A 288,358-nucleotide genomic window follows, 5' to 3' on the forward strand; every position below is an offset into this window, starting at 1 on the left:
GTAGCATCCAGTACAGAGGATTACTGGTACTACAAAGGAGCATTAAAGTACCCAAGGCACAGTGAGTACAAGTCTTAAAGGCTAAGTTCCCCTTTGTTCACCTTTTTTTTTCTTCTTAATTCCGGCTCCCCTATGTACCCATATAGCATTAATGTACTTCTTTTGCAAACATATCAAAGCTTTCCATTAAAGGGGTTGTAAAGGTTTGTCTTTTATTTTCTAAATAGGTTTCTTTAAGCTCGTGCATTGTTGGTTCACTTACCTTTTCCTTCAATTTCCCTTCTAAATGTTTATTTTCTTTGTTTGAATTTCTCACTTCCTGTTTCTCCTCAGTAAGCTTTCCACCATCATCCGAGCGGTGGAAAGTCATTTAGAACAGCTTACTGAACACCTTACTGAGGAGGAACAGGAAGTGATAAATTCAGACAAAGAAAACAAAGAAAAAAAAATATTTAGAAGGGAAATCAAAGGAAAAGGTAAGTGAACCAACAATGCACTAGCTTAAAGGAACCTATTTAGAAAATAAAAAATGAACCTTTACAACGCCTTTAAGCTACAGATACAACTTATGTAGGAGGATTTGTTTAATCTCTTCATATCATCTAATGCTAGTCACTTCACTGTGTACATGTAAGGCCTCATTCACACGGAGGACGTTCGGGTCCGCCTGTCAGTTTTGACAGCGGACCTGAACGACCGCTCCATGCATCCCTATGGAGCGTCGGATGTCAGCAGAGACATGTCCGCTGACATCCGACCCTATCCGATAAAAACAGACGTATGGGGGCCACATCCCCATCCATCCATGCGGATCGGATCGGGTAAGATCTGATGAAAACGGACATGCTGTCCTTTTTCATCAGATCGCTCCATAGAAGACAGTGGTGCCCGACAAGCCCCTCCCCGCTCAGTGAGCAGAGAGGAGCTTGTCTTCCATTGGCTCAGCGGAGATCTGCGGACTGATCTCCCGCTGAGCTGGCGGGAGGAGGCGGGCTCCGTAGCGACAGAGTGTGACGGAGTCCGCCTTGTGTGAATGAGCCCTAAGGGTTTATAACCACTTTAAAAATACCACACAAAGAGGAGAGGGTCACCTTTTAATGTGACTTTGAGGACCATATGGGAAAAAGGCCAAACACCAATCCTTTAACCGTGTGTTGCCCAGCCACTACATATAAATGGCTGGGTGGAACAAGCCTTGATCTGAGGGGACGTACCCGTATATATCCTCCCACACCTGCACTCTGTGGGCTGCCCCTGGGGCAAACATTGGCACAATCATGTGACCACTGCACCATGACTAATCACAGCGATCACACATCCAGTAGTAAAGATGGCTGATATTCATACAGCCATTGGTCACAGTGATCACATGGTACAGGGCCAAGCACTACCTCCCTGTACCGTGTGATATCTGTAGCCAACCACAACTTATCACAGTCATTCACAATGGCTGCAGGAATGCAGCTGAGAACTGCCAGAAAGGATTGCTTATACAGCCATCATGTATAAACAATCATAGTGCAAAAAAAAAATACCAATCACTATGGTAACACTGCACTGCTCTGCTGACAGGATGTAATATATATATATATATATATATATATATATATATATATATATATATATATATATATATATATATACACTATACCACTGTGGCAGTGATAATGTACAATGGCTGGCTGCTCTGATATCACTAGTTACATAATTAGTCAGGTTGAAAAAAGTCCATCCAGTTCAACCATAAAAAAAAAATATCGTACAATCCCATATATCCAATTCTATACCCACAGTTGATCCAGAGGAAGGCAAAAACCCCAGCAGAGTGATCCAATTTGCTACAGCAATATATATATATATATATATATATATATATATATATATATATATATATATATATATATATATATATATATATATTACATCCTGTCACCAGAGCAGTGCAGTGTTACCATAGTGATTGGTATTGTTTTTTTGCACTATGATTGTTATATATATTTACACTATGCCACTGTGGCAGTGATAATGTACAATGGCTGGCTGCTTTGATATCACTAGTTACATAATGTTGCCTGGATTCTCAGAGGACTTACGACGGCGTAGCACCATGTACGCCGTCGTAAGTCCGAATCCGAGCCGTCGTATCTATGCGCCTGATTCTTAGAATCAGTTACGCATAGATGTCTATTACATCCGACTGGCGTAACTCTCTTAGGCCGTCGGAGTCTAACTGTATTTTTACGCTGGCCGCTAGGGGCGTGTAAGCTGATTTACGCGTCAAAATATGTAAATTAGCTAGATACGTGAATAGATACGCCGTTTACGTTAGGCTTTTCCCGTCGTAATGTTGCCCCTGCTATATGAGGCATAACTGCGGCGTACCAATGTTAAGTATGGCCGTCGTTCCCGCGTCAAAATTTGAAAATTATCCGTGAATGGGGCTGGATGTCATTTACGTTCACGTCGAAACCAATGACGTCCTTGCGGCATACTTTGGAGCAATGCACACTGGGAAATTCCACGGACAGCGCATATGCCGTTTCGGGAAAAACATCAATCACGTCGGGTCACAGTACATTTACATAAAACACGCCCCCCTGATCCAGATTTGAATTAGGCGGGCTTACGCTGCCGATTTACGATACACCGCCGCAACTTACGGAGCAAGTGCTTTGAGAATACAGCACTTGCCCGTCTAAGTTGCGGCGGCGTAACGTAAATCGGATACGTTACGCCGCCGCAGAGATACGCCGCTGGACGAGAATCCGGCCCTTAGTCAGGTTGAAAAAAGACACAAGTCCATCCAGTTCAACCATAAAAAAAAATATCGTACAATCCCATACAGTGCCTTGCGAAAGTATTCGGCCCCCCTTGAACTTTGCGACCTTTTGCCACATTTCAGGCTTCAAACATAAAGATATAAAACTGTAATTTTTTTTGAAGAATCAACAAGTGGGACACAATCATGAAGTGGAACGAAATTTATTGGATATTTCAAACTTTTTTAACAAATAAAAAACTGAAAAATTGGGCGTGCAAAATTATTCAGCCCCTTTACTTTCAGTGCAGCAAACTCTCTCCAGAAGTTCAGTGAGGATCTCTGAATGATCTAATGTTGACCTAAATGACTAATGAGGATAAATAGAATCCACTTGTGTGTAATCAAGTCTCCGTATAAATGCACCTGCACTGTGATAGTCTCAGAGGTCCATTTAAAGCGCAGAGGGCATCATGAAGAACAAGGAACACACCAGGCAGGTCTGAGATACTGTTGTGGAGAAGTTTAAAGCCAGATTTGGATACAAAAATATTTCCCAAGCTTTAAACATCCCAAGGAGCACTGTGCAAGCGATAATATTGAAATGGAAGGAGTATCAGACCACTGCAAATCTACGAAGACCTGGCCGTCCCTCTAAACTTTCAGCTCATACAAGGAGAAGACTGATCAGAGATGCAGCCAAGAGGCCCATGATCACTCTGGATGAACTGCAGAGATCTACAGCTGAGGTGGGAGACTCTGTCCATAGGACAACAATCAGTCATATACTGCACAAATCTGGCCTTTATGGAAGAGTGGCAAGAAGAAAGCCATTTCTTAAAGATATCCATAAAATGTGTCATTTAAAGTTTGCCACAAGCCACCTGGGAGACACACCAAACATGTGGAAGAAGGTGCTCTGGTCAGATGAAACCAAAATCGAACTTTTTGGCAACAATGCAAAACGTTATGTTTGGCGTAAAAGCAACACAGCTCATCACCCTGAACACACCATCCCCACTGTCAAACATGGTGGTGGCAGCATCATGGTTTGGGCCTGCTTTTCTTCAGCAGGGACAGGGAAGATGGTTAAAATTGATGGGAAGATGGATGGAGCCAAATACAGGACCATTCTGGAAGAAAACCTGACGGAGTCTGCAAAAGACCTGATACTTTGACGGAGATTTGTCTTCCAACAAGACAATGATCCAAAACATAAAGCAAAATCTACAATGGAATGGTTCACAAATAAACATATCTAGGTGTTAGAAAGGCCAAGTCAAAGTCCAGACCTGAATCCAATCGAGAATCTGTGGAAAGAACTGAAAACCGCTGTTCACAATTTCACATGCTCTCCATCCAAGCTCACTGAGCTTGAGCGGTTTTGCAAGGAGGAATGGGCAAAAATGTCTCGATGTGCAAAACTGATAGAGACATACCCCAAGCGACTTACAGCTGTAATCGCAGCAAAAGGTGACGCTACAAAGTATTAACTTAAGGGGGCTGAATAATTTTGCACGCCCAATTTTTCTGTTTTTTATTTGTTAAAAAAGTTTGAAATATCCAATAAATTTCAATCCACTTCATGATTGTGTCCCACTTGTTGTTGATTCTTCAAAAAAAATTACAGTTTTATATCTTTATGTTTGAAGCCTGAAATGCGGCAAAAGGTCGCAAAGTTCAAGGGGGCCGAATACTTTCGCAAGGCACTGTATATCCAATTCTATACCCACAGTTGATCCAGAGGAAGGCAAAAACCCCAGCAGAGCATGATCCAATTTGCTACAGCAGGGGAAAAAATCTTTCCTGATCCCCCGAGAGGCAATCGGATTTACCCTGGATCAACTTTACCTATAAATGTTAGTACCCAGTTATATTATGTACATTTAGGAAAGTATCCAGGCCTTTCTTAAAGCAATCTACTGAGCTGGCCAGAACCACCTCTGGAGGGAGTATGTTCCACATTTCCACAGCTCTTACTGTGAAGAAACCTTTACGTATTTGGAGATGAAATCTTTTTTCCTCTAGACGTAAAGATTGCCCCCTTGTCTTTTGTGTTGACCGTAAAGTGAATAACTCAACACCAAGTTTACTACATGGACCCCTTATATATTTGAACATGTTGATCATATCCCCCCTTATTCTCCTCTTCTCAAAAGTGAATAAACTCAGTTCCTCTAATCTTTCCTCATAGCTGAGCTCCTTCATGCCCTCTTATCAGTTTGGTTACCCTTCTCTGCACTTTCTCCAGTTCCCCAATATCCTTTTTGAGAACTGGTGCCCAAAACTGAACTGCATATTCCAGATAAGAGGTCTTACTAATGACAGGGGCAAAATTATATCTCTCTCTCTGGAGTCCATACCTCTCTTAACACAAGAAAGGACTTTGCTGGCTTTGGAAACCGCAGCTTGGCATTGCATGCTATTATTGAGCTTATGATCTACCAAAACCCCCAGATCCTTCTCCACTATGGATCTCCCCAGTTGTACTCCCCCTAGTATGTATGATGCATGCATATTCTTAGCCCCCAAGTGCATAACTTTACATTTATCAACATTAAACCTCATCCGCCACATAGTTGCCCTATTAGACAGAGCATTGAGGTTGGCTTGTAAATTGGCGACATCCTGTAAGGACGTTGTTCCACTGCATAGCTTGGTGTCATCTGCAAAGACAGAAATTTTACTTTTGATCCCAGACCCAATATCATTTATAAAGATATAAAAAAGTAAGGGTCCCAGCACTGAACCTTGGGGTACACCACTGATAACCTTGGACCATTCAGAGTAAGAGTCATTAACCACTACTCTATGAATTCTGTCTTTTAGTCAGTTTTCTATCCATTTACAAACTGATGTTTTCAATCCTGTAGACTTTACCTTACACATTAGCCGTGTGTGGGGAACTGTATCAAATGCTTTTGCAAAATCCAAGTATAGCATCTTCCGCCAATACTCTGTCCAAGGTTTTACTTACCTCTTCATAAAAAGAAATCAGGTTTGTCTGACAACTTCTGTCTTTCATGAATCCATGCAGTCTGTTGCATAAATATTTTTTTTCCAGCAAGAACTCATCTATGTGGTCTTTTATTAAACGTTCCAGTATCTTCCCAACTATAGAAGTTAAATTAACAGGTCTATGGTTACTTGGTAAAGACTTTGTTCCCTTTTTAAATATAAGCACCACATTGGCCCTGCGCCAATCCGGTGGTACTATTCTTGTCATTAATGAGTCCCTAAAAATTTGATACAATGGCTTAGAAATTACAGAGCTCAATTCATTTAGGATCCGTGGGTGTATGCCATCTGGTCCAGGTGCTTTATCCACCTTTATTCTGTCTAAATATTTCTGGATCATATCACTTTTGAGCCATTGTGGATTTGGGGCTGTGTCACTACCACCCCCATTATGGACATGAGCTCCCCCATGCTCCATTGTATACACAGAGCTGAAGAAAGTATTTAATAAATTAGCCTTCTCTTTGTCCCCAGTCACCCACTCTAGATTATTTTGTAAAGGGCTTACATGCTCAGACCTGACCTTTTTACTATTAATATATTTGAAGAATTTTTGGGGGTTTGTCTTACTATCTTTTGCAATCTGTCGTTCATTGTGAATTTTTGCATCCTTGATTTCCTTTTTACGTATTCTGTTATATTCTTTGTAACATTTAAACGACACTAGTGTTCCTTCATTTTTATATTTTTTAAAAGCTCTTTTCTTATTGTTTATAGCTTTTTTAACTTTGACCGTGAGCCACATAGGTTTTATTTTTAGCCTTTTAAACTTATTGCCCATGGGAATATACTTTGCAGTGAGTTCAGAAACAGTCTTTTTGAAGAATTCCCATTTCTGTTCTGAGTTTATCTACGCCAATATTCTCTCCCAGTCTAATGCCGCATACACACGACCGATTTTCATGACGCGAAAATGTTCATTTTTTTAATTGGTCATTAAAAACCATCGGGGCAGATCCACAAAGTGAGTACGCCGGCGTATCTACTGATACGCCGGCGTACTTTCAAATTTCCCGCGTCGTATCTTTGTTTTGAATCCTCAAAACAAGATACAACGGCATCTGGGTTAGATCCGACAGGCGTACGCCTTCGGATCTAAGATGCAATTCTTCGGTGTCCGCTGGGTGGCGTTCCCGTCGTTTTCCGTGTCGAGTATGCAAATTAGCTATTTCCGACGATCCACGAACGTACGAGCGGCCGTCGCATTCTTTTACGTCGTCTCTAGTCAGCTTTTTTCGGCGTATAGTTAAAGCTGCTGTTTGGTGGCGTACTCAATGTTAAGTATGGCCGTCGTTCCCGCGTATCATTTAAAAAAAAAATGTGTTTGCGTAAGTCGTCCGTGAATCGGGCTGGAGGTAATTTACGTCCACGTCAAAACACGTCATTTAGCGCAATGCACGGCGGGAAATTTAGGGACCGCGCATGCGCAGTTCGTTCGGCGCGGGGACACGCTTCATTTAAATGAAACACGCCCTCCTACTCGCCGATTTGAATTAGGCGCCGTTACGCCGCGAGAGATACACTACGCCACCGTAACTTACGGCGCAAATTCTTCCAGGATTCAAACCAAAAAAAGTAAGTTACGCTTTGCTCGAGCATTTTTTATCACGTGTATGCAAGGCAGGCTTGAGAGGGATCACGTCAAGAAAAACTTCGTTTTTTTCCATGACATGAAAAACGATCGTGTGTACGCGGCATAATTCCTGGGGAGCAGCCCTCATCCTTGTAAAATTTGCTCTCTTGAAATTAGGTGTTTTTATCTTTCCTGTATGTATTTCTTGCTTACAGCTAACATCAAATGAAATCATGTTATGATCACTGCTACCTGTTCCTTTATCTGAACATTAGTAATAAGCTCTGCATGGTTTGAGATTACCGTGTCCAACAGAGCATTATTCCTAGTTGGGGCCTCAAAAAACTGGACCATAAAGTTGTCCTGTAATAGGTTTGCAAATTTTTGCCCTTTAACTGTCCCAGCAGTGCCATTACTCCAGTCAATTTCTGGGTTGTAAAAAATCCCCCATTATTATCACCGTCTCACCCCTTGCAGCCATTTTCATCTGTGCAAGGAGCTGACTCTCCACCTCCTCATTAACATTGGGTGGTCTATAGTAAACTCCAATGATTAACTTATGAGGTTCCACCCATAATGCTTGAGCCTAATCACACTCTCCATCAACCAGGTCCTCTTTCATGCTTGCTTTGATATTACTTCTCACATAGAGACAGACCCCGCCACCTTTCCTTTTTACCCTGTCTCTCCGAAAGAGTGCATAGCCAGGAATATTAATATCCCAGTCATGTGAGGACTGAAGCCAAGTTTCAGCAATACCGATTACATCATAGCTCTCCTCATGCACCAGAGCTTCCAACTCACCTATTTTGCTTGGCAGACTTCTGGCATTTATATGTAAAAAGTATAATCAGCGCAATAAAACACACATAAAGCAAGCAGCTGAACACTAGGATTCAATTGATAAAATTCCTGAAAGTAAATACAAGTAGATAGTGCAGCGCTAAAAGTCCAATATTAGAAAGTCCATAAAAGAATCTTCTCTAAAGTGACTGGTGATAAGTAAAATCATGCAGGTGCTGTAGCGTGGAATAAAGCAGAAACACCTCCACCGATGGTAGCAATGGCCGCTCACCTCACAGATATGACCCTCTGTTAGATTAGGTCATATACAGCAATCCCATAAGGGTATCTCCAATAGCAAGGAAAATCCAGCAGTGATAAAGAGGTCTCCAAAAGGATGGTCAGCAGTAAAGCATCCAATCCAAATATAAAAGAAAAAAGCACATAGTGTTTCTCCGTGGAGACAAGGCAATAAAATTTAATGGGTAAAAGAATGCACTTACAGAGCAGGGCACTTAATCCAGTGCCAAGAATAACAGGCGTGTGTGTGACTGTGATGGCGGGTGACGTCACGCTCTCCCTACCGAACGTTGCGTCCCAGGGGCGGTCCCGCCCCTGGGACGCAACGTTCGGTAGGGAGAGCGTGACGTCACCCGCCATCACAGTCACACACACGCCTGTTATTCTTGGCACTGGATTAAGTGCCCTGCTCTGTAAGTGCATTCTTTTACCCATTAAATTTTATTGCCTTGTCTCCACGGAGAAACACTATGTGCTTTTTTCTTTTATATTTGGATTGGATGCTTTACTGCTGACCATCCTTTTGGAGACCTCTTTATCACTGCTGGATTTTCCTTGCTATTGGAGATACCCTTATGGGATTGCTGTATATGACCTAATCTAACAGAGGGTCATATCTGTGAGGTGAGCGGCCATTGCTACCATCGGTGGAGGTGTTTCTGCTTTATTCCACGCTACAGCACCTGCATGATTTTACTTATCACCAGACTTCTGGCATTAGTGAACAAACACTTTAACATATTATTACATTTTTCTTTGGTGTTTTTCATATACATTTTAGTAGTACAAAGGACACTATTGTTTCCAATGGCTGTTTGCAACATGGGAACTTTCTTGTCACCTGCCATATTCCTCCCCCCATCTTTACCCATTCCACTCTCCATTAATGTCTGACCCCTAACTGACCTGTGTACCCTATGTAATTCTAGTTCACCCTCCCCCTTAATCCTAGTTTAAATACTCCTCCAGCCTTCCCATAAACCTCTCTCCCAGCACAGCAGACCCCCTTCCATTCAAGTGCAAGCCGTTTTTGGCTTATAGGTGGCACCCCAATGAAAAGTCAGCCCAGTGCTCTAGAAACCCAAATCCCTCATTCCTACTCCATGTCTTTAGCCATGCATTCAGCTCTTTAATCTCCCCTGCCTTTCCTGTGTTGCACATGGCACAGGCAATATTTCAGTGTCATCCGCCATTACCTCTAATCACTGCCACAGCAGTACAATGTCACCAAACCAGTGCTGTCAGTCAGTGACCCTAATCACTGCCACACCAGTCATTGTCCCCAATCACCACCACCCACTTGCAGTGTTCCCAATCACCACCACACCATTCATAGTGTCCCTGATCACCACCACACCAGTCATATTGTACCTGATCACCACCACACCAGTTCCCAGTGTTCCTGATCAACTGCTATACTGGTGATTTTTTTCCTTAATTACCGTTATATTGTCCCTGATCACCAACACACTAGTTGCAATTTCCTTGATCACCTCCATACCAGTCATATTTTCCTTCCTCACCTTTTCCTTCCTCACCTGGTTATGATCATACATGACTGCTTGGGGAACGATTTACTGCCGAAGAAACAACATCCAGTCGCATAGACCCTTAGGCCGGGTTATAGACCATACATCTACAGAAGATCTCTAGTTGGTATCTTCATCTTCGGTAAGAGGCAGTTATATAGAAGGTGGAGGATTTCTTTCCTATTACATCACTTTTCCTTGGTTTGCTCTGGTTTGAAGTCACCAACTCACCTATAGGAGGACTGTACATCTTTAGCCTTTTTTTGATCATCATCTGATGTGTTTTTTTTTTTAAAATAGAACCTTTACTTGTTCACTTTGTATTTGGACACATTAGAATTTATTGCAAATAGGGATACCTGTTTTGTGTTATGATATCAGGAATATCGACCTTATATGCATTCACCTACATGGTTATATTGTTTTTTTTTATATTTTCACGTTCACTTGTTTTCTATATATGTATATTTTCCTAATACTTGCCACATCAGTCTTATTGTACCTAATTAACCGCCACACCAGTTACAAAGTCCCTGATCACTAAGACATCTGTCATATTCTTCCTAATCACTGCCACACCAATCATATTGTCCCTGATCACTGACGCACCAGTCATATTGTCCCTGATTCCTGTCATGCTAAGTATACCTATGCTTCGTGTGAGAAATATCTGTTTGAATTGACAAGTTTGTGTAAAAAATAATGTTTTCATTATCTTTCTGCATTTTCCAAAAACATGTGGCAACAATAAAGTCTTCAAAAGACTCATGGCTCTTAAAAATACTTTGGGGTGTTAATTTTTCAAAAAGGTGGTTTTGTGAGTGTTTCTACTGTCCTGGTGCTACAGGGCTCCCAAAAATGTGATAGATAGTCAGGAAATTAGATGCATAATTTATGCCCCTAGAATGCCTGAAGGTGCTCCTTGGATTTCAGGCCCCTATGTGAGTAGACTGTAAAAAAATATCACACATGTGGTATCGTCATACAGAGAAGGAGTAGCAAAATATTTTTTCAGCAAAGTTCAAACATACATTTGGCCCTACTCTGCCTGGTCCCATGCTGACCATTTTCTCTATTTGTTGTATTGCAAGGTAAGACTCTGAAACATCTTGTCAGACCCCAACTCCTATTGCTTGAGATAGCAGATGTTGCAGAGGATGCAGATAGATGCAGATAGAGATTCTTGTGTTCTGATTGAGCTCTTGTGCTGGGATGAGGTGGAAAGAAGTAGGAGGTTGCAGGAGTTCTGCTGCTGAACAGTATCATTCATTAACTTTTTAGGTGAAGGATCATGTGTCTTCCCATGCAGTCTGTACCCAAATGATTGGTATATTTATCACACTTGATATGCTGTAGACAGAAGCTGCAAATCATGACGGTTGCGGCCAACAGTAGATGTATAAAAAAAGGCTTGGTTATCATCTCCACAACCTTCTCCACATGCTCTGGTCATATAGCACACCTGCTGCCAAAAAGAAAAATAAGACATGAACTGCCTCTCAAAAGGTATTTGCCTGATATTTGCTTTGTCCTAATTATACAGAAAATCCCACCTACCAACTGCACATAAAGAATCTGTGCCTCTCCCTTTGAACCTCCCAGGCATAAGGAATATAGTAGATTGCCTAACTTCCTTTTTAGCAACAATGGCAAAAGGGAGATTGAGAAAATTGTAGTTTTGTACACTTAACAATAAGGTGATTTGCTTTTTTTGGATGAACGAATGGTTGACCCAAACCCAAAGCTCATCCCTATTCCTGGAGTTTGATTTGCTAATCAATTAGAGGTCAAAGTAAAAAGTTGTATCATGTTTTGTAGTCATATCTCAGTCTGATAGTTGGCGCTCTCTCACACATGTCTTAATTCATTTTAATCCTTACCTTATATCATTTTTTTTTAAATTGCTACACAAGTCATAATGTTTAATATGTGTTTTGCAGATAGCAAGTTGAATTTTAAGCTTGGTCAGTATGTTCAAGTGCCCCTGCCAGTAAACGCAATTGGCAATAGTCTTTTTAGCTGCATTAAAAAGAAAAGTGGTGAGATTTTTTTTTTATGGGAAGTGGGGAAACTTGAGATTGAGTGGTGTAGGAGTACTATCCTGGGATCTTTTGGCACAGTAATATGGAGTTTGCATATGACCAAAGATTCTGGAACAAAATGAAAGAAGTTTTGGACTAGATGATCATTTATGGAAAACACCCCCTTTGTGACCACAGCCCTTAAAACGTATGTCATTGTAAGACAGAACTACTTTCATGATCCATGCATGACCTATTAATACCTAAGGATGACCTTATAAGCTGAGCATTTGGCTATCCTGGACCATATTTTAATCCATTACTCAGAGGGTATTAGATGTATCAGGTCTTGCTTCCATTTCTTAAAATATTTGAAGAGGAGGTGGGTGAGTGAAGATAATTACACTGGTTTACTTTAAAAATGCATTTTAAAATATGTTTTAAAACATAACTGCATTAATGTTTTTATGCTTGTAATTTAATTTTAAGCAACCTAACAAAATGATCTCACTTCACATTTACTAATATAAAATTCATACCTATCATCAAAAAACAATAACAGGATGTGTGTACCTAGCATTAAACTATCATTCAGTAAAGCAAAGTTCAGTTAATCTCTAAAGACAAGTGTTAATGGCTTTGAAAGCAAGTCTTATTGCAATTTATGCTAATATGGTCTCACTAAGAATCAGATTAAAATCAGACCTATTATTACTCACTTTTCTGTTGTCTTCAAAAAATAGTAGGTATCTCTATGTTTAATTAGAATTTACTGACAGATTCTGTTGATGGAACTGCTCATTTCTCCTTAGCAGAAATAGGTGTCATGCACATTTTTTTTTATAAATGGTGAGAGTATTAGAATATATTAATTATCACTTTATGTCCAAATATAATTCCATGGATAATTGGTTTGAGTTTGCATTAACTTCCAGTGCATCTGTTTCATGTGATAAAATAATTTAAACTTTTGAGGGACTTTTAGTATAATGTAAACCTTGTCAAAAACCTGAAGTATATTATGAAAAAATTCTGAAAGACAAGTCTTCTTTAAAAAATAACTAATACTAAACGAATCACTGGATCCATTAATAAAGTCAGTAAATTGTATATGCATATTTAAAGCTTTTAGGTAAAAGCTGAGCTGGCCTTCAACCTCTCTTACCCTCATCAGCCTTACAATTGGTCATTGACAATGTCCATTACATTAGTTCAAGTTCACATTTTTTCACACAGATAAATAGATTTGCATATTAGTTTAACCTTTTATACAGTATCTAGATATAGCATTTTATTACATGCAGTTTTCACTAAAGATAACTTCTGGGTTTGCATTGCTTTAAAGGGTCACTAAAGGAAAACATTTTTTTTGCTGAAATGACTGTTTACAGGGTATAGAGACATACAAGTTAACTGATTCCTTTTAAAAATGATTAAAAATAGATTACATTCAATCATATAATGTACCTGCAGTTTCACTTTCGTTTTTAAACTGGTTTCATGTTTCTGTGAAGTAGAGAGACCCACAGAACAAAAACAAACAAATCCAGGGCAGTGTTTTGTTTTTAAAATGAATCTGATAATTTCATAAGGAGCCAGACAAGCAGGAAGTGTGGAGATCACAGCAGAATTACAGCAACTTCAAAGCAAAAACGAACAATGAGGACATGAAACCAATACTGCAGTAAGGTAAAGTAAGCTATTTAGCTAAAAAAAAATCCTTTAGTGATCCTTTAAGTTTGAACAGTTTTAATTGGATGTGTTTGTGACAGACTTAAATTTTAAGGTTCTAAGGGCCAGATCCTCAAAAGGGATACGCCGGCGTATCTACTGATACGCCGTCGTATCCCTGTTTCTATCTTTGGAACTGATCCACAGAATCAGTTTCCAAGAGATAGACAGAAGATCCGACATGTGTAAGGGACTTACACTGCCGGATCTTAGGATGCAGTACCGCATCTGCCGCTGGGGGCATTTTGCGTCGAAATGCTGCCTCGGGTATGCAAATTAGCACTTACGGAGATCCACAAAGCTTTTCAGCTTAGTTTTTTCTCCGTAAGTTTTAGTTTGCAATCGTAAAATTAGGGCTGCTTTTACAAAGTGTAAACTGTTTACACCTTGTAAAAGCAGACCCTTCTGTCCAGCGACGCGTTTTTTTTTTTTGTTTTAAATTTTTTTTTTTTCGCCGTATCTTTTTTTTTTCCCGACGCAACTTTATTGACCCGGCGCGATCCACAAAGCTTGGCCTAACGTAATTTCGCGATATGCACGTCGGGAAAATGACGTCACAAGCATGCGCAGTACGGCCGGCGCGGGAGCGCGCCTAATTTAAATGGGAATCACCCCCATTTGAAGAGGAACGCCTTGCGCCGGTGGAATTTAAGTTACACAGCCGAAAATTTCTAGGTAAGTGCTTTGTGGATCAGGCACTTAGGTAGAAATTTTAAGGCAATGTAACTTAAAGCGGGAGTTCACCCATTTATTAAATTTTTTTTTTTCTCCCCTTAGATTCCTGCTCGTTCGGTCTAGGGGAATCGGCTATTTGTATTAAAATATGAGCAGTACTTACCCGTTTTCGAGCTGCATCTTCTTCCGTCGCTTCCGGGTATGGGTCTTCGGGAGCGAGCGTTCCTTCTTGTTTGACAGTCTTCCGAGAGGCTTCCGACGGTCGCATCCATCGCGTCACTCATAGCCGAAAGAAGCCGAACGTCGGTGCGGCTCTATACTGCGCCTGTGCACCGACGTTCGCCATCTTTCGGAAAATCGTGACGCGATGGATGCGACCGTCGGAAGCCTCTCGGAAGACTGTCAATCAAGAAGGAACGCCCATTCCCGCAGCCCATACCCGGAAGCGACGGAGAGGATGCATCTCGTAAACGGGTAAGTACTGCACATATTTTAAAACAAATTGCCGATTCCCCTAGAGAAAACGAGCAGGAATCTAAGGGGAAAAAGTGCCCTCTAAGGGTGAACCCCCGCTTTAAATGGGAATTTTTACATTACGCCGGCTCTTTGTGGATCTGGCCCTAAATCTTTACCTCATATGTCTAGGGCTTCTTTGACCATTTCAGGAGCTCAGTTCTGTAAAACTACTGAAGCTGGCTATCTGACAGTCAGGTACTGGTAGCAAGCAGCTAGTGTTTGCAGGCTTCATTCATAAATACAATATTATTGCTAATTAAAGTTACTCAATCCAAGCTAACATTCATATTTAAACTTTGTTTTGTGCATTCATGTTAACAATAAACAAATTAATATAAACAATTGCTGCCATTTTAAGGCAATATTTCATTCTTAAATATTCTCATGCTTTGTACCAGAAACTGAAATAAAATGTAATCATACATAGGACAACTCAAAATACTTTAAAGCAGCACTAAATTCTCAAATAAACATTATAAATAAACACCATTCGTGTGCATAAAGTGCTAGAAAAGATAGTAAATATACTATATGAAACCAAAGTGCAAGTGCTATGTGCCAAAAGTTCATAAAACTTTATTAAATGAACAATCTGTGATATCTGACAGTTCATAAATTGACTTGAGGTGTCTCTGCACTTCTGCCTCCAAATGTGAAACCAGTTCTTCCATCACCAATTCAAGGAGCCTCTTTCCAGATGAAATAGACCATTATATTATAAATGGTCAGTAATGCTCAAACTCAATCCACATCTCAAGGCCTCCTGATATGAATTGCATCTTCAACATAGACCCCCTATGCCACCATGAAGCATCACCCTTTGAAGCAAAAATGGTATGGACCCATCGTGAAGCAAGTATGAACTCAGCCCTTAATCTTAAATACGTCAATTGCCCCAAAAGAATAAAACTTCCAAATTTGTATTACCGCTTAGGTGTTCATCCACACAAGGTCCATACAGTTTTTCCTTTTCATGGGGAAATTTTATGAACTTTTGGCACAAAGCAATTGCACTTTGGTTTGTTAAATGTTATGCACTTGCATTTACTGTACATTTCATATGGTATATTTACACATATTTCTAGCACTTTATACATATGAATGGTGTTTATTTATAATGTTTACTTAAGAATTTAGCACTGCTTTAAAGTATTTTGATTTGTCTAACTGGTATTACAGTTGCATGGTAGCAGCTTTATACTGTATTTTATAAATCACCTCAGCACAGATTATTTTCTTTATTATAAATAGAACAAATCACATAAAAAAAATCACACTTTTTTATCTACAGCAAAACAATACTAAGGGGCAGATCCACAAAGATCTGCCCCGGCGCAGCGTATACGCTACGCCGCCGTAACTTACTTTTTTTGGTTTGAATCCTGAAAGAATTTGCGCCGTAAGTTACGGCGGCGTAGTGTATTTCTCGCGGCGCAACAGCGCCTAATTCAAATCGGCGAGTAAGGGGGCGTGTTTCATTTAAATGAAGCGTGTCCCCGCGCCGAACGAACTGTGCATGCGCCGTCCCTAAATTTCCTGCCGTGCATTGCGCTAAATGACGTCGCAAGGACGTCATTGTTTTGACGTGGACGTAAATTACGTCCAGCCCGATTCACGGACGACTTACGCAAACGAAAAAAAATAATTAAATTATACGCGGAAACGACGGCCATACTTAACATTGAGTACGCCACCAAACAACAGCTTTAACTATACGCCGGAAAAAGCCGACTAGAGACGACGTAAAAGAATGCGACGGCCGCTCGTACGTTCGTGGATCGTCGGAAATAGCTAATTTGCATACCCGACGCGGAAAACGACGTGAACGCCACCCAGCGGACGCCGAAGAATTGCATCTTAGATCCGAAGGCGTACAAAGACGTACACCTGTCGGATCTAACCCAGATGCCGTCGTATCTTGTTTTGATGATTCAAAACAAAGATACGACGCGGAAAATTTGAAAGTATGCCGGCCTATCAGTAGATACGCCAGCGTACTCGCTTTGTGGATCTGCCCCTAATTGTTTTAAAATTAACAAATGTTATGCTAGAAAAAAAAAAAAAAACACTTTCTTATGGCCCATTAACAAGATGCGAATATCGGACGAAAACGATCGTCTGAGGAAGTTTTTACGATTTCCAGATCGTGTGTACACTACTTTCGAGAGCCAATCACAACAGTTCATCCGATATTATTCGATTGGACAAGCACGGAACTTTTCCTCATACGATGCCAGATGTACTCAACTTAACATTGAGTACGCCACCAAACAACAGCTTTAACTATACGCCGGAAAAAGCCGACTAGAGACGACGTAAAAGAATGCGACGGCCACTCGTACGTTCGTGGATCGTCGGAAATAGCTAATTTGCATACCCGACGCGGAAAACGACGTGAACGCCACCCAGCGGACGCCGAAGAATTGCATCTTAGATCCGAAGGCGTACGAAGACGTACACCTGTCGGATCTAACCCAGATGCCGTCGTATCTTGTTTTGAGGATTCAAAACAAAGATACGACGCGGAAAATTTGAAAATACGCCGGCCTATCAGTAGATACGCCAGCGTACTCGCTTTGTGGATCTGCCCCTAATTGTTTTAAAATTAACAAATGTTATGCTAGAAAAAAAAAAAAAAACTTTCTCATGGCCCGTTAACAAGATGCGAATATCGGACAAAAACGATCGTCTGAGGAAGGATCTTACGATTTCCAGATCGTGTGTACACTACTTTCGAGAGCCGATCACAACAGTTCATCCGATATTATTCGATTGGACAAGCACGGAACTTTTCCTCATACGATGCCAGATGTATTTGTATATAATACAAATACATTACAACACATGACATCACTTCCGATTTTTTTTTTCTGTCGTACGAGAATATTCGTGACTTTAATAGCCTATTAAATTTCTACATGCGACTATTAAGCGAAAAATGTTGTACGATCTGTCGTACGATAAGTTACATATTTCTATTATTATTATTATTATTAGTAGTAGTATTATTATTATTATTAGTATTAATACAATGAATAATAATAATAATAATCATATTTATGTTTATTCTGAAAAAATAGTATATAGGTTTTCCTTGCCATCCAGTACTAGTTCTCAAGTGCCAGGACTAAGATTTTAGAGCTTACAGTGGACACAATCTGATTTTTTTTTACTAAACCATACTTTATTGCTGGTTATTCATCTAGAAATCCTAGAACTATAGGCTGGCCCCTGAAAGACTGAGCTGAACAGCACTGTGCCATACACATGATTATTATGCCATCCATCTCTTGCCACTAAAAAAATATTAATGACAAATTATGAAATGCATGGGTCAGGGACACAATGAAGCATTGGACAGCATGGAAAAATTTTGTTCTCTGTGTAGCAACTGTACCTGCTGTTAACATGGAGCATACCATAAATGAAAATCAGAAAAGTTGTGAGATAAAAGAAAAGCCCTACTATAATTCATTCAATTATGTGATTTGCTAAGAAAACTGAACTTGTCTGCCACAATGAGCCATAGGAATATCAGCCTGAAAGTTTCCAAGAACAGGAGATAAAAAAAGACACCGACACAGTAATCTCCTGCTAAAAAATTGAATTAATTTTAACATGTATTTAAAACACCTAGCAAAAAAAATCACATCGTTTCCTAAATAAGTCATTCTCCCTCTCAGAATTAAGATAGCTATACTCCAAAAGGTGCTGGTGAGGGTTGGCACTTGTAAATGTTGCTGCCTGACTTCACCATCAGTGATCACAGCTGACGGGGAGCTAATAAAAGAGCAAAGCTAGCTGTCAGACTGCATTAGTGTGTGCAAAGGGCAAGACAAAGGAATAATGCAGTTATTATTTATGGTCACTAACTAGGTTTGGATTTTCTACTATATCACCCTACCTGGCATGTGCATTATGTATTAAAATAAAAAGCCATATCTGATTTTTATTGATTGTGTATTGCTACCCTGATGTAGCTGTGCTTTTTCCTTATAATAAATACATAAACTGTATTCCATACTTTTTTGAAATGGTCAATAGTTGAGTAATTTAGTTGTTGCTTATGACCTACTCTAATGCCGCGTACACGCAACCGTTTTTGGGGTTGTAAAAATCAAGTTTTTTTTTATGTCATTAAAAACGATCGTGTGTGTGTGTGATGTAAAAAATGGCCATTAAAAATTTCGAACATGCTCTAATTTTTCACAACGTTTTTAACGTTGTCATTTTTAACGTCGTAGGGGGATTTAATGACGTGAAAAAACGCGCATGCTCAGAAGCAAGTTATGAGACGGGAGCGCTCGTTCTGGTAAAACTAGCGTTCATAATGGAGTAATGGAGTAAGCACATTCATCACGCTGTAACAGAATGAAAAGCGCAAATCGTCTTTTACTAACATGGAACTTCCCCTTTATAGTGCCATCGTACGTGTTGTACGTCACAGCGCTTTGCTAAAGCATTTTATTTTCACGATCGTGTGTAGGCAAGGCCGTTTTAACGATCGGGTTGAAAAAAACGTAGTTTTTTCTATACCATTAAAAATGACATTTTTTACATCCCGGAAAACGGTCGTGTGTGCGCGGCATAACTTGGTTTTCACACCTAGAAAAGTGCCAGGTCTGCAATTCAGTTTAAACTTTACAACTTTCATGACAATGTTTTTGAATCTGAAGAATTTTATACTGGTTAATACAACAAAATTCAAGGATATTGGACAACTGGCTTCCTATAAAAATGTACAGTGTTATCTGGGTCTTCTAAATAAGAGTACTGAGAATATCAACCAGATAGAATCTGAAGCAGTTGTGCATGGTAACCAATCAGTTTCTATCTAGAGCTTGTTCAGTTAAAATTTAACCACTTCCATACCATGCCTATTCTGGCACTTCTCTCCGTCATGTAAAAATCATAATTTTTTTGCTAGAAAATTACTCAGAACCCCCAAACATTATATACTGTATATATTTTTAGCAGACACCCTAGGGAATAAAGTGGTGGTCATTGCAAATTTTATCTCACACTGTATTTTTGCAATAATATTTAAAACGCCTTTTTTTTTAAATAAAAAACGGTTTCATGAATTAAAAAATAAAAAAAAAGGGAAAAGTTAGCACAATTTTTTTATATAATGTGAAAGATGATGTTACCCTGAGTAAATAGATACCTAACATGTCATGCTTTAAAATTGCGCACACTCATGGAATGGCGCAAAATTTCGGTACTTACAAATTTCCATAGGCAAAGTTTTTTTTTTTTTTACAGGTTACCAGTTTAGAGTTACAGAGGAGGTCTAGTGCTAGAATTATTGCTCTCGCTCTAACGCACGTGGAGATACCTCACATGTGTGGCTTGAATGACATTTACATATGTGGGCGGGACTTGCGTGCAAGTTCGCTTCTGGACGCGAGTTACTGGGGACAGGGGCGTTTTAATTTTTTTATTATTCATTTTTTTTCTTTTACTTAATTTTTTTTTTTTATTTTTTTTTTTACACTTTAAAAAAAAAAATGATCACTTTTATTCCTATTACAAGGAATGTAAACATCCCTTGTAATAGGAATATTGTGTGATAGATCCTCTTTATGGAGAGATGCGGGGTCAATAAGACCGGGCCTCCGACAGTCATAAAGACAGTCATAGAGACTGTCACTGGTCATCTCTATGCTCTTCAGCCCGGAGAAACACCAGATGGCAGCAGGAGGGGACATCCTCCCCCTCCCACCGCCTATAAGAACGATCAAGCGGCGAAACCACCGCTATGATCATTCTTATGATGCGCAGAATCGAAGGAACCTGAAAAGAAGGATATCTGAATGATGCCTGTAGCTGCAGGCATCATTCAGATATCCCCCACTAAAGTCCAGGACATCATATGACGTCCTATGGTATGGAAGTGGTTAAAAATGAATCTGCTGTAAGCCTTGCTCATGTAAAACCATTGTAACCCATGACTAAGTCACGTGTCCAGTGATGTAACGCGTGGGGGAGGAGCTACAAACAGGAATGACGGATCGCACATCCGAATGAGGAGAACATCTAAACCTGAGGGGCTAAAGGAGGATTGTTGTTGCCTGTTGTGTCCGGGGGATTCGTGAGTGCGCCCTTATCTCAAGCATATTATCTGTCTCCTAATGGTTTACATGATTGCGCTATGAGGATCTCTTTTTTCTCTCTTTGTCTTGCATGAGCTACACTATGTGGAAGATCTGACACCTGCATGTGAGGCAGCTAACTGAGAGTAGGGAGGTTGATCGCACCCAACACTATTCAAGTCTTAAACAGCATTGTGCTTGGTTTACTACACAGGGAGTGCAGTGATTGAGCACACACCCAGCACCTATTGGGACTAATATTATTATGGTTTTGTCTATATATAATTGCACCACCATTTGTATCGTTGTTTAAAGGTTTACACCACAGGAGTTAATATTCAGCGCATATTACATTATTATTCATTCACATTTTTTTTGGTTGGTCACCTACTTTATATGCTGCGATTATTATTTAGTAATTTTTTTGGTGTCATATAATTAATTATTTAGCAGCGCTGCAGTACAATTTATTTTTAGTATTTATAAGATAAAACTGCATGCAGGACACTGGACAAACCACTAGGGACAAAGGGGGTGTGTAATTATTTGATACAGTACTGTAATCTGTTAGGCCGCGTACACACGACCGGTCCAAACCGATGAAAACGGACTGAAGTTCAGTTTCATCGGTCCAAACCGACCGTGTGTACGGCCCATTGGTCTGTTGTCCTTCGGACAAAAATTAGAGAACTTGCTTTAAAATCGAACCGATGGACGGCTGACCATCGGTCCAAACCGATGGTTAGTACACAAAAGCATCGGTTCAAAACCTGTGCATGCTCAGAATCAAGTCGACACATGCTTGGAAGCATTGAACTTCGTTTTTTTCAGGCCGCTGTGTGTTTTACGTCACCGCGTTCTGACCCGATCGGTTTTTGAACTGATGGTGTGTACGCACATCAGACCATCAGTCTGCTTCAGTGGTGAACCGATGAAAACGGTCAATTGGACCATTCTCATTGGATGGACCGGTCGTGTGTACGCGGCCTAAGATTTTCACTTTTTGAATTTGGCGCTGATCTCCGTCCCCGTGCGTCGCAACGCTCGCAGGGAACGGAGCTCGGCACTGTGAATCGAGCCAGACACAACAGAGACACGGCGGCTCCAACACACAGTGGGGAGACATTGCAGGATCCAGGGGACAAGGTAAGGAAGCTGTACATGGATCCTACGATGCGATCCAGAGTGTAGCTCGGGGTCACCACTTTTGGTACTGAAATTTCACCCAAGCCACCCTCGGGATTACCGCTAGGGAGGTTAAGAGATACAACAGACGATTGAAGTACCAGATACACAAGCTTACATCCAACCATATGTACAATGATGAGGGGGGTCCTTAGACAGGCAGTTCTGTTGTAAGCACAGATTCCACAGCTGGAGTGCATAATTCAGTATGCACACAACGTTTCTGAAAGAACAGATCCTAACAGGTATCAAGTCTCTGCTTACCATGCCACAGAAACTATGAATGATAATTATATAGCAAAAGCCTATGTAGGAATAAGAAAAACTCTGGCAGGAAAGTTTGAAATTATGTTTGTGTTGGCAGATGAGCTTCAGGTGTTTAGGACTCTGACTGGGTAGTTGACACTTCCCAGTCAGAGTGCAAAGTGATGCTCTATAGCAGTGATGGCGAACCTTTGCACCCCAGATGTTTTGCAACTACATTTCCCATGATGTTAATGCACTCTGCTGTGTAGTTGAGCATAATGGAAAATGTAGTTCCAAAATATATGGGGTGCCAAGGTTCGCCATCACTGCTTTATAGCATCAAACCTACTAAGATAGACATTAATGCTCCACTGGGAAGTTCCCGTTCTCTGCTACTTATTGATGTTTTCTAGGAGGATCAGAAATGGATACAAGCAAGTGGCAAAGTTTTGGCATTGTGCACATTAAAATCCTTGTGTAGTGGCTTTGAAAAGGAAGACCCGAATAACTAGGAATCACTTGTAGCGCCCCCCTACTTTCAGTACAGGCGTTACACTAAAATTAGTGGGGAATGGGAGGCTTAATCACTCCCATTCACGAATTGTGGAAATTCAGGCTGCTACCAATTCCAGAATCTGTTCTGTAGGTCAGTCTGCACGCCAGGGGTGTGTTCTGGGGGATCCACCTCCTTTCAGCAGCCAATCAGGGGGTTTCTTCCCTCGTTGGGCATGCTGGGAGGGGGGGATATATCTGTGGCGGCCGCTTTTGGCGGGTTGTTCTTGCGGGGCCCGAGTTCCAGGTGCGGTACCCACCTTCAGGGTATGCACATCCATGGGCCCCGCCACCGCGTCATGCCATGTGGAGGTCGTGCATCATGCACCTTAACTAGAGAGGGACCCCAGCGGCTTGCTGGGTCCCAAACTGTTGCTGAGAGTATCCCAAGCTGGGAGCTGTGTGGTGGGAATTGGCTCCGGAGAACCTAGAACCAGAGGTTGTCCGGAAAGGCCTAGATGAACCACCGGGGATCCAGTCACCGCACTGTATGACAGGTATGCTTAAGCTGTCAGTGGGTGACATTGATTGAACTAACTGGGAGGATTTACTCAAACTGATTTCCTAAATCCTAAATTGTTCAGCCTGTGGCAGAGGCCCTGAGGCAGGCCTGTGGCAGAGGTCTGTATCCTCCCAGTGATTTTTTGCAAGTCGCGCTCCGGTTGCCAGGCCTGAGATAACTGCCTGTCTGGGGGCACTTTACCCACCCTGATTGGGTGGCGACGAATTGATCTGCATCATTGCTGAGAGCAAGCTTGGTCTCTCCTAAACATCTGAAGGCCTGATACTAAGTTCCTCTACACTCATCAGCCTTTTTCCTGTCGTGTGCCCTGTTGATGTTGGCCAGTTTGGGCCTTGGAATAAAGCTTTGAAACTGAACTTGTGTCTGGACATTTGCTCTCTCTCTATTCACACTCACAGTATTCACCCCTAGACCAAGTCAAGAAGGTAACCTAGAAAGCCGACCCTGAATCAAACAGCGGCTCCTGCGGGGGTAGCGCTATACACTGTTGCAACCACCAGCATGGGTATTGTATTAAGATGGGGCTGTGAATCAGTCTCACTTTTTGATAATATTGTGCTGATGGCTTAAATGCTATATTGCCATTGTGACATTCCTTGAAGAGTCTAAGAACACAATGGTCAGCACTTCTTTATTTAATTCCCCACATATGTTCTCCTGTCAGTCAGCCCGGCTGCAATCTACCAGTCAGCCTTGATACCATTTAAGTCTACCAGTTTGTTGCCCTGTTACAGTCTAGCAGTTTTCCCCTGCTATTGTCTGCTACCTACCAATCCAGCCTGCCATAAGTCCAGTCTGTCATAGGTTTAGTCCACTGCTGTCCAGTCTGCTATAGTCTAGTATGCTACAGTCAAGTCTGCTACAGTCCAATAGGCTGCTGTCCAGTCTGATACAGTCTATTCCACTATAGTGCAGTCTGCTGCAGTTTGATCAGCTACAATACAGCACCGCTGCCAGCACTACCTGGTCCCTGCTCCATGTAGTCAGCCAGGCACCAATCCACCTCTGCATCAGTAAGTACATGTTAGGTGATTGGGGTCACTTGCAGCTAAGCCCAAACATCCATGAGGGATCCCCTGGTGGAATACCAACTACTACCAGCTCCACCTTCCGGGAAAGCATCCAAGATTAGGTAAGGAGTCTACTTACACTCCCTTCATCAGCTTGAGGTAATGGTCTTAACCAACAGCCAAATATTTAATACATGTATGAAATCTCTTAAGTAGGCCTTTAGTATTAAAACAAAAGGTTTTTAAAATGACCTACATAATCTATAAGGCCACTAGTTAAATGTCCTATACCACCCGCAGTATACCAGCCACAATTGGGTAGCCACGAGAATTTGCCTGATACTTGTGAATCTTGGGGACCTTATAAAAGTAAGATGTTGTCAAGTATTGTTAATTTCTCTCAACACAAAAGGACAGACTCTAAGAGCAAGTACGCCGGCGTATCTATTAATACACCGGCGTACTTTCAAATTTGCCGCGTTGTATCTTTAGTTTGAATCCTCAAACCAAGATACGACGGCTTCTGGCTTCGATCCGACAGGCGTACGGCTTCGTACGCCTTCGGATCGTAGGTGCAATACTTTGGCGCCCGCTGGGTGGAGTTTGCATCGTTTTCCGCACCGGGTATGCAAATCAGCTTTTTCCGTTGATCCACGAAGGTACGCGCGGTCGTCACATTCTCTTACGTCTTCGCTAGTCGGCTTTTCCAAGCTGCTATTATGTGGCGTATAGATAGACTTGCCATGTTAAAGTATGGCCGTCGTTCCCGCGTCGAATTACATTTTTTTTTTTTGCGTAAGTCGTCCGTGAATAGGAAAGGACGTAACTCACCTCAAAGTTCAAAAAATGACGTCGGTGCGACGTCATTTCGCGCAAAGCACGGCGGGAAATTTCAAAACGGAGCATGCGCAGTTCAATCGGCGCGGGGACGCGCTTCATTTAAATGAATCACGCCCCCTACCCGCCCAATTTGAAATACGCGCCGAGAGATACACTACGCCGCCGTAACTTACGGCGCAAAATCTTCCTGGATTTGAAAATGCGCCAGGTAAGATACGGTGGCGCAATTCTATGTGAATCTGGCCCAAAGGGTTTATTTTGTTATTGTTAATACTCCATTAAGATAAACTTCATCCACTAATTTCTTTAGGGTTTTTTTTTTATAATCAATAACAGTACCTCCAAGCAGTGTTACAGTAGGTGAACCCGATTTTGTGTCAATCTCGCTCTCTTTCTCGGCGAGATTGAGCACCTACGAGCCCCATCGCGGGAGCCAGCGCCGAGCTGGCTTGCCGCGATGGAGACAGAGCCGTCATAGAAGCGACGGGAGATCCGACTTGGATTCCCGCCAATTCTACACGTGTGCGGCGTTTGTTATGAATCCTGAGGGGGAAGTCCCCGCCGGATTTTAAATAAAAATCCGGCATGGGTCCCCCCCTCAGGAGCATACCGGGCCCTTAGGTCTGTTATGGGTTGTAAGGAGAGCCCCCCTACGCCGAAAAAAACGGCGTAGGGGGTCCCCCTACAATCCATACCAGACCCGTATCCAAAGCACGCTACCCGGCCGGCCAGGAAGGGAGTGGGGACGAGCGAGCGCCCCCCCCCCCCCTCCTGAGCCGTACCAGGCTGCATGCCCTCAACATGGGGGGGTTGGGTGCTCTGGGGCGGGGGGGCGCACTGCGCACCCCCCAGCATGTCCCCATCATGCTCTGTACCTACCCATGTGATACCTACCCACGTGGTAGGTATCACATGGGTAGGTACAGAGCATGATGGGACTGTGAGGCCTATATAGGTCCGATGCAAGGCGCGCATCCGTCATTTCAGCGAGAAGAGCCGGCGTGTCAACATCGGGAGGAGAAGAGAAGTGAAGAACATGACGTCACAGCACGGAAGAAGAACTCACAGCACGGAAGAAGACGTACAGCACGGAAGAAGGGACCGGACTGCGAGACAAAGAACCGGGGTGCGACGAGTCAACAGCGGAGAGCGGCGAACATAGAAGGAGACCCCCCGGATAGCGGAGAAGACCCGTCGGGATAGCGGAAGAAGAAGAGCCCCGCCGAAGACGCCGGAGGAAACCCGCCGGGGGGGTGGGGGCTTTTTTAAAAGCCACCCCCCCCGGCGGTGGAAGAGAACCAGACGGCGGCCCCCACCCACCCGAAGACGTCAAAGAAGAAGCTCCCCCTGGTAAAAGAGCTAATAAAGAAGACAGGGGGCGGCCTCCGGAGCAGACTAATAAAATATTTTAATACCCTGTGTGGTTTATTTGTGTTTTTACCACTTTTCTTGCAGGTGAATGGGTAGGGGTACGATGTACCCCATACTCATTCACTTAGGGTGGGGGGCCGGTATCTGGGGGCCCCCTTATTAAAGGGGGCTACCAGATTCCGATAAGCCTCCCGCCGGCATACCTCGACAACCAACGGCCAGGGTTGTCGGGAAGGGGCCCTGTCCTCATCAACATGGGGACAGGGTGCTCTGGGGTGGGGGGGCCCGCAGTGCGCCCCCTGCCCCAGAGCACCCAACCCCCCCATGTTGAGGGCATGCAGCCTGGTACGGCTCAGGAGGGGGGGGGGGCGTTCGCTCGTCCCCACTCCCTTCCTGGCTGGCCGGGTAGCGTGCTTTGGATACGGGTCTGGTATGGATTGTAGGGGGACCCCCTACGCCGATTTTTTCGGCGTAGGGGGGCTCTCCTTCCAACCCATAACAGACCTAAGGGCCCTGGTTATGCTCCTGAGGGGGGGACCCATGCCGGATTTTTATTTAAAATCCGGCGGGGACTTCCCCCTCAGGATTCATAACAAACGCCGCACACGTGTAGAATTGGCGGGAATCCAAGTCGGATCTCCCGGATCTCCAGTCGCTTCTATGACGCGCTTGCTGGGATGTGCTGTCACTATTCCAGTGAGTGCGAGATGTTGGCGAGATCTCGGCACCATGTCGCCGAGTATCAGCGCGACGCTGTCGTGCTAAAAACACAATATCACAAACACCTACTGTAAATATAATAAAGTGTTCCCTAAAAGCCTCTCTGCTTATGCTTACTGTATGTATTTAAATGTGTCTAGTAGAACTATGCCTCCTCCCTTATCCACTCTTTTAATTATCATTTATTTGTCTTCTATGAGTTTTTTCAAGGCCTTTTTTCTTGAAGTGCCAAAACTGATCCAGTTTTTACAATTAAGTCAGAGTATATTAGTTGATAAAATATCTGCATATGAAGCTCCTTCGATTGAAGAGGGTAGATTTCAGGTGGAAATGAGTGTGTTGTATTTCAGGAGGATTAAAATGTCAGTGCCACAAAATAATAAAATAGAGAAGTGGCCCCATGGCATTGTCACCCCTAACACCCATTTGTTTAATAAATACATTTTACTCTTAATAGAGGGCTATGGTAATTGCTAAGTACATGTCTCTCTTTGGCTGTTTTGCTGGTTTGTTTTGTTTTGTGTTTCAGGTGACAAGCTGCCTGCTGTTGCTAGGAAGATTTACCTCAGCTGCAGAGCACTGCATTGGTGACAAATCTTTTGGCGGGAAACATCTAGCCAATGAGTGTAACCTTTTACTTATATCCTCTCTTGTCACTGGGCGGAGTCCAGCAGCAAGAAGGATTTCAGCAAAAAAAAACAATAAAAAATTGCAAAACACAAGTGAATGATATTACCTAGGCAATAGATGGAGCAATAAAACCACTGTAGCATATATTTCTAGTGTTTCTATATCATTCACTTGAGTCCGCGTATTCCTGGATAGGTAACTAAGCTCAGCATATCTTGGTAATTCTGACAATACACAAAAAAATTATTATTATTTGATACAGTTGCTCTGGTAAAACAAAACAAAAAACAGTTTGCATTAAATAACAATTTCAATTAAAAAAAAAAGATTTTATCAGAATAGATCAATTTTTGATGATGCAAAAAAAAAAAAACTGAATGTAGACAAACTTTCCTTGTTTTTTGAGTCAAACAGTTGTTTTTGAGCATAGGGATGAGCTGTAATAGGAAGAAATAAGAGTGTAATGCTGCGTACACACGATAATTTTTCAGCATGAAAGAAAACATTGTTTTTCAGCATGTCTAAAAAACGAAGTTTTCCCAACTTCATCATTAAAACGACGTTGCCCACACACCATCATTTTTAAAAAATTATCTAGCAAAGCATGGTGACGTACAACACGTACAACGGCACTTTAAAGGGGAAGTTCAATTCGCCTTTGGGCTGCTTTAGCTGATTCCGTGTTAATAAAAGACGATTCACGCTTTTCTGTCTGTTACAGCATGATGAATGTGCTTACTCCATTATGAACGGTAGTTTTACCAGAACGAGCGCTCCCGTCTCATAACTTGCCTCTGAGCATTCGCAAGTTTTTAACGTTGTTTTTGCCCACACACGATCATTTTTTACAACCCGAAAAACGTCATAGTTTAAAACGACGTTAAAAAATGCAGCTTGTTAAAAAAAAAAAAATTGTTTTTCAGAACATGAAAAACGATGTGCAGCCCACACACGATCATTTTAAATGCCGTTTTTTTAAAACAACATTTTTTCATGCTGAAAAATGATCGTGTGTACGCGGCATAACATCTGCTGAATATCCTCTTGCTTCTATGGTCAACTTTTTTTTGTTAAATCCTTGTGCTCATATTGTATAATATATATGATCTGAGATAATTAGACTTCATTACATTTTATCTCTAGCCATATGTTATTTTTATTTTATTTTGCTTTGGATAGAGTAGGGAATATTTTTTTTTCATTATTATTATTATTATTATTATTTTTAAAGTTTATATTAAGTTATAAGAATACCTGTACAAAGATCAGCAAAATAAATATGTTTGCTAAAAGTAAGTAATAACAAAGATCTCAAGAGATTAAATCACATAAAGTATAACAAAACTTATGGATCAGATATACAGCAGAATAATAACAAGGCGATGAGAGCAGTGACCCATATAACGGGTATCAGTCGTTATTGCAGTTATTTGCTCGTTGTGTCCCAATTTGAAAAATGTTCTCTCACTTTCTGTACCAGTGACTACTTTTCCACCAGAAACTGAAGTAAAGGAGAATTCTCTCTAACAGGGATACAATTGCAATAAAAAATCTTTTTATGAACAGGGTTGGGAAAGGCAAGAACCTTTCTTAGCATTATATTGCTGTCTGTGTTTCCATTGAACATTTCCCCACACTTTATGCTACAGTGGGAACATTGTCACAAAGACAGTATGTGAAGGGAAATCCAACCAATGGGACACAGACAGCAAAAAGCAGAAAAACAAATCGGTTACCTTCTTTAGGCAAAAGCTGGATAATTTTACCTCCAGCCTTATCCTCCAGCCTAAACATTTAATTTTGTTTTGGATAGAGCATTGGAGAGATATTGCCTCTTTCAGTTTATATATATATATATATATATATATATATATATATATATATAGTATGCACCCCTATTATGGAGATTTCACCTATGTAGACTGGAAATGAAGGGGTAAATCGTCCAATGAAGGGTAATATTGTATGCACCCCTATTATGGAGATTTCACCTATGTAGACTGGGAATGAAGCGTAAATTGTCCAGACAAAAAGAAAATAGCAGGATGAAAAGGGGTCAAACTTCAATGTTTTTGTTTAGAAAATGTGAGGCATAAACAGCAAATATCTTCCAATTGTAAGTGCTTCATCAAGTACAATAAGATTGGGTGTTCTGTTCTCGCTACATGTTTGCCCCTGGCGTATATGTAGCTCAACATACAGCCTAAACTTTGCATCCTAAATAACCAGACTGTCTGTAACTTTGGATGTTTATTACTATGAAAAGGTGGTGGCCATACAAGATGCATATGAATAATAGTGAAACTAGAGATAAACAAATAAATGAACATATAAGAATTCTATGAACACAAACAAATGTATACTAGGCATATAGATAAACAGTCTTTATCATACCAGCGATGCTGTCCCAGGAGGATCAAGACTTAGGAAACATGTGGTGCAGGCTTAGCTGACTCCATGTGGACTGTCCAGTGGAAATGAGATGAAAGAGTGGTGATAGGAAGTGAAGACAGTTTTCAGTAACGGGACAGGAAATGTACATTACCATAAAACTTGCCCATCAACGGTCCTTTGTTAAGAGTGACATCTAGTGGACAATATTTGAATTACAAGTCCAGAAGATATTAGTGTATTTCCTTGTAGGCCAAAGGCATGACATTGGGTATACATTTACTGGGGACAGATTGAAGTAAATTAATTAGAGCAAGTATAGTGTATGTATAGGCTTTTGAAATCCAAGGGAAGGTGTATTTTGACACCTGTTATGTCAGTCTCATGCTTTGGTGTCCCATTAGAGACCAAACTCCGAATCCCATTTTTTTGGTGGGGACACCACAGCATATAAAGTAAAGGGGAATCACGCCAATGATACAGCTATGCTATGGTGAATATTTTGTCATGGGGTGGGGGTGCCTGATGAAATAGGTAAACCTTGCTTTTTTTTGGCAGGTCCCCTGTGGCATTATTGAGAGCCAAGAAAGTTGCAATGATTCATAAAGGAAGCCTACATTTAGATTAGGTGTGTATATGGATTTTTAGTCTCACTGTTGATTGTTCAAGCTGGAGTGTTAAGCAACTTTACATCAACATAAACGGAAGTGTTTGGATTTCATAACAAGTTAAAATAATCCTATGTTATTGTTTGCTTGGGAAACATGCCAATCGATTACATCATTTATTTAACACTCTTCCTGCAATATCTGCAGCAAATGTTTTAAGATAATTTATCTAGGCAATGCAAACGATCCAAATTACAAAGTAAAGCTTTCTAGAAAAGGCACGTACACGGGCTGTTAACTTGATAGGGGTATATTAAGCTTTAGCTTTTTGCTTTGTTTGGAATACCTATAATTTTTGTTACTAATTCTTTTGAAATGTGGAAACAGAATTAGTTTATGCAAAACATATTTGTACTATCAAAAACAAGTGTAACATAGTTTACTTAATGAACAGAGCAGACCCATAACAACTTCAATATTGGGCACTTTCACAACCTTCCTGCCCAGTCCAATTTTCAGCTTTCAGAGCTGTCACACTTTCAATGACAATTGAGTGGTCATGCAACCCTGTAACTAAATTACATCATTATATTTTTTTTAAGACAGATAGAGCTTTTTTTTGTGGTATTTTATCACCGCTGTGCTTTTTTATATTCTATGCTAAAAATAAGGAAAAATGGCCAAATTTTTTTAAAAAATAAGGTTTTATTAGTTTCTGTTATAAAATGTTGTAAATAAGTAATTTTTCTCCTTCACTGATGTGCACTGATAGGCTCTGATAGGCGGCACTGATATGTGGCACTGATTGGCACTGATAGGTGACACTTATGGGCACTGAAAGGTGGCACAGATAGGCAGCACTGATGGGCATTGAAAGACAGCACTGACTGGCATCACTAATAGGTACTGATTGGCATCACTGATGGACACTGACTGGCATTACTGCTGGGCACTGACTGGCATCACTGCTGGGCACTGTTGGGGCTGCACAGCGACGAACACAGCGAGAGTAGTCATATCTCGTTGTCCCAGAACAAGAGAGCCACCCTGCTGCCATCATTTGTCTATACGGCGGGCAGGAGGTGGTTAAAAAAGCTATTGAAATGTCATAACTTCCTTAACAAATCCCATAAATAAGAGCTTTATTTCTAATTTCAGGTTTTTGGAATAGGCTTGTTGAGGCATACAAATAGTTGCTTAATATCAAAGGAAAGATATTGCTGTAATGTCTACAGTACATTAGTTCCAGCTGATATAGGCAAATTCAAGGTAATATATGATGCAAAATCACATTCTGAATTAATCAATCACTACAAAAGTTAAAGAATAACGCTTTTTCAGTGTTGGACTCGGGCAAGGGCTACTTGGTGATCTAGCGTTGAGGGCCTGCCATACAATAAAAAATATATCAAATGTTTATATAAAATAGAAATTTCATACAGAAAATGCACAATACTTTATATTACATTGTTATTTGATGTGTGCTTCTCAAACAAAGACAATAACAATATTTATAGAAATATACCATCGATTTTCTTGGTAGGCCAGACCTAACAACATATTTGACACAAGTAAAATATAGAATTTTACTTGTGTTAAAAATGTTGTTAGGTCTGGCCTACCAAGAAAATCGATAAGAAGGTTTTATGTATATTCCAACAATATGTATATAGAAGCTTTATATTCAACACCTCAGCCCACATCTTCCCCTCAGTTCCGACATAACATGAAGTGAGAGGAAATCTTCCAAAGTGATAGGAGTTGTCCTCAGAACAGGTGTTTCCATTGGAAGATTGCCCTTTACCTCTTGCTCTGGGGTCAGCTCTAAAAGTTTGGCTTTCCCTCAAAAATCTATCTCATTGAAAACGGTAACCATTAACAATAGAGAGGTGAATATACCCAACGGTGACACAGAACATTAAAAACTTGATAGAGGTCTAACCCTAATACCTACAAAATGCGATTTGCCTAGAGATGCTCTTTTATGGCCAGCAAGGGAGAGAAGCAATTGCACAGAATTATTTTTTTATTCTGAAACAAAGAATCTCAACAGCCATGAAAAGGACATCTAAGGCTACTTAGGTACAAGGACATATATCTATCTTAGAAGGTCATTCATGGGTCAAAGGGGTTTAATTTGAACTCTCTGAAAATCCTCTCTAAAAAAATATTCTTCAATTTATAACTCACAGGGATACATTAGCACAAAAGGAGACAATGTAAATAAAAACAATCTTATACACACAGAAAAGTTACTTTAGCCTTTCTCTTTTCATAGATTCTGCAAAGGTCAATGTAAAAACTGCAAGACAAAAATCTAAATTTTGTTTTATTTTCTATTTTTTGCAGTGAAGAAAAACATAAAATACTGGGGCATTCAGTGAATTCAGTGAAATGTAAATGTAAATGTAAAGATACTGCTAAAAGTTTTAAGTAGCGTTTTGTCAGATCGGCAGCTTTGATAAAAAATGTATAAATCATATTCAGTTTTAACATGTACATTTTTAAAATTAAGATCTAAAGGTCAAATAGGGATATTATAAAGAAGGATACTGTTATAAAATATAGCAGAACTTTTGCTATAGTAGACCATGAGAGACCATCATGCCACATTATTAGTGACATTAAGTACATCTAAAATTGTAAGCCTTCAAAGCATCACTTTCACATTTGTAATGCATTTACTCTGCAATTCATGTACATAGTGCAGCTCTGGATACCTATGGTAAAGAGGCTAAATGGGTTTGATTTACTAAAGGCAAATAGGTTGTTCACAAGGAAAGTTGCATTTTACAAGAGGAACTCCTGTAAGCACTCTGGTTGATGAGTCCATGGTTAGAATATCACTCTACTCCAATAGCCTTTTACATCTAATCAGCATCTCATTCAACAGCTGGTAGTACAGTTTAGTTCTTTCCAAGCTTCCATGTTTAATCTCCACATCTGTTGATGCTGGTAATACTGTAAGAATAATTATGAGATAGTGACCTGAACTTTTGTGTGGTGTTCCTAATTTTGATAAACTTTTTTTTTTTTTTTAGTATGCTATAGTATATATACTTTTGTATACTATATACTGTACTGAAATGTTCAACGCTATGTAGTCTGCTGTAATGAAATGTATACAATTACAGAAAGAAGCTACTTCTATATGTAATCAATGTGATGGCTTTGTTCTTTTTGAAGTCTTTGTGTTTTCTATTATTAAAATGTGAAATTCCTTAAATAAAAGGATATCTTCCTTACAAATAATTAGTAAGACCTCATCTGGAATATGCAGTTCAGGTTTGGGCACCAGTTCTCAAAAAGGATATCGAGGGACTAGAGATAAAGCAGAGAAGAGCAACCAAACTGATAAGAGGCATGGAGGAGCTCAGGGTGAGGAAAGATTAGAGGAACTGAATTTATTCTCTCTTGAGAAGAGAAGATTAAGGAGGATATGATCAACATGTACAAATACATAATGGGTCCATATAGTGAACTTGGCGTTGAGTTCACGTTAACCACTTGCCGACCGCTGTCAGTAAATACACGTCGGCAGAATGGCTGGTGTGCGCAAAGCAATGTACAGGTACGTTGCTTTGAAATTCAGGGCGTGCGGCTGCCACAAGCTCCATGACCGTGCCCGCGGGACCCACAGACTCGATGTCCGCTGTTGTGCCACGATCATGACACAGAGCGGCAGGACGGGGGATGCCATTGTAAACAAGGTGTCGTGTCACAGTAGATAAAAAGAAAAAGTTGCGCTAATAAACATGATATAGACTGCACTGAGGGCAGCACAACAAGTGCAGAAATAAAGGAATGTGATAACAAACCGGAGAGCTACTCGTGATAAATAATAAGTGTCCAAGGCAATCATAGACTTGCTCACACTCCACAGTAAAAGTCCCAATAGAAAAATATTCAATTCCAATGATCTCCCAGGTGCTTAATAATCCACCACATCCAAGAAAGGGTGACGATAAAAGCCTCCACCACAATCACACACTGCCTCTTACCGAAAGGCCGTGATCTCTTAGTTATAGGAGATCATAAACGGCATATAGCAAATGGTGTCTTCATAGGTGTCTTCAGAGAAGGGACCATACGGTATTGCTTCATATGTTATACTAATGCAGGATATGACATGAAGAAAGAAGAACTTGCATAGCGTAAAATCCTCAGGTTTTAATATTAAATAAAAAGATGCACACTTACATCAAATGGACGTAAAAACAGCAAAAACATAAGCCGGCCGGCTCCACAAACACGCAGCCCATCTCTTCCGGGTCTGATCCCTTTGACGCGGTGACGTCAGAACGTCGCCTCCCAATGTTTCGTTTTGATGGGGACGTGGTCACGGGATACAGGCGGCATCCCGACTCACCGCATTTGTACACAAACAGTATAGTGCAGCCTCGTTGTGAGTCCCGAAACGGCCGCACCAGCACCATTTTAACTGATGGAAAAAATACACCTTTTTAAATGCATACTCCATTGGTTACATTGCTGTAGACAAAGGGCAAAGAAAAAATGTATCAATAATATCTAATAGACATCCGTAGTTTACAGGCATCAACATGCCCACCGGCATCAGATACAGAAAAAAAGCTAAGCTAAGCTAAGAATTAATTATAAATAGACTAAAAAAAAAATTAAGTGCATCATATATATTCTTATAAACAGCCCGCCTATACCAACATACTTTGTATGTAATAGTCCACATAGGGAATATCGATTCACCCATGTAAATCTACTTGGTGCATAATAAAATATCACCCACCTGCAGCCCACAACTGGACGCAAAGTAGGGATAAAGCGAGAAGGAAAAAAAAAGGGGGAAAGATAACAGCACATTAAAATTCCCTCTATGCCTCCTATACCCCCTTATATTCTACACGGGAGGCAAGGGGGCTAACGCATAGCCAATTCACCACAAAGGTGAGTAAATGCCATCATAATCACATATATGCCTTACATAAAATGAATGGTGTAACGGCTATAAGGGACTCACATCAAGTTCACATGCCTAGACAATACCTCATATATTTCTCTCTAATACTGGTGGGTAGCATCAGAAGACCCAAAAAAGGGGAGAAGCAACAGATATACCAAGCAATGTGAATGAACTGTGGGTTGAACTAGATGGATGTGTGTCTTTTTTCAACCTGACTAACTATGTAACTATATGTAACAATGTAACTATCTAAAAATAAGAACAAAAAAGTATATGTTGGAGCTTATCCTGCAGAGCACCTCTTTCTTATGTAACAGAAATGGATAAAGGAGGAGGCGTTTGTATTCCAAATCAGGAGAACAGCCTAGGACAGGGGTGCCCAACCAGTAGCCCGCGGAGCCCTCCTGCTCTGAGATGGAATAGAATAATGTTATTAAAGGTCAGTTTATTACTAAAATTGCAGTGTATATATGGGCATATATTTTCTGCAGTGGTTACTGGGCTGCTTTCAAACTGATCTGCAGGTGCAGAGCAGTTTACCTGCGGGTTATCTTCACTGAGCCATAGACTTCTGTTATTACCTGCAAGTTTTGTGAGCTTTCTGAAAGTGCACCAAACCTGCAGAATATAATAGAAGTATATTGCAAAGTGCAGGAAAGCCAAAGGTACACTGATGCGGGTAAACCGTAGCTCATAAGTGTGAAAGCAAACTTTGGCCCCTTTTCACGTGGTCAGTTCGACAGCACGACCAATTGGACCCTCCATTCACCTATAAGTAGTGGCAGACATAAACCGACTTGTGCCCTACCTCCAATACAATCCGCTAAAAAGTATAGTGGGCTGTGTCCGTGTCCGCTTTGCATATGCAGAGCAGACACAGACATGCCCTCCACCCGCTCCGCTCATTGTGGCCACGACCGGTTACCTTATCGCTTAAGTGGCCCTTGCTCTTCAAAAGGTTGGGCACCCCTGGCCTAGGATGACAATACTGCTCCCCATAGAGGCATTACAGTGAGTGAGTGTTGTCAACTTGGGACAGGCAGTGTGTTTGATGGTAGGATCAACCGGTGAAAATAAAGAACAAAAAGATAAAGATAAGTTAAAGTAACCTGCAATAGATTCTATTTTTCACTGTAAAGTTTAGTTACACTGTTTAAAACAAGTTTGGAGACTGAGTTTTTTGTATATGTAACCAATATGGTACATCTAACAAACTCTTGAAAAGGGGAAATATATTGTAATTGCTGTTCTCTGAATATCTGTAAATCGTTCATTATTTATCTAGCAATATAGTCCTGGCTTTTATTTGTGTCCTATCGGCGTCTGTCTTTAACTTCAAGTCACTGAGTCATCACATAACTTATAGTACTAGTAATACTAGTAGTTGCACATCTAATTAGGTCATCTATATCAAAGTCAACTTTTTCTTTACATCCTTTTGCTCCAGATGTATCTAATTGTGATGTACAATTGGGGTTATTTTATTTAAATTTCCTCCCCACTACATTCATTGTTCCTTTATATAAACAATTAACAATTAACTAAGCTCTTCACCCTCCTGCACCATGTCAGGATGTAAGAAGCACATTTTCTGTGAAGCATTTCAAAATCCTGACTTGAAACAAGGCTGTTTTTTATTTTAGTGGAAATAGGGGAATGACGCAGATTGAGTTGATACCAAACTTTGGTTACACAAATTCATTACTATTTGAAAATGTATTTTTTTATTATTTTAGTTGTTTAAGCAATTGGTTAAATATGAATTTATAAATAACAATAATCATTTTTAAGCAGCCTAATCATTAAATACTTACAAATAAAAGAATTTCCAAAAAATATTTGTGGAGTGATTTTAGAAAACTAAGGATTTTCCTTAATAATGATTATTATATATTCTCTGTTTGTTACATTAACACTGAACATTTGTGTTGCTTGCATATCAACATTTTGTATATTGTGTTTTTGGTATTACATTGAAAAAAATAGCTATTAAGTGGAAGATATGTAAATGTCAATGAAAGATTCTGTGTCTTGAAAGTCACTGAGGCGGAAGGCGTTAATTGTCAGTTTTGGCTCACAGGTGTGGTGCTAAGATGAGGGTTATCACTTCAGAAGCGTGATCAATCCTGCAGGAGGAACATAATTAGACATTGGGATGGCTGCCTTTTACCTGTGGGTATCAAATTCTACTACTTTTTGCCACTGCAATTCACTTCAATTTGCATATTTCAAAATTAAGCAGCGATCTCCGTCAAACAGGGAAATAATATTAATAAGTAAACTATAATTAAGTATTAGAAATTTGCTTCTGGCTACTAAAAAGCAACTCAGTGTAATTTGCACATTCCTGCGAATAGTGAGATTTAGTATGTCAATGTGCACCTTTAATATTACTTCCATCAGCAAATTACAGTCAACCTGTACTCACTAGGGCGCATTAAAAAGTCTGTTCAACATAACAGTTGTCAAAAAAATGTCCATTTTCTGAAATGAAATTATCACTTTTCATTTCCCTGCTTCTACTACAGCTACGAAGAAAAATTGTGTGAACCCCATTATCTATTGGAGATCCCCATCTATGTGATCGGATCTTTATTTTAGCTACAATAATACAGTATATGGGATAGACACAACATTTTGCAATGCTGTACCTTTTATAAATAGTTTAAACAGTCACTGCAATTTATTAAAATATATATGATTCCTATATTTAGAAACAAAAGTTTTTTGAATCTTTTTTAATTGGCAGCAATCAAAAAGAAACATGTTTTCTAGTTGCTCATTGAACCTGCTTTGTGGTTTGGAACTATTTTAGCGCTACTGTTCTAGTTAATATATATTTTTGGGACCTTGTCTTCTGAGGAAGTCCCTTAACAGTAGGAAATACATCAGAGAGATACGTGACAGACATAGCTCCAGCATGGTTGATTGAAGGCGCTTATGTGATGGCAGTTTTGAATGATAAATGGAGGAAAAGTGAGAAAAAGTTGAGGGACACAGTATGATGCTTGTAATGAAATAAGCAGCTGGTTCTCTGTATGCAGTTACAGAAACAGTGGTTTATTAGGACATAGACTTATCAACGGAAATGTGTGCATAAACGTTCTATAGATGTAGATAGCTATCTGAGTGCGCATGAATGTACTCCGCAGGGGCAACAGAAAAATGAGGGAATTATGCTGAATCAAGCTATGATATGTATACCATTTAAGTGGGAGAGTCACAGATCATTACTTACCAATTTACCGCCAGAAAATGACAGTCTTATATATTGCCCATGTTATGAATGATTCAAACATACCTACACTCTAGTACAGCCCTCAAAATTTAACTCGCCTGCTCGCATTTTGCGAGTAAATTTTGAGGGCTGGCGAGTGTGGGCTGCCTGGGAGCAGGGGGGGCAAGCAAGCAGAGGAGAGTCGCGACGCCGCCTGTTTGTTAATAGCGAGGGGAACATTACACCATCAATTCAATAGCTGTGTTCCCCGCCGTGCATGTCATATACAGCGCCTCCCCCTTTTTCCGGGCACTTTTTTCATAGAGAGATCACCCATCCCAGGATTGGATGGGTGATCTGTCTATTAAAGTTTCCCGGACAAGGGGGGAGGGGTTGTATATGACGCTCGTGGCGGCAGCAGCTATTGATTTGAAAGCTGTAATGTTCCCTGCGCTATTAACAAACAGGCGGCGGCGGCGGCTCGGCTCCGGCTCCTCTCTTACTCAGCACAGGTAGGCTGTGATGTGGGGGGACTCCTGGCTGTAATGTGGGGTGAACTCCTGGCTGCAATGTGGGGGGAACTCCTGGCTGCAATGTGGGGGGAACTCCTGGCTGCAATGTGGGGAGAACTCCTGGCTGCAATGTGGGGGGACTCCTGGCTGCAATGTAGGACGAACTCCTTTGCTGCAATGTGGGGGGAACTCATGGCTGTAATGTGGGGGGACTCCTGGCTGCAATGTGGGGGGAACTCCTGGCTGTAATGTGGGGGGATTCCTGGCTGCAATGTGGGTGGACTCCTTGCTGCAATGTGGGTGGAACTCCTGGCTGTAATGTGGGCGGACTCCTGGCTGCAATGTTGGTCGGAACTCCTGGCTGTAATGTGGGGGGACTCCTGGCTGTAATGTATGGGGAACTCCTGGCTGTAATGTGGGGGGAACTCCTGGCTGCAATGTGGGGGGAACTCCTGGCTGCAATGCGGGGGGACTTCTGGCTGCAATGTGGGGGGACTCCTGGCTGTAATGTGGGGGGACTCCTGGCTGTAATGTGGGGGAACTCCTGGCTGTAATGTGGGGGAACTCCTGGCTGTGATGTGGGGGAACTCCTGGCTGTGATGTGGGGGGACTCCTGGCTGAAATTGTGGGGGAACTTTTGGCTGCAATGTGGGGGGACATTTGGCTGCAATGTGGGGGGACTTTTGGCTGTAGTGTGGGGGGGACTCCTGGCTGCAATTGTGGGGGAACTTTTGGCTGCAATGTGGGGGGACTTTTGGCTGCAATGTGGAGGGACATTTGGCTGTAATGTGGGGGGGACTCCTGGCTGCAATTGTGGGGGAACTCTGGCTGCAATGTGGTGGGGGAACTCTGGCTGCAAAATGGGGACATTTTGCTGCACTGGGGACACATGCTGCATTGGTAGACATGGGCAGGCTGCATTTTTGGGCATGGATAAAGTTGTTGTTAATACTTAATTATGCATAAAAAATTTAAGTGCCATTTCATGAGATTTATGAGGGTGTGTCTAGGGGCGGGATTGGGGGCGGGACATGGTAGGGGTTGGGTGGGGCAACTGGTGGTGAGTAAGCCTTGAGGCCTGGCTAGTAGCTCAGGACTTGAAATTTTGAGCCCTGCTCTAGTAGATGCTTCAGTCACTTTCTGGCTGCAAGGTCGGAATGCATGCAATGATGATTGCATCTTTATATGCCCTATCTGGCATGAATGAATTAGGCAGATCTATGCTGCAGTGCATATTTTATCTGATGTTCTACTGCAAACTGAATTGTCTTTATAAACACTACATGCTAAATGTGCTGACTATATGCATGGCTGCTTGCTTTAGCGGCATGCCTTCACATTCTAGCTACTATGCGTGTTATCTACTAATGCATGCTTTATTGGCCCTGTTGCTTCTAACTTCAGCCAAGTTTATGCTACAACACTGAATTAATTGCCTGCTGGATAACCTCTCTGGCTTTTACACTTACCATAAGCACTGTCATTATTGTGAATGCTGGGATGACCCATATATCTATTGAATGTGGATGTTAAGGTAAACACTGCTATATAGAGTGTGTTGAAGCATATACTATGTACAAACGGTTTATGCCCTGCACAGAAAGAGGTTTGTGAAATTAGCTACAAAATACCATATAAGTTGTAATCAAGCTGGTATTATTATTCCTTGAATATATCTAATCAAAAGGTCCTACAGATACTGGTGAAACTCTTGTATTGTGACCTCCATTAAAGTGGAATAAGACAATATGGTGGGCACAACAAGTATGTATACATGGTTAAGGTTTAAAAGTAATGTATGCAATATCATCCTTGCTGGGAATGTATAGATGACCTTTAAGTGGTTTTAAATGCATGTGTTGGGGTATTCTTGTCAAATAAAGAGTTTGATAAATTTCTATAAATTGTGTGTCTCAGGTTGGATATCTCTATATAGGAGGGGATTCAAAATGGTAATGATATGTAAGTAGGAATAAATATAAGGCAGGCCATAGATTATGCAATTAGTTTTTCTTTCACCACAGTCAGTGGGGGACTTCCTCATGCAGCACTATTGTATTTTGCCGGTGGGGAGCCTTCCCCTTTTGGCAGAATGCAATGATTAGTGTTGCAGACTATAGCTGGCTGGCAGCATTAATAATTTTGGGAAAAACCCAACAGGCTGTGTAACAGAATGGCCCGGGACACCCAGAGACCTTTGAAGGATGGGGGGTACTCCTCTGCCAGCGTCACTAATGACTCTTGGGTCTAGGGCCATCCTGTGCCCCTTTTGGGCATAGGATGACTGAGAAATAATAATTATAAATTACATGAGATGGGACATTACTGATAATTCATGTTTTGCAGGATATCTTGGAATATTACAAGTTGTTAAAGTCTGACTCCAAATGGAGTGTTTTCATTCAATGTGGGGACACATGCTTTTGAGGTGTTAATTGTGTCTGCTCCTAGACATTCCATTGTGTGATGCTAATACTGTTTTGTGTCCATTGTGCTAATTAGGTCTGCTCCTAAGGCCCCATACAGACAAGCGGACAGTCCAATGAAAACGGTCCGCCGGACCGTTTTCATTGGACATGTCCGCTCAGAGATTTCAGTCTGATGGTTGTACACACCATCAAACCGAAATCCGCGCGGTGACGTGGCCGCGCCGTCGCCACGACGATGACGCGGCGACGTGCGCGACCCTGGAAGGTCAATGCTTCCACGCATGTGTCGAATCACTTCGACGCATGCGAGGGATGGCTGCCCAGCGGACATGTCCGGTAAGTCGTACAGACAACCGAACATGTTCGGTGGACAGGCTTCCAGCGGACATGTTTCTTAGCATGCTAAGAAACATCTGCCTGCTGGAAACCTGTCCGATCCGCCGGACATTTGTCCGGTCGGCCGTACACACGACCGAACATGTCTGCTGAAACTGGTCAGCGGACCAGTTTCAGCAGACATGTTCGGTCGTGTGTACGAGGCCTAAGACCTTTCATTATGTATGCTAATAACACTGTTTTGTGTGAAATGTACTTGTCAAGCTGTATGCGGAGACAGGCTGTCTGGATAATGAGTAGTAATTAACTCACCTGAATGTCATTATCTAAAAGTCTGAGGGATGTGTATTGTAGACTCTTTAGCCTCCCATTGTGTGATGTGTGGGTGGAGAGTTTCTTTGTTCCTTTGATTAACTGTAACATGCCTGTACTGTATATAAGAGAGCTAACCATTAAAGCATTGGTTCATTCATTTGACTGAGAACACAGAGCGTATGTATCGTAATTCTGGGGGAATTCTTATGGAATGGATCGGGTCTCCTGGCTTGTCGGACTGACGGATAAGCTGTCGTTGATGGAATGGAAATCATAAACGGTGGTGACCGTTACAGGCTGATTGTGCACAAGTTGATCGATTTCTGTACAACCAGAGTATCCATACATGGATCAAAATTCAGCAAACCCCTGCAGAACCAGCAAGTTTTGATTCATGTATGGCCAGCTTGAAGCTGAAGTAAACCCATCCATAAAACAGTTTGATTTCCGACACATGCCGGAAATGTAACACTCCCATTGGTTGTGCTCTCACTGTCAAACCATCCAATGGCTGGTGTCATAACTGATCACATGTGCAGCATCATGGCAGTTGTAGATTAAACAGAGGCAAAGATGTCAGCTTCCTTGGCTGAAAACGATAGGAGGGTTTACTTACACTTTAACCATGAGTGATTAGTTATATGATAAGCTAATATTCACATCTATTCCCCTCAGAATGTGTGTTAGGGGAATAGATGGAGAAACTTGGTCCTGGAGCAACCAGTCACTAGACTCGAGTGCTGTCAAATGAAAGCAAGATTCAATGCAGGCAGACAGAGTCATTAACTTTAAGGTTAGAGTGACCAGAAAATTACACAGGGCTCTTTTACTACTACTTTACTAATACTACCCACTACTGTGGGTAAGCAGGCTGTCATGGAAATGATAATTTTAATAGTTTAGGGAACTTTAGAATCCTCAATTGATTTTGTCATTAAAAGCCCTGTGTCAAAAATTATCAATCACAGCCTCCTGTCACTAACATATCAAAATCGTGGAAGCAAGCACCTTGCTATGCAACTACTGTAATTGTCTATATGGTTGCAATATGGTTATGTTTTAACCCCCTGCTTTCCCTATTAGACATTTTTTTTGTAAATATCTGACTTTTGCTTTAGTTTGTTCTTCACGTCCCTATGTGTTTGTAAAATGGCAAAAACTTTACAATAAAAATGTATCTGCTAAAAAAGTACCAAAATAACCTGATATAACTAGGAATGCAAACCATGTAGAGTCTCAAGCAGTGAAGTTGTTAACACCATTATAGTTACTTCATCACGCTTCACAAATTATATAAGATTTTTTTTGCAAAGTCAAAGACGTTTTAAACCTTCTCACTTGCACCTTGTTTTTTTCACTTGCATAAAATGTGCACTGATCATATTGTTTTATGGTGTCATTTATTGCCTTTGAAGCACAGCCTATAGTGAAGTAAATCTTCACGTTTCTGTGTCAGAAGTTTGTGTTCAAACATGAAGCATACAGCATGGCACTGTACAGGTTAATGCATGACTTATGTCTGTAGTTTGAGAACTAACATTTCCCGTTATGAAATTACATATTCCACAGTTTCAAGGTCTCTCAGGCTAGTGCTTTGCAGGTGAGGGATAAACAGTACTTTGATCCGAAATAGACACAAACAGGCAGAGCAATTAAGGAGAGCCCAAAATGTTTTTAGCACAATAGCACTCCCACATTTGTGATGCAACACAGAGGAAATGGCAAGACATAAACTGTATAATGTGTGATTTGGAGAAAGAAGTTGTGTGTCGCCAGGGAAAAGCTAGGTTAAATAATACATGGGCATATGGGAAGCAAGCAGCGGTGGCACTACAAACTGCAGCCACAACATGTGAACTCATCATTACAAGGTAAGGCAAACAAACAACACAGGGGCTATAACTATACTAATAGCTAGTTAAAACAACTAAAAGATTTGAATAGGGTGAACTAACAATCACATTCTAATTTGTTCAGTGTTTAGGCATTGAGTGAATATGATAAAATCCAGGTGCAGTGTAAATAAAAACCAGAAAAATCAGGGACATAGCCTAGAGTCAATAGGACGTGTCCCTTGTGATGATGCCTCTTCTTTTAGGTGAAATCTTCTTCCATCCATGCCTTACCCCCACCTCTGCTGCCATAATATTACGATGTGGCAGGGGTTAATAGAACTGAGGGGCTGTCACAGGCTCTCATCAAAAGAGCCAGACTATGCCCCCCCTTTCTGCCAAACTTCTTCTTTCAAAGAAGCCATGCTACAGCTTTAATAAATGAAACAGGAGCTTTGAATAGAGGACAAGCTGATGGTGAGAGGTCCAACCCCTATCCTGCTTCATTCAGAGATTCACTTGATGTAATAAACTGTTCTCAGCTGCAGATAACAACAGTAGACTATCAGCCCAACCATGTTCTCTTTAGAAATCCACACGCTACTGTTTCATCATGGACCAAACGGAAAGCAAAATCTCTACTTATCATACTATCTACATGATTCATGTCATTATGACATAGATACCATTATTTGAAGTTCTAATAAGTAAAGTTCAAAAAACAAAATGTATCATATGGTGATATGGTGGACACATAGGACCACATACCATGTCATAAATATAAGGGATGATAACATACTGGGCAAAACATTTCAGAGAGGAGGGGTCAAACACCTGCACTCATTCAGAGTGTGAGAAGAAGCTTTTTTGTCTCTACTTTTTCTATGAATTGCAGTAAAAGCAGTTCTTTCTGCACTCCTGTGACCTGTTTTCAGTCGATAAAACAGGCTAGAACAGGCTAGCCTGTTGTTGGCTGACATCACTCATCACTCAGCAGCCTTAACTGGTAGCAAGCCGCTTAGAGCCTGAACCAGCCCCTCCCAGCCAAACGCTCCAGTGAGCACCGGAGGGTGAGAGTAGAGAGCTGGTGACTGACAGTCAATGCTCAGAGCAGAGGGGAGAACTGAGTGATCAGCAGTGTTTGATTGCTCAGTTCTCCGAGTAGAGGGGAAACTCATGCTTTTTTTTTTTTACTACCTCATATAATCAGGGGTCTATTTTATCTGGTAAGCAGATTGTGTATGCTCCTATAAAGTGTTGGTGCGGTGAAGGGGGGACAAACAGTTTGCAGTGGATTTGCACAAGCATGCTTTTCATGTTTTGTAAAGGACTTTTTGTCTATGAAATTACATTTCTGGGCTTAATTTATTGCACAAGCATTTTTGTGTACATGATTGTGGATTTTTAATAAGTTAATGTAAATTAATGACTCAACCAATATATATAATTACTGGTAGCTATTTTTTTTTGAATATGAGAATTCATGTTATTTATTTTGCACTAGCAATTTAATATGCACTTTTAATGACAGTTTTTTGATGCTTTATATTTTATATTTTTTTCTGAGATTGATTTTGTTGATATTGTAATTTTGCACCTTGCTGAAGTTTTCTTAAGGGGATGGCGCAATATTGTATATGTTCCAAAATTGTAGAAGCCGGCGCTTCAAGCATACATCTTGATGAAAGCTCGAGGGTGACCATTAAACTTTATAACATTGCCAAGATAAATACTTGAACTTATAATGACTGTTCTCTTCTCCCTTTCTTCCAGTGATTATCTATTGTGCCTATTGTAAATTATCTCTAGCTGCTTGATATCATTGGGGCTGCTATTTTGACCATATGCATTTATATTCTTGGATATTCTACTGCTGCCGACTGGATGTCTCCTTTTGGCACTCAGTCGTTTTGCAGCAGTTTATATCAGTGATTTGTTTAATCACTGACATTTAGCAAGAATAAATTAGCTTCTCATTTTTTTCATAAAACTCAATATAGATGTTAAAGTGCTCTATGCAGAGTTGGTGCTGTGCTGGGGATTATACAGCCCTGAACTTTTGACTGATACGATATATGCCTTTTTCATTATTTCAGCTTCTCTCTGGCTGGGTGTGACAATCAATGTCTTACTTTTGCCACCCTCAATTACCTCTATGTTAGCAATATATTTTGTGAGTATACCCAAAGCTATATGTCTTGGTCTGCCACTAATATTTCTCGGTGTCCGCCTTTTGGAGATAATTAACCAATTTACAATTAATTATATATTGGAGCTTGGTCTTAGTGTGCCCTTTGTGTCCTCTGCATTGCCTTGGTGGCTCTGGGTTGGCAACACTGGGAGACTTTGTCTGGGTAAGATATTGAATGGCTGGACATGGTGAATATAAACATAAATATTTTTTGACCTTTGTTATTGCCTTTTTTTTTATATATGATTAGGTTTGTATTGCTTTATATTATTATGGCATATTTTGTCTCTTTTGAACAGTGACCATTTAATAAATTCACTTAGTGGCAAAACATGTTGGCATAAAACATCACATCATCACCAACTTTGAAAATATCTTCTGTGACCTGATTAAATGACAATTTGCTAACTCATTTTTTTGCCAAACTCATTTTAATGATGTATTAATAAAATGTGTTATTTTTATAAAAAACCTTTTGCTACTATTTTGTTAAAGGAGTTGTAAATAAAACATTTTTTTTTTTTGCTGAAATTACTGTTTACAGGGTATAGAGACATAATAGTTAACTGATTCCTTTTAAAAACGATTAAAAATAGATAAAAAATCAATCATATAATGTACCTGTAGTTTCTAGTTTCGATTTTGCATGTTTCCTGCTTTTCTGCTGTACAGAGCATACAGAGCCAATACAGGGCAGTGATGGTTTGGAAAACTAAACTGATTGGTGCTGTGGGGTTTTAGACACACAGTAATCACACCTCCTTGATTAGTGACCACAGAGAGAAAGCTCCCAGTACTGTGGTCATCAGGAAACAGACAACCAGGAAGTGTGGAGATCAGAGAAGAATTACAGCAACTTGAGAGCAAAAACGAACAATGAGGACATGAAAACAGCACTGCATTAAGGTAAAGGAAGCTATTAAGATAAAAAAAAATTCCTTTACAAACCCTTTAATGACACTGTTAAAATCCAACTAAAAACTTCCTGTATATATGTTCTATCCATGGATGCTGGTGCCTGTTTGAGTCTGTCACTAGCCCACACCACTAGCTCTATTTGTGGCAAAAAAAAAGATGCAAATGTTGTTTGGGTACAATGTTGAATGGCCGTACAATGATCAGTTAAAGCAAAGCAGTGCCAAATTGTGAAACGTGCTCTGCTCAGGAAGGGAGTAAAATCTTCCGAAACTGGAGTGGTTAAAAAAGCTTTATTTTCAGAAGTAAATTTTCATCTTATTTCAACCTTGAAGCACTTGATTCTTTACCTGAGTGTTGTTGCACCTTGGAATTATTTTAAAATCTTCTCTATAGTCTTTATGAATGTGTCATGGACATGCAATAATGTCTGACAGCTTACCTTTTCCTCATGTGTCCATTAGAGGCCTGACTCTCTTCTGGCTGCCTTTTTATCATCTCTCCTCCCTTTATGGCCCCACCCAAGGCCATCCCAGGAATTCTATATTAACTGTTGCACTGCAGGTCTGCTTTGCTGTTCAACTTTGTTTGTTTGCTTATGTTCCGGTCTGCTGTGTGCTACGTTTACCTTTCTGTGTACCGGATTTGGCTTGTCTCTCACTATTCCTGTTTGCCTGTGACCCTGACCTTTGGCCTGTCCCTTGGTTACCCTCGTCTCCCTGTTGCCCATCACTTTCCTTTGTGTCCTCAGTGGCTGCTTCCCCTCTCTCCCTACGGAGCGTGACCTGGGGGACCGCAGGGGCCGCGACCTGAATTCAGTTGCAGCGAAGGCCATCCTCACCACTAGAGGCTCTGGTGAACACCTGCTGGACCTTAGACTCTGCACCCTAGGGAATCTTTGGCTCATGTTTCCTGTCCATCTGCAGCAGTCGGCTATTTTGTGGTGCACCCCTGTCTCCAACGGGGTGCATTTGTCTCCCGACCACAGGTGACCTGACAAAATGTTTTTCCTAATGGTCAGCTTAAGACAGCATCAAGGTATTCAAATTCAATATGCATATGCATTTGCTGTTGGACCCCTTAGCAATATGCATGGACCCCATGGGATAGCTCAAAGGAACCACATGTCTCTCTCTCTCCCCTTCCCTTGTTTCAAAATGCAGGTTGCTACTGGCTACAGCAAGGGTTGGGCTGCACAGCAACAGGAAGTGGATTGGGCAGAGATGGCGGGCGTTGAAATCCGACACCGCAGTAGCAGATAAAAGGAGCGCACCTGGTGTTAATTGCTGCCCCTCAGGACTGGATTGTGACTCCCACCACTCTCCTTTGTTTCTATAATGTCATGGTGTTATTTAGTGGGGGATTGGTCATCCAGCACTTTCTGGATGGACATTGTGTCTAGAATTTTGTTATGAGTTATTATATAGCCAACATGGCTTCATGTTTCATTAAAATTTATTTTATCAGGTTACCCCTTGAATAACACTGTGGCCAATGTTAAAATTTTGCCAAAACAAATAAATATTTGAAAATTATTGGTTGGTATATTGTCTCTTTATTTGTTTGAGGTAATCCATTTGTTCTAGCCCATGGCCTGTGGGCAATTGTTTCAGTTGTTGATTGTGCTGCTCACACTGCAGTGACTGACTGGCAAAGACCTCCCCCACACCCCCAAGGCATCTTATCCCAATATTGGAGGACATGGCCCCCTTCCCCAAAAAAAAAGGAGGGGTTTGTAGAGGGACCTATAGTAATCCAGAAGCTCAATTTAGAATAAAGGGGCCCCCAGATACTGTGTCTGCCCCCTTCCAGGAGAATAATAAAGGGTCACGCAAATACCCCTGATTATTCATTCCCCCCAAAAATTGAAAATGTGAATAAACACATTGACATTGTGAAAAAATCCTTTAATAAAATTACATTTAAAAGTCCTTCATGAAAATGCAGATCTATCAACATTTACAACAATTAACTGACTGACTTTTATATTATTACCCAGTCCAAGACAGAAAGTAGAGAGAAATCACTATAACCGGACACAGAAAGCAAAACAAAGAAAAAAAATAGTCTTAGCTATTCCTCTGCAAAAAAGAAATTTCCCCTGAGTGGACTTTAAGAGCATAGATCTAGAAAAATTGTATGACACACTGAGGTGTAATGCCGCGTACACACAATCATTTTTTCGGCATGTAAAAAACAAAGTTTTTCAGCATCTGGAAAAAACTTTTTTTTTTCCAACTTCATCATTAAAACGACGTTGCCCAAACACGATAGTTTTTAAAAAATGCTCTAGCAAAGCGCGGTGACGTACAACACGTACAAAGGCACTATAAAGGGGAAGTTCCATGCAGATGACGCCACCCTTGGGGCTGCTTTAGCTGATTTTTTGTTAGTAAAAGACGATTCACCCTTTTCTGTCTGCTACAACGTGATGATTACTCCATTATGAACGGTATTTTTACCAGAACGAGCGCTCCCTTCTCATAACTTGCTTCTGAGCATGTGCAGGTTTTCAACATCGTTTTAGCCCACACACAATAATTTTTTACAACCTGAAAAACGACATTGTTTAAAACGTCATTAAAAAATGCAGCATGCTCCCGACACCCCACGTGGTGGCTTTTGAGGCAACAGATTACTTCTTACATTCGAACTTTCCCATCCATTCCGGACATCCTAGCTGAACCAACAGAGTTTGAGGCGCTGCTTCTGCAGGCGGATCCTCCAACACATGTGGTATCTCAGCTCTACTCCCTGTTGCTCAGTATCTTCTCCCCTGACCCCCCGCCGTTTACAGCGGCCTGGGAGACGGACCTTTGTCACTCTATCTCCCTTATTGACTGGAAGAAGTGTTTTGTCCTGACACACAAGCTATCCTTGGCCACTAAGACCCAAGAGAAGGGGTTCAAGTTGCTAACGAGATGGTACAGATGCCCAACAACTATCCATCATTTCAATTCGGCAGTGCAGGATACCTGCTGGCGGTGTCTTAAATCCCGGGGAACCATGCTCCACATCTGGTGGGAATGCCCTCCTGTGCAGGTATTCTGGCAGCGGATTTTCAAACTATACTGCAAACTGATGGCGACCTCTATTCACCCTTCTCCTGAGATGGCCCTCTTATCTATACTTCCTGGCACGTTCAAATCCATCAGAAATGATGTACTACGACACTTCCTGGCGGCGGCCAGAGTGGTGATCCCCCATCATTGGAGATCGGCAGCCATGCCTTCCCTGGGGGACTGGGCTGTGGAAGTGGACCGCATAAGGGACCTTGAGCGTCTGTTGGCAGAGGAGGGCGGTAAAAGTGAGCAGTTTTCTATCATCTGGACTTCGTGGTCCATGTTTCGATACTCTTCTGAGTTTATATCTTGGGCCGAGCATGGCGTGGATGATGTGACCCTGGCGCCATGATGGAGTGACCCTTGTCCCTTGATCCTTGTCCCCTGTTTATTTGCCCCCCTTTTATCTGCCCCTGGTTCTTGTTCTTTTCTTGATCTCTAAATATTTCCTTAAGACTTCATAGAGCTAACGTATCATGGCCCCGACCCGCCTATGGCTATCTACCCGTTGCGAGACCCCATGGGTCCTATTTTACTTCCAGATTCATGTGTAATCTCGCCCATTATACCACGTGTGATGTAACTCTGCACCCCTCACTAATGTGAGGTTGGTAGATACAAATACTGATTATTTCATATACAGGGGGAATGCTCAATAGTACGGCCATATGGTGGTCCACATACACATGCTCCTATTCCCGCTCTTTTTTTTTTTTTCCCTTTTCTTACGTAATTTAGACATGATTTCATTATGTCAAACACGATGCTTACTGTTGCTGTAACTGTTTTTACTGTATGTAATGTTTGAGACGTTATTTGTCTTTCTGTTTCTCTTCTTTTTTTCTAAATAAAATAAAATAAGATTGAATTAAAAAATGCAGCATGTTCGAAAAAAAAAAAATTGTCGTTTTTCAGAACCCGAAAAATGATATGAAGCCCACACACGATCATTTTAAATTACATTTTTTTAAAAGTTGTTTTTTTCATGCCGAAAAATTATCGTGTGTACGCAGCATAAGTGTTGCAAATTGTATTTATAACAAAATTTAAAAACAGAGATTAGAATGTATACAGATCTGAAAATGCAACTTCAATGTTCACGCAAGTTGCATTTTCAGATCTGTATACATTCCAATTTCGGTTTTTAAATTTTGTTATATATACATTTTGCAATACTTACTTACACCTCAGTGTGTCATACAATTTTTCGAGATCTATGCTCTTAAAGTCCACTCAGGGGAAATTCCTTTTTTGCAAATCATTACTGGATGTGGCATAAGATCTGGTAGAACACACCCACCGACCAGTCCCTTCTTTTCCTTAGCTATTCCCTACTCTATTTAAAACGAAAAAAGTAGCTTCATCTTCATGAACACTAATTTAATTATTGCAAGTTTTATACAAACACTTTAAAAAAAGTCAAAAAAGGATCAGCAAAATTTGTCCTAAAAATAAAACTTAGCTTAAAAGCTAAAAAGTACTAACAAGAAATGTAATATATTAAATGAAGTGAATTTGTTTCCTGATATTTCATAAAAAAAATACACTATATGTAACATACAATGCCGGACAGCTGGCAAATGTGGCTGTTAATTTAAACTAACCTCTTTCTTAATTGCTTTGAACCTTGGTCAGCTTGCTACTGTACTCAGATTGCTAAAGGTAGTTTAGAATGCTTTCATCTGGGGAATGAAATAATTAGTGCAGGCAGGCCGCCAGAGCTGCAAGACAGAGGTTGAGGAAGAGCAGAAAAAAGGTTTAGGACTACCGCTGTGTCTACACTGAGGAATCGACCCTGCTAATGTTTCTTTTTGCCTTCTGTTATACTGTTGTTAGATACAACTGGAAGCTATGGAAGGGGTGTCCCAACAGCCCGTTGGCACGTTGTGCTGATCAGTAGATAAAACTTGCCAGTCAGCCGCTGCAATGGCAAACTTGCTACTAAAGCCCCAGCAGCCTGACCTGGTTTGCTAAATGCTTTTCCACCTGCTGTCACCTCTTCTAAGTCCCAGAAGGTTTTATTGCTGCTGATAGTTCCAGTGGCTGCCTGACCCAAGGCTTTTTTTTCTGGTCTTGTTCCATGACTTTCCCTAATGAAAAGGTGTGCTAGGCTGAACATCGTGTTCACTAGATTATGAGCACAGCAAAAACCTGCTGTTGCAACAGTCTAAACTGTTCCCTTACAGGCAGAAATTATGCATTTCCTCTTCCATTCTCAATTTGTTTTCCATGTGCAGTGGGAGACCCAGATTGTGACCACCTTCAGGGTGAATGGCAGAAAGCAATGGAAATTAGTCATTCGTTTTACAGGCAGTTTTCGCTTGCCTTGCTGCACACTGAAAATAGAAAACAACTGACCTGTGAGTTATTTAAACATGAGTGTAACATAAAAAAGAAAACACAGGCAACATATACATGCTTTATCTGATTGATGTGTTAGAAACTGTACCAAGTCCTCGGGCAATCAAAACTGGTATGTCTCTTTCAGTGATTTTTAATGACGCCAGTTCAAGAGATAATAAAATGCATTTAATATTCAAAGCTCTGGTCTTTTTCTTTTTTTTTTTTAAGAGAAACTCTTTTTTTTTTATTGTGCTGTAGCAAATATATATATATATATATATATATATATATATATATATATATATATATTTTTTCCATAAAAGAAAGTTTATTAAGCAAAGGTGCAATATACAGCGTCTAAAGGATGTACAATATTTTGGTTATTAGAAAGAGTATACTTTGAGCACATATATTATTTGCTCTGGTGTCTAATGTTATTATTGGGTTTAGCTGTATTTTTCTAGATTAAAAAAGATACATGTTATTTTCTAAAATAATGTGCATACACTTTTCTATTTAACTGTTTTATTAGGCTACATTAAATAAGGAATTTATGAGCATCGAGAAATTATTATAATTCAACATCTGTTCAATATATTTTGGGCAGTAATTTAATAAAACAATTAAAGGAACACATCAACATGTTATAAATGGCAGGGATAGGTCATATAGTACATATGATTATATGTGTGTGTGTATATATATATATATACATATATACATATTTGTGTATATAGATACATATATATAGCTTCCCCATAATATCTATTTTATCCACTGTCCCTTTTATAGTATTATTTTTTATATCTATATCCGGAGTGTGCTTAATTAACCTTTTGTTTTTTTTATTTTCATATCTGCCTGGGGATCAATTTTAAGGGAGAAGTCCAGTCTGAGCTTTTTAGGTTGGGCTTCTCCTCTGAGTCACAGGATTGCAATTCGTTTTGCACTCCTGTGACCCGTTTTCAGCAGAGAGTAGTCTGAAGTCCGCTTTCCGCTGACGTCACTGCCATCAGTCGAGGCAGTGTGTTATCCCGACTTCCCAAGTCTGGATCCACCAGTTGCCTTGATTGATGGCAGCAAGCTGCTGAGACACTGGGACGGCCGTTCCCCACCCCTCCACAGCTCAGCTCCCCAATGAACGTGGAGAAGCAGAGAAGAGAGACGCTGACTGACAGTCAGCAGCTCTCCCCCCAGGGATCAATGAGAACCGAGCCATCAGCAATGTTCGGTGGCTCGGTTCTCAGTGCAGAGATGGCGGGGGACAGATGCAGCATCGGTCTAGGTAAGAATAAATAAAAAACCCATACTTCTCTTTTAAACACCCTGTTTACTAATGCAGGAATGTTTGGAACTTTTAAAGAAATAATGTAGCAAGCAAAAAAAAAATAAGCCCTTGCAGTCTGATGCATCTTTATTTCTGCATCAAAAATGCAGGTTATATGGTTTCCAATGGCATAGTCCAAACCAGTGCGGTTAGTTTCAGTATGTTCTAGTTCCAGAAAAAAGTAGAAGATGCTGCAATTTTCCGTCACTGGACTGTACTGGAAAGGGGTAGAGCACATCTAAAATGCACAGGAATGTACTGTAATGCATCAAAAATGCATAAAATAAACCATACCCTAGTAAAACGCACAGGAAAATGTCAGAAATGTGTTAAAAACGTGCATCCAGAAAAGCTTCCAGGATGGATCTGGAGTGCGTTTTTGTGGTTAGGCAAAAATGAACAACTTTTCAAACTGTAATTAAGACCTATCATGTCCTTATATCCTTGTACATGTTTTTGTATATGCTAAATTCACTTTGAAAAGTTCAGATGTTGCTTGTAATCATAGAAGTGTAGACAGCTACCTATAATTATCAATAGTTCTCCATGAATGGTTTCACATACACATCATTCCCTATGTCCACATTTCCCCAGTGGCAGTAAGTAATAAATGAACACAACAAAGAAATGTTTTTCAAATTGTAGAGTTATGTTTGTTTTAATAAACATTAAAACCTTGCAGAGTTATTACTTAGAAGGGCAAATAATGTCATAATAATAGCAACTCGTCGGTAGTGGTTTAGTTGTATAGCCTAAACCATTTTGTGGATGGAATAAACGACCCTCCCCAAACAGTATATTGTGCTAAACCTGTAAGTAAAAAAGGGAACCAGAAAGTGGAATAGTTGGGCCGAACACCCCCCCCCCAGTTTGGTTCAAAGCAGAACTCCCGAACAGGGCAAAAGTTGTAACCCAAACAACAAACCCCATTGAAGTCTATAGTAACCGAACAGGAGAAATCAAAAGTGCCCTTTTGAAGGCTCATATGAAAATAATTTGTCATAAAAGGGGTATATGGGTCTGGGTACTGCCCTGGAGGACATGTTTCAATGGAAATGTATTTTTTAAAAACGATCGTTTTTTAAGGAGCAGTGTTTTTAATGATGCTTAAAGTGCTTAAAGTGCAACAATAACAATGAAAAATTCCTTTAAATATAGTGCCTGGGGGTTCCCCTTTAGTCTGCCTGTAATGTGGCGCATCTTTCTGTCGCATAGTCAAATCACATTTAAAATGACTCGCAGTCTGGTATGGATTTTAGGGGAACTCAATGCCAAAATGTAAAAAAAATGGCACGGGGTCCACCCAAAATCTATACCAGATCCTTATCCAAGCAAGCAGCCTGGCAGACCAGGAAAGCACCCCCCTTCTGAACCATACCAGGCCACATACCCTCAACATGGGGGGTGGGTGCTTTGGGCACCCCCACCCCAAAGCATGTTGATGGGAACAAGGGCCTCAGCCTCATCCACACAACTGTGGCTGGTGATTGTGGGGGTCTGCAGGTAGGGGGTTTATCGGAATTTGGAAGCCCCTTTTAAAAAGGGGCCCCCAGATCCTGCCCCCATGTGAATTAGTAGGGGTACATAGTATCCCTACCCATTCACCAAAAAGGTGTCAAAAAATTATAAAAACACATACACAGTTTTTGAAAATACCTTTAATAAAAAACAAAAAACAGTGTCCCCCATGTAAATCCAATTACGCCACCCAGCGCACCCAAAAAATAAGAACGCTCCCGCCGACATGAAGACTGGCTGCCTACTGCAGGCTCTGCCTTTTGACAGTTCTTATATACAGTGAGGGATATAATTATTTGATCCCCTGCAGACTTTGTAAATGTTTATCCACTTACAAAGAAATTAAGGGTTTATAATTTTTTATCATAGGTGTATTTTAAATGATAGAGACAAAATATCAACCAAAAATCCATAAAAACACATAAAACAAATGTTATAATTTAAGTTGCAGTTCAGTGAGTAAAATAAGTATTTGACCCCCCAAGCAAAATATGACTTAGTACTTGGTGAAGAAACCCTTATTGGTAAGCACAGGAGGGATTTTGGCCTACCAAAGGGTCTGGTAAAGACTGGGGGGTGGGGATTACTGTTTTTAAATGTAGAACCGTGGAGTTTAGGCAGGGATGCTCCTCGCAAATTTACTTGCCAAGAGTAGTTATCCTGGTTGATTTTTAGTGATCTATTGATTCCTCCCTAAGTTTGGTCTTGTTGCACTTTTCTCTTCTACCACTAGGTGGCCAGGCACTTGGTGGTACAAGATATGAGAAGGGCAACTCAAGGACAGGGTATGGGTATATGGGTTATCTCAGCCAATGGGCAGGGGTTTTCTTAAATCCCTTGGCCTGATGGGAGAGCCTATATATTTGGGTGGAGTCAGGTGATCTGTGTTCTGTACCACCTGGACGGCTGTCTGGGTGGACGTGTGTCGTGTTGCCTCGGACTGCTAGGCCGGAGATTCGGCCTATCCCGGGCACATCTGGGGGCCTATCCAGAACCAAGAGAGGAATGCAGGGTTGGAATTGTGACTTGCAGTCCAACCAGAAGTGACAGTTCTGCTGGCAGGAGAACCTTTCAGTGGTCGGAGGTAGAGGGGAAGCGGTCGCCAGTAAGGTACTATATGCCTAAGTACCAGGGACCACAGTGAGTAACTGAAGCAAGTACCGAAGCAGTATTCTCCCCAACCAGGGACGGCGAAGAATCAGGAAACTTCAGTGGGAATTAAGGATGAGCTTTATGTTCGAGTCAAAGATGAGTTTGACTCGAACATTAGTCTGTTTGCCCGTTCGCTGAATAGCGAAGAATTTGGGGTGTTCGCGGCAAATTGGAAAGCCGCAAAACACCCTTTAAAATTCTATGGGAGAAATCAAAAATGCTAATTTTAAAGGTTAATATGCAAGTTATTGTCATAAAAAGTGTTTTGGGGACCTGGGTCCTGCCCCAGGGGACATGTATCAATGCAATTTTTTTTTTAAAATGGCCATTTTTACGGGTGCAGTAATTTTAATAATGCTTAAAGTGAAACAATAAAAGTGAAATATTCCTTTACATTTCATAACTGGGGGATGTCTATAGTATGCCTGTAAAGTAGCGCATGTTTCCCGTGTTTATAACAGTCACTGCACAAAATGACAAGTAATTTAAAACTACTCGCGGCTATAATGAATTGTCGGGTCCCAGCAATACAGATAAAAGTCATTGAAAAAAAATGGCATGGGTTCCACCTTGGTCCATTACCAGGCCCTTTGGGTCTGTTAAGAAGATTAAAGTGGATGTAAACCAACTCTCATCCTTTCTAAACTACTGCCATAGTGCTGTTCTATAAGGATATACATGCCTCCTGCATGTATCCTTACCTGTCAAATGTCTCCCCTCTGTCTGTTATAAGAACTGAAAAACTACAGATTCTGTGGGTGGATCTGTTGTCTGGAGGTCTGTGGGTGGAGTCGTGATGTCAGTAGACTCCCCGCCCTCCTCTACACTCCCCTTGTCAATGATCACTAACATCCAGTCAAAATCCAGAAAAGTAACCACATGACTTCAGAAAAGGAGTGTGTGTGGGAATTAAAAAATAATGCCTGTCCCCAGGCTAGTGCATGAGATATGTAAATAACCTGTCACTCACAGCAAGGGGGTGGAACGGACTAAGGTTTTTCTCTGTAAGTGTTTTTATTACACTGAACAATAAAAGAGCATTGCTCAGAGCAGGATTAACTCTGAGTGGCAAGACTGGGCACAGATGATAGGAAATCTTATACTGTACATTGTGACATCAAAAAAAATGTGGGTTTACATCACCTTTAAGCAGAACCCCGAACCAAATAAAAAAAATGGCATGGGGTTCCCCCCAAAAATCCATACCAGACCCAAATGCCTGGTAATGGACTAAGGGGGAGCTCATGCCATTTTCTATCAATGACTTTGATCTGTATTGCTGGGACCCGACAATTCATTATAGCTGCGAGTAGTTTTAAATGACTTTACAACTTTCTCGAGTATACAAGTGCAGCTATGCCCATCTTGGTACACCATGCACTCAGCCTCAGTAAGCCAGCAGTTAGAAGTCAGCAGCGGACATCTCGCTACACCCAGCCCATATAGTTAGTGAACTATATGGGCTGGATGCAACAAGATGTCCACTGCCGCTTTGTGACTGCTGGATTACTGGATTAAGCATTATTTAAATCACTGCTCTCGAAAAAACTGCAGTTTTTAAACTTTTTTTGCATCGATACATGTCCCCTGGGGCAGGACCCAGGTCCCCAAACACTTTTTATTACAATAACTTGCATATTAACCTTTAAAATTAGCACTTTTGATTTCTCCTATAGACTTTTAAAGGGTGTTCCGCGGCTTTTCGAATTTGCCGTGAACACCCCAAATTGTTCGCTGTTCGGCGAACGGGCGAACAGCCAATGTTCGAGTCAGACTCATGTTCGACTCGAACATAAACCTCATCCCTAATTGGGAGCTGGTTGAATCCAATAATCCTTTCTTGAGGAAATGGTACAATAATAAACTATTATATTTTATGGATATATATTTGTGTCTAAGTTTCTGCAATTATGTTTGATCTCCCAGATTACATATTTATAGTCCCTTTGTTTTTTTGTGTACTGTCTTATCCTCACCAACTATACATTTTTTTTTTATCTTAGTGCCTGTTGAAGAAATTTCCTATCACTTCCTGTCTTGACAAAGATAGTTTAAAAACTGGACAGAGTAGCTAATCCTTCCATGCTATAACAAAATAAACTTTTGCTAGTACAGGCCTTTAAGAAATACTGGTTTTAGAGTGCATATGTAGTGAATAGGAATAAGCGAATGTATCTGAGTTTCGTTTGTGGTGTACTGTCAAACCCATTGTGAATTTGTAAAATTGCAACTCCATTAAAGTCTGTGAGGGAATTTCTGGCTATTTTCAAGACTAATAGGTAAATAATTATCAAACAAAAGGCATGGGAAGCTGGTCACTGCCATGGGGGACATGAGCTAACACCAACCCTTTCAATTACATGCTTGGGAGATGCCTTTAACTTGTATGTGGAGTTACAGAATAGAACGATTGTCACAGACACCATCAGCAACACCGTATTCTCGCGTCAAATTTTTCATGTGTAATCGTTTTTTAGTTTTTTTTTTTTACTTTTACATTATTGTTTGGCATGAATACAAAAACAACACCCCAATCTGATTTTTTACAACTTGACAGAAAGAAGCTTTTTTGTCCAGCAGTAATCAGGCTGAAATGACCGGTGGCAGTATAAGCCACAACAGCAGAGCAATATAAAATTGTACTTTTAGGAAAATAAAACTAAAGATCTCACGTACAAATGTGTTTGGCAGAAATTGGCTAGTGTCAGGAGTAAGGACAGTGTGCAAACATCTGGACAAGAAGAAAACTGAATGAGACAAGGCAGGTTTTGTCTTGAAGTTAGAATTAGAGTGTATTTTCTAAAAAACAATGACAACAATAATTTTCCTGTGGCTGGACAGTATGTAAGCAGAATGACTAGGTTGTAATATAAAATGTAGAGATGAGGCAGGTTTTTTCCTTGATTAAAAATTACAGTGTATTATTTCACAGTTATTAGCTACAAATATTCTACAGTTAATTCACAGCATATAAGCAACCTCTTTAGGATGCAATATAAGTAGGAGAAACAAAGCAGGTTTAACCATGAAAAACGAATTTAAGTGTATTAATTTAGGGACAAGATCCAGAATTATTGCACATCTGCTGGAGAATATGTAAGCAGATTCTTTAAGTCGAAATCCAGGAGACAGAGATGAGGTGGGTTTTCTTGAAATAAACACTGTGTAATATATTAGGTGTATTATTTTAGAGAGGCAACAGCCAAATATTTTTTAATGCAGGAACACTGGAATAGACTACAATCAAGGACACACAGCGCATGATTTACCCTGCAGCAAACATTAGACATTTTAATAATATAATTACTATTCATTTGCACAGGTATTAGGAGCACTTTATTACATTATTGGCATTGGAGTGCTGCATAGTAATTCTATATATATTTAGTAAACTTTAAGTGTTTATAAGCAGAAGCAGCTGTAAGATAAAGTAAGGTGCAGGTAAACTAATTTTGTAAAATATTAGAATTTTTTTAACAGAAGCCCAGCTATGAAAACATTATGTGTGGTACCTATAGAATACCTGAGAACTAGAATAAGCAAGAAAATTGAGGCGCATCTTAGGCTCACCTAGGGAAACACTACAGAGGTGATTTACTAAAGCTGCTGCACACAGAATCTGGTGTAGCTGTGCATAGTAACCAATCAGCCTCTAGGGTTTATTGTCAAAGCTTATTTGAACAAGCTGAACTTAGAAGCTATGCACATCTGTACCAGATTCTGTGTACACCAGTTTTAATAAATCGCCCCCTATGTGTGGCACCTTTCAAAGGAATAGGACAGCAGAGGCTGCAGGAGCTGGTAATTGTAGCAGGCCAGCAGACATTGCAGGTGTTGGTAATGGTGGCAGGCAATCAAAGGTGGCAGCCGGCAGACCAGACGAGGTGACAGGATCTGGTAATGGTGGCAGCAGCAGGCCAGGAGAGACCAGCAGACCAGTAGACTGGCAGACCAGTAGAGATTGCAGAAGTAATGATCACAGGCCAACAAAGGTGCCAGATGTGGGTGATGGTGGTAGTCAAGCAGAGATGACAGGATATGGTAGTGGTAGTAGGCCAGCAAAGGTAGCTGGAGCTGGAAATGGTGCCAGTCCAGTGGAGATGGCAGAAGTTCATAATGGCAGCAGGCAAACAGAGAAGGCTCTCAGATGTGGCAGGAGCTGTTAATGGTGGCAGACCAGGAGAGAATACAGGAGTTGATAATGAGGGCAGGTCAGCAGGATCTAGTATTGGTTATAAGACAGCAGCAGGAGCTGATATTGGTATTACAAGAAACATTTTTGTTGGTAACTTCACTGCTTACTGCACAAACTCTGACCAATGGTCCCTTTCCTTCATGGCCCAAAGACTGGGGTCCTTGCACAGGAATTAACCACTTGCCCACCGGGTTAATACTGGCACTTCTCTCCTTCATGTGAAAATCACAATTTTTTTGCTAGAAAATTAATCAGAACCCCCAAACATTATATATTTTTTTTTAGCAGACATCCTAGGGAATAAAATGGCAGTCATTGCAATACTTTTTGTCATACCGTATTTGCGCAGCGGTCTTACAAGCGCACTTTTTTTGGATAAAAATCACTTTTTTGAATTAAAAAATAAGACAACAATACATTTTGCCCAATTTTTTTATATATTGTGAAAGATAATGTTACGCCGAGTAAAATGATACCCAACATGTCACGCTTAAAAATTGCGCCCGCTCGTGGCATGGCGTCAAACTTTTACCCTTAAAAATCTCGATAGGCGACGTTTAAAAAATTCTACAGGTTGCATTTTTTGAGTTGCAGAGTAGGTCTAGGGCTAGAATTAGTGCTCTCACTCTAACGATCGCGGCGATACCTCACTTGTGTGGTTTGAATACCGTTTTCATATGCGGGCGCTACTCGCGTATGCGTTTGCTTCTGCGCGCGAGCTCGTCGGGATGGGGCGCTTTAAAAAAAAATTTTTTGGTTTTCTTATTTATTTTTATTTAGTTTTATAATTTTTTACACTGAAATAAAAAAAAAAAAATGATCACTTTTATTCCTATTACAAGGAATGTAAACATCCCTTGTAATAGAAAAAAGCATGACAGGTCCTCTTAAATATGAGATCTGGGGTCAAAAAGACCTCAGATCTCATAAATAGACTTAAATGCAAAAAAATAAAAAAAAATAAAAAAATGTCATTTTTTCAAATGACAAAAAAAAAAATGTTTCTTTAAGAGGCTGGGCGGGACTGACGTTTTGACGTCACTTTAGCCCAGCAGAGCTATGAGGACGGGTGAAGGAGATTTCTCCTTCAGTCCCGTCCCCGCTCAGCTGCCGGACACATCCGATCCCCTCCGCCGCTACCGACGGCTCCGGTAAGCGGCGGAGGGCGCGGGAGAGCGGCGGGAGGGGGGGGGGCCCCTCTCCCACCACCGATAACGGCGATCTCGCGGCGAATCCGCCGCGGAGACCGCCGTTATCGTGTACACCACCGCCCCCTGAAAAGATGAATATCTTGGTTGTGGCAGCAGCTGCTGCCGTTATCGAGATATTCAACTTTAAAAACAGGACGTCTTTTTGACATGGGGCGGTGGTCAAGAGGTTAATATGTAGCCCACCACACTGGATTATTTTTTTACTTATTTCCCTCAACCTGAACCCAAAGCTGAACCCAAAGCTCATCCCTATTAGTAACCCAAAAACAAGAATATCCCCTTCGCGCTGAATGTACGCATATATGTCCTCAGCTTTCAGGGGTTATACTGGGATGATGGCCGCATCATCCTGGTACCGTTGTTTAGAGCCAGTGGTCAACTTTCCAGGCATAACAACTGATGAGGCTAAAAGCCGCTCGGTTGTTATCCCAGAGGAGCAGGAGGGGTCCTTCCCCCCTCCCGCGGCCTCCCGCCTCTCTGACCAGGCCATGTCACTTCCGGTTTACTCGGCTGCCAATGGCGCCGGATTTAAAAAAAATAAACAGTATTCAGAATTGCCATTTTCAGCGATCTGAATACTTTGAAGTGTAAAGGAGGGATTTAGGGTCTTTTAAACCCCTTATCCCTCCATGAAGAATACCTGTCACCACTTATTACTGTCACAAGGTTACAGGTGTTTACTAGGGATGAGCTTCGAGTTCGAGTCAAACTCATATTCGACTCGAACATTGCCTGTTCGCCTTTCTCCCATAGACTTTAACCCTGTTAAAGTCTATGGGAGAAATCTAAAGTACTAATTTTAAAGGCTAATATGCAAGTTATTGTCCTAAAAAGTGTTTGGGGACCTGGGTCCTGCCCAAGGGGACATGTATCAATGCAAAAAAAAGTTTTAAAAACAGACGTTTTTTCGGGAGCAGTGAATTTAATAATGCTTAGAGTGAAATAATAAAAGTGAAATATTCCTTTAAATTTCGTACCTGGGAAGGTGTAAAGTTAGCATGTGAAATAGCGCATGTTTCCAGTACTTAGAACTGTCACTGCACAAAGTGTCATTTCTGAAAGAAAAAAAGTCATTAAAAACTGGACTTGCGGCTATAATGAATTGTCGGCTCCCGGCCATTCAGAGAGGATTCATTCATTAAAAAAAAGAAAAAAAGCGTGGGGGTCCCCCCAAATTCAATTACCAGGCCCTTCAGGTCTGGTATGGATATTAAGGGGAACCCTGCCGTCAATTTAAAAAAAAAATTACGAGGGGTTCCCCCCAAATATCCATTCCAGACCCTTCAGGCCTGGTGTGGATTTTAAGGGGAACTCCACCCCAATTTTTTTTAAAAAATGGTGTGGAGTTCCCCAAAAAATCCACCCCAGACCCCTTATCCGAGCATGTTAACCTGTCCGGCCGCAGAAATTAGGGGGGGCAGAGTTCGCCACCCCCCTCTCCTGAACCGTACCAGGCCACATGCCCTCAACATGGGGAGGATGTCCCCATGTTGATGGGGACAAGGGCCTCATCCCCACAACCCTTGCCCGGTGGTTGTGGGGGTCTGCGTGCGGGGGGCTTATCAGAATCTGGAAGATCCCTTTAACAAAGGGGACCCCCAGATCCTGCCCCCCCCTATGTGAATTGGTAATGGGGTACATTGGTACCCCTACCATTTCACAAAGGAAATGTAAATAGTTGTAAAACACACACACACACACCGTAGAAAAAAGTCCTTATTAATAAAAAAATAAAAAATAAATCCAGCGGTGGTAATCCACTCGGTCCGGCTCCCTGCTCCAACATTGTCTGTTTCCGAACTTTTTTTTGCATTGATACATGTCCCCTGGGGCAGGACCCAGGTACCCAAACACTTTTTAGGACAATAACTTGCATATTAGCCTTTAAAATTAGCACTTTAGATTTCCTAGACCCATAGACTTTAACGGGGTTCTAAAGTTCACGTGAACATTTGGTGTGTTCATAAGTTCTGGTGCGAACTGAACAGGGGGGTGTTCGACTCATCCCTAGTGTTTACATTCCTTGTGACAGCAATAAACATATTATAATAATGTAAAAATAAATAAGACATTTTTTTTCAAAGCACCCCTGTCCTTGCGAGCTTGCGCAGCAAAGAAAACACTTAGACCCCTTTCACACTGAGGATTTTTTCAGGCGGTACAGCGCTAAAAATAGCGCTGCTATACCGCCTGAAAAACTCCTGCACAGCATACTCAATGTAAAAGCCCGAGGGCTTTCACACTGAGGCGATGCGCTGGCGGGAGAGAAAAAAATCTCCTGCCAGCAGCATCTTTAGAGCGGTGAGAGGAGTGGCGTGTATTCACCACTCCTTCCCATTTAAAACAATGTAAAACCGGGGCAGAGGCGCGTTGCGGGCGATATTAACCCTTTATCGGCTGCTAGCGGGGGTTAATACCGCACCGCTAGCGGCCGAATCCTGCGGCAAATCCGACGGTATAGCGCTGCTATTTTTAGCGGCGCTATACTGCCACCGCGCCTCCCCCCCTAGTGTAAGGGGCCTTAGGGAAGTTGAACCTGCATATGTAAACAGTGTTCAAATCACACATGTGTGGGTATGTGAGAGCAATAATTATAGCACTAGACCTCCTCTGCAACTCTAACCTAGTAAATTGAACGCATCGCCTATGGAGATTTTTGGGTACCGTAGTTTGTCGCCATTCCACGAGTGCGTGCAATTATAAAGCGTGACATGTTTGGTATTTATTTACTCGACGTAACATCATCTTTCACATTATACAAAAAAATTTAGCTAACTTTACATTTTCGTTTTCTTTAAAATTCATAAAATTGTATTTTTTCACAAAAAGTTCAGTTTAAAACACCGCTGCACAAATACCGTGTGACATAAAATATTGCAACAATCGCCATTTTATTCTGTAAATTCTCTGTTAAAAATCTATATATAATATTTTGGGGTTCTAAGTAATTTTCTAGCAAAAAATATGGATTTTAACTTGCAAACACCAAATGTCAGAAATAGGCTTAGTCATGAAAGGGATATAAATATAATTCAGAAACCACAACTTTATTACCATACAATGGTAAAATACAGAAGCAGCATGCATAGAAAGTTTAGGGAGGATTGCCTAATCATGGAAGTTTCCTTAGGCAAAAAGCTGATTTTTTTTATCGTGTTTATCTAAAATCCCTAAACAGTTGCATTATTCCACATCATTCTTGTTTAGAAGCTAGCTTAGAGTTGTGTACAGCTGCTGTGTGTTTGATGCAGGTGACTAGGTGATTAGGTACTGAAGGCCAATCGAATCTAAACTGAGCATTATGGCTCATCACCAATGGCTTAGCATTTTAGTGAACACAATCACACAGTCCAAAAAAGGAAATATATATATTTTGTAATGCTGAAAATAGTTTTTCACACTTTCTGGCTGATTGGCGTAGTAGTAAAAACTGATTTAAAATTCAGGGCACATTGATAATGATATAATGTTTTAGAAGCAACAGTATAAAGGGTGGCTGCCTGTGTTTTTTTATTCTATTTACGTTTCTCAGTTTTTGATCTCTGTTGCTCTTTGTTTTGGCTGTGCAGGTACCAGGGGGGAATGGATAACACTGGGTTCTGTAGCTTTGCATGCTCTGCAAAGCCCCCTGGCTTAGTCAGCTGGATCACACTGAATTAGTCAAGTACTTCATTATCTCCCCTCTCTGCACATTGCTCCAGGTAATAGAGAGAGGAGCCAGTGCCTTCTGCTGCTCTGTCTGTGAAGTTGTGTTGTTTTGACCAATTCTGCACAGAAGCATTGTGTGCTGGGAGGGCATCGCTTTTCATCCATTGCCTGCAGTGATTCACAATATCCATTTAGTCACAGCAGTTAGCTAACCATGTTACTGCTGATAGCATTGCATGGTTTTGGAATCTTAGAGCCCATTGGAGGTCTGAGATTATTATTTGCAATGTCGCTGCACAAGCAAACAATGATTATTTGATTGAGTCAAACAAATTACAAATGCTTGCTTCACACTGTAAAAAAACATTCAGGTAACACTCAGTCTTCTTTAGATATTTCTCTGACATATAGGATTAACAGGTGTATATTTTTTCTAAGCAGTAAATACATTTTGTAATAATTCATTCAATTTAGTTTGAGAGTTGGTCATGCATTAGCATCGTCATGCCTTCATTTTGTTATAGCGCAATAAAATGACAGTCTCTCTGTAGACTAGTATAAGGTTAGGTGTAAAGATTTTAGTTTTTTTACTACAGACTTTGAAAGGGTCATATTTTTCAATGTCTAGAAAATGAGATTTCTATATAAAGTTCATTGAAATGATCTCAGTAAGAAATTGCATATCTTCACATGATACAATTTCTTTTATATAGCAATATAATAAATGTTTACAGTATTGCTTCACACAACTGTCACTGATAAGTGCCAATATCTTAGCTATATTTCTATAACTTAGATTAAGGGTGCCCAACCTTTTGAATAGTGAGAGCCACTTAAGCAACTTGGTAACCAGTCGTGGGCCACAATAAACGAGGGCGTGCGGATGACAGGTCACGGCTACTCTATGGGCCCTCTGATCTGCCCAGATGGAAGGAGACAAATTCCCTTCTGTTTTTTTGGATTGGAGGTAGGCGAGCGTAAATGGACATCTGTCGCTCTGTAGAGGTAAATTGAGGGTCCCATTTGGTTGGGCTGATCATGTGAAAAGGGCCTAAGACTGCTTTCAACTGATGTGCTGCGGTTTGCCCACACTGCGGGTGCAGCGTAGTGCACCTGTGTATATCCTGCGGGTTAGCTGGACTTTTCCATAGACTCCCTCTGTGGCAAAGCCGACGCTGTAGAGGAAACATCAGCTTATGGGGCTCTGGTCCGCAGCCGCTTTCTTCCTCTACCACCAGCTTCATTCACAACACTGATGCTGTGGTATGGCAAATCGGCAACCTGCGATCTGGGCTTGCCAACCCACCATTCCAGAGCAGGAGGTCGCGGGCCACATCAGAGGGCTCCGTGGGCCACATGTGGTCCCCGGGCCACTGGTTGGCCACCCCTGACTTAGATAGTCATGGGATTTAACAACTTAAGGACCGGAAGCTTTCCCCCCTTAATGACCAGGCCATTTTTTGTGACACGGCACTGCGTCGTTTTAGCTGGTAATTGTGACGCTGTACCCAAACAAAATTGATGTCATTTTTTTTCCCACAAATAAAGCTTTCTTTTCATGGTATTTGATCACCTCTGTGTTTTTGTTTTTTGTTGCGCTATAAACAAAAAAAGAACGTCAATTTTGAAACAAAAAAATATATTTTTAACTTTGTGCTATAATAAATACCCCCAAAAATTAAAAAAAAAATGTCTTCATCAATTTAGGCTGATATGTATTCTTCTACAAATTTTTGGTAAAAAAAATCCCACTAAGCATATATTGATTGGTTTGCGCAAAAGTTCTAGCATCTACAAAATAGGGGATAGATTTATAGCATTTTTTTTTTACTAGTAATGGTGATGATCAGCGATTTTTAGCGGGACAGCAGCAGACAGATCAGACACTTTTGACTCTTTTTTGGGACAATTGACATTTATACAGCGAACAGAGCTAAAAATAGCCACTGATTACTGTATAAATGTCACTGGCAGGGAAGGGATTAATACTAGGGGGCGATCAAGGGGTTAAGTGTTTCCTATGGATGTGTTTCTAACTGTGGGGGCAGTGAAGTGACTGGAAGAGGAGACAGATCGCTGTTCCTAATCACTTGGAACAGCAGATCTCTCTCTCCTCCCTTGACAAAAAAATTCCTTTAACCTCCCTAGCAGTATGATTATTTCAGATTTTAGGTGCTGACACTGTACCATTATTTGCAAGTAAATTTGGCGTTTTATACTGTAGGCCTGTAATTCTTAGGAATAACTCACTTAAAGGAGCAGTAAAGGAAAACATTTTTTTTTGCTGAAATGACTGTTTACAGGGTATAGAGACATAATAGTTAACTGATTCCTTTTAAAAATTATTAAAAATAGATACAAATCAATCATATAATGTGCCTGCAGTTTAGTTTAGTTTTTAAACTAGTTTCATGTTTCTGTGGAGTACAGAGACACACAGAACAAAAACAAACAAACACAGGGCAGTGTTTGTTTTTAAACTGAATCTGATTGGTTCTGAGGAGTTTTAGACACACAGGGGCAGATTCACATACATTTAGATAGGCGCAGCGTATCAGAGATACGCTACGCCGCTGTAACTTACTTTTTCATTCTTTGAATCCACAAAGAATTTGCACCGTAAGTTACGGCGGCGTAGTGTATCTCTCGGCGCGTAATTGAAAAATCGGCGGGTAGGGGGCGTGATTTATTTAAATGAAGCGCGTCCCCACGCCGAATGAACTGCGCATGCTCCGTTTAGAAATTTCCCGCCGTGCATTGCACGAAATGACGTCATTTTTTTAACTTAGACGTGAATTACGTCCATCCCTATTCACGGACGACTTACGCAAAAAAAAAATTCAAATTTCAATGCGGGAACGACGGCCATACTTAACATGGCAAGTCTATCTATACGCCGCAAAATACCAGCTTTAACTATACGCCGGAAAAAGCCGACTAGAGACGACGTAACAGAATGCAACGGCCGCGCGTACGTTCGTGGATCGTCGGAAAAAGCTAATTTGCATACCCAACTTTGTAAACGACGCGAACTACACCCAGCGGACGCGGAAGTATTGCATCTACGATCCGAAGGCGTACGAAGCCGTACGCCTGTCGGATCGAACCCAGATGCTGTCGTATCTTGGTTTGAGGATTCAAACTAAAGATACGACGCAGGTAATTTGAAAGTACGCCGGCGTATCAGTAGATATGCCGGCGTACTCGCTATGAGGATCTGGCCCACAGTAATCACACCTTCTTGATCATGGACCACAGTGAGAAGCTTGCATGAGTTTTTTCATAAGGAGCCAGACAAGCAGGAAGTGTGGAGATCAGAGAAGGATTACAGCTACTTCAAAGCAAAAACGACCAATGAGGACATGAAACCAGGACTGCAGTAAGGTAAAGGAAGCTATTTAGCTAAAAAAAAAAATCCTTTAGTGACCCTTTAAATCTGACCAAACAAGAGTCTAGTAGGCATCCCGGGTATGACATTTTTTTAACCACTTCCAGACCGCTGTACGACTATATACGGCCTAACTTTAAAGATACATATCTCGGTAACGGCAGCAGCTGCTGCCACAACCGAGGTATCGATCTTTACTGTCAGCGGTTCTGGTAACGATAACGGGGGTCTCCGCGGCGGATTCGCCGCAAGATCGCCGTTATCGGTGGCGGGAGAGGGCCCCCCCCCCCTCCCGCCGCTCTCCCGCGCCCTCCGCCGCTTACCGGAGCCGTCGGTAGCGGCGGAGGAGATCACGACCGTTCGGAAGCTGAGCGGGGACGAGACTGAAGGAAAAATCTCCTTCGCCCGTCCCCATAGCTCGGCTGGGCGGAAGTGACGTCAAAACGTCAGTCCCGCCCAGCCTCTTAAAGAAACATTTTTTTTTTTTGTCATTTGAAAAAATGACATTTTCCAATTTTTATTTTTTTTTGCATTTTAGTCTAAATATAAGATCTGAGGTCTTTTTGACCCCAGATCTCATATTTAAGAGGACCTGTCATGCTTTTTTCTATTACAAGGGATGTTTACATTCCTTATAATAGGAATAAAAGTGATCATTTTTTTTTTTTTTTTCGTTGTAAAAAAAAATAAAATAAATTAAAATAAATAAGAAAAAAAAAAAAAATGTTAAAGCGCCCCGCCCCGACGAGCTCGTGCGCAGAAGCGAACGCATACGTGAGTAGCGCCCGCATATGAAAACGGTGTTCAAACGACACAAGTGAGGTATCACCGCGATCGTTAGAGCGAGAGCAATAATTATAGCCCTAGGCCTACTCTGTAACTCAAAAAATGCAACCTATAGAATTTTTTAAACGTCGCCTATCGAGATTTTTAAGGGTAAAAGTTTGACGCCATGCCACGAGCGGGCGCAATTTGTAAGCGTGACATGTTGGGTACCATTTTACTCGGCGTAACATTATCTTTCACAATATATAAAAAAATTGGGCCAAATTTATTGCTGTCTTATTTTTTAATTCAAAAAAGTGATTTTTTTCCAAAAAAAGTGCGCTTGTAGGACCGCTGCGCAAATATGGTGTGACAAAAAGTATTGCAATGATCGCCATTTTATTCTCTAGGGTATTAGAAAAAAATAAATATATAATGTTTGTGGGTTTTAAGTAATTTTCTAGCAAAAAAAACTGTTTTAGTCTTGTAAACACCAAATCTGAAAAACACCCAAAGTAGAGAAGTGGTTAAAAACAAAATTATAATATAATAAATAATTATAACAAATAATAATATAATTATAATAAAAATTATTCAATAATGTAATTAACTCAAAATCACTAAAATTTGCTCAGTTGCAGAATTGTCGCTGTCATTACTTTTATTTTTTTATGACGAATTTCCCCACAAATCGCTATCGCTCAATTCTGCAAGTGATTATAATGTATTATCGCTGTTTTCTAGCTGCTCTAAAACCATTTTTGACATAAAGGGATACTTTTGGTTGCTATGGACAATCTACAGTTTGCAGGCAGAAAGAACCGTTTTTATTATACAAAAGTACATGCAGGACACTGGGCAGACCACTAGGGACAAGGGGGGTGTGTATTTTTTTACATACAGTACTATCATCTATAAGATTACAGTATACTGTATGTAATGTGTTTGTTTACGTTTTTGAATTCGGCACCGTTCTCCGCCCCCGTGCGTCATAATGGAATGGGAATGGAGATCGGCGGCACACAGAGCACTCACACAGCGCGGTGGCGTCGCTGGATCCAGGAACAAGGTAAGTAAACCCTGCCTATGGATGCTGCGAGGCGAGCCCGAGTCTGACTAGGGGTTACCGATCCTAGCACAAAAATGTAACCCTGAGTCAGGCTCGGGAATACCGCCAGGGGGGGTTAACCACTTCAGCCCTTGACCATTTCGCTGGCCAAATACCAGAGCACTTTTTGAAATTCGGCACTGCGTCGCTTTAACCTGCCTAGCGGTATTCCCGAGTGTGACTCGGGGTGAGATTTTCAGGCTGCGAACGGTAACCCCGAGTCACACTCGGGCTTGCCTCGCTGGATGCAGAAAGAAGGTTTTCTTACCTTTTCTCCGCGGTCCAGCGTTGAATCCTCGCAGTGTACGGCGGGCGGATGTCCGCCCGATGCTGTGTGTTCCCCTGATTCCCTTCCCTGCGAGCGTCGCGACGCAGGGGGGCGGAAGGAGGGGGGGGCGGCGCAAAATTGAAATCCTATAAGTAGCAACAATGTAAAACACAGTAAAACACACTGATATTATTGGATAAAATAAAATAAAAAATACAGTGACCTTTGATTGCCCCCCCCCCCCCCAGTGCTTTACAGTGCCCTGTCTGCAGAATTACTGTACCATTACTGTACCAGTGTCTGTATACTGCACAGCAATAATGGCAAAGCGCGCCTCTACATCAAACTCATTATGCGACCTGCTGCCAAACAGCGACAGCGATGCCGAATCCATTGCGGAGGAGCTGAGCGACAGCGATGTGTGGGAAAGTTCGTCGTCGGATGCAGAAAGCGATGTGGTTCACGATCCTGCACCTGTGCCCAGCGACGTGCGGACCTGGTGCGCAATTGATTGCGCTACGGAGCACGTAGCGCCCCCTAGGTTTCCGTTCACAGGATCACCTGGAATAAAAGTGGACATGGAGGATGACAATCCCTTAGAATACCTCTGACTTTTTTTGACCGATGAGGTGATCGACAAAATTGTTTTGGAGACAAATCGGTATGAAGAAGAACAGCAATCTGCTACCCAGCAGTTATTTTCAAGGCGCAGAAAATGGGAGCCTGTGACCAGCGAGGATATATGGAAATTCCTTGGCCTCCTAATTTTACAGGGAGTGGTGGGAAAACCACTCCAAAAGTGGTACTGGACCACAAATAAATTATTGGCCACACCTTTTTTTGGAACAGTAATGTCCGAATATCGGTTTTCACTTATAATGAAATATTTGCACTTTGCAAATAACAAGGAATTTGACGAACGTTCTCATCCAGCTCCAAAGCTTAAAAAAATTTGGGATATTTACCAAATGATCCTGCAGAACTTCCAGCGGACCTTCATACCTGAGAGGGACATTACAATAGACGAAAGTCTCATGGCCAACAAAGGTCGCCTAAGCTGGATTCAATTCATTGCGTCTAAGCGCGCTCGCTTTGGGATAAAATCCTTTATGCTTTGTGAGTCCAGCTCTGGATATATTTGGAACTCAGTACTTTATACTGGCAAAGGGACCAAATTCTCACGGAGATTCAGTGACTATGGAATGGCAACCGCTTCAGCCCTTGCTTATGGGACTGTGAGGCCTAACCGGCGTTACATGCCGTCAGGATTTCCAAATAAAAAGCTCGGGAAAGGACAAGTAGCTGCATGGCAAAAGGGGAAAATGTTGGCTCTATAGTGGCGGGACAAAAAGGACGTTTCCCTTTTGAGCACGGTCCATAATACCTCCACCGCCATGGTCCATACCAAAGGTGGAAAAGACGTTCGAAAGCCACAGGTGGTGTTGGACTACAACCACACGATGGGAGGTGTGGACAGGGCTGACCAGGCCATGACTTTTTACCCTGCAATGAGAAAGCAGCAAAAAAAATATTATAAAAAGATTTTCCGACATCTTTTGGAGCAATGTCTTTGGAACTCTTTCATCCTGCTCAAAAAAAAAAAGTCAGGTCTATGGTCCATGCAGACTTTATGTGGAAGGTGGCTGAACAAATTTTCCTCAAACACCAAACGCCAACGGCGGTAAACCGTTCTGGACGACGGGCTTCTGGGGTTGTAAATCCAGAGCGACTAACTGGTCGTCATTTTTTGGACCACGTACCACCCACTCCAAAAAAACCAGCACCCACACGGATGTGTGTGGTTTGCTGCTCCAAGCGCGACGCCAGCGGAAGGAAAATTCGCAAAGAAACGCGCTACTGTTGTCTCGATTGCGATGTTGGACTTTGCGCCATACCGTGCTTTAAAGAATTTCACACCCGAGACATTTATTGAATTATGATTTTGCACCCCTGTTTGACCCCCCAAAAAATCAGAGTATCTGAATATATTATTTGTTAAAATTTATTGAATAAAAACTATTGTTATTATTAAATTATTATTTGTTATTATTTATTATATTATAACTTATGATTTTGTGTTTCAAACTTTGTCATAGTCTATTAGAGACTCTGGTTTGGACAGATTTAGGTGAGTTATTCCTAAGAATTGCAGGCCTGCAATCTAAAACGCCAAATTTCCATGCAAAATAATGGTACCGCTTTCAGCACCTTTTTTCAGGAAGAATCATACCGCCAGGGAGGTTAACTGACAATTGTGCGTTTTTTATTTTGCTTGCGACTTTATGGCGGACACCTCTGACACTTTTGACACATTTTTGGAACCATTGTCATTTTTACAGGGATCAGTGCTATAAAATTGCACTGATTACTGTGAAAATGATAGTAGGTGGTGCTGAAGGGGTTAAGTGTGTCCTAGGGAGTTCTTCTAACTGTAGGGGGTGGGCTGTGTGTGACATGACACTGATCACCGCTTCGAATTACAAGAAGCTGTGATCAGTGTCCTGTCCCTAGGAAGACTGGGGAAATGCTTGTTTACATCAGCATTTACCCTTTCTTCCTCTCCGTGAGATGATCGCGGGTATCCCAGCGAACATTGAGTCCGCGGGACCCGCGGTCGGGCTCACGGGAGCGTGCATATGTCCACAATGCCGCTTCTTAAAGGGAACATATATATATATACACGTCCATCTGCCTGCCTGTGTCATTCTGCCGATGTAAATTGTTGTGCGATGGTTGGCAAGAAGTTAAATATAGTGCTTAGGTGGTCCTTTTAATGTGCCTGTAAAGTGGCACATCTGTAGCATGCACAAAACATGCTGCAGCAAGAATTACATTTCTGAAAAAAAAGTAAAACAAGTCAAATCCCATTTAAAATGACCCACAGTTGCAATTGCCGTCACCCAGCTATTAAAAAAATAAGAAAAAAACAGCGTGGGGTACCCCCCAGTCCATTCCAGACCCTTTAGGACTGGTATGGATATGAAGGAGAACCCCACACCAAAATAAAAGAAAAAAGGGTGGGGTGAGGTACCCCCCAAAATCATTACCAGACCCTTATTCGAGCATGCAGCCTGGCAGGTCAGAAAAGGGGGGGTAGCAAGTGCCCCCCTCCTGAACCATACCAGGCCACCTGCCCTCAGCATTGTGGGGTGGGTGCTTTGGAATGGGGGGGTCTGCCCCCCACCCCAAAGCACCTTATCCTCTTGTTGATGGGGACAAGGGCCTCTTCCCGACATCCCTGTGCTGTGGTTGTTGGGGTCTGTGAGCCAGGGACTTATAGGGAATCTGGAAGCCTGCTTTGACAAGGTAGCCCCTAGATTGTATCGTGTACATAGTACCCCTAGCCATTCACCAAAAAAGCTTTAAAAAGTAATAATCACAAGAGACAGTTTTTGACAAATCCTTTATTAAAATATAAAAAAAAAATAATGTCCCTCAATGTAAATCCATCATCAATCATGCCATCCACCGGCATTTAAAAAAAATGTTAAACCTCCTGGGAGGCCTCCCACTAAATGACTGCTCTGTGCTTTGACATTTCTTATATAGGTAAGGGATGGGGCCACCTAACTACATCACCCGGTGGCACTGCCCCCTTCTGATGTCATGGGCTGCATGCTGGGCATGCAGATTCCGATAAGCCATCCACCCGCAGACCCCGACCAGCACAGCCCAGGGTTGTTGGCAAGACATCCTTGTCTCCATGGCCCCAAAGCACCCACCCCCCCATGTTGAGGGCATGTGGCTTTGTATGGTTCAGGGGGGGCTTGTTCCTCCCCCCTTTCCTAACCTGTCAGGCAGTATGGATTTCTGTGCAGCGCTCAGTGCATTGCAGGGTGTTAGCAGGGGTGAACACTTTGCAAATTCGAAACTGATGCTCAGGCGAACCGTTCGCCCATCCCTAATCATTAATAGGAGTTGGCACCATGTGTTTTTTAATAGAAATTTAGCCTAGGCATTTTAGGGGATAAGGATAACCCATGTTTTTTTATAAAAGACATGGGATGTATTCAGGTAAAACACTTTCTGGCCTTTGTACCAGTGACCAGGCCAGCTTTTTATGCAAACCGTCAAGCCTCAGCCTCTTCTGTTAACTTGCTAACTTGTGCTTCTGATCTTCTTATTAAAGCCTTGTTGGTTGAAGAAGTTGTTAGAAAGGTCTACTACATTTACTAAGAAAACTGAAGACTACCTTATGAATTAAATTTACACAACTGACAATAACACTTATTGGTGCTTGCTGGTAAAACTCAATTTCAAGTAAGAGGCTGTGATATTCAGGTTAATATTGTTACATACTGTAAGTCATTGGCTAGATAAAATATTACTTTTGTTCATTATTTCAAAACCATAATTAATATTCTTATTAGGAATGGGAAAGAGAATACTGTCACAATATCCCTCACTATTATAAATAGTGACAACATAACTGCAAAAAATTACAATACATAATTGGTGTCCAAAGGTCACTCACCTGTGCGATTTCAATTTGCATTCTGTTCCCTAGAGATGGGAAAACCTTTTTGGGAGGCATCAAATGTGTTTTTTGTTACAATCATGTTGTAATGTTAACTAAATTAAGGTAGCTAATTAAAAGTTATATTTGAGTTGGTCTATACATATTAATGAGCATGCCAGGAATTCATTTTGGTGCATTATGGTGGTGCGCATAGCAGTTAACTAGTTCATTTTATTTAACTAACACTGACATGCATTGTAGTGCATTTTTGTGCATTGTACTGCCTAAAAATACAGCATGCATGTATTCTTACTCAGCGCACACCAACTAATTTGTTTGGTGTGAAAGAGGTATATAGACAGCAATTAATTATGCTAGTCCTTGCGTCGAGCCTGCATTGATCAACTCAGATCAACCAAGTTCAATCCACCTGAAGTGAATAAGCCCTCTGCAGCTTCTCTGTTGATGTATCTTCTTGTATCTAAGTTTATCTTTGGGAGTCACTGGGTCCTATACTTTGTTCTTATTAGGACAATGTGGGGTTGATTTACTAAAACTGGAGAGTGCAAAGTCTGGTGCCACTCTGAATAGAAACCAATCAGCTTCCAGTTTTTGAAAATCAACCCCTTTCTATGGAATTTGCATGAACACATACTGTATTCTCTAAGTGATTTGTTTTCTTCATGTGGTTCAAATACCTACTAGTAGGGATAAGCCAAAGGTTCGGCTGGAGCTTTGGCTCTTCAGATGTCCAGACAAACACCTGAACTTTTTCCCATTCAGCGCCCTATTCAACAGGAGGTGAGCATCATTTAAACAAACATAATTTCTACTGCTTCTATATATAACAGTTTTACATTATCGCTGGTTTCTAAGGAAGCCATGGGTACTTGCACATGCTGCGTCCCTAGCAACCACTGATGTCACTGGGAATCCCCATCATGATTGTAAAGGGGTGAGGGTAGCAGTAACATAACTACCCAAATATGGCCATTGGTCATATATAGGCAATGACACCACCATCCCCACCCCTTCCCTTATATAATGGATGACATATCAGGGAGCTGTCATGTGACTATGAGTACTATCAGGGTCAGTCGTTTGTGCTGGGATGTCAGCTTTTTTTTTTCTGGCATGTTAGCAGGCATTGTGATTGACATTGGATCTACAATGAGGGACTTTTTTCAAGCTTATATTTAGGAATAAATAACCAATAACCAAGGCCCAGAGATTTCTCCCTTCCTATTGTGGGAAGCCCACAAACCCATCAGTAGAGAGAAATGTTTGCAGCTGGCCTCTCACTTTAAATCGGAGCAGATAGCAGGCCCATCAGCTTTAATCAAAAACAGAGGGTTCATTTTTAAAGCAAACAGAGAGGTGGGACAGATCCTTAATCTCCAATAGGGATGAGCTTCGAGTTCGAGTCGAACTCATGTTTGACTCGAACATTGCCTCGAAAAGCCGCGGAATACCCTGTTAAAGTCTATGGGAGAAATCTAAAGTGTTAATTTTAAAGGCTAATATGCAAGTTATTGTCCTAAAAAGTGTTTGGGGACCTGGGTCCTGTCCCAGGAAACATGTATCAATGCAAAAAAAAGTTTTAAAAACTGCTGTTTTTTCAGGAGCAGTGAATTTAATAATGCTAAAAGTGAAACAATAAAAGTGTAATATTACTTTAAATTTCGTACCTAGGGGGGGGTGTAAAGTCAGCATGTGAAAAAGCTTCTGATAAGCCCCCTGCCCGCAGACCCCCACAACCACCGGGCAAGGGTTGTGGGAATAAGGCCCTTGTCCCCATCAACATGGGGACATCCTCCCCATGTTAAGAGCATGTGGCCTGGTGCGGTTCAGGAGAGGGGGGGGCCGCACTCTGTCCCCCCCTCTTTTCTGCGGCCGGCCAGGTTAACGTGCTCGGATAAGGGTCTGGTATGGATATTTGGGGGGAACCCTACGTCATTTTTTTTAATTGACGGCGGGGTTCCCCTTAATATCCATATCAGACCTGAAGGGACTGTTAATGGAATTTGGGGGGGACCCCCAGATTTTTATTTTTTATTTTTTATGAATGAATCATCTCTGAATTGCCAAAGCCGACAATTCATTAGAGCCGCTGTGAAGCATATGCTTCAGTGTAATTCTCCCTGCTTGTTTAATGTGTGTGTGTGTTAGAGGGAAGGTGATTTCAGGTGGGACTCACTCCTCTGCTAACAGGCTGATTGAAATGTTAATGAGCCTTCCTCAGCCAGTCCTATTTCAAAGGGTAATTGATCTATTGTGTGTGTGAAGGAGACCTGTGTTTACTGTTTACTGTGATTAGAAGTGGCTCATGTTAATTATTATGATTGCTTCGTTGTGGTAATTATCTCTTCTATATGCGGGGCCAGGCTGTCTAGATAATGTATTCTGTACAACTAGTAATTAACTCCACTGATGTCATTATCTAAAGAAAATGTGTTTTCAGGGTCGGCTCCGAAGTGTCTGCCTAATAATCTGTATGGAAGCCCCAGTGTGAGGGGGCGGAGATTGTCATTGCAACAGCTTTGTAAATTACATATAAGCTGTGTGTTGTACCATTAAAGTCTGTCTTGTTCCAGCAGTAAGCGTGACCCATGTGTGGCTTATTGGGCGATTCCAGGAATATCCCTCCTCGTGGAATATTGGGGTGATTTGCTTTTATGGGAAGAAGGGAATGCTTGACGGGGATATCATTCTAATACCGTCACAGCCGCAAAGCCGGTTTTAAATGCCTTTTTTTCTTTCAGAAATGACACTTTGTGCAGGGACAGTTCTATGTACGGGAAACATGCTGACTTTACACCCCCCTAGGTACGAAATTTAAAGTAATATTACACTTTTATTGTTTCACTTTTAGCATTATTAAATTCACTGCTCCTGAAAAAACTGCAGTTTTTAAAACTTGTTTTTGCATTGATACATGTTTCCTGGGACAGGACCCAGGTCCCCAAACACTTTTTAGGACAATAACTTGCATATTAGCCTTTAAAATTAACACTTTAGATTTCAAATGTTCGAGTCCCATAGACTTTAATGGGGTTCTAAAGTTCACACGAACATTTGGTGTGTTCGCAAGTTCTGATGCGAACCGAACAGGGGGGTGTTCGGCTCATCCTTAATCTCCAATTAACAGAACATGGTTAAAAACAACTGTCTAGGATAGACCATGAATTTTATTAGAAAGGTAACAAGCAAGAGTCTCTTTTGGCTCCAAAGCTCGGAAATTTGGATCCTGCCTACAAGCCTTTCAAACTTTATACAAATACTGGTACTTAAAATTGCAATCCCATTAACAGTCTAGACATATTTCATCAATAAAACTCGTACATGCTTACCCCAAGCATGTACAGCTAACATGGCTGATTTTCTTTTTACCAATTTGATTTTTTTTAACGCATGCACATATTCTGCTAGCTTTGCTTGCTGTAGCTTGGCATTGCATGCCATTGCTGACTCTGTCATCTACTAGGACCCCCAGATTTTTTTCCATCCTGGATTCCCCCAAAGGTTCTCCTCCTAGTGAGTACCTGGCATTCATATTTTAGCCCCCTTTACATTTTTTAACATTAAGCCTCATTTTCCAAGTAGTTTCCCACCTCATTGTTTAATTTTATGTCTTCTTCTAAAGTTTCCATATCCTGCAGGAAAGCTATTGCCCTGCTTAGCTTTGTATCATCAGCAAGCCCTTAGATTGAACTATAGATACCAACCTCTATATCATTTATAAATAAATTAAACAGCATTGGTCCCAGAACAAAGCCTTGTGATAACCCGCTTACAACTACAGACCAGTCTGAGTACACGCTATTTATCACCACCCTTTGGCTGTGCCCCTGTAATCAGTTTTCTATCCAGGTACATACCTTATGTTTCAATAGACCTCCATTTATAAATGAAGGGAACTGTGGAACTGTATCCGAGAATATGTGGAACTGTATCCGATGCTTTTGCAAAATCCAGATATTCCACATCCACGAGCCTTCTCTTATCTTGATGACAGCTCACTTTCTCGTAGAATGTTGACAGATTTGTTTGGCAAGAATGACCTTTCATAAATTCATGCTGTGTACTACTAAAGATACTGTTTTCATCAGCAAATTCTTGGATATAGTCCCTTATCATCCCCTCCAATAGTTTACATACTATCTATGTTAGACTGCCTGCCCTGAAGTTTCCAGGTATATATCTCTGCTTTTTTTTAAGTATTATTACCACGTTGGTCTTTCACCAATCATCTGGTACCATTCCCATCAATACGCTGTCCATAAAAATTAAGAATAGTGGCCTGGCTATAACCTGACTGAGTTCTTTGAGGGCTCTCGGGTATAAGCCATCTGGTAATGGTGAATTACTTGCATTAATCCTTTCAAATCTTTTTTGAATGGGGGCTTCAATTAGCCACCAAGGTACATTCTAAGATGCATTACTAATGATACAGTCTTGATTACTATACCCCTCCTTCTCCTGCTTACAAACTGTGGAGAAGAAAGCATTGGTGATAGAGCCTCATCAAAATGATACATACTAACATAAATATATCCAGCCTAGACCTAGTAAATGCAGTGCATGAATTAAACTTTTTTGCGGTTAATGCCTTCCTCTTTATCAGCAACCCTATCATCACCATACGCATGCAGATGGGCCGACTAGAACAGTGCACACAGAGCAGGGCCAACTAGCCCGGTGCTTGCGAGGCCTTTTTATTGGACTCTGCTCTGACTTCTGCTAATCTGCCTGCTCCAAGTGTTGCTGAATCTTACCTGTACCCTGACCACTTTCTGCCTGCCATCTATGCCTGTATCTGACTGACTATGCATCAAGTTATCTGTCTGTCCCACTCTGCATGCTACCTGGTTTCTGCTGGTTCTTCTGTTTGTTGCTAGCCTCTTACACCTTCAACTTGCCATCTGTCCACCTAGCAATTTCCACCTGTGGCCCTCCCAGTTCGGGAGCCGCTGCTTCTGTTGCCATTTGCTGTGCTGGCTATCTGACCCATCATGATTCTGCACTAGTGCACGAAGCAAGGTCCATAAAGACAATGAGCGAGTTTATGGTGGAGGAACTTGACTGGCCTGCACAGAGTCCTGACCTCAACCTGATAGAACATCTTTGAGATAAATTAGAGCAGAGACTGTGAGCCAGGCCTTTTCGTCCACATCCTTGCCTGACCCTGCAAATGTGCTTCTGGAAGAAAGATCAAACATTCCCATAGACACATTCCTAAACCTTATGGACAGCCTTCCCAGAAGAGTTGCAAAGGGTGGGCCAACTCAATAATGAACCCTACGGACTAAGACTGAGATGCCATCAAAGTTCATGTGTATGTAAAGGCAGGCGTCCTAATACTTTTGGTAATATATGCCCGGATTCACGTAGAGCGGTGCATCTTTGTGCCGGCGTAGCGCATCTCATATGCGCTACGCCGACATAACTCTGAGAGGCAAGAGCAGTATTCACAAAGCACTCGCTCCCTACGTTGCGCCAGCGTAACGTAGATTGGTCGGCGTAAGCCCGCCTAATTCAAAGTAGGAAGGAAGTGGGCATGATCCATTTAAATGAAGCTTAACCCCGTGCAAATGATGGGCCGAACGAACAGCGCATGCGCGCGCATGCTCAGAATCACGTCAAATTTACGCCCTAAGACGGCTCAAAGCCTACGACGTGAAGGTAACCTATGCCCAGCCCCATTCACGTATGACTTACGTAAACGACCTAAAATATGACCGCTGTTCCGTCGTCCATACCTTTGCATGGGTTGTGCCTCCCTATAGGTGTTTTAACTTTACGCCGGACGTACGCCTTACGTAAACGGCGTATACTCATGCGACGGGCGCAAGTACGTTTGTGAATCGGCGTATCTCGCTCATTTACATATTCGACGCGTAAAACAATGGAAGCGCCCCTTGCGGCCAGCGTAAATATGCGCACAAGATACAACGCCATGGGCCATGGAGAGTAATAAAAATGTTTTCAAGTAGATGAAGGCTAGAATTCCATCAGCATTTTATTGTTATTTTTATTCAGATAAGAATCTGTGAAATCTAGCTCATCTTAATTTCTAGAGATGTGATTTAAAGTAGTATTAAACCCAAAAGCAAACATTATTTACATTGCAGCTTACTAATTCTTAGATGTGGTGGCTACATTCGTTTTCTCTTTTACGCTTTCTTTTATTTTCACCTGGTAAACCAGACAGTAAAACTCTATGGGCTAGATTCTCTGAGTGTGCGGGGTCGTATCTATGCGCCTGATTAATAGAATCAGTTACGCATAGATTTCCCTAAGATCCGACCGGCGTAAGTGACTTACAGCGTCGTATCTTAGGCTTCATATTTACGCTGGCCGCTAGGTGGCGCTTCCGTATATTTACGCGAGGAAAATGAGCTAGATACGCCGATTCAGAAACGTACGTCCGGCCGGCGCATTTTTTTACGTTGTTCACGTTAGGCTTTTTTCAGCGTATAGTTACCCCTGCTATATGAGGCGTATCTTATGTTAAGTATGGCCGTCATTCCCGCGTCGAGTTTTGAAAATTTTACGTCGTTTGCGTAAGTCGTTCGCAAATAGGGCTGAACTTAATTTAGGTTCACGTCGAAAGCAATGACGTTTTGCGGCGGAATTTCGAGGATGCACACTGGGATTTTTTCACGAACGGCGCATGCGCCGTTCGTAAAAAACGTCAAATACGCGGGGTCACAGTTAATATACATAAAACACGCCCACATCATCCACATTTGAATTAGGCGGGCTTACGCCGACACAGATACGTTACGCCACCGTAACCAAGGGCGCAAGTTGTTTCTGAATACAGAACTTGCGCCCTAAATTACGGCGGCGTAACGTATCTGAGATACGTTACGCCGGGCGCATAGATAGACCATTCTATCTGAATCTAGCCCTATTTATTTATTTATTTTAATAACAAGCTGTCCTGCAGATGTAGCAGTTAGAGGGCTGAGACAAACTATTCATCACTAATGAGTGCTTGTAATGATCAGCTGTTATTCATTTATGCAAAAGACAATAAAACTGTTTGCTACAACTGGTTAAAATGGGTTAACTGGAGTTTGGCTTCAGTTTGTTAGCGTATCTAAATCCACTAGCACATCTAACACTCTTCGAAACCCCAGACTGAGAATGTTGCTGTTCAAAGGTGCGCCATGTCCTCCTTCATCCAGAGTGGGGGCACTCTAATACAGGACATGTGTCATGCCTTGGCCTACAAGGAAATACAGTAATATCTTCTGGACTTGTAATTCAAATATTGTCCACTAGATGTCACTCTTAACAAAGGACTGTTGATAGGGAGTGTTCTATGGTAATGTACATTTCCTGTTGTGTTATTGAAAACTATCTTCACTTCCTATCACCACTCTTTCATCTCTTTTCCACTGGACAGTCCACATGGAGTCAGCTAAGCCTGCACCACATGTTTTCTAAGTCTTGATCCTCTTAAGGCAGCATAGCTGGTATGATAAAGACTTTTTATCTACCGTATTTTCCGGCGTATAAGACGACTTTCTGGATGCAAAAAAATGCATCCAAAGTCGGGGGTCGTCTTATACGCCGGGTACAGTCTCAGTACTCACTTTTTTCCCCCAGCGCTGACAGTCTAACATGCTGCGATCGCGAGCGTGTATTGATTTCAAAGCCGCGCCTTCACTGCAGAGTGTTCTGTGATAGGAGGAACAAAAATCTTCCCAGCAGCGCCTCTGTTCTTTGTTCCTCCTATCACAGATGCCTTCTCATCCTCGGACGAGATGAGAAGACGTCCGTGATAGGCGGAAAACATAACAGAGGCGCTGCTGGGAAGATTTTTGTTCCTCCTATCACAGAACACTCTGCAGTGAAGGCGCGGCTTTGAAATCAATACACGCTCGCGATCGCAGCATGGGGGACTGTCAGCGCTGGGGAAAAAAAGTGAGTGTTATTGCACGGGGGGGGGGGGGGGGCAACAAGTTCAGGCACAGTGGGGGCAAGTGATGGCAATGTGGGGGCATGTAATGGCACAGTGGCAATGTGGGGGCATGTAATGGCACAGTGGCAATGTGGGGGCATGTAATGGCACAATGGCAATGTGGGGGCATGTAATGGCACAATGGCAATGTGGGGGCATGTAAAGGCACAGTGGCAATGTGGGGGTATGTAATGGCACAATGGCAATGTGGGGGCATGTAATGGCACAATGGCAATGTGGGGGCATGTAATGGCACAGTGGCACAGTCTGGGCATGTAATGTAATGGCACAGTGAGGAATGTAATGGCACAGTGAGATTTGAAAAATCCTGTTTCTGTCAGCGGTTCTGGCTCCCCCTCAGCTTCCAGAAAGACTAGTAAGAAGGGGGTAGTCTTATACAGTGAGTATATCCCACAATCAAAAATTTTCCTGGAAAATTAGGGGGTCGTCTTATACGCCGGGTCGTCTTATACGCCGGAAAATACGGTATATGCCTAGTATACATTTATTTGTGTTCATATAATTCTTATATGTTAATTTATTTGTTTATCTCTAGTTTCACCATTATTCATACGCATCTTATATGGCCACCATCTGTTCATCGTAATAAAGATCCAAAGTTACAGACAGTCTGGTTATTTAGGATGCAAGGTTTAAGCTGTATGTTGAGCTACATACACACCAGGGGCAAACGTGAACAGAACAACATATGTTACTGGCCAGATCACCAGGGGGAAAAAACACAAAAAAAATAAACAAATGAAAACTAATGTAGCCACTACATCTAATGACTAGTAATGCCGTGTACACACGATTGGAATTTAAATTCCGACCGTGTGTGCGCCCCATCTGCATTTTTTTCCGTCTGTGTTTAGAAATAGAACATGTTTTATTTTTTTACGATGGGAAAAAAACAATAGGAAATTACCATCGTCTGTGTGCAACTCCGACGGGGGGAAAAAACCCACGCATGCTCAGAATCAAGTCGACGCATGCTCGGAAGCATTGAAATTAATTTTTCTCGCCTCGTCATAGTGTTTTACGTCACAGTGTTTTGGACGGTCAGAATTTAGTCTGACAGTGTGTATGCAAGACTGATGGAAGTCAGCTTCATCGGAATTCCGACGGAAAATTCCATCGGATTTTATTCCATCGGAAATTCCGATCGTGTGTACGCGGCTTGAGCTGCCATAAATACAATTTTTGGTTTTGGAGTTAATACTGTTTTAATTATGTTTATTTGACTTGTAAAAAGAGAATCACGTACTTGTGAGTGAAGTCTGTACTTATATCATGTGTGACAGTGATCCCCAAAAAAATATTGCTTTTGTAAACAAATACTTATATTAATTATTTTACAATTTTACATATCTACAAAGTACACTGGATTTGTTTAATTTGCCTATCCAGTTGAAAGTTGTTTAGTTATACAAAAAAGGAATTTTAATGGAGTGATACCCTGAATACATTACATTCTAAGGAGACCTAAAATTACTGAATCCACAAAGAAAAAAAGTTCTCCTGGCCAGACTGCAATTTCTGTAATATTTAGATAAAAAATATCAGCTGTAAAATAAAGCTAAATTAATCCAACTTCTTTTGATTATGGATGTCCCACTGTTTTATGCCTGGAACAACATTCCGGATGCATCAGTCATCTATAAATTATTCATTCATGGTTATTTTGGCAGTTGAGTTTTTCTGCACTTCAGAGGCGGACGGAAAGAGAGATAAGAGAAGTCATGGCAAAGCCTCCTGACATTTACTTTTGACAAAATGCAAAATGAAACACTAATTAAATAATTTTGACATCTTAGTCAGGGCTATATACAGTAAAACCTTTCTACTTTTTATATCATTAATGGTTGAAATCTGAGCCTTAAAGTGGTTTTAAAGTCAGAAGGATTTTATCTTAATGCATTCTATGCATTAAAATAAAAATACCTTCTGTGTGCAGCAGCCCCCCTCAGCCCCCCTAACACTCACCTGAGCCCCATCTCTGTTCAGCAATGTTGCACGAGAAATGTTGTCTGAGGCTCTCCCTCCTGAGTGGCTGAGACACACAGTGGGCGCCATTGGCTCCCGCTGCTGTCAATCGAAGTCAGTGAGCCAATAAAGAGAGAGGGGGGGGGTGGGCCGATGTTTTTAAAAATTTTAAACGAAAATAAAAAGACATTAGTATCACTTTATGATACCATGTTTTTTCTATTATTTTCTACATCTACTTGCTTATATTTTGTACTTTTCATTATGACCAAAGCTGGGCACCACCATTTAAATAGCTTTTAAAGTGTTTGTTAACCCCAGATCCTAGTCCTTTAAAGCAGATTAAACAGCACAGTGCCTGAATCTGCCACTTCCTGTATGCTCTCCCTAAGCTGACCACGAAAACCAGGGCTACTCAGCCCTGATCACTGTGATCAAAGTGCGTTCCTCCGTCATACACTATCCTGCTCTTCTCTCCTCTCTCCCCCCTCTCCCCCCTTTTATTATTGAAAAAAAAAAAAAAAATTGTCACTGCCAGCCTCTCAATTAGAGGCTGGCTTACATCACTGTGTAAATCCACTCCATCACGTGGTCTGACCACGCTCCTATCTCGATTTGTGTGGAGTGGAAAAGTACCACGGGGCGTATTAAAAATGTGCTGCAATTATGTATATCTAATCCTGCTTATTCAAAACACATAAGTAAAATTCAAGAATACTTTGAACACAATGCGCCCTCTGCCACAAATCCCTTCCTCTCATGGAACACTCCCAAGGCTGCCGTGAGGGGGACAAATGTTGAAACTGAGTGCTCAGGCTAAGTGCCGAGGGAGACAGCAGCTAGACTCACTCCTAGCCACTATAGAGAAGCTAGAGATGACAAACAAAAACAATCCTAACCCGGCAACAAGCATTTCCTTCTGCCCAACATGCTAAAGGCCTACATTAAATCCGGTCTAACGTATATGCCAATGGCAGTAAGGTGGGAAAACTATTAGCATCCCAAATAAAACAGCAGACAACAAAGCAAAAAATCCCTTTCCTCAACCACCCCACCCATGAGGGCAAGATACAAAACCCCAAAGATATTTTCAACGCGTTCAGCACATTTTACAGTACCCTATACAACCTGAGGAATGACCCAAACACACCACAACTATCTGAAACTCTGATTTCGGACTTCCTTGAAAAATGTAATCTACCAAAACTGTCAGACACCCAATTGCAAGAACTAGAGAAAATTATTTCTTCCCTCTCTAACAATAAAGCCCCAGGCCCTGATTGATTTTCAGCCGAACATTATAAGCTTTTCTCATCTTCACTATGCCCACTTATGCAAATGACATTCAATGATGCTGCGTCCTTAGGTGTGTTCCCATCTGAAATGCTATCCTCAACCATTTTGTTACTGTGGGTCCGCTACTCCCTAAACTATTGTATCTATATTGAGCTTTGCCTATCCAAGTACCACCTTCCTTCTTTATAGTTGTGAAACACGCCCTCAGCACCCTAACTTGGCATTGTAAAAGACCTAGGGGCCCATACCACATACTCATTAGGCACAAAAGGGTGGGCGGAATGGGACTCCTGGATTTGAAAGACTACTAGGTAGCTGTCGTACTGGACAACTAAGACACTGGTTTGCTCCATCCGATACAAAACAATGGAAGGCCATAAAACAGTACTTTAACCCCTTGGGACAATTGAGTTCCCTTATCCTGGCACAATCCTTGTTCAAAGCTTTCCCCTCAACTACATACCCCACCATACCTGCAATAGCGGCATGGCGTTACTTCATCAAAACTTCCTCTAATGCCACGTGCACACGATCAGTTTGTCTGATGAAAACGGTCAGTTTTCATCAGACTAACCGATCGTGTGTCTGCCCCATCAGTTTTTTATCCATCGGTTAAAAAAATAGGAACTTGTTTTAAAATTATCTGATGGTTAACTAACCGATAGAAAAAAACAGTCTGTGGGCACGTCCATCGGTTAAAAATCCACGCATGCTCAGAATCAAGTCGACGCATGCTTGGAAGCATTGAACTTTATTTTTTTCAGCACGTCGTTGTGTTTTACGTCACCGCGTTGGACACGATCGTTTTTTTAACTGATGGGGCCGGATTCAGAAAGGTATTTACGTCAGCGTATCAAGAGATACGCTGCGTAAATACTAAGAATAGCTGGCGTATCTTTTTTTGCTATTCAGAAAACAAGATACGCCTGCTATCTTCTAAGATACGAGCGGCGTAAGTCACTTACACCGTCGTATCTTAGTTGCATATTTACGCTGGTCGCTAGGTGGCGCTTACGGCGGTTATCGCGTAATATATGCAAATGAGCGATTTACGCCGATTCCGGAACGTACTTGCGGCGGCGCGGCGTAGTTTACGTCGTTTGCGTAATCGCTAGAGCGGCGTAAGGTTACCCCTGCTATATGAGGCGTAGCCAATGTTAAGTATGGACGTCGGGACAGCGTCGAATTGTACGTCGGTTACGTCGTTTGCGTAAATTGTGGGGCTCGACGTTAGTTACGTTCACATCGTTTACATTGAGAAAAAGCGACGTGATGCGCATGCGCCGTCCAAAAAAAACGTCAATTACGTGGGGTCATGATTCATTTACATGAATCACGCCCCCACTTCATTCATTTGAATTGCGCGGCCTTAAGCCGCAACACATACGTTACACCGCCGTGAATAATAGCGCAAGTTCTTTCTGAATAAAGAACTTGCGCAAATATTTACAGCGGCGTAACGTATCGGGGATACGTTACGCCAGCAGAAAGATCCATGGATCTTTCTGAATCTGGCCCATGGTGTGTAGGCAAGACTGATGAAAGTCAGCTTCATCGGATATCTGATGAAAAAATCCATCAGACCGTTTTCATCGGATGAACCGATTGTGTGTACAGGGCATAAGTCTTCACCTCAGTCTACCATCCCCATCCCCCTGGAAATATTCAAATTCTTAATTCCTAATCTTCCTCTAAAACAAGGTTCTCCTCTGAAATCAGTTCTCCTACAGGACCTAATGATCACAAATGCTATCAGTGTGCCTCTCAATGTCTCACCCTTGGACAATTATACTAGTATGCAAGTCTCAGCATACCTGCAATGAAACCCGCCTCCTTCCCTTATGCTACAGAGGGTAGCCTGGTCATACTGGACCTCATCAGCACCTGAGGCAAAAGGCATAACTATTCTCTATAATCTTCTCCAATCCTAGACTGAGTTTGAAAAATCTTCCTCAATGCTGAAATGGGAAAACTACTGGTAAATCTCCAAAAAGTTAATGCATAGGTGGTAATTACTGTAACCCAAGTACGCTTAGCAAAATTCATAAATGCTGATGACAATCTATGTTGGAGAGGGTGTCAGGGAGTGGGCTCCTTACATCATACTTTGTAGGAGTGCTCACATCTAAAAAGTTTCTGAAACACAACATTTAAACTCGACTCTGAGGTCACAGGGTGTTTGACCAACCCCAACGCTGCACTAGCATTGCTCAGCATAGGAATTGACAACTTCCCAACAATATATAGGCCAGTAGTAGTCCATATATTGCTCATTGCCAGACTGATGATTGTCAGATATCTCCAATGTGAAAACCCAACTAAACTTAACTGTTAGTTACGAGCACAGTTCACAGCGTTCACTGCAGGGATGTAGTCCCAAAGGAGGGGGCGAGCACGCTGACTAACCCCCAGCCAGGACGGCTCGGATGATGGGGGCAAGCTTACTGAGAAAAAACAGGAAGTGAGAAATTCAGACAAAGAAAAACAAATTTAGAAGGGAAATTGAAGGAAAAGGTAAGTGAACCAACAATACACTAGCTTAACCACTTCAGCCCCGGACCATATTGCTGGTCAATGACCAGGCTACTTTTTGTGATTCGGCACTGCGTCGCTTTTACTGACAATTGCGCGGTCGTGCGACGTGGCTCCCAAACAAAATTGGCATTCTTTTTTTCCCACAAATAGAGCTTTCTTTTGGTGGTATTTGAGCACCTCTGCAGTTTTTAATTTAGCTATAAACAAAAATAGAGCGACAATATTGATTGGTTTGCACAAAAGTTTTAGCGTTTACAAAATAGGGGATAGTTTTATGGCATTTTTATTAATATTTTTTATTTACTAGTAATAGCGGCGATCAGCGATTTTTTGACACATTTTTGGGACCATTGACATTTTTATCGCGATCAGTGCTATAAAAATGCATTGATTACTATAAAAATGCCACTGGGACTGACATGGGGAAATGACAAATCGCTGTTCATACATTGTATGAACAGACGATAGGTCATTTTCCCCCCCTGACAGGACCGGGAGCTGTGTGTTTAAACACACAGCTCCCGGTGATCGCACCCGCCGGGCACGCGCGTCGGGATCAGGGGCGAGCGGGGGAAACGCACGCGCCTATTGACGTAGATCTACGTGACCTCGCACAGGGGAGCCGACCTGCCGCCGTATAACTGCGGTGGCTGGTCGGCAAGTAGTTGAAGGAACCTATTTAGAAAATAAAAAATGAATCTTTACAACCCCTTTAAATTTGTCACTGCATGTAAAATCTATCCCCTAAAAAAAGTGTGTTTCTGAATTTGGTGCATACGTTCCTTAACCACTTCAGCCCCGGAAGATTTGGCTGCTCAATGACCAGGCCATTTTTTGCAATATAGCACTGCGTCGTTTTAACTGACGATTGTGCGACATTGTACCCAAGCAAAATTGACATCCTTTTTTTTCCAGAAATAGAGCTTTCTTTTGGTAGTATTTTATCATCTCTACAGTTTACATTTTTTGCACTATAAACCAAAAAATAGAAACTGTTTTGAAAAAAAAAACACAATTAGTCGGATTCAGAAAGACTTACGCCAACTATTCTACAGATACGCTGCGTAAGTGTAAATATGCGCCGTCGTATCTATGCGCCCACCCACAGAACTAGATACTCCTGAAAATAGACTTCTTCCGACCGACGTAACTTTCCTACGTTGGCGTATCGTGGGCGCATATTTACGCTGGACGTATCTGGCGCTCCCATTGATTTCCTATTCAAATATGCAAATGAGGGAGATACGGCGATTCACGAATGTACGTGCGCCCGACACAGGCTACGTGCGGTGCGCGTAAGTCGTACGTCCGGCCTAAAGTTAGTCCATCAAAAAGCTGGTTTATCTCAGCACCAGACGTGCACATGTCAGCTGGAGAGCAGCTACAGCAGCACCGTTACGGACGAGCTGAGCAACCCCACTTGCAGGACAACACATCTGTCTGCCAACATGCCAGGGGCAGCCATGGTCATAGCACTACTAATGTGTCCACAGGCACGTAGGAGGGCATGGGAGAGGATATACGGCACGCGCATGAACGTCTTTGGCATGGGTGATTCGGAGGTGTATCGCATCTTCAGATTCAGCCCTGCTGCCATCCTGGAATTAGCCACAGCCCTGCATGATGACATCACCAGCAAGACACAACGCTCACAAGCAGTGGAGCCACTGGTCAAGGTACTGGCAACACTGCATTTCCTCGCCAGTGGATCTTTTCAGCGTACAAGTGGAGTAGTGGCTGGGATGTCACAATCCACCATGAGCAGATGCGTGCACCAGGTTGTCCCCGCAATCCTCACACGCATGTCCCACCACATCATCAGACCCACCCATGAGCATCTGCGGCAGAAGGCAATGCAGGATTTCTACAGGATTGCAGGATTCCCACGCACCGATTGCAGGATTGCACACATGTGGCACTACGCCCCCCCGTGCCACAGAGCACATATACCGCAATCGTAAGCATTGGCATTCCATCAACATACAGGTGATAGCCGATGCCCAATGCCTCATATGGCACGTCCGTGCCAAACACCCAGGGGCCAGCCACGACAGCTACATATACCGTCAAAGCAACATCCCAACGGAATTCGAACAGAACATGTACGGGGACAGCTGGCTGGTTGGTGAGTGACATGGCATGACTGTCCGACCCCATGATGCAGACATCACGAGGGGCACATGCACGACTAACATCCTCCTGTCTTTTCCCTCCCAGGTGACTCTGCATATGCACTTGGGCCCAATCTCATGACTCCATTCTGGAATCCCCAAACCAGAGGAGAATAGAAAATACAATGCTGCACACATACGTACCCGTGCAGTGGTGGAACGCACATTTGGCCCCCTGAAGTCCCGTTTCCGATGCCTGGATAAGTCGGGGGGGACCCTGTTGTGTTCCCCAAACTTTGTGTGCCAGATCATCAGTGCATGTTACATGCTGCACAACTATGCCATGAGAAAGGGCCTGGAGATTGACATATGTGATGACCTAACCCCTGAACCAGACAGTCCCCCCTAACCGAGGCTCCCCGGTCTGCTGAGGGAAGAGCAGTCAGGAGATGCCTCGTGGTAGGCATCTTTGCACATTAAACACACACATTCATCATGGCACACGGACAATGCACGCATGCACACCACTGTGGTCCTTAGCTCACACACACCACATCCACTACACATTGGATTAGCCCAAGTCCACCATGCAGGACTTGGGAGCAGCAACGCCGTGCCAAGGCCCCAATGGTGTCGCTGTCCATTCATACCACATTCACACGGTCATGGGGATAACTTCTCCCCGACGACCCAGGGTGACACACCTTACTGGCAGGTATATCACCCCCACATACACACACCAGTCACACTGTAGCCTGCACTACAGACCATGTGCATACACTACAAAATAAATAAGCTCATGACCTGAGCACATAAAGAAAAACAAAAAACTCATGACACATAAAAAACATAAAGAAGCTCATACTGTGAGCACAACAGAAAAAAAGGCACTCATTTGCCCTGACGTGGGCTGTGCCTGGTGCCACGGCTCTGGCTCCTCAGCTGCCTGGGAGGAGCCTTGGGTGGGGGGGTGGGGCATCTGGAGGTGGCTCATCCCCAGGTCTGCCACTCCTGGCAGGTGATGGCTGCCTGCCCTCCAAAGCCACGGCAATGCGGCTGAGGAACAGATTGGTCTGTGCCTGCATTCTCAGCTGGCGGGTAATGTTGTGCCACTGGTGGTGCAGCCTCTGCCTCCCCTCCGGCCCTATGGCAGCCGTGTTGGCCTGTACCGCCACAGACAGATTCTTAACCTCTGCCACAAGGTTTGCTGTGGTGGCCTGCAGCTCCCCAAGGCAGGTGACCACTGCAGCGCAATTGCGCCCAGCCTGAGGAAGAGACTCGAAAGTCTTGAACGCGTGCACCTCCCGCAACCGGAAGTGACGTCACGTGCAGTCCGCAGTGGATACCAGATACCAGCGCGAAGGTTCCGAGAGCGTCTTGGTCCCTGTAGCTGCTGCCTTTCAGAGAACAACATCGCCACGCTGCCTGCATTAGGACATCGTACGCACACCGGCTACACCATGCGGATGATTGTTTACAACTACCTTGCCCATATTCATTCATGTCTGTGAGTAGGCTTTTTACAGCCTTTTTACATATATTACCACTAATAAATGAGCTTGCTACGCTTAGAAGGCGCTGCATTTGTTTTTTCAGCGCAATTGCCACTGACATCCTGCAGGCCATCTGTAATCTGTGCCGAGGAGGCCAGGCTGTCTGCCACCCGGTGCAGGTCCCCGGCTATTTCCCCCATATGGCGGGGTCTGCCGGGCCTGGTCCCTTGCAATTTGTTCCTGCAGGGAATCAGGAACACCCCTGGTCTTCCGCATAGCCTTCCTGGGGGCAAAAGAGGCTTGGGACCGTGTGTATGGGGAGGCCCTTGAGGGGCTTCCCCTGCTGGGGGCTGAGCCTGAGGGGCTTCCCCTGATGGGGGAGGTCTGAGAGGGCCTGGCCAAAGCGGAAGAATCCTCAAAATGCAGGCAAACCTGTTCAAGGTTGACCGTCTCCTCCTCAACCACCTCAAGAGCAGAGGTGTGGCCACTCCCCTCCACCGCTGGGTCTTGGCTTCCCAGGGGGTCAGGCTGAGGATGTTCCGGGGATGATGGCGTGGGATGGCCACCGGCAGCAGATGGCCCCGCTCCCTCAGCACATCTGTGGATGACACAAATCATTCACATGTTGGTGGACCCACACACTTGTCACATGTTCCCTTCCACCCCCTCACATGCTCCACACCGGATAGGGGATAAAAAACACTTACCTGTCCTTGAGGCCTGATCAAGGGAGTCAAAGCCCTCCAGGCCCTCCAACTGCTCCCTCTCCAGACACTGTGCGATCACCTCCTCCTCCTGGGTCAACCGCACATCAGATGGTGGTCCACTCCCCTGTGCCCCTCTAGTGCTTCCTGATGGCGGCCACCTTTTTCCGAACATGCCGCCTTAAATCATTTATCTTTTTATTAATGTCCTTGTAGGTCCGGGACTCATTGCCAAGGGCATTAATATCACTGCGATGGTCTCCAGGATGACTTGCTTCCTGGCCCGGCTGGTATGACGACTCTGGGCACCATGGAGGAAGACGTCATACCTCTCTATGGCAGAGATGAGGACAGCCTTCTCCTCTGGAGAGAAATTCTTCTTCCTCCTGTCCTTCTCTGAATCCACAGCAGCCATCGCACAGCAAAAGTACCCTGCTTCAGGGGGAAAAAAGCAGGATGTACTTTTGAGCCGGATGGGCGCATGTCTGGGCCTATTTATGCACGCGGCGTAAGCCGGTGGGCCGGCGTATCCTAGGAAGTTGCGCCGGCGTAGTTGTGAGCATGCGCACAGGGGAGCGATCATACGTCCACGTCACTGCGCATGCTCCATTCATGATACGCCGGGCGTAAGCCACTGCTCCATGCTCAGACCATCATTAGCATAAGGTTATACCCACTTACACTTACGCCGGCTTACGCCTTCAAATTTACGTTATCCCGGTGCAACGTTGGGAGCAAGTGCTTTGTGAATACTTTGCTTGCCTCTCTGTTGTACGCCGGCATAGCGCATTTGAGCTGCGCTACACTAGCATAAATATGCCCCAATCTACGTGAATCTGGTCCATTATTTTGTACTTTTTGCTATAATAAATATCCCCAATTTTTTTTAAAAAAAAGCTATTTTTTTCCTCAATTTAGGCTGATATGTATTCTTATACATATTTTTGGTTATAAATATCACAATAAGCGTATATTGATTGGTTTGCTCAAAAGTTATAGCGTCTACAAAATAGGAGATGGATTTATGGCATTTTTATTATTATAATTTTTTTACTAGTAATTAGGGTTGAGCAAACCCGAACTGTATTTAGGATTTTTTGTACCCGACCCGAAACCCCGAACATTTTGCTGAAAGTCCGGGTTCGGGTCCGGTGTTCGGGAATGTTACGGCGGGCTGCAGGACAGCCAATCCCCATTTGTTTTACAACTGTGACTAAGAAGCCATCACAGCCATGCCTACTAATGGCATGGCTGTGATTGGCCAGTGCAGCATGTGACCCAGCATGTGACCCAGCCTCTATATAAGCTAGAGGCACACAGCACAGCTCGTCACTCTGCTTTAGCTAGGGTAGGGAAAGGCTGCTGCTGATCTGAGGGAGAGATTGAGATAGGACTATCCTGCTTCAGAAATCTACACCAGCACTGCATCTGTCCCTGTGAGATACTCTGCATTAGACAGTTTAGGACAAGGTTCCTGCTTGTTCTGATAGGGAGATAATTATATAGGAGATACTCTGCATATTGCACCAGCACTGCATAGGTTCCTGTGAGATACACTGCATTAGACAGTTTAGGGCAAGGTTCCTGCTTGTTCTGATAGGGAGAGAATTATATAGGAGATACTCTGCATATTGCACCAGCACTGAATAGGTTCCTGTGAGATACTCTGCATATTATAGCAGCACTGAGTAGGTTCCTGTGAGATACTCTGCATATTACAGCAGCACTGAGTAGGTTCCTGTGAGATACACTGCATATTACAGCAGCACTGAGTAGGTTGCTGTGAGATACTCTGCATATTACAGCAGCACTGAGTAGGTTCCTGTGAGATACTCTGCATATTACAGCAGCACTGCGTAGGTTCCTGTGAGATACTCTGCATATTACATCAGCACTTAGTAGATTCCTGTGAGATACTCTGCATATTACAGCGGCACTGCCTAGGTTCCTGTGAGATACTCTGCATAGTACAGCAGCACTGAGTAGGTTCCTGTGAGATACTCTGCATAGTACAGCAGCACTGAGTAGGTTCCTGTGAGATACTCTGCATATTACAGCAGCACTGAGTAGGTTCCTGTGAGATACTCTGCATATTACAGCAGCACTGAGTAGGTTCCTGTAAGATACTCTGCATAGTACAGCAGCACTGCGTAGGTTCCTGTGAGATACTCTGCATATTACAGCAGCACTGAGTAGGTTCCTGTGAGAAACTCTGCATATTACAGCAGCACTGCTTAGGTTCCTGTGAGATACTCTGCATACTACAGCAGCACTGAGTAGGTTCCTGTGAGATACTCTGCATATTACAGCAGCACTGCATAGGTTCCTGTGAGATACTCTGCATATTACAGCAGCACTGAGTAGGTTCCTGTGAGATACTCTGCATATTACAGCAGCACTGAGTAGGTTCCTGTGAGATACTCTGCATATTACAGCAGCACTGCATAGGTTCCTGTGAGATACTCTGCATATTACAGCAGCACTGAGTAGGTTCCTGTGAGATACTCTGCATATTACAGCAGCACTGAGTAGGTTCCTGTGAGATACTCTGCATATTACAGCAGCACTGAGTAGGTTACTGTGAGATACTCTGCATATTACAGCAGCACACCCATTTAGGGCAAGATCCAAAATTTTTGGAAATATGAGGAGAACGTCAAATAAGGGACGTGGCCATGGTCGTGGTGCCGCTGGTGGAGCTCCTGTTGCAGAGAGAGGATGTGGTCGATCTGTGCCAGCTACACGCACAAGTAAAACACATTTCTCAGGTGCGAGTAGGCGACAGAGCCTGCAGCGGTATTTGGTGGGGCCTAATCCGGCTTTACGAATGTTGAGGCCAGGAGCAGAACAGGCGATAGTAGATTGGGTTGCTGACAGCGCCTCCAGTTCCTTCACATTGTCTCCCAACCAGTTTTGTGCTGAAAGATCAAAGTTGGCACCTGCAGCCGATGTCCATCAGTCTTTCACCTCACCCCCTTGCAAATCAGCCAAGCAGTCTGAGCCCCAAATCATGCAGCAGTCTCTTCTGCTTTTTGATGAGTCTGTTAGCATGTTTTCCCAGGGCCATCCACCCAGCCCTGCCCCAGAAGTGGAAGAGATTGAGTGCACCGATGCCCAAGCACTTATGTTTCAAGATGAGTACATGGGGGGGACAATCACAGCACATCTCGGATGATGATGAAACACAGTTGCCAACTGCTGCTGCTTTTGCAATTGTGCAGATCGACAAGGAGGGCAGTGGTGAAGACTGGGTGGAAGATTATGTGGTGGACGATGAGGTCCTCAACCCCACATGGAATCAACCTCATGCAGGTGACCCATGTAGTTCGGAGGAAGAGGCGGTGGTCGCACAGAGCCACCAGCACAGCAGAAGAGGGAGCAGGGTGCCAAAGCGGAGCGTCCGTCCCCTAGGCAGTACCCCTGCTACTGCCCAATGCAGCAAGGGACCGAGCACACCAAAGCCAGGTCCAAGGAGTTCCCTAGCGTGGCAGTTCTTCACACAATGTGCTGATGACAAGACACAAGTGGTTGGCACGCTGTGCAATCAGAGGCTGAAGTGAGGCATAAACGTTCTCAACCTGAGCACAACCTGCATGACCAGGCATCTAAGTGCAAAGCACAAGCTGCAGTGGAGAAGACACCTCAAAAAACAAGAAAGGTCTCTGGCTCCTCCTGCTTCCTCTTCTGCTTCAGTCTCGGGCCTCTCTGCCTCTTCATCCACCTCTGTAGTGACAGTGCCACCTGCCACTCTGCAATTAGAGGACCGTAAAGCAACACTACCACCTGGGTCACCAAACATCTGCACAATGTCCCATGGAAGCGTTCAGCTCTCTATCTCCCAAACACTGGAGCGGAAGAGGAAGTACCCCCCTACCCACCCGCGATCCCTGGCCCTGAATGCCAGCATTTCAAAATTCCTGGCCTTTGAAATGCTGTCATTCCGTCTGGTGGAGACGCAGAGTTTTAAAAGCCTGATGGCATTGGCTGTCCCACAGTACGTCGTGCCTAGCTGCCACTACTTTTCTAGGCGAGCCATCCCTTCCCTGCACAACCAAGTGAGGGACAAAATCAGGTGTGCACTGTGCAACGCCATCTGTGCACAGGTCCACCTAACTACGGATACATGGACCAATAAGCACGGTCAGGGACGTTATATCTCCCTAACAGCGCACTGGGTAAATGCAGTGGTGGCTGGGCCTGAGGTGGATAGCAGTTTGGCGCATGTTCTTCCACCACCGAGGATTGCAGGGCGCTTCAGTTTGCCTCCTGTTGCTAGCTCCTCCTACTCCGCTTCCTCATCCTCTACCGCCTCCTCATCCAGTCAGCGTAACACATTCACCACCAACTTCAGCACAGCCATGGGTAAACGACAGCAGGCAGTTTTAAAACGTTCCTGTTTGGGGGAAAAACCCCACACTGCGCAGGAGTTGTGGAGGGACATGGAACAACAGACCGATGAGTGGTTGGCGTCAGTGAGCCTAAAGCCTGGCCTGGTGTTGTGTGATAAAGGGCGAAATCTCGGGACGCTATATCTCCCTAACAGCGCACTGGGTAAATGCAGTGGCGGCTGGGCCTGAGGCGGATAGCAGTTTGGCGCATGTCCTTCCCCCACAGAGCATTGCAGGGCGCTTCAGTTTTCCTCCTTTGCTAACTCCTCCTACTCCGCTTCCACATCCTCTACCGCCTCCTCATCCGGTCAGCGTAACACATTCAGCACAGCCATGGGTAAACGACAGCAGGCAGTTTTAAAAAGTTCCTGTTTGGGGGAAAAACCCCACACTGCGCAGGAGTTGTGGAGGGACATGGAACAACAGACCGATGAATGGTTGGCGTCAGTGAGCCTAAAGCCTGGCCTGGTGGTGTGCGATAACGGGCGAAAACTCGTAGCAGCTCTGGGCCTAGCCGGTTTGTTGCACATCCGTTGCCTGGCGCATGTGTTGAATTTGGTGGTGCAGAGGTTCCTGAAAACTTACCCCGATATGCCACAGCTGCTGCAGAAAGTGCGGTCCATCTGTGCGCACTTTCGGCGTTCTCACCCTGCTGCTCGCCTGGCAGCGCTGCAGCGTAACTTCGGCCTTCCCGCTCACCGCCTCATATGTGACGTGCCCACAAGGTGGAACTCCACCTTGCACATGCTGGCCAGACTGTGCGAGCAGCAGCAGGCGATAGTGGAGTTTCAGCTGCAGCACGCACGCGTGAGTCGCTCTGTGGAACAGAACCACTTCACCACCAATAACTGGGCCTCCATGCGAGACCTGTGTGCCTTGTTGCGCTGTTTCGAGTACTCCACCAACATGGCCAGTGCCGATGACGCCGTTCTCAGCGTTACTATCCCAGTTCTATGCCTCCTTGAAAAAACGCTATGGGCGATGATGGAAGAGGATGTGGCACAGGAGGAGGAGGAATTGGGATAATTTCCAAGGCTTTCAGGGCAGTCATTCACAAGTGGCTTCGAGGGTAGGTTCATGCACCAACAAAGGCCAGGTACACAATTGTCCAGCAAGGGCACAGTTCTGGAGGATGACGAGGTGGAGGATGAGGGGGAGGAGATGGAGGAGGAACCATGTTCACAGCAGGGTGGCACCCAGACCAGCTCATGGCCATCACTGGTGCGTGGCTGGGGGGATACAGAGGACACAGATGATACACCTCCCACAGAGGACAGCTTTTCGTTGCCTCTGGGCAGCCTGGCACACATGAGCGATTACATGCTGCAGTGTCTCCGCAATGACCGCCGTGTTTCGCACATTTTAACGGGTGCTGATTACTGGGTGGCCACACTGCTGGATCCCCGTTACAAGGACAATGTACCGTCCTTAATTCCCTCACTGGAGCGTGATCGCAAGATGCGCGAGTACAAGCGCACGCTGGTAGACGTGCTGCTGGTGAAATTCCCACCTGACAGCCGGGGCACAGTGGAAGCACAAGGCGAAGGAGAGGAGGAGGAAGAGGTCACCAACGCATCTGAGGCACCGCCAGCACCTCAGAAGGCAGGGTTAGCATGGCCGAAATGTGGAAAACTTTGTCAGCACGCCACAACAACCAGCACCACCAGCTGATATGGAACGTTTTAGCAGGAGGCAGCATTTCACCAACATGGTGGAGCAGTATCTGTGCACATGCCTACACGTACTGAATGACGGGTCTTTCCCCTTAAACTTCTGGGTCTCCAAATTGGGCACATGGCCTGAGCTTGCCCTTTATGCCTTGGAGGTGCTGGCCTGCCCTGCAGCCAGTGTATTATCTGAACGTGTATTTAGCACGGCAGGGGGCGTTATCACAGACAAGCGCAGCCGCCTGTCCAGAGCCAATGTGGACAAGCTCACGTTCATTAAAATGAACCAGGCATGGATCCCACAGGACTTGTCCGTACCTTGTGCAGAATAGACACCGGGCCGGCCTTACCCAGCCATTATTTTTTTTTTCTGATCTTTCTAGGGTTGCCACCTCATCCCTTTAAAAGCGAAAACATATTAATTACACAGGTTCTCTGGCTGATTAAGGTGCTGCTAATTAAACTCACTTGGTGCCTTATCGACATTAAATTAGCCCCAGAACCTGTGTAATTACTATGTGTTCGGGTTTAAAGGGATGAGGTGGCAACCCTAGATCTTTCTCACTCTTTTGGGGTGTACCCTAATTTAAAAAATAAATCAATTAAAAACCAAAACCTTCTGTGTTGGCTACCTTGTCCTCCTCCACCGCCGCTTCAACCTACACCACCACATCCACCGCCACCTCAACCTCCTACTCCATATGTTATTTTAAGTTATTTCCCAATCCACATTTATTTATTGTACTTGCCATGCTCTTCCCGACATTTTGCTGCCATTTGCAGCCCTCTAGCCAACCCTAACCCCCTAACCCTAACCCTAACCCCCTAACCCTAACCCTAACCCTCAACCTCCTACTCCATATGGACCTTGTCCTCCTAGGTCAAGATTATTTTTTTATTTTTTTTTTATGTTATTTCAAGTTATTTCCCGATCCACATTTATTTTCAGAGTACTTTCCATGCTCTTCCCGACATTGTGCTGCCATTTGCAGCCCTCTAGCCATTTCCATTCGTTTTTTAGAGACATTTTAGTAGTCAAAAGTCCGGGACCCCATTGACTTCAATGGGGTTCGGGTTCAAGTTCGGGTCCCGAACCCAGACTTTTTTCAGAAGTTCGGCCGAACCACATCCAGGTGTCCAATCAACTCTACTAGTAATGACAGTGATCAGCGATTTTTATCGGGACTGCGACAATATGCGGACAGATCGGACACTTTAGACACATTTTTGGGACCATTGACAATTATACAGTAATCAGTGCTATAAAAATGCACTGATTACGGTGTAAATGTCACTGGCAGCGAAGAAGTTACCACTAGGAACGTGTTCCCTAGTGTGTGTTCTAACTGTAGGGGGTGGGAGTGACTGGAGGAAATTACAGATTGTGGTTCCTAGCAAGTAGGAACTCACGATCTGCCTCACCTCTCCTCACAGAACTGGGATGTGTGTGTTTACACACACACGTTCCTGTTCTGCCTCTCATGCCTACAAGGTAAAAGTCAGCTCAGGGTTCCTGAAATAACATCCTCCCTTTAAATGTATACATCACAGCAAAACAAAAGTTAGTATACCAAGAATAATATAAGCATCTAGAGGGAGGGTGGTAGTTAAAACCCAACGTGGTTCACAGCAGTAGCTGTAGCTGTAGCTAAACAGGGGTTCAGGAAAAGATGTTGAGCATGGTTTAAGTACTTTTAACAAGAAAATGGATGATCTGAGCTTATGTAGACTCTGCAAAACCCACTCAGATGTGGCAGGAGATGTTACTTGCGAGGAATGCATCCACACCCCCAGCCCTGAGAACCAGTGGACTACGGGAAGGATACCCCACTTATCCTTCTTTTCGCTGCTCTCCATTTTTTCAGGATGAGGTGCTGAATTCATACATTCAGTGGGACCAAACATTATTTATCTACAGAACCGTAGCCTCCCTGGCGGTATGATTATGTCAGATTTTTGAATCTCCAAGCAGTACATTGTTTTGCATAGAAATTTGGCCTTTTATATTGTAGGCCTGCTATTCTTAGGAACAACTCACTTAAATCTGTCCAAACAAGAGTCTAGTAGACATCCCGGGTATGATAACATTAGAAACACAAAATCATAAATGATAATATAATAAATAACTATACATTATTATAAAACATAATAATATAATAATAATAAAATTTATTTCCCTGTGAATCACTATCGCTCAATTCTGCTAGTGATTCTAATTTACTAGCGCTGCTTTTCAGCTGCTCTAAAACCGATTTTGATGTAGAGGGACACTTTTTGGATGCCATGGACATTCTCAAGTTTCCATACAGACAGAACAGTATATATAATATAAAAGTGCATGCAGGGCACTGGACAAAGCACTAGGGTCAAAAGGGAGGTAAAATGATTTGATACAGTAATGTATTACAGATTACTGTGTACTGTATGAGTTATGTTTTTTGTACTTTTTGAATTTGCCGTTGGGCTCCGCCCCCATGTGTCGTATCGCTTTCAGGGTAACGGAGCCCGGAACACAAAGCATCGAGCAGAGGATTCAGAGGGGTCTGTGAGACTCTTGCTTATGGCATAGACATATTTTATGGTTACAAAGAGACCACATTTTAATTAACCATGCCCCTTTAAGTCCTGCCATTGTTGATGCAGTTTTATTACACCCACTGTTCACCGCAGTGTGCATAGCATACTTTATTATTGCTCTCCTTGGGTTTCCCAAAGACCCAGATATTTAAAATCCTTGCAACACCCCTGGTTAAAACCTAAATTAGCCTTTTAGTAATTTTTTGGTTTCTTTTCTTCTTTTTTTCACCTATTTTCACCTCTCACCCTAGGAATAATTCTACTCCAATAAAAGTGAAGCCAATTCACATTTACCATATGTTAAGTAAAATTCAAAACTTACTTGCAAAATCTGATGTGTCTATATTGGACAATTACGCAGAGCTCCCAGAAGATAAGTGTGTTTATTTTAACATTCACAAACGATTCATTTTCTCTTGTCATGCTTCTATTCGTTTTCCGTTTCCTATTATGATATGAAAAAACATAATTATTTCCATTTAGAAAACCCAATCGAACAAAAGAAAAAAATGTAGAAAAGACGTGCAATAAACGTACCTTTTTGGCCTTAAGCTACAGCTAAATTGTGAATTGTGGGCTGATGTAGTTAAACAACAGCTGTTCAGATTTAAAATAGAATTCTGGAAAAGATCCCCAAAAGATAACACCTCTGAAGTTAAAGCATTTACCTTGATACATCTGCTAATAGCAAACACAGGAATTCAAGGCAGTTAGTCTCTTGTTGGTTTCATGATTATCCCTCTTCTTTCTGTAATTCAGATTTGTCACAGAGATTTCCCCCTCTGTAGTGTATTTCAAATGTTTCACCATGTTTGGGAAAAAAGCACCTGTCATCAATTCCAAATGACCACAGGTGGATTTTGGCCCATATCCATGTGTACTTGCATGCAGAAGGCCAGGGGAGCAGGAAAACAAATGACTGTAGTTAAAGAATGAAAACAGCAGGAGCAGTATTTTCAGAAGTAGTATACACTCTACAACCTTTATGCTCTTTCTGAACAACAGTACTTTAGGAGATTTACACCCAATAAAATGTAAACTTATTTATTTTTGTTCATTTATTACACTGAGGCTTTTATTGCCAACATGAAACACCGTAACACTTTCACTGAATTTCCGAATCTGCAAGACATCATTGGTCAAAACATTTCCACTTTGAAATGTTATGTCTTTTATTTTTTTTATATGCTTTTTCTGCCTTCCTTTAGCTAAAGTCAGACTTCTAATTTAGTGCTGTACTATTATTTTCTGTTAACGCAGCAAAATAAGAAAACATAGTTTATAATACTGAGCGCATTTAATTTTGCTACATGACTTAAAAATAATGATGTGGTTACATTTACACACCCATTCATATTACTACAAAAGATGGTGAGTTTGTTCCTTTTTTAAAGTTTTTTTATAGGCATGACCCTCCCCCTCCCTTCCCTCGTACAGCATGGCCAGCATTATATCTTGCTCTTTTTACTCTGTTTCTGTTGTGAGAAGCTTCTTTTTTTGCAATCACCAAGCTTATAAAACTCTTTTAAGACAGCTGTTGGGAGGTGGAAATTGAGTTCTTATTAATGGAGGCACATGCCCCAGAACGGTACCTCTCAAAAGCTCACCCACACACCAAGTGTTGAGAAGGAAAGGTGCTTAGTTTAATTTTTTTAATTAGGTAACAGAATCACTAAATTGATAATGCAAGTGTGTTGTTATAGAGTTGTAGATGACATGGGTGCTCATTTGTCCATAAGCCCTGAGCTTTTTGTCTTCTATAGAGCAATGGCAATCTTCATTTTGAACGCATTGCTAGTGTTATCGGAGAGTCGTGGGTGGCAGACAGTATGTGCCTTTTGCCGTCTCTCCAGGTAAAATACATTGGGTATCACAAAGTGAGGCATCCACCTCAGCCTCATAGGACAGACAGGGGAGAATGAAAACTCATCCTACAAGCTTTAACCAGACACTCATAGAAATTATAATACTGCTGTATACTGCTGATGAGGTATTTAGCATCATAGATTTACTAAAATAATTGTATTTCCATGTTCTGTATACCGTGGAAAACCAGATATACTGAATGCAGGGACCTGGGTTTAGCAGCAATTTAACGTTATCTCAGAGCCATTAACTAAAAAGTAAAGCCATTCTGGCTATATAACCAGAATCGCAGGCTGCAAGCCCCCTCCAAAACGCACCAATCCCACTCCTGTTGCTGTGAAAAGAAACCTTGCAGAAACCAATAGCAACCTGAAAAAAGAGATAGGGCAAAGGGGAGGATCATCTGCCCCTTTGAGCTATCCCATTGAGTTCCACTGAGCGTTAGGGACCCTGAGATACTGTCATACCACCCTTTTGTTTGAGTTAGAACTAATTATGTTCCTATTCAATTAAAGGAATAATCGGTAATAAAAGTAATGTTACATTTGTACATATGTGTAAAAATAAGTTATCACTGTAGCCAATTTTATTGAAAGTCTGGGAGACCCAGTACTTCCATACAGTGCAACATTTATAGAATGTAAAGTTAACTGTAGTAGGCTGTTCATGTCACCAATGGTTCCACAATATTATGCAGCACCTTTAAAATCAGGGATACAGGGAAGGAGGGGGGGCACAGAAAAAGAGGAGAAAAGGAGCAGGACGTGGAAACCTTGCAAAAAGATCTGAACAAATTAATGGGGTGGGCAAATACATGGCAAATAAGGTTCAATGTAGAACATTTTAAAATAATGCATTTGGGTGGCAAAAATACAAATGCAATTTATACACTGGGGGTAGAACCCCTGGTGGAATCTAGAAAAGAAAAGGACCTGGGGGTCCTAGTAGATGATAGGCTCAGCAATGGCATGCAATGTCAAGCTGCTGCTAACAAAGCAAACAGAATATTGGCATGCATTAAAAAGGGGATTAACTCCAGAGCTAAAAAAACTCTGGTCTGGCCGCACCTGGTGTATGCTGTGCAGTTCTGGGCACCAGTCCTCAGGAAGGATGTACTGGAAATGGAGAGAGTGCAAAGAAGGGCAACCAATGTTTCCAACCTACCAGGTTTCCCATTGCATCAGAGGTGGCGGGGTCACCCATGCATGTCACTGGGTAATCCCAGCGTTTTCCTGTTGCGTCAGATGGGGGCGGGGTCACACACGCACTGACAGGAGGCCCCACCCTCAGCTATATAAGAGCTGTGAGGCTGGAGTGCATCATTCGTCTGGTGCCTCCCGTGGAGGCAGGATTGTGTCAGCATCGTATCCTCGCTGGCGAACGAGAATGGATTTACATCGCTGGAGATCGAGAGTGGATTGCATCGCTGGAATTTATTTTTTCTTTTTAATAAAGGACTTCACCCAAGCTGTGTACTGTGGTTTTTAACATTTTTGACACTTTTTTGTGAAATGGTAGGGGTACAATGTACCCTGTTACCAATTCACATAGGGGGGTGGGATCTGGGGGTCCCCTTTGTTAAAGGGGGCTTCCAGATTCCGATAAGACCCCCGCCCGCAGACCCCTACAACCCCTGGGCAAGGGTTATGGGGATGAGGCCCTTGTCCCCATCAACATGGGGACATCCTCCCTATGTTGAGGGCATGTGGCCTGGTACGGTTCAGGAGGGGAGCGCTCTCTCGTTCCCCCTCTTTTCCTACGGCCTGCCAGGTTGCATGCTCGGATAAGGGTTGGGTATGCTTTTTTGGGGGGAACCCCACACCTTATTTTATTGTGCCGCGGGGTTCCCCTCAAAATCCATACCAGGCCTGAAGGGTATTGTATGGATTTGGAGGGGGACCCCTATGCCATTTTATTTTTCATTTTGGTTCAGGGGGGGGGCTGGAAATGGACTGGGGGGGAACCCATGCCGTCTTTTTCAATGACTTTTATCTGTATTGCCGGGACACGACAATACATTATAGCCGCAAGCAGTTTTAAATGACTTTTTTCCTTTAGAAATGCCATTTTGTGTAGGGACTTTTCTAAACATGGGGAAAATGCGCTACTTTACAGGCATAATATAGACACCCCCAGGTACAAAATTTAAAGGAATATTTCACTTTTATTGTTTCACTTTAAGCATTAATAAAATCACTGCTCCTGAAAAACTGATGTTTTTAAAACTTGTTTTTGTATTGATACATGTCCCCTGGGGCAGGACCCAGGTCCCCAAACATTTTTTATGACAATAACTTGCATATTAACCCTTACCCATAGACTTTAACAGTGTTCACGTGTTCGAACAAATTTTTTTCCTGTTCGCATGTTCTGCTGCAAACCAAACCTGGGGGGGGGGGGGTGTTTGGCTCATCCCTACTTGCCACAATAAAATACAGAAGTATCCAGAGCTTCTCTATAGCAAAACTAATCAGTTCAATAAGTAAATAGCAAGATGAAAGGGCAAAGGAGAAATTATTCTTGTAGAAATGTCAAAGTTTCACAGGCATATCAAAACATATCCCAGGTAAGGACAACTGCTAGCAAGGTCCTCACTAAGGAGTTGTAGACCACTAGCTTGTAAGGGGCCGATAATGTCAGCCCCCCCACTAAACCCAGAACACCAGATAGATTACTGAGTAACCTTAAGAGACATAAAAAAAGGGAAAATGATCGAAAAAATTATAAACTACCATTCAAAAAAGAGATAGAAGCAGACAATGAATGCTGCAATTAACAATACCTTGACACAGGACACTCTGTTTGTGTAACAGCCACCACTGCACTGGCACAACAATTGCGTGTATCTAAGGCCTCGTACACACGGACGGACTGTCCGCTGAAAACGGTCCGCCGGACCGTTTTCAGCGGACATGTCCGCCCGGAGATTTCTGTCTGATGGTTGTACACACCATCAGACAGAAATCCGCACGTAAACAATACGCGGGGATGTGGCCGCGCCGTCGCCGCGACGATGACACAGCGACGTGGGCGACCCTGGAAGTTCAAAGCTTCCACGCATGCGTCGAATCAGTACGACGCATGCGAGGGATGGCGGCTGATTGGACGTGTCCGGTGAGTCTGTACAGACGACCGAACACGTACGATGGACAGGTTTCCAGCGGACAGATTTCTTAGCATGCTAAGAAATTTTTGTTCGCTGGAAACTGTCCGATCCGCCGGACAATTGTCCGGTCGAGGCTACACACGACCGAACATGTCTGCTAAAACTGGTCCGTCGGACCAGTTTCAGCGGACAGATCCGGTCGTGTGTACGGGGCCTCAGTCTGACGCTGAAACAGTGACACACAATTGTTGTCCAGTGCATTCCTATACTTTTAAGGAGAGGTGGGTTCCCTCCAGGCATACCTGCTCTTAATCTTTTCATTATTATATATGTGCTTCAGCTTTGGAGACTCTCAAAATTTATAGGACTGCAGTACATTGGGGTGTCATGACCTGGCCTATGGAGCATATGCATATATTTGCAAATGTGTGCAAACTATACCCCTTGTTTTAACATGAACTGTTAGACAGGGTTAATTTGTGTGTTGCAGGCTGGCTGATAAGTAAGCTGGGGAATTTGTATTTGTTTTTTATTTAATTAAATCAAACCCTAGGAATTGCAGAGAATGGATAAACTATAATAGTCAGGTGACACTGAGGTGGAGATCAGAGAGCTAAAGTAGAGCAAGAAGTCAAAAGGCAGCTGGGGAAAGTTGTGGGAGCAAAGAGATAGCAGTAAGGTGGAGGGGGGAGGGAGATAACACAGAAAAGGATGATAGAGAATTATCAGAAAACAGGAAAGTGATTGTGCAAGGTCAGGACAGCAGCCCTACAATTGAAAAACACTTTTAGAGTAGAGGAAGTAATGAAGGTGGAAGAAAAAACATAGTGGAGCTGACAAAAGGACTGTAGGAGACAACAAAGCACAGAGCAAGTTCAATCTGTAGAAGCAGGGAGAAGGAAGCAGGCAACAGACCAGAAGGAGCTATGTTGATGAAAATTCGACTGCAGAAACCAACATAACTGAGAATTAAATCCAAGAATGTAGCACATCTAAGTTGGCAGGTAGAGTGTGAAAGGTCTACATTGGATATTGCCACATTCTCCTTTGTACAAAAATAGTCAATGCGCATAATACATGTTTCTGTACCTGCCTTGTAGGTGGTACATAGAATGATTGGGCTTATTTAATAGTGCCAAATAGATTCTGCCTGAGCATTGTTTAATGTATGGAGAAAAGCAATAGTAAATTTGAAACTCTTCTTAGCGTGTTTGTCTTTACTGACATCCATATTCACACCATCTATTTTGTAGATATCCCAGCACAAGCCATAAAAATGGCATGCGTCTTCTTAAACTCTTGGATATCTTAAATGAGCATAATCGAATCATCGCTCACCAGCTGCATTAAATTTTTACCTCTGACACCAAGTGCTCCTGTTCAAACTTTTATCTAAAATATTCTTTATCATCTTTTCATTAAGCTCTCAAGAGCTAATGGTTTCCAAGTTCCCTCGGTAAGGATGATGTGCTGAATAATGAAAGCTCATTATTTCTCCACAGAATGCTTGTTAATTCAAATGATGATATTAAAACTATAGTAGCCTTTAGCGCTGGGGTGATTTCTAGCATACTTTATCATGTATCAATATATACTCTGTTTGTCAAAACTGCCCAGGGCTGGGGCTGACATTCTCTCTGGAGGAGTCTAGTGCTTCAAGAGACACTGAATACACCAAGGTGACAACTTGCAGAGCCTGAGCCTCTAGGAGATAGAGAGATGAAACTTGAAGTGCCATTGTCCCCCTTGATTTCCTTATTAATATTCATAAAGAGACAGTATTCTCATTTTTTGTACTTAGTAAGGGCCTCACATTCTAAAGGCAAACAGAATAGGCATAAAGCACGCAGAGAGAGTAAAAAAAAAAAAAAATTGAATATGCAGAGAGTAAAATAAATGAGTGTCATTTAAATGATCCATAATAATCATTTGTGCTGAGTTATTCAGTTAGAAGTTGCAAGGAAAATACGATTACACAGATGTTAACAGAAACTAAACATGAGCTGGAAATATAAAGGATTTCTGCTTTATAGTAAAATGTTTGCAATGCTATCCCATTCAGCTAAGCTTTCTAGCCTTATGTTTTTCTTCATTACTCTGGTAAACATTTCCTTTGTGTTATTTCATTTGTAAAATGACATGAAATCAATGTTTCTTTTATTTTGTGATTAGCAATCACTATTGCAAGCAGGAAATAATGGCATAATGCAAAGCTTAAAGAGCAGCTCCATATTACATAGATTTTTTTTTTGGATAGAGAACAAATAGGAAGACTGAAAGTAATAGTTACTACAATATCCTCATTGCTCAGATCCACCGTTGTTAGGGTCTACTGCCAAATTGCTGTTTGTTCTCTCTGTAGCGAAGCTGTTGGAAGAGTTACATATTCACTTGACATTAAAACATAACCAAGACTTAATAAATAAGTATATTAAATAAGTAACTGAAAGGTCTACTCCAAACCTACCTTACAAAACACCAATATTCAGAAACTTTTTCATAAGTCTAATAAATTATTAAATAAATTATGTATTTTTCAGGTATACCGCTCACTTCAGATCAGGAGAATTCAGATTTTTTTTTTATATCCTCTAAAGTAGTCAGTTCTTAAAGCAAGAATTCAACATATTGCATTTTATGAGTTCTTAGGTGTGGTGACTCCATTTGTTTTTTTTGTTTTTTTTTTAAGGCTGGTGTGATCATGTCATTAACACATTTCCCATCCTAGGGTGACAAGGCTCGCTCACCCTAATATAGAGGTGCAGCTTTGTAATCCTAAAACAGGACTACAGAAAACCTCCCACTATACTCTTCTCAACAAGATATGGGGGGAGGGCGTATAGTCCACAGAGATAGCTGGGAAAAATGCTAACTGATAAGAGTTAGCAGAAGCAGAGAGCACAGGAAGTTATCTGCTTAAACTGTTTATGGCAGGATTAACAGGTATTTTGAGCACTTATATAAAAGATAAAAAAAAAAAAAAAAAACTTTTAACAGTATTTTCAAGAGACCAAAAGAGAACAAATATGAGAAGTTCATTCAGGTTTAAATACACTTTAAGGCCAACCAGTGGCCCGGGGGCCACATGTGGCCCACGAAGTCCTCTGATGTGGCTCGCGACCTCCTGCTCTGGAATTGGGGATGACAAGTCCAGATCGCAGGTTGCCGACCATCCATACCACAGCATTAGTGTTGTGAATGAAGCTGGTGGCAAAGGAAGAAAGCAGCTGCAGAGCGAAGCCCCATAAGCCAATACTTCCTGTACAGCACTGGCTTTTGCCACAGGCGGAGTCTATGGCAAAGTTCAGCTAACCCGCAGGATAGACCGCAGTGTGGGCAAACCGCAGAACATCGGCCCGACCCCATCGTATCCTCAATTAATCTCTATAGAGCGGCAGATGTAAACAGACTTTTGTCCGCTTACGCCCGCCTACCCCCAATCCGCAAAAAAAAAAAAACAGAAGGGAATTTGTCCCCTTCCATCTGGGCAGATCGGAGGGCCTATAGAATAACCGTGACCTGTCATCCGCCCGCTCCACTCATTGTGGCCCGCGACTGGTTAGAAAGTTGCTTAAGTGGCCCTCGCTCTTCAAGGGGTTGGGCAACCCTGCTTTAAGGCATCATGCACACTTTTGCTCAGCTCCCCTGAACACTTTTTCTCCTGACAGAGAAAAAGCTGCTTAAAAAATATGCCTAAAGCTGAATTTTGCACACACATTTAGGTACGTTAGGCTTTTTTTCTGCTTTTCAGCTCCTCTCAAAAAACGTGCTGGCGGTATGTGTTTTTTTCTGCCTGTAAATCCCCTTTTGATAAGCCTGTACACAAAGGCTAACGTAAAGGTACATTTACGGGCAGAAAAAAAAACACCAAACGCCTGTAAAAGTTTTTTTTTTTTTTTAAGCCCAGTGTGCATGAGGCCTTAAGCAACCTTGTCATGGAAAAAAAAGATGTTCAGGGATAAAAGAAAGGCTATACTATAACTGATGCTATGCCCAAATGCCATACCATTATGACAGGCAAAGCTCTGACACGTCTTGGTACTGCCAAATCTTGCCTGCCCTCCCTTTCCAAAACACTACTATTGGCCCATTCCTGTAATGGGTTCCTCACTGGTGAATAGACACGTGCATGGGGCAGGATGGAACAGGCAAGCCTTGACACTTCTTGGAAGTCCTGGAGCCTTAAAACAAAATGGTCTGAAATTTAGGCATTATAGTTTGGAGATTACCTTGCAGACCTCTCTAGTTAGCTGTACTTTTTACTGACAGTAGGTTTTATTTCTGCCACAATAAAGTTGCTTTAAAGTATAACTAAAGATAAAAAAAATCTAAGATTTGGATAGAGCGGTGAGTGGTCAGAACCACTATCAGGTTTTTATCGTTGTCTATGTCCCAAATAGGGAGATTCACTCTCTCTAATTGCCCTAGCACCAACATCACCTGGAATTAAAGTTATGGTAAATTTAAATTTTTAGACTACAATCTGAACAGGAATAGAGGGCAAATCTTACAATTGGGACACTTGTTTGTGTACCAACTATCTAACAGGTGATTTCCCCAACAATGAAAAGGTATTTACTTCTACAGTAATTTTACCTTCCATACATATCCAAAAAAAAAAAAAAAGGATTAGCTTTCCGTATACTAAAGTAACACTAAATGATATCCTTATACCCCAACAATAATTCATACACATCAATTACTTAATGTCCCCTGGCGGGGGCTATGTTCCGGGTGGACCATGGAGAGCAAACATAGCCACCCTCAAACAGGAAGTCAGATCAAAGCAACAGGAATTTGAAGGAGGCTGAGAGCAATAAAAGGTACTTTTTGAAGTTAAAGTGGAACTAAACTCAAGCAACAATTTCTTATTCCATCTTTCCCTGCTCCCTCTTGCACAAATGCTAGAAATGTATATTCCATGTTTTACAGCTTTTCTTCTTTTTGTGCTGCAAGGCCAGGCTTCCTGGCTTGCATTGCCTTCATCAAAGTCTTACAGCAATCCCAGGATGCCAGGATGCAGTGGGTTACTATGTAGCACATTTGCGCACACACATACACATCAGATCTCTATGCATGCGCACAAATACCCATTCACCAGTTGCATTTGTGCACATGCGCTGACATCCTCCACATGTGCTGGTCTGTTCCAGCTTCCAAATGCCTGGAATAGACCAGTGACACATCTGAGCAAATGGTGTTTTTTTTTTTTTTTTTTAAATGCTCAGTGGCGGGATACTGACCCCAGTGCAGATTTGTGCATGGGCCCTAACCTACAATACTGCTGCATTCAAATCCATATATACATGTACACAGTATGTATCTGAACGCAGAATTTTTTACATTCTTGTGCATAAACCCCAATGCTGCTTAAAATGTGCAGTCTGCAATAAGTTTCCTTGCAACTGTTTTTTTTTTTTATTATAATGGCAATACTGTTAAATAATGGAACACAATGCTACACTATCAATAATTATATTGAACTGGGTAAATATATTCAAAGGGCTTTATTATTGTGTTTGTGTTTTGCATGCCTTATTTTGAAATGGTTCATTTAATGTATGTACTTATCTTTTATGACATTCTATATGGCCTTTATGATGCATGAATGCTATATATTTACCATTTTTTTTAAAGCTGATAAGTTCTAATCAGATTATAATACATTTTTAATTAGGGGCATGTGTTGATGCCTTTAGCACACAGTTTACTGCTCCAGAACATATATCTGTTCTAGCCTATGACACCTGGAGCCTGTGATGGTCTTTTCCTGTTGTATCTGGATATGTATCTGCACTGGCACTCACTCATGAAAGCAGCTTTCAGTCTGTTAACTAACCAGAGCTGGTTCTGCCACAAGACACCTGTTTTCCATTTTCTATCCCAGTTCAATGTAAAATGGCATAATTCTCCCAGAACTGGCTGTTCATATTTAGAGCCCTAAATGATCAAGGTCCTAGCTTTTTGAAAGGATTCCAGCATCCCTTTACTCCCACTCATTCATCTCAGTGATGCTGGCACTTCCTACAATGTCTTTGAAATAATATTGCTCTTTTAAAAAATCTCTGTCTCATCTGGTCCTCTCTAAAAATGTTTAAAAATAAATCTAGGACTCATGTGTTTACCTAATCATCTGATTAAAGAACCATTACCAGTTTGGTTTTCTTTTATGTGTTACGTCCAGTATTTATATCCTGTTTATGGTTTCACTTGATGTTAAATAATAGCATTTTTAATGGTGTTTCTGATGGCACATGAGAACGCTATTAACCATTTCATGAACGGAGGAGTTTCCTGTCTTCTTAATTGCACTAATTGTAATATGACATGAACTTTCATTGAAATAGCTTTCTTAAGTTGTTAATTCAAATATCAAATTAATAGTACATATTTCGCTTTCCATAAAGCCAAATTGAAGCCACAGATATAAATATATGCAGTCAGATAGACAATGTACTAACCAACGTCATTTAATTAGGGATAAGGGAGTGATTTATACCATTGGGCTACTTAGAAAAATGTTACTTAAATAAAATCTACTCATTTTGTTTATTTAGGGAGTGTGCTGTATTTAAATAAGTTTATTTTATTTTATTTAGAGTTATTTGTATGTTTGATCATTATTCTTTAGTATTCTTACTTTAAAGTTTTTTTTTTTATGTTTTTCACAGTCTTTGTTTTTTTTCTTTAAAAAATATATAAAATAATGAGGATAAAGTAAGGCCATTTTTTACAGGTCCAGAAGCTGAAATTATGTAACACTTAGGAGCCATTTAAAGTCAATTGCACCCTTGAAAAACACCAAAAAACACCTTCATTGCATCCTCTCAAAATGAGTTTATGAAAATATTTGCCCCATCCCTAAAGCATGCAGAGGTTCCAAATACACTGTGCAGTCTGATAGACACCACTCAAGGCTGGCCATACACTAATCTGTTTTTCTTCTTCATCAGCTGGTGGGCTGGTTGAAAAAAAATGAATGGATTCCCCCATATACACCAGTTCTGAAGTAGAAAAGCAGGAAGCAGCATTTTCACTGAGAAAGTAAAGTCATTTTGGGTTTGGGGCAATGAAAAGGTAAAATGGTGTGAGACCTCAATCAAACCTTTGGAAAAACATGGAGCAACTGTTGACTTCCTTCTGAAGATGCCTGGTTATTTCTTTAACAACTGCCTTTAATAATTTCCAAGTCACTGACTTGGAACTAGTATGCAGTCAGGGAAGTCAGAGTAACATTAGAGGCCCTTATCTGTAAGCTTGTTCACAAAGGTATCCAGGCAACTATCATTTGCAGAATGGGATAAAGCAATAGTAGCCTTTTTAAAAAACATTTTGCAAAAAAAGGCAGTTGCCAATACAATCAGAGTACAGGGAACAAAAATAAGGAAGTATCTATGGGTACAAGGCACATCTTCTAGTATTTGACAGGCATAACGTACAATTCAACAGCGTGAAGAAGACAATGGATAGACAATATATAAAGCAGGTAATCAAATAAATGTATAGTATCTTACAATACAAGCCCAAGAATGGGAACATTGTGGAAAAGGTGGGGTCCATGCAGAACCATGACTGAAGAGGAAATATGTTTTACATATAAAGAGAGAGAGAGAGGGGAAATGGAAAAGAGATGCAGAGAAAGAACAGGATATAAGAGGGAGGAAGAAAGAGAAAGAAAAAAAAAAGGGGGAGGGGGAGTTGTGGAATGCTATGCTTTAAAGACAATCTGATAAAAGAGGAGATACTCAGGGCCTCCCGCAACACCACCAATATTCTGTTAGACGGGACCAAGATTCAAATATACCCTGATATTTCTCCTGTCATGCTTGATAAGCGCCGCAAGATGAAGGAAATTACCACAGTACTCCAGTCTGCAAGAATCTGCTACAGATGGGGGTTTCCCCTTTAAACTCCAGGTCCCTATGGTCCAGGAAGGGAAGGAGCTTCTGGTCAAGATGGGACTTTTGGCCAAGGAGGACCGTCCTAGAATGCCTTCCTTGACATACACAAAGCATTTGACAGCGTTCTGTGGCCTTATCTCGAACTTACCCTCCAAAAGTTTGGCTTTTACGGTGCCTTTGTATATTGATTTCGAGCACTTTACCACTATCCGCGTACTCAGATAAAGCTCCCTGGTTGTAACTCTATAGACTATTTCACGCTGGGCAGGGGAACAAGGTAGGGTTGCCTTTTTTCCCCTCTCTTATTTTCTCTGGCAATTGAGCCCCTGGCCGTTCTATCAGCCTGGACCCAAATATTAGGGGATATGTGAAGGGAGACCAGGAGTTCAAACTCAGCATGTACGTCGATGATGTTCTCCTTTTTTTGGCAGACCCAGTTGTCACCCTGCCCAACCTAGTCTCCACCCTGCATAAGATTCAGGTTGTTTCGGGCCTAGGGGTAAATCTTTCCAAATGCTCTGCACTCCCAATACATTTCCCACCAACCTCGATTTCCAGTATTCAATCCAAGTTCGGTTTTACCATGAATGGAGAGACGCTGCCTTACCTGAGCATTAAACTGGCCCCATCCCTTCACAAAATGTACTATATTAACTACCCTCAAGCGTTCTCCCGTATTAGATAACTGTTGGGTACCTGGGCCCCCTATCATATCTCTTTTCTGGGCAGGGTCCAGGCTGTGAAGATGTCAATCCTCCCAAAGCTGTTATTTTATTTTAGGGCCCTCCCAATATATGTGTCCCGTCAAACACTTGAACGGATCCAGGGAGATATCCATAAATTTATCTGGCAGGGTAAAAAACCATGCCTGGGTAAGAAAATTATGTATAGACCACAGGATATGGGCGGTCTGGGGCTTACCAAATATATGGTTTTATTACCTGTCTGCCAGGTTAGTTCAACTAGCGCAATGGCACACCCCCCCCCAACCCATATCCCCTGGCTCTGCTTTGAATGGTTCTTTACTGATCCCTATTTTCTACCGGGCATGTTATGGGAAGAGTCGGTACTCCCCAAAGACCTGTCCCCTCTCAATCTTGTGGTGGGTCAATCCCTCGATTTGTGGGCACTATACAAAATAAAGTTTAAACTGCTCCCTTCAAAGTCCAGACTGGCAACTTGTGTAGGGGATCCTACCTTCCCCTCGTCATTTTCCTCCCCAAGAGATTTTGCCTTGTGGATCTCAAAGGACCTTATTACCTTGGACTCTCTATTGAGGAATGGTGTAATTAGTTCTTTCTCTGCCCTTCAATCAAAACACTCTCTTTCCAGAACAGAATTTTATAAATAACTGCAGATCCGACACTTTTTCAGTCCCCGGTATTCTCTGGAAGAAGTTAACGCTGATTCTAGAGACAAGGTCTAGAGACAAAGGTACTATCTCCACTGTGTATAGCTATTTAAACAGTCTCGGCCTTCCAGAGAAATCTGCAGCTATGCTGGGTTGGGAAGCGAAGATGGGCCAAGAATGGTTAGACAGGATCTTCAACATGCACAAATGCACAAAGTCCATAGCAGTGAAAGAAACTGTCATAAAACTCCATACTAGGTGGTACTACACCCCCTCAAAAGTACATAAGTATTACCCCATGGTTTCAGGAAATTGCTTCAGGGGTTGCCTGGAGAGGAACACATCTCCATATCTTTTGGAGTTGTAGGATGCTAAAGCAGATTTGGCAGAAAGTATCTTCCAGGATAGCCAGGATCACAGGTGTTCAAATGACACTGACTCATCAGATGGGTCTGTTATTTGCTGACTTACCCCAAGTCTCCCTCCAACACAAAAATCGTCCCACACCCTGTTCAGTGCAGTTCATTGGACTATTGCGTTGTTCTGGCGTACTTCTGTCATCCCATGGGATCAGATTCCTAAATGCATGGCAGCTATACAGCTCATGGAAAAGGTATACCACACTATCATGGACACCATGCCCATCTATGAAAAGAAGTGGGATTCCTGGTCGGCATTCGGTGCAGATGATATTTAGACCTCCTCAGTCAGACCCTCTGAATTGGTCACAATGAAAGTTTTGATACCCTTAGATTTCTTATTTTTCTTTTATCTTATATCTGTCATGGATATGCAATAAAGTCTGGCAGCTTACCTGTCTCCATCTGTTCATTATAGGCCTGACTCTGTTCTGGTTGCCTTTTTTTCACCTCTCCTTCCTGTATGGCCCCACCCAGGCCATCCCAGGAAGTCTATATTAACTGTTGCACTGCATGTCTGCAGTGCTGTTCAACCGTGTTGTTAGCTTAAGTTCCTGTCTGCAGTGTGCTACGATTACCTTCCTGTGTACCGTTTTTGTCTCGTCCCTGACTTCTCCTGTTTGCCTGTGACCCTGACCTTTTGCTTGTCCCTTGGTTACTCTTGTCTGCCTGTTGCCCTGACCTTGGCTTACCCATCACTATCGCTTGTCCTGCTTGCTGCTTCCCCTCTCTCCCTGCAGAGCGTGACCTAGGGGATCCCAGGGGTCGCGACCTGGATCCAGCTGCGGCGAAGACCATCCTCACCACTAGAGGCTCTGGTGAACACAAAGCTGGGTCTTAGACTCCGCGCCCTGGGGAATCTTGGGTTCACGCTTCTACTCTGATAGCAGCAGTCGGCTATAGGGTTCACTACCCTGTGGTGCATCCCTGACCCCAACAGGGTGCACTTGTCACCTCGCCACAGGTGACCTGACAATATCTTATGGTTGGTTATGTTATTATGTTAATGAGACACCCTTTTAATTTTCAACACAGTTTTTGGTACTCCAAATAGGGCTGAGTCTTGATTGTAATCAGTTTTAGCGACGATCTATGATGACAAGGCTGGGAGGCTCTTCATTGAGCCTCAGATCATCACCCATCAGAGCATATAACTTATCCTCATGAATTGTGATTTGTCAAAACATACCATTTACAATTGTCTGTCTATGTTTTGTTTTGTTTTATGTCATGTCATTTCTTCTTTTTCAACAATAAAAGATCGTTTGTATTAAAAAAATACATACAAAAATGCGAAAAGATGCAGCACGTCCTAATTTTTAAAGATGTAATAGACTGCCGTGCATATATTTGAATTAGTCACATAGAAATAAATGGGATGTATTTTCATGCATTAAATAAAATATTGCAACAACCACCTTTTTATTTTCTAGGGTCTCTATTAACCACTTGAGACCCGCGCTATTGACAAAAGACGTCAACAGCGCGGCTCTCAGGTGCCAACTGGACGTCTTTGGACGTCTTTTTAAAAGCATTACCCGCGCGCGCCTCTGGGGGGCGCGCAGCGGGTAAACACTGTCCCGGCGCATCGCTGGGGAGCCGATGCGCGTACCTGGCGGCCGCGATGTCCGCCGGGTACACGCGATCGTCGGTTACACAGCAGGGACATGGAGCTCTGTGTGTAAACACAGAGCTCCACGTGCTGTCAGAGGAGAGGAGACCGATCTGTGTCCCTTGGACATAGGGACACAGCATCGATCACCTCCCCCAGTCACCCCCCTCCCCCCACACAGTTAGAACACACCCAGGCTACACATTTAACCCCTTCCTCACCCCCTAGTGTTAACCCCTTCCCTGCCAGTCACATTTATACAGTAATTAGTGCATTTTTATAGCACTGATCGCTGTATAAATGTGAATGGTCCCAAATTTGTGTCGAAAGTGTCCGATACGTCCGCCGCAATATCGCAGTCCCAATAAAAATCGCAGATCGCCGCCATTACTAGTAAAAAAAATAATAATAAAAAAAAATCATAATTCTGTTCCCCATTTTGTAGGCTATAACTTTTGCGCAAACCAGTCGCTTATTGCGATTTTTGTTTTTTTTTACAAAAATACATCTAAAAATACGTATCGGCCTTAACTGAGAAAAAAAAAAAGTTTTTTTTAAAAAAAAATTGGGATATTTATTATAGCAACAAGTAAAAAATATATATATTTTTTTAAAATTGTCGCTCTTTTTTTGTTTATACAGTAGGTGCACGCGATATTGTGTCAATCTCGCTCCCTTTCTCGGCGAGATTGACCACCTACGAGCCCCATCGCGGGAGCCAGCGCCGAGCTGGCTTGCCGCGATAGAGACAAAGCCGTCATAGAAGCGACGAGAGTTCCGACTTGGATCCGACGCCAATTCTACACGTGTGCGGCGTTTGTTATGAATCCTGAGGGGGAAGTCCCCGCCGGATTTTAAATAAAAATCCGGCATGGGTTCCCCCCTCAGGAGCATACCGGGCCCTTAGGTCTGTTATGGGTTGTAAGGAGAGCCCCCCTATGCCGAAAAAACGGCGTAGGGGGTCCCCCTACAATCCATACCAGACCCGTATACAAAGCACGCTACCCGTCCGGCCAGGAAAGGAGTGGGGACGAGCGAGCGCCCCCCCCCCTCCTGAGCCGTACCAGGCTGCATGCCCTCAACATGGGGGGGTTGGGTGCTCTGGGGCAGGGGGGCGCACTGCGGGCCCCCCACCCCAGAGCACCCTGTCCCCATGTTGATGAGGACAGGGCCCCTTCCCGACAACCCTGGCCCCCAGATACCAGCCCCCCACCCTAAGTGAATGGATATGGGGTACATCGTACCCCTACCCATTCACCTGGAGGAAAAATGTTAAAGTCAATAAACACAACACAAGAGTTTTTAAATTAATTTATTAGTCTGCTCCGGAGGCCGCCCCCTGTCTTCTTTAGCTCGTTTTACCAGGGGGGGGCTTCTTCTTTGACGTCTTCGGGTGGGGGCCGCTCTTCGCCGCCATCCGGTTCTCTTCCACCGCCGGGGGGGGTCGCTTTTATAAAAGCGCCCACTTCTCGGCGGGTTTCCTCCGACGTCTTCGGCGGGGGGTGGTGTGCTTCTTCTTCCGCTATCCGGGGGGGTCTGCTTTGGCTATCCGGGGGGTCTTCTTCACTCTCCGGGGGTCTTCTGCTATGTTCGCCGCTCTCCGCTGTTGACTCGGCGCACCCCGGTTCTTCCTCCAGCTGTCCGATGCCTTCTCCTTCAGCGCTGAACGTCTATCTTCTTCTTCCGTGCTGTGACGTATTCTTCTTCTTCCGGGCTGTGACGTCATCTTCTTCTCTTCTCCCGATGTTGACACGTCGCCTCTTCTCGCTGAAATGACGGGTGCGCGTCTTGCATCGGACCTATATAGGCCTCACAGTCCCATCATGCTCTGTACCTACCCATGTGATACCTATCACAGGTATCGCTGGAATGTGCTGTCACCATTCAAGCGAGTGCGAGATGTCGGCACCCTGTCGCCGAGAATCAGCGCGATGCTGTCGTGCTAAAAACACATTCTCGGCGGCAGGTACTGTAGCGCAAAAAATAAAAACCGCAGAGGTGATCAAATACCACCAAAATAAAGCTCTATTTGTGGGGAAAAAAGGACATCAATTTTGTTTGGGAGCCACGTCGCACGACCGCGCAAATGTCAGTTAAAGCGACGCAGTGCCGGAAGCTGAAATTTTGCCTGGGAACGAAGGGGGTTTATGTGCCCAGTAAGCAAGTGGTTAATATATATATATATATATATATATATATATATATATATATATATATATATATATATATATATATATATATATATATAATGTTTGGGGGTTCTAAGTAATTTTCTAGCAAAAAGAAATAAATTCAACTTGAAACCAACAAATGTCAGAAAAAGGTTTAGTGTTTCAGTGGTTAAACTTTCCTCGTTTACACACAAGTATTTTCCTTTGATGTAAAGAACAAATTGTTACAATTTTTAGACTTAAGTTCCACTGATAAAGAATGTTGTGATATTTGGCAGACTACCCAAATTATTTTTCCCCCTTCTTTTGACGGCTGTAGGCTTTAACAAAGCAGAGAGAATTCTCTGCTTATAAAGATCGGGAAATACTTTGTCAAGATCGCAACCGGGAAAAAATTGCGATAACGATTCTTGATGATTAATCGTGCAGCTCTACCACCTAGTGAGGATCTTCAAATAAGTTGAGGATTTTAAAGCGAATCGAACAATGTTAGTTCGCTGATCCGCCATGAATGTTATACCCAGGTCTGATTTCCAGTTCTCAAGAAAGGGCAAATGATGGAAATCTGGTGCTGTAACCAGAAGAGTGTACATCTTGAAAGTGTATAGGGTAATGCCCCTTGATCGGAACAGTAATCCTCTAATGAAGTCATTTGGTGGCTATAATTACATGGAGGCAACAGTGAGCTCAAAAAATAATGCAGCCCTCCAAAAATCCAGATGAAAAGGGTTAAAGGTATACAGGCAACTATATTTTGCAGAATGTCACAAAGACAGTTGGCAGTTATCATTTGCAGAATAGGATGTACTGTAGCAATAGTAGCCTACATGTTTCCTACCAGACATATTTTGTTTTAATTAGGCTTATTATAAAAAAAAAACATGTGCTGAAGCACTTAATTATAATTGCATCAGTTTTCCTTTAGTGCCCCTGCAAACTCCCACAAATACATGTCGAGCCAGTGAAGTCCACCTAGTCTAGCTTTCTGTGATGGATTGACAATGTTGCTGCACTATTTCAGAATTTAGAGCAGCAATTGTACTCTCAACTCAACCTTGTCTGCTTGCACCACAATGGTATGGGAAGATATTGCAGGGGGCATGGCTATTACAATTTTCACTGCTCATTTTTAAGTCTGTAGCTTGTCAATCAGTACCTGGATTTGTTTCTATAGAATCCCTCCCATTTTGGGATGCAGTGTTCAAAAGAGAGAGAATATAAAGTACAAATAAATGAATATTTGGTAGCCTTGAGGAAGGTAAAGAAAGTTTTTATGTTTACTTTTTTAAAGCTTGTGCATTTCATAATACCATATTTGCCGGTGTATAAGGCGACCGGTCGTATAAGACGACCCCCTAATTTTACAGTTTTTTAAGTTGTTTTCCCTGTACTCACCATATAAGACGACCCCCCTTCGAGGCTTCCGATGCTTCATATTGTTTCCTTCTGGAGCCATATTCTTCTTCCTTTTTGCTGGAGCTGGAGCCAAACGCAGTGAGCAATGTATTCTATTAATGAATACAAAGCCTGCTTGGATTGGCAGAGGCTGTAACATCATTAGCCTCTGACTCTCAAAGTCAATCCGAGCCGGCTACTGTATGTAGCATGTTCGGATTGGCAGAGGTTGTTACTCCAATCCGAGCAGGCTCTGTATTCATTTGAATACTTCGCTCACTGGGATTGGCTAAGCGGTATATACTGTATGTAGCCAAAGCTACATACAGTATTACTGCACATCCAGCAGGCATCCGAGCAGTTGACTCAGCGTATAAGACGACCCCTGCTTTTTGGCCATTTTTTTTAAGTGTAAAAGGTAGTCTTATACGCCAGCAAATACAGTAACTGGATTTAGAACTTTTTTAGGCTATCGTACACAGGTGCCTTTAGATCAGGGGTCTCAAACTGGCGGCCCTCCAGCTGTTGCAAAACTACAAGTCCCATCATGCCTCTGCCTGTGGGAGTCATGCTTCTAAGGCCGAGTACTCACGACCAAACATGTTCGCTCGAAATGTCCGACGGGCTGTTTCCGGCGTACAAGGCTGTTTTTTCATTTGGCCCGCTGGCTTGTACACACCAGCGGACGATATTTCCCTGCGGACCTGAACGCGTGCACGTAATCCACGTTTGACGTCACTATAAAGGGAAAGCCCAAAGTCAATGGCGACGCCCTCTGTTCCGCTTTTGCTAGTTACGGCTTTGCTCGTGTTAGTGAAGGTTTGGTTAGAGCTGATTCGCGCTTCTCGGTCTCCAGGCTTTAGTAGGTAGTATTTTCTCGTTCAGTGCGTGTGCTTGTGGGTACGTAGTTGGCATTCGGGTACAGGCGTGCAGTTCGTTCTGCTTAGCAGATTCGTACTGTGCGTTCGTATCTGTGTCGTGCGTTCTTTGCAGGTACCGCTGGATTTGATTGTGCTTTCTGTTGGAGTGTGTTCTTGACTGACCAGCCGGCCGGTTTGAAGCCATGATGGAGCAGCAGCGTCAATTTTCGCGAGTTGGTGCTGTTTATGGGATGGCTGCTGGATATGTTCATTATTCCAGTACTTTGGCCAGAAACAGGGGGCGGAGGCGTTTCTGGACCAAGAATTGGTTGCGCCAGCGTGACCAGTTCTCTCATATGCCTCTGCTTAGGGAACTCCAGGAGAATAATCCTAATGACTATAGGAATTTTCTCCGCATGACGGACCCCGTATTCAACAGTCTGCTGGAACTTCTGTCCCCCTATATCACGAGGCAGGACACTGTGATGCGCCAAGCCATCACGGCCGAGCAGAGGCTTATTGCCACGTTGCGGTACCTGGCGACTGGGAGGAGCCTGCAGGACCTCAAGTTCTCGACAGGCATCTCTCCGCAGGCGCTTGGGGTCATCATACCGGACACGTGTGCTGCCATCATTAAAGTTATGCACGAGGAGTATATGAAGGTAAGTTTCCTCATTTTAACCTCACAATGTGTCTTTAATAATGTGGCAAACTAACTTTTTATTTTATTTCCCAGATATGCTGTGTGTTTAACTAACGTTCCCTTTTCTCACTATGCATGTTGATATCAGCTTTTACATGTTCTTTTTATTTTGGCCTACCTGCATATTTTGATCTTACCCAATATTAACCTGTCCAGCATGCTATCTTCGGGCCAACCCCCACCATGCCACTTTTTTTTTTTTTTTTTGTTTTCTAAAAACAGTTTAAACACCCCCCACCCCCCCTTCAAAGTGTTTTTGTCCCCATCAGAGGGCTGTGGAGTCTCTTATTAATTAAGTGGGCCTATCTATTTGTGCCCCGAAATTCTCCCTTCATAATTTGCAAATGCTATTTTAAAAATGTAAAGTTGCACAAGGATGCTTGTAGGATTATGTTTGCAATGTTTATGTGCCAAAGTACTAAATCTCTTTTTTTGTTTGTCCCCACAGCTACCCTCCACACCACAGGAATGGCAGTCTGTGGCTTCCCAATTTGCCGAGCGGTGGGATTTTCCTAACTGCGGTGGAGCAATAGATGGGAAACACGTCCGCATTGTGCCCCCACCCCACTCGGGGTCCTTCTATTATAACTACAAGGGTTATCATAGTATTGTGTTGATGGCGGTGGTGTCGGCACAGTATGAGTTTCTATATGTGGACGTGGGGAAGAACGGCCGGATGTCAGATGGGGGAGTGTTCGCACGGACTGATTTCTATGATCGTCTCCAAACTGGTGGTCTGGCATTGCCACCAGATGAAGATAATGTGGAAGGACTTCCGTTTGTGTTCCTAGCGGACGAGGCTTTCGGCCTTGGACCTCACCTAATGCGGCCTTTTCCCCAGAGGACCCTCACCTCAGAGAGGAGTGTGTTCAATTTTCGGTTGTCCAGGGCTCGGAGGGTAGTCGAGAATGCCTTTGGGATCCTCAGCAACCGGTTCCGCCTGTTCCTGACATCGATACATTTGGCGGAATATAAATTGAACACCATTATATTTGCCTGCTGCATTTTGCACAATTTTCTACGCAGGCACTCCCAGACGTACCTAGCCTCCATGGGCTCTGAGGCAGGACTACCCTCAGAGAACATTCCTGGCCTGGACACTGGTCGCGCTGGCTTGGCCCCCCAATCTGCTCGTGAGGTACGCGACAAATATGTTGAGTACTTCATGGGTCGGGGGGCCATTGCTATGCCAGATCATATTTCTTTCTAATTCGGCCCCCAAAGAAAGGAATATTCTCACAACTAATAAATAATTAGACCATTGGACTTTATACAGTTGTTTGTCATTACTGCTTTTTCTCTATTTTTCTGTCTTCCAGGTTATCTCCAAAAATAGTGCACTTCTAGTGCCAGATTTACTTACTCAGATGTATTAACTAACCACATTTTCACATTATTCACTCATCTACAAACTGGGTATTCAGTCTAGAAATAAGAAGCCACTCATTTTTCTGCTTTTGATGTCACATTTTTTTTTTTTTATTTTAGTCATTTTTTAACAAGAAATGTGTATTTTTAGGCAGAAAACATTTCCTGCAAATTTTTGCAACAAAATATTGGCTTTTAATTTTTTATTTTTTTGTCTTTATTGACAGTGATTAGCAATAATAATGATCGAAACACAATGTAAGAATAATTTCACTGAAACTATACGCAAGAATTTTTGGGCTTGTCTCCTATATATCTATCTCTAGAGATATATATAGATATATATATATATATATATATATATATATATATATATATATAAATATATATATATATATATATATATACACACTTCTAAACAGAATTTTTTTAGACTTTGGTTAAAAATTTTAGTTCTTATTTAGTTTGGTTTCCAATAACCCTGACTAATTTATGTAGAAATTTTTTGGGTTATTTTTTATTTTCTAATTTTTTTGGGGGTATTTGTTTCGAAGACATTTATTTACATTTAGAAATATTTGTGTATTGTTTTTATACAAAACATTTTTTGGCTTTGTATTTGTTTGTGTCTAATTTTTTCAACAAGATTTTAACACAACACAATTTTTTTTTTTTTTTTTACAAAAATTAGTTAACTTCTTTCTTTAGGTGAGATTTCTTGTTCGTTTTGTGATCTGAAACTGGAAACATTTACAAACCAAAAAAGATCAACACCAAACAAAAATTTTAAAAAAGAACAGCAGTCAGTCATATGGATGGTGTGCTTTCACACTGGAACACGCCAAAATTTCTAAATGCACACATTCAGTGAAAACTCGCCAAATGTCATTGGTTAAACAGACAAATGGCCACATGTGCTATCTGACATCATGGGTGATCAATGTCTGTGTTTTGTGGGAGCAAACCCTTCCTCTCAACTACTTGAGGATCGAGGAGGGGTTTGTACCCACAAAGCACAGACAATAGATAGTCTGTGATGGCAGATAGCACATATTGGCACACTGTGTGTGCATTTAGAAATTTTGGCGTATTATAAAGTACAAAAATTAAAAAGGGTTTTGTGGGCGGGGGATGGGCGGGGGATGGGCTTCTGTGGTTCAGTCTTTGACACGGCCCATCATGTCAATGATATTTTTGTAATTTTGTTTGATGACTAGCATCCTTTGTCGCATGTTCTCCATTTCCGTGCTACACTCTGAAATGACATTTCGCACATTCTGCTCCATGACTAGCATCCTTTCCCGCATAATGTCCATTTCCGTGCTGCACTCCATTAGTTGCTGTACAATTATAGAAGCACTTGCACGTGAAAAATGTGCTACACCATCTTCATCCCCTAAAAAGAAACAAATTGGCATTCAAAATATGTAAATAATTTCCAGCCTATCTGCATATGTTTGGCCCTATTAATATAGGGGTGACACTGACCTGATGGCCTGTTAATTTCCACATCCCCAATTTCTTCATCTTCTATCACTCCTCCTTCTTCCACCACCTCCCCATCATCTTCTATCACTCCTCCTTCTTCCACCACCTCCCCATCATCTTCGACTCCTCCTTCATCCATCAATCCACCTTCTTGCAATTCGCCAAATTGTTCTTCCGCCACTTGCCCTTCATCTGCTATAAATTCTAAGTCCAAAATAACTTCTTCCTCCTCTCTTCCTTCCTCCTTTCTTCCTTCCTCTTCTCCTTCCACATCCTCTTCTCCTTCCACATCCTCTTCTCCTTCCACATCCTCCTCTCTTCCTTCCCCAGCCTCCTCCTGCTCAACATGTGGAGGTGTTTGATTTTGCGGGTGTCTGGCCCTCTCTGCCTCCTCCAATTGCTGGCGTCTTCTTTCCCCTATAAGAAATAATAAAAAACAAAAGGTATACTCATCAGCACACAGATATTGGATATCATAAATCGCACACATTGCATAGACGATACATTTATGATGATTTTTGGTTGTTTATTCTTTCAGCAATCCTCCATTTTTGGCGTAGTTCTAGGCCAAGCTCTGATCCTGCCCCTTTTTTGCAAAGAAGTGACACACATGGATGTCCCCCCAAAACATTAATTCTCGTCAACCCTCCAAATAAATATACTTTGATTTTTGAGACACAGGTGCTTTGCATTTCAAGATGTTAAAACATCATCTTTATTTGCATTTTGGAGAATGAATCTTGTTTGCCTGTCACATTCACTCAATTTAATTTCTGTGATTTTGCGATTCAACAATGTTGGAAAACCAAGTTTGGGGCCAGTCAGCCATGTCCAGGTGTGTTGTTCCTGGAGTAACGTCACATTTTTGCAAAACAATGTCATATTACGCGTGTTTACTATTTCACAAAATTTGGTAAGGGTTGTTATTTGACATAAACACAATACAGTATCTACACGTATTCAAAAGTACAAGCAGGCCAAGGAGGCAGATGTGAAAAAATACATGTCAACACATTATTGCAGACATTCCCCCCCCCCTTAAATAATATGGACTTACTTTTACGCAGAATTTTGAGGATCTTCTTCATGTGATGTGGCTCCCTCAATTTTAAATCGGACCAACGCTTCCGTAGTTGCTCCTTTGACCTGGTGACACCAAACATTCTACTCATTCTCCTTGCCACCTTGTCCATTATGTGTGACTTTCTACGGTTCGGTGTTTTGTAGGGCCCACATTCACCATCATAATCCTTCCTCCTCATGATGTAAACCAACTCCACCATTTCTTCGAACGCCATATTAGTGGCTTTATATCTTTTAGGCCTGGATCGGGACGGTCCTGCCTCTGTCCCTTCACTTGCGCCATGAGAGCTCCGTGCCCGCTCGTGTGACATCGCCATCTTTCCTTCCCACAGAGATTAGGGGCGTGGAAACGAGGAAATGTCCCGTCAGGGGCGGAGATGAGGGCGGGGATTCTTGCATATGCGGAGTGTCGCGAATGCCAACAACGTATTGACGTAGGTTACGCGGAGAATATTCGCGCGATTCCAGAACCTACACAGTTAACGCCATATTTACTTTTTCAATTGATTAGGGGCATGGCAAAGGTGACGAGGGCGGCGTTTCATACATACGCGGAGTGGATAAAAGGCGCTTGACGTGATTACGTAGGTTACGTGTTAATTCAGCGAGCGTAAGAAACGAGGATTTTGAGAGAGGCAGGTAAGAAATTTAAACATGGGATCAGCAGCGGGCTCTAAAATGTAGAGCCATGGGATGGGGGTTTGGTCTGTTGGTTGCACAGTTTTATTAAGCTATTATGTCTCTTGGATACCAGAATGTGATTTTCGTACCCAAATGCTTTTGTAGACATCACAAAATAGAGAGGTCAAAAATGCTGTGACTCATTATCAATTATGTAGGGTGTATTCAGATCAGGCCAAGTATTGTTCTGTGTTGGTTGGACAGAGGTCATTAGGAAGTTTCTTTCATGTAATCAATGCTGAGGGGCAGGATATCTACACATGCAATAGTGCCTTGATGAATGCTGTCATTTGTAATAATTGTGTATGGTTGTACATTTCTATTATTTCCTGCAATGTAACCAAAGGGGCGGCATGTATAAAAAAAATGTTAGCTAAAACCAACCAATGGGGCAGAGCTGGCCAGCATTTTCTAAACAAGAGACACTGTGTTTGTATTTCTATATAGGTACTACTTTTTAAACAACATATTCTATCAATGTAAATGCTGAGGCTTTTTTTAATTGTGTTTTTGGTTTCTTTTTATTTTTTCAATCTAGAATAAAAAAGAGTAAATCATAATTTCACAATGGATCTCCTGCAGACCCAAGAGATTATCCAGCATTTGCTGGATAAATTTAGGGAAATGCCCATCCTGTGGGATTCAAAGCAGCCCACCTACCACAATAAGGACGTACGAGCGGCAGCACTTGAACAGCTAGCAGCATACATGAGGACATGGGTGCCAGAATGCAGTGCCAACATGGTGAAGGATAAACTTGCCAACCTCAGGGGCACATATAGGAGAGCGTACAAAGCTCACCAAAAGCAGCTAAGATCTGGAGCAGCAGCAAGACCACCAAAGGAACCCAAGCTGTGGTATTACAGCCAGATGTCATTTTTGCGGGATCAACTGGAAGGCAGGCCATCAATGTCAAGTCTGAATCCCAACCTTTCCTCCACGCTACCTCCCAGCGGGACTTCCCCAGATCACCACAGCCCTGCAGAGTCAGATGAAGAGGGCCTGGCTGACAGAGAGGCAGATCTGCGCCTCTACGATGATGAGGTATAGTAGTTTCATAACTAGTTATGTAATAATATTAGTTATTGTTTGATTCTTGACTTGATATTGGTTAATAAAATACAAGCTGGGAAGTAAAAATATAAAATCGTGGGCAAACAAATAGGTGTCAGGGATGACAACTGCAGGGGTCAGAGGGTGAGTCTGTTTTCAAGTTTAAATTCAAGGCAAAAAATAAGATTCAAGCATGAAAATGTGAGTGAGTATATTCCTAAATATATTACAACATGTCCCTTTTTTTTACACAGGAAGAAGAGACCAGCCAGGAGGTGGCAGATCCTCTCCTCACTGTCAGCCAGGACGAAGGGGTCAGTGGCAGCCAGGAGGAGGCCGGGCCCAGTGGCGTTGAGCAGCTCCCCAGGACAAGCACCACCAGCCAGGCTCCTCCCCTTTATATTAGGCCACCAGGCCGTAAGAAGAAATTGGGGGCAGTGGAGGAAGCCAGCCTCAAAATGATTCAGGAGGCGAGTGCCATCATGAGGGCCCCCCTCAACCCCACTGAGGCCTACAGTGCCTCCGTGGCACATGATCTCAATAAAGGCACGGAGGAGCAGAGGCAATTGGCCAAGGGCATCATCAACCAGGCCCTTTGGTGGATGCAGAGGGAGATGCTGACCCCAGACACTGGGCTATGTGACCCGGCCCGGCTTGCTGAACATCATACTCCTGCTGCCACATCATCCCCACCTGCAAGGGCCCAGGGAAGACCCGCTGGAAGGCAGCCTGGAAGGAAGGTTGCAAGGAAGAGGAGACGTTGATGCCCTGCCTTCCATTTGATCCCCCACAAATGGCATCTTGTTTGGACTACCACAGCTTGGGTTCCTTTGGTTATGTGCTGCTGCTTCAGATTTTATTTTGTGTGCTTCCTGAGGTTGGCTAGTTTATCCTTCACCATGTTTCAAATGCAAGTTTGCATGTATTTTGCTAGCTGTTCAAGTGCTGCCATTCTGTTTTTGATCCTTTTTATAATTTGCTCAAATAAAAGCCTTTTTGTTGATTTGAAAAACGTGCCTATTGTTTGTAATACTGTGGGTATTATTTTAGGCATCAAACATTACAAACAAATAAAATGTTTAATCTAAAATATTCACTAACTCATGGGGGGGGGGCATTTGGTGTGCCAACATGGTAGACAATTTAAACAACCTTCAAAATAATCCAGTTAAATATACAAACAAAAGCAAAATCAAAACTATTTCCTATTAAAATATTCTAAATGGTGACATAACTATAAACACCTAAATAAAGTGTGAAAGATAACCATTAAACATTAAAAGCAAAAATTTTGAAATGTGGAGGACCACTAAAAATATGATACGTCGGGACAATAAAAGTTAGCAAAAATCTTACTACATCACAGCTAACAAATGTCACTTTTCAGTATGGAACAACTCAGTTGAAATAACATGAGCTAAATAACTGATTAGTTATAGCAAGAGAAGAATGAATAAAACGACGGCATCAAGCGTTGTTTATTGTGTGGTTTGCTTCAGTGTTCTATTGCTAGAATTAATCTTTCTATTGACGAATGTGCCATATCCCAAACAAACGTGAGTTTTACCTGAACGAGCGCTCCCGTGGCCTCATTTAGTCTGAGCATGCGCGGGGTTTTTGTACGTTGGTTTTGTGTACTCACCACCAAACATGTCCGTTCGGACAGGATTTGAGCGGACGGTTTTAAAACAAGTTTGGAAATAAATTTCTGCTGAAAAACGGCCCGGCGGGCAAATGTACGGTGAAATTCTGTACGCTCGTAACTACACACGACCAAACATGTCTGCTGAAACTGGTCCGCGGGCCAGTTTCAGCAAACATGTTTGGTCGTGAGTATGGGGCCTGACTGTCAGCCTTGCAATGCCTCATGGGATTTGTAGTTTTGCAACATCTGGAGGGCCGCCAGTTTGAGACTCCTGCTTTAGATGGACTTAAATTCTGACCTTATACGCAATGTGGTATTTTTAGTAAGATCTAATTATTATTGTTATGCAGCAGTACACAAAATACCTTCTAGTGGATGTTTCATCACACCAACACTGATTTTGGCATTTCCAATTTATTTTATTAATTGCTAGTGAGATTTGATCTAGATCAAGCTGATGCATTCAATGTAGACATTTGAAAATTGTTTGCAATCACTGACACTGCATGATTTTCTTCTAAATGTTTCCATTTTTTTATGTTGGCTGATTTCTGTCACCCATGGTGCTTTTAGCCTTCCTTTGCTTTTTCACACCCGTCACCCATCTAAAGAAGGTTTTGTCATATGAAGGAACAAACAATCATATACAGTAAATTTACTAAAGTTAATGTGACACTATAGGTTTGTTTTTTATTTATTTTTAAATGTCATACTTACCTCCACTGTGCAGCTCATTTTGCTCAGCTGTCTTGCTCTCTCTGCTCATCCCCGCATCAGATAATTCCCTCTGGGTACACTCCCGAGTCCTGCATTCGGCGTTCATAGCTTACGAATGCAGGACTTGGCCCCGCCCCCAGCGCCCGTGTCATTGGATTTGATTGACAGCAGTGGGAGCCAATGGCTACACTGCTATCAATCTATCCAATCAAGAGCCGAGGACCCCGGGCAAAGATCCAATGCGTTCTCAAAGGGGGACTTTCCAGAGCTCAGGTAAGTAAAACGGGAGGCTGGGGGGCCGGTAATAGTCAGATGTTTTATCACCTTAAAGCGGATCTCCCACGCAAAAACATTTTTTTTTTTTAGGGCTAGTTAAATAGTTAATAGCACTGCTTATATAAACTCATGTTTTTTGTGTCCTACGTCCGCTCCTCTGTCATTCTGCCTGCAATTTAGACTTTTATTCCGCTGTTCGTGCCGTTGCCATTTTAACTGTGGGCATTAGAAGCCCACAAGCAGGCACTTCTTTGTTGCAGTGATGACAAAAAAGAGAGCTGGGCACTATAAGAACAAAAAAAAGCAAATATGGCTGACTGCCCGAAGAGCTAGCAATCAGAATTTAAGTACAGACTGACCTTGCCTTAAAGGAGTTGTAAAGGTTTGTTTTTTTATTTTCTAAATATTCTAAATAGGTTCCTTTAAAGGGTCAATAAAGGAAAAAATTTTTGGCTGAAATGACTGTTTACAGGGTATAGAGACATAAAAGTTAACTGATTCCTTTTAAAAATGATTAATTATAGATATATAATATATAATTATAGAAATAGATAAAAAATCAATCCTATAATGTGCCTGCGGGTAAGTTTCACTTTTAAACTGGTTTCATGTTCCTGTGAACTAGAGAGACACACAGAACAAAAACAAACAAATCCAGGGCAGTGTTTTGTTTTTAAAATTAATCTGATTGGTTCTGTTAAGTTTTAGACACACAGTAATGACAGCTTAGACCACCGTGAAAAGCTCCCAGTAATGTGGTTATTAGGAGCCAGACAAGCAGGAAGTGTGGAGATCACAGCAGAATTACAGCAGCTTCAAAGCAAAAACGAACAATGAGGACATGAAACCAGTACTGCAGTAAGGTAAAGGAAGCTATTTAGCTAAAAAAAAAAATTCCTTTAGTGATCCTTTAAGCTAGTGCATTGTTGGTTCACTTACCTTTTCCTTCGATTTCCCTTCTAAATGTTTTTTTCTTTGTCTGAATTTCTCACTTCCTGTTTCTCCTCAGTAAGCTTGCCCCCATCATCCGAGTTGTTCTGGCTGGGGGTTAGTCAGCCAGAACAGCTTACGGTGGAGAAACAGGAAGTGAGAAATTCAGAAGAAGAAAACAAAGAAAAAAAACAGGGAAGGGAATTTGAAGGAAAAGGTTAGTGAACCAACAATGCACTAGCTTAACCACTTAAGGACCACCACCTGCACATTTCCGTCGGCAGAATTTGCACGGCTGGGCACAGACACGTACCTGTACGTCCCCTTTAAGTGCCCAGCCGTGGGTCGCGCGCTGCAGGTGCGCGCCCGCGGCCCGGTCCGAAGCTCCGCGCCCGGGGGACCCGCGGACCTGATCGCCGCCGGTGTCCCGCGATTGGTCACAGGAGCTGAAGAACGGTGAGAGGTGTGTGTAAACACACCTTCCCCATTCTTCACAGTGGCAATGTCACTGATCGTCTGTTCCCTGATATAGGGAAAGGCGATCAGTGATGTCACACATCCAGCCCCGCCCCCCTACAGTTAGAAACACATGAGGTCACACATAACCCCTACAGCGCCCCCTAGTAGTTAACTCCTAAACTGCAATTGTCATTTTCACAGTAAACAATGCATTTTTTTAGCGCTTTTTGCTGTGAAAATGACAATGGTCCCAAAAATGTGCCAAAATTGTCCGATGTGTCCGCCATAATGCCACAGTCATGAAAAAAATCGCTGATCGCCGCCATTAGTAGTAAAAAAAAAATATTAATAAAAATGCCATAAAACTATCCCCTATTTTGTAAACGCTATAAATTTTGCGCAAACCAATGGATAAACGCTTATTGCGATTTTTTTACCAAAAATAGGTAGAAGAATACGTATCGGCCTAAACTGAGAAAAAAAAAGTTTTTTATATCTTTTTGGGGGGTATTTATTATAGCAAAAAGTTAAAAAAAAAAATTCAAAATTGTCGCTCTATTTTTGTTTATATCGCAAAAAAGAAAAATCGCAGAGGTGATCAAATACCACCAAAAGAAAGCTCTATTTGTGGGAAAAAAAGTACGCCAATTTTGTTTGGGAGCCACATTGCACGACCGTGCAATTGTCAGTTAAAGCGGCGGCGCAGTGCCGAATCGCAAAAACTGACCAGGTCCTTTACCTGCATAATGGTCCGGGTCTTAAGTGGTTAAAGGAACCTATTTAGAAAATAAAAAAACAAACCTTTACAACCCCTTTAAGAAGTGAAAGTGCTGATTTATCCAAAAGCCCCATTATTAGTCCTCTTAAGCCTGCTGGCCAATAGTCAAAGACCATGCAGTATATTATGATTTAAAGATAAATTCTCCGGGGCCAATCAGCACATAAATTATCTGGGACTGCACCTCTCAAACTGGCAAGATTCACCTTGATCCCATGGTAGCTGCGAACCAAACCTCATCCCTATATATGATGTGCTAGTCATTTGGCATATATAACTAATGCTGAATCAAAGAAATCAAGCAGTTGTCAGATTTCATTTTACTGTGCCATTACAGGATGTGAGTAATTGACTCCAGTTGTGGAAGTACTGTGCCAGTTTGATGTAAGGAAATAAGGATTCTAGAATTCTTAGCATCAATGCCAGTTTTTATTTGAAATACTCACAGATGGTTGAAAAGAAGCATGAATACTTGTTTTTGCAGTTTTTTTCTGCAGTTGCAGGGTTTAAAAATAATGCATATGCAACTTTGATTTAACAGCTAATGTACTGTAACGCTGTGTGGCTTCTTCTGCTTTATTCACAATGAGAACATTTTAAACATCTAGGATAAGTAAAAATTGAAGTGTTTTTCATTGCAACCAATAAAATATTTGGTTTTGATTTCTAATGGTCAATAGGAAAAATAGCTCAGTTATCAATTACAATATTCTCTGTTATGTCTATGCAAAAATGTTAAAGTATATTTTCTATGATATCCATTTTATTGCTATTTACTTGTATCTGTTTCTATTCAAGGATAGAGTGATTTTCAAAATAAATATTCAAATGTATGACAATCGTTAGCACTCCTATAGGAAAAAAGAAAATAGAAAATACAATCAATTCGCACATAACTACTGTTATAGATTTCAATCACTTCCTTAATATTTTCAACCAATATAGCCAGGATATCTCAGACTTTCTTTGATGTCAGTGGGAAGCAGGTACAAATGAAATTGACACACATACCTGGTTTAGAATCGGGCACACATTATTTCAGTCTGTCAGTTACCAAGAATACATCACCTTGCCACACAGCAAAATGTGAGCCATTAATCATCAATGCAGTGGTGAGTAAGTTGTAAATTAATATTTTATAATTTTTCACTGTTCGCAAGGATTGAATTCCAGACTATTATTATGTTATAATGTAAAAAATATACTTACTCCAAAATATAAATCTTCAGTTTAGACTTTAGTTTTAAATGACTAAAGCTTCAGTTAAATTCAGGCATCTAATATATAAATAGAGATGGGCCAAACATTGGTTCGTGACAAAACTTTCAAACACCACAAAAGTTCAGACTCAAACCAAAAATCCTATTAAAGTCTATGGGGCAGATCCTCGTACAGCGGCGCATTTATGCGCCGGGCGTAGCGTATCTAAGATACACTACGCCGCCGTAACTTACTTTTTTTTTTTTAAATCCACAAAGAATCTTCGCCGTAAGTTACGGTGGCGTAGTGTATCTTTGGCGGCATAATGGCGCGGAATTCAAATGGCTGTGATGGGGGCGTGTTTTATGTAAATACGTTGTGACCCGACGTAAACAATGTTTTTTTTTAACTGCGCATGCGCCGTCTATTATGCGTTTTTTTCCAGTGCTCTTGACCACAATACCAAGCATAGGTGGAGGCGGGGACACACCCCTAGTCACCTGTCCTCCATCTACCCATTAGTCTTTACATGCCTCCATTGAGGAGACTTCAAAAATTTAGTTAGGACTGCAGATCGCAGAGAGCCTTGGTGCGGGCTCTGCAGCTTACTCATGTACTTGCAAATGCGTGCAACCAATCTCTGCTTTTAACATATACAGTTAGACAGTTGAATTTGGCTTGCTGTTTGGGTGGTATGTATGAGCCTGGTTATAAACGTTTACTATTTTACTTATACTACTGTTTGTTTAAAAACGCATCTCATTTAAAGTCCCAAAAACCCCCTTTTTTTGTATCCAATAGGGATGGAGGCGTGTGTTTTTCATACGCCTCATTTAAAGTCCCAACCCTAGTTTTCTTTGTACCATATAGGGATGGAGATGCGTTTTGCTGATACCCTTATACTATTATGCGGTTTTTTTCCAGTGCTCTTCACCACAATACCAAGCATAGGTGGAAGCGGGGACACACCCCTAGTCACCTGTCCTCCATCTACCCATTAGTCTTTACATGCCTCCATTGAGGAGACTTCAAAAGTTTAGTTAGGACTGCAGATCGCAGAGAGCCTTGGCGCGGGCTCTGCAGCTTACTCATGTACTTGCAAATGCGTGCAACCAATCTCTGCTTTTAACATATACAGTTAGACAGTTGAATTTGGCTTGCTGTTTGGGTGGTATGTATGAGCCTGGTTATAAACGTTTACTATTTTACTTATACTACTGTTTGTTTAAAAACGCATCTCATTTAAAGTCCCAAAAAAAACCTTTTTTTGTATCCAATAGGGATGGAGGCGTGTGTTTTTCATACGCCTCATTTAAAATCCCAACCCTAGTTTTCTCTGTAGTTACACAATAGCCCTGATTTAGCAATGGCTCAATCAAAGTAAGAACTGAAGAGGTTGCCATTCTATAATTCGTTGAATTTGGTTCCTTTCCCAGTGTATAGGACCGAATTCCATATGTAACCAGTGCTCGATTCACATGAATGATTTTATGCCAAATCATGCTTTCTTTGATGCCATATATTTTATCCAGCTGGAAATTTATTGGTTGTCCATTACCACTTCTGCAGGGGTTTCCCCACCACTCCCTGAAGAATTATTAGGCCCAGAAATTTCAAAATGTCCTCTTTGGTCACTGGTTCCAAATCTCTACTTGTCACGTACATGGGTGAAGTTTGAAGTGACGAGGTCAGCCTCTCTTGAATCCGGCCCTGGTCCCGCTGAGAGTGGAGACAGTGGAAACCAAGGGCCAGGGGAGACACGAGTGCCCACAGATGTAACTTCAGAAGCCCGCAGCAGGTCATGCGAATCTCGAAAGGCACAAAGTCGCAGCAGGTTGCAGAGACGAAGTCGCAGCAGGTTGCAGGGACGAAGTCGCAGCAGGTTGCAGGGACGAAGTCGCAGGTACCCAGGAAGTTGAGCGGAGCAAAACAGGAGACAGGAGTGTGGTCACATGGAAAGCCGGGTTTAGCAGCGAGCGGGCAGCAAGGCACAAAGTCATCAGGCAGGAAGCAGGGTCACGTGGGAGGCCGAGATCAGGAACCAAGAGTCAGAGGTGAAGCGAGTCCAATAGCAAGGTCAAGGAAGCCGAGGTTCAGTAACCGGGATCAGGAGCACAGGAACAGGCACAGGAAACAGGGACCGGAACCGCTGAGATCTGTCAGCACTAGGCTGGGGTCAGTGCACCCTTTAAATAGGCTGCCTGGCGCCAAGGGACGTGCGGGCGCGCTCCCACGCACGTTGCCGCAAATTTGCGGGCGCACGTGCGCACATTGCCGCAAATTCGCGGGGACAGCTCTAATAGTTCTCTACACTACTCCTTGAAAACCTCTAATGCATAGCAGCTTGTTGCTCCTGGTAACAACGCTTTTGAGGTAGAGGCGCGCTTTTTTGATGCCATGGTCGTTCTGCAGTTTCCAGGCAGAAAGTACAGTAAAACTGCAGGCAAGGGCACTGGACAAAGCACTGGGGGGGAAACTAAGGTACATGTATTTTATTTAGTAATGTAATCCAATAAGATTACAATGTTAAGTGTGCGTTGTGTTTTATACTGTTTGAATTTGCTGCCGGTTCCACCCCCCTGCGGCATGGTGCTTCCAGGGACAGAAGACAGAACACACAGTGCATCAGGCGGAAGATCCGGCCGCCGTACACAGCGGGAGTACATCGGGGGATCCTGGAGACAAGGTAAGTAACCTCTTCCGGTATATAACAGCTCCACGATCTGATGGAATAGGGTGGCTGCTCTCTACTCTTCCATGATGGCTGCCTCATGATGGCTGCCTCATTGGGGTTGTGCCTCCCTCTCACTTTCCTTCTCTGCTCTATCCAGCACCCAAGTCATGTCAGTGACCTCATCATCTTCATCCCCTCCATCCTCATGATCACTGGAGCCAACTTAGTAATACACTGCGGCTGGAGCAACATGACTGCCAATTTGTTTTTTTATCAGTGTTCTCCCCTCTCTGTAGGCTCATGTTACTCCCTTCCTCTACCTCAGAACCAACATCAGAATCAGGTAATGTCTATGCATCCTCAAGAAGCAAGCGGCTGATGCTGTGTTCAAATAACTTTGCTGACTCCTCTGCATGATACTTGGGCTATGGCAGGAGTAGCTCTGGACAAGGAGGTAGAATAAGCCTTCTATGGCAGCTGCGATGGACTGCGCACTAGTGTCAGCTTAGGCCATAGAAAATTGGGAGGATGAGGATGATTTAGTAAGCCAATTCACCACCTTCCCTGTACTATGGCTGGATAGCACTGGCAACATAATTAAACAGAGAGAAATGTGCCCTGCCTGAGGACAGACCACCTCCACCTTGACCTGTAGGCACAGACGCTGATGGCCTCCTCATAGTGGCATTAGAATGTATGCCTCTCCGTGTTGGCCATCCCAGACAGGATGATGGGGACTTATTACCCAAATTTAATAGATACTGGGAATTGTGGGATTGGATGCACTTTATTGAATGAAAAGTGGTGTTTGGTGCAAATTAAATTGAGGACTGATGCTGACAAAGATGTAAAAACTATAAAAAAATAAAAATAAAAGGGCTAACGCCAACAAAAACATGCAGCAACCCAAAAAAAGTGGTATACAGCAATGTACTGTACAAAGAATATAGCGGCGGCCAGCCCCGAAGAAGGCACCGGAGAGCGAGTGGGAGAAGAACCAGGGAGCGCCTAGACAACAGCGGAGAGCGGAGAAGATGGACGAAGACCCCCCGGAGAGCGAAGAAGACCCCCGGAGAGCGAAGAAGACCCCCCGGAGAGCGGAGAAGACCCTGAAGAGCGAAGAAGACCCCCGGAGCTGACTAATAAATTATTTTAAAACCCTGTGTTGTGTGTTTATTTTATTGACACTTTTCCTCCAGGTGAATGGGTAGGGGTACGATGTACCCCCATACTCATTCACCTAGGGTGGGGGGACTGTATCTGGGGGCCCCCTTATTAAAGGGGGCTCCCAGATTCCGATAAGCTCCCCGCCTGCAGACCCCGACAACCAACGGCCAGGGTTGTCGGGAAGAGGCCCTGTCCTTATCAACATGGGGACAGGGTACTTTGGGTTGGGGGGGCTGCAGGGCGCCCCCCTGCCCCAGAGCACCCACCCCCCCATGTTGAGGGCATGCGGCCTGGTACGGCTCAGGAGGGGGGGGGCGCTCGCTCGTCCCCACTCCTTTGCTGACACATTAAATAATACTTTAAGTTATTTCAATATTAATTAACAATGTTAGAATCAATTAAGAAGGATACTTAGTATACTTAGGATACTAGGCCCAGATTCACAAAAGAGATACGACTGCGTATCTCCTGATACGCCGTCGTATCTCTGTTTTAGGGTCTTCCTAACTATGCGACTGATTCATAGAATCAGTTACGCATAGTTAGCCCTAAGATCCGACAGGTGTAATTGACTTACACTGTCGGATCTTAGGATGCAATACCTCGGTCGCCGCTGGGGGGAGTTTGCGTCGTAAACCAGCGTTGGGTATGCAAATTAGTAGTTACGGCGATCCACGACGTTTTTTTGCGTTCACAACATCGCTGCTAGTCTAGTTTCCCGTCGCAAAGTTAGTCGTCGTTTTAGCTGCCCTAACTTTACACAGCACACGTATGTGCTGTAAAAAGTATGGCCGTCGTTCCCGCGTCAAAATTTAAAACATTTTTGTTCTTGCGTAAGATGTCCGGGAATATGAAAGTACGCTGCGCACGTCGCCGTTCGAAAAAATGAAATCAGTTCGCGCAAAGCACGGCGGGAATTTCAAAACGGAGCATGCGCAGTAGGTCCGGCGCGGGAGCGCGCCTAATTTAAATAGCACACGCCCCTTTGAATTACGCGGGCTTACGCCGGAGGCCGCCGGCGTAAGTTTTCATGCAAGTGCTTTGTGAATCAGGCACTTGCGATGAAAACTTGCGGCGGTGTAACGTATCTACGATACGATACGTTACACCGCCGCGATTCTACGTGAATCTGGCCCCTAGTGTCTAAAATTGAATCTTTTAACTGTATTAAACAATACAATTGATTTATCTGTCGCACCGTTCCCACTCTAACCAAAACAAACCTCAAGTGATCCACTGAAGTTTTTTCCACAGACCTAAAGAACCACCATATGAAGATTACCTTTGTTTGCCTAACACAAATGTAGTCACATTTTCGTGTCTGTAATTGATACAGAATGCACAAGATTGTTAAGCTTGTCCTGGTCTGATTTTTTTTTCTCTGCTGCATTAATGTAAAAGATAATATTGTATGGACATTAAAGACATTCCGTGTAATACCCCAAGGATCAGGGGGGAATGGCTGTTCCCCATGCTCAGGCGTATTTCTACGCAGCCCAATTACAGCACTTTGCAGGTTGGAACCAGCCGATAGTGACGGACCCTTCTAGGGCCCTGCTCATTGACCCCACCACCTCGTACTCTGCAATGTCTCATATGGAGATGGGTTTCCCTGGGGTTCCGGACACTAGCCCTACGATTTGCCTTTTAAAAAAACTGTGGAATGCGGTTAGGAGGAGGATGGGGATCATAGGTTTCTTGCCTAGTACGCCCATTTGGCGGAATAGATTTTATACCGAGTTAGTTAAAATTCAGGATTGCTCCAGGTGGGAGACAGCGGGCATTCAATTCTTAAGTCAAATTTTCGATGGGGTGGCCCTGAAATCGTTTGAACGGCTGAAAGAGGAATTCCCTTTACTGGTCGGGTCACAATATCAATATCTTAGGCTAGCTCACGCGATTAGATCTCAGGGTCACTGTTCCACATTGCGACAGGAGGAATCTCGCTTCCTAAGCTCAGTCTTCGAGGAAACTGAGAAAAAGGGGTTCATTTCCAGGACGTACCTACAACTACTAGCACCCTTACAAGCCCCTGATGTCCTTCCCTGCAGAGGGAAATGGGAGAGTGATATAGGTCCGATAGATGGGGAGCAATGGGAGCAAATACTGAGTACAGGGCCCTTGGTTTCAGTTTCAGCAGCCCAAAGATTGTCGCATTTATTTATTCTTCACAGGGTATATCGGACTCCAGTACAATTGCACCGTTGGGGTAGGCGTGATACACCCATATGTCCCAAATGTCAGGCACACCCGGGAGACCTCATCCACATGCTGTGGAGGTGCCCCAAGTTGGTGAGATACTGGAACGCTGTGGTTAAGGTCATTAACTCTGTCTATCAGGTCCAACTGCCGGTAGGCCCACTGGTGTGCTTGCTGGGTGGCGTGGACGAGGACCTGTTCCCGCCTCCTGTGTACACTGCCTTGCTTAGACTACTGTATTTGGCACGAAAGCTTATAGCGAGATATTGGTTGTCGGCCCGAGTTCCGTCGAGCCGGCAGTGGATACAGGAGGTCAATAGGATCCTTATAAGGGAGAAGAACACGTACTTGCACAGAAAAGCGCCACAAAAATTTGACAACATATGGCAGGGGTGGCTGAGTTCCCCGGAAGTGGCCCCCCCACAACTGGTACTTGACAGATTATTACTTGGTTGAGGACCGGGTTGTGCGCAATGGAGAGATGGGATCATCTCTCTATACTAATGGTCAAGGAGTTCACGGGATGTATGGTCTAATATATGTGATACCTTTGGCAACAGGCTGGGGTGGTTCCCCCACCCCTTATTGTTTTAGTTTTTATTTTCTTTATTTTTTCCCTGTTCTTTTTGTTTTACTTTTATTATCATTCACCGCCTTATATTTCTTTTGTGCTCAATGTGCTTAATAGCAGTGTGCCGGGAGTTTGGAGGAATTGCTTTAGTATTGCCATTGAGAATATGTACTGTTTCTTGGTTATATGTTTTACCAACTCTGTACCCTGAATGGCCTTGTTTCCTTTTTGTCGCCAATTAATGCTGTACATTCCTGGTAATCTGTACTGCTACTGTGTTCCTTTTTCAAAAGAAAAAATAAATAAACACTTTTCTGATTTAAAAAAAAAAAAGACATTCCGTGTAGCATTATGACATGTTTTAATGTAATGTTTAAATGACTAAATTAGAAACACATTGGTCTTAAGACTTCACTAGGCATAACCATTCAGAGGCAAAATTCTGAATATTTGCTTATGTAGATCTTGTATCCAGGGACCTGTTAATTGCAGAAGGAGAAACAAAAATGTATAGAACAAAACTAGTGCAATATCTAAACAGGTGCTTCACATAAAAAAAGAAGTTTTTTTAGACCAAAAAAACACACCTTTAAAGAAAACATAAATGATACAAAAAAGTATGTTTAGTTTCCAATATTTTTAATAAACAAACAATAAATTAATCTTCGGAAACTTTGAAAGCATAAATACAAATCCCACATTATGTTTTTCCAAAAGTTGAAATGGTATTTAAGAAACAGGAAAATTACTGTATTTATTGGCCTATAACACTCAAAATAGAGGGTAAACAAACTGTGCCTGCGTGTTATACGCAGGGGGCTGTGGAATGTTTTTTTTCCTGAAACTTCCCTCTTAAAGTTAGGGTGCGTGTTATACGCCTGTGCATGTTATACGTCGATAAATATGGTAATTTGAATCATAATGTAGTACAATTTTTTTTTTCTTTACATAATAATTTTTTGGGCCCCATGACGTTGCCACTTATGCTTCCTAAGGTTATCCACTTGCAGTTATTGTTTTTGTTACACAGCTTGTTTGCATTTGTTTGATAAAGAAGAATTGATTCCTTTTCGATTTTAGTCTTCAGCCTGTAGTATGTCTGGTATTATGGCTAAACAGTCCTGTAGGGTCTGCCAAAAATGTTGTCCATAGAGCGGCATGAGACCACTAGCATCCAGTGGATGGTCTGAGTCGATGGACCAATGTATATTTTTAAGCCATCAGTACAGTTCAACCCCTGACGACATCCCATAGCACAAAATGTGTTAAGACCCCTTTCGCACTGAGTCACTTTGCAGGTGCTATGATCCTAAAAATAGCGCCTGCAAAGCACCCTGAAAGAACCACTGCTGTCTCTCCAATGTGAAATCCCAGAGGGCTTTCGCACGGGAACGGTGAGCTAGCAGGACGGTAAAAAAAGTCCTGCTAGCATATCCATACAAATTAAAGGAATACTCCATTGTAAGATGTCCCCTCTATTACATTTTTTGAGAACAACCCAAAATTTGGGATTTTCTTTTACTTTCACTTTTAATAAGAATAGTGAACAGGACAAATAGAGAGGGTGAATCTCCTAAATGGGGACACAGACAGAAATAAAATCCTGGCATGGGGTTATAATCCATCTCCACTCTGTCCAAAACAAACAAAAAAAAGAAAACTTTTGCCTATAGTTATACTTTAAGTAAATTAAACCAAATAATTCTATATTTTTCCATACTTAGGTTTTTATGCATCGCTGTTGAGAAAACTGATCCAAAAGGTAGAGTCTACTCAAAATTGGCTATTATATTTTTACATTCCTTAACCTCCCTGGCGGTATGATTCTGTCTGAAAAAACATGCTGAAAGCGGTACAATTATTTGCAAGGAAATTTGGTGTTTTATACTGTAGGCCTGTGATTTTTAGGAATAACTCACTTAAATCTGACCAAACAAGAATCTAATAGGCATCCCGGGTATGACATTTTTTTAAAAACAAAATTTTCAATTATAATATAATAAATAATTATAAATAATTATAGCAAGTAATAATATAATAAAAATAAAAATTATTCAATAATGTAATCAAATCAAAATCACTGAAATTTTTTCAGTTGCAGAATTGTTGCTGTCATTATTTTTTTTTTTTATGACGAATTTCCCGCAAATCGCTATCGCACAATTCTGCAAGTGATTATAATTTATTATCGCTGTTTTCTAGCTGATCTAAAACCATTTTTGACATAAAAAGACACTTTTGGTTGCTATGGACAATCTACAGTTTTCAGGCAGAAAGAAAGGTTTTTATTATATAAAATGACATGTAGGGCACTGGGCAGACCACTAGGGACAAGGGGTGTGAGTTTTTTTTACATACAGTACTGTAATCTATAAGATTACAGTATACTGTATGTATAGTGTTTGTTTGCTTTTTTGAATTTGGCGCCGATCTCCTCTCCCGTGCGTCGTAACGTCGCAGGGAACGGAGATCGGCGGCACAGGAGGACGCTGTGTGAATCGAGCGAGGTCCCGCTCGCTCACACAGCGTGGTGACATCGCTGGATCCAGGAGAAGGTAAGCCAGCGCACGCTGCAGGCTCTGCATGTCTACCCCGAGCGTGACTCGGGGATACCGATCGCAGCAAGAAAAACCCACCCCGAGTCACGCTCGGGGATACCACCAGGGAGGTTAAAGGAGTTGTAAAGGATTTTTTTTTTTTTGCTCAAATGACAGTTTGGAGGGTATAGAGGCATAATAGTTAACTGATTGCTTTTAAAAACGATTAAAAATAGATAAAAATCAATCATATAATGTACATGTAGTTTCAGTTTTGTTTTTGCATGTTATCCTGTCTCTGTGCTGTATAGAGCCATAGAGAAGTGATGGTTTGAAAAACGAAACTAGAAGCTCCCAGTACTGTGGTCCTCAGGACACAGACAACCAGGAAGTGTCCAGAACAGAGCAGAATTACAGCAACATCAGAGCAAAAACGAACAATGAGGACATGAAACCAGGACTGCAGTAAGGTAAAGGAAGCTATTTAGCTAAAAAAAAAAAAATCCTTTAGTGACCCTTTAACTACTTCCTACCCGGCTACTGCACATATACGGCCGGGTGGGCGCTCTCTCCTTCTGAGTGGACGTTCAGGAACGTCCCTCAGAAGGAGGGGCATTGTGTGTGCGCATTCCCGCGCAGCGGCGTGATCCCGATGCACTCGTGTCACCCAGACACGACGCATCATAGATCGGCAGGAGGGCTCTGTGATTAGCCATCCTGATCACATGACACCCGTGTCCAATCACAGCCGTAATGTGATGTAAACAAAGAGCCGTTTGCTAGGTGATCTGCTCTCCTCTCTTCACGCAGAAGTTGTCAGTGAGGAGAGGAGGGTGGATCGCTGCAGATGGCTGGTGATCAGTGAGTATGAGCTGGGTTTTTTCTGCTTTTTACTCACTGATCACCAGCTTAGTGTCACACATTGTAAAAAACAGAAAGTAAACAAACATGTTCCCAAAACACATGTCCCCACATAGTAAAAACACCTGCCTCACACATATGCAACAGTAAAATCACATGTCCCAATGATCATTTGCACACATATGTCCGTGATCACCTGCGCACATCTGTACATGATCATTTGCGTACATATGTCCGTGATCACACGAACCAATTATTATACACTTAACGGATTTTTTTACCAAAAACATGTAGTAGAATACATTTTGGCTTAAATTTATGACAAAATTTGATTTTATTGGATTTTTTTTAAAAATAGAAAGACAAAAATATTTATTTTTTTCCAAATTTCCGCTCTTTTTACGCTTATATCGCAAAAAAAAATAAAAAACGAAGTCGTGAATAAATTCCACCAAAATAAAGCTCTATTTGTGTGAACAAAATGATAAAAACGTAATTTGGGTACAGTGTAGCATGTGTCATTGAAAATGCGAGAGTGATGAAAGCCGAAAATTTGTCTGGGAAGGAAAGGGGGCAAAAGTGCCCAGTATTGATGTGGTTAAATACCGCATGTTTGGACCACTACTTATTCAACTCATGCATTTGATTATTTATTTCCTTTTGTGAATTGACTTTAACTCCATTTTATGTGGTATTTACCAGGCATTTTTGGCATTTCAGGTAAATACCGCATAATGTGATAGTGAATTTACATTTTTAGCAATGCATGTGATATTTAGGAAAAAATGTGTCTGATTACCTAAATACCAAATGCAATGTGCTTTAGTAAATGGAACCCAATGTTAGGTTAATTAGATTCAATGGTGACTAATTTGAAAACAGATGCACCAGACAGAGTTGCTAATCGCTTGAATTACGTGTTACATGATCTGTTAAAATCATTTGACAAACTCTACCTCAATCATAGAGTGTGTTTTTCTCTGTCAATGAAAAATAATAATGAAATTGTATGTCAAAAACGGTCAGTTTGAAAGCACCACACAAGGCAAGCCATGAAAGAGATTTGTTTAATTTAACCGATATTCCTTGCAGCAAACACAGTTGATCAACACATACTGTAAATCTGTCATGTTAAAAGATTTAAAAATGTTTGGTGTGTAACATCACCCCAAAGGCACAATTACAATAGCTTCCACATATAGTTTGAACACATGTATTACTGTGTTGTCTCTTGCCTTTGCTCAACTGTGGGCACATATGTTTTTTGCACCTTTTGTAAACTGATTTCACAAGAGGCGCTTATCCATCAGGCTAATAATACATAAGCCCTAATATCTGGGATCCATTAAAACAAGGCACATTGGAGACACTATTGTGTTACTGAAAGCACATCCAAAAAGATAAAGGGGTTGTAAAGGTACAATTTTTTTCCCCTAAATAGCATCTTTTACCTTAGTGCAGTGCTCCTTCACTTACCTCATCCTTTGATTTTGCTTTTAAATGTCCTTATTTTTTCTGAGAAATCCTCACTTCCTGTTCTTCTGTCTGTAACTCCACACAGTAATGCAAGGCTTTCTCCCTGGTGTGGAGTGTCATGCCCGCCCCCTCTGTTGGACTACAGGAGAGTCAGGATGCTCTCTACGTTGCAGATAGAGAAAGGAGCTGTGTGTTAGTGGGCGTCCTGACTCTCCTGTAGTCCAAGGGAGGGGGCAAGCAGGACACTCCACACCAGGGAGAAAGCCTCACATTACTGTGTGGAGTTACAGACAGAAGAACAGGAAATAAGGATTTCTCAGAAGAAATAAGGACATTTAAAAGCAAAATCGAAGGATGAGGTAAGTGAAGGAGGACTGCACTAAGGTAAAGGAAGCTATTTAGGAAAACAAATTGTACCTTTGTAAAAGGGGGGGGGGACTAATGCGCAAATCAACCTAACCACGGGCAACTAAGCTAAAATATATTAAAATACAACTAATAAGCAGCAGCCACGACTAATAGTGCTCACGCACTGACAGCAAATAAAACAGGGGTGGGTGTAATGGCGCTTACAAAAATATATACAGCAAATCCTGTTAATAAAATAGTTCTCCACTGGATCGACCCATTAGCCATTTGGATTAATTTCTTTGTTGTGTGGAGAAATTGTACCTTTACAACCCCTTCAAAATCCACAGAAATACCTGGGGGCTTGCAGTAGTTTGAGTAAGTACATACATGTCTGCTTATTAATCGGGATGAGATTAAGGTGCAGATCGAAAATTGGCAACAGCTTTTATAAGTAAAGGGTCACTGTCTTCCATGTGATATAACCGACTATAAATGGATATGATCATATACAGGAGGAGGTCTCTCAAGAGACAACATAGACCATATGAGGACATGGCCATTTAGAGTTCTCTACAACTACGGCCTTCTCCAGCCTAAACAGTTTATTCATCCTTCATCTTTTGTGGCAAACATCAATTTTATACCTTTGTATACATTTGTATATACTGTATACATATTATTTTGTCTAAAGGTACTTTTACCTGCTTACGTAAATGCTTACTAAATGCCACAAAACTTGCTCTATGGTGCATTAACATTCCGCACACTGGGCTTAAAAAAAACGCCTTCTCTCTTGTGAGTAAAAAACACTCATAGAGCATTTTTTGTAGAAAGTTTAGATGAGTTTAGAAGAGTTTTACGATTTTCTGACAGTAAGCTCCAATCAGAAACACGAACCAGAAGGTTTTTTTCTTTTGACTCTAAACATTGAGCTAAAAAAATGTCTGTAATCGTCATAATGTGCATGGACACATAGGATAACATTGAGCTTCTTCTACAGGCAGAAGTGCATGGAGCCTCACTATCCATTGTGGTGGTTAACAATCTATTTGGAGAATGCATTTTAATATGCATGACAAACGTTTTCCACCAAGTTTCCTTTTGTTACATTAGTTTGAAAATTTGCTTAAAAAAAAAAAAACTAGGTTAGTGAGAGGCTGTATCTGGCACATGTTAAAAGAACACCAAAAAGATCTTTAATTTTGCATTCCGTATTGATTTCAATTAAGCCCACAGCAGAAAAATCAGGCTGTATATGCAGTAAAGCATGCTTGTTATACTCACTGTGAAACTTAAGGGGTTAATCGTCTGCATTGTGTAAAATGGCTGTTTGATCCTATCTTCCCTGATCCTCCTCTTTCTCCACAGTCCCCAATCCATCTTCTGATGGTACAGAGCCTTGGGGGCACTTTGCAAATGCTCAGTTTGGTGTGTATTGCTAGAGAGGTTTTCTTAGGAGGGTGCATGTGATCAGCACAGGGTCAATCAGCACTGTCCAGACAGAGGGTGAGGAGTAATGCAGCCTCATAGGACAGTCAGAGTAGAATGAAAACTCCTCCTACAAGCTTTACCAGACATTGATAGAAGTCGCGTTCTGTGTACTGTGGGAGACCATATATAGTGAATGCAGGGTCCTGGGTTTGATAACACTTTAATTTTGCTCGAGTCTCTTAATTTCCACCAAAAGTTTTGAGGCAGTGAAAACTTTAAATTTCATTGATGCCAATATGCCACATCAGGGACAGGAAACAGTTGTGTCAAGTTGCAAAATGATCAAAAAGTAACATGTAGATGTGGTTGTGCTTTTCCAGTATATGGGTAATACAAAGCCCCTTGATGTTAAACTGTAATTTTGTTATTAATTCATTGTGGTAGATGTGAAATACGGCATACATTTTGGAAAAGGGTGGTAGCGGTCTTTATAATTTTTGAAATAGGACACCTAGGTGCTTTCTGTTATTCCCTTAATCATTACTGTTTTGTAGTGATTTCTACAATGACTGTAGCTAACTACAGAATATCATAGCACAAGCTTGCTCTTCAACTACACCCTCTTTTGAAGTCAGCAGTTATGTACATGGTACCTTTTACTCTGATGGTATGATATACTTGAGAAACTGGTTTTACACACTCAAGGAAAAAATATTACATCTATCCCCTATTTTGTAGACACTATACCTTTTGCGCAAACCAATCAATATACACTTATTGCAATTTTTTTACCAAAAATATGTAGAAGAATACATATCGACCTAAACTGAGGAAAAAAATAGTTTTTTTGTATATTTTTTGGAAATATTTATTATCGCAAAAAAAATATATATATGCAGAGGTGATCTAATACCACCAAAAGAAATCTCTATTTGTGGGGAAAAAAAGGATGTCAAATTTGTTTGGGTGCAATTTCGCACGTCCGCGCAATTGTCAGTAAAAATAATCCAGTGCTGAATCGCAAAAAGTGCTCTGGTCAGGAAGGGGGTAAAAAAGTGGTTAGGCTTAAAGTCAATGTGACCGGAGATTTTACAGGCTTGAGAGCTCTCTTCTCAACATCTAGAAGACTGCAGGATGGCACATCGCAACTATGTACATTATAAAGACATAGCTTGATTCTAAACTGCTGATCTAATCACACATGTCACAGCATGCCTGATGGCTGCAATTTACAAAGGGTGTAATGCACTCAAAGTGCAGATGAGTGCTCTAACTGACTTTGGCAAGCACAAAAATGTACCTCCAAGCAATTTTTGCTCCACCAAAAACAGTACAGTACTGCTCTGTGTTTGACATCCCCTGTTTACCACTAACTAATTGTTTGATAACTTGCTGAATTTCATGTACATCATTTTAAAAAGGCAACAATGTCAAGCTACATCTCTGTCATATACATTTACAGCATAGGGTTGATTTACTAAAACTGGAGCATGCAAAATCGTGTGCAGTTGTGCATAGTAGCCAATCAGCTTCTACCTTTAACTTGTTCAATTAAGCTTTGACAAAAAAACTGGAAGCTGATTGGTCTCTGTGCACAGCTGCACCAGATTTATAGGATTTATATAGTGCCACCAGTTTGCACTTCGATTTACAACATGAAGGCAGACAGTACAGTGACAATAAAATTCAATACAGGAGGAATCAGAGGGCTCTGGTCATTAGAGTTAAGCCTCGTACACACGACCGAGTTTCTCTGCAAAAACCAGCAAGAAACTTGCTGGGAGAATTTTTTTTGCCGAGGAAACCGGTCGTGTGTACATTTTCGTAGAGGAAACTGTAGAGAAACTCGAAGAGCCAAAAAGAGAGCATGTTCTCTATTTCTTTGACGGGAATGGAGAAAATTGGCTTGTCGAGTTCCTCGACAGCCTAACAAGGAACTTGACGAGGAAAACAATGTGTTTCGCCCGTCGAGGTTCTCGGTCGTGTGTACGAGGCTTTAGACTTACAATATAATTAAGCAGACTTACCGTATTTGCCTGTGTATAAGGCGATCGGGCGTATAACACGACCCCCTAACTTTACAGTTTTTTTAGATTTTTTGCCTGTACTCACCGTAGAAGACGACCCCCCTTCCGAGGCTTCCGACGCTTCATATTTCTTCCTCCTGGAGCCATATTCTTCTTCATTCTTGCTGGAGCTGGAGCCATATTCTTCTTCCTTCTTGCTGGAGCTGGAGCCAATCACGGCGAGCAAAGTATTCTATTAATGAATACAAAGCCTGCTTGGATTGGCAGAGGCTGTAACATCATCAGCCCACGCCTCTCTGACTTTCAAAGCCAATCCAAACAGGTTACTGTATGTAGCCTGCTCGGATTGGCAGAGTTTTTATACTCCAATCCGAGCAGGCTCTGTATTCATTTGAATACATCGCTCACCGGGATTGGCTAAGCGGTATATACTGTATGTAGCAGAAGCTACATACAGTATTACCGCACATCCACCAGGCATCCGAGCTGCTGACTCGGCGTATAAGACGACCCCTGCTTTTTGCCCATTTTTTTAAGTGTAAAAGGTAGTCTTATACGCCAGCAAATACAGTATTTAAATGGAATTAATTAAAGTGGGACTAAAGTGGGAATTTAACTTTCAGACAATTCACAATATATGGTGTCATTTTATAACTTGTATCATTAAAAATACAGGGCCAGATTCACAGATGAAATACACCGGCGTATCTACTGATACGCCGGCATATTTTCAAATTTCCCGTGTTGTATGTTTAGTTTGAATCCTCAAACCAAGATACAACGGCATTTGGGTAAGATCCGACAAGCGTACGGCTTCGTACGCCTTCGGATCTTAGGATGCAATACTTTGGCGCCCGCTGGGTGGAGTTTGCGTCGTTTTCCCCGTCGGGTATGCTAATTAGCTGTTTACGGCGATCCACGAAGCTACGCGCGCTCGTCGCATTCTCTTAAGTCGGCTTTTCCCGTCGTAAAGTTACCGATGCTATTTCAATGGCTTATATTTAGACTAGCCATGTTAAAGTATGGCCGTCGTTCCCGCGTAGAATTTTGATTTTTTTTTTTGCGTAAGTCGTCCGGGAATAGGAAAGGACGTAACGCACGTCACCGTTCAAAAGATTATGTCGGTGCAACGTCATTTTGCGCAAAGCACGGCGGGAAATTACAAAACGGAGCATGCACAGTACGTTCGGCGCGGGAACGCGCCTAATTTAAATGATACACGCCCCATTTGAATTAGACGGGCTTGCGCTGGACGGATTTACGCTACGCCGCCACAAGTTTACAGGCAAGTGCTTTGTGAATCAAGCACTTGCGCTGAAAACTTGTGGCGGTGTAACGTAAATGGGATACGTTACGCCGCCGGAATTGTACATGAATCTGGCCCACAGTGTTTGCGCTCCTGTCAATTAACTTTTCCTAAGCTGAGATAATGTAATAATTCTCTTCTCAACATGTTTCACCGGTATTTAGGTATAACATGTAACATGCTATAGCACCTCTCCTCCTTAGCCCCGATCCACCCCACCCCACTCTCATGACAGCAGACTGTCAGCCACTGTCACTTTTAAAATCGGCGCAGCAGTGTGGCTCCTCCTGCACAGCCTCATCATTCATTCATGGGGATCTGGGTGAATGAATAAACTTTAAGTCCCATATGCCACCATGGAAGATGGACCTGTAGTTCTCAATGGACTGCGAGGGCGCTGATCAGTGCCTACATAGTCCACTGACACTTTCTCCAGCTATCTGCACAGAGGTATGGGCAAGACAGTAGGAAGACTTGTCTGCAGGACCCTGAAATTGCATCCACTGATCACTGGTGCAATGCTTTGCAGACTCAAAGGGAAAAAATTTAAAACGCAAGTTTGTCTGCAAAAATATGTGCATTTATTATTTTTCCCTTAAGATGAATGTAGTGCCTGTGTACTTATCAGTACAGGTGCTATGGTTAAATTTAGTTGGGGAATGGGAGAGTTATTTGCTCCCATTCATTTAATTTGCTAAATTTGTCTGTCGCCAGCCTTGAACTGTTCTCTGGGTCATTCTGTTCTACAGAGATGCTGTTTCATCTCTGGACACTAGGTGGCGCCAGAGGGGTCCAGGCGGAGCCCCTTCTCCCCTGCAGCCAATTAGAGGAGTTTTCCCTCGCGGAGCATGCCGGGGAGTGGTATTTCTGTGGCGGAGGCCATTGCTCTGGGTTCTTCGCGGGTTCCTGGTTCCAGGTGCGGCACCCACCTTTAGGGTGTGCGCACATCACGGGCCCCGGCAATATGGCTTACCATGCCGGGGTGCACGTGTTACCCGGAGTTCCTGACTCTGGGCCCTCATGGCCCGGAGCATCTGATGCTGCAAAGGGGCCCCAGTGACTTACTGGGTCCCCCACCTCTATTGAGAAGATCCCAAGCGAGTTATGCTGTTCGGTGGGGAGTCGGTCTGAGGTGAACCCGGAGGCAGGGGATCCAACAAGGCTTGAACGAACCATCAGGGATCTGGGTGAACAGACACCGACAGGTTGTATACGGCAAACTGTCGGTCGGTGACCCCAAGTGATACACTGGGAGGATTCGCTCTATTATCCAAACTTCAAGCACTAGGCCTGTGGCAGAGGTCTCATCCTAAAATCTTAATGCTATTAGAGCCAAGTCTGTGGCAGAGACTTGTTCCTTCCCAGAAGTTCTAAGTGACGCTCTGGTTGCCAAGCCTGTGGCAGAGGTCTGTCCAGGGGCACTTTACCCACTCCGGCTGGAGTGGCGACGTGGCAATTACTGGAGGCAGGACTGCTTCTCTATCCATAGCCTGAATCTGTGAAGTTTATTCTCTTTTCACCAACCTATGCTGTCTACCTCACGTTGACTGTTGGTCGTGTTGGACCAGAAATAAAGCATTTAAAAAAACGTCAACCAACTGTCTGGACATTCCGTCACTGCTCTCACAACCATCAACACCCCTAGACACCCCTAGACACATCAGCGGCTCCTCCGGGGGTAACGCTACATGAACTTATCCTTTAATGTTGAAGAAAAACCTAAATACAGTTATATAACTATTCTTAAAAATGTTCCCTCCACTTCCTCCAAACCTATCCTGCCTAACCCATATAAATAAGATGTGTATATAACATAAAAACCCTCACTCCAAATTTACACAGTGTATGGTATATAAGATGGGACTTTAAATTTGCTAAAAGAGAAATACAGACATTGAGATAATAAATCAATTAACTTTTTATGACAAACAGTTAAATTCTATAATGCACAATTATATGATATGCCCATCCATAATAAATAGTTCCAGTATAAACCACATCTTATGCATATAGTTGTCTGTTGTATGGTGTCTGAAATCAATGGGCCAGATTCACAGAAGAGATACGACGGCATATCTCCTGATACGCCGTCGTATCTCTGTGATCCGCCCGTCCTGACTATGCGGCTGATTCATAGAATCAGTTACGCATAGATAGCCCTAAGATCCGACAGGTGTAATTGACTTACACCGTCGGATCTTAGGATGCAATTCTAGGACGGCCGGTAGGTGGCGATTCCATAGCGGTCGGTGTAGAATATGCAAATGACTAGTTACGGCGATCCACGAAGATCCGCGCGTTCGTCACAATCTCGTACGTCGTCGCTAGTCGTTTTTTCTCGTCGCAAAGTTACACCTGCTTTAACATGGCTTATCTTTAGATCAGCCATGTTAAAGTATGGCCGTCGTTCCCGCGTCGAATTTTGATTTTTTTTTTTGCGTAAGACGTCCGGGAATACGAAACGCACGTCGCCGTTCAAAAAAAACTTCGGGGCGCCGTAATTTCGCGCAAAGCACATCGGGAAATTTTAACACGGAGCATGCGCAGAACGTTCGGCGTGGGAACGCGCCTAATTTAAATGGTGCCCGTCCCATTTGAATTAGGCGGGCTTGCGCCGAGCAGATTTACGTTACACCGCCGCAAGTTTACAGGTAAGAGCTTTGTGAATCAGGCACTTACGCTGTAAACCTGCGGCAGTGTAACGTAAATGGGATACGTTACGCCCCTGCGGAGTAGCGTAAATGTCTCTGAATCTGGCCCAATGCGTTTAGTGGTTTATGCACTTCCTCAGGACCTGCGCCAGTGGCGGAATTTTCATGGTCGCACCAGTCGCGGTTGCGACTGGGCCCTGTCAGTCCGGGGGGCCCGTCACCTCTGAGGCGGCTCTCTAATTAGGAATGTCCCCAGGGCCATCTCTAACACGGGACCAAAGCCTGCGCTGCGGTGGCCGCAACTAGTTTTTCCTGGCCAGGGGCGGAACTGACTGACCACTTTCACTGTCCGAAGGTCTCAGTGGACGGCTGCGCTTACTCCCCTCCCCTGGCTCCCCCCCCCCTTCTGCCGCGCTCTGCAAGTCTCCTGCCATGTGCAGAGCGTGTGTAATGGCTGCAGCGGTCGTGCCTTCTCTGCTCTCTCCTCCGATGGATGGACGGTATGCAGAGCTGGCGCCTGACAGTCATCGAGGAGCCAGTCTGCCACAGCCTACAGGTACTGTCTCGTGGTGCTGCCCGACACTGACAGCATCCTGTAGTGTAGTAATGCCACCTCCCGAGCAACCCATACACACACAGCCCTGGTATTATGCCATCCTCCGGCATATGATGTCACTTGCTGACCCCCTGCCATAATCCTTCTCCTCATCATCCTTTGTTCCTGGCATACCACCACCCTACTTCCTGTCATCATACTTCCCACTGTCAGCTCCTTCCATCCGCCCCCTGTAATCTTTATCCCCCCTGCACCGCCAGCTCCTTCCACCTGCTTCCTGTCATCTTCATCCCCCTGCACCGCCAGCTTCTTCCACCCGCCCCCTGTCATCTTCATCCCCCCTGCACCGCCAGCTCCTTCCACCCGCTTCCTGCCATCTTCATCCCCCCTGCACCGCCAGCTCCTTCCACCCGCCCCCTGTCATCCCCCCTGCACCGCCAGCTCCTTCCACCCGCCCTCTGTCATCTTCATCCCCCCTGCACCGCCAGCTCCTTCCACCCGCCTCCTGCCATCTTCATCCCCCCTGCACCGCCAGCTCCTTCCACCCACTTCCTGTCATCTTCATCCCCCCTGCACCGCCAGCTCCTTCCACCCACCCCCTGTCATCTTCATCCCCCCTGCACCGCCAGCTCCTTCCACCCGCCCCCTGTCATCCCCCCTGCACCACCAGCTCCTTCCACCCGCTCCCTGTCATCTTCATCCCCCCTGCCCCGCCAGCTCCTTCCACCCGCTTCCTGTCATCTTCATCCCCCCTGCACCGCCAGCTCCTTCCACCCGCCCCCTGTCACCCCCCCTGCACCTCCAGCTCCTTCCACCCGCTCCCTGTCATCTTCATCCCCCCTGCCCCGCCAGCTCCTTCCACCCGCTTCCTGTCATCTTCATCCCCCTGCACCGCCAGCTTCTTCCACTCGCCCCTTGTCATCTTCATCCCCCCTGCACCGCCAGCTCCTTCCACCCGCTTCCTGCCATCTTCATCCCCCCTGCACCGCCAGCTCCTTCCACCCGCCCCCTGTCATCTTCATCACCCTGCACCACCAGCTCCTTCCACCCGCTTCCTGCCATCTTCATCCCCCTGCACCGCCAGCTCCTTCCACCCGCCCCTGTCATCTTCATCCCCCTGCACCGCTCTGCCAGCGTCCTACTACCCCACCCCGTCATCTTCATCCCCCACTACCAGCTTCCTACCGCCCCACCCCCACCATCATCATCCCATCTGTACCCCATTGCCAGTTTCTTACCATCCCACCCCCTGTAATCTTCATCCCCCTGTACTCCTCTGCCAGCTTTCTACCACCTTACCCACTATCATCATCATCCCTATACCTCCCACCTCTGACATCCTACCACCCTGCCTCCTGTCACCAACATCCCCCTGTAGCCCACCTCTATCATCCAACCACCCTACCCCCATCATTATCATCTCCCTGTACCCCACTGACAGCTTCCTACCACCCCACCCGCTGTCGTCATCATCATCCCCCTTTGCTGACATCCACTCTGCCCATTGTCATCAACATCCCTATCATTCCTCTCTACCCCACCTCTGGCCTCCTACCACTCCACACCTGTCATCATCATCCCCCTGTACCCCTTATCTGGCATCCTACCACCCTGCCTCCTGTCATTATCATCCTCATCCCTCCTGTACCCCACCTCTAGTATCCTATCACCCTACTCCCTATCATTATAGGGGAGATATGATCTCAGCCTCTCACCCCAATGCTGCCACATCACCCCAAACTGCATCCTGTCATCCAACCAACTTTAACCCAACATTTGCATCACACACCACAATACTGCCCTGTCACCCAGTGAGCGGTAATGATGTGCTGTAACCTCTCGCAACAAATCAGTGAGTGATAATGATAAGCAGTAACCCATAGCAACCATTCAGTGAGCAGTATACATTTGCAGTAACCTCTAGCAACAAATCAGTGAGTGATAATGATAAGCAGTAACCTATAGCAACCAATCAGTGAGCTGTAATAATGTGCAGTAACCCCTTGCAACCAATCAGTGAGCGGTAATGACGTATAGTAACCTCTATCAACCAACGGGTAAACTGTACTTGAGGGGGATGGCAGCGGTGGTACTTGAGGGGGGTTGGCAGTGGTGGTGCCATCCTCTCCCACCACCCGTGCCTCTTACTGATCCCATCCCCCCACCACTGATCCCATCCCTATCCCCCTATTACTCTTCTACAACAGAGGTGATGGGGGCGATAGGGATGAGATCAGTGGTGGAGGGATGGGATCAGTAAAAGGCACAGGTGGTGGTGGGAGAGTATAGCACTATCACTGCCGCTGCAGCCACCCCCCCCCCTTTACTTTGTTGTACAGTGTAGAAAAATGAAGTATCAAAATCCGGCTTTTTGGGGGGGGGGGGGGGGGGGGCCTTCATGATATCTTGCACCGGGGCCCTGAAGTCTCTAGTTACGCCACTGACCTGCGCCAAAACATATCTACTAGATGGTCCATTCTACAAAACAAATTCAGCTCAGAAATATATAAATGTACAAAAATGACAAAAATAGGCTCCAAGATTGAGAAGTATTTTTTTTTTCTTTCTGCCATGCTTCCTGTGATGCATTTGCCTATATGTCTCAGTCTAATTCTCCCTGCTTGCCCTGTGTAATTCTGTCCTCGGCTAACAGGTTATTGACGTGCTAATGTCCCCTCACTATTTCTAAAGGTTAATTGATCTATTGTGTTGTGTGAAGGAGATCTGTGTTTAAGTGGCTTGTGTTAATTATTCTGATTGCTCCATTGTGGTAATTATCTCTCTATATGCGGGGTCGAGCGGTCTAGTTAATGTATTCAGTACAACTAGTAATCAGCGTCCTTGATGTCATTGTCTAAAGAAAATGTGTTTTCAGCATCGGCTCCGTCGTGTCTGCCTAATAATCTGTATGGAAGCCCCAGTGTGAGGGGGCGGAGATTTGTCATTATAACAGTTTTGGAAATGACATATAAGCTGTGTGATATAACATTAAAGGCTGTCTTGTTCTAGCAGTAAGCCTGGACTAATGTGTGGCTTAATGGGCGATCTCAGAAATATTCCTCCAAGTGGAATATTGGGTGACGTTCTTATGGAAGAAGGGAATCTTTGACGGGGATATCATTCTAATACCGTCACAAATTGGTTGGAAGCAGCGGGATTTTCCCTTCTACTCTCCTTTACACCCGGATTCCAAGCAGACACTGGAAGAACTACTGGAAGTTCGTGGAAGGATTGCTAGCAACAAAACCAAGCGGGTCATCATAGCAGAATTAATGGAGCTAGACCAGGACGATGGGATTGCAGCAACGCCAGCAGTACAAGAGATGGAGACACCAGTGATTCAGGAGGAGGAATCGCCAGCCAACAAGCTAATGAGAGAGAAGCTAGCATGGTTCGGCCCGAACCCAACGCCGGATGTGGTGCTGAAAGTGATGGACCTGTTAGTAAACGCAGAACTACAGAAGGATAAACAAATAAGAGACGCAGAGCTACAGGAGGATAAACAAATAAGAGACGCAGAGCTACAGTTAAAACTGGCAGCAGTCCAACAAGCAGCCACACATTCTCCAAACAGTGAGTACAGCACAGCAGACGCCAGGAAGATTCTGTTTAGTGCTTTTAAAGCTTTTGATGAAAAGGACTGTGAGATTGATAACTACCTGGCAGATTTTGAGCGACAATGTAACCTGCACCGAATAGCTAGAGGAGAGTGGGTTGCAATATTGTCAGGCAAACTGTCAGGCAAAGCTTCTGATGCTTTCCGGACCGTGCCAGATCAGGATATCCATAGCTACGCCAGGGTTAAAGAAGCGCTCCTGGCTCGTTATGCAGTAACCCCAGAGTCCCACCGACAGAAGTTCAGGGACTCACGCAAAACCACAAAAGACTCTTACGCGGAATGGGCATGCCAGTTGTCCCTGTCGGCCTCTAACTGGGTTAACAGCAGCCAGGCCACCACCGCAGAGGACATTTTGCAACTAATGCTCCTGGAGCAATTTTACAATCACATCCAGACGGATGTCAAAGATTGGGTGAGAGATCGCAGGCCCATGACTCTACCAGAGGCCGCGAAGTTGGCGGATGAATATGCGGATACTCGCAAGACGAACCAGGTCACACCACAGGTACAACCTCCACGACCAACAGTGCCCTCACACCCACCAGCCGCTAGATACCAACCTCCTAACAGACCGATGACATCGAGCCCTCGCTATCCACGCCAGGAGGACAACGAACAACGCTGCTTCCGGTGCAAACAGTTGGGTCACTTCAAGCAGAATTGCCCCCTGAATGACAACACCAGATCAAATTGGTCTCAACCTGGGTACCGCCCACCAGCAGCAGCCCATTGTGTAGACTCGGCTTGGGATCCCCAGGAGCTAGGTCAGGAAGAACCATTGGGCACCCCTTACGAAGCCCTCATGGTACAATCTGTTATTACGGACAACAGGGAACACCATTGTCAGCTGGTCATGGGCGACAGCCATGAGCCGGAGGGGCCTTGGAGGGAGCTGGGCAGAAAGAGGCACCGCCGGCCACCCTCCAAGAAGAAGAGGTCCTGGAAGTCATATAACCAGCGGACCTGGGAGGAGAAGAAGCGACTGGAGGAGATGGAATCGCAGCGGGCGCCCCAGATGCGGGCCGAGATGTTCGCCAAGGGCCCACCGGTGGCCCCTTACACCACCACCCAGTTCCTGATGATGAAGGACCACGTGGAAAGCCTGCAGGACATGAGCAAGCAGGAGCTGATCCGTGAATACATGGAGCTGGAGGAGTGCATAAGCCGCATGGAAGAGGAGAACAACCGCCTGAGGTCACAGCAGGCCGACCCCCCCAGGCTCCATGAACTGGAGATGGAGCTGGAGAAGCTCCAAGAGGAGAACCGGTGGCTGCGGAGGGAGCAGGGGGTGGCTGACCTTATGGGGCTCTGATTCCCCCCCCCCCCGGACTCTGAGCACCAGTGCTACAGCATTTCAACAAATATAACTTTTTCTTTTTATGAATCTCCTGTGATTGTCACTTCAGAGCCATAACCTGCCCCTCCCATAGCGGGACACCTAGATGGCGGCGCACAGACCCATTCGCCGTCTTCACACTGACTTCTGGTGACTCTGCAGATCGCACAAAGACTTGGGGACTGACCGGCGTGTGATCTGACGACCCGGTGGCATACCTGAGTCTGAAGCAGTTGCCAAGGGAGGTCAGTCACGCCAAACGGAGTTAACCTCAGACTAAAAGCTCTGAACCCGTCAACCCTACTGGACCAGGGAAGGTCCAACCGGGTTTGCCGTAGCAGGGAGAAAAAGGGGGGCCATTGTGATGCATTTGCCTATATGTCTCAGTCTAATTCTCCCTGCTTGCCCTGTGTAATTCTGTCCTCGGCTAACAGGTTATTGACATGCTAATGTCCCCTCACTATTTCTAAAGGTTAATTGATCTATTGTGTTGTGTGAAGGAGATCTGTGTTTAAGTGGCTTGTGTTAATTATTCTGATTGCTCCATTGTGGTAATTATCTCTCTATATGCGGGGTCGAGCGGTCTAGTTAATGTATTCAGTACAACTAGTAATCAGCGTCCTTGATGTCATTGTCTAAAGAAAATGTGTTTTCAGCATCGGCTCCGTCGTGTCTGCCTAATAATCTGTATGGAAGCCCCAGTGTGAGGGGGCGGAGATTTGTCATTGTAACAGTTTTGGAAATGACATATAAGCTGTGTGATATAACATTAAAGGCTGTCTTGTTCTAGCAGTAAGCCTGGACTAATGTGTGGCTTAATGGGCGATCTCAGGAATATTCCTCCAAGTGGAATATTGGGTGACGTTCTTATGGAAGAAGGGAATCTTTGACGGGGATATCATTCTAATACCGTCACACTTCCTAATCTTGGAGACAACGATATGTATAAGATGTGATTAATGCTGGAACCCAGTAAAAAGTCTTTATGGATGGTAATTTCTTATAAGTCTTATAAGTGTAATTTCTTAACTGTTTGTAATAAAAAGTTAATTGATTTGTCTATCTCGATGTCTGTATTTTTCTGTGAGCACTCCTAAAGTCCCATCTTATACACCAGGGATATGCACTTAGCGGACCTCAGAGCTGTTACAGAACTATCAGTCCCATGAGGCATTGCAAGACTCTGACAGCCACAAGCATGACACCTAAAGGCAGTGGCATGATGGGTCTTGTAGTTTTGCAACAGCTGGAGGTCCGCTAATTGCATATCCTTGTTATACACCATTACCATGTGTATATTGGGAGTGAGGAGTCTTATGTTTTGACTTATTTGAGGCAGGGTCATCTTTATAATTGATTGGATCCTGAAAACACAGAGCTCCACGTCCTGTCAGGGAGAGGAGACTGATAGTGTGTCCCTTGTACATAGGGACACAGCATCGGTCACCTCCCCCAGTCAGTCCCCCTCCACACACAGTTGGAACACACCCAGGATACACATTTAACCCCTTCCTCGCCCCCTAGTGTTAACCCCTTCCCTGCCAGTCACATTTATACAGTAATCAGTGCGTTTTTATAGCGCTGTTCGCTATATTAATGTGAATGGTCCCAAAAATGTGTCAAAAGTGTCCGATGTGTCCACCGCAATATCGCAGTCCTGACAAAATTTGCAGATCGCCCTATTACTAGTATAAAAAAAAATAATAAAAAAAATGTCAGAATTCTATCCCCTATATTGTAGCCACTATAACTTTTGCGCAAACCAATCACTATACGCTTATTGCGATTTTTTTTTTTACCAAAAATATGTAGAATACATATCGGCCTAAACTGAGAAAAAAAATAGTTTTTTTAAATAAAAAATGGGATAATTATTATAGCAAAAAGTAAAAAATATTGTGTTTTTTTTCAAAATTGTCGCTCTTTTTTTGGTTATAGCGCAAAAAATAAAAATTACGGAGGTGATCAAATACCACCAAAAGAAAGCTCTATTCGTGGGAAAAAAAAGGACATCAATTTTGTTTGGGAGGCACGTCGCACGACCGCGCAATTTTAATTTAAAGCGACGCAGTGCTGAAAGCTGAAATTTCGCCTGGGCAGGAAGGGGGTATATGTGCCCAGTAAGCAAGTGGTTAATAAGTAACAATTACAGTAATATGACATAGAGAATAATGTACCAAAGTGACTACTATACCACAGAGAATATACCCAGATGATGCCACATGGAACATGTAAACACAAAGCAGCAATAGTTACAATAAACGCAGCAACAAAAAAAAAGATGGAATAATAATAATTAAAACAGTTATTTATTTAAAAATAAGTATTTTACCTATTCTGCAAAATCAGATATGTCACAGAGGTGGATGAAAGCTTTAATAAAATTGAGCTTTGTCTTTTTTATATTTATCTTTGTGTCTTGCAGTTTTATCGGTTTAAAACAAAATAATGGTTTAGCAAAGTTAATTTCTTCTATAATTATTGTATAAAATGCTTTATTCATTATCAGCTGTTATCTATAAAAAAAATCTTTCTATGTATTCTATTTTAACGGCACTTGGGTATTGCATCATGTATTAAATGATGACAATATTATGTTGATTCTCTTTAAAATTTGATAAGAATCTGTGCTGTTATCAGCATTTCCAGACACTAAATACAGAATTGGGTCGTGTATATTTTATTTAGACAAGGTCATGCTAAAAGACTCTGGAAAAAATTGCATTGCTGATAGCAGGGCTTGTTTTGCCTCAACAAAACATTTGTGTTTTCTGGGAATAACACAAATTACAGCAATCTTATTTTATAAATGGGAATAGTAGCAGGATTTTTCCCATCGATATAGACAGGCTTAAAGGCTACAATATAAAATGAAATTATTGTTGTTAAGGGGTCCATTCAATGTATTTTTGTACATTTTGATATAATGCCACCAGTGTAAATCTCTGCTTGGCAGAACAATATATGTCATGATGCAAGGATCACAGACGCCTATTTTGTGCCTGAGGCCAAAGGAAATAAAGTGACTTGCCCAAGGTCAATGGGGCTTGCACTGGTCCTGAATTGGGGTCTCCATTTTCACAGGCTGATGTACTCCTTTCCTCTCTAAATACTTCTCAAACAAGAGAAATAAGCCATTGTGCAACATTTCTAACAATTCAGAGCCATGGTTTGTTCATTTGGTTACACACCATCTTACAAATTCACGCCAAAGTCAGCATTTTCTCCATTAAAAACAGTATTTGAATAATCAATTGAAATGGCACTAAGGTTACAAAACTTGAACTGTTCTCCAATAAAGAGAGTCAGTAAACCACAACTGGGTATTTCTAAAATTTAGAAATCATAGCGCAAGAGGAAAATGACCTCTGTCGCTTAAAACATACTAAATATGTATATATACACACAAACATTGCTCTCATTTTCCTAACCATATACCAACCCAATTTTTTTTTTTTGAGCATAGTAGAATATTAGAAGGTAATTAAATGTTTGTTTTTGTAAAAAGAGAAACAGTATAGTTTGTTCTCATAATTAGATTTATAAAATATTGTGTATATTATACTTGAAATAACAATATAAGTGTGGCATTAGTATAAAGACTTAGGGCCAGATCCTCAAAAGGGATACGCCGGCGTATTTACTGATACACCGTCGTATCCCTGTTTCTATCTTTGGAACTGATTCACAGAATCAGTTTCCAAGAGATAGACAGAAGATCCGACATGTGTAAGGGACTTACACTGCCGGATCTTAGGATGCAGTACCGCATCCGCCGCTGGGGGCATTTTGCGTCGAAATGCCGCCTCGGGTATGCAAATTAGCACTTACGGAGATCCACGAAGCTTTTACGCTTCGTTTTTTCTCCATAAGTTTTAGTTTGCTACCGTAAAATTAGGGCTGCTTTTACAAAGTGTAAACTGTTTACACCTTGTAAAAGCAGACTTTTCTGTCCAGCGACGCGTTTTTTTTTTTGTTTTAAAAAAAAAAATTTCCGCCGTATCTTTTTTTTTTCCCGACGCAACTTTATTGACCCGTCGCGATCCACAAAGCTCGGCGTAACGTAATTTCGCGCTATGCACGTCGGGAAAATGACGTCATGAGCATGCGCAGTACGGCCGGCGCGGGAGCGCGCCTAATTTAAATGGGAATCGCCCCCATTTGAAGAGGAACGCCTTGCGCCGGCGGAATTTAAGTTACACAGCCGAAAATTTCTAGGTAAGTGCTTTGTGGATCGGGCACTTAGGTAGAAATTTTAAGGCAGTGTAACTTAAATGGGAAATTTTACGTTACGCCGGCTCTTTGTGGATCTGGCCCTTATACACTACAAAGATATTTTTACATATTATATATCATACTTCTAATATGTTAATATCGGGGTATATTTATAAAGCAGTCAATGGAACATTCACCAAATATTCAGTGCAGGGGAATCATGCATGTGTTTTGAATTACAGTGATTCATTTGCATGCAGGCAGGCCCGTCTCTATAAGGCAGGCAAACCAAGCAATTGCTTGGGGCCCGAGCTGGCCTGGGGCCCCAAGCAGGGCCCTTGCCGCCCTTCCTATATGCTGCAGCCGCCTGAGCAATCTATAGAAAGCCTGCAGCACTGTTGCCTCAAGTCGTCACTTTCCCTTCTCTGTAGCATGGCCAAGCTCCTCTTCCTTCCTCCTGTCAGTCCGGACTCCGGCCGGGTACTGCGCGGTACAGGAGATTGAGTTTCCTGTTCCCAGCCGGACTGACAGGAAGTGCACACTGAGTGCTGACTTCCTTTCAGTCCGGCCGTGAACAGGAAACTGAATCTCCTGCCATGCGGTACGGACCGGGAAGGGAGGGGGCCCAGGGGGAGTAAAAAGAACATGGAAGGGATTTGCGTGTGGGGGGTGTTGGGGGGCCTCCATGTCCCTTTTGCTTGGGGCCCCCAAATTCCTTCAAACGGCCCTGCATTCAGGCTAAGTTTGGTGAATGTCACATTTACTGCTTTATAAATACACATATATATATATATATGTATATTGTATATACATATCTATACTGATTTTTGTTGAGATATACAATTATAGTTATGAACTTGTTTGACAGTGGTAGGCCCGCTATATTCCATTACGTTTTTGATTTGCATTTGACAATATCTCTTTTTTAGGTCAGTACATGTGACTTAGTCAGAGTACCACATGTTATCTAACAAGGACCAACCACTGCACCTGATCATGGTACACAATTCCTGGGAAATGTTTTTAGTTGAGACATTGGAAGAAGGGGAAGAAATTACCCCCCCCCCCTAATTGCAACATATACAAAAAAGGGATAGGTAGGAGAAGGAATCTCAAGCAGGCAGCTTTTGCACTAGACCTGCTGCTGTTGCATCTCCCTCAAGAAAATCAAAGATGTGGACCTATGTATAGCAAGGATGGTGCACATAAATCTCAGGCAAAAATGTCTTTCTCTGTGTTGCCAAATATCACTGTATGCATGCCTGTGTTTGCCAAGGGAGTGTTAAAAATGTAATAGCCAAAAAACAGCAGGTACCAGCTCCCCCTATTTCCCCAAAGGTCTACTGACTTGACCAACTTAGTAACAGGCAGAAGTGTCACTAGGGGGAGGCTATTGGGGCTATAGCCCCCGAGTCTGGGGCTCGTAGCCCAGAGTCTCTTACCGGGTGGGTGCATTCCCTGCAATAGGCAGGTTGCTAGAGCAGCCTAGCATCTAGCTACCAGTGATGTCACGGCCGCAACTTCCTCCCTTCCCAGCATTTAAAGTGGAGGAGGATTCTACTTCCTCCTCCTCCACGTTAGTGCTCGTGGGGCCTCAAGAGCCCCCTTGTCATGGTCCTGGACTGGATTGTCCTGCTGCTGGTCTGGTGGCGGTGGGGTGCAGGGCAGCAGCATCTTCAAACAGGAAGGGGAGGCCTGGGCAGCTGGGAAGAGCCCAGAAGGGAGTGAGAGAAGACAAGGCCTCATCACCACCCTGAGCAGCATCTCCGGCGCCTCCCAGAGCCTGCGCTCCTTCTCCAACCTCCTCTCCCAGCTCGCTGTGACTGTCAGGACTGGAACAGAAAGAAAACAGGCTAACCGAGGACGGCGGGAGGTAGGTGGATTTTTTTAAACGACGTGGGTCCCCCTCGAAATCCATACCATAGGGTTTTCTCTGTTCGGGAGTTCTGATGTGAACTGAACAGGAGGGTTTTAGGCCCATCTCTAGTTCCAATTACCTGTGTAATATGTATTATAGTCAATAAAATAAGAATAAAGGGCCAGATTCAGGTAGAAGTGCGGCGGCATAACGTATTGTAGATATGTTACACCGCCGCAAGTTTTCATCGCAAGTGCCTGATTCACAAAGCACTTGCGATGAAAACTACGCCGGCGGCCTCCGGCGTAAGCCTGCGTAATTTAAATGGGCGTGTGCCACTTAAATTAGGCGCGCTCCCGCGCCGGACCTACTGCGCATGCTCCGTTTAGAAATTCCCGCCGTGCTTTGCGCGCAGTGACGTCATTTTCTCGAACGGCGACGCGCGTAGCGTAATTCCGTATTCCCGGACGGCTTACGCAAACGACGTGAATTTTTAAATTTCGACGCGGGAACGACGTCCATACTTTATACAGCAATACGATTGCTGTGTAAAGTTAAGGCACCAAAAACGACGACTAACTTTGCGACAGGAAACTAGACTAGCAGCGACGTAGCGAACGTGAAAATCCGTCGTGGATCGCCGTAACTCCTAATTTGCATACCCAACGCTGGTTTACGACGCAAACTCCCCCCAGCGGCGGCCGCGGTACTGCATCCTAAGATCCGACAGTGTAAAACAATTACACCTGTCGGATCTTAGGGATATCTATGCGTAACTGATTCTATGAATCAGTCGCATAGATACTCTGAGAGATACGACGGAGTATCTGAGATACTCCGTCGTATCTCCGCTGTGAATCTGGCCCAAAATGTATTTTTGAAACCTAACAATTTATTTTTTTAGAATAAATGTGTTTTATCATTCACGTTTTATTTTTCATATTATTTAATTTCCATGTTGAGGGGCCCCCAAACTTGAAGTGCCCCAGGCCCCCCAAGGTCTATACCCCGCACTGATCACATCTCCACCAAAGCCATATTTATAAGCAGCTGCTAATATGCACAAAAAGAACAAGTAGTGATCCTTGTTCTACTTCTGCAATTGGATGGAATGAGCTCAGTCAGCTGATGTGCACCCTTTCACTCTACTTTCTCCTTGTGCTTTGACCCTTTATTCCTGGAGGCAACCTGCCAATTGCTCACTGCACTCCTAAATACAGTGCTTGCAAATTATTTGCTACCATGCCATTCATCAGTTTGTGAGTTTTAGGAAAAACCCACAGTCACCATATTTTTTTCACTGTCACCCTGTGGACACCATAATCAGAACCAACAGTGCCAGGTTTAGCCCCGTGTTTAAGAGATTTTACCAAAATTTTCTATGCAACGATTTCTTAAGAGGTATTCGGGTGCAAGATATGTTGACCCTTGCATGGAGACTCATCTCCATCACTGCTATTTGTATGGTCAACAGTTACCAGTAACTAACACCACCAATAGCTGCTAAGAGAAACACTCCATTCATAGCCCCCACCACCCCCACAATTTATTTTTTTAGAATAAATGTGTTTTATCATTCACGTTTTATTTTTCATATTATTTAATTTCCATGTTGAGGGGCCCCCAAACTTGAAGTGCCCCAGGCCCCCCAAGGTCTATACCCCGCACTGATCACATCTCCACCAAAGCCATATTTATAAGCAGCTGCTAATATGCACAAAAAGAACAAGTAGTGATCCTTGTTCTACTTCTGCAATTGGATGGAATGAGCTCAGTCAGCTGATGTGCACCCTTTCACTCTACTTTCTCCTTGTGCTTTGACCCTTTATTCCTGGAGGCAACCTGCCAATTGCTCACTGCACTCCTAAATACAGTGCTTGCAAATTATTTGCTACCATGCCATTCATCAGTTTGTGAGTTTTAGGAAAAACCCACAGTCACCATATTTTTTTCACTGTCACCCTGTGGACACCATAATCAGAACCAACAGTGCCAGGTTTAGCCCCGTGTTTAAGAGATTTTACCAAAATTTTCTATGCAACAATTTCTTAAGAGGTATTCGGGTGCAAGATATGTTGACCCTTGCATGGAGACTCATCTCCATCACTGCTATTTTTATGGTCAACAGTTACCAGTAACTAACACCACCAATAGCTGCTAAGAGAAACACTCCATTCATAGCCCCCACCACCCCCACTAGTAGCTGCTGTGTTACATGACCATTAAGACTACATCAATATGAAAATAAAAAAAATTGTCTACATATACTGCATGTGCTTGTATGTTTACCATTAAATTGCTGTTATCACTCGGCTGAATGGTGTTGCTCCATTACAGTTTTCTCTAACTGCTTTGTTTCAAATGCTGATATATGCAATGACATAGCTTAGACCCAGTTGGTGTGGACAGTATGTCCACTTGCTGACTTGGCAGAATCCTCAGACAGCTTAACTATTCAATAAAGTACAAAAATGTAATCCTAAAAAACAATTTTGCTTTAGTGAGGTACAGATAAAAAAAAAAAAATGGTCTTTTGACATATAGGATGACTATGACTTTCTATAACTTGTTTCTGTGATGACTAATGCCGCGTACACACCATCACTTTATGTGATGAAAAAAAACGACGTTTTGAAAAACGTCAATTAAAATGACCGTATGTGGGGAAAAACATCGTTTTATGTCTTGTGAAAAACGACAAAAAAAAATTGAAGCATGCTTCAATTTTTTGTGTCGTTTTTCAAAACGTCGTTTTTTGTGTCAATTAAAATGATAGTGTGTGTGCAAAATGACGTTTAAAACAACGTTTTTAAACCCGCGCATGCTCAGAAGCAAGTTATGAAGCTAGCTTCAATGGAAAAGAGTGCTGAACGTAACCGCGCTTTGCTAGAGCATTTTGAAAAAACGATGGTGTGTAGGGAACGTCGTTTTTGAAAATGAAGTTTCAAAAACGTTGTTTTATTTCATGATTTAAAACGTAGTTTTTTTTTCATCACATAAAGTGATAGTGTGTATGCAGCATTACTCTGACTGAGGGAACATGGAAGGAGCAGGGAGGATGTAAAAGGGAACAAGCTATACAAAAAGATGGCAACCACTACAATTAATAACTAGTCTTTGCAGTAAGTTGCGCATAAAAAAGAGCTTTGCACATCCTAAACATACAAAAACAAAAAATCCCAGCACACTTGCCAGCTAGCCTGCTAAAAATAAATTGACCCAGTCTAACAATTCAGGATAAAAATATAGGCCCAGATTCACAGACAGCAGGCGCACATTACGCCGCCATAGAGTAACCCCTGTACGCTATGCCAATGCAGCATAGAGAGGCAAGCATGAAATTCATCCACCCAGTGCTCCCAACGTTGCACCAGCGTGGCGTGGGTTTCAAAGGCGCTGGCCGGCGTAGGTGGAAGTGGGCGTGACCCATGCAAATGAGGCGTGACCCCATGCAAATGATGTGCCGAGCGCCAGACAAGCACGTATAATGAACTGCACATGCGCCATGACGTCGACGCATCCCCCTGCGCCTGCTCATAACCACGTCAGAACAACTGCCTAAGCTATGTCGGATCACTGCATACGCCGTGAACGTAACCTAAGCCCAGCCAGACACACATCCAACGTACAGTACGCTGGCTTGTATTCCCTGGTGTAGACCTGAGCATGTCTGTTGCTGGGTTGCACCTCCTTTATGGGGAATAACTTTACGCCGGACGTCCAACTTACGCGCATCTCGCGTAGCCTGCGTCAGGCACACTCACGTTCGTGAATCGCCATATTTCCCTCATTTGCATGTTTGAATGGCTAATAAATGGGAGCGGCACCATGCACCCAGCCTAAATGTGCGCCCACCCTACGCCGGCGTAAGCAAACTACGTCGGCGGGGTATAGCTTGGTTAACTAGATTTGGGGTGGAAACACATTGGATGCCTTTAGCTGCCATTGTGGTATTTAAAGCACCTCTTTGTTTCATCTCCTAATGGTGCATGGATCCACAGGCCTGTAAGCATAAGTGAAGGGGGGGCAGCTAATGGGAAAAAGCTGACCACCCTCCCCAGATGGCCTTGGTTTGCAGTTTCTTGCTTAAACAGGTAATGCTGCCCATTGTGTGCATCCCATTACCATACACATTTTGTTGTTTCATTTGCCATAGCTGCAATTGCATTTTTTCATACCATAGCTACTGGCTAAAACCAAAGAGCAAAGGATGGCCTTCCCCACAGTTGTATTTGGTCAGGCCACTTGTTTTTAAATCAGCCATTTTCATGCTGCGCATTCTTTTAAAGTGGAGTTCCACCCAAAAATGAAACTTCCGCTTTAAGTGATGGTGACCCCACTGACATGTCACATTTGGCATGTCATTTTTTTGAGGGGAAAGAGGATACCCTATTTTTAGAGACAAGAAAAAACGCATATATTGAGAGTCCTAGGGCCGCACACCCCAAAATGTTGTAGAGACAAAAATGGAGAAATTCCCCCCGGGGGCTTTTAAGCGACATACTGTGTAAAGTATATTAAATTCAAAGACATGGAAATATATAAAAAAAAAATCTTTACTAGGTTTCTGTATCACGAGTAATGAAGATGCAGATAGTTGTAATAATAAATGCATTCAGGTTACAGACAGTTGGAGACCTATCTCAACAATGATTAAATGATACAATGGAATAATATATAGTGCCATTGATAAAGTAGCTTCCATAAGAATACCCTGACGCGTTTCGACCACAATTTGGTCTTCTTCAGGGGGATTTGTATTCTGGAAAGATGTCAAAAAAGTATGTTAGGATACTAACATTCAAGCAAAATGCTGGCACCCATAGTACAGGTAGTGGGGATATATTTACCGCTCGAAGCATATAGAAGATGACATGTAACCAGAGATGATGGCTGTGGTGCAGACAAAGGATCCCAATATCCCCATGATGAACGTCCCCCATCACTCTAGGCAGGAGTCAACCAAACAGCGGCTTGCACGGAGTCTCGGGTGTAGACCTGCGGGGCGCTAGGAGAAACAGACGACACCCATAATGATTCAATATGTATTTGTAATAAGAATATAAAGTCATTCTGTACTAACAAGATTTTGGCATAAATATGTATAAAAGAATATGGTAGAGTATGAAGGTATTGTTGATACTAAAATCAGAATATCATGTTGCTGTTGTTATTAAATATACCAAAACCATGGACATGGTAGGTATAATATATAAGTGTGTAAATAAATGTGTGTGTGTGTGTGTGTGTGTGTGTGTGTGTGTGTGTGTGTGTGTGTATAGGTACAGAGTGCATGTTAATGCACCGTGTATGGGTTTGGGAGTACAAGTGTGTGTACAATAATGTGCAAAGAAAAAAAAATCATCGTTGTACACACACTTGTACTCCCAAACCCATACACAGTGCATTAACATGCCCATCAGTGCTGCCTTATCAGTGCCCGTCAGTGCAGCCTTATCAGGGCACGTCAGTGAAGGAGAAAACTTACTTATTTACAACATTTTATAACAGAAACAAAGAAAAACTTTTTTTTCTAAAAAAACTATTCTAAAAAATCTTTCAAAAATTATTTGTTGCGCAAAAAAATAAAAACCCCAGCAGTGATCAAATACCACCAAAAGAAAGCTCTATCTGTAGGAAAAAAATGATAACAAATTAGTTTGGGTACAGTGTAGCATAACCGCGCAATTGCCATTCAAAGTGCTACAGCGCTGAAATCTAAATATTGGCAGGGGCAGGAAGAACATTTTTAATTTTTATTATTTCACTTTAAAGTGGAGGTTCACCCTAAAAACGATTTTTTTTACATTAGAGCCAGCATAGTAAGGACTTTTTATTTCGTTTTTTTTTTTTTTGTACTTACCTTTATATCCTGATTTTGTCCAGGGCTTCCCCGTTCCGATGACTCTGGGACTGGGCGTTCCTATACCAGCCTCAGGGTTCCGATGACTGCGGGACTGGGCATTCCTATCCTTCCGTTCGATGATTGATGGCTTGTGAAACAGGTCACCTGTCGCACAACGCTTTCTGGAAATAGCCGAGCTGCAAGTCGGCGCTATACGGCGCCTGTGCCCGCCGTGTAGAGCTGACTGTGCAGGCGCCGTATAGTGCCGACTTGCAGCTCTGCTATTTCCCGACATCTGGTGACGCGCGTTGTGCGACAGGTCACCTGTTTCACAAGCCGTCAATCATCGAACGGAAGGATAGGAATGACCAGTCCCCCAGTCATCGGAACCCGGAAGCCCTGGACAAAATCAGTATATAAAGGTATGTACAGAGAACAAAAAATTACCTGCCGAAATGTAATGTCCTTAGTATGCTGGCTCTGCTAGATTTTGGGTGAACCCCCGCTTTAAGCATCAATGTTTACAAACATTTATTTTATACATGTCCCCCAGGGTGGCCCAGGCAACCACTCAGAAGTCCTTCTTCCCTGGAGTTGCTAGGGGTAGGTTCTCTTCAGCTGTAGCAACAGCCAATACAGTTCAGTCTCCTCTCTCCCTGCAGCTGTCTATTATAGGAGAGAAAAGAGAAAATTATTCCTTTAAAGAGCCAGGCCCAGTGCTACAGTTGCAATGGTGCAGTCTGATCACTGCACAAGAGGAGACAGAAGAAATGTTTCCCCATGCCTGCAGCAGATGGATGACATCATCTTTGCCTAGGCAAAATCTTTTAAATGGAGCAGTTTTTTTTTTTTTGCTTTTTAATTGTGAAATAAAGATGATTATATGGTACAGTGAAATTAACAAAAAAATACATTTTAAAAAATGTACCTTATATACTTGAGTATAAGCCGACCCGAATATAAGCCGGGGCACCTAATTTTACCACAAAAAAATGGGAAAACTTATTGACTCAAGTATAAGCCTAGGGTGTCCATCTGCATGCCTCGCTGTGCCTCACTTTGCCTCACTGTGCCCATGCCTCACTGTGCCTATACCTCACTGTACCCATGCCTCACTGTGTCCATGCCTCACTGTGTCCATGCCTCACTGTGCCCATGCCTCACTGTGTCCATGCCTCACTGTGTCCATGACTAGACTTATGCTTAACATGGGAGTATATAGAAGGGGTGCCCGGCTTTGAAAAATCGATGCTACCCGGCCGTGGTCTCCCAGACAGCAAACTTTGCACACTTGTAGAGGAAACGTGGGGCTACATGTGTGACAAGTTTTGGGTCCAGGGGACCTACGGCTGGGAGATTAGGCACAAAAAGGTGACTCGAGTATAAGCTAAGGGGGGCATTTTCAGCACAAAAAAATGTGCTGAAAAACTCGGCTTATACTCGAGTATATATACGGTAGTAGGAAAAATACGTTTCAAACTCCTACATATGTTTGGTGTAGTGGGGGAGAAGAACCGGTTTGCTAATTTGTAGAATGTTCTACTATATTTTTGACTTATTTCTACTATGCTTTTGGAAAACAAAACAACATTTAGCAAAAAAGGTTATAAATAACTATTAATAGACAACGCATATGGCACTCAGGGGAACCTAAGTGTGTTCCCAAGTGCTGAGATAAAGTCAGATTATATGTAAAGTTATAGCCAATCATAAAGCTCCAGTATTCAAACTAATGTGCTTTTCATCCACTGATCTAATCTTATCATATCACTTTTCATTACTTTGATATGTACTTAGAAAAAGCACACAATGCTTGAGACAAGGTTTTATATCTATGTAATAAATGTATATCGTTATCCTTTTAAGTTTGTATTTGCTATATCCAGGGCTTTTTTTCTGGGGGAACTTGGGGGAACTCAGTTCCACCACCTCTGGCTCAGACCCTTTGGTGCCCGCTCAGTACAATCACTTGTAAACACAGAAGTCTGGTTTCTGTGTTTACAAGTGACAGCTCTGCACTCTGTGTGTAACCCCCTGAACTCTGCACTCTGTATGTAATGCAATTCTAGTATTTAATGTCCCTTTAAGACCCTTCTACTGTTTTTGAAATCTGAACAGGGTCGTGGTTGAGTTCCTGCACCTATTTTCTGAGAAAAAAAGCTCTGGCTATATCCTTTAGTAAAGCTTTTTATACTTAAAATATTGGAGTTGATATTTAGTTATTAAAATACCAGCAAACATATCATGAATTCACTACAAATTCCCAATTAGGATAAATAATTTATTTTTAAATGTCCCTTTACTATAACAGGGAGATTGTTAGCTTGCATACTATTTCCTTTTATACAATAGTTATCATTAAGAGGATAGTAGTAGTGTTTTGGAGGCGTGGTGGTGGAACAACCTCCAACACTACTGTACCTTGCCTTGCGTCCTTCCCAGCTGCCAGCAGAGTCACCCAATGTGCAGCGAAAGAGAGGTAAGGTCCCTGTCCATGCCTGCTGGACCATGAGTCAGCAGTAATATGCACCTTACCACTGACTGCCCTGTCCAGCGAGGCACGGAGATTGCCTTCCACATGGCGGTAGAGAGCCGAAATCGCCTTCCGTGAGAAAAAGTGGCGTTTGGGGACTTGCCACTGAGGTACCGCACATTCCACAAACTCACAGAAGGGGGCAGAATCTACCAACTGAAAAGGCAGCAGTTGAAGTGCTAGCAATTTCGCTAAGCTAGCATTCAACCACTGGGCATGTGGATAGCTGGGAGAGTACTTCTTTCGGCGCTGCAGAAGCTGGGGCAAGGAAATTTGTCTGGTACCATCAGTAGATTGCCCGCATGTACTACTAGGTTGTGACACACCAATTTCTACACCTTCAGTCCTATCAGTGCAGGCTTCAGAGAGGACTGAGGGTCTAGTGGGGTTGGAGGTCCCAGCTGATGAGGGGCAAGGGGAGGTCTGCTTTGTTCTTTGGTGTGGGTGTTTCTGGTATGCTTGCCAACGAACTGCATGGCAGGTCGACATATGTCTGGTCAAGCATGTGGTGCCCAAGCGGGTGATGTTTTGGCCACGCGAGATACGCTTGAGACATATGTTGCAAATAGCAACGGTGCGATCTGATGCACATGTCTCAAAAAAGGCCCACACCAAAGAACTTTTGCAGTAACGTTGAGACACAGCAGCGCCCTGCACAGGCGTAGCTCTGCGATGTAATGCAGTTGGTGTGCTGCCCTTAAGCTGGCCCCTGGAGGGAATCCTGCCTCTTTGGAGATGTGCCTGTGCCTCTTCCTCCTCCTCCTCCTCTTCCTCCTCCTCTCTCCTATCAGGCACCCACGTAGAGTCAGTGACCTCATCATCCCCTCCCTCCTTATCACTGTCGAAAACCTGGCAGTATGCTGCAGCTGGGGGAACATGACTGCCAGATTGCTGTCCCTCTTGGGCACCCCTCTCTCTGGGCTCACATTACTGCCTTCCTCTATCTGTGTTCCATCATCGGAGCCTTCAAAACGCTGTGCATCTTCATGCAGCATGTACCCAACACTGTGTTGAAACAGTTCGGGAGACTCCTCAGGAGGACATGGTGGGAATAGGGAAGGAGTAAGTGATGCCATTGTGCACAGGGAAGAGGACGCCTTGGCAGCTGCTTTGGCAGACACTAAGCTCAGCCTGGGTTAGAGAGGATGAGGAGGATGAGGACGGCTTGGTCATCCACTCTACTAATTGATCTGCATGTTGAGGCTCAACACGGCCAGCTCCCGAAAAGAAGGACGAGCACGTCAAACGGCCACGTGCTGAAGAGGATGCACTGTGTCCACCACCAGCATTGCCTCTAGATGCAGAGCCTGCTTGCCCTCGTGACTCTCTGCCTCTCTTTGTTGTCCTTCCAGACATTGTAATGGCCTGCACAGGACAAAATCAGTACACACACCTCGTACATGTAGGTACAAACTGGAGAGGACAAGTGCAGTAAACTCCAAGTAGGTTTAAGTGAAAACTATACAGCACAAGTGCAGTAACACCAACTACGTTTAGGTTCTATTAAACAGGACAAGTGCAGTAACATCGAGTATGTTTAGGTGCTAATACACAGCCAAGTGCAGTACCAGCAACTACGTTTAGGTGCTATTAAACAGGACAAGTGCAGTAACACTGAGTACGTTTAGGTGCTAATACACAGCACAAGTGCAGTACCAGCAACTACGTTTAGGTGCAAATAAACAGGACAAGTGCAGTAACATCGAGTACGTTTAGGTGCTAATGCACAGTACAAGTGCAGTAACAGCAACTACGTTTAGGTGCTATTAAACAGGACAAGTGCAGTAACACCGAGTACGTTTAGGTGCTAATACACAGGACAAGTGCAGTAACAGCAACTACGTTTAGGTGCTATTTAACCGGACAAGTGCAGTAACACCGAGTACATTTAGGTGCTAATACACAGCACAAGTGCAGTAACAGCAACTACGTTTAGGTGCTATTAAAGAGGACAAGTGCAGTAACACTGAGTACGTTTAGGTACTAATACACAGCACAAGTGCAGTAACAGCAACTACGTTTAGGTGCTATTAAACAGGACAAGTGCCGTAACACCGAGTACGTTTAGGTACTAATACACAGCACAAGTGCAGTAACAGCAACTACGTTTAGGTGCAAATAAACAGGACAAGTGCAGTAACACCGAGTACGTTTAGGTGCTAATACACAGCCAAGTGCAGTACCAGCAACTATGTTTAGGTGCTATTAAACAGGACAAGTGCAGTAACACCGAGTACATTTAGGTGCTAATACACAGGACAAGTGCAGTAACAGCAACTACGTTTAGGTGCTATTAAACCGGACAAGTGCAGTAACACCGAGTACGTTTAGGTGCTAATACACAGCACAAGTGCAGTAACAGCAAATACGTTAAGGTGCAAATAAACAGGACAAGTGCAGTAACCCTGAGTACGTTTGGGTGTAAACTAAACAGCACACAGGTAATACAACACGTTAGAACACTGCAGCTAGCACAATCTACTGCCTGACAAACAGGAATAGCTGATCTAGCTAAGCTATACAGTGTATAAATATATGTACAACTCCTAAGATGTATATATATCCTCTACACACTGTAAATTTAACTAAACTGACTAGCCTGCCTGCTCTATCTATCTATCTGGTAGAAAAGACACTGTCTCTCTATCTCTCTCTATAGGACTTCTCTCATTAACAATGCCGCAACACACTACACGCGGCCGCCTTGCAGGCTGCCTTTTATAGTGTGGGGCGTGTGCTAAAGCCCTGAGCCATAATTGGCCAAAGCCACCCTGGCTTTGGCCAATTATGGCTCTCCGTTTTTTGCGCGCTGTGATTGGCAAAGCATGCAGGGTCATAGTGCATGCTTGGCCAATAATCAGCGCACAATGCCACAGTGAATTATGGGCCGTTGCACGTCACTCGAATTTGGCATGAACGACCCGTTTTGTTTGATTTTCGACGAACGTACGAACAGACGATGTTCGAGTCGAACATACACAAAGCTCATCCCTACCTGGCTCCTTCGCGATCCAACCATCCCGCACTTGATAGGCGGGGACTTTAATTCCACGATGCACCTGTCGGACGACAGGTCCTCCCTCAAGCACCCGCCTTCCCCCCCCCCGAACGCCAATAATCAGACACTACTAGCATCAACGATGGACTCCCTCCACCTACACGACATCTGGCGCCTATGACACCCAGCGGATAGGGATTTCACATTTTACTCTAACCCCCATAATTTTTTTACGAGAATAGACTACCTGTTTTGCTCAGACACGCTAGTCCCACTGTTATCGGACGCTGACATCCAAGACATTGTGATATCTGACCACGCACCTGTGACGACCACGCTTGAGGACCCTGACTTACACACTAGTCCCAAAATATGACGCTTCCCTTCCTACCTCCACAATAACTCTGACTTCCAGCAACATATGGAACACGCATGGTCTGAATACTCTTCGACCAATGCATCGCACTCCGACAACCCCAATCTATTCTGGGAAGCAGGTAAAGCTTTCCTTAGGGCTGTATAATATCCTATGCTGCCTCCTTCAAAAGAAACACCCTCAGGAACTATAAACTGGCCAGATCACGACTATACCGCTCCCAACGATCCCTTTACACAGACGATTTCCCTGACAACAGGAAGGCTTGGTTCACGGCCAAGCAGTCCTTTGACACATGGGCTGCAACTCTCGAACAGACCAAAAAGGCACACCTGGATGCCACCCTTCACAAATTTGGCAACAAGGCAGGCAAATTACTCTTTAGGCTGTGCAAGGGCCGAATCGCCTGACTCATATTACCTCCCTCAGGGACTCGGCGGATACCGTTAAAACTACTCAAAAAGGCATAAATGAGGCTATGCTTCATTTCTATGCCTCCCTTTATGCTCCCGACCCCATAGATGTACCAACTGCACTATCCTTCCTTCAAAAAACGGCCTTCACCCAAATCTCTCCATCTCAACTGGAAGCTCTGAATGCTCCCATATTCAACCCTGAACTACTCACCGTTATTAAAAACCTAGCACCATCTAAAGCCCCTGGACCGGACGGTTTCACGGGTGAATTTTACAGATCACTACACACGCTCCTGACACCTACTCTTCTCGAAGTCTATCAACATATTTGGTCAGGTGGTCCCTACCTACCCACAGGCAATCAAGCGATTATCAAACTCCTAGCAAAAAAGGGGAAAGACCCTCAAGAACCAGGCTCATATAGACCCATTTCACTCTTAAATCTTGATGTCAAGATTCTCTCCAAAATCATTGCCACCAGGCTGGCTGCCATCTTACCCTCTCTAATACACCCTGCCCAATCAGGATTCGTGAAAGGTAGGACGGCCACCATGAATATCAGAAAGGTAATGATGGCCCTAGAACGTGCCAAGTGCAACCTAAAGGGAGATCACGCCATCATCACTCTAGATGCAGAGAAAGCCTTCGATAACGTAAGTTGTGAATGGCTTTCCATGGTCATGACTAAAATGGGATTCTCCGGCCCGTTCGCCCATCTTATAGATGCCATGTATAATGCCCCGGCAGCAAGGTTGGTGGCTGCAAGCCTCCTATCTGACGAATTCTGCCTCCACAAAGGCACGAGACAGGGCTGCCCCCTTTCCCCGCTCCTATTTAACATTGCTATTTAACTCTAAGCTATATCTTCCCAGAAGCGAGGGGGGTATCAGCCTCCCAAACATCAGAACGTACAACTTAGCCTGCTTATTAAGGACAGGTTTGGACTGGGTAGCGCAATCATCTTGCTACTCCACCTTCCCCTTGGAAACCGCAATGGTCCACCCTCTCTCCTTGGTAGCCCTCCTCCACTGTCAGTGGAAATACATCCCTCCACCCCTTCAACACAACCTCTTGCTTCGTGACACAGTCATCACATGGAGAGAAGTTAGAAAGGGCCTTAAACTATCACCCTTTATATCTTGTCACCTCCCAATTCAGGGGAATCCGAGCTTCCCCCCAGGCCTGGAAAATCAGCCGTACCTCACCTGGCAGCGAAAGGGACTAACAAATTTTTTCTCGCTATGCAACCCGGAAACTGGTTGCCCCATCGATTTCCAAACTCTAGCCATCAAGTTCTCACTCCCCCCGTAACATTTTTTCCAATACGGGCAATACGTCAGCTATCTGAAAAACGCCTGCAGAGACGACTGCAAAAGATTCAAAGTATCTCTCATGGACACCCTACGCTCACAGGGCTCTTACAAAATATCGGACATCTATCTACCTCTTCTCCTGAAAACGACTCCTCCCCTAGCGTCCTCGTCAGCTGCCAACTGGTCTAAAGACTTCCCGGACACCGAGCTAGTGGACAAGCTTCTACATGGTCTTAATACTGTCCACAAACTGATCCCCAACGAGATCTGGAGGGAAACCCAACTGAAGATCATCCACCGGGCCCACATCCCCTTTCTCTCTGGCAAACAGGACCAAATTGCCCCCGCCTGCCCTCTTTGTCACCACCCCAGGCCTTCACTGACCCATCGCTTCTGGTCGTGCACCTACTTCTCTGCCTTCTGGGATCAAGTCCTATCATATATCTTTGAAGTAACTCTGCTAAAATTACCCAAAGACCCTCTACTTCTCATTTTTGGCCACTGGGACCCCCAACTGCTACCATGGTCTCTCCTACCCGCCCCCTCCGGCAAAGACTGGACTCTGATCTGCCTCTTGCTCGCCAGAAGGTCCATCCTGACAAGGTAACTTGGGGCCAACCCCCTCTGGACACCCAACTCCTTCCCCCCCATTTAACCATATCAAAAGAGTCAGCCACCTTTGCAATTGATGCCAATGCCTCGCTGTCTACCCTTCTTCTAATTCAATAAGTGGATCTGGGTGCTCGCTCCCTCTCCCCCTCTTCCCCCCCCCCCCCCCCATTTTTTTCTCTTTTTTTTAAAATCATCATTGAGTTCCCTTTCGGGTCCACAAGGATCTCTCCTATATCTCGGATCCCTCCAGTTACCTATTTGTTTTTTCCTTTTTCAATTTGTCAATCTGTTGGATGTTTATTCTTACACTGTGATCTCGTTCCTGATGTCAGTCCCACCTTGGGAACTCAGGTTTACTATAGGATATACGACTTGTTATTATCGCAATTGTTTTGTACTTTTGTTTTGATTTCATTCCTCTACGCAAAATTTTTAAAATTTTACTGATGATATCATTTTTATACTTTGTATGAAACTTCTTTCAATAAAAAAATATATAAAAATAAAATAAAAAAAGAACCCAGCCATGGTTTGCGAGCGTGCTGCCGGCAGCGCACTTGTGACCTAGTCCGAAGCTCCATGACCGCACCTGCGGGACCCGATCGCCGCCGGTGTCCCACGATCGGGTCACAGAGCTGTAAGTGTAAACAAACCTCTCCCGGTTCTTCATAGTGGCTTGTAAGTGATCGTCTGTTGCCTGTCATAGGGAACGACAATCAGTGATGTCACATGCCCAGCCGTGCCCCCTACAGTAAGAATCACACACTAGGGTACAATTAACCCCTACGGCGCCCCCTAGAGGTTTACCCCTTCACTGTCATTGTCATTTTCATAGTAATCAGTGCATTTTTATAGCACTGGTCTCTGTAAAAATGACAATGGTCCCAAAAATGTGTCAAAAGTGTCCGATGTGTTCGCCATAATGATGCAGTCACGATAAAAAATTCTGATCGCCGTCCATTAGTAGTAAAAAAAAAATATTAATAAAAATGCCATAAAACTATCCCCTATTTTGTAGACGCTATAACTTTTGCGCAAACCAATCAATAAACGCTTAGTGTGATTTTTTTTACCAAAAATATGTAGAAGAATATGTATCGGCCTAAACTGAGGAAAGAAAAAAAAATTATATATTTTTTGGGGATATTAATTATAGCAAAAAGTAAAAAATATAGATTTTTTTTCAAAATTGTCGCTCTATTTTTGTTTATAGCGCAAAAAATAAAAACCACAGAGGTGATAAAATACCACCAAAAGAAAGCTCTATTTGTGTGTTTTTGTGCATATAAAGTCCATGATTCCTTGTAACCTTATTATTTTTTCTTAGCAAAAGTGGAGTTACTCTTTAAAGTACAACTTCTGTATGACTAAAAATCCTCCCTTAAAGTGGAGCAGTGAATGCGATAAATCTATGGGATGGTAAAAGCATTTTACTTACCTTACTTTTACTTGCAGTGTTTTTACCAGACACCTTTAGTGATATAAGTATGCATTTTTTATATCGTTCTAACATGAAAAGCAAATGCATAATAGCAAATTTATGTGAGAGATACATAAATGCATTAAAGGAAATACCATTTTATTCTAGGTATACCACCTTTAACTGGCATAATTTAGAACCCTAGAATGTGTACTGCTTAACAAACATTTGTTGGTTAATTACCCACTGTCATTGCTGTATTTGAGCACTGTGTGTGAACAGTAAATACAGTGAGCATACACTTTAGGGACCCACTCACATCTATATATTACAATAATGTACACATTACCGAAAAACACAGTAATGCCTAATACACACTTAAGTTGATTACTCTGCCATTGTTAAAGACAAGCCCAAGGCACTAAGGGAAAACACCTGTCTTGCAGCACACCACAATGCACAGTAACACGCTACTGTACGTTGTGGTACACTGCGTTCCAAAAAATTATGAATGACCAGTAATGACTTTATCTGTTTCAGAAGTGTAGCTTGAAACTTGTGGGCCTCGATGCAAAAGTTGACCTGGGGCACCCCACTACAGCCTGCTACTTTACTCTGAGCTGCTGCTGCTTCACTCAAGGCTTATTTCTAAAAGAAGAAACTCAGAGCAGCCCACCACCTTTACCTCGCTACTCAGAATGTGGCTGCCTGGGGGGTCTACTGGGCTTGGGGGGGGGGGGGCATGAACAGAAAGTGTATCACTGGGGAAAAGGAGAGGTAGATAGCAAATACAGTGTAAAGTGGCCATTGTGACCCCTGAAAACCCTCAAGCTCTACCCATTGTGGATTATTACAGTGGTTTTTCAATAATTTATTTTTATTTTTTATGATTTAAAAAAAAGAAGAATTATTACTTTTTAAAAATTTTTAACAATACTGTTGGGGAGCTTTGGTGAAATATCAGGGGTCTAAACAGACCCCTGATGTCTCACTTTTGAGATAGAAAAATGGATTGAGTACACATATTCTTTAATTCCTTTATCTGCAACCTTAGCTGCATTGAAGATGAATAAACAGGGAGCTCTGTACAGAGGCTCCTGTTCAGTCATAAACTGCAGCATAGTAAACACTGCAGTTTATTTACTGAAGACAAATCCACTATGCACTGCAAGCGCACTTGGAAGAGCAGTCACTGTAGATCTGAGGGGGACATGCAAGGAAAATAAAAAAACGTAATTTTTGCTTGTACATGATTGGATGATAGAAATCAGCAGGGCATTCCCTTATTTCGATCTTCCCCTCAGATCTACAGTGACTGCACTTCCAAGTGCACTTGCAGTGCACTTGTAGCTGTGCAAAGTAGATTTGCCTTTAGTAAATAAACGCCAGTGTTTACTATGCTGCAGTTAGGAATGAATACAGTGAGTGATCGGTACTGTTCATTCAGAAAAGGAAGGGGCAGATAAAAAACATATGTAAAGGCCCCTTTCACCACTCTCCATCCTAAAGATCCCCTTTAGCAGAGGGAGGGAGAAGAGGGGGGGAAAAGCTAGCAGCGGTGCAGAGGAGGCCTGGGCAGCAGGGGGATCTGAGAGCAAAAAGGAGGGGGTAATCGATGCGACAGGGGACTATTTCAAGTACCAATGCCCTGAATGGCTCTCCATGCAGCAGCTAAAAGCCATGGGAGGGAGAGCAGAAGAAGATGCTTTTAGCTCCTGCATAGAGAGCCATTCAGGGCATTGGTACTTGTAAATGCGCCCCTCCCCCACCCTACCGCACAGATTTACCTCCTCCTGCCCCCTGCTATGGGTGTTTTTCTGCATACACCTGCAGAGCATGGCATAAAAATGCAACATGCCTGTTTTCAGCACCGCTATAAAGCCTAATGTGACAGGGAAGCAGCACGGTCTCCTGAAGCATGGACTAGGTCTCAATTGCAACCCCTGTGACCCCTGATGCCAAGCCATTGATCTATTGTGTTGTGTGAGTAGCCCAGTCAAATGAACAAGCTGCCTTAAAGTGGTTCTAAAAGTTGCATATTTTTTTACCTTAAAGGGGTGTTCCAGACAATTTTTATGTTTATTATAAGTCAGCAGCTACAAAAAGTGTAGCTGCTGGCTCTTAATAAACATACAATTACCTGCTCCAGTGTTCCAGCTACGCGCCGGCTGAGGCTCCACTCCTCTCCACCCCCCTCCCTAGCCGGCGTCTTGATTTCAACTGTGGGCACCCGGCCGTGACAGCTTTCGGCTTCACGGCCGGGCACCCACTGCACATGCGCGAGCGGCACTGCGCATGCACACGCGGCCCGGCGCTGCCTGATTGGACAGGAGATCGCCTAGGACCTGTGACGTGTCCTAGGCGATCGCCTACAGGGAGGGGCTGCTGTAGGCGATTAAGCTTAACCAGCCTAACCAGTCTCTCGGCGGAAGGAGGAAGTGGGACAGGAAGTCCCACTCCTCCTGAAGCCCCCACTCCCCCCCAAAAAAATGACATGCCAAATGTGGCATGTAAGGGGGTGAGGAGTGGGATAAGCGGAAGTTCCAATTTTGAGTGGAACTCCGCTTTAATGCATTCCCTGCATTAGGGTAAAAATGTCCCATTAGTTGTATCCCCCCGTACATCCCTTTATACTTAAAGGGTCACTAAAGGAATTTTTTTTTAGCTAAATAGCTAATCGTGCACTTGTAATGCAAAGTGAATTTGCCTTTAGTAAGTAACCCCCATTGCATCTCAACTCAAAGGGAGAGAAACACAGGGGCAGGCTTCACAGTGACTGACAACTGTGGAAGCCAATCAGAGGCTACCACAATGATCAGGGGCTGCCTGCGTGACCCGGGGCTCTCTGTGACCTTGGTCTCGCATATATGTACGCATATATGATACGCATATATGCAGCCCCACGGAAAAAAGCCCAGTGCAGTGGGGCCGAATATAAGTGTTATGTGGGCAAAAATGGATTAATATAAAAAAAAAAACACTGTGCAATAGTGCATTTATATATTAAATAAATTGAATACAGTATTACATTTTAAAGCTACAAAGAAAATTTTTCAAAAACTATACATATGCCTTATTTTAAATCCCGAAAAATACCTAAATCATTTCACTGTTTTTAAAATTTACAATAATTTAAGGGATAAGAATATTTAAATTCTACACCAAATGCATAAATACATTCTGTTAAAATAATATATTCCATAACACATTTTTTAGTATATGAAAAAATTGAATGGCATGGTTTTGTAATAATATGCATAGGTTGCAAAAATTCATACATGTCATGGGAAAAATTATTTCGCTATTTTCCATACCTCCCTTCATGATATATATTGATTTAAACTCAGAATCCTATAACCTAATTTGCTTGTTTCAAGATTTCAATAGCATGCTCTGATTACGCTGCCTGACCACAGTCATCGTTTCAGTGTTAAAGCAGAGAACACATGCTGTGGTGTGTGGGAGAGTAAAAGGTGGCTGACCTTATACTATGCCCCAGCAATTCATATAGAAATCAAAAGCTGACAGCTGGGGTGGGAAAAAGAACTGAAAAACTGCTGTGTAAATGGACTAAAAAAGCATTTCTACAACCACAAATGTTAACATTCTTACCTAAGACTCACTACACTACATTCTGTCATAGAGCTCCTTTGCATTTATTCTCTTTCCTGATCTGCCAATATAAAGCAAATTTGAAATATCGCACTTTTAATTATAGCATATTTAAAATTTAATTGCTGGAAAATAAATATCTTCATCTTTAAATATAACCAATAACATTTCCTGTGACAGAAATGTGAAATTTTATGGCACATTAGTCTTAATTTTGTTTTTCTCTGTAGACTAATTTGGGAAGATATTATATTTAATAGGTACGAGCCACAATCAGTAGGTGGTTACAGTAGATTGAATCTGCCAAGTGCTGTCAGCATGGCAACTAATATTATCTCACTAAATTCTAAGCTTCGATTTTATTTCAGCAGTCACTGCTGGAGACAAAATGCTGGAGGGCATATTAGCTTCTGCCAATATAGGTGCCACCACCCAACGTCTATGATGGGTTAGAGTAGAGTAATGGAGAATGAGATGGCATCCCGTGTCCCAGAAGGGTTTTGATTCATTGGTGTTCATGTGCTTTTATGGTGTGTGTGCATGCATCTGCGCATCATGTATGCAGCTTGCTGCACAGTGGGAGCGCCGACAAACAAGTCTGCTCATATAACAGATGCAAGTTTCCCATGCTTCTGTCCACTTGGGACTAGACACTGTAAAGCAGATATAAATCACATGGAACTTGCTGTCATTTCTCTCCTCTGCTTTCAAGCCATCAGACACTGCTGTCTGACTGGCTGGAGTCGTCGTAGTTTTTAAATGAAATCTGGGAGACTGGCATCCGCAGCATTGGCTAATTTTTAGCTAATACCTTAGTGATTTCAGCGTTCGCATCTGGCCGGTGCGCTCATGCTGGGTATGATTATAATATGCTGCTGCTTTTTCCCAAGCAGGAAGCTAGGGCACTGCTACTGACAGACTAAACAGAGGCTTGTTCCAAACACAACAGCACATTACAGCCAGCAAAGGGTCTGTGGTGTGGGACTTCTCCCAAGGCATAAAAAAAAAAAAGTGTTAACTGTGCTAACAGTGCCAAGTAATATGCTTCGTTAAAAATTTAATCACCTGCAAGTGCAAAACAAGTGCAAAACAATCATGTTGTAATTAGCACAGCAATTAACACCTCCCTTTTTTGATAGCACATGCATCCTTGGAAGTGCATGATTGCAAGTGTTTATGCTTCTGACAGACCAGTAGGTTTCCTATAGAGAAAGGAAAAAAATAAAAAAAGCCTAAATAGATCTTTTTTGGCATTTCGCTGCTGTGTGCTAAAAAAAAAAAAATCACAGCTGAAATCTCTATACTGTTTTGTCATCTAAGTTGGTACAGTCTAGGGCTCATTGTGTTCTTCTATGCAGTGGTCAGACTAAACAATTATACAGCCGTAGCTTGTCAAATAAACACATTTTCAAAGATATTAAAATATTTTAGGAGTTTTATGTAAGTATAGTTTCAAGATTTTTTAAGGTTTTGGCATAAAAAAATACTTATTTTTCATAAAATAATAAAATTTCCATAATTTTATTAAAGAAAATAAAGAAAATTCAAGAGTTTGAAAAATGTTTCCTTAGTAATTCAGGCCAATGTATAAAAAGTCTACAACCAAGCATTGGGGTTGATCTAATAAACAAGAATTGTTCTACCTACCCTGTATTTTTTACTTTTTAAAAATTCTGAGCCTGGTTGGGTGTTTCAAATGATCACAAGCTACAGAGAAAATGATTCACTGATAGCTGCGAAACAATATCTGTAAAAGTTTGTTTTTATTTTAAATTGTGGTGTGCAAATATTTCAGATTTCTGGTAGAGTCTTTCCCCTGTAAAATGTCAACTCACATTAACAACAACAAAGAGATGCATCTGAACATAATCTGAATTACTTGAAATGTCACGCAACATCACTGATCTGAACTTTGTGGACACTAAGGATTTCCAGGCCTTTCAGTGGTATATAATTGTGCTTCTCCAAGACATTGCTTAAGGTTGAGAAAGGAAATTCCTAAAACCTGCTCTGTCAATGATTTGGAATATCCTCCTCAATCTGCACATTGTACAGCTATGGGCTACCACAGGGTTAATAATATTGTTGGGCTGCATTTTTTATTTTATTTCTATGCTAAAAGAGAAAAGAATTACCACACACATCTCCCACAGATTTACCATAAACTACATTTAAAAGTCACATGCATGATGCGATTTGTGATTCATTTTTTTGTGAAATTTCTTCTTCCAATCATTACAGTCCAGTGGTCTATGCTAGTATAACTGAGTGATAGCTACAGCCCTTATTACAGTGTCCTAAAGTTTTTCTGCATATAAACAGGCTCTAGTCATCAGGGAAGAAAGGCTATAGGAAGGAGTAGAAATGTCTAGGAGCCATCCAGTCTAATGTGAGATAATCAAGATATGGAAATATCCAGCATAATAACCCAAGGGGATAGTCAAAAACCAAAGGAGTTGCAGACAATTAAAATGGAACCACCTTGCTTCAGTGAGACTGATCAGCAAAGGAGAAAAAAGGGTGAAAAAGGTACCCCCCCAACAAAATACGCCACCCAATGCTGGAGCAACTACAAAGAGAAATTCCCTACTGCTTCCAGAAAGCCACAATTCTTTCCCAGACATGAGGACAGCCCTGAGACAGGAGTCATCCCAGGAGGAACCACCCCATAGATCATAAGAGACAGAGTGTGCATGTCAGACATACAGTACTTCCAGGAGAAGACTGTAAAGACTAGGGATGAGCTGGGTTCAGTCCCTGCCAGCCCAGTCAGCAGTGCCCAGGACATTCCCTATCCCATATGTGCACATACACAAAGGGGCAGAGATACTTGTGACATCATTGACCTAATATGGCCACATGGCTATATTAGGTAAATGTAATTGACCTAATGGCATACAGTCATGGCCCAAAATTGTTGTCACCCCAGAAATTTTTCCAGAAAATCAAGTATTTCTCACAAAAAAATATTGCAGTAACACATGTTTTGCTATACCCATGTTTATTCCCTTTGTGTGTATTGGAACAAAACAAAAAAAGGGAGGGAAAAAAAGCAAATTGGACATAATGTCACACAAAAAATTCTTGGCATCCTTAACCTAATATTTGGTTGCACACGCTTTGGAAAAAATAACTGAAATTAGTGGTTTACTATAACCATCAATAAGCTTCTTACACCTCTCACCCGGAATTTTGGACCACTCTTCCTTTGCAAACTGCTCCACGTCTCTCTTATTGGAAGGGAACCTTTTCCCAACAGCAATTTTAAGATCTCTCCACAGGTGTTCAATGGGATTTAGATCTGGACTCATTGCTGGCCACTTTAGAACTCTTCAGCGCTTTGTTGCCATCCATTTCTGGGTGCTTTTTGACTTATGTTTGGGGTCATTGTCCTGCTGGAAGACCCAAGATCTCGGACGCAAACCCAGCTTTCTGACACTGGTCTCTACAGTGCGACCCAAAATCCTTTGGTAATCCTCAGATTTCATGATGCCTTGCACACATTCAAGGCATCAAGTGCCAGAAGCAGAAAAACAACCCCAAAACATCATTGAACCTCCACCATATGTCACTGTAGGTACTGTGTTCTTTTCTTTGTAGGCCTCATTCCTTTTTCGGTAAACAGTAGAATGATGTGCTTTACAAAAAAATCTTGTTCTCATCTGTTCACAAGACATTTTCCCAGAAGGATTTTGGCTTACTCAAGTACATTTTCTGAAACAGTTGTCTTGCTTTTTTATGTCTCAAGGACAGCTTGAATTTCTTTGGAACTTGTTTCGGGTGGCTTATCCACCATCCAGACTATCCTGCGTTGCAACCTTTCATCAATTTTTCTCTTCCGTCCACGCCCAGAGAGATTAGCTACAGTGTCATGGGTTGCAAACTTCTTGATAATGTTTCACACTGTGGACAAAGGAAAATCTAGATCTCTGGAGATGGACTTGTAACCTTGAGATTGTTGATATTTTTCCACAATTTTGTTTCTCAAGTCCTCAGACAGTTCTCTTCTCCTCTTTCTGTTGTCCATGCTTAGTGTGGCACACACAGACACACAATGCAAAGACTAAGGGCCAGATTCACAAAAGAGATACGACGGCGTATCTCCTGATACGCCGTCGTATCTCTGTGATCCGCCCGTCCTAACTATGCGGCTGATTCATAGAATCAGTTACGCATAGATAGCCCTAAGATCCGACAGGTGTAATTGACTTACACCGTCGGATCTTAGGATGCAATTCTAGGCCGGCCGCTAGGTGGCGAGGCCATTGCGGTTGGTGTAGAATATGCAAATGACTAGTTACGGCGATTCACGAACGTCCGCGATGCCCGTCGATCTAAATTTATGTTGTTTCCGTAGCGATACGCGTCGTAAAGTTAGGGCTGCCTCCTAGGTGTTCTAAGCAATGTTAAGTATGGCCGTCATTCCCGCGTCGAAATTTTAAAAATCACGTAGTTTGTGTAAGTTGTCAGTGAATGGCTCTGGACGCCATTTACGTTAACGTCAAACCAATGACGTCCGTGCGACGTCATTTAGCGCAATGCACGTCGGGTAATTTTCCCGATGGAGCATGCGCAGTACATTCGGCGCGGGAACGCGCCTAATTTAAATGGTGCCCGCCCCATTTGAATTAGGCGGGCTTGCGCCGAGCGGATTTACGTTACACCGCCGCAAGTTTACAGGTAAGAGCTTTGTGAATCAGGCACTTACGCTGTAAACTTGCGGCGGTGTAACTTAAATCAGATACGTTACGCTGCCGCGGAGCAACGTAAATGTACCTGAATCTGGCCCTAAGTGAACTTCACTCCTTTTTATCTGCTTTCAGGTGTGATTTTTATATTGCCCACACCTGGTACTTGCCCCAGGTGAGTTTAAAGGAGCATCACATGCTTGAAACAATCTTATTTATTCACAATTTTGAAAGGGTGCCAAGAATTTTGAAAATGTTTGGAGTTTTGTGTGACATTATGTCCAATTTGCTTTTTTTCCTCCCTTTTTTTGTTTTGTTCCAATATACACAAAAGGAATAAACATGTGTATAGCAAAATATGTGTTACTTGCAATACTTTTCTGTGAGAAATACTTGATTTTCTGGAAAAGTTTCTGGGGTGCCAACATGTTCAGCCATGACTGTATTAGGTCAATGAAATTACATTGACCCCGCCCACTGTATATGTGTGTGCAATGTCACGACTGCAGCTAATTGGTGACAAAAGGGGAATCTTGTGACATCCTTCCACAGATTCTGATGAACAGGGTTCAGACACAACTCAACTAATCTTTTATCGTAGAATCTAAATCTGAACCAGAGATGGTACCCTTATGTATGGAGATCCAAAAGGATCAATATTATATCCTGTCGTGGATCTTAAAAATTCTGCAAGCATATTGCTCCACTAATTGTTCATAAATAATAAAACATTCCCAAATGGATATTAAAATTATTGTTGATATATGGTCTGAGCTTCATGATATAGAGCTAAAAAAGACTCTTATGAGGAACAGTGACATTTAAGGAAAAAAAAGGCACACAGACCCTCCAAGGTCCCCCAAAATACATTGAAGGGGTCTTTATGACGTTTCTTTTTTTTTTAAGAAGCTAGGAATGAAATATTTTTCAGCAATTTGAAACTCTTTTTTTTTTCTTTGTTATTATAATTAGAGTTGAGCGAACCCGAACTGTAAAGTTCGGGTTCGGTACGGACTTTGGGTTTTTCCCGAACCCGGACCCGAACCCGAACAATTGCTGAAAGTTCGGGTCCGGGTTCGGAGTTCGGGGGAAAAAAATGCGCGGAAGTCCCCCTTTAGGTCTGGTATGAATATTAAGGGGAACCCCGCCGTCAATTTAAAAAAAAAATTACGTAGGGTTCCCCCTAAATTTCCATAACCAGACCCTTCAGGTCTGGTGTGGATTTTAAGGGGAACTCCACCCCAAATTTAAAAAAAAATGGCGTGGAGTTCCCCCTAAAATCCACACCAGACCCCTTATCCGAGCACGTTGACCTGGCCGGCTGCAGAAAAGAGGGGGGGACAGAGTGCGCCCCCCCTCTCCTGAACCGCACCAGGCCACATGCCACATGGCTTATCAGAATCTGGAAGACCCCTTGTCTGGGCTGTCCCAGTGATGTAGCAGAGTGTGCGTCAAAGGGGGACGGGGTCACGTGATGCGTGGCCGCCTCCCCTATAAAAGAAACGTCAAAGCATCGGCGCGTCATTCGCTGAGCTGTGCTCTGAATGGATGGATGTTCTCATCGCTGGACACATCACCCGGCGCTGGACACATCACCCGGCGATGGATAGACAACGATGGAGCAGCGAGCAGCACCGATCGTCTATTTTCACCGCTGGATTTTTATTTGGTTTGATTAATAAAGTAATTTGTTCTACGGTGTGTGTGTTTTTTTTTCTGAAACTAACTTTTTACACTTCCTTCGTGAAATGGTAGGGGTACAGTGTACCCCATTACCATTTCACACAGGGAGGGGTCAGGATCTGGGGGTCCCCTTTGTTAAAGGGGTCTTCCAGATTCTGATAAGCCCCCTGCCCGCATACCCCCACAACCACCGGGCAAGGGTTGTGGGGATGAGACCCTTGTCCCCATCAACATGGGGACAAGGTGCTTTGGGGGGCACCCCAAAGCACCCTCCCAATGTTGAGGGCATGTGGCCTGGTGCGGTTCAGGAGAGGGGGGGCGCACTCTGTCCCCCCCTCTTTTCTGCGGCCGGCCAGGTCAACGTGCTCGGATTTGGGGTCTGGTGTGGATTTTAGGGGGAACTCCACGCCATTTTTTTTTTAATTTGGGGTGGAGTTCCCCTTAAAATCCACACCAGACCCTAAGGGTCTGGTTATGGATATTTAGGGGGAACCCCACGTCATTTTTTTTTTTAAATTGACGGCGGGGTTCCCCTTAATATCCATACCAGACCTAAAGGGTCTGGTTATTGAATTTGGGGGGACCTCCGCGCATTTTCAGCTCCTGGCTGAATTATTTATTTATTTTTTGCATTGGTATATGTTCCTCGGGGGATGTTCTCCTTACTGTTTTTGACACCACTTGCCTATTAGCCCTGAAAGTAAACATTTTAAAATTTGACAGATTTGGCCTCTATTGATTTCAGTGGGGTTTGGATGCAGCATCTAAAAGTCTTGGAAGTTCGCCAAACCTTGCATGAACTGAACTTGGGGGTTTGGCTTATCCCTAGTTCTAGTTGGGTCCCATCAGTTAGCGGGCAATTGAAGGAGTAGTGAGTCTTACAGCCTGTCCTTAGTAAAATATCTACCATCAATGGCTGCTCTTATGGGACTTGTGGCTAAGGAAATTTTTGTATGTTTTTGTTTATATATTTTTTTTACTTTTGAAAAAAATGTCTTAAACTTTCCTGTCATACTGATCTTTTACAGACAGTGATAGGAAAATTCAGCAATGTAGGCAAAGGAAAATCGGTGTTCCTGTATCAAAACATATTATGAAAAAATACATATACTGCAGAGCGTGGCACCACATCCAATTATGTATATAAGCACAGAAAAAAGGAAAAATAGAAAATGGACTTTTAAGGCTGCCACTGTAATCCCAACAGGAAAGAAAATGGTCTTACGTTATAATAAAATATCAAAATTGATTGAGTCACATTTAAAACATATGATAAAAAAGAGTACATAGACATGTCTTATTGGTACGCTGTCCCATATGTATGTATAGGGATGCTTAACATGGACAACCACATAGATGGCCCATAGAATGGTATCACTGTAGTATCACTTGAGGCCAAACAGTATCAGCGCCAATGGATCGCTACACATTTCACCAATAGTTTCTTCAGGGGATCCTATTGGTACTAGGGGGAGTATATTATAAATAATATTATGCCCATGTACTTTCGCTATATATAATAATATTTAATTATTACATGCTATCAGAAACCATTATCTAAACAATATAATCAATTACTTTGAAAGATTTGTATACAATTTAGAAACAACATTATACATGTTACTTTGAAAAGGGAGTAAGTAAATGTACAGTATTGTTTAAATACATTTAAAGGGTCTAATATACATACCGTGGCTAAAAGAACATACAGTATAAGGAACACAAGGCATCCAGTACTTGGAACAGTCCACAATGAGAGGGAAAAGGAAAAGAGGGAAGAATGGGGGAGAGGGAAAGGAGCAGAGAGCCGGCTCCCAAAACAATGTAAAACAGCCTACTGAGGGGCCTTGTCCATAGATGAAAGCCTGCCAGAAAATTAAGTCAATTAGTTTGATGTATTGTAGGTAATTATATTCTACTTTAAGTTTTATGTCACTAAGAGGTCTACATTAACAAGGGGTCTAAATTAGCTTATCTTTATCGAAGAACGTATTAAATGAAAAACATACTAAATGGGGAAGTCTGATTCGTGATAGCACTAAATTAGGCGATTAAATTATTTAAGTTAAAATATGTATAAACAGTTAGTAATGCAAACTTACTTGAAAGATTGTCCTAATAGGAATCATCAATATTAAGCAGGTGTATATAATAATAATAAAAAATGTGTGCCCCAGGGAGCGCGCAGCGTGCCCCTAACCCAGAAAAGACTGGATTACGTACATGATCCAGTCTGCCCGTATCGGCTGCCCACAGTAAATGTACTGTGGGCAGTTGGCAAATGACACCAAATATGATATTAATATAATGTAGTTTTCTCTTAGTAGGTATAATGTGTTCCATCCACCTTCTGCATGTAATATATACATGTTTGGTGCCTTTGGAATCTTCCCATACATTAGCGTGACTACTTTGTTTCATAGCTAATCTGGTTGAAAAAGACACAAGTCCATCCAGTTCAACCAACCACAGATTAAGCACTTCCCGCCCAGTTTATAGTAATATGTTGGCAGGGCAGGAGCTTTCTGGTTCTGGGTGGACATCATATGATGTCCTACTAGACTTACTGTTGGTGTGCACCCCGGGGTGCGCAGTGCAGTGATCTATGATGAGTTGTGTCCCTGGATTACATTTACACAGGCCTGATATCTTTTTCATCCACCTGTACCTCCAGAAAACCTTTGCCTGCAGTACAATTCAAATGTATTGAAAAGGCTTACCACACAGGCTGGTGACCACAAGGCTATAAAGAGGGGGAATCAGAGAGTTTGAGGAACAGTATTAGCAGTGAAGTGGAGGCATAAGCGAGATGTATATGTCCTTTCCTCCATCCACAATGACACCTCAGTGGAAATCCACAGAAGACATGGTCCAGTCCAAAAGTCTGAGTGCATCCATGATTATAATCAATTCTTTGAGGGTGTGGGCTTAAACAATCAAATGTTACAGCCATATTTAGCAATAAGAAGGTCCCACTACTGGTACAAAAAAGTTAAAATGTACCTTTTTCATTTGGCAATTTATAATTCGTATGTCACCTATCACATTTCCACAGAAAGACCCACCCCCTTTTTAAAATAGAGGATATTGCCTCTGCTCTTATATACCAGCAAGGCCCTCCACCAGAAAACAATCATTCTGATGCTGTGAGTGACTTCATGAGTGACATTTCCCAGAGAATATTCCACCCACAGATACAGACCAAAGACGGCTGGGTTGGTTTAAGGTTCTGACACTATGAGGCTGGACATGCATCTGTAGAGTTATGTAAGTGATCTGCTTGGTATATGGGACCCCTAATCCTTCACCCTTGACTGTTGTTCAATAAATAATGAACCAAAAACCCTTATCAAACACACACTAGTATAAGATTAACCACTTAAGCCCCGGACCTTTAGGCAGCTAAATGCCCAGGCCAGGTTTTGCGATTCGGTACTGCGTCGCTTTAACAGACAATTGCGCGGTCGTGCGACGTGGCTCCCAAACAAAATTGACGTACTTTTTTTCCCACAAATAGAGCTTTCTTTTGGTGGTATTTGATCACCTCTGCGTTTTTTATTTTTTGCGCTATAAACAAAAATAGAGCGACAATTTTGAAAAAAAATCAATATTTTTTACTTTTTGCTTTAATAAATATCCCCCAAAAACATATATAAACATTTTTTTTCCTCAGTTTAGGCCGATACGTATTCTTCTACCTATTTTTGGTAAAAAAAATCGCAATAAGCATTTATCGATTGGTTTGCGAAAAATTTATAGCGTTTACAAAATAGGGGATAGTTTTATTGAATTTTTATTATTATTATTTTTTTTATTACTAATGTCGGCGATCAGCGATTTTTTTCGTGACTGCGACATTATGGCGGACACTTCGGACAAGTTTGACACATTTTTGGGACCATTGTCATTTTCACAGCATGCATTTAAATTGCATTGTTTATTGTGAAAATGACAGTTGCAGTTTGGGAGTTAACCACAGGGGGCGCTGAAGGAGTTAGGGTTCACCTAGTGTGTGTTTACAACTGTATTGGGGTGTGGCTGTAAGTCTGATGTTATCGATCGAGTATCCCTATAAAAGGGATCACACCATCGATGCAGCCGCCACAGTGAAGCTCGGGGAAGCCGTGTTTACATACGGCTCTCCCCGTTCTTCAGCTCCGGGGAGCGATCACGAGGGGGCGGCTGGAAACGAATAGCCGCGCACTCATCCCGGATCGCTCCCTGAGGCTTACCGACCACCGCATGTACCGGGGGGGTCCCGATCGGACCCCCGACCCGCAGAAAGGCAGCGACGTGCAGGCACGTCGCTCTGCCTGTCCATGCCATTTTGCCGACGTATAAGTACATGCGGCGGTCGTTAAGCGGTTAAGGTACCACACCAATTTTTTTTTAAATATAATACATTTTATTGAAAACATTCTATAAAAAAAAATTATAGCTGGACAACAACATCAGAGGAAAATGGTATACTGCATTTGGCATATAGCAGATTACCACATGGATATAGTAAAGCATTGATACAGCCAGGCCAATCCTCCCTATAGGCTTACTATGCAGGCCGCTTAGGGCCCCGCAAAGCTGTGGAGGGCCCCCCAAATTACTAGAGCCCCCCCTGGTGAGAAGTAATTTTCAGCCCCTCACCCCGCTTCTCAACTCGCTGGCTGCATGGGAGAAGAGGTAAGAAGTCAACACCCCCAGCTTCTCATTTTTATGTAAGATGTCATTTCCGACAGCAGAACACCCCCTCCCCCCCGCTTCTCAACTTTAATGTGACATGTCATTTTCGTCATCAGGAATTCCAATATTTTGTATATCGTCTACACATTTCGGGGGACAAAGCCTGCTTCTTCAGGAAGAGGCAAAACATCTTTAAGTGACTGGTGCCCAATGTTCTTTACAGTCCCCTATCTTAGCCATGGACTGAAATGCTGGCCCACCCCTGCCTCTGGAGGTGCCACTTTGCCCCCAGGGGTATCAAGAAGGTGCTACATAAAATATGATAAAAAATCTATCAGGTGGAGTGAGATTCCCTTGCTAAAGCTGCATGATGTGTATATATTCAAGAAATCAAGTGCAAACATATTATCACTAGAGTCTTTGAGAGATTTAAGAATTTAAGATTTAAGAATCTATTTGGTATTTTACCTGTTTATCATCTACTATGACTTTTGGGTGGAATGATCCTTTATTAGAATTATTTTACTCTAAATACTGCATCTGTAAATAACCAAAAGATTTCTAAGATACAAAAGAATAACTGTACTTTTTCTGAAAGTAATATAATCCTTTAAAACTAAAATTTATGATTTTTTAAATAACCAAAGATTTTATTGCACATAACAACTGAATGTTTTGCATGTATATTATCGATTTTTGTGGAGTTTTACATGAAAAGGTCAAATTATAACAGTGATCACACAATTTTACTGCAGTTAAAGTACAGCTGTCAGGAATCAACGACTAAGGAGACCAGACACGTAGCTACACAAGGGAACTGAGACGAAATAATCAAAGTATATATCTTTAAGGTTATATGTATTTACAATGAAAAACAGCAAACCACGAATAGGGATGAGCCCGAAGTTCGCCGAATAGCGAACATTATGCAGTGTTCGCGGCAAATTCGAAAGAACACCGTTAAAATCTATGGGAGATTAACATGAAAAATCTAAAGTGCAAATTTTAAAGGCTTATATGCTTGGTATTGTCATTTGGGGACCTGGGTCCTGCCCCATGGGACATGTATCAATGCAAAAAAAAAATTAAAAACAGCATTTTTTTCGGGAGCAGTGATTTTAATAATGCTTAAAGTGAAATAATAAAAGTGAAATATTCCTTTAACCACTTCCCTACCGCAGTCCGTCATATGACGTTCTTGAATTTCAGGGGGGATATCTGAATGATGCCTGCAGCTACAGGCATCATTCAGATATTATTATTTTGTGCCGGCGATTCTGTGCACGATAAGAACGATCATTGCGGCAGTTCCACATCCCCCAGATAAAGACAACTGACGGTGTCGTAACGCGTAGGGATTGGCCGTGGGCAGACGTACACCAGGAGAGACGTGAGGAGGCGCTGAGAACGTCGCTGTTCATTTATCTATTCACTCGTTTATCGTTATTTTAATTGTAAGAGTACTACCTATTTTAATAAAAGAGTTTTTGATTACCCATACATACTGCACTATTGGAGGCTCTCTTTCCTCTCTTCTCCTTATTGGAGTCTAATAGAGGTTACCTGAGGAGATCAGATGTGGCTATATAACTGTTGGAGGATCCCCATTAGCCTGTATTGAGCCTGAGAGGTACCAGTGGAGGTTTGGAAACTGCTTTTATACGGAGGTGGAGCGTACTCTGATTGTCCTTGATGCATATCATATGTTTACATGAGGTGAGAGTTCTGAGAGACTAGCTTCTCAGGAGATTAAGCTATTACTTATAGAGCCAAGATCTGTGGACTTTTTTTATCATTATTAATTGTACATCAAGATCTCTTTTCTCCTCTTATTTTTTTCACAGTTCATCTGTGCTATCATTGATAGACTTGAATGTTGAATTTATTTGTGCATTTTGCACGTCATCACTGATTAATGATTTATTTATTTATTTTATTACTTCACTTTCCACACCTGACACTTTCTATTGATTTTTAGCGTGATGGATTACTAATTTACTTTATTGCACGAGAACAACTTTTTTACTTATTTCCTGTTTTGTGCATTGTAAACACTATTCGTTTTTGCTGCATATTTCACTTTACTATCCTCTGATATTTGGTGACATTTATTACTCACAGTAGCGCGAAGGACACTGTACATACAGTTCTGCCGCTTGATTGTTCTTACAGGGTGATCCCCCCTCTGACGGTCTCCCGTGGTGTCAGAGGGGGCAGGGTCACCCAATTACATCACCGGGTGGCCTCGCCCTCATCTATATAACAGCTGTCACGGTGGGACAAGTGTAACTCGGCGGTGGAGGCAGAACAGTTGCAGGTTTTTTTTCGCCCCTCCCCCCATGTGAATTGGTAACGGGGTACCATTTCACCAAAAAAAGTCAAAATTGTAAAAAACAGAGATAGCTTGGGACAAGTCCTTAATTAAAAAATAAAAAAATAAACATTTCCAGCAATGTAAATCCATCTCACGCCTCCGGACCAAAAAAAACAAACAAACAGTTCTGCCTCAATTGTTTGCGGGCAATGGCTGGTGTTAGCGCTTCAATCACCACGGCACCATGCTTGTTATGGTGTCAGGGTGATTGAAACACATTTTTTCTATTATTACATTGTAGTAATAAATTAAATAGTTCAACTCACCATAATGTAGAATCAGTGGAAGCCCTGACGTGTCACTTGCCACTGTCGCCTGCTACCAGATGTGGCTAGTCACTTGCCACGCTGCCTGTCACCATATGTGGAATGTCACTTACCACATGACCTGCCACGCTTACTGCCACAAGATGTGGATTGTCACTTGCCACGTTGCCTGTCACCAGATGTGGATTGCCACCTGCCATGTTGCCTGTCACCAGATGTGGATTTCCACCTGCCACATTGTCTGTCACCAGATGTGGATTGTCACTAGCCATGTTGCCTGTCAACAGATCAATAAAGCATAGCTTTATTGATCTGGTCTCTCTTCCCTTGTTCAGAGGCTATCTGTGCCGGCTGAACAAGGAATCCAAAGTTTCACACAGCGAGGAGCTGCAGGAGAGCGGTGATGCAGGCAGTATAAGATGATGTCATCTCTTTGCTCCCCGCCGCATCTCCGACAGACAGAGCACTGGCACTGAGGGCGGAAGAGCGGTGATGCGGGGGGGCAGAGAGAAATATCATCTCTGCTTGCCCGCCCGCTTTTTCCCATCCACACAGCGCTCTCATGCCGGTGTTCTTTGGACAGTTCTCTGCAGGACACCGGCGGCCCAGGATCTCCCTTGTCGGCCGCCCGCACCTGCCGCCCGGCTGCAGAAGCGCCACGGCCGGTAGTGGGCCGGGGACCGGGGGTTGACGACCCCTGCCCTATGCCATTTTTTTAATTGGCGCAGGGTTCCCCTTAATATCCATACCAGACCTAAAGGGCCTGATACGGAATTTGGGGGGACCCCCACGCAATTTTTTTAAAACATTTTTTTTAACCCATGCCGTTTTTTCAATGACTTTTATCTGTATTGTCGAGACCCGACAACTCACTACAGCCGCGACCAGTTTTAAATTATTTTTTCTACTTTAGAAATGTAATTTTGCTTCGGGACTGTTCTAAATATGATAAAATGCGCCACTTTACAGGCATAATATAGACACCCCCAATGTACGAAATTTAAAGGAATATTTCACTTTTATTGTTTCACTTTAAGCATTAATAAAATCGCTGCTCCCGAAAAAACTGCCATTTTAAAAACTTTTTTTTGCATTGATACATGTCCTCTGGGGCAGGACCCAGGTCCCCAAACACTTTTTATGACAATACCATGCATATAAGCCTTTAAAATATGCACTTTTGATTTTTCATGTTCGTGTTCCATAGACTTTAACAGTGTTTGGGTGTTTGAACACATTTTTTGCCTGTTCACAAGCTCTGGTGCGAACCGAATCGGGGGTGTTTCGGCTCATCCTTAACCATGAACACAGCAAACAACAAACATGAACAACCCCAAAGACAAACAACAATCAAACCGGTTGAACAGCAGGTGAACTCAATCCTAACAACAGCTGGTTACTATTCATTTTTAGGTTTTTAGGTAACCATTAGGTGTCCTCCTTGGAGACAAGGGATCAAGAGGACTTGTGGCACTGGATGCAAACATCACCAGGAAACTGTGGGAGGGCATTTTCTTTAAAGGATACAGTAAGTTCACCTTTTGTAACATGTTACACCCATATTGAGGTTGTAACATGTAACATGTTACATATACAAAGAGAGTAATGTCACCAGCACACCAGGATCTACAAAAATGTGTCCAAAACTTTAATCAGCAATCACATAATTACAGCAGAAAGCAATGTTTGGGAGCCACGCAGGACCCCTTCATCAGGCATGTGAAATGCCTGATGAAGGGGTCCTGTGTGGCTCCCAAACGTCACTCTTTTCTGTCATTATGTGATCGCTGATTAAAGTTTTGGCCCCATTTTTGGAGATCCCGGTCTGCTGGTGACATTACTCTCTTTAATTATACACGGTTCCAGATGGTAGTCACTTCAGCACCCATTTATTAATACAGCCATCTTTACAGGAATGTGTGTGTTGGGAATATTGTATTGGATGTTGCATATACACCCCACTCTTCTCCCCCCTCTAGCTGTCACTAGCTGGAAAAAGTGCGACTGTGCGGGACTTTGCCCGCCCAGCCACATCATCCATTCACAGTGTTCTGTGGATGGGAAAAATACAGGGTCCGACAGCCTTTGCAGTTGCCGGCTTGTAGTTCTCAATGAACTACCATAGCACTGTTGAGCATTGTGGTAGTTCATTGAGCTTCCTTTCACAGTGTAACTGCCTGCTCGTATCTGAGGTACGGGCAGATGGATACACAGACAGTCTGCAGGATCATGGCATTACACCCACAATCTACTGGTCATGGGTACTAGTGTTGAGCAGAATATGCCATATTCGATTTCGCGATATATCTCGAATATATATTCGAATATTCGAGATATATTCGCTAAATTCGAATATTCGTGATATTTTATCGAAATTAATTGAATGCGATTTTTCGCTATTGCGAATGCGAAAATAATTGCGATTTTTTAATAACTGCGGTAGGAGCGCTCTGATTGGCTTAGAATATTCGTGATATTTTATCGAAATATCGCAACATGCGAATGCGATATTTATTGCGCAATTTCGAGATATGCTGGAGGAGCGCTCTGATTGGCTCAGAATATTCGTGATATTTTATCGAAATATCGCAACATGCGAATGCGATATTTATTGCGCAATTTCGAGATATGCTGGAGGAGCGCTCTGATTGGCTCAGAATATTCGTGATATTTTATCGAAATATCGCAACATGCGAATGCGATATTTATTGCGCAATTTCGAGATATGCTGGAGGAGCGCTCTGATTGGCTCAGAATATTCCTGATATTTTATCGAAATATCGCAACATGCGAATGCGAAATTTATTGCAGATATTTCGAAAACTGCTGTAGCAGCACTCTGAAATCGAATATGTATGATATTTTAACCAAAATACATATTGCGATTGCGATTTTTCGATCGCGCATGCGCAATTGCGCGAACAACACGCGACCATTTCCTGGAGCCTTGCCAGTTTCCCAATATTACAGCAACATGGTGGGAAGCAATTTCTCAAAGTCTGAGGAAAAGTTGCTGATTTGTGTAAGTATTTTGACCACTGTTATTTCATCATCTTCAACTGCATTTAAGTCTAGTTTAAAAGTTAGTATATATGATCAGATATTAGTATTTAACCAAAAATGTGTCTCCTGCTTTTACAAAACTACAAGTCCCAGCATGCCTGGACAGCTGCAGACACCCTGGTTGGCAAATGTGTATTTAGGCACTTTTCCTTGTTATTTAGCATAATGAATTTAAAATTTTTTTGGACATAGGACGTATGCGAACGTCCTGACTTCAGTGTCCTCAAGGCCCAAGGACGTTCGAATACATATTGCCCTTTAGATGTTGCAGAACTACAACTTCCAGCATGCCTGGGAATGCTGGCACTTCTAGTATTGTAAGTTCTGCAGGCCCACATTTTTCAGGCCTTTATGCACGGGTCTCTAAACTGTGGCACCCTAGATGCAGCAAAAGTAAAATTCTTAGCATGCACTGAAAGACCGTGGCTGATGGGAGTAGTAGTTTTGCAACAGCTGGAGGTGGACTGGTCTTGAAACCCAGAGTTAGGTAACAAACCCGTAGTGTTTTGCAACCATTCTGCCTCCAGCTGGTTATTTTCTGTTGAAAAGCCTGTGGCGTGCAAAACACAACCCAAAAACTCCACCCGGTGCAAGGAAAAATTTGCACACACCTAAAGAGTGACATCACAAAAAACTGCGACGGTTGCATACGTCAGTGGTCCTCCGAAAAGGTCCCGTCTCTGACCCCCCGGGGCGTTAGGCTCCTGACAGGGAAAAGAGTTACTGTGGTCCATACAGCCGAAGCCATATGGACCCATCTCGGTCCAAGCAGCGCAATCAACACGCGAACAACACGCGACCATTTCCTGGACCCTTGCCAGTTTCCAACTTTATGATCGCAACGCAATCGCAGAGCAAGATGGTTGGAAGTAATTTCACTGTATCTGAGGAAAAGTTGCTGATTTGTGTAAGTATTTTGACCACTGTTATTTCATTATCTTCAACTGCATTTTAGTCTAGTTTAAAAGTTAGTATATATTCATAATTATGCAAATGATAATGGCTGCTATATTTATGTAAAAAAGGTGGCGACGGAAATGGCAGTATATAAAATCTGTCATGTTACCCCTGTCATTGATTAATAAGGCGAGAATGCTTCCAATTGTTGAATAGCATACATTTATGTCATATATCCATAAGGCTGTCAACAAAAGTATTACAATATACTTTGTTCTTCATCTTGCAGAAGTTCCTGGAAACAGGATACGATGAGCTGCGGAGGCAGCAAGAAAAACAGGGAGTTATAAGCTCCCTGATTGAGGAACTAGGCGAAGAACACACTCGCATGGCGATCCTCAAAAAGTGGTCCGACCTGAAGAGGCGCCAGATGAACCGGGTCAGGCGTATCCGGAATAAATATCATCCTGGTAAGTTATTGGTCACAGTTATGTTTTTTTTTCCCTAAAGTGTATTTTGTGCGTGTACTCGAGAGAGGAGCCGGACTGCAGGAGTTGGGAGTAGGCAGGCCTCCCCCAGAGGTAATCTGCCACCTTTCTCCATGCCCCGGGTGGCAATGGCGGGTGTGAGGGGGTCCTCCCACACAGACCGTCCTACCTGCTCCGCTTCGAAGCCCCACGGGGCAGAGGGACTCCCTATAAGGGAGTGAGAGGATTTGCCCGCTCAACCAGCCCCGTTAGTCCTTCGCCTCTCTTTTTAGAGACCGCATGGTCAGAGTGCGTGCATGTTAACCCAATTGCGAGTGCGTGTGTAAGTGTGGTGGTTTTTGTGGGAGGGAGGTGGGCATACTAAGCGCAGGCTTACCTCGCATAGCACACCCACCGGGGGCCGAGCTGAGACCACCAAACTCAATTCACATGTAGCCGAGAGCGGGATCCGAACCCCTAGCTGCAGAGGTGAATGGCTTGTCAGCGCAGTGGCAATCGCGTTGAGCCAGCCCGGGTCCCTTGGGGACAGTTATGGAAGGTCATATGTAATTAATGTAAGGTCAGATGTTGTTAACCAAGACGCCATGTTGTTGTAACATATATCACCACCAGCCAAGGTATTCATAGTACTGTTGGAAAAAAACATGGGACAGCAGACAGGAACACAGAAGTTATGTGGGAACATACTTTTCCCATTGCTTTGCATGGGACTTTAAACAAAAAGCCCGACCCTCACCAATGGGGTTAGTTAAGGGATAAATTAACGATCCTATACTTTAAGTGGACGTATAGATAACATGTGACCAAGTGTTATCGAAATATCTACAGCTGTTATGAAATAACATGTATTTCCCATAGAGTTGAATGGGACTTTAAAGAAAAACCCTGACCAAGGCAAATGGGGGTGGGTATGGGTTAAACCACCAATCCTATATTTGTGGCTGACATATAAGTAACCTGTGTGCCAAGTTTCATGTAAATATCTTTAGCCGTTTGGACGTGATGGTGGAACATACATACATACATGCACACACACGTTGAGTTTTATATATATAGATTCCCACTAAATTCCTGTGTTAGGCGTGGGGTTGTTATAGTAATCCTGTGTACTCCATCAAGTACTTTTTTTTAACATGAGATCGTCTGAACAAAACAAAGGAGACAAAAACAGCTCATTTTACCATGGTGGCAGCCCAGCTCACGCTCAGTCCCCTGTAGTGCCCACAAGACCCTTTAATATAACATTGTCCCATTGGTTAACTGTCTATATAAATTAATTTGTATTCATATACAATACAGTAGAGTACACAGAATTTGCATACGTCATTAGAAAACATTTTTATAATATATGAACATTGTGTTATTATAGGAGCTCCGCTACCAACTGTGCGCCCCAAGCGCACAAGGCGACAGGCCGCAGAGGAGGAGCAGGAGGAGGATGTGGAAGAGGAGGAGAGGGATGAGGAGGAGCAGCCAGGGCCATCCACATCACCACCCCCAGTTCCTGTGGAGGAGCAAGAGGAGGAGCTGCACCCCCCCCCCGAAACTTCTGGTGGAGTAGTGGGTGACGAGGAAGAGGAGCAGGATGAGACGGTTAATTATACCGTCAATCAGGAGGGTAAATATGTGCACATATATTAATAAAATTTCAACAATAAAATGTAGCTCTAAAAATGGACAGCATTTAAAGCAGGGCTGTGGAGTCGGTAGATAAATTTTTCGACTCCGACTCCTCAGTTTTATGTACTTCAGACTCCGACTCCCCGACTCCCCGACTCCGACTCCTCTGTATTAATATGCAAATGTATTTTATAGATTCCTTGAGGGAAAGAAACGCAAACTACCACAGGACTACTGGCTGGGAAGCCAACAGTCTACTGTATTGCACAGTTTAAGCAAAAGACAAACACAATGAAAACAATCAAGTGACTGGATAGTAGCAGCAGGCTTAAACATCAGGAACATGATCTTTAACAGTTCAAAAATACAGACCACATTATTTGGCTGTTTTAGAACCAAAACAAAGCTTATCTATAATGAACCCAAAAAAAAAAATATGAAAAACCTAGAAATGGTTTATATTAATCTTGAAATGTAGTTCTAGGCTTAGCAAATGCAAATAAATGCAATGTAGAGTTCTAAGGAAGAGAATTGCCTCTGCCAGATCCTCTTTCATAGAGTCTCTTAAGTCAGACTTTATTATTTTTATGGCTGAAAATAATCTTTCGTAACGGTCTTTGAAATCCAAATGTTTTTTTCTTATATCCTAACAGTTCTAAAAAAGCTAGAGGTGAAGCAAGCTGCCATGAAAAACCTCACGAAGAGAGTAATGGCAAATGAGCAGCAGATACTGTTTTTGATGCGCCAAAATCAACAACTGGTGCAACAACTGGCGAAAAACATGGATGAGGTGACAGAGCTTCAGAAGTTAATGTCCTAATTTTTTTTTTTTTTTTTTAATAAAAAATGTTATATTTTGCAAAGGTTTCATTTCTTATTGAAATTGTTAGTTTTTTAAACACATCTAACTTCACATCTAACTTCACATCTAACACATCAACATCAACATCAACACATCTAGCTTAATAATAACCGAAAACATTTTATACTATTACTAGCTGAATACCCGGCGTTGCCCGGTCTTCCTATCTTAACCTTTTGGGGAGGAAAATCATAGTAATATAAATATACCCATCTTTTATATAAGGGTGTTGGTAAGGGTTAATTTAACTGTTATATATTTTTATTTGGCATATAAGTAATATGTATAGCGGGTATTATTGAAATATCTCCAGGCGTACAGAAGTTATGTGGGAACATACATTTTCCATTGATTTGCATGGGACTTTAAAGGAAAACCCCGACCCTCACAAATGGGGGTAGTTAAGGGATAAATTAACTATCAGTGGTATCAGTGAACAGCAGTGGTAATAGGAGTATATATAGAGTGGGAATTAACTTTTTACATAGGTGTCTTGACAGAGCAGCAGCAGCAGCAGTAGTAGTAGTAGTAGTAGATACAGAGTCATATCACTTGGGCAGGAGGTGCCATGATGAACAGCAGTGGTAATAGGAGTATATAGAGTGGGAAATTACTTTTGACATAGTTGTCTTGACTGAGCAGCAGCAGCAGCAGCAGCAGCAGTAGTAGTATTAGCAGTAGTAGTTGATACAGAGTCATATCACTTGGGCAGGAGTTGCCATGATGAACAGCAGTAGGAATAAGAGTATATAGAGTGTGAAACAACTGCTGACATAGGTGTATTGACTGGGCGGCAGCAGCAACAGCAGAAGCAGCAGTAGTAGTATTAACAGTAGTAGTTGATACAGAGTCATATCACATGGGCAGGAGTTGCCATGATGTACAGCAGTCTTAATAAGAGTATATAGAGTGTGAAATAACTGCTGACATAGGTGTATTGACTGGGCGGCAGCAGCAGCAGAAGCATCAGTAGTAGTATTAACAGTAGTAGTTGATACAGAGTCATATCACATGGGCAGGAGTTGCCATGATGTACAGCAGTCTTAATAAGAGTATATAGAGTGTGAAATAACTGCTGACATAGGTGTATTGACTGGGCGGCAGCAGCAGCAGAAGCAGCAGTAGTAGTATTAACAGTAGTAGTTGATACAGAGTCATATCACATGGGCAGGAGTTGCCATGATGTACAGCAGTCTTAATAAGAGTATATAGAGTGTGAAATAACTGCTGACATAGGTGTATTGACTGGGCGGCAGCAGCAGCAGAAGCATCAGTAGTAGTATTAACAGTAGTAGTTGATACAGAGTCATATCACATGGGCAGGAGTTGCCATGATGTACAGCAGTCTTAATAAGAGTATATAGAGTGTGAAATAACTGCTGACATAGGTGTATTGACTGGGCGGCAGCAGCAGCAGCAGAAGCAGCAGTAGTAGTATTAACAGTAGTAGTTGATACAGAGTCATATCACATGGGCAGGAGTTGCCATGATGTACAGCAGTCTTAATAAGAGTATATAGAGTGTGAAATAACTGCTGACATAGGTGTATTGACTGGGCGGCAGCAGCAGCAGAAGCAGCAGTAGTAGTATTAACAGTAGTAGTTGATACAGAGTCATATCACATGGGCAGGAGTTGCCATGATGTACAGCAGTCTTAATAAGAGTATATAGAGTGTGAAATAACTGCTGACATAGGTGTATTGACTGGGCGGCAGCAGCAGCAGAAGCATCAGTAGTAGTATTAACAGTAGTAGTTGATACAGAGTCATATCACATGGGCAGGAGTTGCCATGATGTACAGCAGTCTTAATAAGAGTATATAGGGTGTGAAATAACTGCTGACATAATTGTCTTGACTGATCCAAAGGAGTCATGGGAGAAAATCATGTGGTCAGATGAGACTATAATATAATTTTTTGATCATAATTTCACTAACCGTGTTCGGAGGAAGAATAATGATGAGTACCATGCCAAGAACGCCATCCCTAATGTGAAGCATGGGGGTGGTAGCATCATGCTTTGGTGGTGTTTTTCTGCACATGGGACAGGGTGACTGCACTGTATTAAGGAGAGGATGACCGGGGCCATGTATTGCAAGATTTTGGGCAACAACCTCCTTCCCTGAGTTAGAGCTTTGAAGATGGGTCGAGGCTGGGTCTTCCAACATGAGAATGACCCAAAGCACACAGCCAGGATAACCAAGGATTGGCTCTGTAAGGAGCATATCAAGGTTCTGGCGTGGCCTAGCCAGTCTCCAGACCTAAACCCAATAGAGAATCTTTGGAGGGAGCTCAAACTCCGTGTTTCTCAGCGATAGCCCAGAAACATGACTGATGTAGAGAAGATCTGTGTGGAGGAGTGGGCCAAAATCCCTCCTCCAGTGTGTGCAAAGCTGGTGTAAAACTACAAGAAATTTTTGACCGCTGTAATTGCAAAGAAAGCCTACTGTACCAAATATTAACATTGATTTTCTCTGATGTTGAAATAGTTATATTCAGCACTGTAAATACATCAGGTCCGGGGCTTCATCAGGGAATGCATGGCAAGGGACCCTTCAGCGCCCTGAACCGACGACGGGTGCCAGAAAGTCACCGCCGATCCAGGACTCATTCATCTTTATGAATGTGAGTCTGTCCACGGACTCTGTGGACAGACGGGTCCTCTTGTCCGTGACCACCCCACCTGCCGCGCTGAATGTCCGCTCAGATAGTACGCTGGAGGGGGGGCAAGACAATAACTCCAGCGCATACTGAGCGAGCTCGCGGCAGGTGTCCAATCTGGCAACCCAGTACTCCATGGGGTCGTCGGTGCTCATACTGTCAGAAGCACCGACGGACGCCATGTAGTCTGCCACCATGTGGGCCAGCCGCTGGTGGTGACTGCTGCTGCTGCTGCTGGTGGTGGTACTGGGTCGCTCGGTTTGGAAGAACATCCTCATCTCTTCCATTAGGTCCCCTGCTCGGCTGCAGCTGGGTGCAGCCACCTGCTGGGTGAGATGAGGGGGGACAACTGGAGGCCGGGGAGTTGCCTGCTCCAACCGTCTGACAATGGCTGCCTGCAGTTCCTCCATCCGGTGCTGCCTCCGGCTGGCTGGGATGAACTGCTCCAGTTTCCCCTTGCACCTGGGATCCAAAAGGGTGGCCATCCAGAAATCATCCCTCGTCTTGATGGTCTTAACCCGGGGGTCCCTCCTGAGGCATCTGAGCATGTGGGCAGCCATGGGGAAGAGCACAGCCCGCTGTGACTCCTCAATGCTGGCCAGGTGAATGAGGTGCGACTCTTCTTCCCTGAGGCGCTGCTGGTCAAACTCAGACATGCCCAACCCCCGGACTATCGGTGCCCCCAACACCGGCTCTCCCTCCTGACCAGGCCCTGACTCCGGGACGACACCAGCAACCACCTCCTCCTCCTCTTCATCATCATCCTCCTCCTCCTCCTCCTCCTCCTGGTCCTGGCCCTGGTCTCGGTGGAGCATTGCTGACTCCTCCTGCTCCACCAAGGCACTCTCCCCAGCCTCGAGCAGGCGATCTAGTGTCCTCTCCAGCATGAACAGTATTGGCAGCACGCTATTGAGGCCAATTTGCTCACTGCTGACCATCTTGGTCGCCTGCTCGAAGGAGGACAACACTTGGCAGACCTGGTTTATCTGCCCCCACTCCGCACAGGCGATGAAAGGGAGTTGTGGTGAAGCCCTCTGAGTGCCTAGTTCCATCAGGTACTCCCTCACCGCCCTTTGCTGCTCCCACAACCTCTTCAGCATGTGGAGGGTGGAGTTCCACCGCGTCACACTGTCCACAATCAGCCTGTGAAGGGGCAGATTGTACTTCCGCTGCAATTTGGACAGGGACGCGGTAGCGGTTGGGGAGCGCCTGAAGTGGCTGGCAATCCTACGCGCCTTTGCCACAATGTCACTCAACCCTGGATAAGTGCGCAGGAACTTCTGCACCACCAGGTTGAGGACATGTGCCAGACAGGGCACGTGCGTCAGACTGCCAGCATGGAGGGCGGCGAGTAGGTTGCTGCCGTTATCGCAGACAACCATACCTGGCTGGAGCCTTCGGGGTGTCAGCCACTTCTGGACCTGAGCTTGAAGTGCTTTCAGCACTTCTTCTGCAGTGTGTCTCCGGTCCCCTAAACTAACAAGCTGGAGCACGGCCTGACAGCGCACGTGCCCCACACTTGAGTAGCTACGGGGGCGCTTGCTGGGAGGCTCAGCAGCTGCGGAGACAGTGGCTTGAGGGAGACCAGCAGTTCTCCCCTGGACACCCCGGGGCGGCACCACAAGATCGGTTGCCGACGATCCCTCACCGACGCCTCGGAGGGAAACCCAATGGGCCGTGAAGCTGATGTAGCGTCCCTGCCCATGCCTGCTGGTCCAGCCATCCATTGTCAGATGAACCCTGTCGCTGACAGCGTGATCCAGCGACAGGGTTACATTCTGAACAATGTGCTGGTGTAGGGCAGGGACACCAGTCCTGGCAAAGAAATGGCGGCTGGGGACACGCCATTGGGGTTGGGCCTGCTCCAACATCTGCCTGAAGGGGTTGCTGTCAACTATGTTGAAGGGCAGCAGATGTTGGGCAATAACCCTTGCCAGGAGCCCATTGAGGGAACGCACACGTCGGTCTCCAGGGGGGAAGGGAGTGGTGCGGTCAAAGGCGTCTGAAATCGACGCCTGGCGCCGGACGGCAGTGCGGGACACAGACGTGGAGGGTGCTGTGGAAGTAGAGGTCTGGCTGCCGGTACCAGTACCTCTACTAGAGGGAGCGGGGGGGCATGACCTGCTGGAAACAGATGAAGATGTGGCAGGGGCTGCTGTACCCTGCTCACTTGTGGTGGTGGCGCTGCTACCACCACCACGCTTCATCTCCTCATACAACGCCCAGTGGTTTATCCTGAGGTGCTGGTTCAGGGCTGTGGTACCCACCCGAGCCAAACACTTCCCTCTCTTCACCCTCACTTTACAAATCCGGCAGATGGCCACGGTAGGGTTGTCTGCCACCAGGGTAAAGAAATTCCAGACAGGTGACTTCAGCACCGCCCTCCTGTCAGATGGGGTGACGCTTACTTGCACCTGCTGGGATTCGGTGCGCACAGGTGGAGCTGCCTGCTGCTGCTGCTGCTGCTGCTGCTCCTCCTCCTGACACCTCCTGCTGCCATCACCAGTGGAGACCCTGACGATGGTCTCCCTGGTGGTGACCTGGCGCACCGTTTCACCAGGGTGCCTACCTTCCCCGTCGTCACTGACGTAGTGAGCCGACGCGTCAGATGGCAACCATGATGGGTCACCCTCTTCGCCCCCAGAGATGTCAGACCAAGGGCTGAGATGTGTTGGTCTGAGGGAACCACGTGACATGGAGCCTCTAGCCTGGCTCCGCTGTCCCCTCACCCACGCCTGGGTCTGACTAGGTGCTGCTGTTTCCTGCACCAAAACAGCAGCACCAGTTTGAAGGGATGTCTCTGGGATACTGCCAGCAGGTATCCCATCCTCCTCATCCATCCCTTCAAAAAGGTCCTGACCATCAGGACAGAGCTGGAGGTCTGCCTGATGCATGGCCTCCCCCAAGAGATCCCTATCACTGTCGCTGTCGAACAGTAAGATGCTGGACTCTTGGGGGCTGGGGGGGGGTAGTACAGGCAACGGTGTAATGGTGGTACTACTGTGAGTCGGGACCGACGACTCAGTGGCACTGCTGTGCCCCATGTAGTCCACCACTACTTGAGCCTGAGATGGCAATATCGGGCGGCTGCCCGATGGGAAGAACTCCCGGATCAGGCGTACTCCCCTTGCACCCGATCCTCTACCACTAGTAGGGGCACGAGAGGTACCCCGTGCTGGCAGCGATCCAGCACTGGGAGTAACTCCCCTACCCCTACTGCCACGGCCACGGATGCCGCTCATAATTGCTGATATGTGTGTGGGGGGGTTAAACTTTATTGGGGGGGAAAATGTGAACAAAATGTGTTTTTGTGTTTTTTTTACAAGACAGGCACGCAGACAAAGACGTACACAGACAGCTACTAAACTATAAGAAAAGTAGTACACCAGACAAGGACTACAAAATTAAAGAAAAAAAAAAAAAGCACTAAACAAACACTAACTTTTTTTTTTTTTTTTTTTTTTAAACACAAAACACAGACACTAAACACACACTAAGCTAAGCTAGATGAAATAAATGTACACTAACAGTGTGTACACTTACTACACAAAATTTAACTAAACTGAACACAAAACTTAGCTTTTATAAAAGCTCTTTAGGGAAAACTAAACAAAATTTGAACTGAGATGCCTATCAAATATCACTGAACAGTGAACCTGCAAGATCTGACAGTAACACAAGATGAACAAAACTTAGCTTTTAGAAAAGCTCTTTTATAAAGCTCAGATCAATATGTGTTCTGAAATCTCTTGCAAATATAACTGAACAGGGAGGATTGCAGGATCAAACAGTAACACAAATGAAAAAAACAGCACAAAACAGCACAAAACGTAGCTTTGAAAAAAGCTCTTGGGTCTATTGCTTTGAAAAAAGCAGTTGATATACTGGAAAAGATCCACTGGAATCACTAAATAGCAATGCTGGTGATGATCTAAATCAATCAAGAACAAAGACACAGGAAACCAGGAAACCAGGAACACAGAAACAGCCTCCACACTCTATAGCAAGCTTCTGAATCTGCAATGAAATGGTGCTGGGAGTGAGCTTATATAATGTCCATGCAGGCAGGTTCCTATTGGTTGCTAACCTGTGACGAGTGTGGAAGGAGAACTCTGATTGGCTCTGATGCAAAAGGGCGGAGCAAATAATCGCGCAATATTCCTATTGCCGAATATTCGCATTGCGAATATTCGGCAATATAAAATGATCGCTTCAGCTACTCGGCCCAATGGCTCTAATCATACCAGCAATGCTTTCAGACGTCTATGGAGATCACTAGGATGTGATCTGTTTTAAAAATGAAACTGTAAAAATCGCTCTGATGCGGAAGATCGGGGCGAGGAAAATAATCGCGCGATATTGCGTTTGCCGAATAATCGCATTGCGATCTTTCTGGAAAATTCAATGAACGCTTCAGCTACTCGGCCCAGGGTCTCTAATGATACCAGCAATGCTTTTAGACGTCGATGGAGATATCTAGGATGTGATCTGATTCAAAAAAAAAATTGTAAAAAATCGAATATTCGGAATTGCGAATATTCACCGCGAATTTCGAAATATAGCGCGATTTCTCGAATATGCTATATTCGAGTCGAATATTCGCAATGCGAATATTCGTGAGCAACACTAATGGGTACAATGCTTTACAGACCCCCAGCAAAAAAAAATGCATATTTCTTTTACCAGCAAATAAATGTTCATTTATTTATTTTTTTGTAAAGGTAAACTTATCCTTTAAGGGATTTGTGGGTTTTTTTCGGAGCTGCACATAAATACACTCTTCCTGCTGTACAGTATTTTTATTTTTTTGAATTGGTGTGTCCCCTATTACAATGCCCAGCTTTCCATGCCTTTTTTGACAGTAGTTTTCCTATTAGCCCTAATAATGGCTAGAATGGTTGAACAGGATTTGCCTCCTCATAAACTTTAATGGGATTTGCTACTAAGCTGGAGTTTGCAGAGTTTCAAACAGGATTCGCCAAACCCTTGGTTAATCAAACCCCAGAAGATTCACACATCCCTAATAAGAGTAACAGAAAGATTACAGGACTTTGTCTGTGAGATGTAGCAACCCTTTTATTTAATGCAATCCCTTTAGGTTCTTCTTTCTCAGGGTAAGAGAGACTGAACAGGGTAAAGCTCGAAGTTAGTTTTCTATCATCCAGGTAGATCTCATTTATAATACGTGCAGACAAGCTAAAGATAAGGCTAATTTTTAGTACTTCAAATGTTGTTCTCCCCAGTGAGTTATATTACTAAACTGACTATTGTAATGACTACTTTGCATACTGTGAAAAAACTGCCTCTGCCATTCTCACTAATTGTATCATCCATGGATCTGAAAATGTTATGTGGGTGAAACTGTTACCCTTTATTGTGTCCATACCTATCCTTATTATTTGAACTTGCAAGGTGGGGCGGTGACCCTGGAAACGAGGTAGGTGCCCTGTGCTGGTGGTCAATTCACCAAGATACATGAGCTATTTTAACTATGTTAAAAAAAAAACATATCTAATCAAATCAAACATTAAAATAAAAAGCTTAATAAAATAAAAATAAAAACATTCCCATGAAAACATCACAATTTATAAACTACTGAAAGTTTTCTCTCATAAATCTGTATATTTCGCATGAATGTTTTGAATCTCTGATTTGAATGGCTCTATTTTCTTTTAAAGTGACTCTAAAATTAAACCATTTTTCTTTACTTTTTATTTTAAAAAAGCACCCTGCAGAAATGTATACTTATCTCTCCAATGGTCACTGTCTTGGATCTTTGCTCTGTTGAAACACTTCTCCATAATCTTCATATTGGACACTTCTGAGAATTTCCATGCACTGGATGGTAAAGTTGGCCAAAGACTGCAAATTTTTTCTCACTGAGCCCCACTGACTGAAAGAGAGAAATCATATGATTCTCCCTTCCAGGCTATACAGAATTCGATGGACATTTTTCCATTGCTTGCTATTAAATTCTGAGAGGCAGAACCCACAAATTTCAATTTTCAGATCGAAGGATGCCGGGTGTGAGGATGCTGACAGATTCACTATCAACTCAAATTTTGGTTAGTTCATCCAGAACTGTCTGAAATTTGCTTCGTGCATTGCAAGATTAACCAATTCAGCCCCGAACCATTTGGCTGCCAAATGACCAGGCCACTTCTTCGGCACTGCGTCGTTTTAGCTGACAATTTTTTTTTCCCACAAATAGAGCGTTCTTTTGGTGGTATTTGATCACCTCTTCGGTTTTTATTTTTTGCGCTATAAATAAAAATATTTTTAAAAAAAAACTATATTTTGTACTTTTTGCTATAATAAATATCCCCAATTTTTTTTAAAAAAGTAAAATTTTTCTCAGTTTAGGCCGATACATATTCTTCTACATATTTTTGGTAAAAAAAATCACAATAAGCGTATATTGATTGGTTTGCGCAAAAGTTATAGCGTCTACAAGGGGGATAGTTTTATGGCATTTTTTTGTAGTAATGGCGTCAATCTGCGATTTTTATCGTGACTGCGACTTTATGGTGGACACATTGGACACTTTTTACACAAGTTTGGGACCATTGCCATTTATACAGCGATCAGTGCTATAAGGGTACCCAGCAGTGTAGCCTTTCAACTTCACGCCAGGAATCCTACTGCGCATGCACGAGGCCTGCTCCTCTCTCCTACTGGCTCAGCGGCTGGGGGAGGGAGGATGAGGGAGCCCTACGCTGATGTCAGGCCACAGCCCAGACTCCCGGAAGTGGGAAAGGATACACGTCAAAGACAGGTATCCTGTGCCCCGTCCCCCCTCGATAGGTGCCAATTGTGGCACTGGAGGGGGGGGGGATACGATGAGCGGAAGTTCCACTTTTGGGTGGAACTCTGCTTTAAGTCCCTACTGAAGAACCATGACATGCAACAGACAATCAGACAGTGCCACCAAAATGTAATTTTTCTGTGTTGTATTGAACTGTATCAAGTTGCCTTTGTTTGAGGTATGATGACATCTGGTGGTTTTGGGGCACTGCATCCTGTTTACTATTTGATTTGGTTTTTCTCTCTGGCCTCCCCTTGGGTTTAGTGGTAATTAGTTTTGTCCTGGCTAGACCATCCCTGTTTTTATCCATGTTCCCTTTGATAGTATTATTACTTCACAGAGGCATTGTTTTCCTCCACTTCAAAATATTGGAAAAACATTTTCTGTACTGCAAAAATCTGAAGTAAAATTTTTTATTGGATTCAGATTATGTGTCCTACTGAAGAGTTAAACTGCCTGTGGAAGCTTGCCAAGCCAGCAGGTGACCATACTGTATGTACAGACTGGGTCTGGAGGTATATTAATGCATAAAGTGGCATTTGAAAATTAATATAATTGATAATCTTTGTAGTATTGACTTTTACATGCTATATTCAGTTGATCTGTGTTATATTAAACCAAAAAACACAATTTTATTTAAATAACTAAAACACAATATAATAATAACAGCCCGCAGATGACAGGGCGGTCCCCGCACACTGTGCAGGGACCGCCCTGTCAGATCTCCGCCCTCCCCTATGGGGGGATCGGATGAACACAGACTGTCCCTCCGTGTTTACCCGATCCACTCTGCAAACAGATCGAAAAATAGTATTTTCCTCTGTCTGTAGAATCGGACCATACCGGGGACCGATGAGATCGGGTGTCAGCGGATGTTCGACCACTGACACCCGCTATCCCGTAGGGATTAATGTATGTCCATATTTCATCCAAAAATGGATGGATGAAATACGGACATACCGTCCGCATGTGTGAAAGGCTTTGCTGAGTTTGATCCCAGTATGAAAGTTTTACCCAGTGACATGCACTTCACTTTATTTATCTAATGCAGTGGTTCTCAACCTTTCTAGTGTCATGACCCCTTGATAAAATTTGCCAAGTTGTGGGGACCCCTAACAGTATAATTACCTAGCATGGGTTGTCAGCTTCCACGGAAAAACAAGTCATTGTGCCCCTAATCCACGGACATTTAGCGCTCTCTGAGTTCCTTCCACTTGTACAATATGGTACATTTTTGGACGTACCACTCTTTCTTTGCTCTCCTTAATTTCCCATGTATATCTCTCTATCCTAATTTCTTTTTTTTTTTACCCCATCCCTCTCTCTAGCCATCTTTCTTGTTCTCTCCCTTTTTCTTTGTTCCTCCCCCTCTTTTGCTCAACCTTCCATGTATTCTCTATTTTTTTCCTCTTTTTTTTTACTCATTGGTGGGGGGTGGGATGAGTGGCAGTGCTGGTGGGGAGTTGGTTTGAGTGGCAGTGCTGGTGGGGAGTTGGGATCAGTGGCTATGCTGGGGGGAGTTCTGATCAGCCAACTTAGGTGCTCTTGATCAAGGTCATCTGCTAATCTGAGAACTGCAGTGGGGACTTTTAATGGCAACTCTAATAACAGGTAGTGTCTCCGGCTTCACTGTGTTGCAGACTTTGTAGTGTCTCGTAGCAGTGACACATATGCTGAAATCAGGAGATGGGGTCTTCTTCTACGGTCCGCGAAAAGGTTGGGAGAGCGCTGCGGACTTCAGGAACAGCCCAGGATTCGGTGACCCCTGGCAAATCGTAATTTGACCCCCGAGGGGGTCCCGACCCCAGGTTGAGAACTACTGATCTAATGCATCATCACGACAGAGATAAGTTTATAGTAGCTTGATAACAGTTTTAATGAAAAGAAAATGTATGCAAAGCGGTATAAACATAACTTGCTTGAAAAAAAGTATACTTTTATTAATATTGCCCCCATGATGCCACTCTTTTTCATCTTTAAATGTTTCCTTTTATATCAAAGACTGCCTGGCTAATTCAACTCATTTTTATTATACATCTTTTTTATTAACCAGGAATAAACCGTTCCTCTATTTATCCACAAATTAGAACAAAAATAGAATAATTACATATTTGTACTTCACTTTGTTAAAATTTTATGGGCAGAATTATGTACAGCTGCCTGAGGAATCAGACTCCTTTAAAAAAAATAAAAAAAAAATGTAATTGTAACAAAGATCCTTTCAAAGAGGATATTGTAATGATTTAAGCATTTATTTTAAGCTGCTGCATTACCACAATGTTTGTATGCTTGTTTTTGTATATAAATAAATAACTTAATGCTATAACCTAGAAGCTCTTTAATTGCTATATTATACCTAGAACATTAAATGCTAACATGAGCTTAGGCCACCACAAGTATGCCAGAGTGTTTGAACGTGCTGTAGACTTTTAGAGGTCTACTAGTATAGGAAGTCATTTAATCATTTCAAAGCTGCTGGTAAAATAAATTGTGTTCAACTTAAAAGCGTAATTGTAACTGAGGATTTGCTTTCAATTATATCTTTGCAACACTAAGTACGGTGGGTTTACTTTGCTGCAGTGTCACATAAACCCACAGTTTGGATCTCTACACTGATTCAATGGTAATCAAAGACAGCCAGATGTCCTCTTTAAAATAAAAAAAATAAAAAAAAAATAAAAAAAAAGTTTTCCACCAGTCCCCAACCCTCAAGCATTATAATATATGCCCAATGACAGCGAATCAAGAATCTTAAAGTTGATTTCCATATGCTCTAGCCAAACACACCAATGTCATGAAAAAAACTTTATGTTATAGATACAAAGACAAACTTAAAAAAAAAAAAAAAAGTGTAAGAAAATGAGGGGAAGGAAAGAGGGGAAGTTCAAATTCGTTTAACCAACACCATCTGATGGAGCCAGGACTTTACTTATTCTTAATGTAAATTGATGCTTCTTTCCAAAAAAACTAATCTAATTATATATTTCTGGGAATGTCAGCTGTATTGTTTCTTAGATTTCAAGGAAACAGGAAACACCCAATTTAAGTGCTGAAAAGGTTGCTAAACAACACAATTTATTCTGTATACTTTCCTCTGGATAGATTTACATGTATTTAAATACATTGATACTTCCAAAGTTTTAATGGGAAAGATGTAGGTTTGATAAAGAGTCAGGTTCAATAAAAAGGTTATATGTAAAATGTTTTGTCAATCCAGAGAATTGGGTATAGTTTAGGTATATCTGTTGAAGTTTAATATATTATTATCACCAAGTTTCCAGCTTGATTATATTTAAAGTGGAACTATAGTAAAAAAAATTGCCAACAAGTAGGGGATTTCTATATGTCTGCATGTGCGTGTGTGAGAGACGCATGCACAGTGCATTGTACATGTTCAGCCCATTTTCTTCATATGTAAAATATAGAGAATGGAGCCAGCTGCTGAGATGCTATAACTTCCTTATACATGTGTGGGAGTTATATCATCAGTGGCCATTCAATGCCTGAAGAAAGAAGACTTGGGTGCTCCAGAACGCCTGAAGGTGCTGCCTGCATGTTTGGCCTCTATATGTGGCCACGCTGTGTAAAAGTCTCACACATGTGGTATCGCCATACTGAGGAGTAATAGCAGAATGTGTTTTGGGGTGTAATTTGTGGTATGCATATGCTGTGTGTTAGAAATAACCTGCTAATATGACAATTTAGTGAAAAAAATTAAAAATAAAGAAAAAAATCTTGATTTTGCAAAGAATTGTGGGAAAAAACTCAGCATGCCTCTTTCTAAATACCTTGGAATGTCATATTTCCAAAAAGGGGTCATTTGGGGGGTATTTGTAATTTTCTGGCATGTTAGGGTCTCAAGAAATGAGATAGGCCATCAGTACTTTAGGTGTGATCAATTTTTAGATATTGGCACCATAGCCTGTGGACTATATAACTTTCACAAAGACCAAATAATATGCACCAATTTGTATTTATTTTTACCAAAGATATGTAGCAGTATAAATTTTGCCCACAATTTATTAAGAAAAATTACTAATTTGCTAAATTTTATAACAGAAACAAAGAAAAATTATTTTTTTTTACAGAATTTTTAGTCTTTTTTCTCTTATAGCGCAAAAAAATAAAAAGCCCAATGGTGAATAAATACCACCAAAAGAAAGCTCTGTTTGTGTGAAGAAAGGGACAAAAATTTCATATGGGTACTGTGTTGTATGACTGAGTAATTGTCATTCAAAATGTGAGAGCACCGAAAGCTGAAAATTGGTCTGGTTATTAAGGGGGTTTACGTGCCCAGTAGTCAAGTGGTTAAAGGAATTTTTAATTTTTATTGTTTCACTTTAAGCATTATTAAAATCACTGCTCCTGAAAAAACTGTAGTTTAAAAATGTTTTTTTTTGCATTGACACATGTCCCCTAGGGCAGAACTCGGGTCCCCATACACTTTTTATGGTAATAACTTGCATATAAGCCTTTAAAATTAGCACTTTTGAATTTTCATGTTCGTCTCCCATAGACTTTAATAGGGTTTGCATGTTTGCTCAAACTTTTTGCCTGGTCCCATGTTCTGGTGCAAAATGAACCAGGGGGTGTTCGGCTCATCCCTACTTACCTGAACCCCATATCTATCCAGCAATGTGCATGAGTCCCTTAGACGTCACTCTCCCTCCTGATTGGCTGAGACAGCAGTGGCTCCATTGTCTCCTGTGGTTGTCAATGAAAGTCAGTTAGCCAATCAGGAGAGACAGGGCCAAACAGCTGCTTGCTGTGGGGGCACTCAACAGGAGGGAGGGGCCAGGAGCAACGAAGAGAGACCGAAGAAGAGGAGGATCCAGGCTACCCTGTACAAATCTACTGCAACAGTGGAGGTAAGTATAAAATGTTTGTTTCTTTTTTTTTTAAACAAGATTTTACAATCACTTTAAGGTTTTTCACCATAATGCATTCTATGCATTAAGGTGAAAAGCCTTCTGTGCTGCAAAATTCCCCTCATTCCCCCCTCCTTATACTTACCTGAGCCCGATCCAATCCAGCGAAGTGCACAAGAGCAGCGGGAGCCAATGGCTGTCAATCAAAGGCTGTACTGAGCGAGTGGGGGAGGCAAGCCCCAAAAAACAAAACAAAAACAAAGCTTTAATGTCGCTTTAAGTTACAAGGCAGCCCTTAGCGGACATGACAGAACATTCCCGACCAAGATCTCAGAAATGTTGAAGGCTAAGCAAAACTTTTTTGACTTCCACTAAGAGGGCTGCAAGCATAGTGGAATGGGAACAGGGCCCTTTGCCAGGGTCTTAGGCCGGTTACAGATGAACCCACAGTTGCACATACAATAGGTCAGAATCAGAGCTCAGTGACACAATAAATCGTGTAAATATTCATTTCAGTTATCCAGTCATGTGAAAAGCACATTCCTGTTCACATTAAAAATTGTGAAGATTAAAAGACAAACAGAAATTTGTTTTTTACAGGGCTGGATAATAGAAGGGAATATTCACATCCTCTTTTGTGAAGATTTTCCACTCTTTTAGTGAATCAGCTTAATTGTTTTCTCATAGTTCGGTGATGAAAAAAAATTATAATAATAAAATATCCACAAAAATCCTTTGTATAACTGCTTTGTTAGCTAACATCACTGTATCAGTGTTTACCTTCACCTTCTGTATTGCTCTCTTATGCAATAATAGATTAGAATGCTCTATATGACTATAATACTGATTTGAAGCAAACTTCCACCTTACGCTTGGCAGTTTTGTTGCAATTTTTGTTTTTTTATTTGATCAGCCTCAGTAATATGTCACTAAAATTTGAAGTGATTCCCAGTTTCAAGTAACCAAATCTAAGCTAACAAAGGACCTGATGAAAAGTGTTGCTAATTGCCAACCAAATCTTAATAACTAGCATATCAGATTGTAGCATAGTCTGTAAATAATCGTGGAGAAAAAAAAAATAATGATAATAAAACTATTTGCTAAATACAATAGTTACAGGTATTAGCCTCGCTCTAGTTGCGGATGCAATAAAAGTTTTCCAATAATTGGTCTTGCATATAAAATATACAATACATGGATCATACCCTACCTACTCAGAGTTTAAAGTGCATATAAGCCCTAACAATTAACTTCTCTTTTTGGTACTTTTTGGGCTGTTTAGTATACCATTGAAAAGGATTAGTTATATCTGGTTCACAAGTGCAAAATATACTTGTTAATCCTGCCAGAAATCCAGTAAGCTTAAAACTTCCTGTAGTAAACTGACAACTGTGCCTCTGCTGCACCTATCAGTCCTGCTAGAACACCTCCCCATATTTTATGTTATTCTGTAATGCTAACATTCTTTCTGCCCTAGAGAAAAAATAAGTTGTTACTCCATGAGTGAGCACTGTGTTAATCGCAGGATCATCAGGGGAAAATAAAGGGAAAAACTGAAAAGAAAACGAATACAGCCAACACATCTAATGCCGCATACACACCATCACTTTATGTGATGAAAAAAAACGACATTTTCTGTGAAGTAAAAAACAACGTTTTTGAAACTTCAATTTTCAAAGACGAAGTTGCCTACACACCATCATTTTTTCACAATGCTCTAGCAAAGCGAGGTTACGTTCACCACGTTTTTCCATTGAAGCTTGCTTCATAACTAGCTTCTGGGCATGCTCGGGTGTAAAAACGTCGTTTTAAACATTGTTTTTTGCTACACACGGTCAATTTCTGTGAAGTAAAAAACGACGTTTTGAAAAACGACACATAAAATTGAAGCATGCTTCAACTTTTTTTTGTCGTTTTTTACAAGACATAAAACGACGTTTCCCCCCACACACGGTCATTTAAAGTGACGTTTTTAAAAACTTCATTTTTTTCATCACATAAAGTGATGGTGTGTACGCGGCATAAGAACTGGTAAGCTGCAATATACACTCACCAGCCACTTTGTTAGGTAAACCTCTTCAGTTGCTTGGAAACAAAAATTGCTAATCAGCCAATCACATGGCAGCAACTCAATGGGTTTAGGCATCTAAACTTGGTGAAGATGACTTGCTGAAGTGAAAACAAACATCAGAATGGGAAAGAAATGGGATTTAGGTGACTTTGAATGTGGCATGGTTGTTGGTGCCAGACGGGCTGGTCTGAGTTTTTTTAAAGTTGCTGATTCACTGGGATTTTTACACACAACCATTTTTAGAGCCGGTTCACACAGGGGCAACATGACTTTCAGCACGACTTTTTGAGGCAACTTCAACACGACTTGAGTATGAATCACAACGCGACCACAACACGACTTGAGGTCGCCTCCAGGAGGGGGGAACTCCAGGCCAAATTTAAATAAAAAACCGGCATGGGTTCCCCCTCTAGGAGTATACCAGGCCCTTAGGTCTGGTATGGATGGTGACGTCACCACCCGGAGCATGCTGGGACTGTGACGTCATAAGAGGCCTATATAAATCGCCGCGCACCGCACACTGGCCATTACAGCGGGAGGGAGCGTCGAGTCAACATCGAAGAGGAGAAGAAGAGAAGAAGGCAAGAAGGAGACGCAGAAGACCGGGCCCCCCGCTGGTGAAAAAGCTGAAAGAAAACATCGGTGGTGCCCGGCAGAAGAGAAAAAGAACCGGAGAGCGGAAGAAGAGAGCGGAGAAGTTCGGAAGACAACCCCCCGAAGTCGGAAGAAGGGAGAAGACCGGGCCACCGCTGGTAAAAGAGCCCATACTCATTCACATAGGGTTGGGTGGCCGGGATCTGGGGGCCCCCTTATTAAAGGGGGCTCCTAGATTCCGTTAAGCCCCCCGCCCGCAGACTCCGACAACCAACGGCCAGGGTTGTCGGGAAGAGGCCCTTGTCCCCATCAACATGGGGACAAGGGGCCAAATCCACAAAAGAGATACGCAGGCGGAACTGCTGTTCCGCCTGCGTATCTCTGTGCCTAACTTTGGGAGCGATCCTCAAAAGGATTTTTCCCAAGTTAGGCAGAAGATCCGACATCCGTAATTTAGTTACGCTGTTGAATCTTCGGATGCAGTACCGCATCCGCCGCTGGGGGCATTTCGAGTCGAAATCCCTCCTTGCGTATGCAAATTAGTACTTACGGAGATCCACAAAGCTTTAGGCATTGTGCGATTTGCGTAAGTTACGAATTTGCTTGCGCAAAACTAAGGTTGGTTTTATATGGACTAACTTTAGTAGACCATGCAAAACCATACCTTTTTTCCGATCGCCGCGGTTTTTTTTTAAATTTGATTTTTTTTTTTCGTCGCGTAACTTTTTTTTTTCCCGTCGCATCTTTACGAACCCGTCGCTATCCACAAAGCCCAACGTAAACTACGTATGCGCGATGCACGTCGGGAAAAATGACGTCACACGCATGCGCAGTCCGTCCGGCGCGGGAGCGCGCCCTAATTTAAATGGGAATCGCCCATTTTAATTAGGGATCGCTTAAGATGCAAGGAGATCAGCTACACTGGCGCAATTTTAGAGGTAAGTGCTCTGTGGATCGCTACCTAAAATACTAAAATTGCGCCAGTGTAACTTTTCTGCCTAAAACTAAGATCCGCAATTTCTTTGTGGATTTGGCCCAAGGTGCTTTGGGGTTGGGGGGTCACAGGGCGCCCCCTGCCCCAAAGCACCCCCTATGTTGAGGGGATACCGCCTGGTACGGCTCAGGAGGGGGGGCGCTCTCCTGCCCCACCCCCCTTCCTGACCGGCCGGGCTGCGTGCTCGGATAAGGGTCTAGTATGGATTTGGAGGGAACCCCTACGCCGTTTTTTCGGCGTAGGGGGTTCCCCTTGAAATCAATACCAGACCTAAGGGCCTGGTATGCTCCTAGAGGCAGAACCCATGCTGGTTTTTTATTTAAAATTTGGCGTGGAGTTCTTCTGTGGGAGGGAGGAGCTTGCCTTAGAACAGATTCACACTGGGGCGACTTCCTGTAAAGTTGCCTCACTGTGAACGGGGATCCGACTTGGAGGCGACTTTCATTGAAATCAATGGGTACAGGTCGCCTAGAAGTCGGATTGAAGTAGTACAGGAACCTTTTCTGAAGTCGGAGCGACCACAGTAGTGTACATTAAGACGGCTCCCATTCACTTTCATTAATTTTCTCAACCACTTTGGGCAACTTGGGGCGTCTTGAAGTCGGATCCCAGGTGGCCCCAGTGTGAACCGGCTCTTAGGGTTTACAGAGAATGGTCCAAAAAAGAGAAGATATCCAGTAAGCGGCAGTTGTGTGGACAGAAATGCCTTTTTGATGTCAGAGGTCAGAAGAGAATGGGCAGACTAGTTTGAAATGATAGAAAGGCAATAGTAACTCAAATTAGTGTTGAGCAGAATACGCCATATTAGATTTTGCGATATATCTCGAATATATAGTCGAATATTCAAGATATATTCGCTAAATTCGAATATTCGTGATATTTTATCGAAATGAAATGATTGCGAATTTTCGCTATTGCGAATGCGAAAATAATTGCGAAATTTCGATAACTGCGGTAGGAGCACTCTGATTGGCTCAGAATATTCGTGATATTTTACAATACAAAATAATTGCGAATATTCGGCAAATGCGGAAGGAGCACTCTGATTGGCTCAAAATATTCTTGATATTTTACAATACAAAATAATTGCGAATATTCGGCAAATGCGGAAGGAGCACTCTGATTGGCTCAGAATATTCTTGATATTTTACAATACAAAATAATTGCGAATATTCGGCAAATGCGGAAGGAGCACTCTGATTGGCTCAGAATATTCTTGATATTTTACAATACAAAATAATTGCGAATATTCGGCAAATGCGGAAGGAGCACTCTGATTGGCTCAGAATATTCTTGATATTTTACAATACAAAATAATTGCGAATATTCGGCAAATGCGGAAGGAGCACTCTGATTGGCTCAGAATATTCTTGATATTTTACAATACAAAATAATTGCGAATATTCGGCAAATGCAGAAGGAGCACTCTGATTGGCTCAGAATATTCGTGATATTTTACAATAGAAAATAAAAAGTGTTTTGCATTGGTGGTGATTCTTTACTCTATCCATCTGTCACAGCCATTTGTCAATCAAACACCTTAAAGATTGAACACGTTCATGCTGCATGCTTTGGACTTTTTTTCACTTCACATATCAAAGACATTTTTATGAAAGATTATTTTTCTATTATTGGGACTATATTTCTTTATATATTTGTTTCACTGTGTATTTCACAAGTTATTTGCGCTTGCTTATTTTATAATTTGCCCACATGTCTTGTCACTAGACATATTTTTTATTCTTGTAGAGCGACTCCATTTTCTGCCTTGTATTAATTTATGTTGTATAACATTTTTGAGTTGCTGCTGTATTCTCCCCTTTTTTTAAGGTATGCGCAATTTTTTCCTTCTTACAACAAAAAATAATATCAAACATACAAATATTCATAACAGAAACATACACAAAGCCCCCCCCCCTTTTGCATCAGAGACAATCAGAGTTCTCCTACCACAGTTATCGAAAATTCGCAATCATTTTCGCATTCGCATTAGCGAAAATTCGCAATTTTTTTTTTTTAAATTCGGCAACATAAAAGGATCGCCTCAGCTTAGCTACTCGGCCCAGGGTCTCTAATCATACCAGCAATGCTTTTAGACGTCGATAGGATGTGATCTGTTTTAAAAATAAAATTGAAAAAATGCGAATATTCGGAATCGCGAATATTCACCGCGAAATTCGAAATATATCGCGAATACTCGAATATGCCATATTCGAGCCGAATATTCGTGAGCAACACTAACTCAAATAACCACTCTTTACAACCAATATATGCAGAATACCATCTTTGAGCGCACAGCACATCAAACCTTGAAGCAAATGGGTTACAGCAGCAGAAGACCACACTGGGTGCCACTTCTATCAGCTAAGAACAGGAAACTGAGGCTACAATTCACACAGGCTCACCAAAATTGGACAATAGAAGATTGGAAAAATGTTGCCTGGTCTGATGAGTCTCGATTTCAGCTGTGACATTCAGATGGTAGGGTCAGAATTTGGCGTAAACAACATGAAAGTATGGATCCATCCTATCTTGTATCAACGGTAGGTGATCAATGATGATCAACAACATGTACAAATACATAGGGGGTCCATATAGTGAACTTGGTGTTGAGTTACTGTATTTATCGGCGTATAACGCGCACTTTTCCCCCCTTAAAAACAGGGGGAAATCGTGTGTGCGCGTTATACACCGATCCCCTGTCTCTGAGCGCCGCCGCCGACATATACCAAGCGCATTACACTCAGGTACACTCGGAAAGCCCGAAGGCTTTCACACTGAAGTGGTGCGCTAGCGGGAGCGCTCCAAAAGTCCTGCTAGCCACATCTTTACTGCGGTATAGGAGCGGTGTGTTCACCACTCCTATACCGCGCCTTCCCATTGCGGGCGGTATTAACCCTTTTTCGGCCGCTAGCGGAGGTTAAAACCTCACCGCTAGCGCCCGAATATCGCGGTAAATACGACAGTATAGCGGCGCTACAAATAGCGCGGCTATACCGTCACCGCGGCTCCACGCCTCAATGTGAGAGAGGTCTTAGAGCTGTGAAAATGTGGAATATACTCCCTGCAGAGGTGGTTCTGGTCAGCTCAGTAGAATGCTTTAAGAAAGGTCTGGATTCTTTCCAAAGTGCACACAATATAATTCGGTACTAACATTTCTAGGTAAAGTTGATCCAGGGAAAATCTGATTGCCTCTTGGGGGTCATGAAGGAATTTTTTTCCCTGCTATAGCAAATTGGATCATGCTTTGCTGGGGTTTTTCACCTTCCTCTGGATTAACTGTGGGTATAGGATTGTGTATATGGGATTGTTTGATATTATTTTTTATTTAATTTTATGGTTGAACTAGAATCTAGTTCAACCATAAAATTAAATAAAAAATAATATCAAACAGTTACTAGATGGACTTGTGTGTTTTTTCAACCTGACTAACTATGTAACGGTTCAGGCTGGTGGTGGTGTGGGGCGATATTTTCTTGGCCCACTTTGGTTCCCTTAGTACCAATTGAGCATTGTTTAAATTCCACAGCTAACATGAGTATTGTTGCTGACCATGTCCATCCCTTTATGACTACAGTGTACCCATCTTCTGATGGCTACTTCCAGCAGGATAATGCACCAAGTCACAAAGCTCAAATCATCTCAAACGGGTTTCTTGAACATGACAGTAATGTCACTGTACTCCAATGGTCTCCACAGTCACCAGATGTCAATTGAATAGTTCACTGTACTCCAATCAGGGACGTGCGGTGAGGTCAGTGGCTGGTGAGACACCGACTAGTATCAGAGCCAGATACACACAGGTTACATATGCCGCGATCATTAGGGCGAGGGCAATAATTCCAGCACTAGACCTCCTCTGTAACTCTAAACATGTAACCTGTAAAAAAAAATGTATGCGTACCCTATGGAGATTTATAAGTACTGAAGTTTGGCGCCATTCCACACAAGTGTGAGCAATTTTAAAGTATGACATGTTAGGTATCTATTTACTCTGCGTAACATCATCTTTAACATTGTACAAAAAAATTGGGCTAACGTTCGTTTTTTTTTTTTTTATTCATTAAAAAAATTGCTGAGCAAATACTGTGTGACATAAAAAGTTGTAATTTTAGTGGTGAGGTAGGCTACATACCCCCCCCCCAAATTCTCTGTCACCCCAGGTCGCTGAGCTACGACCTGGGGGCCCTTTCACACGGAGCGGATCAGTAATGATCCGCTCTGTGTGTCCGCAAAGCTCAGCGGGGGTCCTCCGTAAAATCCCCACTGAGCTGGCAGCTGACAGGGCGGTCCCCGCACACTGTGCAGGGACCGCCCTGTGTTTCCTCCGCTCTCCCCTATGGGGGATCGGACGAACACGGACCGTATGTCCGTGTTCATCCGATCTGGCAGACGGAAGAAAAATAGTATTTCTTCCGTCTGCAAATGTGGATCTTTGCGGAGGCGGACAAATTACGGGTGTCAGCGGATGTTCATCCGCTGACACCCGTAATCACATACTGTAGGGACCCATGTATGTCCCATTTTCATCCGCAAACGGACGGATGAAAACGCGGACATACGGTCCGTACGTGTGAAAGGGCCCTTAATGTTCATGGCACTGCCTCACCTGCCTCCCCTGACTGAATGTCCCTGACTCCAATGGCCTCCACAGTCACCAGATCTCAATCCAATAGAGCACCTATGGGATGTGGTGGAAAGGGAGATATGCATCATGGATGTGCAGCCAACAAATCTGCAGCAACTGCGTGATTCTATCATATCAATATGGACCAAAATCTCTGAGGAATGTTTCAAATGCCTTGTTGAATCTATGCTACTAAAAATTAAGGCAGGTCTGAAGGTAAAAGGGGGTCCAACCCGGTACTAGCAAGGTGTACCTAATAATGTGGCCGGTGAGTGTACTACATTACATTTTTATTCTTGTGTTTAAATGCATAGCATACTAGCTCATTATGTATTACTTACCTTAGATCGAAGCCCCGTTTACTTCTGAGTCCAGGATTACCTGACCATGTAAGCAAAGTAGCCAAGGATAGTTGTACAAAATGCAGCCTGGCTAGCCAGAAAATGAATGGAACAAGTGTGCCTTCCCCCTCCTCAAGTATACCAAGCTACATGCGGGGGGGACCTCATGCAGTTTTTTTTTTGTGTGTGTGGGTTTCCCCTTAAAATTTATACCAGAGCTGAAGTGCCTGGTATGAAATGGAGGGGAAATCTCATGTTTTTTTAGTGTGGGGGTACCTCATTAACATTTACTTCAAACCCTCATCTAGGGGGTCTCATATAGATGAATGTATGTTGTATGCGTTGTACAGATGCACCACTTCACGGGCAGGGTCAGGGCATCCCCTGGCATGTTGTTTAATGAAAAGTTGCATTTCAGTGTTTCACGTTAAGAATTACTAAAACCGCAGTTACTTTGGTACATGTTCCCTGAAGCAGTGTCCAACCCTTATGGCATTTGTTTGACAATCCCTTGCCTCTTAGGCCTTGTACACACGACCGAACATGTCTGCTGAAACTGGTCCGCGGACCAGTTTCAGCAGACATGTTCGGTCATGTGTACGGCCGACCGGACAGGTTTCCAGCGGACATTTGTCCACCCCGACCGTTTTCGAGCGGACAAATGTTTCTTAGCATGCTAAGAAACATGTCCGCTGGAAGCCTGTCCGTCGGACATGTTCAGCGTCCGTACAGACTCACCGTACATGTCCGATCAGCCGCCATCCCTCGCATGCGTCGAAGTGATTCGACGCATGCGTGGAAGCTTTGACCTTCCAGCGTTGCGCACGTCGCCGCGTCATCGTCGCAGGGATGGCGCGGACACGTCACCGCGCTGTCTGTCCGCGCGGATTTCGGTTTGATGGTGTGTACAACCATCAGACCGAAATCTCCCAGCGGACATGTCCGATGAAAACGGTCCGGCGGACCGTTTTCATCGGACTGTCCGCTGGTGTGTACGAGGCCTTAGCCTACAAAGTGCGCATTACTGGTTTTTAATATCCGATTGACTTCAATGTTCAAGGTTCAAGGTTCAAGGTTTGGATATGGCACCCGAACTTTAGTAATATTGACCGAACCTTCCTTGGACTGTACTTTGAACTAGAAGAAAATAAATATTACACAGTACAGGCTTTAGGAAGTAGCCTCCAGGTGATAATAGGTGGAGCTAGATATAGAATTAGCTTCAATGGATTACAGAAAATTCAGTCTTTCTTATTTTGCCAGAACTGCAGTGTTTGCTGGATAACGTTAGTAGTTTAATGTTTGGCTTGGCCATCTGAAATTGTTTTTTAATGTGTAGCAAGGTCCCAGGCCTCCTTTGGTCTAATGAGTACCTCCCGAGCCAAGAGTTGCAGACATCCTTCCATATAGAGTGGGTTGTAAGGCATAGTGGGTGTAGTGTAAGGAATGTTCATGGGCACCAGACACTTCTTGAATGCAAAGAGATTTTATTTCTCTTGAACAGAACTTTGGGAGTGAGGGTTTAGGACCAGGACACACTTTAGTAGTTGCAATGTTAATTGGCAGACTCTGAGACTTCTACAGATAGACAGCCATGCAGAGTAAAGCATCCAGCAAGACACCACGTCTGCATGTGTAGGAATGCTGTCTCCTATGTTAAAAGTCTTAGAACAGTTCATAACACAATTTGTAACAAACTCCTTCACTTTCTTTACAATCACTTTTTGTAGGTTCTCAACCCACTGAGCTCTCTCACTAGACTGTCTGATTCACTGCCACCGAATCCCTTGAGCTCTTCCAATCTGCACTTTCGTATCTTCCTCAAGCATCACCCCCTCTTCTCTGCTGGGTCCCTAGCTTGGCATTCCAGATACTTCTCAAGCTTCACCCCACTGGCCTGCTCGGTCCCTGGCTTGACACACAAGACTGCAAGCGTCACCTCCGCTGGCTGGGTCTCTGGCTTGACATCTGCTGAGGTTTCCCAATTCTCTACCATTACTGGGTGGTGAGAATACTGCTCCGGTAATTGATTCAGCTATTCATTGTGTTCCCTGGTAATAAGGTGGATGGTCCCTTAGTGGCGACAGCTTCCTCTCTACCTCCGACCGCGACAGCTTCTCTGGTCAGCAGAACTGTTACTTCTGGTTGGACTGCAAGCCGCAATCCCAACCCTATGCTGTTCTATTGCTTCTGGATAGGCCCTAAGACCGCCTAGCAGCCAAATGTGCCTGGGATAGGCCCAAACTTTGGCCTAGTAGCCCGGGCAATACAACACACGTCCACACAGACAGCCGTCCAGGTGGCACAGAACACTGATCACCTGACTCCACCCAAATATAAAGGTTCTCCCAGCAGGCCAAGGGATTTAACAAAACCCATGCCCATTGCCTGAGATGCCCCATATACTCCTAATCTGTCCTTGCTTTGCCCTTTTCTTATCTAATATCGCCAGGTACATAGCCACCTAGCGACAGAAGAGAAAAGTGCAGAAATTCCAGACTTAGGATGAATTAAATTGATCCCTAACAATGAGCCCAGTTAACTACACATGGCAGATGAATTTAGGAACCACCCTGCCTAAACATCAGGGATGTTATACTGTAACATTTTCTATTATTAGTTTGTTTGCTTGCACAATTTAGCATTATTATTACATTTTTATTATTATACATGATTTATATAGCGCCAACAGTTTATACACCACTTTACAATATAGAGGGGAGACAGCACAATTACAGTACAGTTCAAAACAGAAGGTACAGGAGGGCATTAGGTTCTATACATGTACAATACATACATGTTATTGTGTACTTTTTTCAACTTTCTTTGCTCATCTTAAAACATGCATATTCATGGTAGTAGCCTATTGTTGCTAAGTGACACTAACATTAAACACTAACATTAAAGTACTCATTATTTTTATACTAAGTAAACTGTAGAAATGTGGCTGTCTATTTAAATTAAATGCTGTTTTAACTAACAGTTAATAGTGTTGACTGCTGTGTAATAGTCATTTTCATTTTTTACAGTATTTAATGACTTTCTGATGACTTAAATTCTCTGTAGGGATACTTAAATCATTGCATTAAGGATGAGCGATTTTAGTACACAATGACTGATTGATGTAATAGTATGTAGACTGATGATTAGCTTAATAAATGCAGTCATGTAGTCATGTATGCTACTGTGTCTACTGACTAATGTTTAAGGTGGTATCTGATTACTTTCAAATACATTTTCTGTCCATACCAGATCAATTTCAAGGACTTTTGATATATAAAATTAGCTGTCTGCCTACTATACTTCTTACAAAGCTATAAAGACTAAGGGCCAGATTCACAAAAGAGATACTAATTAATGGCTTAGGAGGCTGTCTATCACTTTAAAGCAAGGGCAGGCAACCTTTCAGAGGTTGAAATCTACCAGGAAATCCAAGATTCCCAGGGAGTGGGGGGGGGGGGGGTGGCCCCCTTAAAAAAAAAGTAAAATGAAGCGCCCAGTTAAAAGACAACATGAAGAACACAGTGTGTGTCAAAGTAGTGTCCTCTGCCCCCCCTCACATAACCCCCCTCCCCCTTGCAATCTACTCTGGCTCCTACATAGTGTCTCCTGCCCCCACACACACAGTGGTGTTTTTTGCCCCTCCACAGTAGTGTCCTCTGCCCCTCCACCCCCCATACAATAGTGTCCCTTGTACCCTTCACATCACGCCCTCCCCACTGTAGTGTCCTCTTTCCCCTCATTACTCATAGCAGTGTCCTCTGACCCCTTCATATAACCTTCCCGCCACTGTAGTGTCCTTTGCCCCTCTGTCCCCCATAGCAGTGTCCTCTGTCCCCTTTCACATCGCCCCCCAATGTAGTGTCCTCTGTCCCTCTCCCCACCATAGCAGTGTTCTGTTTCCCCCAAAATAGTGTCCTCTGTCCCCCTTTACATCCCCCCAATGTAGTGTCCTCTGCCCCCAAAGCAATGTCCTCTGTCCCCCCTTCAGCAGTGTTCTCTGTCCCCTTCACATCACTGTCCCGCCAATTGAAGTGTCCTCTGCCACCCCCCCCCCCCCCAGCAATGTCCTATGTCCCCTTCACATCACCCCTTCTGAACAGAGGGTGGGAGGAGGAGCTCCTGGAGTTAACTTTTCATATTAAAAAGCTGTTGATTAGTTGCTAGGACCGCTCCGGGTCCTAGCAACCAATCACCTGCTTGTTAACTCGAAAGGTTAACTAAGGCAGTTGAATCCAGTACTGTTGTGCTTCCCTTTCTCTGTTCTGCAGTGAAGATGAGAGCTGTGCAGGCTGGGGGGAAAACCTGAGCAAATCAGGGTCGTGTTTGTGATCTACCTGTCAGCTGCTCACAGTCGACGGGCAGATTGTGATCAAGGGCTTGCCAATCCCTGCTTTAAAGGGACAGGGCTTAGCAGGTGGGAGTAGGTAAACCTAGACATGTGCACACTGAAATATTTCATTTCGGAATTTCGTTTTCGCCCGAAAAATTAATTAATTAATTTACTCCCGAAAATATTTTTTATTTATTTTGTTTCGTTAAAAAATGCATTAGTCCGAAAATCCGAATTAATTAAGATCAAATCTGTCATTGAAGGCTTATGGTGTCCGTTGAATGTTCTAAGAAGATTTGACGAAGCAGCTAAACTGTACAATGCCGCAATTGTACATTTCCGGTTGAATGCTCCGCCCACAAGCTATATTAGAATTATAATGTTGTATGACACTAGTAATAATTATATTTATTTTTATTATTACTAGTCAACCAACATTAGAATTCTTCTATAGCCTATGGGCCGAGCATTTGACCATAAATGTCTGTTTGTGGCGATTGTATGTTTTTAGCTGCTTCGTCGAATCTTCATGTCTCTATAATGTTAAATCTTTTCTTTCTATGTCGAATAATCTTGGTCTAATAGAGTTATGCACATTCAACCGCAGGTTCGATAGACACAGATCGCTATTGACACCGTCACATGGAATCTTCTATCTATATCTAACTGTTGTCACAACAAAACGAAAATAATGCATTTTTTATGTCGGGTCTTTCTGATTTCGGATTCTGCACGTTCGTTATCGTTTGTTAAAACGAATGCGAAAATACTTAAAATTTGGACAAAAATGCATTCGGACGAAAACGAATGCACATGTCTAGATAGAACATGGTTCAACTTTTTTGGGAAAGTTGAGATTTATGTACACATTCAGTATATTCTGGATCTAATAATCATTTAGATGTGTGGTTTTCACTGACTGCAACCTCAGCTTGTAAATTTTGCATATTTTGAATTTAGTTTGAATTGCTCCAATTAGGTATAATTTGATCACATTTTAGTTGAAGAGGAAAAATTAGCATCACTAAATATTCTCAGGTGTTTACACACTATAAAAAAAAAAATCGGTTTATAAAATTCTATTTTTTTTTTTTTTGTCAACCACCTCGCCTGCTTCATAGGTCAAATTTCATGCCACTGCACCCCAAGAAAAAATATACAAAATACACTTTTTCAGAATCTTTTGATAACATCTACTAATGTCTGACTTGGTGTACCCCTCTCAATCATCACTTGGTACTATATACATTTGTTTTTTTAGTCTTTCTTCCTAGTGCAATGTCATTTGAATGACTCAATATTTTATGGAAAAGTAACTATTGTATTGGATGTTAATAATTTCTTATGTTGTTGGTTAGCCCTGTAAAAAGATCTTTGTTTTTATCAACTAAATGAAAAATGAAGAGGTTTTTAGCTGACCAGCTATAGGTTAGGGGAAAGCATAAACAGGTCTGCATTAAAATGCATCATTCCAGACATTTTTTTGTGGCTTTATTCCACAATGCTTGGGCTGCACTGCTATCCATTCTCCAGCTGGGGGGGGGGGGGAGGATGGACATTAGTAAAAAAAGAAATGCCTGGTGTGACTTGTGTATTGTAGGCAACATTTGGTTTAGCACAAAGCTTTACCCGACAAAAATAAAAGTATGCCCTTCCCCACTTGGTGGTTGGGTGCATTTAACCAAGCCCCTCTTTTTGCACTGATGTGTACTAATCAAAAGGTTTTATGCAAATCAGGTTGGTTTTCATTTCCAGTGGAGTTCTTTGAAGTCTTTATGTTTGGCTTCCAATCCAGAACCTTAGTTATGTTGTTGGTTTAAATGTTGTTAGGGCTATATTTCTTCTAATTCAGTATTTCTGTATTATTTCAAAGATAAGCATTTCAAAAGTCTAAAGCCCTGTATACACGATTGGTTTGTCCGCTTTTCCTATGGGAAAAGACTGCGTTGGAGCATACACACGGCCGGGTTTCCCGACTAAAGCTCTCATGGCAGTTTTCCTGTCTGGAAACCCTGCCGTGTTTAGGAGACAAAGTAACCAAGCAAGGTTCTTGGTTTTCCCCTAGGGTTTCCCAGCAGTAAAAAGTCCGCCGGGAAACCCATATGTGTGTACAAGGCATAAGTTGTGCCTGTTTTAATCATCAACCATGTAAGTTGCTAAATATTGTACCTTCATTAAATGTAACCATATTGCTACTTTTAGAGGCTCCTCTCTTCTCTTTAATACTTATATATCAAGTCAAAATTTATTACAAAATTTTGCTTGTCTTGCAAAACGCTCTCAAACCAAGGTTTAACTGTAGTATGAATTTAACAATTACTGTATTTATTGGCGTATAACACTCACTTTTTTACCCTGAAAATAGAGGGTAAACTGTACCTGCGTGTTATACACAGGGGCTGTGGAAAGTTTTTTTTCCTGAAACTTCTCTCCTAAAGTTAGGGTGCGTGATATACTCCTGTGCATGTTATACGCCGATAAATACGGTAGCTGTCAAAACAACATACTAAAAAGCAGTTATAATGCTCTGTATGCAGAAAAAAAGTTGATGTATTCATTTTAATTTAAATACATAAAAATAGCGCAATCTAGAATCACACCAAGTATTGCGCAAAGTTCATATCGTTTACACTACTTTTTAACAATATATCTTTTTTCTAATGCTTGCATTTTTCTGATGTGATACTTTCTTCTTTTTTTTTTGCAGTACAAGAAAATCTGATTGCAATTTAATAAATAAATAACATTATAGGTAGCAATTACAATATCTCACATACTCCAAAGCCTGGGTGACAGATATTGACTGTTTGCCGATACAAGCGCCTACAATGTAGGAGGATCTCATTTAATTTTAGTGTGAAATCATGATTAAATATCATTTCTTGCAGTGTAGATCAGATTGACATCACAGCACATTTTTTTTCTCTCAGTCTACAGTAATCCTGCACCAGGAATCATGCTCTAAGATGTTCTATGCCTTTGTGGTCTTTGGGATACATCCCATCCATGCAAACAATTAAAAAAAAGGAGTCCTTCCAGTGTATCGTCCTAGTTTGTGCCCTCTGGTGCTTTCCAATCCATTTCAAAGGCTGCATGAAACCAATCTTCTCCACATTTTCTTCTCCTATTGTTCTTATTCTTCAGAAAGAAAAACAAAAACAGCTTTAGAACTGTAGCTTACGCTATCTGTCAACAACAACAGACTTTTTTTTTTCTTTCTTTTATACTACTCGCAGAATTAAACGCCATTGCCCCCGCCCCCTTCATATTTTATTGTCTCTTTTTTCAGTGGTAAATGGTAATTAGAGTCAATAATCTTTTGCTGAGAGAGCACCTTGTCCTCACAGTGTTTATATCACCATCAAAGATCTGCCTTTAGGCCCTGGTGTGTTAATAATTTAAGGTGTGCACAGCCTAGTTATAGCAGGAAGCCTAGTTATTGAGTTTGTAAACCAGCTGATGATTTATAGGAACACCTTGCATGAGTCATGCTCATTAAATAAAATACTTCAGTTTAATAAGGAACATGGGGTAAACAGCTCTTCTCATTACAGACTGAGCGGGCAATTGAAAATTGTTGAGCTTTTGTCACTATTTGTGCCATTTCGGCTTTGTCTTAATTGTGCAGGCGGGATATGTGTATGTATGTGTTTTTTCTTTTTTTTTTGCTGTCTCTAAGCTGGAAGTGTTTAAGTATTCAATCGTTTCCCACACCAACTTAACATAACTTACAGCCTTCAGTTGCTCAAAAAAGTAAAACCCCTTAAACTGAGCAGATAAGTGAAAAAGCAGAACATTTACTGACAGTTACAAGTTCTATACACATTAAATCACCTTTTCTTACAGATATGATTTATTTTTGTCTTTTCTTGCATACAATAATTAGAATCACAAAAAAACAGCATTTACTAGTTTGTGGTGGCAAACTACAGTTTATTTTTATTTATTTTAGTTATATGACTATGCTTTAAAGAGTGTCAGACATCACACATGGGTCTGCTCTATCCTTATCTTATAATTTCTCTTCTTGCTATTAGGTATGCCAATGACTTTTACATCCTTTATATGTTATTGCTTTGATCACTACTATGATGAGAATTACTGTATTTATTGACGTTTAACACTCACTTTTTTACCCTGAAAATAGAGGGTAAACTGTGCCTGCGTGTTAGGTCTTGTACACACGACCGAACATGTCCGCTGAAACTGGTCCATCGGACCAGTTTCCGCGGACATGTCCGACCGTGTGTAGGGCCTACCGGACAGTTTCCCGGCCTAGCGGACAGGTTTCCAGCGGACAAAAGTTTCTTAGCATGCTAAGAAACTTGTCCGCTGGAAGCCTGTCCGTCGGACATGTCCGATGGTTAGTACGACTCATCGGACATGTCCGCTGGCCCGAAATCCTGCGCATGCGTCAAATTGATTCGACGCATGCGTGGAAGCATTGACCTTCCGTGTCAGAGAACGTCGGTGTCGTCTACGTCACCGCATTCTCTGTCCGCAGGGATTTTGGTCTGATGGTGTGTACACACATCAGACCAAAACCTCCCAGCAGACATGTCCGATGAAAACGGTCTGCGGACCGTTTTCATCGGACATGTCTGCTCGTCTGTACAAGGCCTTATACGCAGGGGGCTGTGGAAAGTTTTTTTTTCCTGAAACTTCCCTCTTAAAGTTAGGCTGGGTGTTATACGCCGGTGCGTGTTATACGCCGATAAATACAGTACTTCTTTATAAAAATAAAAAAAATGCATTTAGAAAGGAATATTTGTATTTATTTTTATATTTTTATATTTGTAGGATATTTTAGGAAGGTGTTTATTAACATTTAATAGATTCTCATTTTTTAAATGCAGAAGTGTTGATTTACTAAAGGCAAAAAGGTTGTTTACTTTGCAAGGAAAGTTGCACTTTGTAAGGGAATTTTCCCCATAGCCTATTAAATGTGGTGAAATTTCACTTTGCAAAGAATACTCAATCATGCGCAAGTAGATAAAAAAAACGCATTTTTGCTTTAACATGGTTGGATGATAGCTGTCAGCTGAGCTTCACTTCATTCATCAAGCTCTGGGGAAAAATTCCTTGCAAAGTGCAACTTCCCTAGCAAAGTTAATAGCGTATTTGCCTTTGGCAAGTCAACTCCAAAGTGTCTTTTTAGTGTCAACCTGTCATGGAACTTCCTTAATTGATATAGTGAATATAGATGGGCTGAACTACCCCCAGAACTCAGCACAGGGGAAAAGTTCTAACCCAAATGGCGAACCCTATTGAAGTCTATGGGAGCCGAACAGGAAACATGAAGGGTAATATGCAAGTAATTGGCCATAAAAGGGGTAGGGGGTCCGGGTACTGCACTGGGGGTCATGTATCAATGCAACAAAAATTTTACAAACACAATCACTTTTTTCAGGAGCAGTGATTTTAACGATACTTAAAGTGAAAAATTCCTTTAAATATAGTGCCTCGGGGTCCCCTTAGTCTACCTGTAAAATGGTGCATATTCAGTATATATATATATATATATATATATATATATATATATATATATATATATATATATATATATTATGCTGCAGCAAAAATTACATTTCTAAAGGAAAAAAATGAGTCAAATCCCATGTAAAAGGACTCGCGGTTAAACTTGCCGGCACCCGGCTATTAAAAAATTTAAGAAAAAAAAGGGTGTGGGTCTTTAGTCTGGTATAACTTTATTAGATATATTTTATGTAGCAAAAATGTATCAAATACCACCAAAAGAAAGCTCTATTTGTGTGAAACAAATTATATAAAGTTAATTTGGGAAGTGTTGGATGACGCTAGTTTAAGGAGCAAAGTGCTGAATAGAAAAAAAAGGCCTGGTCATGAAGGGGGTAAAACCTTCTGAAGCTCAGGTACTTAAAGGAGCGTTCCAGCCTTTTAGTGTTTATTAACAGTCAGCAGCTACAAAAAGTGTAGCTGCTGACTTTTAATAAACAGACACTTACCTGCTCCACGGTCTAGCAACGCGGCCGCCCGGAGCGTTACTCCTCTCCCTCCTCTCCGGCCGGCGCCTCCATTCATAGTGTGGACACCCGGCCGCGACAGCTTTCGGCTTCACGGCCGGGCACTCACTGCGCATGCGCGAGTTGCGCTGCACTCTGTGAATGGACAGGCGATCTCCTGGGACCTGTCAGGTGTCCCTGGAGATCGCCTAAAGGGAGGGGCGGCCTAAGGTGAGAAGAGAAGTCGCTGAGGTGGTCCCTGGGCAGAAGCAGGAAGTGGGACAGGAAGTCCCACTCCTACCGAAGCCCAGACCCCCCCCACCAAAAAAAATTACATGCCAAATGTGCCATGTAAGGGGGTGAGGAGTTCCACTTTTGGGTGGAACTCCGCTTTAAATTGTAATTATGTTTAATAATATGTTGGTTGTCAGATTGTTAAACCTTGTTATATGGAAATAAAGATACAGTTAGAATATTTGAAATGAGGTGGTGTCTGCTGGAGCATAATGAATTACTTCAGCATCCGATTAGAACACCCCTCAGACCCTTGTGTTAATAGTGTAATTGCTGTCTTCAAGGACCAGAAAAAATGACTGCAATTGGCAGCTGCAGATCTTGCCTACTCAGAATTAGAGATGGATCGAACACCCCCCTGTTCAATTCACACCAGAACTCCGAAACAGAGAAAAGTTCTGACCCGAACTTGAAAAATCATCCGTTCCCATTTTGAAGGCTTAAATGGAAGTAATTGGCCATAAAAAAAGGTATAGGGGTTGTAAACCTTCATGTTTTTTCACCTTAATGCATTCTATGCATTAGGGTGAAAAAACATCCGCTAGTTACCGTCCCCGTCCCCCATGCCCCTGTTTACTTACCTGAGCCCTCGAAATTTCCTTGGGGGGTTACCAGAAGTGGGGAGGAGCCGAGACAGCCACCGAGGGACCCCAGAAGACGTGAATCGGGCCACTCTGTGCAAAATGACCCATACAACCCTTTTAAAGTGCAGCAATAAAAATGAAAAATTCCTTTAAATCTAGTGCCTAGGGTTCCTCTTAGGCCCCATACACACGAGAGAATTTATCCGCGAATACGGTCCAGCGGACCGTTTCCGCGGATAAATCCTCTTGAGGATTTCGGGGAATTTTCATGCGATGGAGTGTACACACCATCACATTGAAATCCGCGCCGAAATCCTCTGGCGATGACGTGTCGCGCCGTCGCCGCGATTATGACGCGGCGATGTGCGCGACGCTGTCATATAAGGAATTCCATGCATGCGTCTAATCATTACGACGCATGCGGGGGATCCCTTCGGACGGATGGATCCGGTGAGTCTATACAGACCAGCGGATCCATCCGTTGGGATGGATTCCAGCAGATGGATTTGTTTGGCATGTCAGCAAATATTCGATCTGCTGGAATTCATCCCAGGGGATAAATATCCGCGGAAACAGATCCGCTGGAGTGTACACACCATAGGATCTATCCGCTGAAACCCATTTGCTGGGATTTTTCAGCGGATGGATTCTATTGTGTGTACGGGGCCTTAGTCTGCCTGCAATGTGGCATATTTGTACTGTGTATAGAACTGTGGATAGAACCTACGCCGAGAAGGCGTTCGACAGAGTGGCCTGGGACTTCATGGATGCAGTGTTAACACACATTGGCTTTTTACCTCAAATGAGAGCTTACATTAAAGTCCTGTATTCTAATCCTACCGCCAGAGTCCGGGTCAATGGCCATCTGTCGGGCGCCTTCAATCTGCGCAACGGAACCAGACAGGGATGCCCTCTTTCCCCCCTATTATTTGTTTTAACACTCGAACCCCTATTAAATCAAATCAGATCAAACGAAGATATCAAAGGAATTAAGATCCAGAATAATACATACAAATTGGCAGCCTTTGCAGACGACCTGCTCCTCTTCCTTTCAGAACCTCACATAACCTTGCCTAACCTTCTTAAAGACCTGGAACATTTTCATTTATTATCTAATCTAAAAATAAATCATTCCAAATCTAATGCCCTCAACATCTCAATACCTTCCAGTGTAATAGACCTATGTAAAAAAAAAACTTTTCATTTAACTGGGCAAAACGAAGCATCAAGTATTTGGGAATTGAAATCTCTTCTGATCTGAAAGACCTCTTCCATCTCAATTACATCCCAGCAATGAAGGAAACACAAGAGGATCTGAGGAGATGGAATTCACTTAATATTTCTTGGTTCGGACGAGCTTCATTAATCAAAATGACTATCCTACCGCGGTTCCTCTACATCATGCAAACATTGCCTATCAAAATCCCCCTCTCATTTTTCAATACCTTCCGTAAAGCTTGTTCCTCCTTTATCTGGAGAGGCAGGCCCCCAAGAATTAGATTTTCCAGATTGAATCTGCCCAGGAATGGGGGAGGCATAGCTCTACCTGATCTAAGAAAATACCATCAGGCTGCCCTATTAACAAGAATTGTGGACTGGAACCTACATCATAGGGTGAAAGATTGGGTGAACCTAGAGCAATCCCAATCCCCTCACGATTTAAAATATCTACCTTGGATTAATCCCAAGTATCACTCAAATTCTATCAAAACACATCCCATTATAGGCCCCACCCTAGAGATCTTTCGCTACACCTTCAAGAGCATAAATCCTTCCCCTTGGCTAGGCCCTCTAACTCCACTTTTAAGCAACCCAGACTTTCCTCCTGGTCTGGAAAAATCGTTCCCGACGCATAAGTGGCCACACAGCAATGTCCTATCTAAACACTTCTTTAAAAATGACAAGTTCCTATCTAGAGATGACCTACTCAAGAACATCAAGCCCTGTATCTTATCACACTGGAACTACATCCAAATCAAGCATTTTTTAACCAAGAGAGATAATATTCACCATTGGACAAGACCCTTGACAATGTTAGAGAAACTATGCACCAAAAAAACTCCACAAAGACACATTATCTCATCCCTTTACAATTCACTATTTGAGGACTCTAACGACTTCTCCAGTTCATCATGTAAGGCTTGGGAGAGAGATTTAGATACCACTCTGTCCACCGAAGATTGGGAAAAAATATATCTGTACGCCCAAAAAGGATCACTTAATGTGGCCACACAAGAAAGTTGTTTCAAGATCATAACCAGATGGTATAGAACCCCTTCTACCCTACACAAAATCTCACCTCAGGTATCTGATAGATGCTGGAGATGTAAACGCGAGGAAGGCTCGATGCTACATATTTGGTGGTCATGCCCTTTAATTCAATCTTTCTGGATGTCGGTACACAAAACTGTTAAACAGGTCACATCAGAGAATCTGAGCTTTACGCCGCTTCAATACCTACTGCACTATAACTCTATCCCTAAGAAACAATACCTGAAATCCCTCTCCATGATCATGATCAATGCGGCGCGACAGTGCATTCCCTGTCACTGGCGTTCCCCCCATGTCCCAACGAAAGTGGAATGGTTTAGGAGAATTAATAACATAGAAAGAGTTGAAGAAATTATCAGCATCTCCCAAGAGAGATTTGTTAAATTCTCAGCGATTTGGTCCAACTGGACTGCATTTAAGGTATCCCAAAACTATCAGCAGGTTATTACATGAAAGTGGTCTAAAGACAGGAAAACACCTTAGGTTTCAGTATAGATATAATCGTTCCTTTATCTACTTATGTCACTATGGTTAAAATGTCTTGGAGACTTTTTTTTTTTTTTTTTCCCCTTTTTTCCCCTTCCCCTCCTTCCTACCCCTTCCCATACATCGGTAAGAATATGCACTTACATGCGCATACATATATTTCTTCTTTTTTGCTTCAGTTAGAAAAAAGAAGAAAATGAGAAAACACAGCTTAAGGTGACAGATCTGCTATTTATGCTTGATTTCCAAAGATAATGCTTGTAATAACTGAATGGTTGTATTCTATCTATGCCAAAATTATCTTATTATCAAATTGCCTACTTATTGTATTATGTACTATGTATGGTACACTGTTATTCACCCAATAAAGAATTTGTGAAATAAAAAAAAAAAAAAGAACCTACTGCTGCAAAACTGATATTTCCAGCTGCCACATCGCCGGCCTTCTAGGACGGCCATCCGCCGAATGCCTCCTCCGTGCTTTGACAGCTCCTATATAGATGAGGGCAGGGCCACCTGGCAAGGTCACACGGTGGTCCTACCCTCTTCACCATCCACTGGTCCGTGATGTTGCCAGGTTGCCCCACCCTTACCTATATAAGAACTGTCAAAGCGTAGAGGAGGCATTCAGGATCTGGGGGCTACCTTGTTAAAGGTGGCTTCCAGATTCCGATAAGCCCCCCTGCCCACACACCCTGACAACCACAGCCCAGTGTTGTTTGTTAGAGACCCTTGTCCCCATCAAAATGCAGCTCATCCAACCCCCTTTCCTTTCTTGACCTGCCAGGCTGCAATCCTGAATAAAGGTCTGGTATGGGTTGTGGTGGGGAGCCCACACTTTTTATTTGGGCATCAGAGGCAGCCATGGTGGAAAAAGTCACTATCCCCATTCTGGGCCTGTCAAGTTAGCCCTCTCTAGAGAGACTGCCTCAACCATACACGTTGGAAAAAAATTACTAGACGACCCCACTGTAAAAAATCAAGCAATGGGGCAGGAAAGTGGGACAACTCTCTTTCCAACAACCAAAGATGTGGATAAAGAAGCTGAAGAGATACAAATCCCTGACTTGACTTAAGGAGGGCCTGAGAGTAGGCCTTATAGAAACCTCTTTCACATACTGGAAGAGTATAACTGAGCAGAATCCAGAGAAATAATCCAGTGGTTCCCCCAAAGACATTACAGTTATAGAGGTTTAACAAACAAGTCATGCAAAAAAGTCTGTTCCATTTGGTTGAACAAGTCTGTTGACACTGTGTGGTCTGTACTGTGTCAATGGTGCATAGGCTCGAATTCTACCTCTGACTTGGTCCACATCTCCTCCAATGTTAGTAGTGTCCATTAACTTTTTTCCACTCAACTTGTCAAACCATAGATACCATCTAGTTTCTGTGATGGTGGACCACTTTACTATGTTTGGGGTGACAGTACTGACCCATAACCAGACCACCATTCAGTTCAGGCACCCTGTTTTAAAAGCATGTTCAAAGAATGGTTCCGCTCACTAAGCATTAAGAAGTAGCACTCTACCCTGTACCACCCAAAGGGCAGGGGACATGAGAGGTTCATATAGACTTGAATTCAACTGCTGAGATTTATCCCATAAGAAAAAAAAGGACCCTTTACTTGTAGACGTGGTATTGAAATACAACCATGTTGTACGTTCCTCGACAGGCTGCTCACTCTACCATGTTTAGTTTGGCCTTATGAATGAATTTAAATGTACTCTGACTTCCTGAACTTGGCAGTGGAAAAGATGCCTGTTTGAAATCTAAGGCCTCGTAAACACGATAGGATAGCCAGAGGACAACGGTCTGAAGGACCGTTTTCACCTGTCAAAACCGATCGTGTGTGGGCCCCATAGGTTATTTAACAAAAATAGGACCTTGCTTTAAAATTTAACCGATGGACGCCTAACCGATAGGTCAAAACCGATCGTTAGTATGCAAAAGCATCGGTTAAAAACCACGCATTCTCAGAATCAAGTCGACGCATGCTTGGAAGCATTGAACTTCGTTTTTTTCAACACGTCGTTGTGTTTTATGTCACCGCGTTCTGACACGATCGGTTATTTAACCTATGGTGTGTAGGCGTGACGCACCATCAGTCAGCTTCATCGGTTAACCTAAGACAACGGTCCTTCAGACCGTTGTCCTCTGGCTATCCTATCGTGTGTATGAGGCCTAACAGTTCATTAAAGACCAACATGGGTGTAGGAAGGAGATTTGAAAGCATCAAATGTTGATTTTCAACTTGGGAACAGAGTGCTAGTCTGTTGTAAAAGCATTTGGAGTTAGAGCTGTCCTACAAAAGCCATTATGAGGTGTGCCAGTCTACAATATCCAGAATAAGGAACTGAAGAAAAACTGAGAGGATAATCTGGAAACACCCTAAACCCATTGAGACCCGCAGAGAGACCCGCAGAGAGACCCAAAACGGGGATTTCAAATAACCTATCGAAGTTCATGAGCCACATTACAATCTCTGCCACCAGAAATTAATTGGTGGCTGTCTCCTGCTCTTCCACCATTATCTATAAGACCTCCAGGAAAGCCAAAGATCTCAGCAATATTACATAGCCCAATGATCAGCCAGCTCAGGTCCATGTCCTCACTATGGAGCCCCCTGAACCACCATCCACTGATGTGCCTGAAGGCAGAGACACTTCACCTCCTGTACCGGAAGATGTAACTGGGACGCAACCCCTGAAGTGCTCCCAGAAACCAACTATTGGGAGAACTACTGTACACTTTGTTCAGGATGATCGGTCTACAAATTTTCCAAGGACAGCTGTTCACTTGATGTTGGAGTGTAGCAGAGTTGCAGATTTACATGCTCAGATGCAGGCAAGGGCTTCCTGTACTCCATTTCTTACAAGTCCTTGGGTTCCTTAACATGCCCAGGGAAGATAGGCTTCTCTGCTTCCCTCCTGTCAGAACTGGTATGCAGGCAGCCAGAAAGAAGCCTAATGGCAGCCAGCTTTGCCTCTCCCCAATTGCTGCCACAGTAATACAGTTTTCAGTGGAATAACACTTCCTCCTTTGGCCCTAGATCCCTCCAGTCTTTCTCCTGTATTACAAAAGCCACCTTGAACTTTAATTTAATTATTCTATTATTGAGGATAGTTGCAAGTAGATATGTTCTGTGCTATTTTACTGAGGTACATGCTCTCACTTAAAGGAGTTGTAAAGGAAAAAAAAAATGTTGCCTAAAATTAATGTCTGCAAGGTAGACAGACAGAATAGTGTAATGATTCTGTTAAAAAACTAGTAAATACCTATTAAATTCCTTCATCTATATCACCTCCGGCATTCTAGTTTCTGTTCTCTCATTCACTTCCTGGTTTGTAAGAACTACATTTCCCAGTATGCATTGTGGCACGCCCAGTAATTCACACCTCCTTGAAGTCTCTAACACGTAGAGAGCATCCTGCCACACAGATGTAGTTCCCAGGAGGGGGTGAGCACGTTACTGACCACCGCAGTAAAGCCTCCCTTCACGGTGGTCAGTAAAATCAGACAAGCAGGAAGTGAACAGAACAGAGAAGAAATAGAGCAACTTCTGAGCAAAAGCGAACAATGAGGAAGTGAAAAAAGGAATGTCTGCAGGTAAAGGATGCTTATTATGAAAAAAAAAAATTTACAACCCCTTTAACGACCCAGCTCCGTTCCAGTGACCAGGTCGTTAAACAAACTGGTTGTTAAACGAGGAGACACAAGTAATCAATATTTTAAGCATTCTTAACTACTGTACTGCACTGCATTGTGAAAAAAAGGTCTAAACACAAAACTCCAGCTCAATAACGTTGTTTTAATTTGCAGTACAGAACACAAATGAAAATTCTGTACTGTCCTGTACAATACAATGATGTATAGTGTGTCTTTCGGGTAGAGAGAGCTGGTCGTAAGTCCGAGCTGTTGTTAAACAGCTAAGTCATTAAACAAGGAGTATCTGTAATGATTCTCAGATTGACTCTCATTAGATTTGATTTGATTTGACGCTGATTTATAGATACTTTGCAATGCAGCCACCTGTTACACTGAATAAGTCAAAGAGAAATTGCTGTAAAGAGCCCATTTTTGTGCAGCTTTATTTTTTTATTTTTTGTATGGCTTTTATTATTATGCCGTGTATGCATCCCGCTTTTTTGCCATTGTGAACCAGTTTTGCATTATCACTCCTTCTAACTTTGCACCTGCAAAATACAGTTTCTCCCTGTCTGGTCATTTGGATAATTACCCTTTGTGTTACATCAGTACTGACTGTGTCACTGCAAAAATATGTCTGCTTGTGTCAGTGCACTACTAAGTGTGTCACCGTGGACATGTTTCTGCTTGTGTCCGTATGCTACTGACTGTGATATTGCAGAAATATTTCTGCTTGGGTGACTGAGACAATGCAGACATGTTTCTGGTTTTGTCAGTGTGGTACGAAGTGCGTCACTGTGAACATGTTTCTGCTTGTATCAGTACAGTGTTGACTGTATCACTGCAGACATTTTCTGATTGTGTCAGTATGGTATTGACTGTGTCACTGCCAAAATACAGTATATCTGGTTGTGCCAGTACAGTACTGACTGTGGACATGTTTCTGGTTGTGTCAATACAGTGCTGCTGGTGTGTGTGGCTATGTCAGTATGGCAGTTTTGTTGTCTCCTTGCTTGTGATTGTGGTAGTTTGGTTATAATATTTTACGTTTTGGAAAACAAATTTTGTTTCTGTGTGTTGTTTGTGTGCTGGGGGGGTGGGATGCAGCACTGCTATGCCAGTCTAGGGTAGAACACTGTTTAAACCCAGCCCCACCTGCACCTTCAGATTTCTGCTCTGACTGCTATGACTTGTGTTCCTTGATCAAAATTACATTGCACACCTCCTTCTGCTCTCCAATTGATGCCCGCCCCACCTGATGCACTGTGCCTACCACCAGCTGCCAGATTCTCTCGCCATAATATATATTGCCTGACTTGACTACAAGCAGCTGCTGCACCTCCTGCTGTCAGTCTGCAACCTACTGCTGCACCATCTTCCCTTGCTTACTTCTGGCATGTCACTTTGCTGTTTTTAAGGTGATTACAGCCCTATTAGTACTTTATTGAAGACATCTGTCACTTAAATAGGAAATTAAAATATATATTGTATAATGTTATATTGCTGTCTGAGTCCCCACTGGGTAGGGTCAGTCTCCTGTTTGCCCTGGTGATCATGGTAACAGATAGGGGAACTGATTGGAATTATCCAATTTTAAAGTTTCCACTTAACAAATCTTGCAATAGGGTTGTGTGTTCTAGTATCATCTGTCTGAGATTAGATTTTTAAGAGGGAATTTCTCTCACTTTGGAGAGATTTGCTCTACTTCTTGTTGTGTCTGTTTGACACAAAGTGAAGGAAAATGTGCCCAATGGGACACAAAAAAAAAAAAAAAAAAACTGGCACGGCTATTTGCTATTCTCTACTCAATCCAAAAAAAAACATTTTGGCTTTTAAATAAATAAATAATATGGCCTGGATTCACATACATCGGCGCATATTTATGCCGCCGTAGCGTGTCTTCTTTACGATACGCCGACGCAGTGCAGAGAGGCAGGCACCAAATTCACAAAGCACTTGCCACCAAATCTGCGCTGTGTTTCTAAGGCGTAAGTCGTTGTAAGTGGAAGTGGGCGTGAGCAATGCTAATGAGGCGTGACCCCATGCAAATGATGGGCCGAGCACCAGACAGATACGAATCGCCAACTGCGCATGCGCCATCCCCTGGACGCATCCCAGTGCGCATGCTCAGAATCACGTCGGAACTGCTCCCTAAGATATGCCTGATCACTGCCTACGTCGTGAACGTAACCTACGCCTAGTCATATTCACGTACAGCGTAAACGACAAAAGATACGACGGCGTGTGTTCCCTGGTCCATACCTTTGCATGGGTTGCACCTCATATATGGGGAATAACTTTACGCCGGACGTTCGACTTACGCAAACCGTGTATATTATGCGCCAGGCGCAAGTACGTTCGTGAATTGACGTATCTCCCTCATTTCCATATTGGAATAGGAAATCAATGGGAGCGCCACATGCGTCCAGCGTAAATATGCGTCCATGATACGCCGGCGTAGGCAAGTTACGTCGGTCGGATGAAGCCTATTTTTAGGTGTATCTCAGTTTGTGGGCACGGCGCATAGATACGACGGCGCATATTTGCACTTACGCGGCGTATATTGAGATACGTCGGCGCAAGTGCTTTGTGAATCCGGGCCTATGTGGGTATAAAATCTTGCTCAAGAAAAATAGCTTTCTTTCCACTTGCTTCTTGAAAGTCTTATCTGTGGATATCACATTTTGCAAGGCATCACTACATATTGTGGTTAGTTTGCGGAACATTTAAAATGTAAAAATGACCCTGAAATAGTACCTGAGTGGTAAAAGTACTTTGGAGTTTTGAGCAGTTCCTCCTTTTGTTACATTTTCAGTGTAAAATAAATGAAAAGGCCAGTATGCAGAGAGGGATGCCCTTATAAAGTGTTAAGCCCCAAAAGCTACAGCACAGAGATCGCAACTCCTCCAGTAATAGAAAATGTTAAGTGGTTTAACTTTCTAGCATCCACCAAAACTAGAAATATATTAGTATTGGACTGATCCTTTAAATGGCTGACTGGTCTCGGCTCCTGAATGTCCATTTGCAGTTAGAATAATTTGTTGTGCTTATGTATTCGATAACCTAAAGTGCTACCAGTACTGATTACACCATGTATTTCCTTGTTTTTATTACCTGCTGACAGATTGTGACAGAATTAGTCATCCTTACCAACAGTGTTTATGGTTCATTCACCTAACACAGACAAAAATGTGTGGTATCATGTGAAAGAAAATCTCCAAGTCTTATGATACGAATCGCCAATGGGAATTCCACACGATCATTTTTCGGGTTGTAAAAAACGTTGTTTTTCAGGCTCTAGAAAAAAACGACGTTTTTTCCAACTTCATCTTTAAAACACACACGTTCGTGAAAAAAAATGCTCTAGCAAAGCGCGGTGACGTACAACACGTACAACGGCACTATAAAGGGGAAGTTTCATGCGGATGACGCCACCCTTGGGGCTACTTTTGCTTATTTTGTGTTAGTAAAAGACGATTTGCGCTTTTCTGTCTGTTACAGCGTGATGAATGTGCTTACTCCATTACGAACGGTAGTTTTACCAGAACAGGCGCTCCCGTCTTATAACTTGCTTCTGAGCATGCGTGTGTTTTTTTTTTAAAGCCCACACACGATCATTTTTTACAACCGGAAAAAACTGAATCGTTTAAAACGTTGTGAAAAAATAGAGCATGTTCGAATTTTCAGAACCCGAAAAATGCTCTGAAGCCCACACACGATCGTTTTAAATTACATTTTTAAAAAACTTCATTTTTTTACAACCTGGAAAATGATCGTGTGTACGCGGCATTAGTTCAACGAGATCTACTGTGAATTTTTATGTCTATGAAAAAATTTCGAATACATGTATTTTACATAGGATAAAGGTTTTTCATGGTATGGATAGAAAAATGAAAACTAGGAGTTTTCATTTGCCCAACATTTTGGAGAGAATATGAAGATTTAGGTGATATATTGGCATTTTGGTAAAAATAATGCATTATAATCAATAGGAATGCAACATTAGGATAGTTTTAAGTGTGCAAATGTCTTTTAATGACTCACAAGGGTTACAAAAGCTCTTTTTATCTATCCTGAACTTGTTTTGTGCCAAAAAATGTCCAGTTTAAAATGTCTTCAAGAGCTAAATCAGTTTAGTCTAAATACCTCCACTCATGCCCTGACATGGTGTGACAAACAGTCCCTTTCGGTCCATGGAAAGTCGTGGATTGAGTTTACCTGTCTCCTAGGTTATGAGATAAACTGGTTGTAGTGATAGCTCTTTAGGAGCATACAGGGGGTTGTTTTTGGAAAGGTTGCATGCAGGGAAGGAACATGTCTACAGGTTTGAGCAGACCGGGTATTATACCATAAGTGACCAAGAGGGTAAATACATTTTTGGTTGTTTATTGATCTGTGATGCACGTATACAAGGGTCGTGTTTATGTGTGGCTTCAGGGTGGGAAACTCTCCCGCCACCTATGATTGGCTGTCTGCTTTGACAACTTCCTTGCAAGATAGCTAAGGCAGGTTCAGACTCATGTCCGAACACACCTAAGCTCATCCCTTAAAGCAGGGGTTCACCCTAAAAAAAAAAATTCTAGCATGCCATCAAGCATACTAGCGCGATCTACAGTACGCCTTTCTTTTATTTTTTGCCGCCGTACTTACGGTTTACTGCCGTAGTGAAGTTTCAGACTCCCCGCGGGGAATGGGCGTTCCTATGCACAGGGAAGATGATTGACGGCCGGCTATGGCGTGTCACGCTGCCCGAAGATAGCCGAAATAGGACTTGCCTCTTCACGGCGCCTGCGCAGTCAGCTCCGATGTCTGTGCGCAGGCGCCATATAGCACCGTGAACCGTAAGTACGGCGCCAAAAAATAAAAGAAAGGCATACTGTAGCTCGCGCTAGTATGCTTGATGGCATGCTAGAAATTTGTTTTTAGGGTGAAACACCGCTTTAAGCTGATCACCCACAATGGATAAAAATTTACCAGACTGGAGACATTCTCTAATTCCCCATACACATGATCGGTTTTTCCGTCGGAATTCCGCTCAAGCTGTCTTGCATACACATGGACACACAAAATTCTGATCATCAAAAATGCGATGACGTACAACACTACAACGAGCCTAGAATAATGAAGTTCAATGCTTCCGAGCATGTGTCAAATTGTTTCTGAGCATGCGTGTTTTTTTCTCCGTCAGAATTCCATTGAGACTACGGCCCCATACACGCGATAGAATCCATCCGCTGAAAAATCCCAGCGAATGGGTTTCAGCGGATAGATCCTATGGTGTGTACAATCCAGCGGATCTGTTTCCGCGGATATTTATCCCCTGGGATGGATTCCAGCAGATCAAATATTTGCTGACATGCTAAACAAATCTATCCGCTGGAATCCATCCCAACGGATGGATCCGCTGGTCTGTATAGACTCACCGGATCCATCCGTCCGAAGGGATCCCCCGCATGCGTCGTAATGATTCGACGCATGCGTGGAATTCCTTATATGACAGCGTCGCGCACGTCGCCACGTCATAATCGCGGCGACGGCGCGACACGTCATCGCCAGAGGATTTCGGCACGGATTTCAATGCGATGGTGAGTACACTCCATCGCATGGAAATCCGCTGAAATCCTTGAGAGGATTTATCCGCGGAAACGGTCCGCTGGACCGTATTCGCGGATAAATCCTCTCGTGTGTATGGGGCCTAATGGAATTTTTACTAGAATTTTTTTCCGTCAGAAAAAAAGAGAGATTTTCTCTACTTCTTGTTGTGTCTTTCTAAGTCCAACGGAAAAGTCCGATGGGGCATACACACGGTCAGGATATCCGATGAAAAAATTCCGTCTGACTTTTTTAATCGGAAATTCCAACTGTGTGTACGCGGCATAAGAAAACATGATGCATTTTTTAACCATTATACTGGCAGACCCATACATTGTATGAACCTGACAGTGGAGGGTAGGGGTTACGCACACTCCAGGTGACTGCAGCCACCAGGAGTTGTGTATATCTGACATGCTGACTTCTGGCTGTCAGATGGAAGCAATCTGGTGGCTATGCAGCCACCCTATTACTTCCAAACACCCCAGCGTGCCCAGCCATGCATCCCAGGAATGGCATGGCAAGTGCCGCTGAGTAGAGGGAAGGGAAGTGAATAGAAAACCCCCACATACGTGCATGTTCAAATGTAAATGCATGCGTCAGGAGCACCTATGCATGGAAACAAAGATTGTGATACACATGTTACATAGCAACACACGCTGGAGCAAGAGCAATCATTTTCTTACCAGAGCTCCTGCATAACTACTGATGGCCTATAGGGTCTTTTAAAGCGTTGCCTATAAAAAAATTATTATACAGGATTTATATAGCGCCAACAGTTTGTGCAGCACTTTACAATGCAAAGGGAGACAAATTACCAACAGTACAATTCAGAAAAAGAGGGTTAGAGGAGCCTGCTCCTGCAAAGCTTACAATCTAAGATGGAGGGGCTGGTGAAACAAAAGTTAGGGACTGTGACTGATGAACTGATGAGGGGAGTAGAATATTTGTTTGTTAGCTGGAGGCAGGATAGGCCTCCCTGAAGAGATTCGTTTTCAGGGATCGCCTAAAAGTAGGAGATAACCGGACAAATTAGGGTAGCGAGTTACAGAGAATGGGAGAGACTCTGGAGAAGTCCTGGAGACAAGCATTGGTGGAGGAGACAAGGGAACAAGAGAGCAGAAGGTCTTGAGAGGAGTGGATAGGATGGTTTGGGTGATATTTGGAGATATGATTAGTGATAAAGCTCGGGGCAAAATTGTGAATGGCGTTTTTTTTTTTTAATTGTTTTTCTTGGGCAATGGAAAGCCAGTGGAGGGATTGGCTGAGAGGAGTAGCGGACACTGAACGGTTGGTAAGGTGGATGGGTCTGGCAGCAGCATTCATGATAGACTGGAGAGGGGATAGCTTGTGGAGAGGTAGAATAATGAGGAGGGAATTACAATAGTCAAGGTGAGAGATAACAAGGGAGTGAATGAGTTGCTTAGTGGTGTCAACGGTTAGAAAGGGGCATATTTTGGAGATGTTTCAGAGATGAAGTCTGCACGATTTGAACAGTGATTGGATTTGGGGCTAAAAGGATACTGAAGTTTATCACCATTTCACAGGTGCAATACATTTTAGGATTTGACATGTTGGGTAGCTATTTACTCAGCACAACCTCATCTTTTATATTTTACTAAATATTTGGGTAAATTATTGTGTTTGTGTGCCCTAAAAATAACTTTGGTGTATTTTTTTTAACCGCTGGCCATCCGCTGCATGATTATTTACATCGGCAGAATGGCATGGCTGCGCATATGGACGTACCCGTACGTCTCCTTTAAGACGCGGCATTGCAGGCGCGCGTGTGCACGCACCCGCCGCAAGCTCCGTGAGTGTGGCCACGGTTCCTGGGGACTCGATGTCCACCGGTTGCCCGCGATCGTGTCACGGAGCTGCAGACCAGGGGTATGCCTGTGTAAACAAGGCATCTACCTGTTCTGCCTTGTGACAGGACACTGATCTTCTGCTCCTTGTCACCGGGAGTAGTGTCTTGTCACATGTAGCCCACCCCCCCACAGTTAGAATCACTCCCTAGGACACACTTAACCCCTTCCTCGCCCCCTACTGGTTAACCCCTTTCCTGCCAGTGTCATTTACACAGTAATCAGTGCATTTTTATAGCACTGATCGCTGTATAAATGACAATGGTCCCAAAATAGTGTCAAAAGTGTCCGATGTGTCTGTCATAATGTCGCAGTCATGATAAAAATCACTGATCGCCAGCATTACTAATAAAAAAAAATAACAATAAAAATGCCATAAAACTATCCCCTATTTTGTAGACGCTATAACTTTTACACAAACCAATCAATATACGCTTATTGCGATTTTTTTGCCAAAAATATGTAGAAGAATACATATCGGCCTAAATTGAGAACATTTTATATTTTTTTATATCTTTTTTGGGGATATTTATTATAGCAAAAAGTAAATTGTCGCTCTTTTTTTGTTTATATGGCACAAAATAAAAACCGCAGAGGTGATCAAATACCACCAAAAGAAAGCTCTATTTGTGGGGAAAAAGGATGTCAATTTTGTTTGGGAGCCATGTCGCATGACTGCGCAATTTTCAGTTAAAGCGACGCAGTGCCGAATCGCAAAAAGTGGCCCGGTCATGTGGCAGCCAAATCCCCGGGGGCTGAAGTGGTTAATGACATTTTTGTTTTCTAGACATTTGTGCTAATATTGGGTAACATAAACAAATTGTATCTTGGGTGTACGCTTTCATAAAATATATATATATCATTTTGGGGGTTTATGGCAAACTTCAGGGCTAAAGTGATTTTTTTAAACATATCTGCAAAAAAACGCAAAAATGCCTCTGGTAGCAAAAGGGTTAAAGCTTCTCTTTAGATACCATGAAAACATTTAAAACCAGTGCTCCAAAAAAAGTTATTAGTTATATTTCTTGGTAGAATTATTTGAGCATTAGTGACAATGTGATATGATAATTGATATTGATATGTGCATTTATATATTTAAAATTCTAATTAATATTTATTTTTTATTTTTCTATAATAGGAATAGTTTATTTTATTTTTGAATTCTTGTAATTTTTGTAATAAATAATGTTTTGGGATTAAATATCATATGACTGTTTTTTTTTTCCACCTTTTTTGTGCATCACTGATGGCGTTCATGGCTTTGTGACCTCCGTTTTACCAGGGATGTTCAGGTACTCACCTAGTCCTCCATTGTGCTCTCCTTAGTTTATAGGCCCATTTTTGAGGACTTTCGAGAGAAAATTATTCTTTGCTTGTTCAATTGTGGTGTGACAGCATTTGACTACCTCTTTAAAAAGGGCCAGCAGGGGATATATTGGTTCCCCTTTATGTTTTGCTACACCTTTGTATACTCTCATGACGTCCCCCTAAGGTGATAGTGTATACCATCATGATTACTGTGTGATTATTTTATTGTTTGTATTGATAAAGATAGTCAGCTCTCTTGCTCCTCCTAAGGACTGTTGATTTAGGTAATGTGTCAAGGATTGTATATTTCCCTGCCTCAATGAATATATATATATATATATGAATATAACTAGGAGATTATGTAACCAATATATGGATATTATAGAAGCAAAACACACAATAATCAGGGATACATAGTTGCTTGGTATCTGTTGTAACATATAAGATCTTTGTGGAATTATGACATAAGTATTTTTTCTTGTTTTAGATGGACAGCTCTTTTGGCATACCATATGTTTATGTGTTTTTTTTAACTACCGTATTTGCCGGCATAGAAGGCGACTGGGTGTATAAGACGACCCCCTAATTTTCCAGCTAAAATGTTGGTTTTGGGATATACTCACCTTATAAGACGACCCCCTTCTGACTCGCCTTACTGTGCCCATTGCCTACCTCACTGTGCCCATTGCCTACCTCACTGTGCCCATTGCCTACCTTACTGTGCCCATTGCCTACCTCACTGTGCCCATTGCCTACCTCACTGTGCCCATTGCCTACCTCACTGTGCCCATTGCCTACCTCACTGTGCCCATTGCCTACCTTACTGTGCCCATTGCATACCTCACTGTGCCCATTGCATACCTCACTATGCCCATTGCATACTTCACTGTGCCCATTGCATACCTCACTGTGCCAATCTCCATACCTTATCCCTGTATGCAGAGTCAGACTTCGGGCGTCCATTGTTCAAAAGTCGCGCCTCCTCTTCGTCCTGTTCCATGATAGGCGGTCTGATTCTGCATACAGATACCGGCGTATAAGACGACCCCCGATTTTTGGGGGATATTTTTAAGTACAAAAGGTTCGTCTTGTACGCCGTAAAATACGGTACTGTTTGGAATAAAGTGACATTTTATTAACCATCTTTTAGTTGTTATTATTATTATTGTGCCCTAAATAGTCCTATCTTTTTTGCCCAATTTTTGTTGTTTTATTGGGATGTAAGTACAAATGTGTAGCTATATTTAATCCCCCATACAGTTTCATATGTTTTTGCTCAAGAAATATAAATGACATATTTTTTTTCTCTTCCCACTGTATCCAAAACCTAATAAAAAAAAAAAAGTCTGGAATAAGTTTTTATAAACCTTTAATAATAAACCCTAAAACAATAATAAAAATGTATTCAATTGCAGCTCACCAATTCCTAGATGTGGTGACTACATTCATTTTTTTTTTGTCTTTTTACCTTTATTTTCATCTGATGATTCTCCCATTAATGCCCCGTACACACGATCGGGTGTGAATGCCCCATCTGAGTTTTTCCATCGGATATTCCGTGGAATTCTGTCTGAGTTTAGATAGAGAACATGTTCAATACATGGGCAATAAATACCAGGATTGCATTACATACAGAGTGCAGAGTTCAGGGGTGTTACACACAGATTGCACAGCTGTCACTTGTAAACACAGAAACCGAACTTCTGTGTTTACAAGTGATTGTGGTGAGCAGGCATCAAAGGGTCTGAGCCAGAGGTGGTGGAAAGCAGTTCCACCAAGTTCCACCTGAAAAAAAAGCCCTGCATAGGTGTGACATAAAAAATAGTAAGGGCTTGTTTTGACTTGCTTTGGGGTCTAAGGCCGCGTACACACGGTCGGTCCAAACCGATGAAAACGGCCTTAAGTCCAGTTTCATCGGTCAAAACCGACCATGTGTAAGGCCCATCGGTCCGTTGTCCTTCGGTCCAAAATGTTAAAACATGCTTTAAAATCGAACCGATGGACCGCTGCCCGATCGGTCCAAACCGATGGTTAGTACAGAAAGCATTGGTTCAAAACCCACGCATTCTCAGAATCAAGTCGACGCATGATTGGAAGCATTGAACTTCACTTTTTTTCAGCACGTCGTGTGTTTTACATCACCGCGTTCTGACCCGATCGGTTTTTGGAACGATGGTGTGTACACCCATCAGACCATCAGGCCACTTCAGCAGGGAACCGATGGAAATGGCCCGTCGGACCATTCTCATCGGTTTGGAATGGCCGTGTGTACGCGGCCTAAAACACGATCCACACCCCCTAATTACCAGATAACTGCACCGCAACCATGCGCTCTGTGTACAATTGTCAGATGGTTGCTGCACGGCACTATTCACTTAAATCGGCCATGCTCAATAGGCAGTACCACCCACCGAGCGTGACAGGGGGTATAATTCCTCTGCAGCCACAAAGCAAAGCATCATGACTGCATCATTTGTACACACCGGCCTGAGCAGCAAAAGGGGGGGGGGGGCAGTTAGGGACAGTAAAAGCATGGCTCAATGCCTAAGTTATACCACAAGTCAATCACAAAAAGGCTCTAAGATTCCCTAACACCCCACCCTTAATCCCCCCTCCCACTTCCTTCTCCCTGCAAACATCTGCTTTGTTTTGAGTTTATTTGAACTGAATGGAAAAACTACAAGTCCCATTTTCCACAGCAGCAGAGGGACTCATAGACTGTACCATCATCACGCTTGTAGTTTGTTTACTTCCTCCAGCCCCATATACCTTCATAGGGACCTACAATTTCCATTTTTGCAAAAGGTGAACTATGCCTTTAAATATATTGTAAAATCTGGGCCTGGGTATTAAAATGAATCGATTAAGACACAACAAAGCTTGTAAATGTTATACACTCCCATGCAGCATGGCCAAATATTGGCATGTACAGACCTCCAAAACACCAACCCTTCTTCTGGGTCATGTAGATAAACTGATATTTAATTTCTGAAGGTGTTCAACATTGCCCATACAGCTTCAGCACAACTTTCTTGCCAGGATATGTATAGTGTGTCTGCCCACAACTTCTGATTGGCCATTTACATAACTCCGAACTGTCCCCGATTTCAAGGGACTGTCCCTGATTTGGAGCAACGTCCCTCTGACCCTCTTTCCCCCTCATGTGTCCCTTATTTTGGTCTGATCTGTATAGTTGTATATAAAATGCACTTTTTATCTTTCAAAAAGTGTTTCCCAGTGCTAAACCTTTCATCCAAATTCTAAATTGCTGCATTTGTACATTTGAAAAGCCAATATAAAGGAATAATAGTGGTAAAAAAAAGCCCTTGAGAATTGAATTACCCTTTTTTTTGGTTAATTCTCCTTTAAGGGGGAGTGTCGGGGGGGGGGGTATGTGTCCTTAATTCCTATCTCAAAATGTTGGGAGGTATACATTTACAGCCATTTGCAATGACTATTCACAAATGATTATGACATTTCTATTTCAAAATCTTTTTACCTCATTATTTTTATGGCCTTCTAAACATTTTCTCCACCTAATGCCGCGTACACACCATCACTTTATGTGATGGAAAAAAATGACGTTTTCAAAAACGTCACTTTAATTGACTGTGTGTGGGGGAAAACGTCATTTTATGTCTTGTAAAAAACGACCAAAAAAAATTCAAGCATGCTTCAATTTTATGTGTCGTTTTTCAAAAGTGCACTTTTTACTTCACAGAAATTGACCGTGTGTAGCAAAAAACGTCGTTTTCTAAGACGTTTTTTCATCCACGCATGCCCAGAAGCTACTTATGAAGCAAGCTTCAATGGTAAAACGTGGTGGAACGTAACCTCACTTTGCAAGAACATTGTGAGAAAACGATGGTGTGTAGGCAACTTCGTCTTTGAAAATGGAAGTTTCAAAAACGTCATTTTTTACTTCACAGAAAGTGTCGTTTTTTTTCATCACATAAAGTGATGGTGTGTATGCGGCATTAGGGTAGGTTCACACTGCTGGGATCCAATTTTGATAAAACTTTCAGTTCAATTATGTTGTGCTATGAAGATGCTACTTGCACTTGGACGCTACTTATAAAACTACTTGGATGTGGTTTTCATATTCTATGGAGCTAATATCAAGCTTGAATTGCACCAATGTAGTACAGGAACCTTTTCCAAAATGTATCTGTGCACTGGTGTTAACGGATACCTTTGAAAAAATGTCTATTGTCATGAAATTCTGTGCGACTCAAGTTGCATCTAAAAACGAAGTTGCATCTGAACCAAGTAGGGGCGGGCTGACCATTCAGGCACTTGGGCACTGCCGGATGGCCCCATGCCACTAGGGGGCCCCATCAGGGTTGCCAGCCTCAGTAAACAGTATGTAAAAATCTGTGTTTTTAAAAAAATACCAAGATTATAGTTGCCCCGCCTCTCCAGTATCTTTTCTGTGTGTGTATATTGTGTGTGTATACTGTGTATGTATAGTGTATGGCCCGGATTCACATACATCGGCGCATATTAATGCGGGATTAGCATATCTAATATACGCTACGCCGACGCAGCGCACAGATGCAAGCACTGGATTCGCAAATCACTCACTCGTAAAGATACGCAGGGTTTCCTTGGCGTAAGCCAGCGTAGGTGGAAGTGGGCGTGAGCCATGCTAATGAGGCGTGACCCATGTAAATGATGGACTGAGCGTCATAAAGATACGAATAACGTACGGCGCATGCGCCGTCCCATGGACGCATCCCAGTGCACATGCGCAGAATCACGTCGGAACTACTACCTAAGATACGACGGATCACTGCCTACGACGTGAACGTAACCTACGCCCAACCCTATTCAAGTACTACGTAAACGACAAAAGATACGGTGGCTCTGTTCCCTGGTCCATACCTTTGCATGAGTTGCGCCTCCTATATGTGGAATAACTTTACGCCGGACGTACGCCTTACGCAAACCGCGTATATTATGCGCCGGGCGCATGTACGTTCGTGAATCAGCGTATCTCCCTCATTTGCATATGTGCATAGAAAATCAATGGGAGCGGCAAATGCGGCCAGCGTAAATATGCGCCCACGATTTGACAGCGTAGGCAAGTTACGTCGGTCGTAGGAAGCCTATTTTCAGGCGTATCTAGGATTGTGGGCACGGCGCACAGATACGACGGCGCATAGATAGACTTACGCGGCGTATCTCGAGATACGTTGGCGTAAGTGCTTTGTGAATCCGGGCCAATATGTGTGTGTGTATACTGTGTGGCCCCATGATCTCCTATTGCCCTGGGGCCCCATGAGTTGTCAGTCTGCCCCTGGAACCAGGCCTAAGATTTTAAAAATTCATAGCTGATAAGCACTGAATGAGCATCCGGATATACAGCCCAATTATGAAGTGCAGGATCAAGCACAATCAGGTCGGGCATTCAGAATTTATAAGCTGCTCCTGTCTACATGTGTCCTTTAAAAAGAAAGACAATAAAAGCCTAGTTTTACTTTACAGAGTTGCTCTAAGGCATTTTTAAATTGAGACATGTAAATATACCACAACAAGTGAGTACTTGACTAATGAGATGCTTGATTTATGGGACTGTATACAAAAGCCAGGGTCTGGGTGGGCAGACTTTCAAAAGGAAGACTGGCTAGCCTTTGTTTCATGATTATATCTTTTTTTTATTGTAAGCTTGTAATACTTAAACAATTTGGAATTAATGCTGATCTCTATTAAAACAATTCAAATACATATATGAGAGCTGTTTTACCTGCCAATGGATTTGTAATTCTACCTATTCATTTCTGAGCTAAGTGAGCTTTACACAACACAGCCAGGCAGATGACATCGCCTTTTCTGTTACACCTAATGAATATAGCAGTGCCTTCTCTCCAACATCTGTCTGCTAAATGGACAGTGAAGGAGCAACAGCAGACTGATAGGCTCATTCTTCTGCTCACTCTGCTCAACATTTTCCTTGTCATTACATTTGCATGTATTACACTCCTTTGGCTTCAATTGCTGCCCCTTCCTCTATCAGGGCTTATGTACAGGCATGGGCTTCTGCAGAACTTTTTTCAGGGGGGGCATCATTTTAAGGTCACCCATGCAATATAAAAAGATGTGCATTCTCTAGGCCAGGGGTGGCCAATCAGTGGCCCGCGAAGCTCTCTGAGGTGGCCCGCAACCTCCTGCTCTGGAATGGCGGGCTGGCAAGCCCAGATCGCAAGTTGCCGACCCGCCATACCACAGCATCAGTGTGGTGAATGAAGCTGGTGGTAGAGGAAAAAAGCGTCTGCTTCCTCTACAGCGCTGGCTTTTGCCACAGACAGAGTCTATGGAAAAGTTCAGCTAACCCGCAGGATAGGCACAGGTGCCCTACACTGCACCCATGGTGTGGGTAAACCGCAGCACATCAGTGTGAAAGCAGTCTTAGGCCCTTTTCACACGATCAGCCTGACCAAATTGGACCCTCAATTCACCTCTATAGAGCGACAGACGCCCGCCTACCTCCAATCCGGAAAACAGAAGGGAATTCGTCCCCTTCCATCTGAGCAGATCTGAGGGCCCATAGAGTAGCCGCGACCTGTCATCCGTCCGCTCTGCTCATTGTGGCCCGCGATTGGTTGCTTAAGTGGCCCTCGCTCTTCAAAAGGTTGAGCACCCCTGCTCTAGGCTATATTTATATGGGCATGGTATGCCTGGCCTGGGTAATTTTCAATACAAAGTGACGCTGAATTATCTCTTATATATAACATACATCTTTCCAATGGAAAGATATATGCGTTATATAAGAGATAATTCAGCTTCACTTTGTATTGGAAGTTATTCAGGCCAGGAGTACCATGCCCATATAAATATAGCCTAGAGAATGTACATCTTTTTATTTCGCAATGTACGTATACATCTGTTGTGGCCATATTTTGATCTTGATAAAAAACAGCCTATACAAAGTGAAGAAGATGAATTATCTCTTAACATACACAGACATATCTTTCCAGTAATAGCTGTCCAACTTTCCAGCAATATATAAATCAAAATGCTCCTTTTAACTGTGGCTACCTGTGGTTCTTCTTCTGTCGCTTGCAACTGTATATGCCACTCACTTCAGGTCAGAATTTCCTGTGATGTGATGACGAGAAGGCACTGGCAGCATATCACTCGGCTGCTCGGCCACTGACTGCACTGAGTAGGTGGCTCCGACGCCATCCGGATCTACACAACATGCTCACAGGCAGGCAATCACTGAAGAGGAGCAGCGGAACGGCCGAGCCATCTCATCCAATGATCGTGGCTGGGGGTGAGGGAGGGACATCAGATGTGTCAGGACAGAGAGCAACCGGCTGACTCAGAAAAAAAGTCAAACACTGCAGTTGGCAACTACAACACCTTCTTGACGATCCAGGGGGAGGGGGGGGCAATTGCCCCCCCCCCTTGCCCCTAGCTGTGGATGCCCATGTATACAAGTGATAGAAAAGTATGTTCACTTATTTTATCAAAGAAATACATTTAAATATTATAATGACTATCTAGCTACTGTAGGGGGTTAACTCGGTAGCGGGGGTGTGTGACCCCCTGTATGGGTTCACTACACACGGAACGATACAGAGAAACAGCCGAAGACGGTTGAAAACAAAGAATTTGGTTTATTCTTCCATCTTGCTGGAAACAAGTGCAAGCATCCAAACAGCATAAACAAAATCAAACATAAAATAAACCCTGGCCACTTGGGGCATCTACCTTCACCACACAGGAACCAATCTATGGAGTCTGGCACAGCCTAGTGCTGGGCAGACACTGCTGGTCCAACAGCAGAAAACAATAGTCTCTTTTTGATTTTTATCACACAAAAAAATCAACAGCACCTCAACTCTTCAGAAGTATTTCTGCTCACTGCTCTCCTTCACTCAGAAAGCCTCAGGATGCAGCAATCAGTAGTAATCCTCTGGATTACTTATAGAGGCCTTAATTGCCTCATTCTGAACAGCTGAAGTTTTCCAACGCCCTTGAATCTTTCTGACTGCTTCTGCAGCCGACACCTGATAATAAGTGGTGTATTGTCTAAACAAGGCAGAAATGTATCTCCCGTCTGTGACAACACCCACAGATTTACCTGACTTCCTGTCACACTACATTGACATTACAGCATTTCATACTAGGTTCACATATTCGTGAAGCCACAATGATCAATGGCTATGATGAAAGGGCCATTTAAACTCCAGCTTTTATCCTCTATATGTGATATCTCATTTTAGCTCAAAATATTCTTCTTCTAAATTCTAATCAATTTATTTTATCAAGGTGCATAGGTTAAGACTATACATAGCCTTGAGCAGCACATCTAGGCAAAAGTTCCTTATATTGAACTGCCTGGACTGTTACCAAATGACATGGCTTTTCTAAATAATAAATCAGCTACATCTGCTTTTTAGGGAACTTATCTCCAAATAAATAGCAATTGCACATACTACAGTATATATCTTTCTGACAAGTTTTTGGAATAGCGATATGATTCAACGTAGTAGAAATACTCCATGGCTGATTATCAAAACCATTCATTTTCTTGCTAAGCCAGCTCTAAAAAAAAAAAAAAGAAACAGCCGAGACATAATCTCTTACATATTTTCTGTACTTCAAGAGAACAGATGTAGAATTAATTCTGATTTTGTGATTTAGGAGGAAGCAAATTAATTAATTAAATCAATGCAAAAAACCTGAAGATGTGATTTGAAAAATAACTTTTAAAGTAGCCTTTAAAAGCTAGTGCCTAAAGACAGCATTGTTGAATCATGTGTTATCATTTCAGTTTCTTAAAAAAATACAAAAAGCCTGATTTTATTATGTCCAGAAAGTTATAAAGAGCATCTTCCTGCCCTCTTTATTTTGCCTTGACAATATTCAATAAAATTATTCTGTAGGGTGGGGCTTAAACCCTTAGGCCTCGTACACACGACCGAACATGTCTGCTGAAACTGGTCCGTCGGACCAGTTTCCGCGGACATGTTCGGTCGTCTGTACGGCCGACCGGACAATTTTCCGGTGGATTTGACAGGTTTCAAGCGGACAAATGTTTCTTAGCATGCTAAGAAACATGTCCGCTGGAAGCCTGTCCGTCGGACATGTTCGGTCGTCTGTACGACTCACCGGACATGTCCGCTCGGCCGAAAGCCCTCGTATGCGTCAAAGTGATTTGACGCATGCGTGGAAGCATTGACCTTCCTGGGTCGCGCACGTCGCTGCGTCATCGTCGCGGCGACGGCACGGCCACGTCACCGCGTTCGCTGTACGAGGGAAATTTGGTCTGATGGTGTGTACAGCCATCAGACCAAAATCCACCAGCGGACATGTCCGATGAAAATGGTCCGCGGACCGTTTTAATCGGACATGTCCCGTCGTGTGTACGAGGCCTTACACATATCCAGTGAAGTGTCTTGCCTCGGTTAATACACAGACAGGGGCGGACTGACAACTCATAGGGCCCCCGGGCAATAGAAGATTATGGGGCCCCTGGGCAGATTAAAAGGATTGGCATTTATAAGGAGGAGGAAACAAGTTCTTCTCCAAATATAGGGATTTTTAATGTGAGGTATGTTGCTCTTAGTATCAAAGGTAGGCGCACAAAACACAAAGGTTTTTTGATGGTATCAAAAATAGTTTAATTATATATATATAAAATTTCATAAAATGATTCACATAATGAAATATACATGATCGAGACCACAATTTCATGAATCATTAACAAGAAAAGAAATTAAAGGAAAATAGATGCGGATTTGCCAACTAGTTTCGCACTGATGTGCTTCGTCAGGGCTTGCAAAATATTCCTGTTTCTTTGTTACATGTAGTGGTCTGTGTATGACATAAAGATATACGTCATTAATACAGGTACAATATAACAATTTAAGTCATTCAATTTTGTAAGTAAATATATAAATAACATATAGGTAAAAAAGAAATATATTGCGCTTACCACTTCCGTTAAAAAGCTCAAAACCAAGCAGGGAAAAGCTGCCTAAGTATCGGGGCCCCTGGGCAATAGAAGATTATGGGGCCCCCGGGCAATAGGAGATTATGGGGCCCCCCAGGAAATTGGAGATCATGGGGCCACAAAGTATGCACACACACATACAGTATACATACACACACAGTATACACACACACACTGAAAAGGAACTGGAGAAGTGGGGCAGCTATAATCTTGGGATTTTTTTTAAAAACACAGATTTTTACATACTGTCCCTGGTTTTTCTGAGGATGGCAACACTGTTGGGGCCCCCTAGTGGCTTGGGGCCCGCGGGCAGTGCCCGAGAGCCCAAATGGTCAGTCCGCTTCTGTACACAGAGATGAAGCAAATCCTCCTAGACAAGTTGTACCTGTTTTTTCTGCAGTCTTTTTTACATCCATCAAAAGTCCAGAATTTAAAAAGCTTGTCTGCGTGGTCAGAAAAAAAGGGGGCAGAGAGCTGAAATGACACACTGTGGAGCTCAGTGAGGACAGCCCTGACAGCTAATTGGAGGGAAGTAACACACCCCCTTCACATAATACACAGGATTAGATCTGTTGCTGCCAATCAGCTGGCAATCCCTCCCCTTTCACCTTTTTCCTCTTGGTGTCAGGAAAACTTGTCAGAAAGGACTCATGCTTATAGCAGAGGAATGAAGCAGCAGACAGAAATTATACTTAGTGCTCTTAAATTGAGACAAGTACACACTATAGAAGGTTATGCTTTGTTCATATTTTATGTCTGAGGTTTACAACCACTTTAAGGTTAGGGATGAGCCGAGCACCAGTTCTAGGGAAAAAGTTCTAGCGAACTGGCCAACGTTATTAAAGTCTATGGGACACAAACATGAAAAATCAAAAGTCCTAATTTTAAAGGCTTATATGCAAGTAATTGCTATACAAAGCGCAGCGTTTTTAAAGCAATTTTTTTTTCGGCTCGTCGTAGTCTTTTACGTCACCACGTTCTTGGCAGTCAAAAGTTCACCGGACTTTTGTGTGACCGTGTGTATGCAAGGCAGGCTTGAGAGGAATTCCGTCTGGAAAATCAAAGGTTTTTTTCCAACAGCAAAACCGGTCATGTGTACGGGGCATAAGAGTTAATCCTAAAGCTTAGCTAATGTTTTAAAGTGTATCTAAACTCAAAAGCTAAACCTTAAAATAATGCAGTTTGCCAATCCCTAGATGTGGTAGCTGTATTTGTTTACATTTTTTAGCCTAAGAAATTTTTCAGCAAGTATAGAAAATACCTAATGATCTTGCCAGAAATACAGTGTTTTTGTCACTTTCTGTGAACTGAAAATACAGCAAAACATCCTTATCATTTGTGTGTCAACTACTAGCCCCATCAATCCACCATGTAATGGACATAAAAACAAAGGCAGACATTTTTGAAGTCCAGACTATGTGATAACAATGGCTCCTTCCATAGATACAGTGGAAAAATTAGAGAAGACAAAACATCAGAAATCCTATCTAAGGGCATGTAGACCGAAATATATTATATATTTGTTTTTGTTTTGGGGTTTAAATATGCTTTAGGCTGGGTTCACACTATTGTGAATTGGATGCGGGTTCCCCCGTAATTCGCAATAGCAGGAGATTTGGACCGACTCTCACATATCTCTGTTGAGGCTCTGAATTTGCACAGGAGCCCTGTGCATCTTTTGGTCCATTTCAGGTCCAAATTCAGTCAAAAATTTGGGCTGAAATCAGACCTGAAATGGTGAACTGGAACGCACCAGACCCCTGCTGTGAGCCACATGTGAAGATAGTGTGAGGTAGGCTCTGAGGAAGAAGGTATCCCTTCGAAAAGCATCAGTGGGCAGTGGTCCTCATGTCCTCTTCATCATCATTCATTAAAGGCCTTTACATTGCGTTTTTTTTTTTCACATGCTTGTGAGTAGTTTTTAATCTGTTCTTTTGATAAATGTATCAAAGGATAATGCAAAAGGCTGGTGAGCCCTTGTTTCCTTGTTTATTTTCTTAAAGATAGTGTGAACCCAGTCTTAAAGGGGTTGTAAAGGTTTATTTTATTTTTTTAAATAACAAACCTACCATACTTACCTCCACTATGCAGTTCGTTTTGCACAGAGTGGCCCCGGTCCTCTTCTTCTGGGGTCCCTCAGTGGCTGTCTCGGCTCCTCCCTGGAAGAGCTAACCCCCTCTGGGAAGCGCTCTCCCAAGGGGGTTAGCTTGCGGGCGCGCTCCCGTGTGATACAGTCAGCGGCCATAGCTGCCGAGTGTATAGGATATATTAAGGTGAAAAAACATGAAGCTTTACAACCCATTAAGTATTCCTAGATGCAAGGGGTTTGTAAGCATTGTACAAGTACTTACAGTTTTGTATAACTATGTTTGCAAGGCTTTGTGTATTGTTTGCATTACTTCCTCTGCTTTTAATGATTTGTTTGTTTTTGCACAATCCGTGTGACACACATTTCTCTCAATATATGTGTGCCCCTTTGGAGTTTCATTGAAATATAACTTTTACTTGTGACATTCAATTATCAACCAGTTTTTTTGTGAGTATTTCTTTTTGCTCCACACCCCAAATAGTTTACAAGGAGGATAATGCCTCCTAAACTGTATACAATGTGGAACAAAAACTTTATGGGGCGTAGAAAAATAAAAATGCAATGCTGTAGAGTAAACTATTGTCAATCACATCATCCATCATCATCCAATGATCAATTAATAATAATCAGCAGGATTCCTTATCTGACTATCTGATGAGCCTTGTTTGACCCTTGGTTCATTGTTGGAGGTGAGCGGCCAATTCATAAATGTAACAGTCGATGTTTGGATAGATGTGTTATCTGTTTTTTCTTCTTTCAAGTTATGCATATGAGATTTTTACCTTTATATGAACCAACTCCTACCATTGGGCTTTAGTTCGACCAGTGGCAGCTGGTGCTCAAAATTTTGAAGGGGGGGGGGCGCAAACAAATGCAAAAAAAAAACCATAAATTTCAGCCTTACTGTGCCCATCAATTGTTGCCACTGTGCCATCAAACGCAGCCACTGTGCTATCAAACGCAGCCACTGTGCCATCAATTGTCGCCACTTTGCCATCAATTGTCGCCACTGTGCCATCAAAAGCAGCCACTGTGCCATTGTCGCCACTGTGCCATCACACGCAGCCACTGTGCCATCACACGCAGCCACTGTGCCATCAATTGTCACCACTGTGCCCATCAAACGCAGCCACTGTGCAATCAAACACAGCCACTGTGGCATCAATTGTCGCCACTGTGCCATCAAATGCAGCCACTGTGCCATTTATTGTCGCCACTGTGCCATCAATTGTCACCACTGTGCCCATCAAACGCAGCCACTGTGCCATTAATCGTCACCACTGTGCCAATCGAACGCAGCTACTGTACCATCAAACGCAGCCACTGTGCCATCAATTGTCGCAACTGTGCCATCAAACGCAGCCCCTGTGCCATCAATTGTCGCCACTGTGCCATCAAACGCAGCCACTGTGCCATCAATTGTGGCCACTGTGCCCATCAATTGTCACCACTGTGCCCATCAATTGCCGCCAGTTAGCCCCGTAAAATGCCACCAGTTTGCCCCAAAAATGCCGCTGGCTATGATAGACACTTCCAAAACACTCCCACCGCTGGTATTCAGATGGCCAGCGCTCAACAAGGGGCCGGCCACCTGAATAGTGGGCGGCAGCGAGCAACAATACATAGATTCATGCAATGCATGAATCTATGTATTGTTAAGTGACAGTGCAGGATAAAGGGGGCGCCACTGAGTTGGACTTTTATTCACATTTATTTATTTATTGAGAGTTTGGATACTCATCATATTCATTCTTTGAGTATATTACTTTATGGCACCTTATTGAATAAGCGCACCATTCTCATCTTTTTCTAATGAATAATCATCTCATCAAAAGAAAAAAAAAAATCGATCAAGATGAACTCCATATCCAAACTGACAGCTCCTAGCTGAATGTAGTGCAACCAGCCAGTGTCCCTAATCACTAGCCACACCAGTGTCACTAGGGCAGTGCAGCCAGTCACAATGTCAATGATTACTGCCACACCAGACCAGTGTAGCCAGAAACAGTGTCCCTGATCACCACCACACCGGTCCCAGTGTCACCAGACCAGTCTAAACCAGCAACAGTATTCCTGATCACCACCATGGATGGGCTCAGACATGTTCAGACATTAATCTAAACCCACCCAAGCTATCTCGCTGGGAATCTGTTAAAGCTGACAGCCAATCATAGGCAGCAAAGGCATTCCCCACCCTGTAGCACACCTTTTGTATGCATGCTGCTGCGATCGCCAGGTCAGCAGTGTTAGCAGACCAGTGCAGTCAGCAACAATATTCCTGATCACTAGCCACACCAGTGCCAGAGTCACCAGAGCCAGTGCAGCCAACAACTGTGTTCCTGATCACCGGAACACCAGTGCAGTGTTGCCTTGGCTGCTGCATGTACTGACCCTGCACTGTTTATTAATCACATTTCTGCTTGCCACCTTGAACGAATCCTTTGTCACTTTATTGACCATGTGTCTGCCTGCCACCTGAACTAAAAAATTTGAACATGGCTATGTCCCATTGAGACACCAGTCCTAGCCATCCCTCATGGACAACTGCACTCTGGACACACAAGGACTCTTTTGTTCACCCTTTGTTCAGCCTTTCGTACTTCCTGGCCAGTTAACATGGAATTTCCTGGGAGCTGTCATGTACAAGTAGGCTTGCTTGGCTTATAGGAATGGGAACTGCTATAGGGGACACGAGCATCACAATACACTGTTTTTGATACAGTATTGGTTGATTTTTGTAATACACAAGATACAATGTCTGGTAGGTAGATAATCAGTCCAACTTTGGAAAAGTTTCACACACATGGTATTCCCATATCCCATGCAGAATATGTTTTGGGTTGAAACTCTAGGTATGCCAAAGTGTTGGAAATATCTTAATAAATTAAAAAATTTGTGTAAAAAAAAAATAGATTTTAATTTTCTTTCTACATTTGCCATAAAACTTTGGTTTGAATTCAGCATCTAAAACTCTTGATCCTTCATGATATTCTTGGAGACAGTTCTTCACATAAGGCTACTTTCACACGGAAGCGCTGGGTGCGTCAGCGCTAAAGCGGCGCTTTACCGTTGTTTTTACCATGATTTTCGTCCGCTAGCATTGCGCTTTTACCCCCACTAGCAGCCGGAAAAGGTTTAAACCCACCTGCAAAAATGCCGCTTTGCGGGCGTTTTTGGAGGCACTGCCCCATTGATTTCAATGGACAGGGGCGCTGTAGGAGTGGTATATTTACCGCTCCTACAGCATCTCAAAGATGTGGCTGGCAGAACTTTTTTTACCGTCCTGCCAGCGTAACGCTCCAGTGTAAAAGCCCTCTGGCTTTTACGCTGGATATAAAGGAGCGGCTCTTTCAGGGCGCTTTGCAGGCGCTATATTTAGTGCAATAGTGCCTGCAAAGTGCCTTAGTGTGAAAGCAGCCTTAGTTATACCTAAATGTTTTTGTTTTTTTTTAAGGTGGTGCCACTTTTGTAACAAATGCAAATGTAAAAAAAGCTAACAATTAAGAGCTAGGCCCTGTACACACGATCAGTCAAAACTGATGAAAACGGACTGAAGTTCCGTTTCATCGGTTAACCGATGAAGCTGACTGATGGTCTGATGTGCCTACACACCATCAGTTCAAAAACCGATTGAGTCCAACGCGGTGATATAAAACACAACGATGTGCAGAAAAAAAATGAAGTTCAATGCTTTCAAGCATGCGTCGACTTGAATCTGAGCATGCGCGGGTTTGGAACCGATGCTTTTGCGTACTAACCATCGGTTTTGACCGATCGGTCAGGCGTCCATCGGTCCAGTTTTAAAGCAAGTTCTACATTTTTGGACCGAAGGATAACTGACGGATGGGGCCCACACACGGTCGGTTTGGACCGATGAAACTGAACTTCTGTCCGTTTTCATCGGTTTGGTCTGATCATGTGTACAGGGCCTAAGAATCAGCTTACCTGCTAGACCAAGATTTAGAAAAATGAATCAGGATGTTTTTAGGTATAATTCTATCTAAATATAGATAGCAATGAATATTCTATGGAATAGTATGAACACTTATAAAAAATTCAGTAACAAGGTAGCTGCTCATTAACTCATGGTTTCCTTAATGTAATCCTTCTCTAAAAGAAACCCTTTCCTTCACCAAAGTTTACAGAAAATGCTGCTATATATGAACTATTCCGCCTAAAAAAATAACACAGTGGTGCTAAATGAGTGAGCATGCCCCTTTCATTCATCATAGAGAAGGTAAAACAAAACTGTCAATCACAACTCATGCCTTAAACCTCAGATTAGTTCACCTGTTATCCTTTATTCTACAAATATAGTGGATTGGATTCTGAATTCACGATATCCTCATACCAAATACCAAAAACTTTAAAAGTTTGATCTTCCATGTATTGTGAACAGACATGTTATTTTTGTAAAATGTGTTGCCTTATTTTACTATTATATAGGATTAAACCCATTGACACTAAAATGAAAACTTATTGAATGAAAAATGTATTTAAACAACAGTCTGGCTCTTTTTTTCTCATGCTTAACTTTTTAAAGATATATGTTTTTATCAAAAAAATGATCCACTCATTTTAATTTAAGCAACTGGCCACATCAAGCATTTAAACTGGCATCTCAATAAACATTTGGGCCCCATGTTATGTGGATAGGTTTGAGCTGGTTATCTACTAGACATGTGCATTCGTTTTCGTCCGAATGCATTTTCGTCCAAATTTCGGGTATTTTCATTATCGTTTTTTTTTTTTCCAAAATATTTTTTATTGTATTTTCAAAAGAAAACAAGAAGAAAGCGGTAGCAATACAATTTCTTAATCATACAGTATTATCACCAGTATGCCTGGGTAGGCATCAAATTTCCAATATTCTAAACATTTTCATTATCGTTTTAACAAATGAAAATACCCAAAATTCGGATGAAAATTAATTTGGACGAAAACTAAAATGAACGGCCAGAATCTGAAAGACCTGACATAAAAAAATGCTTTATTTTCGTTTCGTTGCTACAACAGTTCGATATAGATAGGAGATTCGACATAACGGTGACAATAGAAATCTGTGTCTATCGAACCTGCTGTCGATTGTGCCTAACCTTAACTCTATTAGTCCAAGATTATTCTACATAGAGAGGAAAGATTTGACATAGAGAGAAAAGATTTGACATTATAGAGACAGTGTTGGGGTAGACCATTCGACATGAATAACGAAGCAGCAAAAAACATACAAACGTCAAATATGTCATTGAAGGCTTATGGTGTCTGTCGAAAGTTCTAAGAAGATTCAAAAAGCAGCTAAACTGTACGACGCTGCAATCGTACATTTCCGGTCAAATGCTAGGCCCATAGGCTATAGAAGAATTCGAATGTTGGTTGACTAGTAATAATAATTCATAAATATAATTATTACTAGTGTCATACAACATTAGAATTCTTCTATAGCTTGTAGGCGGAACATTCGACCGGAAATGTACAGTACAGGCCCCTTTCAGACTGGGGCAGGAGCCGTGGTGGCGGTATAACGCCGCTAAAAATAGCGGCGCTATACCGCCGGGATTGCCGCGGGAATCAGCCGCTAGCCGCCGCGGGAATCAGCCGCTAGCGGTGCGGTATTAACTCCCGCTAGTGGCCGATAAAGGGTTAATACCGCCCACAATGCGCCTCTTCAATGGGAAGGAGCGGTATACATGACGCTCCTCTCACCGCTCCAAAGATGCTGCTGACAGGAGATTTTTTTGTCTCCCGCCAGCGCATCGCTTTAGTGTGAAAGCCCTCGGGCTTTCACATTGAGTCTGCAGTGAAGGAGTTTTTCAGGCGGGATAGCAGCGCTATTTTAAGCGCTGAACCGCCTGAAAAACTCCTCAATGTGAAAGGGGCCTAAGGGTTGCCTGACTAAATTCAATAGGGGCTGGGGTGAATGACTGGATATCCCTGGCCTAACCCCGGCAGACCTGGTTGTGGATAGATTGTTTGGCTGGAATTCATACACATTTGTTCATTTATAGCCCCTTTATGGGCTTGGCTACTGTGAATGGCAGAATGATTTCTTAGACAGGGTGGCAGGACATGTGCCTTACTATGTATCTAAAAATAAATTCATTGGTTCATATGTCAATGTCGTATCTATGTTTTGAACTTGTCAGGGACATGGCATGCGTAGACATGCATTGACAGGTGCTAACATCTAACAAATATGCGCATGTGCAAAAATATGTTAGCCATTAATGTTGGTGCCAAATTGCCTATATAAATGTATGCTGCCGATCCATCTGGGTTCTTGAATTTGTTGTCCTTCTTCCTGAAGGATCACAATCCACAGCTGTGTATCCTTCAGGAAACTCACTTGGTGGGCAGTAAGACACTCAGCCTTAAAAAGCTCTGGGTGGGTTTCCACTACCACTCTAGTTACTCAGATTTTGAGGTGTGAGTATATTAGTACGGAAGTCACTGCCCTTTCAGCTGTCACACTTAGAGTTGGATTCAGATGGATGGTACATTATAATACATGCTTTAATAGATGGTCTTGAGGTGGTGCTGGTTGGTCTGTATCTTCCTCCTTCGGCCTCATCTAAACTACTCCACAAGATAATGTCTTTGGTGGCTGCATTTGCCACAGATAATATACCTATAATGGGTGACTCTAATATGCCTCCGAACCCTGGGTTGGACAGAATTTCCTTAGATAAGACCTGGCATCTTGGAGACTCATGGTCTTGTTGATGTTTGGCATTGAAATAATCCAACCTCTAGAGTGTATATGTTTCATTCTGCCTCATACAAGATGTTCTTCAGTATAGACCTGACCTATGTGGGGGTTCTTTCCTTGCCAGGGTCCGGAATGTTAGAATACTGCCTCGAGGAATCTCTGATCATGCCCCAATACTGGTCCAGATTTCTCTTTCTCAGAAAATCTTGGCGCAGGGTTCCCCTTAATATCCATACCAGACCTGAAGGGCCTGGTATGGATTTTGGGGGGACCCCCACGCATTTTTTTGACAATTTTGTTGCAGGATTCCCCTTAATATCCATACCAGACCCCAAGGGCCTGGTACCGGACTGGGGGGAGGGAACCCATGCCATTTTTTTCAATGATTTTTATCTATATTGCCAGGATCCGGCAATACATTATAGCCACGAGCAGCTTTAAATGACATTTTTTTCTTTACAAATGTCATTTTGCTGCTCTCATTCATAAAACTATGTACGGCTGCCGTGTAAGCAGACTTATATAGTGTGGGGTGTGGCACCCTGCCTTTGGCCAATCATGGCTCTCACAGCAGAGCGCACTGTGAACTGTGATTGGCCAAAGCATGCCTGTCAGGTGCACTGAAACCAAGATCACGGGGACATGACCTCAAACAAACTGTCATCGGGAACAGCAATCAGTAGCGTGTCACTCGTAGCCAAGCCCCCTAACAGTTAGAATTACACCCTAGGACACACTTAACCCATTCAGCGCTCCCTACAGGTTAACCCCTTCACTGCCAGTGTAATTTTTACAGTAATCTGTTCATTTTTATAGCAGTGATCGCTGTAAAAATGACAATGGTCCCAAAATGGTGTCAAAAGTGTCCGATGTGTCCGCCGTAATCACGATAAAATTTGCTGATTACCGCCATTACTAGTAAAAAGAAAATTATTAATAAAAATGGCATAAAAGTATCCTCTATTTTGTAGATATTATACCAAAAATATGTAGAAGAATACGTATCGGTCTAAACGGAGGAAAAAATTAGTTTTTTTATATATTTTTGGGGATGTTTATTAAGCAAAAAGTAAAAAATATTGCTTTTTTTTCAAAATTGTCACTCTATTTTTGTTTATAGCGCAAAAAAATAAAAACTGCAGAGGTGATCAAATACCACCAAAAGAAAGCTCTATTTGTGGGAAAAAAAGGACGTCAATTTTGTTTGGGAGCCACGTCGCACAACTGCACAACCGCACAATTGTCAGTTAAAGCGACGCAGTGCCGAATTGCAAAAAGTGGCATGGTTTTTGGCCAGCCAAATGGTCTGGGGATTAAGTGGTTAAACATGCAAACAGAGATCTATACTCTGACAAAAAAAATTTTTTCTCATCAGCAGTATATAGCAGTCTTGTGACTTCTATCAGTCTCCATCCAAAAAATAATTAAAGGAGGAGTGTTTTCACTCCAATGGCAACTCCATGCATATGGTTAATCTCATAAAGGCCTCGTCAACCAAATAGGTGACTCCTTATGTTGGAAAACTTCTTCCTTATACAGTCATGGCCGAAATGGTTGGCACTCCAGAAAAGTTTCCAGAAAATCAAGTATTTCTCACAGAAAAGTATTGCAGTAACACATGTTTTGCTATACACATGTTTATTCCCTTTGTGTGTATTGGAACAAAATCAAAAAAGGAGGAAAAAAAGCAAATTGGACATAATGTCACACAAAACTCCAAAAATGGTCTGGTCAAAATTCTTGGCACCCTTTCAAAATTGTGGATAAATAAGATTGTTTCATGCATGTGTTGCTCCTTTAAACTCACCTGGGGCAAGTAACAGGTATTGACAATATAAAAATCACACCTGAAAGCAGATACAAAGGAGAGAAGTTCACTTAGTCTTTGCATTGTGTGTCTGTGTGTGCCACACTAAGCATGGACAACAGAAAGAGGAGAAGAGAACTGTCTGAGGACTGAGAACCAAAATTGTGGAAAAATATCAACAATCTCAAGGTTACAAGTCAATCTCCAGAGATCTAGATTTGCCTTTGTCCACAGTGCACAACATTATCAAGAAGTTTGCAACCCATGGCACTGTAGCTAATCTCTCTGGGCGTGGAGGGAAGAGAAAAACTGATGAAAGATTGCAATGCAGAATAGTCCGGATGGTGGATAAGCAGCCCCAAACAAGTTACAAAGAAATTCAAGCTGTCCTGCAGGCTCAGGGAGCATCAGTGTCAGCGCAAACTATCCATTGACATTTAAATTAAATTAAAGGCTATGGCAGGAGACCCAGGAGGACCCCACTGCTGACACAGAGACATAAAAAAGCAAGACAACAGTTTGCCAAAATGTACTTGAGTAAGCCAAAATACTTCTGGGAAAACGTCTTTTGGACAGATGAGACTAAGATAGAGCTACTGTTTACGGAAATCAGAATGAGGCCTACAAAGAAAAGAACACAGTACCTACAGTGAAATATGGTGGAGGTTCAATAATGTTTTGGGGTTGATTTGCTGCCTCTGGCACTGGGTGCCTTGAATGTGTGCAAGGCATCATGACATCTGAGGATTACCAAAGGATTTTGGGTTGCACTGTAGAGCCCAGTGTCAGAAAGCTGGGTTTGTGTCCGAGATCTTGGGTCTTCCAGCAGGACAATGACCCCAAACATACGTCAAAAAGCACCCAGAAATGGATGGCAACAAAGCGCTGCAGAGTTCTAAAGTGGCCAGCAATGGGTCCAGATCTAAATCCTATTGAATACCTGTGAAGAGATCTTAAAATTGCTGTTGGGAAAAGGTGCCCTTCCAATAAGGGAGACCTGAAGCAGTTTGCAAAGGAAGAGTGGTCCAAAATTCCGGGTGAAAGGTGTAAGAAGCTTATTGATGGTTATAGGAAGCGACTGATTCCAGTTATTTTTTCCAAAGGGTGTGCAACCAAATATTAAGTTAAGGGGGCCAAGAATTTTGATCAACCCATTTTTGGAGTTTTGTGTGACATTATGTCCCATTTCCTTTTTTTCCTCCTTTTTTTGATTTGTTCCAATACACACAAAGGGAATAAACATGTGTATAGCAAAACATGTGTTGCTGCAATACTTTTCTGTGAGAAATACTTGATTTTCTGGAAAAATTCATGGGGTGCCAACAATTTTGGCCATGAATGTAAGTGGCGAATCTGACATCCTGCACTGCAGGTAGAAATTTCCCGGTTGGGGTTTGAACTGAGCAACCCAGTGCTACAAGGTAGAAGTGATGACCACTAAAGCCTTATGCCGCGTACACACCATCACTTTATGTGATGAAAAAAAACGTCATTTTTTTGTGAAGTAAAAAACTACGTTTTTGAAACTTCAATTTTCAAAAACGACATTGCCTACACACCATCGTTTTTTCACAATGCTCTAGCAAAGCGCGGTTACGTTCAGCACTTTTTTCCATTGAAGCTCGCTTCATAACTAGCTTCTGGGCATGCGCGGGTTTAAAAACGTTGTTTTAAACGTCGTTTTTGCTACACACAGTGATTTTTTTGTGAAACAAAAAACGACGTTTTGAAAAACGACACAAAAAATTGAAGCATGCTTCAATTTTTTTTTGACGTTTTTCACAAGACATATAACGACGTTTCCCCCCACACACGGTCATTTAAATTGACATTTTTAAAAACGTCGTTTTTTTTCATCACATTTTTCATTTTGCGTCTTTTATGCCACGTTTTTCAAGCTAAAAACGTTGACGTTTTTTCTGCTCCTAGTGTGCATGGAGCCTAAAAGTAAAAAAAAATGTGCCATATTTTATCATTTCATCTTTTGTAGATTATTTTCATTGACACCTCATTTATGATTCGCTTTGATACTGTAAAACTGAGCAAAGTGCTGTATTATACGACATCTGACGTGTAATGGGAGATATGGCCAGCATCATGGCACACAGCTTTGTAACAATTTGGATGGAATACACAAAAATAGTACATGTTAAATCAGTCCTGCAGTGTATGGCTGTCACTCCCTGCACATCTTTTAAATTCCTTGTTGTTAATACCCAGGAGCTATACCACATTTTAATTAGTATATGTCACTTTCTCCACACTGATAGCAGTTGTTTTACAGATAAAATCCATCATACTATTACCTACCAGAATGCCACTGGCAGCTACTGTAACATAATTGTCACATTATACAGTGATCAAATTCTTTGCACTCTAAATCTTTGTAATTTAGAAGTTCTTAACACTTCTTTAATTTAATCATTCTATTCAAATGTATTACGATGAAAAGGCGGCATGTCTTTTTTTTTTTTATCTGCTGTTTGTGTTTTAAAGTGGACCTATCGTTAAAATTCACACAGACCAGTAGGACACATCTCAGTGTTATTATTTTCATGCTTTCTATGATTCAAAGACTGCTGTGATAATGCTTCCATGTGAGATCTAAAGCCGGGGCTGCCTAGATCTAGACATGTTTTTAGGCTACCAGGACCTTTGTGGAGTTTCATGTCATAATAGACGGCAGAGAATTTTATTTTTTCCATCAGACAGGTCCTGTTTTGTAGGTAAAGTGGTCCTTCTTGATTGCTGATAAATAATTGATGTTAGTGTCAAACACAAAGTATCGCATGTACTGGAAAAAAGAAAGGAAGCATGTCAAGTGGGTTGCCATTGCTGACCTCCTTCTGAAAAATAAAATTCCCAATTGTGAAGCTGGTTTTCTGGCTTCAGCACTTTATAAGTCATTAGTTTGCACTAAGCATGCTAGTAAACTAAATCCCCATACACACGACCAGAAAGTGTTACGAAAAGTACCGCTTTCTAAACGATCATATGCAGGGCCGATCCTAGGGTCAGAGGCGCCTAAGTGCAGAAATATTTTTGGCGCCCCCACATGGGCGTAGTCATTTTGCTAACTCCTCCCCTTTACAAACATTTCTATGGCAATGACTCAACCACAGAGATGCTCCCCCACGAAGTCTACCTAACCTAACCTGGGATCCTTACATGATCTCTTAACAATAAACAAAATACAGCAAGAGAAGCAGAGTACTTTATTGGGACCTGGAGGGGGGGACATACTGCAGACATGATAGACTGACAGACTACAGACATACTACATACATGATACAGGAGATGGTCAGAGACTGCAGACATGATACAGGAGATGGTCAGAGACCGCAGACATAGTACAGGAGAAGGTCAGAGACCACAGACATAGTACAGGAGACGGTCAGAGACTGCAGATGTAGTACAGGAGACAGTCAGAGACTGCAGACATAGTACAGGAGATGATCAGAGACTGCAGACATAGTACAGGAGACGGTCAGAGACTGCAGACATTGTACAGGAGACGGCCAGAGACCACAGACATAGTACAGGAGATGGTCCATTGCCTTTTCACACTGGAGTCATTTTTCAGGCACATTAGCATTGAAAATAGCACCTGAAAAAAGCCTCACCTGCAATCCCAGTGTGAGAGCCTGAGTGCTATCACACTGGGACAGTGTGCTGGCAGGACGTCCAAAAAAATTCCTGCAAGTAGCTTCTTTGAGGTGCTTAAGGAGCGGTGCCTGCAAAGCGCTTCGGAAATGGCGCCTTTGAACCCTTTATTTGGTCGCTAGTGGGGGTTAAATGTACCTCTAAAATTACAGTAAAGCACAGCTAAAACTAGCTTTACCACCGACACCCCAGCACTGTCAGTGTGAAAGGGCTCTTGATATATCTCATTGTACATCACATCTGTAGATGGACTACTGGGCAGGGGCTGTGTATCCTATGCAATCTATGCAATCTATCATGCCATAAAACATCTAGAGCAGGTGCAACCCAGAGCATGTGTAAAGGGATGCTGGAGATGCCATCCCCAGAACACAGCACACTGAACACTGTGACTCACTTCAGTTTGCTCTCTGTGCAGCCTGAGATAGAGATGGGAGGGAGAGGCATTCCAACTGGAGTTGGTAGAGACAATGTGGGATCCAAGACTCCCAGTGTGAGGAATTCATTCCTGCACATCAGCACTCAGCAGCCACTGAAAACTAGAACCCTTGTGTCAGGAAGAGGAGCGGCCCCTCCCCTGAGCACTGCCAGGCTGGATGGGCTGCCCTATGCTCACACATCAGTTCTGGACAGACACACACTTATACTCAGAACACTAGTTCTGGACGAACACAATCAAGGAGAGAAGGAGGGAGGGGAGAACTCTGGACCAAAGCACCCTGTGCACTTTGCCTAAAACCGGCCCTGATCTACGATAATCTGATCGTTAGTACACAGCTTTCGTCTGAGATTATCCGAAGGGACAAACACAAAACCACGTTTTCATTTAATTAGTACAGTTTTTTTGTTCAAAAATACAATACAATACATTACATCACTTCCAGATTTTTATTCTGTGGTAGGAGAATTTTTGTACTTTAGTAACCTCTTTGTTTTCGTTATGGAGACTAGCATACAAAAAAAAACCTTGATCATTCGTCCGATATTCTCATTGTGTGTACGAGGCTTAAAGGGGTTGTAAAGGCAGAAGGTTTTTAATCTGAATGCATTCTATGCATTCAGATAAAAAGCCTTCTGTTTGCAGCAACCCCCTTCAGCCCCCCTAATACTTACCTGAGCCCCATCTCTATCCAGCTAGACACAGCAGCTCCCACTGCTGTCAATAAAAGTCAGTTAGCCAATCAGGAGAAAGAGGGGGCGGGCCGAACCGCAGCTCCGTGTCTGAATGGACACACAGAGCTGCAGCTTGGCTTGGGTGCCCCCTTAGCAAGATGCTTGCTCTAGGGGCACTCGACAGGTGGGAGGGGTCAGGAGCACCAAAGAGGGACCTGAGAAGAGGAGGATATAGGCTGCTCTGTGCAAATCCACTGCACAGAGCAGGTAAGTATAACATGTTTGTTTTTTTTGTTTTGTTTTTTAAATGTGACTTTACAATCACTTGAAGAGCAAAATCTGGAAACCTGATCTGCATTCTTGGTCTGTGTTTGGAAAGTATTAACACCAGAGAAACAGCTTGATAGCCAGACAACAATTTGTTAGTACATCTAACACTCCTCCCCTTCCTTTCTCCCAGACTGTAAATGCTGCCATCTAGAAGTGCACCTTAAAGGTTGAATGAAGGATGGATGGCCGCACTCCAAAAACCGTACAGGTTGTCTTTTATTAAATGAACAGCAAAAGCATTACCAGATCACAGCAACAGAAACATCGGACAGCCGACGTTTCGCACAAAATCAGTGCTTATTCATGGCCATGAATAAGCACTGATTTTGTGCGAAACGTCGGCTGTCCCCTGTTTCTGTTGCTGTGATCTGGTAATGCTTTTGCTGTTCATTTAATAAAAGACAACCTGTACGGTTTTTGGAGTGCGGCCATCCATCCTTCATTCAACCTTTATGCTTGCCTAGTGCACCGCCAGCACCCTTGGAATCCTGTATCAGTGCATGACCATATAGTAGACCCACCTGGAGCGGTGACTTTCTTTCTTCTAGAAGTGCACCTTGTGGGGGGCACTCTAATACAGAAGGTGTGTTACTGGCCAGATCACCAGGGGAAAACAGAAGGAAAAAAGCCTAAAAAAATAGAAAATCCATGCATCCAACACATCCAATCACTGGTAATCTGCAATATATTACATTTTGGTTTTGGGTTTAATACTACTAGCTTTTAAGACACACTAAATATCTTTATAATAAAGCAACTTGAAGATTAAATGCAATATCCATGGTAGATAGAATCTAACTTGTATGTGTAGGACTTCTTTAAAGTCAATTCTAATTGGATGCTTTGGGTTACTGAATGGTGTACTGTATCCTATAAAATGGAATGAGCAAAAAGTGTTCAAAGCAACAGTGCTTTACTGTTGTCTTCTAACCAGTTTTAAAGTATGGTTGCAATATGCTTGGTTTCTATGAAAATATTGTTGTGTTCTCTGCTGCTATAGTTTACCCTATAGGCAGAATTTGGTAAACTGACTATTTAGAAATGTACAGGCAAACATGCTGCTGATTAGTAATGAATGAACCAATTCATAAATCTTATTTTTGATTTGCCTGAGTAAATGCATGCAGCTTTGTCCAGTCCGTGTAAAATAATACAGTTCATTAATCACAATTTCCTATATTTCTGACTTCTTTGGTTCTCTGCTGATCAGATAGATCTGAATGCACATTTTTAGGCATATCAAACATCTGTGAAATGTAGATTTGATCAACATTACTGCTAACTTGTTTCCAACCTCAGTAAAAGTCTATTATTATGCTCATTTAACACTCCTATGACTTTTCTTTATTTTTGCAATCATTTTACCTTAATTATTTTGTAGGGAAAAAAAAGGAAATCTCTGATCTGATGAAAATTAAAGTGTCAAAAATGCAAGTAAGCTCAAGCGGGTCCAAGTATGTGCAGCAATGTTTCATTGCTTTATGGATGGATTTAAAGTCCTCCATAGCAATTCAAAACTTTTTGGATTAAGTGTGAAAATTTTATTTTATTTTTTCTGTAGATATTTGCCCTTTTTATTTGTCATTTGTAAAGATGCAAAGCAATTGGAAATCCATGTTTTGCAGTTGTCACCAGAGCAGGAAGAGAGGGGAACACTTAAAGCGGAGCTCCACCCTAAAGTTTCGCTCATCTGAACCCTCCCCCTCTCCAGTGTCACATTTGGCGCCTTTCAGGGGGAGGGTGGTGCAGATACCTCTCTAAGACAAGTATTTGCACCCACTTCCAGGAGTCCACTCTGTGGGAGATGAACAGGTCACTACCCGTGATGCCCCCCCCCCCGTTGTGTTCTGGGAAACACACGGCTCCCAGAACACAGCGGGGACCAGTGAGCACGGCACTGTGTGACTCGCGCATGCGCCGTGTGACTCGCGCATGTGCTGTGTGACTCGCGCATGTGCCGTGTGACTCGCGCATGCGCCGTAGGGAACTGGGCAGTGAAGCCGCGATGCTTCACTTCCTGGTTCCCTCACCTAGGATGGAGGTGGGGGCAGCAGAGTGACGAGCGATTGCTCGTCTTCTGCTGCCGACGTCGCTGGACTCCAGGACAGGTAATTGTCCTAATATTAAAAGTCAGCAGCTGCAGTATTTGTAGCTGCTGGCCTTTAATATTGTTTTTACGGCGGAGCTCCGCTTTAAGCTTAGTACACACGCGCCGAATGTCGGCCGGCCAATTCAATAGAAACTGGTCGACATTCGACCTGTGTGTACGACATCCAGTCCATAAAGGTCTGACGACCAGCTCCTAAACAGCACTCTCAGCCAACGGCAATGACAAGAGTATTCTGGTATCACCCTGTCAAAACACAATAGAACAGCAGAGGAGATCGCTGTACTAACATTGGTGGTGTGCACAAGGCACAGTGCACACTCGTGGTGTGCACAAGGCTTTACAATGTGGACGCTTGTTCTGGTATCTTTAGGGATTTATTCTCATCTTGGAGAAATTTCCTAATATTTCTGTTGTCGCTCAAGAACAGGAAGTCAAAGAAACTCTCCCTGATGGAACACAGAGAGTAAAAAAATTCAACCGATCCTGCAACCTATAAAAAACAATTGAAACTCATCTTTTTGGCAATAATAAAGCTAGTTTCGTAGCAGGCTAACAGGAAACCATAAATTCTTTGTTTGAGTAAATCAAAAATGTTCTCCTTTCACAGAACCACTTACCCATGGTAAAACAGGCGTTTCACTACAGAAGCACACTCTTCCTCTCTAATTGTGTTCCTCATTCTGAATTAGCTCATTTCACCTTGGGAGATGTAACTATGTCACCCCAGGCCATGGGACTGATAATGAACCTTTACATGATGAGGCAATTTGGATCATTTTGATATCATAAAGAAAATTGTGATCCCAGACTCAGCTATTAGCTGACATTCAAGCTCCTGCAACCTCAGTCTCTCTATCTCCTTATTGGGCAATTATTCTCAAATGGTGAAGGTGAAAATAAAGTTGCAATGTATAAAAATTGCAAAGTATACAGTATATAAACCTGAGAATAAAAATGTAATATATTGAGCTTACCAGTCCGCTGCATTGATGGCCCAGGCTAATGGCATTCCATATAAATACAGAAAAATACCTGTTGATCTTGTCAGAAGAGTTGTGCCCATGTATCTTCCTGTGGATTGAACAGAAATCTCACATGATGTTATTAACATTCTCTTCTGTGAACCACAATACAATGCCCCTATATGTAAAGCCGGCCATAGGATATTAAAGTTTTGGCCAGTTCAGCAGGAACCGGCCCAAATTCTAACCATATATGGGCAGGCTGAATGTATTCAAGTTGATCAATCGATCAACTTTGGTATGACCAGCCTGTCACATTTTACATGTTGGACTGTGTTGGATGGCTATCCATGGCACACCACCAACACCCCCACCCTGCATGGAGAACACAATGGCTCTGTGGGATTCTTCCAACACCCCCACCCCGCCAGGAGAACACATTAGCTTTGTGGGATTCCCCCACCACGCCCACCCCACCAGTAGAACACAATGGCTCCGTGGGATTCCCCCAACACCCTCACCCCGCCGGGAGAACACAATGGCTCTGCGAGATTCCCCCAACACTCTCACCCTGCCGGGAGAACACAATGGCTCTGTGGGATTCCCCCAACACCCCCACCCCCCCCGCCGGGAGAACACATTAGCTTTGTGGGATTCCCCCCAACACGCCCACCCCGCCAGTAGAACACAATGGCTCCGTGGGATTCCCCCAACACCCTCACCCCGCCGGGAGAACACAATGGTTCCGCGGGATTCCCCCAACACTCTCACCCTGCCGGGAGAACACAATGACTCCATGGGATTCCCCCAACACCCCCACCCTGTCGGGAGAACACAATGACTCCATGGGATTCCCCCAACACCCCCACCCTGCCGGGAGAACACAATGGCTCTAAGGGATTCCCCCATCGACACTGACTGTGTTTATAAGGGAATCAAGCAGTTTTCTTTCCTGCAACCCATGGTTGTTTTTGGTCCCAATCAGAAGTGCAGTCCAGGGGGAAAATGCTGCAACTCCATAGATACGATGTAGTGAGTGTTGTCACTTTAGGACAGGTAGTGTGTTTTTGGTAATAAGTGAAACAAATATTTAAAAAAAACATCAAATTTTGTCTTCAGTTTTAGATAAGCTTTAACTATAGACCTTTGTGTTATGTTTGCTTGTAACATTTTGCACCAAAGAGTCATTAGGACCACACATTTCTTGCAAGATCTACGGTTCAGATCCTCTTATTTCCTTCTAATGAACAAAGTGATAAGGTTTAGGCTTCTATAAAAAAAAAAAAGAAAGAAAACAATAGTACAGTGATAGGGAAGCAGCTGTAGAGAATAAAGGGCGCTTAAAATGCATTTGCAGTGGTCAAAGCTTTCTAGACTTGTTAACAGTAAACAGACACAAACTGTTAGAAGGCTTCCATGTAATAATGTATAGCCTCACTCTGTAGCTCCAGGCAAAAGAAGATTTCTTTAGTGGAGATGCAATCAGCTCTGACCAATCAGTAATATAGGTTAATCAGCTGATCGATTGGTCCATGAGTAGCATGGACCTGGCTCCTCTCTGACTGGCTCTAGCATGGCCTTGGGCAATAGGTTGGAAACTTTTAATTATCAGCAGCAGCTTCTCTCCTGATTGAATGGTCAATGGCTTTACTACCAAGGCAGCCCTGTTTGAATAATAATAGGAAACAATGTGAAAAGGGCAGGCAGCAGCAAAGTAAGACACATGGATATGGAGAGCGCTGAAAAGAAGAGTTAATTACTTGGCAAAAACAACATTTTAGGACATCAGGGGGCAACCAACCCATAATTTAAACTGTGCTGACATTCCAGCATGTAGCCTGCCTTCCGTGCCACACAGGAATATGCTTTACCTACGTATTCCAGATTTTCTGCAGCTGTCAGGGTAAACATGCCTTACCAGCTAAATAATGCAAAAATCTATATCAAAATGTAATTATTTAACATTGCACAATATTGGGGGCTGAGCACAGTCTGCATCTACATCAGTGCAAAGTGACCTAGAGGGCATAGTCTGTTCTGGCTGAGGAGCTAATTAACCCCGGGTCATGAGTTAGAATTTAGCCTACTCCTCTCTTCTACTTACAATATATGAAAAGTCTGCTAAGTTTGCTCCACACTGGAAGAGGGATCTGCAAAAAAAAAAAAGATACTACATCATGACTTGGTATTTCTATGTATTTCTCCTGTTTAACAAATTACCAAAGCCTGAAATGACACCTCTGATTACAACAAACCAGACAAATAAATAAAAACAACAGCAGGCGTTTGTAAATTTCTCTGCCTAATTCAGTATTTTTTTTTTTATTATACTGACTTTTTTTATTTATTTTTTATTTTTTGTTTGGGAGAGGTTCCTGTAACGCTTTGTGGCGCAATATATTTAAGGCGCATCTGGCAGCACAGGCGTTAAACACTGCTTACCAGCATCACGATTAGCCTGCGTGCCAAAATTATAATTGCATATCACAGTTCCTTTGCCTAGCCAGACATATTAATGGGGGCTTGAGGAGATGGATACCACTTGCAGCTAGATTTGCTAATTCAGAAGGTTCCGTGATGTGTACCGTCACCCTCGCTTCATTCATTTTTACCAGTTACGCACAATTTTAATTTATTTTTTTCCATAAAATGTTTTGTAGAAATGCGATATCACCTCAGCAAAGGTCTCAAAAATCGGTAGTGTGTTTCAATGTTTTCAGACTACCTAAAAAATCTGTCTTTTTCCTGGTCTCAGATAAACAGTGTGTTCATCACATTGAGCCAGCTTCATTACTATTTATATTACCGTGCACTGGCTTTGTGCAGTCAATTCATAATTGTCCAGTTTTTCTAATTAATCACAAAAGATTTTTGTCTTGCCTGGAGCTAGTTCTGGGGTGACTCACAATGGCAAGCCAAAGCTCATACATCAAACACAGACCCTCTTTTACTTCAGCCTTCTGCTAGGGAATGCTTCTCAGCTCTTCTCTTGCACGAAGGGACAGACTGGGCATGTGCAGCCCCCGGGCTACGAAGAAGCACTGCGCCCTGTCCTCTGCCGTGTGGCTTGTTATTTTTATCTGATGCTTGCATTCGCAGGCCCAAAACAGATCCAGTTAATTTGGCACAGACTCTTCATTCAAAGTGTTTGGTTCTCTCTATTCCGCTGTCCCCTCAGTTTTGCCTTGGCTCCAATTTACATTTTCAGAGCTTCAAAAGAGAGCTAGCATCCATTGTTTCACTGTCCGTGATTTCCTGATTATTTCGGGGCCATGCAAAATTGCAAACAGTGGCAGATATTCTTAACCTGATAATATGTGTTTGAGTCAAGTGACTGTAATACAATTATCTTACTGAGAGGCAGGGTGATTTGTTGTAATTATGGAACAGGCCAAACAATATTTAGCAAATTAAGACAATGAGATTACATCAGTAGATGCGAATTGATGTTGATTAACTCATTCAGGGCGAGCCTGGACAGCAGAATGGATGGCATAATATTGCACGCTGAAGATTTTTTCGAAAATACATGGTGACACTGGGATGGATACGGAGCTATAACAAAGGCGAAATTGGCTGTATTGGGCACTTACAGACAATAGGCGTTCTAACAGTAAGCTGTGAATTTGCACAGCTTTGTACAAACTAATATGCCTGCAGCTGACAAGTGTTCATTTTTATATACCAACACAATCTCCTATTATAATTCCAGCCCTGA

At 42.7% G+C, this 288,358-nt stretch overlaps 1 long non-coding RNA gene across 1 annotated transcript; it reads right to left on the bottom strand.

Annotated features, from left to right (window-relative positions):
* Positions 1-171,370: 171,370 nt before the first annotated feature.
* Positions 171,371-171,777, bottom strand: LOC120939634. Its single transcript, XR_005749327.1, has 2 exons — positions 171,682-171,777; positions 171,371-171,593 (listed from the first exon to the last, which is right to left on the bottom strand). It is a non-coding gene; the product is annotated as an uncharacterized LOC120939634 (long non-coding RNA).
* Positions 171,778-288,358: the final 116,581 nt, after the last annotated feature.

The sequence above is a fragment of the Rana temporaria genome, chromosome 5 (genome assembly GCF_905171775.1).
Source record: "Rana temporaria chromosome 5, aRanTem1.1, whole genome shotgun sequence".
NCBI lineage: Eukaryota > Metazoa > Chordata > Amphibia > Anura > Ranidae > Rana > Rana temporaria.